Genomic DNA, 288,358 nt, shown 5'->3' with positions numbered 1-288,358 from the left:
GGGAGGGACCCAAGGGACCCCTTGCGAGCGTGAGAAGCCGAAGAAGTTGGACACTTCTCCGGCTTAGAAGCGGGGACCGACGTCCCCGATGGGAGGGATGGTGTTGCTCCTGAGGTAGGTGGCACAGGAGCAACCCGGTGGGTAGAGCCCCCCACTGGCAAGGGGGCAGGAGGAGTTGTACCACTCGTCGATCCGGCCGGAAGGCGCGAAACTGATGGGGCTAGCACAGGTGGTGTAGCAGCGGCGTAGGAAGTTGTCATTCGCACTGGATGTAATCGGTCGTATTTCCGTTTGACCTCAGTATAAGTCAGTCGGTCCAGGGTCTTATATTCCATGATTTTGCACTCTTTCTGGAATATTCTGCAGTCTGGCGAGCAAGGTGAATGGTGCTCCCCGCAGTTGACGCAGATGGGAGGCGGGGCACATGGAGTATCGGGATGAGATGGGCGTCCGCAATCTCGACATGTGAGGCTGGAAGTGCAGCGGGAAGACATATGGCCGAACTTCCAGCACTTGAAGCACCGCATCGGGGGAGGGATATAGGGCTTGACGTCACATCGGTAGACCATCACCTTGACCTTTTCCGGTAACGTATCACCCTCGAAGGCCAAGATGAAGGCACCGGTAGCAACCTGATTGTCCCTCGGACCCCGATGAACGCGCCGGACGAAATGAACACCTCTACGTTCTAAGTTGGCGCGCAGCTCGTCATCAGACTGCAAAAGGAGGTCCCTATGGAAAATAACACCCTGGACCATATTTAAACTCTTATGTGGAGTAATAGTAACGTTAACATCCCCCAACTTGTCACAAGCAAGTAACCTGCGTGACCGGGCGGAGGATGCCCTTTGTATCAGTACTGAGCCAGAGCGCATTTTAGACAAGCCCTCCACCTCCCCAAACTTGTCCTCTAAATGCTCGACGAAGAACTGAGGCTTTGTGGAGAGGAAAGACTCCCCATCAGCTCTCGTGCAAACTAAGAATCGAGGCGAATAACTGTTACCTCCATCCTGGGACTTACGCTCTTCCCACGGCGTGGCCAGGGAGGGGAACGTTTTCGGATCGTACTTCTGAGCATTAAATTGAGCCCGAGAACGCTTAGAGACTGCTGGCGGCTGGCCGCCAGCGAGAGATAATGTACCACGCTTCATTGCGGGTCATCCGCCCTGATGCCACCTACTCCGACCAAGGGCCCTCCCCACGGGCGCCACCCAGCCACAGCAAAGGCCACCTGGCAGGATGGCCGTTGCCGGGAGTCCTGATACCCCAGGAGGATAGGCATCTACTCCTTGGCATACGTGGGGAGTTAACGGCGCAGGCATCAGTAGAGCGATCCCTGTGTTGTCAGGGGGCTACAACCAAGAGGGTACATGGCGGCCCCACCACAACGGACTGGCTACCGTGCTGGATCTTAGGTGCAAAACTGTCCAAGGTCGTCGTCGCAGTTAAAAGAAACACTGCAGAGGGCAGCGTAGTAATCGCACCCAGGGACGTATCCCCGCCCTAAAGATCGAAAACGAGCGGGACACCATTGCAACGACGTGAAAGCCGGCTAAAGGTCTAATTGCACGACGGATACAGTGCACCATGTAAGGCGCCCTTCCCCAATTGGCTCGCTCTTCGGAATAATTTAGAAAGATGGAGGTCAAACCCGAGAGGGGACCATCACATAAGGCCAAAACATGTGAGACTCCTTTTAGTCGCCTCTTACGACAGGCAGGAATACCGCGGGCCTATTCTAACCCCCGAACCCGCAGGGGGGGCAGGAGATGAACTGCCGTGGTCAGGGAAAGGAGACAGTAATTCGGATGTGCAGGAGAACTACGAACGTGTGCAACATAACTGGCGAGCAGCTGTGCACACCTAACCTTCAATGGAGGGACCCTGGCCTCCACCAGGACACTGGTCACCGGACTCGCTCTAAGAGTTCCCATCGCTAGGTGAACACCACAGTGGTGCACTGGGTTGAGTAAACGCAACGCTGAGGGCGCAGCCGAACCGTAAACAGACAGTCGAGGCGGGATTGAACAAGGGCTCTGTAGAGCTCCAGCAGTGTAGAGCTATCTGCACACCTATTGGTGTTGCTCAGGCAGCAGAGGGCATTGAGGTGTTGCCAGCACTTCCGCTTAAACTGACGAAGGTGAGGTAGCCAAGTCAATCAGGTGTCTAAAACCAGTTCTAAGAATCGATATGTCTCTACTACAGTGAGTGGATCGCCATTAAGGTGAGGTTCTGGACGAAGAGTGAGACACCGACACAAATGCATGACAACTTCGCAGCTGAAAACTGGAAGCCGTGGACTATAGCCCATGACTGCGCCTTGTGAATGGCTCCCTGTAGGGGCCGCTCAGCAACACCAGTACTGGAGGAGCAATACGAAATTTCGAAGTCATCTGCATGCAGAGAAGGTGAAACCGACGGCCCTACAGCTGCTGCTAGACTTAATAGCCACTGAAATTAGAGATTCAATACAGAGCCCTGCAGAACGCCATTTCCTGAATATGGAGGGGAACTATGGGACGCATCAACTTTGACACTGATAGTACAGAGCGACAGGAAGTTTTGGATAAAAATCGGGAGCAGGCCCTGGAGACCCCACTCATACAATGTAGCAAGGATATGATGTCGCCAGGTCATGTCATATGCTTTATGTAAGTCAAAAAAGACGGCAACCAGACATTGCCATCTGGAAAAGGCTGTTCAGATTGTTGACTTGAGGGACTCAAGATTATCAGTGGTTGAACGACCCTGACAGAGCCAGTAGGCCACGTGACTCCCAAACCCAACCCAACCACCGACACACCATACGTTCCAGCAGCTCACAAAGTTGGTGAGGTTGATGGGCTGGTAGCTACCTGCATCAAGTGGGTTTTGACCGGGTTTAGGTACTGGGATGATGGTGCTATGCTGCCATTGCCATGGGAAGACGCCGTCGCACCAGATCCAGTTGAAGATGACGAGTTGATTTAGATTGTGGTCAGACGAGAGAAATTTAATCATCTGACTGGATCCAATCTGGCCCAGGAGCTGTGTCAGGGCAATGTGCAAGGGCGCTGAGGAGCTCCAACTCTGTAAATGGGGCGTTATAGGGCTCACCGTGGCATGTAGCGAACGAGAGGACTTTCATTTTCATCCGCCGTTTGAGGGTGCGAAAGGCTGGGGGGGGGGGGAGGGGGTAGTGCTCTGACACAGAGGCTTCAGCATAATGCTTCGCAATCGCGTTTGCATCGGTACATAGCACGCCATTGATTGTAACTCCAGGGACACCTGTTGGGGTCTTGACGCAAAAAGATGTCTGATGCTCATCCAGACTTGGGAAGTTGACGTATGGCACCCAATGGTCGACACATATCTTTCCCAACACACCTGTTTCCGTTATTTTATAAGCTGGCGAATGGGGGCACTGAGTTGCTTAAAGGCTATTAAGTGCTCTAGGAAAGGGTGATGCTTGTGTCACTGTAGAGCTCGCCGGCGCTCTAATTGCCTCCGCGACTTCCAGCGACCACCAAGGGACTAACTTTCGCCAGGGGCACCCTAAAGAACGAGGGATAGCGTTTTCCGCCGCAGAAACGATCGTTGTAGTAGCCTGCTTAACGACAACATCGATGGCACCATGTGAAGGAGATTCAGCGGTGACAGCAGAGGTGAAGGCTTCCCAGTCTGCCTTGTTTAAACCCCATCTGGGTAGGCGTCCATGGGCATGACGCTGGGGGAGTGACAGTAAGATGGGAAAGTGGTCACTACCACACAGGTCGTCATGAACTCTCCAGTGGATAGATGGGAGAAGGCTAGGACTACAAACAGAAATCAATGGCCGAATATGTGCCGTGTGGCACACTGAAATGTGTGGGGGCTCCTTTATTTAAGAGGCACAGGTGGAGTTGTGACAGTAAATTTTCGACGTCCCTACTTCGACCAGTAAGCATGGCGCCACCCCACAAGGGATTATGAACTTTAAAATCTTCCAAAAGTAGGAAAGGTTTAGGGAGTTGATCAATCATTGCAGCCACAGGTTCAAGAGTTGTTTGAAGGGGGCACAGATTCACTACAGACTGGGTTTAGGACATAAACGAAACTTCACCTGACATAGTCGCTGTGGTTTCTGTAATATCCCTTATAGCCACAGAGGGCAGGGGGTCCACATTGCTGTGAACCAGGTTTCCTGGAGGGCAATGCAGAAAGCTGGTGTAAAGTTGAACAGTTGCTGTAGCTCAGCCAGGTGGTGGAAAAAACCACCGCAATTCCACTGGAGGATTACATGATCGCGAGACTGAGAAGGCATGAAACACTCAATGAGGTAGTCTACGCCTCAGGGTCACCTGCTGCCACCACCAAACGAGTACCTGCGCAATCGACATTGAGCGAACAGCGAGATCTAGGTCCTCAGCAGACGCCAGAATCTCCACCTCATCAGCATAGACAGAGCTTGTAGGTAGTGGTGGTGTGGGTGCCACCACCGTTCCTTGGTTCTTGGGGGTCTTTTTCTTTTTAGATTTCTCTCACTGCTCCTTGGGATTGTCTGGCTGGGAGGGCTTCACTGATTCAGTCTCAGGGACTGAGGAGCACCGTGAAGCCCAATGACCAGCTAGCTGTGTTTGCTTAAGACACTGGCAGACATCAACTTTGCCACTGTTAGGAACCTGGGACGGGAGTGACCCAAGGAATCCCTTCCCAGCGAGACGAGCCGAAGAAGCCTTGCTCTTCTCCAGCTGGGAAGTGGGGACTGATGTCCTCGATGGTTAGGGGGTGTTGCTCCTGAAGTAGGTTGTGTAGGAGCAACAGGGAGGGATGTGCCCCCACCATGAAGGGGGCAGGTGGAGTGACAGCTCAGAGCCAACTGTACGTGGTAGAACGGAAGAGGGTAGAACTGTCAGAGGAGGTGTAGGTTGACATATACACAGGATGTAGCCTCCAATATTTTCTCTTAGCCTCAGTGTAGGTCAGTCGGTCCAGGGTCTTTTATTCCATTATTTTCCTTTCTGTCTGTAGAATCCTGCAGTCTGGTGAGCAAGGCGAATGGTGCTCTCTACAGTTGACACAGATGGGAGGCAGGGTACAGTATTGGGATGTGAAGGACGCCCACAATCCTGACAGGTGACGTTGGAAGTACAGTGGGAAGACATAAGACTTAACTTCCAGCACTTAAAGCACCGCATTGGGGGAGGGATATATGGCTTTACATCACAGCAGTAAACTATCACCTTGACCTCTGGTAATGTGTCACCCTCTAAGGCCAAGGTGAAGGCACTGGTGGCAACATGATTATCCCTCAGAGCCCAGTGCACACACCAGATGAAATGGACACCTCGCCGCTCTAAACTGGCGCGCAGCTCATCAGACTGCAAAAGAAGGTCCCTGTGAAATATGATACCCTGGACTATAAGCTGTTATGGGGCCTGATGAATACAAACATCCCCAGCTTGTCACAGGCGAGTAGTGCCTGTGACTTGGCAGAGGATGCCATTTTGATGAAGACCGACCCTGACCACATTTCGGACCAGTCGTCAACCTTCCCAAACTTGTCCTCTAAATGCTCCACAAAAAACTAAGGTTTCATTGAGAAGAAAGACTCCCCATCAACTCTCATACATACAAGGTACTGGGGTGAATAAACTTCACTGGCATCCTTAGCCTGGCGTTCCTCCCATGGTGTAGCCAGTTGGGGGGGGGGGGCGGGGGGGGACGATTTGGGGTCGTATTTCTTAGCATTGGAGTTAGACCTTGATCGCTTAGAGACTGCTGGTGTTTGACCACCAGCAAGATATGACTACGTTTCATGGTGTGTCATCCGCCATAATGCCACCCACTCCGACCAGGGGCCCTCCCCACAGGCGCCACCCAGCCGCAGCAAAGGCCACCTGGCAGGATGGCCATTACCGGGAGTTCCTACACCCCAGGGTGACTGGTATCTACTTCTTGGCATACGTGGGGAGTTAACAGCGCAGACATCGGCAGAGTGATCCGTGTGTGGTCAGGGGACTACAACCAACAGGGTACATGGCAGCCCCACAACAACGCACTGGCTACTGTGCTGGATATCAGGCGCAAACGAGCTAAGTAGTCTATTATCGTCGACAGCGCAGAAAGCGATACTGCACTGAGGATGCAGGAAAACTCATCCAAGAAGGTGACCTCACCCAACAGCTGGAGAATGAGCGGAAGTGCAGATCCACATCGATGAAGTATGTGAGAGGTCTCAGCGCATGATTGACACTATGCATCATGTAAGGCGCCCTTCCCAAGTTGGATCGCTCTTCACGAAAATTTTGAGAAATGGAGGTCAAACCCTACAGGGGACCAACCCAAAGGCCGAAGCGTCTGAGACTCCTTTTAGTCGCCTCTTACGACAGGCAAGAATACCTCGGCCCTATTATTACCCGTGGACCCTCAGGATGAGGGAACACTGTTACAGACCATTGTACACAACCTGTCCGAGGCTATAAGAACCATTTCTATTCAAGTAATAGGCTCGATTTGGTGGTGTTTTAGCGCGCAAAAACATCGGAGGTCATAAGCGCCTATGTCGTAACTTAGAACACCAATAAGTAACATAGGTTAAAAGCGACTATACGTTAAGCCTAATCGACAGAAGGAAAGAGCTTAAAATAAGGACTTCCACTTGGAGAAAGGTCCACAAAATAGCCGTAGAGACAGCGGAGGTCCCTTACCAAAGATTAAACGTCCTTCGCCATATTGCTACGACGGATAAAAAACATGCTGTCGACAGCCCTCATCGTTCGCTAAAACGGTCGCTAACTCAGATTTCAAGCATACACTAGAACGTGAGTAGTTATAGAAGGACACGGTCAGGAAATTAAAGAATGTGCAGCACGACACGGACGCAGACTGCTGGAGCAGCATCATGCTATGGGAGAGTCTCCTGCGCGTGCATGGGACGTGTGGTAGTTAATCTAAGGCTGACAGTTAGTTGCGTTTCTTCATGGCTTGACGTCTTCCCCGATGGTCATGTCATCTTTCAGCAGTGTAATTGTCCTTGTCCTGGAGCCAGAACCGTGCTACAGTGGTTTAAGGAGCATTATAGTGAACTCAAGTTGATGCCGGGGCCTCCGAATTTGCGTTACGTAAATCCTTCGGAACCCATCTGGGTCGCTATCTGGCGCCATCACAGCGTACGCAAACCATCGGTCCCTTTTTTACGCGAATTACATAACCTGTGCGTAGACATCTAATGCCACATAACGTCACAAACCTACCAACAAACCGTCGGATCCCTTATATGCAGAATCAATGGTGTATTTCGTTCCAAAAACGGACACACAAACTATTTAGCAGGTGGTCATAATGTTTTGGCTGATCAGTGTTTAATTAAACTGATTGTGTTCCGAGTGCTGCAGTGCGGGCTGTGTACATAGCAGGATACTGAAATATTGTTACAATGCTCATTAATCGGTGCTCTCACGAGATACCCCGAAAAAATTCCACTTCCTGAAACAAGGTGAAAATATAGCGACGTTTCCTGTTTTGTCGTCAGTATGATGTTTGTCGCTTGGCGGCGCGTGTTTATTGCTCTTGTTAAGTGACTTGGTGTAAAGGATTAAGACGGTTGATTTTCCCCTAAGAAACAATTGCTATTGAAAAGAAAGACCGTGCACTGCTGCTGAAGTTGTTTTATGAGAACTGCAGCAATAGCAGTGTTGCGTTGCGCGAATATCGCCGACTGAAACAGTTGCGAAGAAGCCCGTGTCAATAAATGGGCTAAGGAATGTGATGAAATTTTAAGCAACGGGTGAATTATGTGGTGCAGCACGGAGACTGAGGCAGTCGATTCCCATGACAGGTGAAGTTGCTGTAGCTATAGCCGATTGTGCAGCACATGCCTGAAATTCTGCAACAGGTGCTCGAGCTGCCACTGGGAATTCTCTCCCCCCGTAACACTTCAAAAGCTCTTGCGACGCATTTTACACTGTTATCCCTGCAAGATTCAAAATGTGCGACACTTGCCCGAAATGGGCTTTGCCCTTCGTTTTTTGGTAGACGTTTATAGATGACATATGGCCAGTCTTTGCAAGGACAAGGCACATTTTACTCTGCGCAGTGCGGTGAATGCACAGAACTGCCGCATACGGGGTTCTGCTCCATGTGTGTCGTAGGAACAGCCACTCAGCTGATGCGACTGGTGTGGTTTCACTATCTCCTTCAATCTATGTTTTTCTTCGAGGAAATTACACCTCATGGGCGGGTTAGGTGTACAGTTACATCTGCACGTTATAAGGACCTCGTTGTACAACACTGACTCTAGCGTTGCATGAACGTAGCTCTGTCCAAACCACTGTTTTCATGCAAGATGGGTTGACACTACATGTCGCTTGCCAGGTGAAAGATTTGCTTCGAGAAACCTTCGGTAACGACTGTACATCTCTACGCAATTTTAAGATGTGTGGCCTTTGAGATCCCCTGACCTAAATCCAAGTGACTTCTGGCTGAGGGGATATGTGAAAGCTTGTGTCTAGACACTTTCTGATTTGATGCATAGCATACGATGAAGTATCACTGAGTATAACAGGTATTCTTCGAGAAACTGTCTACCTTGCCGTTTTGCGGATGCAGCAATTTGCAGTCAGGAGACCATACTGAACACACGTTTTAACTCTTGACTGTATCCTAATAAACGTGCCAGAAATACCATTATGAGTGATCCTTCCAGTTCTTTTTCTGTACCCACACCACGTTCTGACAGCTTACAGAGCCATATTTTAACCTGGTGGCAGAAAGTGGAAATTTTTTCAGCACACATCTCTATCGCACCGATTGATGAACCTATCTACAATGTTTCAGCGTTCTGCTATGTATATAGCCTGCAGTACACCACTGAACACCATTAATTTAATTATAACCACACGGTACATCCCACACGGAGCTGTTTACGATGAAACCTTTTGCTCGGCACAAGGTTTATTTTCTAGGGATGTCAGGCTTGCGCTCGCAACCACACGCCCCAGCAAAAGTTTTTCCCATGATCTGGGCCTAAACAACTTTGCGAGAGGGTGCACATCAACTTTGTCGGTCCTCCTGAGCAGGATGGTTATTGGTGGGGGATGCACACTAATTTTCCTCACGTGGCATGTGTTGCTTGTACTGCACACACTACAATCCGAGTTCTATATACCAATTTCGCTATTCAGGTAACCGTTGCACGCAGTCCCCGTAAAGGACCCTAGGGGTGTGTGTGTGTGTGTGTGTGTGTGTGTGTGTGTGTGTGTGTGTGTGTAAAAAGACGAGACAACTGCCACAAGGAAAATTTAATTACATCGTATCTATAGATCATATACTGAGAGGTGGCATGAGCCCCTCTCATATTTCTATCTTACTCTGAGTAATTCGATTTTCCTCTCTAATTGCATGCAGTGAAAAGTTGCTATTCCTTCACACGCGGACTTCCCACGCAGCGTCCCTCGTCACCCGGGTGGTTGGTTGAGGTTTAAGGGACCAAGCAGCAAGGACATCAGTCCCTTGTTTCAAATATGCTCCATTCCGCCAATGGGACATCTCAGTAAAGTCAGAACAATAAAACGGAAAAAGGTAAAAACGTAAAAGGGTAGTCATGTTGTCATTGGTAAAAAACAAAATGAGGGAAGTCGGGAAGAGAACGAACCCAACACTATGCTGAAGGAGCATAGGCAAGACCACCTGTGACGTATAAGGTGCAACTGCTAGACTGTAGAAAGTACGTATGGGAATAGAAAGACTAACCAAGCCTTAAAAAAAAGGGTAAAAACAGAGCAAAAGGGGAAGAAAAGAGGATTTCGGTCAGGGAGGTGAATCGGGAATCTCCGAACACTGCTTACAGTGGGAGACACCCGAATACTCACCGCCCTGCCCCAACACCAGAGAGATTAAAAACCTTAAAACTGAGAATAAAAACCACTTTCCCGGAGGAAACCGAGAACTAGAGAGCATCCGGGAATCGTCAGCCAACATCAAAGGTAAAGTTTGGGGGAGTCTGTACTTAGCACGCAGAGCCAAAAGAAGGGGGCATTCAACCAAAATGTGGGCTACTGACTGGAAGGCTCCACAACCACATAGTGGGGGTGGCTCATCACGAAAAAGAAAACCATGGGTCAGCCTGGTATGGCCAATGCGGAGACGACAGTGTGGTCGAGTCCTTTCGGGAGAGGCGAAAGGAAGAACGCCACAGGCCTGGTGTCACCTTAATTGCAAGAAGTTTATTAGACAGGGGAGTAGCCTCCCAAGAAGTGGACCATGACTGTGCGAATTGGGATTTGATGTGAAGGCGTAAATCCGCTGCAGGAGGGGTTACAGAAAACGGGGGTAAGTAACTGCTCCCCCAGCCAAACGATCAGCGAGCTCATTACCCAGGATAACCACGTGGCCAGGGACCCAAAGGAAGTCAATGGAACAAGCAGCACGGTGAATATCAGGGAGATGGTCATGGATGGCAGAGACCAAGGGATGGCGCGAAAAACACCGGTCAATAGCAAGAAGGCCACTCATCGAGTCCATACATAACAAAACATGGTTGTGTTCGGACTGTTTAATAAAGGTAAGGGCCTGGGAAATTGCCATCAATTCCGCAGTAAACACCCCACATGTAGGTGGCAGCTTATGACTTTCCGTTCCAACAGAGGACGTGAAGGCATACCCAACATTATCAGCAGATTTAGAGCCATCAGTGTAAAAAACAACAGCATCTCTAAACTCCCATAAATTTGGCGGAAAAAGGAACAGAACACCGGGGGGATGGAATCTTTCGGACCTCGGCGGAGATCCATCCGAATTCGAGGCCGAGGAACTAACCAAGGAGGGGTGGAGGGGAGGGAGCGAGGAAGACAGGATAAAAAAGAAAGCTGAATATCACGGCAAAGAGACGCAAGGCGCAGCCCAACCGGTAAACCCGCCCGAGCGCGGGAGTCGGGTGGGCGACGTCCATGGTCTGGGAACAGGATAGAATAGGAAGGATGAGTGGGAGAGGAACGGATAGTGAGTGCATAAGACACCAGAAACTGGGACCGCGGAACAGAAAGGGGGGGGGGGGATCCCAGCTTCAACCAGGAGACTATCAACAGGGCTAGTAGGGAAGGCACCAGTGGCCAAACAGATACCACGATGATGGACTGGATCCAGCACGTGCAGTGTGGAAGGAGCAGCTGAACCATAAACTTGACAACCATAGTCCAAGCGAGACAGAACTAGAGAATGATAAAGACGGAGGAGGAGGGAACGGTCCGCACCCCAAGAGGAGTGGGCAAGGAAGCGTAGGACATTGAGTTTAAGGAAGCATCCTACCTTCAGATGTCTGATATGGGGAATCCAAGTAAGCGTGTTGTCGAAAAGAAGACCCAGGAAACGAAACTGTGGGACCACAGGCAATCGTTTTACAGTGAGATAGAGCTCTGGATCAGGGTGGATCGTAGTACGGCGACAGAAGTGGACCACTCGCGATTTTAAAGGAGAGAATTGAAACCCGTGTGAGGGTCCATGCAGAGGCACGCCGTATAGCTACCTGGAGCTGCCGTTCTGCAGATGCCATCGAGGAGGAACTAACCCAAATGCAGAAATCATCCACATACAGGGCAGGGGCGACCAAGGGACCTACAGAGGCCACAAGTCCATCGATAGCAATGAGGAAAAGGACACTCAAGACAGAACCCTGTGGGATGCCCGTCTCCTGGGTCCTTGGAGAACTAAAAGCAGTACCAACTCTAACTCTGAATGACCGATGGATCAGGAACTGGCGGATAAAAATCGGGTGTGGGCCCCGAAGACCCCACTGATGAAGGGTAAGTAAGATGTGATGGCGCCAGGCCGTGTCATAGGCCTTGCGAAGGTCAAAAAACACTGCAACCAAATGGCGGCGCTGGGAAAAAGCCTGCCGAACTGCGGATTCCAAGAGAAGTAAATGATCGATTGGAGACCGTCCCTCTCGAAAGCCACACTGGTAAGGGGACAATAGATCCCGAGATTCAAGGACCCAATTGAATCAACGGGCTACCATCTGTTCAAGTAACTTACAAACAACATTGGTCAAACTAATTGGCCGATAGCTGTCAACAGATAGGGGGTTCTTACCAGGCTTAAGGACAGGAACCACGATGCTATCCCTCCACTGAGAAGTGAAGTCACCCTGGAGCCCAATACGGTTAAACACCCGAAGAAGATGTTGCCGTTGTGGAGCACTGAGATGTTGAAGCAGTTGGTTATGAATGGAATCTGGGCCAGGGGCCGTATCATGAGAAGAAGATAGAGCAGAAAGGAATTCCCATTCAGTAAAAGGTTCGTTGTAAGATTCTGACTCACAAGGGGTGAAACAAAGTGGAAGCCTCAGCCCGCTGTTTTTGATGAAGGAAAGCAGCTGGATAGGAGGCTGACGCTGATGCCACTGCAAAATGGGTCGCAAGATGTTCTGCAAGAACTAATGGGTCCATACAAATGCCATCTGGGAGGTGAAGGCCTGGGAGGGTGGACTGCCGATGGCAACCTTGGAGAGAGCGAAGTGTAGCCCATACCCGCGACAGAGGGACAGTGGAACCAAGGGAAGAAACGAATCGTTCCCAACATATCCACTTGTTCTGTTTGATTAAATAACGGGCTTTAGCGCGGAGGCGTTTAAAGGTGGTAAGGCTGGCTACAGATGGGTGCCTCAAAGTGTTGCAAAGCTCGACGGCGATCACGGATGGCAATGGCCGTACTCCACCACAGGACTTTCTGGCGACGAAATGGTCCAGATGAGCGCAGGACAGCAAGGCTAGCAGCGCGAACAATCGCGTCAGACACGTCACATAGGACGTCATCAATACAACCCAACAAAAAGGGAGAAAACACGACCTGTGCAGTGTATAGAGGCCAATCGGCGCGTTGGAAAGACCAACGAGGTAACCTGTCCATCGAGGAGCGGGAAGGGAGCGAGATAATCAACGGGAAATGGTCACTATCACGAAGGTGGTCGTGTGGCGACCAGTGCAATGAAGGGAGGATATAGGGAGAAGAAAGAGAAAGATCAATGGCAGAAAAGGTACCATGACCAGCACTGAAATGAGTAGGGGAGCCATCATCATTAAGAAGGACAGGTCGTGATCTGCAATAAATTGGTCTGTAAGACCACCTCATCTAGATGGAAAGGTACTGCCCCACAAGGGATGAGCATTAAAATCCCCAGGAAGGAGGAAGGGAGGAGGAAGTTGCTGAAGGGCAGTTAAGGCAGCAGGTGTAAGAGTCCTGTCAGGAGGGAGATAAAGATTGCAAACTGTGACCGCAGAGTCTAGGTGGACCCTAACAGCAACCGCTTCCAATGTAGTTTGAAGAGGAATCCACATGCTAGCAATGTCTGTACAGACCAACGTAAAAACGCCACCAGAAGCGCGCAGGGGTCCGACACGATTTCGACAGAAAACACGGAACCCACGGAGGGTCGGTGAGTGAGCATCAGTAAAATGAGATTCCTGGAGAACCACACAAGCTGTAGAGTAGGACGAAAGAAGGGATTTCAATTCCGGAAGGTGACGATAGTATCCATTTTAATTCCATTGGAGAACCACAGAACGATGGTTTAAATGGGGGCTGAACACGCTAAATCAAGTCATACCGCCGGGTCCCCGCCCGTCACCAACAAGGAGGGGGCGACATCCATGAACAACAGGTCAGAATCCGGTTGTGAAGTCGGGGAAGGGACCTCCGGTGACACCAGAGGCTCCTTGTCCCGGGACTTGTGTTTCTTCTTCTTTTCAGGCTGAGATCGAGGAGGGCTGTGTGGCATAAAGGAGCCAGCTGCAGCAAGATCAGGAACAGAGAGACCGGGCGATCTGGGGGCCGACAGACCGCGGCTCTCGCGGTCGTCGAGCGGCAGCAGACCTTTGGCCTGGGAGGTGCCGGGAAGGGGCATCCCAGGAGAGGCGCCCTTGACCGGCAGACGCCGAAGGAGTGGGACACTTCTCCAGCTGGGGAGGGGGAGCAGCGCCCAGAGGAGAAGTTGTGGGAGCCGCAGGGAAGGGGGGGGGAGGAGAGGGGTCGGATGGGGGTAAGGAAGGGGGAGGAAGGGGTAAAGATGTAACCAAGGTGTAACTAGATGTCATGGACACAGGGTGAAGACGTGTATATTTCTTACGGGCCACTGTGTAGGTTAAACGATCGAGGGACTTTTACTCCTGTATCTGTCTTCCTTCTTATATACTGGGCAATCTGGAGAACGTGGAGAATGACTACCATGACAATTTACACGTACAGGAGGGGGAACACAGGGACTCCCCTCATGGAGTGGAAGTCCACAGTCACCACAAAGAGCGGCCTGGGTACAGCAGTAAGACATGTGGCCGAAACAAGCACTTAAAACACCTCATAGGAGGTGGGATGTACAGCTTCACATCACAGCGATAGACCATAATCTTAACTTTCTCAGGGAGGGTATCCCCTTCAAAGGCGAGGATAAAGGCACCAGTATCAATACTATTGTCTTTAGGACCCTTCTGAACACACCGAACAAAGTGAACACCCCGCCGTCCGTGATTGTCCTGAAGTTCATCAGTTTGAAGGATGAGGTCCCTGTGAAAAATCACACCTTGGACCATATTTAGAGACTGGTGGTGGGTAATGGACACAGGGATTGTGCCAAGATGGGTACAGGCACGAAGGGCTGCAGATTGGGCAGCTGAAGTAGGTTTTATCAGCAACGAACCTGACCGCATCTTGCTCACGGAGTCCACTTCGCCAAACTTGTCTTCAATGTATTCCACAAAGAATAAAGGTTTGGTATTGGTGAAAGTATCTCCATCAGTCCTGGTGTAAACTAGATAACGGGGGAAAGGTTTTGCCCCTAGCCGACGGGCCTGACCCTCTTCCCAGGGGGTAGCCATGGAAGGGAAGGCTGAAGGGGCAAGAGAAGAAGCACTTTAAGAATCAGTTCCACGCAGAGAGATGGCCACAGAAGAACGGCCAGAGTTCTGGACCCATATGCGTTTCATTTGCATAGCGTCCGCCCTGATACCACCCACTCCGATCAGGGGCTCTCCTCACGGGCGCCACCCAGCCACAGCAAGGGCCGTCTGGCACGGTGGCCATTGCCGGGAGTTCCGATGCTCCAGGATGACGAGCAACCACTCCAAGGCATGCATGAGGAGGTCACAGCTCAGGTATCAGAAGTGTGATCCCTGTGTGTTCAGGGGGCTCAACCAAAAGGGTACATAGCGACCCCACCACACGGGCTGGCTACCGTGCTGGCTATGCACCCTAGCATCAGACAACGACGTAAAAGAAAAGGTGGAATGTACTAGGAGGGCGCACGTCGGAGACACTAGGTAAGGTGCTCTTCCCCAAATGGCTCACACTACGGAAGAGAAATTTTGGAATGGAGGTCAAACCCCAGAGGGGGACCAAGGAATGCCAAAAAGAGGAGATGATTACGCAACAAAGCTGAATTTTAAAACCAACAGAACCAGGAGGATAGTTGGGGCCAACATAAGCAAGGACACCAAGAGGGGAAGAGGAGAGGGCAACGAGAAAGGAGCCAGGAGGGGAAAGCAGGGGAAGGGGACAGAAATACAGCCCTGGAGAGAAAGAAGGCTGCAATAGCTCGGGGCCCCGTGCTCGCCACGCATGTATCCACAAAAGAGTTGTGGACCCCCTGGGGGGACCCGGGTGGTCCGGTGACAGGCTGGTTCTGCTGATTTTGAAAGTGTTAAGCCGACGGGTGTGAGGGAGTCTAGTGGATGCTTTCCAGACGCAGACATTGTCGTAAGAGCAGGGGCGACACGCCCACAGGGGTCTGACGGAGTGGCTGGGCTAGAGATTCCGTTACTTTGCAGAAACTTAGTGAAAACACTTTCTGGCGGGCTACCAGCGAGGCGTGGGAATGACTTGTGTTCCCAGGCAGTCTTGGCGGGCAAATTCCCGCGTTTTCTGCAAAATCATAACTGTGACTGGCTTGCTCAGGGGATAGCTCTGTGACGTAGCAAAATCGGCGCAGAAATTGGCCCCAAGTATCTCCATTGGTGGAATAGTAATGCGTCAGCAATAGAGTGGAATTTTCCGCCGGGTTTCGAGTTGCTGATTGGAACGTTTAACCACGGACACTGTCGTGGGGGTGGGAATGTTCTGTGTTTGGCTTGTACGGGTGCTCTTGAGGGAGTAGACTCTCGCCTTTCGGTCGGGGTACGTTACAAGACTGAGCTCTCGATGCTCTGGATATTTTTTTTTTTTTTGGTTTGTGGTTTTAGGGCGCAAAACTTCTATGGTCATTAGCGCCCAGCCCGTGACTTAAGACAGTAAAAAACCGAAATTGAAAACCAGCAGCAATGGGAACAAAGTCAGAAAATTGGAGAAACTAAAAATAGAAGAATGCTTAAAAATCTGCTACAGAAAGGGGCTGGTTGTCCCCAAAAAAAGCTTCAAATGACTGACGTCATTTCACTGTCACTAATAAACTGGAGAACGCGGTCGGCTGAGCGCGTGTCATCTGCTAAAATCGACGATAAATCAGGCGATAGCTGTAGACGGGAGCGTAACGGATTAAAATAGGGGCATTCAATTAAAAGGTGTCTTACCGTCCACAGCTGAGAGCAGTGGGGACGGAGTGGGGGAGGATCGCCGCTTAAAAGATGTCGATGGCTAAAACGACAGTGCCCTATCCGGAGTCTAGCTAAAATTACCTCCTCCCGACGACGCGTTCGGGAGGAAGAGGTCCAAGCGCAAGGAAGGGCTTTCACTTCCCGCAATTTATTACGGGGAAGTGCCGACCAATGCGCATGCCATAAATGAGCAACTTGGCGACATAAACCGCTCCGTATATCGGTGAAGGGAAGCGAGTGAATAGCTGGCCGAGGAAGAGAGACTGCAGCCTTGGCCGCCATATCGGCCGCCTCATTCCCACAGATACCAGCGTGTCCCGGGAGCCAGAGGAACGCCACCGAGACGCCCCCCAGATGGAGCAAGCGCAGACAGTCCTGAATCCGGTGGACCAGAGGGTGCACAGGGTAAAGAGCTTGGAGACTGAGGAGAGAGCTGAGAGAATCTGAGCAGATAACGTACTGTATCCGCTGATTGCGGCGGATGAAGTGGATAGCCTGGAGAACAGCGTAAAGCTCCGCAGTATAAACAGAACATTGGTCGGGAAGCCGAAAGCGATTTGGGGTGTCGCCAACAATATAGGCCCTCCCTACACCTAACGATGTTTTCGAGCCGTCGGTGTAAATAAATGTGGCGTCCGTCATTTGTGCACATAGAGCAGCAAATGCCCGACGATAAACAAGTGTAGGGGTACCATCCTTGGGAAATTGACAAAGGTCACGGAGCAGGCAGAGCTGGGGACAAAGCCAAGGTGGTGCTGTACCCCAAGTTGTCAAGAAGGTTTTAGGAAAGCGGAAGGAAAGGGAATGGAGCAGTTGACGGAAGCGGACTCCCGGGGGTAGTAGGGAGGAGGAGCGGCCTGCATACCCTACATCAAAGGAGGCGTCGAAAAAAAGGTCGTGGGCTGGATTATCAGGCATGGAAGACAGATGGCTAGCATAACGACTCAGGAGGACTGCTCGCCGATTGGACAGCGGAGGTTCAGCAGTCTCAGCATAAAGGCTTTCCACAGGGCTAGTGTAAAAAGCTCCAGACACTAAACGTAATCCACGGTGGTGGATAGAATCGAGACGCCGAAGAATAGACGGCCGAGCAGAGGAGTAGACTATGCTTCCATAATCCAATTTCGAGCGCACTAAGGCGCGATAGAGGCGGAGAAGGACCACTCTGTCCGCTCCCCAGGAGGTACCATTCAGGACACGGAGGGTGTTAAGCGATCGCAGACAGCGAGCCGAAAGATAGGAAACGTGGGAGGACCAGCATAGTTTTCTGTCAAACATAAGACCCAAGAATTTAGCGACGTCTGAAAACGGAAGGTTGACAGGACCTAGATGTAAGGAGGGCGGAAGAAACTCCTTACGCCGCCAAAAATTGACACAAACGGTCTTACTGGGTGAGAAACGGAAGCCAGTTTCGATGCTCCACGAGTGGAGGCGATCGAGACATCCTTTAAGACGTCGTTCAAGAAGGCTGGTCCGTTGAGCGCTGTAGTAGATCGCAAAATCGTCCACTAAAGAGGGAGCCCGAGACATCAGGAGGGAGACAATCCATAATTGGATTTATGGCGATGGCAAACAGTACAACACTCAGCACGGAACCCTGGGGTACCCCGTTTTCTTGGGAGAAAGTACGGGAGAGAGTAGTGTTCACCCGCACCCTAAATGTGCGCTCTGCCATAAATTCGCGAAGAAAAAGGGGCAGCCGGCCTCGAAAGCCCCAAGAGAACAGTGTGCGGAGGATGCCTGTCCTCCAACAGGTATCGTATGCTCTCTCCAGATCAAAAAATATTGCTACCGTTGGGCGTTTCCGGAGAAAATTGTTCATGATGTAAGTGGAGAGAGCAACAAGATGGTCAACTGCAGAATGATGCTTTCGGAATCCGCATTGGGCAGGTGTTAGAAGACTGCGGGATTCCAGCCACCAAGCTAAACGGTAATTCACCATACGCTCCAAAACCTTACAGACACTACTCGTGAGAGAAATGGGACGATAGCTAGAGGGGAGATGTTTGTCCTTTCCAGGTTTCGGAACGGGAACGACAATAGCTTCCCGCCACCGTCTGGGAAAGGTACTGTCGGTCCAAATTCGATTATAAAGGCGAAGGAGATAACGCAGACTATGGGTTGATAAATGCAGCAACATCTGGACATGGATTCCATCCGGTCCTGGGGCGGAGGAGCGAGAAGAAGAGAGGGCATGTTGGAGTTCCCGCATGGAGAAAACAGTATTGTAGCTTTCGTGATTTGGAGAGGAGAAAGCAAGATGTAGCACTTCTGCTGCACGTTTCTTCGGGAGAAACGCTGGCGGGTAATTTGAAGAGCTCGAAATCTCAGCAAAGTGCTGACCCAACGAGTTAGAAATTGCGACGGGGTCCACTAAGGTATCATGCGCGACAGTGAGCCCAGAGACCGGGGAGAAACTAGGCACGCCTGAGAACCGTCGAAGCCGACTCCAAACTTCCGAGGAGGGAGTAAAGGTGTTAAATGAGCTAGTAAAGAATTTCCAGCTTGCCTTCTTGCTATCGCGGATGACGCGACGGCATCGCGCACGGAGCTGCTTATAGCGGATACAGTTGGCCAAAGTAGGATGGTGACGGAAATTGCGAAGAGCACGTCGCCGCTCACGTAGTGCGTCACGGCATGCCTCGTTCCACCAAGGAACTGGGGGGGCGCCGGGGCAATTCGGAGGTGCGTGGTATTGAACGTTCCGCAGCTGTAAGAATAACGTCGGTAATATGTGTGACCTCATCGTCGACGCTGGGAAAGCGACGGTCATCGAATGTCGCGAGAGACGAAAAAAGTGTCCAATCGGCTTGGGAAAATTTCCAGCGTCGCGAGCGCATATATGGCAGTGGAGACTGCAGTCTAAGGACACATGGAAAGTGGTCACTCGAGTGTGTATCATCAAGGGCGAACCATTCGAAGCGCCGAGCTAGCGGAACAGTACCGACCGCAAGGTCCAAATGAGATAAATTTGTCGTGGAGGCAGACAAAAATGTGGGGACCCCAGTGTTGAGGCAAACTAGATCCGCTTGGTGGAAGACGTCTAGCAATAGAGAGCCACGTGGACAAGGATGTGGAGATCCCCAAAGCGGGTGGTGGGCATTGAAGTCCCCAACCAGCAAATAGGGGGGTGGAAGCTGACCAAGAAGATGAAGGAGATCAGCTCGTGCCATTGGTGTGGATGATGGAATGTATACAGTACAAAGAGAGAACGTGTATCCAGAAAGGGAAAGACGGACGGCGACAGCTTGGAAGGAACTGTTTAAGGGGATTGGGTGATAATGGAGAGTATCATGGAGAAGAATCATGAGTCCTCCATGGGCTGGAGTGCCTTCAACAGAGGGGAGGTCGTATGAGACGGACTGAAAGTGAGGGAGAACAAAGCGGTCATGGGGACGCAGCTTTGTTTCCTGAAGACAGAAGATGACCGGCGAGTAGGAGCGTAAGAGGACCGACAATTCATCCCGATTGGCTCGAATGCCGCGGATATTCCAGTGGATAATGGACATGGGGTGAAAAGAAAATGGAGGAATGTGACCAAAGTTGCTGTCAACTCAAAGACTGCTTGGAGCTAGCAACCGACAGCATGGAATGGCATTCAGCCGAAGGCAGAAGATCCTGATCCATAGGTTGTTCAGGAGCAGTCCCTGCCACCAGCGATCGGCCGGTTGACCGGCCACCAGCAGTGCGCCTCGGCGACACAGAAGATGGCCGAGGGCGATTTCCGCTAGGTGGCGGAGAAGGAGAGGAACTGGGTTTCTTTGTAGCCTTCTTGGAAGAATGTTGTTTAGATGAAGGAGGAACCGATGGTTGTGAAGTTGCGGTACATAAAAACTCTTCACGAGTATGCTCTTTTTTCGAAGACTTGGCGTCCGACTTCTGGGCTCGAGATTTAGCAGAACCCGATGAAGGGTGAGCCATAGAGTGGGCAGGCGAAAGTGGTGAGGTTGAACGAGCGATCTTTGCGCTGGCCGATCTGACGACCGTGGTACTAAAGGTGAGGTCGCAAGTCTGCGTGGCCGCCTCCTTTGTTGGCCGAGGAGAAGCAAGGACAGTGCTGTATTTTCCTGTCTGAGGCACGGTGGGCTTGCGACTGGCGAATAATTTGCGAGCAGCAAAGGTCGACACCTTTTCCTTCACTCTTATTTCCTGGATGAGCTTCTCGTCCTTAAAAACTGGGCAATCTCGAGAGGAAGCAGCGTGGTCACCCATACAGTTGATGCAGCGAGGGGATGGAGGTGGACAAGCACCCTCACGGGCATCCTTGCCACACGTAACACATTTGGCTGGATTGGAACAGGACTGGCTGGTGTGATTGAACCGCTGACATCGATAGCAACGCGTAGGGTTTGGGACGTAAGGGCGAACGGAAATTATCTCATAGCCTGCTTTGATTTTCGATGGGAGTTGAACTGTGTCAAATGTCAAGAAGACAGTGCGGGTTGGAATGATGTTCGTGTCAACCCGTTTCATTACTCTATGAACTGCCGTTACGCCCTGGTCAGACAGATAGTGCTGAATTTCTTCGTCAGACAATCCATCGAGGGAGCGTGTATAAACGACTCCACGCGAGGAATTTAAGGTACGGTGCGGTTCTACCCGGACAGGGAAGGTGTGGAGCAGAGAAGTACGCAGCAATTTTTGTGCCTGGAGGGCACTGTGTGTTTCTAACAACAGGGTGCCATTCCGTAATCTGGAACAAGACTTTACAGGACCGGCAATTGCGTCGACACCTTTCTGAATAATGAAAGGGTTGACCGTGGAGAAGTTGTGACCTTCATCAGTCCGAGAAACAACAAGGAACTGTGGCCACGATGGAAGAATCATCTGTGGCTGAGACTCAGTATACTTACGTTTATGAGCAGACATAGTGGAAGGTGAGGAAACCATTGCGGAAGAATCCCCATGATTACCGGCGTCTCCGATGGCGCGCTCCTCCCTTGTGGGGGCCCTCTCTGAGGGCACTCCCGCCTTAGGTGATTGTTCACACCTCAGGTCACACCTCCCGACAAACGGACGGAGGGACCAATCGGCATTTTCGGAAGGTATCAGCTCGGGTAATCACCCCTCCCTGGGCCTGGCCGTTACCAGGGGGTACGTACGTGTCCTACCTGTCTACCCAGGGCGGGGAATTACGCGTTACCCCGTCACCGGCTACGCACGAAAGGCGTGGGTCGGCCTTCAGACACACACAGGGAGGAAGAAAGAGAAAGGGAAAGGAAGGAAGAGAGGTCTCAAACGCCGCAGCGGAGAAAAGGGAAAGAGAAGAGGTAAGGAAAAGAGAAGGACAAAGGAAGGAAGAAGACAGAGAAGGACAAAGGAAGGAAGACATAAAAGCAAGGAAGGCGAAGAATGCAGTACATTTACGAGCGTCTGTCTCCGGACGTAGGCACAAACCATACTCCCAGATGGGGAGAAAGGGAAGGAAAGAGCCAGAGGTGAGGGGAGGAGGGGCGAAGATAGGGATGGGGAAGGATGCGGAATGGGAAGGTATGCAGCCCGGAAAGGAAGGAAGGCCACATTAGCTCGGGGTCCCATGCTCGCTACGCACGTATCCACAAAAGAGTTGTGGACCCCCTGGGGGGGATGCTCTGGATAGCCTGCCTTCCGGTGGCTGTCTAGTATACTTACATTTAATTGTAACTGACGAAGTTGCTGAATTTTCGACTTCAACGTAACTTTCCTAGTACAGTTGGCAATTGAGCGTTCTGCGTACAAGCGGCCTATGTTGTCCGTATTTAGCAGTTTTGGCTAAAGTCGACTGTCTGAGTTATTGTGTGACTTCGCTTGTTCAAATCAGTCACTGTACCGTCAGCGATTGTGTGGCGAGTCGCCTTCGTCTCCCTCAGAGGCGCATTTGTATTGATAGGAAGTCTTTAGTCTTGAACAACCAGACCAGGCTAATTTGTTCCAGGCTATACTCGCGACATTATCACCACCACGACGGGACGTCGAAGCAACCAGCCATCTGCCTCTGGTACACCAGATCGTGTCCTTGCAGTTAAGACAGCTCCATGTCCGCAGCACCGGCAGATTAGGGAATTTTGCTTTGTGATAATCTGAGCTCAGCAGAGCGCACCTGTTCCCGTCTTTTCTTACGTGGTTCTGTCTTGGATGTTCATTGAGTTCTCACTACTGTAGCAGCAATTAATGTTGGGTTGGCTGGGTGTTTCTCTTAAGATTTGAGTTGAAAGGAATTGGCTCCACATACCACTTGGTCATAAACGTCACAATCTAGTTTATGGACAACTTCACCTTCACAACATTTGAGTATCCAGTTTGACGTATTGTAAATGTTTCATGTGTTGTTTATTATTTTGAGTTTAGTAATAATAAATCAAATTGTTATTTTGGACAACTTTCATTCCGTGGATCGGTAAAGCAACCCTTTAATTTCTCACTACGTTAATGAAACTTTCCTTTATCAAATTAAATTATTGTAGGTGCCAAACTCTTCTACTCCACTTGCATGGTCGATTACAGTCAGTTCGCGTTTCTTCTTAATCCATGTGCAACAGCAAAAGTCGGAGTTAGAAAAGGGGGCGCTTAGAGCATCATTTCCATATGAAGATTCTAGAAGAATTTAGTGTTAAATACACTACTAGCCCCGGCACCTCGCAATACGTCTGAGGTACAGGCAGGATCGCCCCATTACGTCCAATTTGGGAATTTGATTAGAAGCTGTTCGTGGAGAATGGCATAAAAAACCTTCTGGAAAATTGGAAATATGGAATCAGCATAAGATGATCTGTATGTCATTTAGTGCGAATAAAGATCCAGTAGCTTTGCATGAACAGTATTTTATCAACCCGCGTTGGTTGTGTGTCAATAGATTGTTCGAACATTGTGAAATAGTTAGAAGAAAACACAGTCTTGTGTGAGAGTTCGCGCGCTTACTAGAAGTCCATATCAATGATAAGGGCTTGTAATTCAGCTGATTACTACTATTTCCTTTCTTTTGCATTTGTGTGGACCTTTCAACATGCGAATACGTAAGTACGGGTCTTTTGTCGAGCGAACGGTTGTATACTATTCCTAAATATGGAGCTGCTTCAGCCGCGCAGGCCAGCCAGCGGTGAAGGAAGACCTCACGGCTCCGAGATCATCGCCTGCAGTCTCACCACCAGCATTACCGCTTGCGGTGCTGGGAAAAAAAGCAGAAGTATTGTCGTGACAGTGTCGCCTACGGCACTGCTCAAAAGAAGCAAAATTATCGTTAGCTACCGTAACTGGTAGTCGTGCCTTACACACCCAGTGTCGTACGACACATCAGATCTGTCCCCCCCATTAAATAGGGACTTATCCGTGCCAGGGCCCGCGGCAACGCCCGGATACCCGCGCACGCGTATATAGGGCTGTGGGAGCGCGGATACCTTCAGGCGAAGTGGAAGCCAATACGGCGGAAACAAGCAAGGTGCCAACCAAGCGCGAAAATAGCACTCCTTTGTACGACCACACTACTGACAAAACAACAATGGACAACCGGCAGAACCATGGCCAACCCCCCCCCCCCCCCCCCCCCTCACCAGCACCGCCCCGAGACAACGGCGACTCACCAGAATCGCCTGACAGAAGTTACAGACCACACTCCCCTTCCAGTGCGAACTCGTCGGGACGAAGCAGCCCCAACAATTACTCTGAACCCCTCAGCAACTTCCATGTCACCACGTATGTCATTACGCGGCTTCCAACGGAATGCACCCAACCAGAACTAGCTTCCCTCATACGCAGGTTTCTCAGACAGGAGACCAAAGACAATATTAAACACCTTACCGTAACCAGGGGCCACAGAACCAAGGGCAACAAGGCCTTCCTAGACATTAAAATGAAGAATATAGAGACTGAAATACGCCAAAAGATACGCGAGTCAGGCTACCCAGAGGCAGAAGTGCGACCACAAAAACCCCGCGACGGAAGGGGTACAGTCAGACGCAAACCAGAACCATCCCTAAGTGTCGTCCTCAAAAAAATCCCGGTAAACATCAAAGATGACTCAGTCATCCAACAACTCCGCGATCAGGGTTTGAAAGTAAAGACTGCATGGAGAATCACCTCAAAGGCAAATAACGCCCCAACTGAAAAACACAGGGTCATTACGCACGACCTGCAAACTGGACAAAATTCTGGAGGAAGGCGTGGTGATAGATTACAAAAGAAGAGCCGCAGAACCCCTACATGACCTCCCTCCACAACCGGCACAGTGCGGGAAGTGCCTCACATTCAGCCACACAACAGCCAAATGCACTGAACAGGTGAAATGCGCGCGATGTGCAGGCGCCCACAGCCTCTCCCAGTGCAAGCAAATGGAGAAGCAGCAGTGCTCCAACTGCGGCGGGGAACACACTGCACTGTCCTGCAAGTGCCCCAGCGCCCAAAAAAAAAGCCACCAGCAGTGAAACCACGGCCCCCATCAAAACAATTTATGGCCCAGCGCCCCTCCCAGCAGAAATCTTTCCAGAAGAGGTAGTACTTAAGGACGACATCATCAGAGTCCTCACAACGGTCTTGCTGGATTTATTTCAAGACCGCCGTGAAGAAGTAAAAAGATCCATAGAGCATCCAGACAAATCCTCCAGAAGGGCATGTTCGCCACACAAGCGAGAAACTCACTCCACGTAACAATAACAGACCGCTGGGACCCAGAACTGCAAACACAGTGGCACCCACAACACGACCACACACCACGACCCCACTCCCCTCTCCCACCCCACCGCAAGACCCACGACACCACAACCAGCGCGAAACACACACACAAGGAAGTAGGAAAGTACACCCCAACCGCCCACCTTCCCTCCCTCCCTTAACATGGACGAAGCCAGAAAAGTAAATCACCTGAACCTTCTTTTCGCAAACACGAAAGGAATAAAAACCAAACGCCCCATACTAATGCACATGCTCCACCAAGAAAACATACGTCGCTGCTTTCGCCGAAACATGGCTCAAAGACGGAGTCAAATGCGATCTCCCAAAATATAATACATACAGGAAAGACAGGCAGGACGGCAGAGGAGGGGTGGCTATCTACGTCTGCAACACAATTGCGGAGAAAGATGTCACCCTCCCTGCTGCCTTTGACAACACGGAAGCCATCGTGGTTGAGATAAAAGACAACAACAGGCGAACACTCAAAATAGCGTGCATGTATAAACCCCAGGGACTGCGCTACAGGTCCAGTTCATTCAGTACTTCACTTCCTCGATCTATCCTAGTAGGAGACTAATGCCAGACACCACAGACTTTGCGACAGAGTAGACAACGGAAACGGACGAAGACTATTTGACCTCCTGACCACACACCCAACCCTCCGACTCCCACTAAATGAACCTACTTTCATAGGACACCAAGGTATCTCAGCCCGAGACCACATCCTACACAGCCCCGACTTACACAATTCACTCCACCTACCCCGAATCGGAGATTCCATTACCAGCGACCACCTACCCATCCTCTTTTCCACATCCGCCAACCTCCCCCCTCCACCCCATCCCCACAGAATAAGCCAGTACAAAAGAGCAGACTGGGAAAATATCACGACACTATCAACCATGAGCTATCCATTCCTATAACAATCACTGACGAAGACGACTTACATCTGGTGACCAACAAACTCGAAACAGCTATCACCAAAGCGATCCAGGAAGCAATCCCCACCAAAGTAGTAGAAAACTGGAAACCCACCACCCCAGAAGCAGCACTAGAACTAATACGACAGAAGAAACTACAGCGACAGATGAGACGAGACGACAATCCAGACCTAAAAAGGCAATGGAACAGAATAAACGCCAGAATCAAAAGACTAATATCTCAACACAGACAACGACAATGGGACGACACATGGAGCAAACTGGACTACAGGAATGGGGGCAAGTTCTGGAATAGTTTCAAAACACTCACAGGGCAACGCCAGACACACGCCAACACCCTGACAGTAAACAATGAACCTTCAACAGACCCCCTCGAGCAAGCAACAGCCTTTAAAGAAACACTACAAGACGTATACTCATTCCCGAACGACAACAGATTTGATGACATATTCAGACGACATATAGACATGCAACTAGGAACCCTGATAAACGCCCCAACAACTGAAACCGAAGAACAGCAGACTCTCACCAAAGATATCACAGACGTAGAAATAGAAAACGCAATCTTCTCAAGACGCAACTCCGCCCCCGGACAGAATGTAATCAGACGTATTCACCTACAAAAAGCCCCCCTGCATGTCATAAACCCCATCGTATCCCTTATCTTTAATTACTGCCTACACAATGAGACAATACCAACAAACTGGAAGACAAGCAAGACTATCATGATACCTTAACCCGACAAACCTAGGACAGACCCAAAATCATACAGACCGATATCCGTACTGGACGTGATAGGGAAAACATGCGAATGAATGATAACGGACCGCATAAGGACGAAAAACCTACTCCCCCTCACACAAGCAGGATTCAGACACAATCACTCGACTAATGACCGCCTTCTTAAACTGACAGACAGCATCACCAAAGGATTCAACCAGGGACACTGTACACTCGCAGTGTTCCTGGACATAGAATGGGCCTTCGACAAACTATGGCACCAGGGCCTGCTGTTCAAACTAATCAGCATCGGCATCCCTTCCAAAGTAGTCAGGATTATCCAAACATGTATCACCAACCGGACCTGCAGGGTGCAGGTCACCAATCAGGTGTCAGAAGCCTTTACCCCACAAGCTGACGTTCCCCAAGGTGGCATCTTCTCCCCACTACTGTACATACTTTACACTGCTGACATACCTACTGTAACGGTTGGTTGGTTTGGGGGGGATTAAAGGGACCAGACTGCGACGGTCATCGGTCCCTTTTTCCAAAAAAAAGTAAAACCACCCAAAGAGAATAAAAAACGAACAACAGGAAAGACGTCAGACGACACAGGACAAGAAATACTCCTACAGAGATCAGACGAAACAAATTAAAATCACACAGAGTGTGACAGTAGTTGGCCGACCATAGAGATAAAAAGGAAAAGCCAACCACCGAGAACACATTAAAAACTCAGCGTAAAATCGTAGGCCAATGGCCAGAATCAACACAAAAGAACAGAACAAACACTCAGAGTAAATAATAAAAAACCCCTGCCCGAATAAAACGGAAAACTAAGTCAGCCATACCAGGGTCATCACATAAGAGGGCAGGGAGCGTATCAGGCAGCGCAAATGTCTGCCTGACCACAGCTAAAAGGGGGCAGGCCAACAAAATGTGGGCCACTGTCAAAGCCGCCCCGCAGCGACATACAGGAGGGTCCTCCCGGCGCAGTAAATAACTGTGTGTCAGGTGGGAGTGGCCAATGCGGAGCCGACAAAGGACGACAGAGTCCCTGCGGTTGGCTCGCAGGGATGACCGCCACACAGTCGTCGTCTCCTTGATGGCACGGAGTTTATTGGGCATGATCCGATTGCGCCATTCAGCGTCCCAAAGCGCAAAAACTTTTCGGCAGAGGACTGCCCGCAAATCAGTCTCTGGGAGGCCAACGTCCAGAGACTGTTTACTCGTGGCCTCTTTCGCCAGGCGGTCAACATGTTCATTGCCCGGGATACCGACATGACCGGGGGTCCACACAAAGACCACAGAGCGGCCGCAACGCAGGGACTCATGGATAGCCATCACCAGACGAGAACGAGGAAAACACTGGTCGAGAGCTCGTAAACCGCTCAGGGAATCGCTACAGATAACGAAGGACTCACCTGAGCAGGAGCGGATATACTCTAGGGCACGAAAGATGGCGACTAGCTCAGCAGTGTAAACGCTGCAGCCAGCCGCCAAGGACCGTTGTTCAGAATGGTCCCCTAGAGTTAGCGCATACCCGACACGACCAGCAACCATCGAACCGTCGGTGTAAACAATTCCAGAGCCCTGATACGTGGCCAGGATGGAATAAAAGCGGCGGCGGAAGGCCTCTGGAGGGACCGAGTCCTTCGAGCCCTGTGCCAAGTCGAGCCGAAGGCAAGGGCGAGGAACACACCACGGGGGTGTACGCAGAGGCGCCCGGAAAGGAGGTGGAACTGGGAAAAACCCAAGCCCGCAAAGAAGCTCCTTGATGCGTACGGCGATCGGACAACCCGACCGGGGCCGACGGTCTGGCAGATGGACGACTGACTGCGGGAACAGGACACGATAATTTGGATGCCCGGGCAAGCTAAAAACATGGGCAGCATAAGCGGCCAGCAAACGTTGGCGTCGGAACCGCAGTGGAGGTACACCTGCCTCCACTAGGACGCTGTCCACAGGGCTGGTGCGGAAAGCACCAGTGGCAAGGCGTATCCCGCTGTGGAGAATTGGGTCCAGCACCCGCAACGCAGATGGGGATGCTGAGCCATAAGCTAGGCACCCATAATCCAGGCGAGACTGGATTAACGCCTGGTAGAGCCGCAACAGGGTAGATCGGTCGGCGCCCCAGCGGGTGTGGCTCAAACAACGCAGGGCGTTGAGATGCCGCCAACACGCTTGTTTAAGCTGCCGGATATGAGACAGCCAAGTCAACCGGGCATCAAAAAGGACACCCAAAAACCTGTGGGTCTCCACCACAGCAAGAAGTTCGTCGGCAAGATAAAGCCGCGGCTCAGGATGGACCGTTCGGCGCCGGCAGAAATGCATAACGCGGGTCTTGGCAGCCGAAAACTGAAAACCACGCGCTACAGCCCAAGACTGCGCCTTGCGGATTGCGCCCTGTAGCTGACGTTCAGCTGCTGCAATGCTAATAGAACTATAGTAAAGACAGAAGTCGTCAGCATACAGGGAAGCGGAGACAGAATTTCCTACTGCCGCAGCGAGACCGTTTATTGCAATTAAAAACAGGCAGACACTGAGGACAGAGCCCTGGGGTACCCCGTTCTCCTGGACGAGGGAGGAACTATACGAGGCCGCGACTTGCACGCGGAAGGTACGATACGACAGAAAATTTCTGATAAAGATCGGCAGAGGGCCCCGAAGACCCCATCCATGAAGCGTAGAAAGGATGTGATGACGCCATGTCGTATCGTACGCCTTCCGCATGTCGAAAAAGACAGCGACCAGGTGCTGACGGCGGGCAAAGGCTGTACGGATGGCCGACTCAAGGCTCACCAGATTGTCGGTGGCGGAGCGGCCTTTACGGAACCCACCCTGAGACGGAGCCAGAAGGCCCCGAGACTCCAGCACCCAATTTAAGCGCCGGCTCACCATCCGTTCAAGCAACTTGCAAAGAACGTTGGTGAGACTAATGGGACGGTAGCTGTCCACCTCCAGAGGGTTCGTTCCAGGTTTCAAAATGGGGATGACAATACTTTCCCGCCATTGCGACGGAAACTCACCCTCGACCCAGAGACGGTTGTAAAGGTCGAGGAGGCGTCGCTTGCAGTCCACTGAAAGGTGTTTCAGCATCTGACAGTGGATGCGATCTGGCCCGGGAGTGGTATCAGGGCAAGCGGCAAGGGCACTCTGAAATTCCCACTCACTGAATGGAGCGTTGTAGGGTTCAGAAGCGTTGGTGCGAAAAGAAAGGCTCCGACGTTCCATCCGCTCTTTAATGGAGCGGAAGGCCTGGGGGTAATTCGCAGAAGCGGAACTCATAGCAAAATGCTCTGCTAAGCGGTTTGCAATGACGTCGGAGTCAGTACAAACTGCTCCATTCAGTGAGAGCCCAGGGACGCTGGCAGGGGTCCGATAGCCGAAGACCCGTCGAATCTTGGCCCAGACCTGCGATGGAGTGACATGGAGTCCAATGGTGGACACATACCGCTCCCAGCACTCCTTCTTGCCTTGGCGGATAAGGAGGCGGGCCCGCGCACGCAGCCGTTTGAAGGCGATAAGGTGGTCCATGGAGGGATGTCGCTTGTGACGCTGGAGCGCCCGCCGGCGATCTTTAATCGCTTCAGCGATCTCAGGCGACCACCAAGGCACAGCCCTCCGCCGAGGGGACCCAGAAGAACGGGGAATGGCAGACTCGGCGGCAGTGACGATGCCGGCGGTGACCGATGTAACCACCGCATCAATGGCATCAGTTGAGAGAGGCTCAATAGCGGCAGTGGAGGAGAACAAGTCCCAGTCGGCCTTATTCATAGCCCATCTGCTAGGGCGCCCAGAAGAGTGACGCTGTGGTAGTGACAGAAAAATCGGAAAGTGGTCACTACCACACAGGTCGTCATGCACACTCCAGTGGACAGATGGTAAGAGGCTAGGGCTACAGATTGAAAGGTCAATGGCGGAGTAGGTGCCATGCGCCACACTGAAGCGTGTGGAAGCACCATCATTCAAAATCGAGAGATCGAGCTGCGACAATAAATGCTCAACGGTGGCGCCTCGACCTGTTGCCACTGACCCAACCCACAGAGGGTTATGGGCGTTAAAGTCGCCCAGTAATAAGAAAGGTGGCGGCAATTGGGCTATCAGCGCAGCCAGGACATGCTGCGCGACATCACCCTCCGGTGGAAGGTAAAGACTGCAGACGGTAAGAGCCTGCGGCGTCCACACCCTAACAGCGACAGCCTCTAAAGCTGTTTGTAGAGGGACAGACTCGCTGTGAAGAGAGTTAAGGACATAGATGCAGACGCCACCAGACACCCTTTCATAAGCTGCTCGGTTCTTATAATAACCCCGATAGCCACGGAGGGCGGGGGTGCGCATTGCTGGAAACCAAGTTTCCTGCAGAGCAATGCAGAGGAAAGGGTGAAGGCTGATAAGTTGGCGGAGCTCAGCTAGATGGTGGAAGAAACCGCTGCAGTTCCACTGGAGGATGGTTTTGTCCATGGCTGAGAAAGGCGTGCCGGGACTGGGACGGCAGATTACGCTGCTGGGTCACCTGCTGCCTCCGATTGAGCACCCGTGCTAGTGCTATTGCTATTCACGGCGTCTGAGGGACCGGCGAGATCGAGGTCCTCAGCGGACGCCAGAATCTCCACCTCGTCCTCAGACGCAAAGCTAGAAGGTAGCGATGGGGTGGCTACCACCGCGCGTTCCTTGGGCTTAGAGCTGCTCTTCTTTGATTTCTCACGCTGCTCCTTGGGTTTAACTGGCTGGGAGGGCTTCACCGATTCAGTCTCCGGGACTGAGGAGGATCGGGAAGCCCTTCGACCTGCAGATTGTGGGCACTTACGCCACTGGCTATCGTCAGCCTTCCCGCCGGTGGAAACCTGGGAAGGGAGGGACCCAAGGGACCCCTTGCGAGCGTGAGAAGCCGAAGAAGTTGGACACTTCTCCGGCTTAGAAGCGGGGACCGACGTCCCCGATGGGAGGGATGGTGTTGCTCCTGAGGTAGGTGGCACAGGAGCAACCCGGTGGGTAGAGCCCCCCACTGGCAAGGGGGCAGGAGGAGTTGTACCACTCGTCGATCCGGCCGGAAGGCGCGAAACTGATGGGGCTAGCACAGGTGGTGTAGCAGCGGCGTAGGAAGTTGTCATTCGCACTGGATGTAATCGGTCGTATTTCCGTTTGACCTCAGTATAAGTCAGTCGGTCCAGGGTCTTATATTCCATGATTTTGCACTCTTTCTGGAATATTCTGCAGTCTGGCGAGCAAGGTGAATGGTGCTCCCCGCAGTTGACGCAGATGGGAGGCGGGGCACATGGAGTATCGGGATGAGATGGGCGTCCGCAATCTCGACATGTGAGGCTGGAAGTGCAGCGGGAAGACATATGGCCGAACTTCCAGCACTTGAAGCACCGCATCGGGGGAGGGATATAGGGCTTGACGTCACATCGGTAGACCATCACCTTGACCTTTTCCGGTAACGTATCACCCTCGAAGGCCAAGATGAAGGCACCGGTAGCAACCTGATTGTCCCTCGGACCCCGATGAACGCGCCGGACGAAATGAACACCTCTACGTTCTAAGTTGGCGCGCAGCTCGTCATCAGACTGCAAAAGGAGGTCCCTATGGAAAATAACACCCTGGACCATATTTAAACTCTTATGTGGAGTAATAGTAACGTTAACATCCCCCAACTTGTCACAAGCAAGTAACCTGCGTGACCGGGCGGAGGATGCCCTTTGTATCAGTACTGAGCCAGAGCGCATTTTAGACAAGCCCTCCACCTCCCCAAACTTGTCCTCTAAATGCTCGACGAAGAACTGAGGTTTTGTGGAGAGGAAAGACTCCCCATCAGCTCTCGTGCAAACTAAGAATCGGGGCGAATAACTGTTACCTCCATCCTGGGACTTACGCTCTTCCCACGGCGTGGCCAGGGAGGGGAACGTTTTCGGATCGTACTTCTGAGCATTAAATTGAGCCCGAGAACGCTTAGAGACTGCTGGCGGCTGGCCGCCAGCGAGAGATGATGTACCACGCTTCATTGCGGGTCATCCGCCCTGATGCCACCTACTCCGACCAAGGGCCCTCCCCACGGGCGCCACCCAGCCACAGCAAAGGCCACCTGGCAGGATGGCCGTTGCCGGGAGTCCTGATACCCCAGGAGGATAGGCATCTACTCCTTGGCATACGTGGGGAGTTAACGGCGCAGGCATCAGTAGAGCGATCCCTGTGTTGTCAGGGGGCTACAACCAAGAGGGTACATGGCGGCCCCACCACAACGGACTGGCTACCGTGCTGGATCTTAGGTGCAAAACTGTCCAAGGTCGTCGTCGCAGTTAAAAGAAACACTGCAGAGGGCAGCGTGGTAATCGCACCCAGGGACGTATCCCCGCCCTAAAGATCGAAAACGAGCGGGACACCATTGCAACGACGTGAAAGCCGGCTAAAGGTCTAATTGCACGACGGATACAGTGCACCATGTAAGGCGCCCTTCCCCAATTGGCTCGCTCTTCGGAATAATTTAGAAAGATGGAGGTCAAACCCGAGAGGGGACCATCACATAAGGCCAAAACATGTGAGACTCCTTTTAGTCGCCTCTTACGACAGGCAGGAATACCGCGGGCCTATTCTAACCCCCGAACCCACAGGGGGCACCTACTGTAACGACTCCCCGCGAAGAAATGGGACTATATGCAGACGACACGGCTTACTGGTGTACGGAACTACGCACAACGACACTGCAACAAAAAACTACCACATACCTCCACCGCCTAGAAACCTGGATGGCAAAATGGAGGATACGACCTAACCCAACCAAGACACAGACAGTCTTCTTCAGACACAGACACTTAACAGAAAAGGAACAACAGAACGAACATGACATCCGACTAACCCTCTGGAATAGATACCTCTGAGTATACCTTGACAAACATTTCAACTGGGAAACCCACCTGACGTACCTCCTTAAGAAAACCCGACTCAGACAAAACCTAATACGAAAAGTGGAAGGACGCTTCCATGGCTGCAACACTCAAACGGCAATACATACCTACAAAACTTACATTCGACCAGTTCTAGAGTATGCTGCAGCCCCCTGGGAGGCATACATGCACCGATTGCAAAAAGACTGTTCAGCACAGAACGCAGACTAATACGAATTATCGTAAGGCTACCGTATCTGACACAAAGCAATGAAGTACATGAGACAACCAGAATGGAGCCACTACAAACCAGGTTAGCCAAAATGAGAGCCAGATACGGGAATCATATCCTAAACAAAAGACCGGACATGGAGGATTGCCGGGCATAACTCCTACCCCTGCTACATCAACATCGACTGCACCCGTACCGTATTTCTTTGCACCAGGAATTGTATGGCGACGACTTTGAATGTCGTGTACAATTCTGCCACTGAGCACAAGAGAAATTACGGGACGATGACAGATTTTTGCACGCATTCTATTTAGCGATGAAGCGTCATTCACCAACAGCGGTAACGTAAATCAGCATTATATGCCCTATTGGGCAAAGGAAAATCCACGATGGCTGCGACAAGTGGAACATCAGCGACCTTGGCGGGTTAATGTATGGTGCGGCATTATGATAGGAAGGATAATTAGCCCCCATTATATCGATGGCAATCTAAATGGTGCAGTGTATGCTGATTTCCTACGGAATGTTCTACCGATGTTACTACAAGATGTTTCACTGCATGACAGAATGGCGATGTACTTCCGACATGATGGATGTCCGGCACATAGCTCGCGTGCCGTTGAAGAGGTATTGAATATCATTTCATGACAGGTGGATTGGACGTCGAAGCATCATACCATGGCCCGCACGTTCACCGCATCTGACGTCCCTGGACTTCTTGCTGTGGGGAAAGTTGAAGGATATTCGCTATCGCGATCCACCGACAACGCCTGACAACATGCGTCAGCGCATTGTCAATGCATGTGCGAACATTACGGACGGCGAACTACTCGCTGTTGAGAGGAATGTCGTTACACGTGTTGCCAAATGCATTGAGGTTGACGGACATCATTTTGAGAATTTATTGCATTAATGTGGTATTTACAGGTAATCACGCTGTAACAGCATGCGTTCTCAGAAATAAGTTCAAAAAGATACATGTATCACATTGGAACAACCGAAATAAAATGTTCAAACGTACCTACATTCTGTATTTTAATTTAAAAACCTACCTTTTACCAACTGTTCGTCTAAAATTGAGCCGTATGTTTGTGACTATTACAGCGCCATCTATCACAAAGTGAAAAAAGTGGTCCAACTAAAACTATTTCTTTACATACTACACAAATATATAATAAAAATGGGGGTTCCTATTTAAAAAACGCAGTTGATGTCCGTTTGACCTATGGCAGCGCCATTTAGCAGGTCAACCATAGCGCCATCTGGTTTCCCCCTTCAAGCTAGACAAGTTTCTTTCTCTGTAATTTTTCGTTTGACGCTTATTTCGTGAGATATTTGGCCCAGTCACGATCAGTCTACCACCCTGTATTTGTTCTTACCCCTCAACAGAGGGGCTACGTCGGGTTTCCTATCGTGGGGTTTCCTACAAGGATGCAGCAGGTAGCGAAGCTGTCCCGAGCAACTGGTTCCTTAACGAGGTGTTTGCGAACTGAGCCTCCCCCACTTCTTGTCTACCCCAGTCGCTCACCCTCAGTGCAGGTACTGTCACCGTTTCTCAGTGTCGTCGTCGATAGCTTTCGTTCCGTGCGTTTTCCTATACGACTTCTGTTCTATGCAGTGTACACGATGGAAGTGATAACGAAAGTGAGGCCGTGTCTTATCAAGGATGGTCATCGCTACCGTATTTATAGGAAAGATGAATATACGAACTGGATGTGCGTCAATTATGAACGGAGTAGGTGCAAAGGCCGTTTAAAAATTGCAAATGGTGAAATCGTTGCTCAACAGCAACGTTCTTGTCCACCTGACAAAACAGATGTGGAGATAAAGGAAAGACTATAACTGCAGAAAAATAGTTCGTGAAGAAAAGATAGTGCCTATAGCCAAAATTTTTAAGCAGCAATTTAAAGATTTGAAAGATAAAGGATTAGAATTCGTTGCATATATTCCGAATTATGGCAGCTCCAAGATTCAATTGCCCAAGTCGAGGAGAGGAGCTATTGGGACAATCCAGAACCCTGGCTCTAGTTCGGAAATTTACCTTAGCGAAAACCTTTTGAAGTTAACGGAAGGTAATAGTTTTTTGAAGATTGATGATGGCTCTGTTCCAGGCAAGGGACTGCTATTATTTGCTTGTGAAGAAGCAGGGAAAATCCTTTTTGTCAATGGAACTGTGCTTATGGATGGGACATTTGACAGCTGTTCGAAACAGTTCAAACAATTGTACACAATCCACGTCGACATCGGAAGTACAGAAGAGGCAACTAACATATTTCCTGTTTTATTTGCTTTGCTGCCAGACAAAAGTCAAAATTCATATGAAAGACTTTTTCTGGATTGAAATCTAAGATGCCTGTGTGGTCACCAAAAACTGCAGTGCTAGATTTTGAAATGGCTACAATTAAAGCAATGAATTCAGTGTTCCCTGAAACAACTTTCCGGTTGTAATTTTCACATTAACCAGCGTCTGTGGAAGAAGATACAGGAACTGGGATTAACGGAAGACTACAGGGATAGGGAGGAAGTCCCATTGTTTTGTCACATGCGTGCTGCAGTGGCACATCTTTCACTTAACACTGTTGATGAAGCTTGGATTTTAATAATGGAACAAAATCCCAGTGGAGAGAAGATCACAGAATTCGTAGACTATATGGTTGATCAGTGGATGGATAATCCTAATATACCTATTGAAATGTGGAATGTTTTTAATCAACGACACAGAACGACGAATACTGTCTAAGGTTGGCATAGAAAACTGAACTCAGTAAATCAGAAACATCCAAATGTGTACTTTCTGATTCAAAAGCTGAAGGTGGTGAATGCCATTTTTGAAATTAAAAGATTCCACTGGCCTACCTCTTAAAAAAAGGTACATATATCTTGACAAAAGATTAAAAGACATTATGAAAACATATGAAGACTGGATATTTAAAACGGTGTTTAAAATCTCTAGCCTTTTTACAAAAACTTGAATAAGAAATTAAGATTGATAAGAAAAAGTTATTGCTTCTGTAATGTTGAACAATAACAAAACCAAAAACAAAAACAAAATGAAAAATCATTTAAACATGCCTATGTACTACGTGCATAGCCAGTCCTAAGCCTGGATAAAATGTGAAGGGATGTTCTTATTTTCAGGTCAGTCGGAAAGTCCACGGTTACGATATTTATTTGTAGTCGGAAACATGAGCGTTATCACGGAATGCGACACAAAAAGTGGACATAGGACGGTTATACGGATCTAATCCGAGCCAAAGATTGAGCAGTCTCGTGCACTATCATCTACACTATAAGAGCTGACACTAATGATTCGATTCAATTCGATTTGCGCACGCAGCGACCTGATTAGCTAACTTCAATGCTAATTAATCCAAATGGTGCAATGTATCTAATTTTTTCGTAATTATTTCCAGGCACGACCTACCCTGCAACATCCTTAAGATTTTCAGACAGTGCCTTGTATATTGAAAATATCACCACCTATTAACAGTTCTCAGTACTGTTATTCACATTGTCAGTAGCCACATTTCAATCAGTTCTATTAATACCATTTACTACCATGTATTAAGTTGAAAGTTTAATTTCTTAAACTAACATGTAAGAGGTCCTGAGGTGCTGTTATCAGGTTAAATAAACTCTTATGGCCTATGGACTGTCCAAGTTACATGGCCCGTTGTCTAATCAGGTACGGTAATATGTTAATACCATGTACTTCAAAATGAATCATCAGCAAACTGCGTAACATCCGCGTATTAGGCAGATTTCGTCTGCGGTCACTTTCGCGTTTGCCTGAAGTGGTCATGTTACTGACATACTGTGCGATCCGCAGAGGTTTACTTCCCGCTAAATGTGTAAATCAAGTTGACATAACGTTCTGCCTTCAGTAGCTGACCAATGCTATGCATATTACGAACGTTTGAATGATCTTTGCAGAATCATCACGGTGAATGTCATGAGTTAAGATCGGGGGTCGAAATTAAGGTGGTGAAGAAAATAGATCATTCTAGTGGCAGTCACCTCTAATTGGTATGTGTGTAGTACACCGAGTCTCCAAGACTATTGCTTCCAGAACCCGAAACGCTTTGCCATGAAGCACCAATCTCTCGCCGAGCGCGCAACAGAACGGTTAACGTTAATATAGGCAAATTTCAAAATACATAACTTGCACCGGTCATTTATTATCACTGCACGCATCAGACTGTCTTACTACAGTCAGGTGGACTTCTGACAAAAGGAAGTATTCGCTTTGCATATGCGACTTCACGTTAATCAGCAGCACTATCTGGCAGTATAAGAAATTATTTTCTTCTGAAACCAAAATTTATGTGCATAATTTGATTGCACAGCATGGCACAGCTTTTCGCCTACTGGCAGAATGCCACAAGATGGCCATCAAAGTCAGATGCAGAACTGTTATGGCTTTATTTATCCAATGAAGTCACTTCACCGAGGCATAATACTCTAAAATGGGCAGTGGGAGGAATAAATACAACTTTAAAAGCAATATTTTCAAATCGATATTCATAACCATCTATGAAATCAACGTACGTTCACATGGCAATATACGAAAATTAAGGCAGATCAATGTTGTCAAAGTACCCAGATACATTTTTCATAGTTTTTTATGCTGAGAATTGTACTAGTAGTCAACACACAAATTACTAAACATAACTTAGACGGTAAGGAGCGCCCTCTGGCTTTTAGTCTATCACTGTCAGTGTGCGTGTTACAGTGCAGGATTCTACAGAAGTTGAGACAAAGTTTCACTTTATTACAAAGTTAATACGCAAGGCTGCATTATCTTTCGAAGTATTTAATTCCATTACTTACAGCTTAGAGGTTTTTGCGAACTTAATTTACCATACTGATAGTTTAAATACTTTATACGAATCTTTTTCATGTCAGTTGGCATGAGAACTACTTTGCAAAAGCCATCGGCTTTAACTATGACAGTTATGCGTTGTGCGGTTAACACAAATCAACATACAGCAGAATACTGACATTTGTTTGGTTTCCATATTAATTTTCGGACTCTGATGACTGATCTGTAACGTTACGAATTGTAGTTTAAGTTGGAAGGTTGGTTGTGAATTGGTTAACAACAAATGTGTCATGAAATAACCCACGATATAGCTACCATACACATGTTTCGACAACGGTAGGTCAAGCAGTTCCGGTAATTGCAGGAGAGAAATACCAGTGGTATCTACCAGGTCAATATTTGCGGTTAAACTATTCTGAAACAATTGAAGCCAATTTCTTAAGGTAAAATGAAGAGTAAATCTCATGCGTAGACAGGATTTCGAACGACCTTCACATTAATATCACATTGTTCTACACCTACTTCCTACGATTTAAGACATTCCTATATACACCACGCAGACTGGGCGGTATCTTGGTTCAGTTTTTTGCATGTTCCGTAAATCATATTCGCCACAACTCGCTGTGACGAACGTATCAGCTTTTTAATTATAAGACGATTAATATTCTTGTTGTGCGCTATAACACTGAAAATCCGAGATGAAATAGTAGATACAGTTTATCTGCGGATCCGACAAGGAACTTTGTCTTTATATGAACGTTCTTAAAAGCTGATTTACGACACATGAATAAAACCTATACTAGTAGCTTATACGTTGACATATCCCTATTTAATGTCTCTATCACTGTCCTAAAATTGCGGCAATAACTTTTGCATATAAGTTCTAAAATTCCCTTACCTGTCAACACGTATTAATGCCAGAACAAAAACAGGTTGGCAGTTTAAGGGAAAGGTCTACTCTTATACGTCAAAACATAGTCAAAGTCTTACCGTACTGCAGGCGCAGTCTACAGCAGACAGCTGAGAACAAGTAATACAGCGTAGCCTGTGCTACGATTGCTACAGTGGCGCCAACCCGTGGCAGTCTCGTGCCTTGCAGTGCTTTAAGGAAGTCGGAGTCCATGGCGGTCTCATCTGCGGTTTTCATTCAGAGACTTAAAACCGTAAACTGATGTTTATCAGTTACAATTCGTGACTAAGCAGCACGTTAATAGTACGGCGTTGAAGCATGTCCTATTATTTTGGCAACACGAACAGTTTTCATGTCAGAAAAAAAGGATCTGTTGGTCGTCTGAGGGCGAACAGAGTAAAGCAGTCGTTTCTATAAAAAATATTAATGTGTTGTCTATGTCTTTAAAAAATGACTATGTTAGCAATGAGAGGTAACATCTACATCTATCCTCCACAAGCCACCTGTAGCGGAGCGTACTTCTGGTACCACTATGGCATTCCCCTTCCCTTCTGCATTCACGAATAGCGCGAGGAAAACATTATTGCTGAGTAAACCTCTGTATTAGCTCTAACTTACCGAATTTTTGCGTTGGAGTCATTTCGCGAGACATATTTGGGAAGAAGTAATATGTTGTTTGATGAACACACTCTCTCGGAACTTCAGTAGTAAACCTCTCCGTGATGGACTACACCTATCCTCCAGCGACTTCCATTGCGGTTTGTTGAGCATCACCATAACGCTCTCACGCCGACTAAACAACCCTATGACGAAACGCGCCGCTCTTCATTGAATTTGTCTCTCTCTTCTATTAATCCAACTTGATAAGGGTTGCATAACAATATTCAAGAATCGGTAGAACAAGTGTTTTTAAGCCACTTCTTTCGTGGATGAACTGCATTTCCTTAAGATTCCTTCAGTGAATCTCAGTCTGGAACTTGCTTCTCCTACTATATGTTTTATGTGGTTATTCCACTCAAAGTCGGTCCGGCTGGTTACTCCTAGATATTTTACGATAGGTACTGCTCCCAGTAATTTGTCGTCAATAGTGTAGCGGTACACTGCTGGATTTCTTCTCCTATGCACACACAAAATGTTGCATCTATTTACGTCAAGGGTCAACTGCCAGTCCCTGCACCGATCCACAGTCCTCCTCACGTTTTCATGCTAATCGCTATAGTATGCTGGCGTTGCTATCTTCTTATAGACAAAAGCTTCATCTGCAACAGCCTTATGGAGCTTCCGACATCATCTAGTGGATCATATTTTCTGTATATGTAAACAGTAACGGTACTATTACACTTCCTTGGAGTACTGCTGAAATTATTTTTACCTCTGTCGAATGTGTTCCGTTAAGGGCGAGGTGTTGAGTTCTGTCTGCAAGAAAGTTTTGGAACTAGACGGAAATTTGGCCCGACACTCCGTAAGCTCGTTTTTTCTCCACTACATGCCAGTGCGAGGCAAAATCAAATGCCACCCTAAAGTAAAGGAGCACGGCATCATCCAGAGTGCTGATGTCTGCAGTGCTGTGAGTCTCTGTTTATAGGCGACATTTTCGTTCTCCAGAAACTTCATAACACATTGTGAGCGTGTGGGTGCTATTCTGTCATCCTGCACAACGGATTAATCTGAGATGTACCCTTTACCCCGTGGCTCCTGCAAGATGCAATTTCCACCCCCACACTACTACAGAAGTCAGACAGACGCTCCTAACGTTCTAAAGAGAAATGCCTGAAAAACTTTCAGCAATAAATATCTTCTGGAGTCGTCCGCTGTAAGGAAATGACATAAAAATTCACAAAATTTCTTACGTAACTACTGGGATACTTGGGTACTGGAGTAGTGCTAGTTAGTGTAAGAAAAACATGAAACTAACGAAAATTATTATTTATTTTGCAAAAATTCTGAGAAATCACAATGGCACTTTTAGTTATGAATTGAACAAGTTATTTCCCGTTTTTTTTCGGAATGTGAAGTTACCTCTTAATGATAGGATTCGGTAATGAAATTTCTATATAAAGTTTAAGATTGTTATTGACTTGGCAGAATGGCTGAGAGCCGCGCCTACTCAACTTGAATAATTATCAGTTAGAATGTTGCTAGGTACGGTCAAGGCTGTCGTGTGTGAAATGCAGTGAAGTGTATTGTTGTGGAGGAAATATGGGGCTCGCAAGAGCTGTAGCGCACAATACCGTAAGCTGCGATGACTGCTGTCTGCGCCGCTCGCTGCTGACAAATAAGTTAACTCTCGTTCTATCTGGATTGACCTTTGCCAATCAAACTCTCCCTACGCCTTGATGAAGTCAAGGACTCCTATTCACTCCTAGTCTAACTATTAGTGTGGTACACCAGTCAGATAACCAATCCACCGCAATGCCGCTCAAAAATTCGCTCGCAGGGGTTTAACTATAACTCTATCCGTTCACACCACACAATAAGTGTGGTGGCCAACACAGTGAACAACACTTAATCGCAAGGACCCAATATAGAGTCACACTCTGATTCGCTCTCGACAGAGGTGCTCTCGCAGTGAAGTACTGAGGAGAGACTTGTCCCTCGCTCTTTGAGTACACGTACGAGCGCACACGCTCTCGTTACATGTTCTCGCTCCAAGAGCGACAACAGAATGGCCCCTCTCCACACCAGAGGTTACTCCTTCAGCTCAAGGCGTCAGGAATATCGTCTGCCAATCAGCATTGCTCTTCTAATACGGGAGAATGACGTTTCGTTTAAGGCGACCAATCCGGAAATCTGTAGCATTGGCGTTTGCTGTCTCCCTGTGAAAACCTCTGAAACTGCGTGCTATGCTTGTAAAGAATGCGTAAGCTGGGCGCTTCCACACAATGTAGCGGAATTTGCTTTCAAGCCGAACACGGGGACGTTCTCCCCTTTCACTCGGGCAAACGCTGTCCGCTCCACGGGCGGTCGGCAGACGCCGTCCAACGTAGATAGGCTGAATCGTCCTCTGAAGGGACGGGCCTCTCGGCGTGCGGTCCGCCTCTCTCGAACTAAAAGCTCTTGTGACCGTCGTGTCTTGAATTTGTGTGTGTACGCCAGCCTCGAGTATCTCAACCCCGGTGCGCACTTGTTATTTGCGTATCGTTTACATGAATTCATACAACTTTATATTATCGAGTTTGGGTTCGAATAAAGCGTCTTGATGTGCGGAATATGATTGTGAGAGCGGAATATGTAAGCAATGAAGGTCAGGAGACCACGACGTCTTGGAACATGAATATAAAACATGTTTCATAATGCATCTTTTCTATGACCTTTCTTGAAAATGGAATGATTTGTACATTTTTCCAGTTACATGGTACACTGCTTTGCTTCAGTGACCTACGATAAACTACTGCCAGAAAGGGAGACGGTATTTCGAAGAATCTCTGTAGGATCTTACAGGTATGTCACCTAGTCCAAATTCCTTTCCACTACTAAGCGTTTGTAATTACTCTTCTATTCGGTGATCACTTATATCAGTATCTGTCACTTTGGCGTTCATATGATGATAGAAATAAAGGACATTATTACGAACTTTCGGGGTGAAATGATTTCGGAAGGGCAAATCCAATATTTCGTCCTTCTCTCTGTCATTTTCCTTTTTGGCCCCAGTATGGGCACTGAGTAACTGAATAGATGATTCCGATCCACTTACAGATTTTACGTAAAATCAAAACCTTTTACGGTTTGTAGTAAGGTCGGTTGGCAAAATTTTATTTTCAAAGTCATCGCTCTCCTTACGCTCATTTTCTCCTCGTTCAGCTTTTGCTTATGAACTGGGTTATGATCTCCCTTAAATCTGTAATAAGGCTATCTTTGTTTACGTAGCAGTCTTCTGACTGGGGTATTAAACCACAGTAGGTCTTTCCCACTCTTAAAGTCTTACTTGGAACATACTTGTCTAAGGCGTACTGAATGATGCTTATTCAGCAGTTTGTATCGCCTCACTTTTGCCAAGAAAAATTATTTTCCTAGCTTTCTTCACAGTCCTTATAACACTCCAAGTCATTGATGCCATGATAGCCTTATGAATACTAACACTCTCCCTTATGTTAACTGATTCGAATAAACCAGATCTGTTTGTTGCTAGGGGGCCTAGGGCGTTACCCTTACACTTTGTTTCACTCTGCTCGATGTAATTTTTCGGGAAAGATATTCAGAGTTATGTCACACGAATCACTGTCTACAGCACCAATTTTTGTCATGTGGCTCTCCTATTCTGTACCTGGGAAGTACTCGTACATGTTTCTCCCTATGACAATAGCGTGGTCAGGAAATTTATTCAAGAAATTCTGCAAGATCCCTCCGAAGCACTCTGCCACTACAGCACCTGACATAGGCGGCCTATGAAAGTGTCTGATTACCATTTTCGACACATCTTTGATGCTCAACTTAATCCAGATTATTTCACATTCGGAATCCGTAATAGCATCGAGACAAATTTCAGCTAGATAGCTATCTGTATAGTTTCAGATGTTTAGGAGGTAATATACTTCACTAGACTGTAAACATTAGTAGTAGGCCAAGGAGAGAACTAGATACTCTTCAGATGACCTTTGCTGTGATATTACAACTGCAGACGTCAGCATCTGTACTTCCATATGTCCAAGGTTGTTCAACGAATCATGACATCACTACACATGTCAAAGTCAAGGAGGGGAAGGCCTTCCCAGTCCTCAGCACTTCTACAAATTTACAGCAATTAGCTGAAATGAAGAAGGAGAATATCGGTACATATTATGTTAGTTTATCTCTAATTGTTACTATCATTAGGTGTGTATGATGCATTATAATTATTTTTTTTGTAGTTGTTACAGACATACAGCGGCAGCTGCAGCCTACAGGATGTTTGGCGTCGTTAGACTATGCCATAGCATGAGTAGAGCTGCTGTGATGAGCGCATGATATAGTGCTGAACAAGGACATTCAGTCACAGCACACAAGATGTCTTCCTGACATTTCAGACCTTGTGTCATTCGACTATGCCTTACCAAAACCACAGCAGCTAAGTCCACAAGAGTCTAGTTATTTGCTGACATATACAATGTACTCTCAGTTATTCTAAACATGTAAATGTAGATTTGGCACCTGATAAGACTTTGAAGCAGTTATAGAGGTGTTTTTCAAAAAGAGATTGCATAAGTGCAGAATGACTTTATTTACATAACAGCAACTGATCAACTATACAGTATTTACAGCAACTGACATAAATTATACTAAGATAATGTTTAAAATTATTTACAATATTTACAGCAGAAGCGGAAGCAGGTGAAGAACGACAAATAAGCAAACAATCTTCTTTTACAAGCATACACAGTGAGCAGTCATGTACATGGTACACGTAATAACATACAATTTTCATACATACATCATCTACTTCATGGTTACGAAGTAGATGAAGTTAATGAATTCTGCTGCCTAGGCAGCAAACTAACTAATGACGGACAGAGAACATCTAAAGCAGACTAGCACATTCAAAAAAGGCATTCCTGGCCAAGAGAAGTCTACTAGTATTAAACATAGGCCTTAATTTGAGGAAGAAATTTATGAGAATATACATTTGGAGCACAGCATTGTATGGTAGTGAAACAAGGACTGTGGGAAAAGTGGAACAAAAGACAATCGAAGAATTTGAGATGTGATGCTACAGACGAATGTTGAAAATTAAGTGGACTGATAGGGTAAAGAATGAGGAGGTTCTGTGCAGAAAAGGAGAGGAAAGGTATATTTGGAAAACACTGACAAGGAAAAGGGTCAGGTTGATAGGGCATCTGCTACAGAATCAGGGAATGACTTCCATGGTACTAGAGGGAGCTCTAGAGAACAAACACTGTAGAGGAAGACAGAGACTGGAATACATCCAGCAGATAGTTGGGGATGTAGGTTGCAAGTGCAAACTCTGAGATGAAGAGGTTGGCGCAGGAGAGGGATGCGTGGCGGGCCGCAACAAACCAGTCAGAAGACTGATGACTCAAAAAAAATGCACACACACACACACACACACACACACACACACACACACACACACACACAAATTCAGATGATACACTTGCTGAAAAGTTCAAAGAAAACTACAGTTTAATTTCAAACACATACCCGAGTTATACAATTATAGTTGGTGATAACTTTAATTTGCCCTCAATATATTGGCGAAAATTCATGTTTATATCCGGAGGTACGCATAAAACATCACCTGATATTGTGCTAAGTGAAAATTCATGAGCCCACGCGAATGGTAAACGGTTGTGAAAACACACTTGACCTCTAAGCAACAAATAATCCTGTGCTAACAAGAAGCATCAAAACGGATACAGAGGTCAGTGAAACAGGGTTGCCGTAGCGAGATTGAATATTGTAACCCTAAATCCTCTAAAAATAAACGAAAAATATACCTATTCAAAAAAAGCAGATACAAATTCACTTGATTCCTTCCTGAGAGACAATCTCCACTCCTTCCAAATTAACAATATAAGTGTAGACCAGATGTGGCTTGAATTCAAGAAAATAGTATCGATGGCAGTTAAGAGATTTAGACCAAATAAATTAACAAACGATGGAGCTGATCCTCCGTGGTACACAAAACGCGTCAGAACACTGTTGCAGAAACAACGAAAAAGAAAATTCCAAATTTAAACGAACGCAAAATCTTCGTCTGGCAATCTTTTACAGAAGTTCGAAATTTAGCGCGGACTCCAGTGCGAGATGCTTATAATAGTTTCCACAACGAAACTTTGTCTCGAAAACTAGCAGAAAATCCAAAGAGATTCTAGTCGTATGTGAAGTAAGACATAGTCAATGTCTTCTCTGTGCGAAAGCAATGGAAATACTATCGACGACAGTGCTGCCAAAGCAGAGTTACTAGACAAAGCCTTCCGAAATCCCTTCACCAATGCAGACGAAGTAAACATTCCAGAATTCGAATCAAGAACAGCTGCAGACATGAGTAACGTAGAAGTAGATATCTTCGGAGTAGTGAAGCAACTTCAATCACTTAACAAAAGCAAGTCTTCGGGTCCAGACTGCATACCAGTTAGGTTCCTTTCAGAGTTTGCTGATACAATAACTCCATACTTAATAATCATATGCAACTGTTCGCTCAACGAAAGATCCGTACCCAAAGACTACAAAGTTTCACAGGTGACGCCAGTGTTCAAGAAAGGTAGTAGGAGTAATTCAGTAAATTACAGGCCCACATCATTAACGTCGATATGCAGCAGGGTGTTTTCAATCCAAATGTAGAGTTGCTTCTCGCCTCTAGAGAGTAGCAATCAATCTACGTGTTTACGTCGCTGAAAACGTCAGAAAAGTTGAGAGGTCTAACTACCTTATGCTTCACATCTCCTGGCTCGCTTTTCTTCTCGTCTACTCGCAGACAGTAAACATGAACCAAGTAATTTGGATTCTGCCTTTAGAATTTTGGCAAACGGGGAATGAGATACCTTGAACGTTGTAAAGCCCTCAGTTGTTAGCTGTCTTATATGTTCCCATAGATGCTGCTTTTTTTTTTTAGTTATATCTATTGCAAGCCAGAAGTGACCACGCCAGACAGTATTCATCCCCTTACTTGGTATTACAGGAGTTAATACGTGATATATTAGTACAGAAATATCATCTGGAAGGCAGATGAAACTGGTCTGAACCCCCATATTAAATATTAAATGGAACAAAAATATACGAATACACATCAAGGTAGAGTACTTAGCTGATCGCTTCACCAGACCCTCTTCCCTTCATATATATATATATATATATATATATATATATATATATATATATATATATATATATATATATATAGTGGAAAAAATTGTGTCACGAAATTTTAACGCTGGATTGCAGTAGGAACCAAAATTACTAATGTGTAGGTCGACAACGTGCAATTTTAAACTACGGAAACTTGGCGCCCTGCGCGCCGATTGGCCGCGGAATTGCCCTGTTGCCGGATGCTCTGGACAACGCATGACCGCGAATGCTTTGTCTGTCGAGATCGCGATGCATCCAAGGCGACCCGTACGCTCGGTGGTAACGCGCCAGTCTTCCACTCTGGGGGCCTGGGGGCTAATCCGCCAGGGTCCCGACACATCTATTGTAGTTTCATGATAAGACGTACCAGGAAAAAACCCGTCAACAGTTGTTAGTTCGCGTACATAAAGTCTTTCACAAATTGTGTCGGCCCTGAAACTGGCCTATTTTGTAGCTAGGACATGGTTTACTTAACTGGCGACCCTCCAACGCGACACAAGCTTGATAATGTCGAATGGTGTTTTGATGAACTCTTTCAAAGATTCTCGACATTGCCCTGATGTGATTGGCGGCGTGTTGAATGCGATCCATTAATTCCTCTTTGTTTCTACGTGGTTCGCATTGGGGGGGTGGATGAACTCGGACCTTGAAGAGCCCCCCCCCCCCCCCCCCCCATCAGGTAAAAGTCCGGTGGCATGAGGTCTGGTGACCATGGGGACCATGTCCTACGAGCACCTCTGCCATTTACCCGGCCGTCGAAGAGTTCATTTCAATATCTGCGCACAGTACGACTCTTATGTGCGGACACCCCATCATGCTACAACCACATGTGTAGCCGTATGTCCAGAGGAACATCTTCCAGCAGTCCAGGTAGAGTTTTTTTGCAAAAAGTGAAGGTAATTTTGTCTCGTAAGTCGAGGAGGTAGACGGACTGGCCCAATCAGATGGTCATCCACAATGCCTGTCCAAATGTTGAGCGAAACTCGTTTCTGGTGTCCGTGGGCCTACGTGACGTGAGGATTTCCCCTTACCCAGTAATGAAAGTTTCGAATGTTGTAAAGGCCATCCCAATGGAAGGTGCATTCGTCGGTAAACAACACAATGGCGGGGAAATCGGGATATCGTGCAACACGTCGCAGAAACCACCGGCAAAACCCTAGCCTGTGTTCATAGTCCTCCACAGGATTTAGGTCTAGGACAGGGTGGAAACTAAATGGATACTGACCATCGGTCCTCAGAACCTCGTAGACTAACCGATGAGCAACCCCCATGTCGTGTCCAACCGCTCGAGTACTTGTCATAGGTACTTCCTCGAAGCGCTCGAGAACAGTCTCTTCAAATGCAGCATCCCATCGTGTTCGAGGTCTTCCAGCATCACCATGATACCCTGCTAACAAGCCTGTTTCGCCAAGTCGCTGATGGATTGCTGTAAACGTTTGTGGGTGTGGGTGGCGTCTTTCTGGGTATCGTTTCTCATACAACCGTCGAGTTTCATGCTCATTACAGTCAGCTAGTCCATAAACAAAAACCATATTTCGTCGTTCTCAAACAAATACTGTGCCACCATGTTTACTGTATGACTAAATCGCACGTGACGTGTGTGTGCTCCGAAGCGAAGCTTACGTGTGAATGGCTCTGACGTGAGGTGGAGGCAAACAGCAAGACCTATTCACGTTGGGGCAGCGACGGGGCGATGGACGTTTGTATGTGCGAACCGACAACCATAGCGCTGCCCTTGAACCGACGAACAGCAATAGGGCAATCCCACGGCCAACCGGACCGCCTGGCCCCAACTATCCGTAGCTGAAAATCTACACAACATTAATAATTTTGCCTCCTACTTGCATCAGCTATCCAGGGTTAAAATTTCGTGACACGATTTTTCTCCACCTTGTATATAACGTCTTAGTAGGACGCTCTCGGTAAAAATTCCACACCACTCTGCAGTTCACTTATACTGCCGTATCACGCCATCCTTCCCCCTCAGTTTGACGGTACTTATCACTGCTGCCTTTTTTATGAATGTGCATCAGCTCACAGTAGACAAACACTTTCCACCTGGTGGCAGAATACCTCTGGGCATTGATAATTCCAGAGAACTCCATTTCCAATACTGCTTTAAATGTACAAAGGAAGGTAGCCGGATCTAGAAATCCAGCACTGATGTTATCAATTTGGCACTGTAAGGAGCTATCCGTGAAAACCACGGAGTAGTCTAAAGTGGCTGCGTGATTTATCTGCTGTTGGTGAACACGAAGGACTGTGGGGCTGCTACAGCTACGTACTGGGTAAGGTGATGACAATGACATTGACGGTACCGCCCTCCTACCGCTATGCCAGGGGCTGACAGCTTCGGACAAGGTGATTTAGATCTCGATGGCAATGCTCCGCTACCTCTAGGCCAGGAATGGTAGCCTGACAGACCCAGCTGAGGGGTGACGGCGATGACATTAACGGTACTTCCCCGCTACTGCTAGGCCGGGGGCGATACCCTAACGGCACCAGCTGAGGTGACGCAGATGTCGACGGCACCATTCCCCGCTACCGCTAGGCCGAGGTGATACGCCCGCATCAGTGACGCTCTGGCGACAGTGTTGTGAGTTCGCCTCATTCTTCAACGGAAGAAGAAGCGAAATTTGTTAGTATCACACACAGATACAAGCGATAGACATGTACATCCCCCAATAATAATTAAGTTCAGATTCGTCGGGATTCACTGACCATAAGTGCTTTCAATCACTCATCATCCTCATTATTAATCATAATATTAGATCTGCTGTATTCTAATACTTTTTGGTTTAGTTCCGTTTCCACTTCGTTTGCAATATCAGTATCAAGTAAATCTAGAAAAAAAGACTGTATCCAACAATAAAAAATTATTATTGTTGTTGATAGAAGAAACAGTAATACAACTGCTGCTACTACTACTACTCATATATCTGCCTCTCACGAACTGTTTTAATTCCGCATGAGCTCTGAGAGGAAAATTGCATCACTGATGCCAGCTGTGACAGATCGATATCTATCTGTTCACCTATAGCAGAAAAAAAAACAAAGGAACACGTAAATATCACATGCAAACACGAAGAAAAAGACAAATTAGACGCTTAGACAAAGAAAAATTTCTTACGTTCACCTTCACGTAAATCATTAATAAGAAATGCCATTTCTTCATTATCGAAAAGTGGTGACATTTTGCTTGGAACCAAGCTGTCATTGTTTGACAAACGAGCGCGTTTACCAGCGCCTTCATCATCAGCTTGTGCAGAGGGCTTTATGGCTCATCAAGCCGTTCAGCGTTGATTTACTGTACATACACGCGGCACATGCTCTTTGGTGCAGGTACATATGTACCGAGAGAAGTAGACTTTGTGTTCATGAGAATCCAGCACAGTACTGACGTCCGTGCTTTTTGCGGGAACGAGATATGCACGTGCAGCTCATCTCTGCCTATACCACTACGTGCACACTTTTCATGAGAGCGGGAGTTAGCTGTAGTTCACATATGTACGTATGTGAAATTCAAGACTGTTATGTGCATATTCATGGTACTTGTAACGCAATGCCTCTGCATGTGGCGTGTATACGGCACGGCAGTAATGTCCCGGCGTGATCTAACTTAGGTTGCACAGACAGCTGCTGCATTACGACGCGTTCTTATCTGCTACAGCCGCCCCATAGCCCCTTGCAACGATCCCTGGCTCCTCTCCTTCTCATGAGGAGTGCTACAGAAGAAGTAATTTAAATACTCATCTAAAACCTCCAAGTGCGGAGGTGAAAAATAGGAAGTGAATAAATAAACGCAAAGATCTTTTAAGAAACAATTTATTTATTAGTAAGCCAACTGAATAATATTTGTTCATTTTCTGAATTACTCATAAACCGACGTTGTCCATACCTTTTCTTCACTTGCTTGAGGGCAGGACATCCTTCTGTTTCCAGACTCTGCATAGACGCACATTTATAAATTTCTTGAAACCGGGAAATCTTCTCACCGCCTTTGACAAACTACGTTGTCTCTGTGATAAACGCTCGGAGCAACGACACCATATCTTCTCGCATCATCCCTTCGTCGTCCGAGCGATTTACGTGGTAACATCAAGTCAACCACACAGCTGTTTTTCGAGTTTTAGCACACTACACTCGTCATAAAACCCTTGTGACTGCAAATATCTTTGCTCTTTGAGGCATCATTTGTATGACGCATTGTATATTGTGTAATGCCTCTACATTTACACCATATGTTGAAAGGTCTCTGCTGGATTCCTTTCATGTTAATTTCTTAAATCTGTTGTCATTTACGGCATAAATTCGTCTTCTAAATTTACTGTGGCGTTTCTGACTATCTGGGAGGAGACTGAGTAGTGGAACGTGTTACTTTTACACATAAACAAGAACGATCTGTCACACTACTACACTTTAAAACACAGTTTATATGTAATTCATGTCACACAGTCTCATACGGAACCTACATCCGCTTTCTTTTGTATACTGTATATGATAAGATACTGTCATCCCCCTTCCCTTCTGTGTGAGAGGATGAATGAGCAAATGTATTTCTAGTTGCATGCTTGAGGGTAGCAGACAAGCCTGTCTGCTAGAGAACAGTAGGACCAACGTCGGAACAGGTAGCTACACTTTCTAAAAGCAAAGAGGTTTCTATCCTTAGTATGGTGCTGTCTGTCCCTTGTCATGTTGGTATAGGAAGCTGCCCCTCTGGCCACTTCCGTTTGTATTTGTGAGCCACCCTCAAGATGGGACCAGGTCAGTCTGTCCGTGGCGAGCGTCTGAAGTGGTAAGATCTCCGGCTAAGTGCGTGTCTGCTAAGTCCGTAGGACAATGGATTTCTTAAGTTCAGCCTAACTGAAAATTTAATCACCTTTATTTCAGGTTTAGCTCTAAAATATCTAATGTTATCTTAAATTGCAACGCAGTGTATTTCGAGTGTGAAGTTCAGAATATCTTCCAGTAGTTACTTTGTCACTACTTTGTGAGTAAAGTGGAACCACGTGTTGATCAGTAACTCTAACTAAGATCATCAATCTTAAATGCGAATGTGCATGAGATTATAACGTCTCGTCTTGACAATATTTTTCAATATAGCAATTTTTCTTTATGTTCAACCCACGTGGGGTGTACTTTGTGAGACCAGTACCACGTGCATATACAATTGTTTGACCCATCAGGTTAATAGTAAGACGTTAGTAACCAGTTCGAGGTTTTTCTTTTGTAAATTGCTTTTCGATCTAATTTATTTTAATTATCAAAATTATTGTGGAGTTACACTCTTTGTGTAAACCAAGTTGACCACGTGAAAGCATGTGGTGTAATCATCAAAGTAGCCCTCAGCTATTCTTTTCGGGAAGATTTCACAGAGAGTTAGTATGAATTTAGTATACCAGAGTGTGGTAATTACATGACGGACAAGATTGTGCTACGAACGTAACTTCTTTGGGTGAAAATTGAATCGGTTGGTTGTGGTTAATTTCTTCTTGCATACGTTTCAACGTTCTTCGTGTGTTGTTTTATGAATGCAGTGTTGTATGCAGTCTCCCAATCTTGGCTCCATATTTGATGTGTTCCGTAAGATTACAAACTCACATTTTTACAGTCCTAAATAAGGCACCAGCTTAGTTATGACTCACGTTTAATATGCTGAAATTTCAATGATCAATGTTAAAATAAATTTCCAAATTTAACTGATTTATTTCTTTTTATTTATATATATATATCACCAGTTGTCGTATGACTTTTAAAAGATTATAATTAATGTTAGTCTGGTTGGGAATTTGGTAAGCTAGACAGGATACCTGGTGAAACAGTTGCGCAGTAATGCAAGGTTAACTTCCTCAGATAACTCACAGCTTTTAAACCGCTTTTATTGTCTATCAGTACCGCTTTCATAGCAAATTAAAGCTACAACGTTACACATGGCGACCCTGTTCTGTGATTCGCTAGACTCTGGAATCTCTAAAACGTTAGATTGCGAGCGTTGTATAATCTTAATTTTTTTCCCTGCAGCGCTCAAACAACTTCTGCGTTGCTTCTGAGCAGACTTTCAAAAGATTCATGGCGTTGTTGAGCGGCGTTGTGTTGTTTGTCTTGTTTTGTTTTCTATATTTGTGTGTTTTATATGTATGTGTTTTTCTTCTCGCTTGTAAATTGCACTGACTTCGATCAAAGATATAAATCTGTTTTGCGTGTGAAAAAGTGCATACTAGGTTGGGTATCTTTCGTGTGACTGTCGTAATTTTTGGGGGATACATTTATTGTGATTAGTGTGTTGCGTACTGGGTATAGATTGAACGAATGCAGACATGTAACCAAGCTAAAAGTAGGCGGTCCAACAACTTAAGCAACATGGACCAAGGGGGTAATTTGATTTCGAATATTGACACGTCGGACGGTTCCGAAAATGCAATGGGGAATACTTCAGAGGAAATGCAAAACAGGACGAACGGGCTCACAGCAGAGCCAGAGATTAATTTGCCTCCAACTAACCAAATTGATTTGGTAGAACTCATAAAAGCCTTATTGCATCAAAGTAAAGAAAACGCAGAGAAATCAGAAAAATCGTTCCGAGAACAAAAAGAATCATCCGAAAAATCGATCCAAGAGCTAGGCGAACAAATGACAGAGAAATCTGAAAAATCAATCGGCGAGCTAGGCGAACAAATAGGCGAAAACCTAATCCAGCAGACAAGTAAAGTCGACAAGTCGATGCAGAGAGTGTCCGATGATATCTCACAAAGAATAAACAATCTGGCAAGTGAAATAAAAAGCGATATTATGAAAGAATTAGGGCGTACATTTGAACAAATCGATGACCGTCTGCAAGCCTTAGAACAGGGCAAGCGGAGTCGCGATGCAGAATCGAAAGAGAGCCAAGAACAGCTACTTAGGAATTTCTAAGTGCTGAGAGAAGAATGCCAAAGGGAATGCCACAGGTACTCTCGAGGGTCCAGGAGGCGGAAACGCATTGTCCCACGTCCGTTAGCAACACAGTAGCGGACAACAGTCAAGCGATTCACGCACTCGAACAGCAAGTAGAACAATTGAAGCAGACTGGGGCGGAGGACAACAGACAAATACATGATAAGATTGCGGCATTAGCGGACATCGTAAGGCACCAGCTTAGTTATGACTCACGTTTAATATGCTGAAATTTCAATGATCAATGTTAAAATAAATTTCCAAATATAAACTGATTTATTTCTTTTTATTTAAATTCTCTTTTTTATATATATATCACCGGTTGTCGTATGACTATTAAAAGATTATAATTAATGTTAGTCTGGTTGGGAATTTGGTAAGCTAGACAGGATACCTGGTGAAACAGTTGCGCAGTAATGCAAGGTTAACTTCCTCAGATAACTCACAGCTTTTAAACCGCTTTTATTGTCTATCAGTACCGCTTTCATAGCAAATTAAAGCAACAACGTTACACATGGCGACCCTGTTCTGTGATTCCGCTAGACTCTGGAATCTCTGAAACGTTAGATTGCGAGCGTTGTATAATCTTAATTTTTTTCCCTGCAGCGCTCAAACAACTTCTGCGTTGCTTCTGAGCAGACTTTCAAAAGATTCACGGCGTTGTTGAGCGGCGTTGTGTTGTTTGTCTTGTTTTGTTTTCTATATTTGTGTGTTTTATATGTATGTGTTTTTCTTCTCGCTTGTAAATTGCACTGACTTCGATCAAAGATATAAATCTGTTTTGCGTGTGAAAAAGTGCATACTAGGTTGGGTATCTTTCGTGTGACTGTCGTAATTTTTGGGGGATACATTTATTGTGATTAGTGTGTTGCGTACTGGGTATAGATTGAACGAATGCAGACACGTAACCAAGCTAAAAGTAGGCGGTCCAACAACTTAAGCAACATGGACCAAGGGGGTAATTTGATTTCGAATATTGACACGTCGGACGGTTCCGAAAATGCAATGGGGAATACTTCAGAGGAAATGCAAAACAGGACGAACGGGCTCACAGCAGAGCCAGAGATTAATTTGCCTCCAACTAACCAAATTGATTTGGTAGAACTCATAAAAGCCTTATTGCATCAAAATAAAGAAAACGCAGAGAAATCAGAAAAATCGTTCCGAGAACAAAAAGAATCATCCGAAAAATCGATCCAAGAGCTAGGCGAACAAATGACAGAGAAATCTGAAAAATCAATCGGCGAGCTAGGCGAACAAATAGGCGAAAACCTAATCCAGCAGACAAGTAAAGTCGACAAGTCGATGCAGAGAGTGTCCGATGATATCTCACAAAGAATAAACAATCTGGCAAGTGAAATAAAAAGCGATATTATGAAAGAATTAGGCCGTACATTTGAACAAATCGATGACCGTCTGCAAGCCTTAGAACAGGGCAAGCGGAGTCGTGATGCAGAATCGAAAGAGAGCCAAGAACAGCTACTTAGGAATTTCTAAGCGCTGAGAGAAGAATGCCAAAGGGAATGCCACAGGTACTCTCGAGGGTCCAGGAGGCGGAAACGCATTGTCCCACGTCCGTTAGCAACACAGTAGCGGACAACAGTCAAGCGATTCACGCACTCGAACAGCAAGTAGAACAATTGAAGCAGACTGGGGCGGAGGACAACAGACAAATACATGATAAGATTGCGGCATTAGCGGACATCGTAAGGCACCAGCTTAGTTATGACTCACGTTTAATATGCTGAAATTTCAATGATCAATGTTAAAATAAATTTCCAAATATAAACTGATTTATTTCTTTTTATTTAAATTCTCTTTTTTATATATATATATCACCGGTTGTCGTATGACTATTAAAAGCTTATAATTAATGTTAGTCAGGTTGGGAATTTGGTAAGCTAGACAGGATACCTGGTGAAACAGTTGCGCAGTAATGCAAGGTTAACTTCCTCAGATAGCTCACAGCTTTTAAACCGCTTTTATTGTCTATCAGTACCGCTTTCATAGCAAATTAAAGCAACAACGTTACAATGTAAAAGTCCAGTTAGTGGCGAGTAGTTTACAAGATGGTCGTGTAGCATTAACGCATATGCCTCAGTGCCCCCAGGAAAGTTTTCGGATAATTCGAATTCGACACGTAAGTCACATTTCCAGCCTTCCCTGCATCGTGTTGCTTTGAATAATCTATCTCCAATCAATCCAATGGATTTGAGATACTCGTAATTGTCGCGTGTTATCGCATTCTGCTTCCGCTGCAAAGTGGTCTTCTGATGGTTAGGCAATCCACATTTATATTTAATACGCATAATTTTGCTTCAAATGAAGATGTACTATAATTCCCTCACCGCAAAAATCGATTAGAATCGCGTTCTGATTGGTTTGTAGGAGGGAACCAAACAGCGTCGTCATCGGTCCCATCGGATTAGGGAAAGACGGGTATGGAAGTCAGTTGTGCCCGTTCAAAGGAACCATCCCGGCATTTGCCTGAAGCGATTTAGGGAAATCACGCTAAACCTAAATCAGGATGGGTGGACGGGTGTTTGAACCGTCGTCCTCCCGAATGCGAGTCCAATGTGCTAACCACTGCGCCATCTCGGTTGGTTGCGTTCTGATCTACAATATTTAGCTCAAGGTGGTGTAATGTCTGAACAGTCACAGAAAAATATGTTAAATTCTGAAAACGTCTGCAGTTTTATAACCACGGTCACTGTAGGAAAGGTTGTGTATGGACTAATCTGTCGTTAACGTACGAATTCGACGCGATGTTACTCTCTACATGTACTGGCATTATGTCCACTGGTTGATCTGATTCGTAAATTTTATCGGTATTACGGGTACGCTCCAGCACTTGTCCCCCGAGAAACCTAGTAGTTATCCTGTTGAACCTTTGTGACTAAGTTCGCTGCCTTTTCCGTTGTTTTTATATCTGTTTTCAACGCTATTAACGTTTGCATGTAGCTCAAATCCTTTTACAAATCGTTTTATATATGCATTTAAATCGTCACTGTCGTAGCAGCCGGAAGGTATTACCACAACTTCCCAATTCCCTAGATACAATTAATGGTCTACCTAAGTGTCATTAGCTATGCTGTTTTACGTTTCCAGAGCGATCGATGTTATCCTCCACTTCCCCCTGATCTATTGGAGGCAAATAGTTCGATTTTAATTTAGATGAACGTTCTTTTAAAGGTAGAGTGAACGACATCACATCTCAACCTCAAATGATGCGGTGATGTGCATACTGCCTGTTTTTGTGCAATTATCAGGACAAACATTACGCAGAAATGTCCACAGAGGTACGAACTGAAGTCTTAGTAGCGTGAAGTAATAGTACAGTCCTTCATGCGACCTTAAATCACCGAATGAGTCAAAGAAGTAGATGTTTTTCCAGTTTTTTTTTAACATACGCAATCCAGTGAGTTCCATATACCCCCCCTAATGTAAATCGACAGCTCCACATTCTTTGCATTCCCACATTGCTTCAGGCAATATATCCTACATAAACAAGCCCCGAAACTCGGGATTTTGAGTTTTCTGACGAGTTTAAGCAGAGCGAAGTATGTAAGAAGTCGGTCCAGTAATGCCGCAATGGGCTTTCTTTTACGTTTATGTGCAATCCAAGCCCATTCCTGTATGCTTTTAAATACAGGCCTTTACCGATAGCGATGGTCTCCGTGCCTTTGAGCTTCTAGTAATTGCTTCTCAGCGTTTCGGGCATTCTTTATGCTAGAGTTATGGCAGCGGCTCCCCCAGCTAACGAACCAATGGCCGATAGCCCAGCAAATGCAAGGATTATAAACGGAATTTTGCCCCAGATGTCTTTGGTATTGGCAAGATCCTGGGCGTTTTAACATGCCTTTTCCTTCCTCCTTTCTGCCTCAAAGAACCATTCACCGCTGCCACCGCTGATTCACTGCAATTTTTTAAACGTCCTATAGATTTTTTCTTCTTCTTTCGTGTGCGAAGAGCTAAATTCATTGTTTGCTTGAAGGTTATTCCAGCATCCTGTTTAAATCTGGGACACATTGCCTTATCGACCACGAATGCAGCAATACGTTGTCCTATACCAATATCCTTTCTTCGATGCTTCTGTCTAGTGTTATCAGCTAATATCTGCGACGATCTTTATTTGTAGCATAACCGATCGGTTCTAGGCGCTTCAGTCTGGAACCGCGCGACTGCTACGGGGGACTGATAACCTCAGATGTTAAGTCCCATAGTGCTCAGAGCCATTTGAACTAGTTAGTACAAAACATCAAAACATGAAATGTATATCCATTATTACTAAACTTAAGTTTACTCATATATCCAAATTGCTTAAGCAGCTAATTGGATGTCAATGAAATGCTACATAACATAATCTGGTATTTGTATTTTCTAAATTACTTTGGGAAAACATAGCGTGAGTGTTTGCTTAGTTTGACAATGACAAACAAACATATAAACAAAGTGTGTGTGTAATCATGGGATTCTTACTTTGGGAACATGTGTAACTCGACATATTTACAGTACTCACTATATACAGGGTGATTCAAAAATGCATGTAAATATTTTAAGGGTGTATTTGTGAGGTAAATATAAGACAAAAATGTTCTATAAATGTTTTTCCATAAACGTTTAATTCCAGAGTTATCGTTAAATACGAAAGTCATGTCCGTATCAAAACGACGGCAGTGCAAGCAGCAGGATGCCATATTCTGGTACGTAATTCACATACGTATCTCCCAACAGTTGATTCGAAACTGCATGAATAGTGTTTGTTTTTGTTTGCACGTGATGTTTACTCCTACTGTACGGAAGATGGCGCTGATGTTGTTGGTAACGGAAAAGTACGTCCTGTCGTTCATTCATCGTCGGAAGGCCAAAGGTTTCGTGCACATGATGTACTCAAACAGTGAGTATGCTGATATGCACCTTGTGTATGGTGCAGCAGATGGAAATGCACTTGCAGCAAGACGAAGGTACAGTGAGCTGTTTCCAGGAAGACGGTTACCAAGTCATCAGACGTTTGTATCTGTGGACAGACGTATGCGGGAGTATGGCATTCGTCCTGGGCCGCATTCAGGTCGACCACTTGAGCATGCAGTGAACGTCGAGGAACATGTTTTGGACCTGGTAGACCAAGATCCATCTATCAGTACGAGACAAATTAGTGCAGCTGTACGACTTCCACAATCTACTGTATGGCGGCTGCTTCGGAGACAACAGTTGCATCCATTTCACCTGCAAAAAGTGCACGAATTGACACCTGAAGACTATCCTCGCCGTCAGCAATTCTGCCAGTGGTTACAAGAGCGTCATTTGAATGATCCAATGTTCATTCGGCGGATATTATTCACAGATGAGGCCATGTTTACTCGTGCGGGTGTAATCAATTCGCATAATATGCACCAGTGGGCTGTCGAGAATCCTGGCGCGAGAATTGTGCGTGGATATCAACATCAATTCTCCATAAACATTTGGTGTGGTATTGTGGGGAATTACTTACTCGGACCTCATGTTCTGCCTCCAAGGCTGAATGGGCACGCGTACTGCGAATTTGTGGAGGGAGAATTGCCTGGATTGTTACAGGATGTCCCTCTTGCAACACGAGCCACCATGTGGTTTATGCACGATGGTGCTCCCGCCCATTACAGCCGCAACGTAAGGGCGTACCTCAATTCTGCGTATCCACATCGATGGATAGGTCGCGGAGGACCAATTGCTTGGCCAGCCAGATCACCTGACCTGAACCCTTTAGACTTTTATTTATGGGGCCGACTAAAGACATTGGTGTATTCTTCTGCAGTACCGAACAGAGAAGTGCTACAACAAAGAATTGAAGGTGGTTGTGAAATTATTCGTGGAGAGTTGAACGGACTGTGTAATGTGCAGAGATCATTGATGCGACGAGCACGGGTCTGTCTGCAAGTTCAGGGACAGCATTTTGAACATGCATTGCATTAAGATTTGTGCAAATACAGTACAGTACAGTACAGTCTGTAAAATGCTTCAATTTTCCTTAGTTATTGTGCATTGCTGTAGTTCAATCAACAGGACCTAAATTAATACAGTGTTCGCGAGGAATTGTTTCAGATTGTTACGTCACGTTTATTTATCAGTTTGCGTTGTTAGTCCAAATGCACTGTAATTAAACTGTGAACTCAGGGAATTAAATACCTTACGTTGTATTGAATGTATTATCCTGTTTTGTTCATAACTCTGTAATAAGCCAAGTATGGAAAAAATTGTATAGAACATTTTTGTCTTATATTTACCTCACAAATACACCCTTGAAATATTTACATGCATTTTTGAATCACCCTGTCACAAGCAGAACAAAACAAAATTTGACATCAGTATAAAAGCACAGAAAAATGAAGTGAGCCTAATCTCTGAGTTTAACTGTCTTTAGACAGCACACATGTACTGAATCACTTCTGTTACAGGAGTGCAGTTGGAATTCACTGAGACACAATGTACAGTTTGAGGACAAGCAGATTACTTCCGTGCAATTGTCTGGTCGTCACTCACAACATGGCTGCGTTGCATCTAGTAGAAGTAGTCAGAACAGGGTGCAGCAGATGGACTGTCTTCCAGTCTTCCAATGTGCAGTTCACAGGGGTGACAATGATGCTGAGTGACAGCAGCTCACTCGAAGATCTGTGGCTACCAGTCTCCCATCATACCAGTCCCTTTGCCACAGGTCTGTCCATGAACAAGCAGTTGGTATTGTCTCCAATGTTCACGCCGATGTGACTGGTGTTGGTCACAGTTGTCAGTTCAACTGTACCTTGACAGTGTTAATACTTCACTTGCTAGAGCTAAACAAGAACTAGATATGGAATAGCTTGGGCAGTTATTCTGCACTATTCAAAGGTTATATTGAAACAGGGTATGCTGATCTGTACCATACATCATGGTGGACACACTGAGGAAGTTCTTGGTGTGAGGACAGAGATACTGCAGACGATGTTGTGCACCACAGTATTGTGTTGTGGTGTGACTGGCTAGTGCATACTGGTCAGCCATGGTGTGGCTGACACATCTTGTCCAGAACTGACACAGGTAGAAGTTCATTCATTGTGACCCAATGCCAGCATACCGATGCTGAGCGCCCTTGTACGACACAGGCATTCTTTGTTGACATCAGTTCTGTTGCCGAAATACAGTGCAGCTCACCTTGGGCACCACGTACCATTCACCAGTTGCCATCCACCCCTTGTCTCTTTGGACCTCATAATTGTGGGCCTCCTCAAGCGGAGCACCATTCAGTGCCTCGCTGAAAGTTGTTGGACACATGTGGCCTGGATGATCGTGAGGGCGTCCACTGTCAGCTGGACTGGGTCTCCCAGGTCCCCATGCTGCTGTCCTGTGCCATGTGCTACCTAAGTTTTCATTGTTCCCCTGCCACTCAGTGCCCCATTACGTCAAGCTGCCAGCATGCTGCGTGTCGCCTCTCTTCAAATGACTCTAAGCACTATGGGACTTAACATCTGAGGTCATCAGTCCCCTAGACTTAGAACTACTCAAACCTAACTAACCTAAGGACACCACACACATCCATGCCCAAGGCAGGATTCGAACCTGCGACCATAGCAGCAGCGCAGTTCCGGACTGAAGTGCCTAGAACCGCTCGGCCACAGCGGCCGGCTGGTTGCCTCTGTGTCCCCACTCATTGTCTCCATGTGGTTCTGCACATTCCACAATCTTTTCCATCCCATCTGTCTACTGGTGTGCTGTTGCTTGACATGATTGACTGACACCATGTGTTTGAGATGGAGGGAGTTTTGGTGGGAGCTACACCTTCCAGGAATTGCCAGCACCAAAATAGTGGTCATGTATATAGCGACAAAATGAGGAATCACTGCTCTTGGTCTCCTTGAAATAGAACACTGAGACATCTGGTACCCTGTCACTGTGGAAGATGAAATTAAATGTAGCAGCTGCTGGAAATGCTCCACAGTGCCACAAACTTTACCAGTTTCTATATGTTATGATGTCTTCCATATTTTTGTCAATAAGACCATTTCTACCATCCTGTGTGTTGGGGGATCAGCATAGTTTACACCATGCGATGACCAGCTTTCTGTGAAGGTCAATAGATTGATATGTATTAATGTCCGTTTGGCACCTGACACAGACTTCCAAATCATGGTGGAACACAAAATGTATTGCTGTGTAGACAGCTGTAGTCATACACTGCATCGACGTGTTACAGCAAAAAACAATGTATCAAACTACTTATGAAGCAACAACAGAAGAACCCTCTTATTATGAGTGATAGTCTGTGGGATACGGTCTTCCTCCAGTACAGGCAACAAAACTTCACGCAGATCCATGGAAGCGACTTCGATCAATGGCTGCCTGCTACAGTGAACCAATAAATGTATATTTATTGGGATCAACCCATATGGTCAGTGTCAACACATACACAGCATTTTTTTCTGATATATCGGAAGAGAGAGACGTGATAAAATCTTATTGTGTTTTCTACTAGGCGACGCTAGTGAAGTTTTTACAGTTCATAGTTTTACTCCGTTGGATGTTACAAGAATAACGAGGAGAGAGAGAGACACAGTGCTGTCGATGAAGACTCAGACACCATTATCCTATCGTATTTGTAGTGCGGTAATAATTGGAACATGGTAAAGGAGCTTAGGTCATGTAGAGAGGGATTTTTATAAATAGTCATTCTGTATTGATGCATTGTAAGTGTTATGCTACTGAATTCCTTTGTGAAGTCCATGTATAATCTGCGCGGTTGTGAATTTCCTCCTGTATGTTAGCGTGCTATTTTTCTGATTGTGATAGCTCTCCACACAGTCATTGACGGGTGGAAGACTAGATGGTCTTGTAAATAATAGAACAGTGCTATCGGAATGTGATGAGAATTCTAGATAATTAGCAGGGGTCTGTAACTTGGCAGCGGACAACTCTTACTCGCCGAAATAAGGTGGATTAAAAGGCTGGAGGATTCGTGAGAATATGGCAGGTAAGGGATACTCTGACGAAAGCGGAGTCGAGAGATGTGGCCTATACTGTTTCTTCTAAGTATTGTGGACCAACGTGTTACAGCTTCTCACATACGTCTCGCAAAGTGACTGAAGTGAGAAAATTAGGGGCTAATAGGAAGGTTGCAACAGAGAGACAGCCAACAGCCATCTTTCTTTTTTTTTCCTTGATAAATAAGAAACAACATTCTTTTGTGAGTTTTGTGTGCCTGTAAATGGATGGGCTAACATCTTGATAGGTATATTAAATTTATATCTGCATCTATGTGCATATCCAGAAAGCCATCTTGCGGTGCGTGGTGGAGGGTACCCTGTACCACTACTAGTAATTTCCTTTCCTATTCCACCCACAAAGAGAGCTAGGGAGAAAAAGACTGTCTTTATGCCTCCACATGAGCGCTAATTTCTCGTATTTTCTTTTTGTGCTCCATACTTGAAAAGTATGTTAGCGGCAGTAGAATCCTTCTGCAGTCAGCTTCGAATGTCAGTTCTCAATTGCATTCCTTCAAAAGAATATTGCATTCCAACCAGGGGTTTCCATTTGAGTTCCCGAAGCATCTGCCCACTAATTTAGTGCGGACCAATAGGAACACTTCTATAGGACTGTATTCTGAGGGAAACCTAGGTCTGCAGACTCGTGTACGTTTGAGATGTGATGGTCAGCTGATAGGTATTTTGCTATTGCTCACTGGGTCAGCATTTCCTGGATATTTTGAAAATATATCTCATAACGTTTTAGTTTGCAGGAGGGATGAGAGGAAGCATATTTTTCAACATCCTGGTATTTACCTCAGTGACATTTAACCGCCCAGTTCTTCTGAGAAGGATAGGACAACTTTTGCGAGTCTGGAATCATTAACAGCTGTCCGGCATGGTGAGCAGTGGGTCACCCTCATGCACCGGCAGAGGTTTGCGACCTGGTGGCAGCTGTGGCAGATGTTCACATGGGACCCTGTGGCAGGGATGGGCATGAGGGCGGAGGTGTTGTGGGGGTGGAGAGGAGAGTGAAATATCCTACTGCTCCCACAGACTGACAGGTCTCAGCAGGATTAGTTCAGGAACAGTATACCAGAATTCTAAGTGATGTACTTCCACCAGTATGACAAGGCAACTGAGAGACAGAACGCAATCAGTGTTGGATGTCTTCAGCTATTTGACGATGGTTACCACCAATGTTATTATCGGAGGTTCAAATGGTTCAAATGGCTCTGAGCACTACGGGACTTAACTTCTGAGGTCATCAGTCCCCTAGAACTTAGAACTACTTAAACCTAACTAACCTAAGGACATCACACACATCCATGCCCGAGGCAGGATTCGAACCTGCGACCGTAGCGGTCGCGCGGCTCCAGACTGAAGCGCCTAGAACCGCTCGGTCACTCCAGGTGGCATTATCGGAGGAAGTGATTACATAGTTTGTGGGAAGCCTCTGGTGACGTCACAAAACGTCTGTAATGGTTGCCTGGCGATAGTAATCCGACTGTAGGAAAAAATTACTCACCATGCAAAGGGACTCTCATGATGAATTGAATTAAATAGCCTGTCAATTTGATATCAATGACGTGCTACCGGGCGGGTGGAAGTCTGGGTGAGAGTACCACAGATATGATTCGAGAGCTGGAGCGGTAACCAGGCGTTTTTCGTTGTGGCGAGATCTTTTAACGAAATTTCAATCTCCACCTACACAGAGAGAGATGACCATCGTAATAAAATCAGCTATATTACCGAATTTATAAAGTGATACGTTGCATAAACCTGATATTTACAACATATATCTGTGCTGTTACATTGAGAGACTTCATTTGTTATGAGGAAGTTGTTTACTATAAGAGATTTCGAAATTGAGAAACGCATCCTGTGACAGAGGTAGACCATTCTCTTAGCACTCCGTCATGAGCCAAAAATCAGTTTAATATTCTAGTCCAGTGATGCAGGTCGTAGCAGAAATTAAACTGTTAAGAAAAGATATTTTTTAATCTGATGAGAAAATTCTTACAGGATATATACCCTGCTCCATAATGTTGTATAGGATTTTCACAACAAGTAACGATACTTTAGCGCCGGCCGCTGTGGACGAGCGGTTCTAGGCGCTTCAGTCCGGAACCACGCTGCAGCTACGGTCGCAGGTTCGAATCCTGACCCGGGTATGGATATGTGTGATGTCCTTAGGTTAGTTAGTAGTTTTCAGTCTAGGGGACTGATGACCTCAGATGTTAAGTCCCGTAGTGCTTAGAGCCATTTTTTTTTAATACTTCAGCGATGTGAAAACGCGTGTATAGTCCGATTGCTTCTGTCTTCAAAAATAGCTCGTATAAAAGGGAAGAATCTACATTTTGCATGAGAAATTCGAGGTCCATTGACAAAACAACATCCCTAATTCGGAGTTTTTGACCTGAGTAGTCTGCGTAAGAGGTGGAACTGCAGTTACTTCAAGTTACACCCGCTTGTCTTGCATTGTGCCATGGACAGCAGCAGGAGTGGTCACGAGGGAGTCGGGCAATCGGAAGTCGCACCTTAAGGCTGTCTCGAGCGGCAGCGTCCAGGCTCGGCAGCTCTTCAGGTACACAATACACTTGGTAGATGGTGCTAGGCTAGACTGGAGGTGTCTGGTCAATTTTCTTTTTCGTGTTGACACGCTGTGTACAAGTAAAATAATGAGAACTCCATTCATAAAAAAACTACTGGATGTTTCTATGTTTCTGTTGGTTACGATGCGACTTGTGACTAGTAGATAGGTATTAGTTTGCTTCAGTCCCAAATGATGTTGCTACAGGAGTCCTGTTATATGGGAAGGGATTTTTAGCCAAACTGTCCTCCGCTCCAAACGCAACACCGCCCCTGGTCATGATGGCGTCACCTACCATCACCTCAAGGAATCCCCTCCATCCTTCCTGTCTGTCCTTGCTACCCTGTACAATGTCCTCCTCTCCACTGGATTTTACCCCGACCTGTGGAAGACTTCCCGTGTTCTGCTGTTCCCTAAACCTAACAAACCCCCCTCTGATACCTCTTCCTATCGTCCAATCTGCCTCACCTCCATGTTCAGTAAGGTCTTAGAGGCCATCCTCTCTCGCCGTATTCACCGCTATGTTAACCAGCGCTGCCTCCTTCCTCTTGCCCAGTGTGGCTTCCGGCCTTCCTTCTCCGCCGCCGACCAGCTCCTTAACCTTACCAATCTTCTTTCCCTCCAACTTAACTCCCGTCACTCTGCTATCTTTGTTTCCCTTGATCTCCAGAACGCCTATGACCATGTCTGGCATCCCGGGCTCCTTTTCAAACTCCAGACCTATGCTCTCCCCATCAACTTCGTCCGTCTCGTTGCTTCCTTCCTCTCCCATCGTCCCTCCTATGTGACTATCCACAATTCCACCACCCGTACTTTCTACCCCTCTGCCGGCGGGCCCCAAGGTTCTGTCCTTTCCCCTCTCATCTATCTCCTGTACACTGCTGATATGCCCAAACCTCCCCCTCTTGTTCATCTTCTCCAGTTCGCTGATGACACCACATTCCTAGCCCTCTATCCAACCCTTCAATGGTCCCAACGTACCCTCCAAACCCACCTTTACCAATTCACCGCTTTGTGCAACCAGTGGTTCCTCCGCGTTAATCCCTCCAAGACCCAGGCAATCATCATAGGCTGCACCACCCGCTCCTTCCGCCTCCATGATTTCTACCTCACCATTTATGGCTGTCCTATCCAACTCACTCCTACCCTCAAATACCTTGGCCTCACACTCGACCGCCACTTCACCTGGACTCCACATCTCCTTACCATCCAAAACAAAGCTCACAACCGCCTCCACCTCCTGAAACTCCTGTCCCTCCCCGGTTCTATAAAGCCCTCCAAATCCTGGAACGCCATGTGCTCCACCTCGCCTACCGCATCCGCCTTCTGTCCCCCATGCGCATCCTCTACGGCCTCATCCCCTTCCCGCACCTTCTCCTTTTCCTTGAACACATCCGCACACTATATACTGTCCGCCGCCTTGATCCCCCTCACCCTCTGGTGTCTCCCTTCCTCTCCACCCCCAACCAGTTGCCGCACCTTTACCGTTGTGTCCCACCCTCTCTCCATCTCCACACCCTCCATCTCCTTTCCCAACACAACTTCCACTGTCTACCCCTCCCAGATGATGAGCTTTGCCCTGACATCTACCCTTCCTACCAACTCTAACCCCATCTTCCTGCCTCCTCCTCAGGGCTCCCTCTCCTCCCCCTCCCTCCTCCTGAGCGGCTTTCCCCGCCTATTCCCCCTCCATCTCTTGTGCCTCCTTTCAGTGTCTCTGCACTCCCTCCTGCCCTGTCTTCCCTCTTCCTCTCCCACCCCACGTGTCTCCTGCCTCTTCGTGAACACACTGATGACCCTCCTCTCTTCATCCCGCTGCTTCCCCAGCTGCCCCATGCTCTCCCCTCCTTTTCCATCCTCTCTGACCTTTCCCTCGGCAGGTCCCACCTGGCAGTTTTATTCTTCGTCGTGTGTGCTCCAAGTGGGTTTTAAGTGTGTTGTTCCGAAGTGTTTTTAATACTGTGGCTGACCTTTAACCTGTGCATGCGCATTCAGTGTCTTCTCTGTGTTTTAAGAATCGCCAACTGTGTTTTTTTAACTTTCTGGTGACTTTTTTAACTGTCCCCCATGAACGTTTCCATGTCCGTGTATTTTTACCTCCATTTTCTCCTCTTACTCTGTTTTATGTTCCCCTTTTTAATCTCCTTATGTATGTACCATTTTATTCTTGTTTTAGTTGTAGTGTCACTCGGCTGAAGACCGGCGGATTGTGCCGCTGACAGCCCTCCCCTGCCCATATGGGGCAGGGGAATGAATCACAATAAAGAAAAAAAATAAATAGCCAAACTGTGACAGTGGGTCGGCGCTCTAATGCTATTACCCATCCTTATGTTCTTCCCAGCAGATATTCACTTGTAGATTGGCAGGAGACTACTCCCCTGTACTTCAGTGATAGCTTGCGGTCTTATTATAATTACCCATCCTTTCCATATAAGGCTATTGGTTAGACTGGCTGGAGCACTTCTCTAGTGCTGCACTGACAGCGAAAATACCCACTCCACATCAAACAGTTATTGACAAAACCGGATGGAGCTACTGTGTACTGCTCGATCAATGGCAACTGGACCTACCCAAATCACATTGTTTAAATAAACAATATTCTTCACTGCCTTGGCTTCTGCAAATTCTTTAAATAAAAAAATATAAAAAGTATCCCAGAAATTGTTTGAACAATAATCAATACACTGTAATCTACTTGATCAGATAATCTAATGAATTGAACACATCATACAAAACAAAGACTTACCCCTATCGTATCCAGCAGCTCAGCACAGACTGAAGCTCCCTCAGAAGTGGAAGACGAGAGGGAAGTAGGAGAGAGAGGAGTGTGGAGGACCAACAGTGCACGCTAGTTGTGGTATTGTGAACTATGACAGTTGGTCTCTGAACCTCAAGATGAACACAAAATTTGATATTCCTGCCAATAAATTTGAATTTTCCACCATTTCCAGAGGTGGAGGAGGTGAGAAGAGGGGGAGGGACCCACATGCCAGCCAGGAAAAACCAGTGACATCACAAGGGCATCGGGGTAATTAATTGATCCATTTAATTAATTTGCATAACTAATTTGATATCAATTTTATATAAAATGTCTTCATACACCTATTACCCTACTACTAAAACCGACACTGAGACTCGCTTTGCTAGACCAAAAGCACTCGATGTTGATCGCTTTATAAAGGAAGAGGCAAAGATTGTAAGTAATGCGGTCTATGTGAAACTACATGCAACAGAAGCAGAAGTCGGAGAAAGACATATCCACTACCTTCTGCAACCCATGTAGAAACAGCACGACCTGTGTTAGTGCAACAGGACCGCGTTTTGACGATTCGGTGGAAATGCGCACAATGTGATACGTCTCTGAACTAGATACAGATACTACAGACCAAAGCAGATCCACATCCATTCAGATCTATCAGCCCAACATGCTATCATCGTTATTCTGCACCATTCAACAGAGAAAAATTACCAACTATAAAAGCTCCAGTAACTTCACCCGATATAGAACTCACCTAGGCGCCATTGCTCACGCGATGACGTATAGCTGCGATGTGGATCCGGCGCAGAGAGAGAGAGTTGTCTCAATGCTTCCCAGAATAGCATTCCTCCTAGCATTCCTAACAGGACACCCAGTCCGTCATCGAATTTACCTGTCAAACTGCTACTGCTGCCTATGCGGGATGATCCTATTAAATATACAGCTTTTGATCCATTGCAGAGATCAGTTTAAGGTTTCATCACCCATAATGTAGGATGATGACCGTATCCCACAGACTATATTGCAACTTGCAAGAGCGCTCCCTGTGACCTGTGTCGTTGTTTGAAATATTGTTTTCTAACACGCTTTGTACACTGCCATACATTTTGTTTTTCTGCCACGACTTCGAGGTCTGTCTCAGGTCCTAAACTGACATTATGACGCTCTGATCCACGGCCTCTCACAGAAAATTAGATATCGCACAGTGTAAATCATTTTTTACTGCAACTACCATAACACGTGACACAAGGTGGATGATTTTAAATAAAAGACAGTTACAACATAAGGAAACTAGAAGAGTTTGGCTACATTGTGGAGAGTTTCCAAACTGATGTCCAAAAGTGATTGATGACCTCTACATTTAAACTCATCTGTCACAGTGACGGAATAGATGATGGCTCTGCGTTCCCTTTCGACTGATTCCTCATACTGCACTCATGTACGCGATCACTGTTTCGCTGCTAGCAACCACCAGGAGTTGTCACCCATCCACAAAACTCATTCCCCAACTCAAACAAGCATTGTCAATCAATAATTATGTGATAACCAACAGCGCACCAATGCACGGATGGGATGGAAAAGACACTGCCGATGTACTGTAATAATAAGCAACACAGTTGATAGCGCGAACAATTTTAGCAATTTTACGCTAACTTCAACACCGGCCAGTGATGTGACAGCATATTTCCCCAGTTTCAGTAGCATAGCTAAACCGTCCCTTCTCTACTTTGCGATAATCATTATGAATGTAGATAAATGACTGTTCAGTACGTCCATTCAGTGTTAATTCTCGAACACATAAATCATCAAAGTATACCAAACAGTGATCTACGTATTTCTAACACTTCGAGCAAAGTGCTTAATTTACAATCTATCTCTCTGCGTATGAGTCACAGAATATTCTCGCTGTCTTAGGGTAAAATTAAAGAGTGAAGGACTCTCCTCACACTGTCATTGACCAACCCGCTCTGCAGCACCGTTACCGAATTAATCTGAAACCGATCAGAAGAAGACCGCTACACTCCACGTCTCGTGAATGAATGGAGTTTTCCAACCCTCCAAGTGCACGAGATTTCTCGAGATGCACCCATGTCGAGGAGCTTAGCACTCCTTATCGATGTATAGTAACAGATTTCAAAGTGTAGTGATGTAATAGCAGACGGTTAAGAAGAACAAGAAATGAATGATTTTTATGCGCGATGGAGCTCCAGACGGATGGAGTACGACGCATTTTTACTAAATCAACCAAGCTATCTACTCTAAAATATTGCTCTAGATTCTATGATCGATACCTGGAAGGTATTGGTAAGAGAGAACATAAACACACACACTCCTGAGGCTACAACGTTCTGCACTTAAAATGGGCTATAATGTTAGATCGCCTGCATTTCCAACCTATCAGTCGTATGGAATGTAGTGCTGTTAATATTCCAATGTGAGAAATATATTTAAAGCGCATGACATACATCCTTCTTCCCGGCTTCTCTACGATAAACTATGTTATCTAACCATAAAACGAAAAAACTACTTCCGTAAGACATTTGCTCTGCATGATACGAGCACAATATAGCTTTCCAGAGACATATAGTGTGCACCGTTCACATCCCATCGCAGTTCAGAAATTATACGATGCCTGAATCAGGCCTATATAACATGATCCTTAGTAGCGGGGGATACCTCCTACAAGGACACAGATAAACGCATAGCAGCAGCGTCCGACATGTGAAAATTACAAGTCATTCCGTCACTAACTTCGTAAACAGCACATCTGTCAGGCAAATGTGTACACAGGGGTAGCAGCGCCTCACAAGCACCTTCGCTAACTTAGTTATGACGCTGAAGTCTCGATTTTACACCCAAGTTGCGACAGGTGGGGATGGACTACATGGCATAAATCAAAGTTCGTTTACAGAAATGTGTAAAGTTTCATCACACATGAGATGGAAGTCCTCTGATGACCGACAGGTTTACCGTTAACGATCGCAAGTAGACAGTGCTTTAAACCACATACAGAACACGCGGTTGTATATGAGTAGAACGCAGGCTATGTGACGCGACTGTTGCATCTGGACCGAACAGTTGAAAAATTGACCTGCAGCAGCTTCTCCTTCTCTAGAATGCATCAGTCAACCATTAAATCGTACCTCGTTACAGCTCCATCTCAATCGATCATCCCGTCCACTAACTGTTATCCTTTAACGCAGATGCAAGTAAGTTTAGAGATGAATGGTTCTCTGTCTTCCTGAAAAGCATCAAATATAGTAGTCAACTCGCGCGTATCACTGGTACCTCAATAGACATACAGTATTATGCAGCCTCGACGGAGCCAGAAGATACGCAAGTACTTCCTCAATTTCCCGCATTTCGGTATATTTTCGGTCAATTTATACCTATTCACTAGTCATTTTTCTCAATTCTATCAATTTTATATTGGATCTATCCATGCGATCGTGGCATAACCTCTCGTTCTGTGTTGTAAAATTGCTTGTAAATGTAGCACAGCTGCCAACACCTAGCCCAAATGCACTGATCAGGAAGTGTAATACACTGGACTCGCATTCGGGAGGACGACGGTTCAGTCCCGCGTCCGGCCATCCTGATTTAGGTTTTCCGTGATTTCCCTAAATCACTCCAGGCAAATGCCGGGATGGTTCCTCTGAAAGGGCATGGCCGACTTCCTTCCCAATCCTTCCCTAATCCTATGAGACCGATGACCACGCTGTCTGGTCTCCTTCCTCAAACCAACCAACCAACCAGGAAGTGTAATACAGCACTCTATTCGACTGTATCCAGTCACCTCCACGTTTGGAGAGCGTTTGCTCTCTGTCTTGTCATCCACCCCACATTATTAGGTAAGAAGAAGAGATTAGAATATAGGCTTTCATGTGATGTAACTTAGTCCGTTGGTAGCGTAGAGTACCTCTCCCCTCCCAAGACTGGGACTCCCCGAGGTTGTTTGGTCAGTAGAGGTGACAGAGCTAGTGAGTTGTTATTTGAATGTGATGGGCAGTGAATAGTGAGACAGTTTTCGTTTATGTTTGCACAAATATAAACATGTTATACGTCTCTGAAAGGCATGATGAGAGATATAAACAATGGTTAATGAGAATGGAGGAAAGCGATAATAAATGTTACTGCAAAGTCGTGTTACTTGGATGTTACTGCAAAGTCGTCTTACTTGCCAGGCTGGGAGATATAGAGAGGCATAATAAAACAAATAAGCAAATAAAAGCAGCAGGACCATTCAGTGGTAGCCGGCAGTGTGTTTTACCATACAAACCTACCAGACAAGAATCGGTATTGGTGGAAGGGCGGCTGGCACTTTTTATTGAAGAACATTCTTTATTTCAAACTGTAGAACACTCGTGTGATCTGTGTAAATACTGCTTTTCTGTCAGTAAAGAAGCAGTGGATCTTAAACTCCATTGTGCAAAGTAAACAGCAATGGCCTGTAAGATGTTAGCAACGCATTTTGAGCAGCTGTTAATATATGATTAAGAGGCCTAGGATATAGCTTAATTGTAGATAAAACAAATGCCATTTCTGTAACTAAACTACTAGAAATTGCGATTAGGGACTATTCCACAGCAATAAATATACAGGGTGATCCATTTGAGACGTCAGGGAAGTATAATGTTATTTTGATAAGTTAATATATCTATCATTGAGAAGTTTTCTGCAATGTACATGAAAATGATCGGAGTTAACACTGACTGACCACACTCCAGGAGGCAAGCCAACAGCACATAATTTACAGTGAAGACACAAGACCTCAGAAACAGATTGTGTAGGTTAAATGAAAGAGCAGTATGCGGTACCTCAGTTACAGCCATATTGGATTCAGGTCACCATTATCTAACAACAGCACAGTGGTCCACTTCACTGGGCTCTCACAGTGCATGAACAACCGAACCAGACATTCAACGATTCCTGGTGTGGCTGTGGTGGACCTATCCAATGGCCTTCTCATAGCACCGACCTAACGGCTACAGATATTTTTCTATAAGGCTACGACACATTAACAATGTATCCACAAAGACTGCAGAATCTGGCTGACCTATGGAGGAAGATTAGAGTGGCTTTTCAGCAAATTACTCCCAGAATGCTGATGCCATGTGGCACAATACAGACACGAGGTACGATATGTGCCGCTCTCGCAACAGCAGACATGTTGGGTGGTAATGTTCTGTGACACAAACTTCAGACACTCCAGACTCTGCTACACATGTGTGTACCGTTAAGAAGCTATGAATTTGCCAAGACACAAAGGAATTACAGAAATTGGCTGCGAGTGGGCATTGATTTAAATCAACGGGGAACTTCGAAAATTTGAACTTGATTCGAACCTCGACTTCCTGCTTACTAGGCAGATGCTCTCACCACTTAGCTATCAGTTTTTTTTATTATTAAAATCTTCTTGTGTTCGGTATCGTTCGTTGCGTTTGGTCGAGGCGGATATCCTATGACACCCGTTGAAGTTCATCGTTGATCCATTTACTCAGTTTTTTTATTACAGAGGGCAGCTAACCCTCTGACCGAACACGCTGAGCTACCGTGCCAGCAACCATCTGGACACAGTGGCCTTCGGAACTGCACAGATTGCCCTAGCATGCGTCCCGTCAGACCCAAATTCTCAACTTTTCCATACACTACTAATGTTGTGCCTCTTGCTCATTATCCTCATTACGCGCAGCATTTCGCCGGTTCCCGTCTGTCAGACATGGCTGAAAGAACAGACATCACATATATGTAATTAAGGCGAGAACGGCCAATGATCTCTTCAGTGCGCATGCACACCAGGCTCGAACTCTTACGGGAAACGGCAAAATGTCGTGCGTAATGAGACTAATGAGTAAGGAGCACTAAATTAGTAGTGTGTGGAGAAGTTGAGAATTTGGGTTTGACAGGAAGCATGATAGGGTAATCCGTGCAGTAACGACGACAACTGCATCTGGATGGCTTAGTGGTCAGAGCCTCTGCTTAGTAAGCAGGAGACCTGGGTTTGAATCCCAGTCTGGGTAATTTCTTTGTGTCTTAATTCATAGTGGCAGCTGGACCAAAATGGTGTATGTTCTTTCAGACGTACATGTAACACATCTGCATAGTTTCTTGTACATAGTGCTAGAAATTGTACGTTGGACGAACACAATGCAGATGGAATTACTGAGGCCCTTAAAAGCTGTTTTTCAAAAAAAAAAAAAAAAAGAGATATGAATTTAAATAAGCTTCTTGCTGTAGGCACAGACAATCTCTCTGCCATAGTAGGGATTAACAGTGGCATTTATGCTAAACTGAAGTGTGAAATTTGTATCTTTTATTTATTAGGTATGTGTGACATACCTTGCAGCTTCCGATTATATGTGCTGCTAGTGACCTTCTGTCAAGGGATTTAGAATTCTTAAGGAAAAAGATATACAACTGATTCTCAAATTCAGCAATGAAGCAAGTTACATATTGGGAACTATTTTATACAATAAATGAAGGTGATTTGCCATTAAAACTAGTTCAAATGAGTCAGACAAAATGGTTATCCATTGAAAGGGCACTGACCCGAATACCGCAGAAGTGGCTGGAGCTTAAAACTCATTTTGAGATATCAACATTGAGAGAACGCTGTTATGCTGCTGAGGTTTTGTTTTCTATGTACAATAACGAATCTAATTACTTGTATCTTAGTTTCCTTATGCCTATTCTACAGGAAGTTCAGAACGTGAATAGGAAATCTGAATCCAAACGTCATGATCCCACAAAGCTATTGAATGATCTAATCCTTTTTATCAAGTCCATGTGTTAAAAAAATATGGCTCCTGAATTCCAATCACATATACTGAATTCCAGAGTTGAGGATCACTTGCAGCCACATCTCTATCTTGGATCTGAATGCGAAACAAAACTTTCTTCGAGCAAACTTCTTGTTAGTGCAGTTAAACAGTTCTGTCATAGATGCGTTCAATTTCTTGAGTACGTTAACTTATACAACAAGTGCGGCGACAGCTTCCTGAGAACCTTATAGTTCTTCAATATATGTAGTTTTTTTTACTCCAGGAGAGTGTCTAATACCAATAAAACGTCATGTTATAGAATTGGCAATGTTCTTTGTTCAGAATCCCAGTATCACTACAATGATAGATAATAAGTGGAAGAATGTACACCACATAAAATGGACAGAAGAACAGGCATGGTAAAATTATGGAATAAAGTTGCTTTATACAGATATGCTAATGGGGAAAATCCATTTGCTGAAATTGTGCAAATTGCAACTTCCATCCTTTCCACATTCGAATGCAGATGTTGAAAGTGTCTTCAGCCAAGTAAGAGTAATAAAAACAAAACAACGAAATAGGCTAAAAGTGAAAACCTTGAATTCCGTTTTGGCTATAATATTTGGACTTATAAATGCAGGGAAATGTTGCTCCGATTATGATTTATGCTACCCAAGGTCACTGTTGAGCTTGCGGAGCTACACTCCCCAAGAATCATCTTCACCGAAGGATAACACAATTTTTGTGGCACAATCTGACGAAGAGGACAATTTTTAAAGTGAGTACAATATAGGCGTGCGTAACTTACATAATTGTAGTCGATTATATTCGATATGGTTACCGCTATGTAACATGGTAAAATTGTAACATTGCCTCTAGGGCCATTTTAATTGTTTCACCTTCCAAGGTTCATACTTCACTACATTTTATATAACTAGTTTTTCTATTTTGCCAACATTCTTAACACGGTGGGAGAGCTATCGAATGATAACCGTGCTTGTTAGTTCTAATGCGTGTCTTGTGCTTTTTAGAGAAAGATTCGGTGCGTTTTCATTTTCCGAGTTGGCTATACTGCTGCTAGCAGTCTGCCAGCGGTACGTCTTTGTGTTTGCAAACAATTGTTTACCTACATCTCGTGTTATGGTTTCGAAAGTAAATTGTATGCAGTATTCAGGTGAACGGTGTGTGTGTGTGTGTTTTGTGTTTGGAGTGATACCAACGAAGTACGATGCATCGGGAGCCTCTAATGCTTTATAGAAAGTTATCCATGAAACTGTAGTACACATGACATCTCTAACAGAGGATACATACTCAGAGGTGGTAAGTTTCGTTTGTCTTCATTTATGTTCAAACTAATTATTTTGTTGAACAGTTTATCTCTTTGAACAACTAGTTCAGTGTTTACAGTACAGCATATCCACCACATTATTTTTTTCTAGTTGTGTTTACTGAAAGTTTATTATCTTCCACCCAGAGCAACGTATGTTTCATCATGTTGACAGGGTGAAGTGATTAGTTAAGTTGTGCACTTGGATCCAGCATAAAAGCCAAAAATACAAAATAAATTCACTTGACTGGGTCATTCCATGTCATTTCAACCAGGGACTCCAGCTCATAGTCTCAGATTTGACTGAAATTCAGTACACTAATGTGTGGAACACTCGTGTACAAAGTATTAGTTTCCCCTACCAATCAGTTCCAGAATTATGACTTGTGAAAGAAGGTGGCGTGACCCGGAAATTGCAACCCGCACCTGGCAATCTATCTTCAGACCCAACTTCAGGTCTTAATAACTTTGGAACTATTCCACACAGTTCAGTGAAATTTTTACAACCCAGTAACTTCCATTTAGAGAACTCACTCCACGAATCAAAACACCAACAACATATTTCTGAGGGAAAATAAAAAATTCCAAAATGTGATTAAAAAAATGTAATACGTTAAAAGGTACACATTGTAGGTGCCCTCTATGCCAAATATAATTCACTCAGAAAGAATATACATTTTTTTGTGGTACGCTTAATGTCGCCTAAACACACACAGAACTCATCATGCCCATATCAGTCACAAAAACTGAGTTACATGCAAACGAAAATACAAAAATTTTAAAAATCACCTGAAAAACATGGATTTTCGAACTGTGGTAGCACAAAAGGGACACGTGGTATCCAAGCCAAATTTCAAACACTGCATAAGTAGACCATAATGATATCTCAAAATTTCAGCATGTTAGTGCAAGACATTTGTGTACAATGTAAGTTGACAGATGTATTTGGTGATATGGCCATTGTTCCACAACACAATTTTGTAAAAACATATCGTAAACTGTTCTACCTCTTCTTATCTTCTCCCACAACTAAGCAACAACATATAGACAGATTAACACAACCTATCATTAATGTTTACTGCACCTTAACTGCTAAAAACCAGTCGATTGTGCTTCAAACAGAAGTTCTCCCACACTTTAGCTACTGTACTCTGTTCATTGAGTGGCAAATTGTAGTGTCTCCCTGACACTGTGGTAGGAACTGGAACTGTCATAAGAATAAGTTCAAAAGGAATCCAACACCTGTCTGCCAAACATGGCCAATGAAATGATCTTGCTGGTCCTGCTGGTGCCATGAAGTTCACAAATACATCACCTTCTGCTTCACAGCACTCTGCAACACATCCCAAGTACCATTTGTCATCATAAACAGCAATAACATAGCAACCTGGTTGTATGTTGCTGCTTTTGCTTCGGAATCCTGAGTCAGACACACTGTGAAGACACATGTTGTGCATGAACCTATAGCTATAACCGGACAGTCTGCTCATCTGCACATTGTCAGAGTCCGCTGGAGAGAAGTGATGATGGCTCCTTGTGCCTACAACAGTTTAAACGTGTTCTAGTCTGCTGTTTAGCAACTCTTCGACTGACTTCACCTCATCTTACAAAACATAGAATGATTGTTTGCCAGAGATATTTTTCTGTACCCATCTAAATAATTGAAGAGGTGTTAGAATGTGACCTTCTGTAGGGTACTGCAGACTAGCTCGTGATGCCATGTGCTTAATGGTAGCACCAATACCATCACATACATTTTTACCATGACTTGTTGCGAAAAAATTCCATTCAGTGTAGATCTGAAAATCATGGTAATGCATGCATAAATTTTTGAGATTTTTACAGTTTTTGTACTGACTAGCTGCCCCATCACTGAAGTGTTTCGCAAAATGTATGTGAGGCACCTTGTTTTTCAGATATGCCATGACAGTGCGAACGTGGTCATGAGCTGCAATGGCATCATGAATTAAAGAGTCACTAAAAACGCACAGGTTCATGACAGACACATCACCTGATTCACCTCTATAGTAAATTGCAAATGGCTGGAGAATTGCTTGACTGTTCTCCCAATGATATCCTTGGATGGCGTCTTGAACTATAAAGGCATAATTTTCAGAAAAGTCTAGTATTACTATAATTTCATCTTGTTTCAAATTATCCTTACAAAACTGGAGATAAGCTGATTGTGTTGTTGCTGTGAAGCTGTGTGTGGTCAGTTTGTCCATTTTTTGACAACACATTTCAACAAAATCTTCCACTGTACTTTGCTTTGTTTCGAGACTTGTGTCATCCATCTGTGTCCATTGTTTATAAGAAACAAGTTCATCGTCATCCATATGGAGTTCACCATACAGTTTGTTTGTTATGCTTTACCAGGACACTTTTCACACCTGTGTATCATGCACTGGTAGGAACTGATGTCACACACTAGCAGCTTCATTGCAACTTTGTAATCCAGACCAGAATCCTTTATAGCAGCAAACATCAGCTTAGCATTTTGATGGGTCTCGCATACACAAAATTGTGTGTGCCTCTTACACTTACAGGCACAACCCATTTTGGCCGAAGATTGAAGAAAGATGATAAACCTACTTTGGTATTGGGATACTTTTCCTTGAATTCTACATATAGTTCTGATATGTTGCATAGCAACAGTCTTTTTTTCCAGGCATTATTCGGCTCTAGTCATTATTTTCATAAAACTCCGACACTAGCACCCTTATTTCTGAACTCAACTGCTTACCTTGAGCCTGCTGAAGTTGTGGAAGCACTCCTTGGGTTGCTTTTATTTTCCTAGCTTGTTTTACCATGGATGTAGAAACACTGAATTCCTTTGCAGTGTAGTCAGTGGACTAGCTGGAAGGTGCAAGGGTAAGAATAGCTATTTTTTTCTGGTGTGGGGATATGGCACATTTTTCTGTCAAATCATGCATGATTTTGTCCAAATCAGAGCATTTCTGGCATGATTTCTGTTCGTTTGGGGCAGATAGTTCTTCCTCTTCCACCATTAGTGTGTTAGCTATTTTGTGTTCTAATTCCATTTGAGCTGCTTATAGTTTTCTTCTACCATAGCTGGGCCTGTTTCTTTTCCCAACTTTGTGTGTCTTCATGGGAGACAAACCAAGAGCGGTCACTAAAGTATTTAATTGCTCATCCGCTGTGGTTGTAGGTGGCTGATACTCTTCGTCGCTGTCGTGTAAATTATCAGAATATTCTTCATTTTTTAGTAGTGTAACACACCTGGAACATAACTTTTGTCCTGGATTCATGTTAAGTCCCATGCACTGATTCACTTTCAATACCGATTTGATATCAAGTTCTCTGAGGCTACACTTCACTCTCTTCTTATGTATCCGAAATGGATCAAAACAACTTCTTTGTAGGAAAGAATACTTATCCAGAAACACTTTCATATGATGATAACAGACACGAAAGTTTCCTGGAACTGTACTTCTTGTGCCCACAGGGTGTATCCCGGATCTCCATAGCAACAAATCTTGGTCCGATTCATCCAGATCATACAGTACAAAGTGAATGCTAGATCTTGTTTGATATGTAGTTTTATGACATTCAGATGCTTGTGCTCTACCAATACTGCAACTTGTTTGAACAAAAGCACCACTAGTACACTCTTCTGCCTCCATACTGACTTTCCACAACAGTACTGACCAGTCCGAACTAGAATCTTAAGAATATGAGTAACCTGTAATTGTTGCTTGTTTCCTTTGCTGTTCCTGCCTTCTGCATCATCAGTATTACTTGCTAAATCGTGTTAAAAGAAACACAACCAAATACATCTCTGTCAGCTTTTATTTTACACAAATGTCTTGCAATAACAAGTTGAAATTTTGCCACATATTATATTATGATCTACTTATGCAGTGTTTGAAATTTGGCTTGGGTATCACTTGTCCCTTTTGTGCTGCCACACTTAGAAAATCCATGTTTTTCAGGTAAATTTTAAAATTTTTGTATTTTCATGTGCATGTAACTCAGTTTTTGTGACTGATATGGGCAAGATGTGTTCTGTGTGTGTTTTAGCCACACTAAGCTTACCACAAAAAAAATTTATACCCTTTTTGAGTGAATTATATTTGGCATAGAGGGCACCTACAATATGTACCTTTTAACGTATTACATTTTTTAATCACATTTTGGAATTTTTTATTTTCCCTCAGAAATATGTTGTTGGTGTTTTGATTCATAGAGTGTGTTCTCTAAGTGGATGTTACTGGGTTGTAAAAATTTCACTGGACTGTGCGGAATAGTTCCAAAGTTATTAAGATCTGAAGTTGGGTCTGAAGATAGATTGCCAGGTGCGGGTTGCAATTTCCGGGTCACGCCACCTTCTTTCACAGCCATAATTCTGGAACTAATCGGCAGGGTAACTTAAAATTTTGTACATGAGTCTTTCACACTTGGTAGCACTGGTGTGCTAATTTTCAGCCAAATCTGAGATTATCAGCTGGAACATTTTCTCAGATTGGTTGAATTGACATGGAATGACCCGACTGTGCATCTACATCTACATCCATACTCCGCAAGCTACCTGACGGTGTGTGGCGGAGGGTACCTTGATTACCTCTATCGGTTCTCCCGTCTATTCCAGTCTCGTATTGTTCGTGGAAAGAAGGATTGTCGATATGCTTCTGTGTGGGCTCTAATCTCTCTGATTTTATCCTCATGGTCTCTTCGTGAGATATATGTTGGAGGGAGCAATATACTGCTTGACTCTTTGTTAAAGGTACGTTCCGAAACTTTAACAAAAGCCCGTACTGAGCTACTGAGCGTCTTTCCTGCAGAGTCTTCCACTGGAGTTTATCTATCATCTCTGTAAGCTTTCGCGATTACTAAATGATCCTGTAACAAAGCGTGCTGCTCTCCGTTGGATCTTCTCTATCTTTTCTATCAACCCTATCTGGTATGGATCCCACACTGCTGAGCAGTATTCAAGCAGTGGGCGAACAAGCGTAACCTACTTCCTTTGTTTTCAGATTACATTTCCTTAGGGTTCTTCCAGTGAATCTCAGTCTGGCATCTGCTTTATCGACGATCAACTTTATATGATCATTCCATTTTAAATCACTCCTAATGCGTACTCGCAGATAATTTATGGAATTAACTGCTTCCAGTTGCTGACCTGCTATATTGTAGCTAAATGATAAGGGATCTATCTTTCTATGTATTTGCAGCACATTACACTTGTCTACATTGAGATTCAATTGCCATTCCCTGCACCATGCGTCAATTCGCTGCAGATCCTCCTGCATTTCAGTACAATTTTCCATTGTTACAACCTCTCGATACACCACAGCATCATCTGCAAAAAGCCTCAGTGAACTTCCGATGTCATCCACAAGGTCATTTATGTATATTGTGAATAGGAATGGTCCTATGACACTCCCCTGCAGCACACCTGAAATCACTCTTACTTCAGAAGACTTCTCTCCATTGAGAACGACATGCTGCGTTCTGTTATCTAGGAACTCTTCAATCCAGTCACACAATTGGTCTGATAGTCCATATGCTCTTACTTATGCAGCAAAAATTATGTCCATGATATCCACCAAAACGATTCATTAGCTGCTATATCCCACGAGGTTATGCTGTATGAAAGCATTGAGTGAAAGTGTACTAAGCAGCCTCGCCTGTAGTTCAACATAGAGAAACACCGGTCTAAGTGAAAAGTATACAGAACTGAGTTCCTGGTTAACATACCATATGACATACTGGTGCCACCTCTGTTTATTATCCATCTGTATGTCCAAGAGCTTCAGTGTGTACCTAGCCAGTTTCTTCCCATAGGGCACCACAGCCATGTACCTGTTTGTTGAAAGGCATTTAAAAGGTTTCGATCATCTGTTATTGACAAGTATTCACTTTATTAAGTGAATATTGGTCAACAAGAACCGAGATGGAAATCTTTAAAGTGTCTTTTAATTGCATATACCTGTTGTTCTCTATTTATAGTACTTGTACTTAACTTTTGTTTGTTTGTAATTGCATAATATGACTGTAATATTGAAGGTTAAGCAGTCAGCTGTGAACTAGTTGTATGTCTGTTCCATTAATCTTCTGGCTGTATCCGGTATGAATGTGTTTCAGCCCTTTATAATAGATGTTACAACTTTTGAAGAATTGTCCAATGCCTTAAGTATAGTAGGCCTATTTATGGAGACCAAGAATAAAGGTTGGCCAAGATTCAAACCTTGTGACACATCGTCTTTAAGGCAGGCCTACCTCCACTCTGAATTTTTTTTCTTTTTTTAAAAAATATAGGCTAGGACTCCATCCACACAAGGTACACCTTTAATCTTATACCATTTTAATTTGCCTAGCAGCATTTTATGACCAATGCAAAGAAAGACCACAGAAAATGTCAACAGTGATATTAATGTTGTTTAATTCTACTAGAATTGAGTTTCTGAGATCACATATTGGCTTCTCTGTAGATATATCTTAGTGGAATCCAAACTGGGCATTTGTTAAAAGGTTATTTTCTATGTTCAGTACACCTACCCAGCACACCCTACTTCCATCCAATCGCAGGCTCGCCATATTCCATCACAGTCACCTGTAAGGCAGTCATGTCGTGTTATGTACCAGCTCAGTAAAAAAAAAAAATATATATATATATATATACTACAAAGTTAAGCATTTCATTGAGACTTGTGTTTCTACACTAGTAGCACAGCAGTACATTGTCATGCCCCTGGCAGCACTTTTGGTGCACTGCAGTGGCCAACTGTTAGCCAAGTACCCGGCCGTGATTTCTGCATCCAGGCATTCTGATGACCAGAAACCTACTCAGCAACATGTGCCACAGGTGCGGTATGGCTGCTCGTGGAATGTCCCAAGGCAGGAGAGCTATGGCTGTACTGCCCCGGGCACAAGGACACAATGAGCTGCCCACCCAGGTGAAGAGTCTGGTTGCTGCTGAAGTGAGCCTGGAGGTGGGCCACTAATAGGAAGGCACCAATTCCATAGAGGAAGATGTGACACTAGAAGATGGTATGGCACTGGTGGAGGCTGAAACTCATGGTGGCTGTTTGCTGATCCATAGCAATTCCTGATTGTAGTTGGTGCTGTTGGACTGTGAATACCTGTACTAGACCTGACAGTTATATGTTGTTGTTGTTGTTGTTGTTGTTGTGGTCTTCAGTCCTGAGACTGGTTTGATGCAGCTCTCCATGCTACTCTATCCTGTGCAAGCTTCTTCATCTTCCAGTACCTACTGCAACCTACATCCTTCTGAATCTGCTTAGTGTATTCATCTCTTGGTCTCCCCCTACGATTTTTACCCTCCACGCTGCCCTCCAATACTAAATTGGTGATCCCTTGATGCCTCAGAACATGTCCTACCAACCGATCCCTTCTTCTGGTCAAGTTGTGCCACAAACTTCTCTTCTCCCCAATCCTATTCAAAACTTCTTCATTAGTTATGTGATCTACCCATCTAATTTTCAGCATTCTTCTGTAGCACCACATTTCGAAAGCTTCTATTCTCTTCTTGTCCAAACTATTTACCGTCCATGTTTCACTTCCATACATGGCTACACTCCATAAATATACTTTCAGAAATGACTTCCTGACACTTAAATCTATACTCGATGTTAACAAATTTCTCTTCTTCAGAAACGCTTTCCTTGCCATTGCCAGTCTACATTTTATATCCTCTCTACTTCGACCATCATCAGTTATTTTGCTCCCCAAATAGCAAAACTCCTTTACTACTTTAAGTGTCTCATTTCCTAATCTAATTCCCTCAGCATCACCTGACTTAATTCGACCACATTCCGTTATCCTCGTTTTGCTTCTGTTGATGTTCCTCTTATATCCTCCTTTCAAGACACTGTCCATTCCGTTCAACTGCTCTTCCAAGTCCTTTGCTGTCTCTGACAGAATTACAATGTCATCGGCAAACCTCAAGGTTTTTATTTCTTCTCCATGGATTTTAATACCTACTCCGAATTTTTCTTTTGTTTCCTTTACTGCTTGCTCAATATACAGATTGAATAACATCGGGGAGAGGCTACAACCCTGTCTTACTCCCTTCCCAACCACTGCTTCCCTTTCATGTCCCTCAACTCTTATAACTGCCATCTGGTTTCTGTACAAATTGTAAATAGCCTTTCGCTCCCTGTATTTTACCCCTGCCACCTTTAGAATTTGAAACAGAGTATTCCAGTCAACATTGTCAAAGGCTTTTTCTAAGTCTACAAATGCTAGAAACATAGGTTTGCCTTTCCTTAATCTTTCTTCTAAGATAAGTCGTAAGGTCAGTATTGCCTCGCGTGTTCCAGTATTTCTACGGAATCCAAACTGATCTTCCCCGAGGTCGGCTTCTACTAGTTTTTCCATTCGTCTGTAACGAATTCGTGTTAGTATTTTGCAGCTGTGGCTTATTAAACTGATTGTTCAGTAATTTTCACATCTGTCAACACCTGCTTTCTTTGGGATTGGAATTATTATATTCTTCTTGAAGTCTGAGGGTATTTCGCCTGTTTCATACATCTTGCTCACCAGATGGTAGAGTTTTGTCAGGACTGGCTCTCCCAAGGCCGTCAGTAGTTCCAATGGAATGTTGTCTACTCCGGGGGCCTTGTTTCGAGTCAGGTCTTTCAGTGCTCTGTCAAACTCTTCACGCAGTATCGTATCTCCCATTTCATCTTCATCTACATCCTCTTCCATTTCCATAATATTGTCCTCAAGTACATCGCCCTTGTATAGACCCTCTATATACTCCTTCCAACTTTCTACTTTCCCTTCTTTGCTTAGAACTGGGTTTCCATCTGAGCTCTTGATGTTCATACAAGTGGTTCTCTTATCTCCAAAGGTCTCTTTAATTTTCCTGTAGGCAGTATCTATCTTACCCCTAGTGAGATAAGCCTCTACGTCCTTACATTTGTCCTCTAGCCATCCCTGCTTAGCCATTTTGCACTTCCTGTCGATCTCATTTTTGAGACGTTTGTATTCCTTTATTCCTTTTTGCCTGCTTCATTTACTGCATTTTTATGTTTTCTCCTTTCATCAATTAAATTCAATATTTCTTCTGTTACCCAAGGATTTCTACTACCCCTCGTCTTTTTACCTACTTGATCCTCTGCTGCCTTCACTACTTCATCCCTCAAAGCTACCCATTCTTCTTCTACTGTATTTCTTTCCCCCATTCCTGTCAATTGTTCCCTTATGCTCTCCCTGAAACTCTGTACAACCTCTGGTTCTTTCAGTTTATCCAGGTCCCATCTCCTTAAATTCTCACCCTTTTGCAGTTCCTTCAGTTTTAATCTACAGGTCATAACCAATAGATTGTGGTCAGAGTCCACATCTGCCCCTGGAAATGTCTTACAATTTAAAACCTGGTTCCTAAATCTCTGTCTCACCATTATATAATCTATCTGTCTTACCCCTAGTGAGATGCTGGTTAAAAGCACATTTGCTGTGCCAACATACTGTTTCTAGCTATGCAAGTAATAACTATGCCGTGGCTCAACAGTGTAGAAACTGCTTCACCTGTCCTGAAAGAGACCTGTCATTGTACTGTGTCTACAGGGATTCAGTGCTTGGTGTGACAGCCCTCACAATGCATAAACACCCCTGTTGCTGAACTAGCATGCTGGCAGCTTGGTGCCTGCCATCTGCTTATGTCTTCTTCAATTACTGTGACTGAGCTGCTGTTGCCCGCAGTATGCCCAAAAAATAATGGTAGTGTTGAGCGCCTCCCACCTTTGGAAGACCCAGACCCAGTTCTCTACCCTGGAGTGGTCTGCGACAGAACTCAGCATACACAGACGACATTGTAAAATACACTCCTGGAAATGGAAAAAAGAACACATTGACACCGGTGTGTCAGACCCACCATACTTGCTCCGGACACTGCGAGAGGGCTGTACAAGCAATGATCACACGCACGGCACAGCGGACACACCAGGAACCGCAGTGTTGGCTGTCGAATGGCGCTAGCTGCGCAGCATTTGTGCACCGCCGCCGTCAGTGTCAGCCAGTTTGCCGTGGCATACGGAGCTCCATCGCAGTCTTTAACACTGGTAGCATGCCGCAACAGCGTGGACGTGAACCGTATGTGCAGTTGACGGACTTTGAGCGAGGGCGTGTAGTGGGCATGCGGGAGGCCGGGTGGACGTACCGCCGAATTGCTCAACACGTGGGGCGTGAGGTCTCCACAGTACATCGATGTTGTCGCCAGTGGTCGGCGGAAGGTGCACGTGCCCGTCGACCTGGGACCGGACCGCAGCGACGCACGGATGCACGCCAAGACCATAGGATCCTACGCAGTGCCGTAGGGGACCGCACCACCACTTCCCAGCAAATTAGGGACACTGTTGCTCCTGGGCTATCGGCGAGGACCATTCGCAACCGTCTCCATGAAGCTGGGCTACGGTCCCGCACACCGTTAGGCCGTCTTCCGCTCACGCCCCAACATCGTGCAGCCCGCCTCCAGTGGTGTCGCGACAGGCGTGAATGGAGGGACGAATGGAGACGTGTCGTCTTCAGCGATGAGAGTCGCTTCTGCCTTGGTGCCAATGATGGTCGTATGCGTGTTTGGCGCCGTGCAGGTGAGCGCCACAATCAGGACTGCATATGACCGAGGCACACAGGGCCAACACCCGGCATCATGGTGTGCAGAGCGATCTCCTACACTGGCCGTACACCACTGGTGATCGTCGAGGGGAAACTGAATAGTGCACGGTACATCCAAACCATCATCGAATCCATCGTTCTACCATTCCTAGACCGGCAAGGGAACTTGCTGTTCCAACAGGACAATGCACGTCCGCATGTATCCCGTGCCACCCAACATGCTCTAGAAGGTGTAAGTCAACTACCCTGGCCAGCAAGATCTCCGGATCTGTCCCCCATTGAGCATGTTTGGGACTGGATGAAGCGTCGTCTCACGCGGTCTGCACGTCCAGCACGAACGCTGGTCCAACTGAGGCGCCAGGTGGAAATGGCATGGCAAGCCGTTCCACAGGACTACATCCAGCATCTCTACGATCGTCTCCATGGGAGAATAGCAGCCTTCATTGCTGCGAAAGGTGGATATACACTGTACTAGTGCCGACATTGTGCATGCTCTGTTGCCTGTGTCTATGTGCCTGTGGTTCTGTCAGTGTGATAATGTGATGTACCTGACCCCAGGAATGTGTCAATAAAGTTTCCCCTTCCTGGGACAATGAATTCACGGTGTTCTTATTTCAATTTCCAGGAGTGTATTAACAATTTTCTTCCTAAGTATTAGGCAGATTGAGCCACCAGCTTCAGAGGCTTTGAACTTATTGTGTGTTCGTTTCCAGTGGAGTTAAAATGGTTGATGATTCTTGAACTTAAAAAACCTCCAGTGCATTGGGTGGACCATGTTTGACACCAACTCTGGCTAATTATTCATCTATGCTCAATTGTTCCAAAAATCACCATTTTCACTAACTGGTCAAACCTCCTGTTCTCACCTATTAACAGCCACTTAGTTTCTCGTAAAATCTTATTATACAATATGCAACTGTCATTGCCTCTCGCTTGTCATACTACCGTGGCAGCTCTCCGTGTGTTATTTAACATGTCACAATTATTGCTCTAGGGCTCTATAGCGTTTTACAACATCATACATACTAGAAAACGTATTTCTCACTACTAGTCACATCTCAGTGTTCGCAGATACGATTATTTTCAACTCTCTGCTATCACTCTTTGTACCTCATGTACCATTGGTGATCCAGTTTTCTGGTATCTGTACCACTGGGAGTGGGCAGTCACATGGATGGGTGGCTGTCCGGCTGAGATAGATGAAAGGTGCGCAGAACAGTTACAATTACTATGGTGCCAGATACTGTGAAACTCAAGGCCACAACCGTATGACATTTTTCATGGCCCTACTGCACATTCTGTAGCATCCGTTCTCCAGAAATACTCCCCTCTTGGATTGCTATGAGGTGTTTCAGGGAGAGAGTTTGTTCAGGTTTTAATGTATTATTAAGAGAGGGGTACTGGGAACTCCCCCAGCAGTTTATCTGGTCAGTATAACTAATGTGTTATGTTTAACCTGCTAACCCCTGTAACAGTGGCTGGCAGGTGGAATGTCAGTCCTGTTATGTTGCACACTGTCCCATTAACTAATAACCCACTGCCATGCAGTTGCAGTCTCTTCGCACCTACGAGTCTACCCTGTTCATAGTAGTTCGCTACTACCACTACAGTGTGTATGCAGAGTAGATTTACTGCAACCCTGCTTGCTGGAAGTAGGTTTGAGGCTCCAGGGTGTCATGCAGACAGCACTCACTGTCTGTTTTGCCTAAAAACAACTGAACCTTGCATGTATCTATGCCAGTCTGGTTTACTCAGATCAAGCATATTGTAATCCTTTCCCTCTGGCAGTGCTAGAGTTCCTCTGCTGTCATTATCGCCTGTGTATCTCCAACCTCTAATATTAGCATTATTTTTCCTTTTCTTGCCTGTGTGAATTTTTCTAAGGTTCCCCACCTTAATGGGTTAAGGGCAAATGAGGAAACACCAAAAATGTATGCAACCATTAGCAATCAGGAATTGAACAAGCATATATAGTCACACTGGGTCCATTCTAACTTCTGCTATTGCTCTATAGTTTTCTGCTATTGCTCTATAGTCTTCTGCTATTGCTCTATAGTCGTAAATTATGCTTTTCCAGCTCTGCGATGAGTCCAAATTCTGGTAGTAGTGCCTCCTGTACCACCTGTAAGCCAATCAGCTACTACTACAGTGCTAACAGTGCTGGACTTAGCTGTCCGTGCACTTGTCACATAACTAAACGTACTCATTGTGATATAAGCCTACAGAAGCTGCACAGTTTCACTGGATCACCACCCAAAAAATGCGTGTGTATGATCCATCCTTAAAATGAATGTTCTGAAGCTTCTTTTTAAGTTCAAAATTGGAGGTTTACCAATCTTTAACCATGTCTTTAGGACTCTACTGGTGATGACTAGGTCTCTTGCATCTCTAACAATGTGTACACTCAGGTAGTTAGTATGGACTTATGTGGAGCTTAATAGCTCATATTTCTTCAAAAAGCAAAATAGCACACAGCACAGATGAAGGGAATATATGTTGCTTCACATGCAGTTAACTAGGAAAATTCTCAGAACTGTTATTACTGTCACAAATATTATCAAATGAACCAAAACCCACATTTTGATGTCTATTGCTCATAACTACACTACTGGCTATTAAAATTGCTACACCACCAAGATTACGTGCTACAGTTGTGAAATTTAACCGACAGGAAGAAGATGCTGTGATATGCAAATGATTAGCTTTTCAGAGCATTCACACAAGGTTGGCGCTGGTGGCAACACCTGCAACGTGCTGACATGAGGAAAGTTTCCAATAGATTTCTCATAGACAAACAGCAGTTGACTGGCGTTGCCTGGTGAAACTTTGTTGTGATGCCTCGTGTAAGGAGGAGAAATGCATACCATCACGTTTCCGACTTTGGTAAAGGTTGGATTGTAGCCTATCGTGATTGCGGTTTATCGTATCGCGACATTGCTGCTCGCGTTGGTCGAGATCCAATGACTGTTAGCAGAATATGGAATCGGTGGGTTCAGGAGGGTAATACAGAACGCCGTGCTGGATCCCGATGGCCTCGTATCACTAGCGGTCAAGATGACAGGCATCTTATCCACATGGCTGTAACGGATCGTGCAGCCACGTCTCGATCCCTGAGTCAACAAATGGGGACGTTTGAAAGACAACAGCCATCTGCATGAATAGTTCGACAACATTTGCAGCAGCATAGACTATCAGCTCGGAGGCCATGGGTGCAGTTACCCTTGACATTACATCACAGACAGGAGCGGTTGCGATGGTGTACTCAACGACAAACCTGGGTGCATGAATGGCAAAACATCATTTTTTCAGATGAACCCAGGTTCTGTTTACAGCATCATGAGGGTCACATCCGTGTTTGGTGACATCACGGTGAACGCACATTGGAAGCATGTATTTGTCATTGCCATACTGGTGTATCACCCAGCGTGATGGTATGGGGTGCCATTGGTTACACGTCTCGGTCACCTCTTGTTCACATTGACGGCACTTTGAACAGTGGACGTTACATTTTAGATGTGTTACGACCTGTGGCTCCACCCTTCATTCGATCCCTGCAAAACCCCACATTTCAGCAGGATAATGCACAACCAAATGTTGCAGTTCCTGTACGGGCCTTTCTGGGTACAGAAAATGTTTGACTGGTGCCCTGGCCAGCACATTCTCCAGATCTCTACCCAACTGAAACCGTCTGGTCAATGGTGGCCGAGCAACTGGCTCGTCACAATATGCCAGTCACTACTCTTGATGAACTGTGGTGTCATGTTGAAGCTGCATGGGCAACTGTACCTGTATACGCCATCCAAGCTCTGTTTGACTCAATGCCCAGGCGTATTAAGGCCGTTATTACGGCCAGAGGTGGTTGTTCTGGGTACTGATTTCTCAGGATCTATGCACCCAAATTGCATGAAAATGTAATCACATGTCAGTTCTAGTATAATATATGTGTCCAATCAATACCCGTTTATCATCTGCATTTCTTCTTGGTGTAGCAATTTTAATGGCCAGTAGTGTATAATACCGGGTGATCAAAAAGTCACTATAAATTTGAAAACTGAATAAACCACGGAATAATGTAGATGGAGAGGTACAAATTGACACACATGCTTGGAATGACATGGGGTTTTATTAGAACCAAAAAAAATACAAACGTTCAAAAAATGTCTGACAGATGGCACTTCATCTGATCAGAATAGCAATAATTAGCATAACAAAGTAAGACAAAGCGAAGATGATGTTCTTTACAGGAAATGCTCAATATGTCCACCATCATTCCTTAACAATAGTTGTAGTTGAGGAATAATGTTGTGAACAGCACTGTAAAGCATGTCCGGAGCAATGGTGAGGCATTGGTGTCGGATGTTGTCTTTCAGCATCCCTAGAGATGTCGGTCAATCATGATACACTTGCGACTTCAGGTAACCCCAAAGCCAATAAATGCAGAGACTGAGGTCTGGGGACCTGGGAGGCCAAGCATGACGAAAGTGGCGGCTGAGCACATGATCATCACCAAACAACGTGCACAAGAGATCTTTCACGCGTCTAGCAATACTTCATGGTTTTTTTTTTTTTTTTTTTTTTTCTCTAATAAAACCCCATGTCATTCCAAGCATGTGTGTCAATTTTTACCTCTCCATCTATATTATGCCGTGGTTTATTAAGTTTCCAAATTTATACTGACTTTTTGATCACCTGGTATATCATAACTATAATATGTGTTATCACAGCTGGATTAAATAAACAGAGGGGCAGTAGAAATGTTTCCTGGGGCTGACTAGACTGACAGACTAGCTAACCTGAAGCTGTACTAGACAGGGACTAAGAGTAGAATGAATAGAATGTCTGAAGACTAAAAGCAGACTGACTGAAATGGCGTGAGACTCACTCCAGGATATTACTGAACTTAGTTAATTTATAATAGTTTACAAATTCTATAGGTCAGAAAGTTCATTTTTATTGGCTACTGATTTTATCATTATATTTTCTTTGTATAATATTTCTCATGAGCAGCATCTATTACAATATGCAGTACTAATTTTGCCTACACAGTGGAAATCCTGAGTTTATGACCACATGATCCATCTTGCATGTAAAAATTTAGTTATTGAAAATGTAGTAATTTTTAATTAAGGACCCTTGCTCATTGATATGGGTGTGAATACATTCAGAAAAATCAGGCGATTAACATATACTGGAAATTTACAGTGGTTTGGCTAAAATTGGCACTGGAAGTTTGGACCAGCTGAAATCTTTACTTAATAAGATCTCTTAAACTAATTAAGTATGGGTTAATGCAAATACATTACTGAAAATGGTAGAAATTGCTCTTTAATTTTAAAGTCGTCTTTCCTTCTGAACATACCTATGAGAACATAAGATTTTCCCTATAGGTAAATACACAGAATTTTGTAATGACAATACCATTTGATTGCCGTTATTTCTAACAAAGCTAACTGCAACTAGAACAACAAACTGAATAATCTGAATAATAAAGTTTTGTGGACAGATTTATTTCTACAATATTGATAATTGGCATAATATGTGGTTACTGTAGGAGCTGGATCATTGGAATGTTGAAAAGAAAACTAGTGAAAATTATATATTGACATCAATAAATGGTGTAGGAGTGCATACAAAGAAGCATGGTGGGCGTAAGCCTGCTTTGGTACACACTGCGTGGTGGATGGCTTCTTGCAAACTAGCCCTTACCACTCACTCGCCCAAATGCTGTTGGCTAATGATTGTAACAGCTTTGTGACTATTACCGTCCTGTCCAACACATCAGTTCGAATCTGTATAATTCCTAGATCTTGATTCATGATTTCAACAGAGGTTTCTATAACTGCCCTGTTACTTTTTGCTATTTCATTCACTCTGTCCATAGTACCATTTAGCTCCCAGATGTCATTGTCGTCCACAGTCCTGGACAAAGTTTTCAATATACTTACACCAACACCTAACGAACACCTCCTTTGCTGCTGCAAGATACGTGATACTGCATCTGTTGCCTGCTGCATTTCTGTCGTAACTGTTCATATGACATATGCAATTAATTGTATTCCCCCTCACACTTCTCTGAATAAACACTTCCTCTCTGTATCTTTTTATAACCCTGAAAACACATCCTCGAACCTTCTCATCTTGTTTCCCATCTCCCATGCATTAGATGTTAGTCCCAGCATACATTGGTGAATGGCGAGTACCACAACCTCTTGCCTGGTAAAAAGCATTCCACTTTCCAGCCACTGATTCTGCAGCACTCTCACTCCACCGTTGGTGAAGAGGTGAAATACTGTCGTGACTAGGATTCTTTCCTTCCGTATCTCTGGTGCACAGTAATCTGGTAATAGGGAGCTGCAATTGCTTTCCCTCCTCCCTTTGGAAAGATCTGGTGTCACCTGGCATAATTCTCTCAGTTATGCTTATAATGAAAGCTTGACATAAAACTCTAATAAGTGCAGCTCACAAAAAAGCATATTCCATAAAATCTTTTTAAAACAAAATGTCACCTTCTGATAACCACTTAATACCATAGCTTAACTAATGTTACAGTTCAGCCTAACCTGCTACTTACATTACAACATAACATGAAGTTTACAAAATATTCCTCCTTATTTCCTCAACCTGAATCCATATGGTATTTCATGCAGGGTCATGCACTCACCTTTTTTCTTACTCTCTTTTATCTCCTCCTTAGCAGTGGATGATGGTGCTAATGGCTGTGAATCAGAAGCGCCCTGAAATGATTGCAGGTGTCTGGCATGAACTATCATTGTCCTAGTTGGCAAATGAAGCCTGATGTTGACTAGTGTTGGTGATAATGTTTCTACTACTCGGTATAGTCCCTGATGCCTTGTAACAAACTTTTTCATTTTGCCTTTTGGGATATATAGGCTCCATAATGTTACCCATGGCCCTATCCTATACTGATGATATAGTCTGTGTGCATTCTCCTATTAACCCCTGGCTTTCCAGGGCCTTGGTGATCTGCCCTCTTCACACATCTCCATACTTCCCTTAGTGTCTTGGCAAAATTACAAACCAACTTCCTGTCCTTTCTGATTTTTTTGTCAGACCATACCATGTGGCAAAGGCATCTTCCTCCCATATACCTCATAATGGGATAACCCAGTAATAGTGTGAACCTTCAACTTGTAAGATGCTGTGACAATTGGCAAAGAGTGTATCCAAATCATTCTGGTGATACTATCAACAGTGTGATGCGCACACTCTCTTCTACCATTAGTCCACAGGTGCAATGGATTCATGATTTCCAGACCTATAGCAAATGACACAGTTATGTTATATAGCCTGACGTGAAATTTCTCCCTTGGTCTGTGATTACTGCTTCAGATACACCAAACGTGAGCAACCAGTTGTTGACCATGGCTTGTGCCACCATAGCTGTTTGCTTGTTCAGAGTGGTGCGTATTTCTTTCTACCATGAGAAGTGGTCATTCTGGAATCCGGTTAAATGGATATCCATTCCAATCCTTTAAAAAGTTTAGTTGCCTCCAGTAACATGTGAAATGGTAATTGTGTATGGTTCATGTCTGCTTGTTGTGCACTTTTTACACAATTTCATACGTACTGGTCTGTGTCTTACTTCCCTGTCTTTCACCAGCACTGTTTTGCTACCTTTCAGTTTTGTTGCCCTACAACCTCCATGCCCAGGTAGTGTGAGATTGCATGTTTCTTTTAACACTTCTTCCTTGAGTTTTTCTGGTACTACTATGCATGCCTTATGTAATAAGCCATCACACATGCTGAACTACAGTTGTGTCGTGTACTGCTTGCAGTAGGCATCAGCAGCATGCACTGTCTGACTCCCAGCAAGACTATGACCTAATGACTGCACTACATTCCTGCTCAAACCATCCATGTTTTTGTGTTCTTGCCTGGCTTATGCAAAACTTCATAGTCAAATTCTCCCTGTCTCAAAGGCCAACTTGGTGAGGCTGCTAGAAGGGTCCTTTAAAAATAATAACCATTTTAGAGCTGTATGATCAGTTACCACCCTGAATTTCTTTCCATACAAATAACACTCAAATTATGTCATTCTGTACATCAAGCTGAGCATTTCTTTTTCTGTCATGGAATAGTTCCTTTCTGTCTTATTCAGTTGTTGCAAAGCATAAGCCACAGGATGTTCTTCACCATTCAATACATCACAGTGCCTAATGGGAAGCATCACATACAGCACAAACTCCTTCTGATAGTCTGGGAAAATCAAAACTGAGCCCAATGTCAAAGTTTTTCTCACCCTCCCTTGTCCACTAGAATTTCATGCCTTTCTTCAGTTGTTGCTTAAGTGGCTGTGCAACATCGGTGGACTCCTTTACAAATTTGCAATAGTAATTGGCTATCTCCAGAAATGATTGTCGCTCCTTACTTGTCTTAGGAACCAGAGAAGCCCATACTGCTTGTACTTACCTTGCTTATTGAATACATGTCCTAAGTAACCAATTTTCTCTGAAGCAGAATGACAGTTCTGCATGCTTAACATAAAATGTGCTGTACATAACCTCTTAAAAACCTCTCTTAACCATTTTATATGCTCCCTCATATTCATCGAGAAGACAGTTTTATCATTGAAGTGCACCACATGTTTCCGAGGTTTCAACTCCCTTAGTACCCAGTCCAGCAACTGCTGAAATCTTTCTGGTGCATTCCTTAACCCAAATAGCATCTTCCAGAATTGGTAATGGCCCCAGGGGACCAAGAAGGCTGTCTTAGGTTGGACGCCTGGAACCATCTCTAACTAATACCACCCACTTCTTAAACTTATGGTTGAGAAGTACTGGCACTGTCCCAACTTTTTGATGATCTCCACAATATTGGGTATTGGGTAACTCTATGCTACCATTATACTATTAAGATGTTGATAGTCACACCAAAATCTATATTTTTCAGAATCTTCTGCTGTGTTTGTTGTCATGACCATGACGGCACTCCACATGGCCTAGTTATTTCATTGTCTCTCTGTTAGGTAATGAAATCCTTCATAATTGGCTGTATATACTGATGTATACAATAAAGTTTCTGATCTGCCAGTGCTTTGTTCAGTTTTGGAATTCAATGTAAATTTTATGGGCATCACCAGAATAAAATAAATACTCGAACTTGAATAGCAGTTTTTCCATCTCCTCCCTTTCCATTCCTTTCAGATGCTCTACTTTCTTATGTAATGCAGATTTAGTGGTAGCCTGAATGTGAACATGATTCACATTTTACATGTCCCAATCCTTCTCCTCTAGGATGTCGAAATTTGTTACTAACGGTTTCTCTGTTATCTTTACCTCATTGGTGCCAAAATTATCCGTATTCACCACTTTCCCACTATCTCTCTCTTTTTCGTGCAGAGTGATTCTGCTCACAAAACAATGTGACGTGTGCAATATACACTACATGATAAAAAGTATCCGGACACCCCAAAAACATATATTTTTCATATTAGGTGCAGTGTGCTGCCATTTACTGCTAGGTACTGCATATCAGCAACCTCAGTAGTCATTAGCCATTGTGAGAGAGCAGAATGGGGTGCTCCACATAACTCACAGACTTTGAACATGGTCAGGTGATTGGGTGTCACTTGTGTCATACGTTTGTACACGAGATTTCCACACTCCTAAACATCCCTATGTCCACTGTTTCTGATGTGATAGTTAAGTGGAAACATGAAGGGACACGTACAGCACAAAAGCGTGCAGGCTGACCTTGGCTGTTGACTGACAGAGACCCCCGACAGTTGAAAAGGGTCATAATGTCCAATAGGCAGACATCTATCCAGACCACCACACAGGAATTCCAATACATAGTGTGGCAATCCAATGGCAGGGTGTAGGTATGGCGAATGCCTGGTGAACGTCATCTGCTGGTGTGTGTAGTGCCAACAGTAAAATGTGGAGGCGGTGGTGTTATGGTGTGGTCGTGTTTTTCATGGAGGGGGCTAGCATCCCTTGTTGTTTTCCATGGCACTATCACAGCACATGCCTATATTGATGTTTTAAGCACCTTCTTGCTTCCCACTGTTGAAGAACAATTCAGGGATGGTGATTGCATCTTTCAACACGATTGAGCACCTGTTCATAATGCACGGCCTATGGTGAAGTGGTTACACAACAATAACATCTCTGTAATGGACTGGCCTGCACAGAGACCTGACTTGAATCCTATAGAACACCTTTGGGATGTTTTGGAACACCATCTTTGTGCCAGGCTTCACCAATCGACATCAATACCTCTCCGCAGTGCAGCACTCTGTGAAGAATGGGCAGCCATTCCCCAAGAAATCTTCCAGCCACTGACTGAACGTATTGCTGCGAGAGTGGAAACTGTCATCAAGGCTAAGGGTGGGCCAACACCGTATTGAATTCCAGCATTACCGATGGAGGGCACCATGAAGTTCTAAGTCATTATCAGCCAGGTGTCCGGATACTTTTGATCACATTGTGTATCACTGTCTTCTATAGTGGCTCTATTGTGCATAACATATCAACAGGCAGCTCAGGTTCTACAGTCACCCAAAGCAACTTTCTGGTGCCAGCCAGCACACTATGAAGCAAATCAAGCCTTAATGTTTCTGTCAACAATGTAAGTGGTTTGCCCCTTAAGACAGATGAACCTGGCAACAGTACTTCACTGGCCACAGTCTCCTCCAGCTAGAATGTTGTTCCTCTAATTTCCAGTGTACATCACCAAAGGTCAATTTTGGCATGATGTTTTAACAGAAAGTTAGTCTCAGGATCATACATCAAACCTCATTTATACAAGGCACTATATATGTACATTGCTTAAACTGAACCATCCCAACCTGAAAATTTAATGCTGCTAAGCCTAATGACTTTACATCAGTGTCTCCCACCCCATGCAATCTGTAAAGCAGTGCATTCAATTGCTTCCGATCCACGAGTTCCAGACTTACCAATGACACATGCATCCCTGCATCCAAGAAAACTCGTGTTTTTTGCCTCCCATAATTCCCATTATACCATATTCCACCTACACAAAAGTATTTTTAGCACCAAAATTTAACAGTGATACCAGTCATCAGTGTGCATGTGGGGAGGGAATTCCCTCTTGTGTTTAACACCTGTGCACTTCCTCGTGTCTATATCTTCCGTTACTTCTACAATCTTGTTGTTGATGTCCACCTACACTGTTCTTATACCATTGAGGTTCCTGACACTGCCACAGGAGATTCCACGAATGCCCATGTCTATCATGTTACATTAACGGAAAATACCCCTCGCGAATCATGTTACCCCTGTTGATATGTCAATCTCTTCAAATTCCATAGCTGATCTGACAGCTGTGTATATGTCATTTAGGGTACCTGTCCGAACCCTTGTTGACACATCAGATGACAGGCCCTTCAAGAATGCATCTAATGCCCCATGTTCCAATTCTTGGTGCATAATCGTATTTGCCTCATCACTCATATGTTTTCCATTAATTTTCCATATCCTGTTGGCACAGCTTTCCACTGTTTCACTAAGCCCCTTTGTAACACCACTCAATTGTTTACAGAAAAACCTTATGCTATTTTTATTTAGGGCCTTTATCATTGCAGAAGGCATTTTTCAACTGATCAAGAATTTGTGTATTTCTCAACCCCTCCAAACATCTGACAAAGCTGTTTACCTCCTCTATCAACCATAATTTTGCTATGTGCAATAATTGATAATCTGACCAGTCTCTGATCTTCCAGTTGATTCCAGGTCATCCAGGAAAGACATTACATACATAGCTGTCTTGCCAGAAAAGGGCGTGATTAAATTGATAGTGGCTGGGTTTCTCTGAGGACTAGGCTCTTTGATCAGTGCTAACTGCTCTTCTTTATTGACAAGTTACCCAAGTAATCCCAAATTCTCTGCTCTCAACCACACTACCTCATTAAGTAAAAACCACAATGCTTCTTGAAACTTACTGGCAGATTAAAACTGTTGAAACTTACTGGCAGATTAAAACTGTGTGCCGGACTGAGACACGAACTAGGGATCTTTGCCTTTCGGGGGCAAGTGCTCTACCATCTGAGCTATCCAAGCACGACTCTTGTCCTGTGTTACAAGGTTCTGTTATCATCTGCTCCAGGAGTAGTGCTGTTGAGACTCTTGTGTCTTCAGAAGCTCTATGTGTTTAGAACATAGGACACAGGATGCATTTCAGACAAGGTACAGGGTTTTTCTTTTTCCTACATGTGTTTGCTCTCCAGTCTTGCAGACAATCTCAGTGAAAAGTGGTCAAACACATGCACTCCAATAACTATTTGGCTGTTCGTAGACACCTAAGTGATTGAGCTGTGTGCAGAAGGAAACCACCAAAAGGGTGGTTCGGCAAGGATGTCTTAATACTGTGCAGCCAACTGACTGTATTTGAACACCATAGTACCATTGAAGAGTGAGTGGATCACATTGCAAAAGCTGCTGACGTATCCTCGATAGTTTTCAGACCAGCTACATAGACATCGTGTTTCCTGGTGATGTGAGGATTGCTTCTTCACATTCATTGTTAGGCATGCACCTCTGTGAAACTTCAAATGCAGAGAATCTTATAGCCCTTCACGATGTGAGGGCAAAAGCCCAATAATCAATTGAGGAGAGCAAAATGGTCATGGTGAATTTCTCTGCTCCAAAGCATTCGGTGGACCCATGACCCTTTAGTGAGCCCCTCTGGTGGTTCATGATTCTTTTGTGAGTATGTTCATGGTGAGCATTGGGCCCCAGGCTATTGCAACACCTCCTTCCTTCCTTGTACTACAATCTCCCATCTCTGACTACCATTACTTCTCTTACTTTTGAACCCATGGTGACAGTCCTTGGAGTTTTTGATTCTTTCATTTACCCATTTCTCTTTTTACTTTTCATCATAAACTATGTGGTTTGTGTTATTTTTGGTCCCCTTTCGAGTTTGACCTCAACTTTTCAAAATTTTTCCTGTAGTGTGGACTGGTTGTGGAAGGACACCTTTAGAAGAAGCAACTTTTGTACGGTGAGAGTATACTCTATGCCCAGTAACTAAGTTGACTCAAAAAGCCAACATGGTAGTCAGACTGTTGTGGTGAGGTTGTCATGTACCTTCTCAGTAGAGCCCCTAGAAAACACAGAGATAGCATTTCTGACAACAGAACTAACAGCTTCCCACATATGCCAAGGAGCAGATGCCAATCTTCTTGTTGCACTGGGATTCAGGGTAATGGCCATCATGCCAAATGACCCTTTCTGCGGTGGAGTGGTGCCAATGGTACAGTCCTTGACTGGAATAGGTGGCATCAGGGCAAACGTTTCGCTGATAAAATGAATCAAATTAACCTAGAACAATGTCCATAGTGGTGTGGATGTCTCAGTGGACAGAGAGGCATGCTTTAATGCAAAAACTTACCCCAGTTACGTTCCCATTCTGCCAATGCCAGGGATAACTGACAAGCCTAGAGAAACAAAGCCTACAAATTCCTTCAGTACATAGTATGGTCTGGAACTGATTGATATTCCTATGCAACAACAAAACTGTTAGACTTTCTCAAACATACTGAGGGTAATTGTAGGGAGGTAGATGCATCGGGAAAAAATGAGAAATTGATCCTTGCTTATTGAAACATCAACATCTACACAATCAAAAGCACTGGTGAAATGTGAGAAACTGGGAAACATTTCTGAGGCCTCCGTAGTGGTGCAGCTGGAAACACATTGACTGTCACTGGCACCATCGGAGGGGAGGGCATCATCCAAGGTGCCCTCCTCCCTACAAAAAGCAGAAGTGCGAAGTCACACAAGTCACTGGATGAATGAGCCACAGGTGGTGGGTCACAGGACAGACTATTCATCGTCCATTCCAGAGCTTAAAGACAACAAACTCTCACACAGTCTCAAACACAAGAGAGACAAAAAGAAAGAAACAGAGAAATAAAAAGAAGAAAACCCAAATGGAAACAGATCTGGCAGTTCTTACCAAACCCCTTTTTACATATTACAGTATGTGCAATAACAATAGCTAACAATAGCCATGTATTGGGAAAGATAAGGTTGTGAAGGAAGTTTCTGGCCGACAGCACGAGGTCAAGGATATAAGGTCAATATGTAGTAAAGATATTTTTGTTACCAGTAAGTCAGATATATTTACAATATTTAACAATCATTCTCAAAGTATAGCAGGTGAATTAATGAAAACTCAGTTTCTACTGATTTAACTCTCATGGAAAATGGCTTTGCAAGACTTCTATCAGAAATACACCTCTGCGATTCTGACAAGGGAGAGACTGAGTCAATAATTAAATTGCTGAAGACTGTCACAGATATGAAGAGGTATGTAGTAGGATACTAAAGCACTGTGCTTCATACGTTAGCCCAGCACTTTACCACATTTGTAATTTTTCCATTAGGAATGGTTGGTTTCCTGAATGATTAAAGTACCCAATGGCAGCTGTACGAGGGTCACTCCTAAAGAAATGCACATTATTTTTTTAAAAATCCACCTTTTATTCTACATGTTTGAAAGTTTTACAGTGTGTAGATACATCCTTTAGGAACAATATTTTCATTTCTCCACATAATTTCCATCCCTCTCAACTGCCTTATGCCATCGTGGAATCAGCACCTGTATACCCGCACAGTAAAATTCTGGCCCAACCTGTTGGAGGCACTGTTTGGCAGCATGCACAAGGGAGTCATCATCTTCAAACCTTGTTCCACAGAGAGAGTCTTTCAGTTTCCCAAAGAGATGATAGTCACATGGACCCATGTCAGGACTGTTTCAGTGATGTCCATCTGAGTTTTGTGATCCCTTCCATGGTTTTTTGACTGACATGTGACTGTGCATTGTCGTGCAACAGCAAAACATCCTGCTTTTGCTGATGTGATCAAACACGACTCAGTCAAGCTTGAAGTTTCTTCAGTGTCGTCACATATGCATCAGAATTTATGGTGGTTCCACTTGGCATGATGTCCACAAGCAAGAGTCCTTTGGAATCAAAAAACACGGTAGCCATAACTTTTCCAGCAGAAGGTGTGGTTTTGAATTTTTTTTTCTTGGGTGAATTTGTATGATGCCACTCCATTGATTGCCTCTTTGTCTCTGGTGAAAAATGATGGAGCCATGTTTCATCCCCTGTCACAATTCTTCCAAGAAATTCATCTGCACCATTCTCGTACTGTTCCAAAAGTTCGCTGCATACCATTTTTCTTGTTTCTTTGTGAGCCTTTTTTAACGCCAACACTTTCAGTATTCTGCAAACACTTCCTTCCCCTATCCCAATGTAGTGTGACAATTCGTTCACTGTGATGCATCTGTCAGCAGTCACCAATTTGTTAACTCTCTGCACAGTGTCTGGAGTGTGTGTAGTACTAGGCCTGCCACTGCGAGGACAATCCTTAATATTGCTGTGACTGCTTTCATCACGTAACCTGCTTGCCCAATGACTAACTGTACTGCGATCGACAGCAGCATCTCCATACACCTTTTTCAACCTCTTGTGGATGTTTCCCACTGTCTTCTTTTCACAGCACAGGAATTCTATGACGGCACATTGTTTCTGATAAACGTCAAGTGTAGCAGCCATCTTGAAGACATGCTGTGATGGTGCCACTCACAGGAACAAGTTGAACTAAGTTTGAAGACATGCGGGAAGGATATATCTACACACTGTATAACTTTCACACATGCAGAATGAAAATTGTATTTTTACAAAAATAGTGTGCATTTCTTTTGGAGTGACCCTCATTTGTATAAGAATAACTGATCAGTTCACATAATTTGCTGTCAAATGTACAGTTTTGATTCAGAAGCAGTGTAACAGTTGAAAACACATATCTTTTTTTCACAGTGAGGCACCTGATGGATTAAACAAAAAGTTGTGAACACTAGGCATCTTCTTGGATTTAACTAAGGCATTTGATCGTGTGGATCATAAAATATTACACCAGAAGTTGGACATAGTTAAGTTGGGGGGGGGGGGAGGAGGAGGAGGAGGAGGAGAATTGGGTCTCAGGGGTCAGTTCAGGGCCTGCTGGTGCCTTCTAATATTACAGTTGATTCTAAAATATTCCGCGATCTTAGGCATCTGTCTGATGATGTCACAACCCGACCATTGCGTCAATACGTATAAACAGTTTGGCTTGCTGAGTATGTTCTTAGTTTGTAACAGTTTTCTGAGTTGTTAAAGCCTCTGATGAAGACTCCAGCAATAGAAAATGTAAGCAATATTGCAAATACTGGCTTTGAAAGCCTACATTGTATGTTAGATGTACCTGTGTCTAATCGAAATTTAATTGTTTTATTAGCTAATCTTATGTGGACGAAAAGTTTGTTCTTCTCTCTGTGGACTGCTGTAGACATTGTTTGTGCCAGTTGCACTGGCTCAACCATCAAAACGTGCACTTGCTGAGAGCTGCACGGTAGCCATGTGGTAGACTTGCACCGTGACTGGCAGCATTGTAAACAGATGATGTGGCTATGACCTTGCTCATCACAATTGAAACATTGTGCTTCATGACAAGGACAAACTTGTGTATTATGATTATAAAGACAATGAGGACAATATTTCTTCACATTTTCTGAAGTACACATTGTGTACTATGTGACTGAAAGATTTTACCTTACTTTTTTGAGCCCTGTTTTTATTCATTTTAGCATGAACTGGAGACTGATTGCCTTGTGCACAAGTAACAAGGGAACTAGAGGGGACATCAAAATTAACTTCAGTTGTGTCCACAATACTTTGGGACTCTACAATGACAAAACTGTTTTCAGTTCTGGCTCTGGCAGTTTTAGGATATCAGTGCATACTCATGTGTCTGATACGTTCTGTCTGATTGCATCATGTAGCATAATATCGTTATAACTTTGTAGAATACTTGAACCTACTATGTCTTGTTAACCCTTTAAGTTCCGCAACCCACTGTTTCAGTGACTGTTCAGAGTGCTTGTTAAGGCAAGAAAATTAAAATCTCACTGCAGCAACATGACTCAGCGCCTTGTAATGCTCGTCAGATTTTCTAACAAGTTTCTCACAGTCAACATCATCTGGACAAGAGTCAGGAAACAACTTTTTACACAGGTGATAGATGTCGGCTCTGAGAGTTGACAAAAAGAACACAATGTGTGTGATACCTTTAATGCTGTCTGCAGTGAAGTATGCTTCTAGTTTAGCATGATACTCAGACTGTTCTCTTCCTTGTTGTTAAGGTGATGAAACTTGGGTGCAGCAACTGGCTGTGGTGCTGCTTGTTGCAACAGTAAGCTCATCAGGTATTGAACATGGAGCAGCAGTTGTTCAATCTGCTGTGCATGAAACTGAACAACTTTGTTTAGTCATGGGGCTCAGACATTGTTAAACACTGTATGTTTGGTACAACACACAAAAATATGTTTGCCACTGGGACTAATAAAACACTGTCTTGGAACACACATGATAAAATCATTGCTGCCATGGCACTAACATCACACTATATTGGAAAACACGTGAGAACATCATCACCACCATTTTTGTATATCCTGTAGCAACTTAGATGACAGTTAAATTGTTTTACTCCTGAAGGAGTACCACTTCACTTTAGTAAAACTCTTTTATACAAAATACTTAACTTGGATGAAATTTATGTATATGTGAATGACAATATATATTTTAGTACAGTTGCTGAACACAATGACAACTGTTTACTATTTTGAATAGCACTGAATGATGGTCAAACATCACTGTAAATTTGACAGTAAACTTTGGTTCACAGTGCTGACTAATGATATTAGCTCACTGCCAGATCTGAGCTATGTTGGTGATGCTATCAGACTGGGCTATCAAATAATGGAGCAAGCAGTGCTGCACTCTCATGTAAGTAGATTTCCAGCAGTGGTGGCATACCGAACCACTGGAGGGTGTGTCTTGGCTGACATTTTTCTTTATGGCTTTGTGTGGCAGTGACTGTCCTTAGCTTTTCGTTCTGTCATGAGATATCAACTTTGCTATGGAACCTCACTCTTTGGGTGACACCACAGCTGTTGCACATAAAGCATTTCAGGATGAACTTTTTGGGGAAATTAAAGTCCATACACTTCCCTGGAAGAAATTGTTGGCTACAGATCAACAGGTTCTAGCAGTATTGTACCAGTCACGGATTTTAACTTCGTTCAACTATGGCAGTCTTGCTTACAGTTCAGCACCTCCTCCTGTTTGAGACCATCTAGACCCTGTGCTCTACCTTGCGATTGAAAACAGGGCTAACAGTAGCAGTGAGGCTAAAAGACGTTCATCAGGATCACTTTTTTCCCTTGACAACATGCCTGCCTATCCCACAGACACAGCTTTATTCGTGGTGTATTCCTTGCCTTGTAGTGTGAATTGACGCTCAATGTGGCATCAAGGGTGACACAAATGCTAATATCCGTAGTTTTAGCTTCAGTTCAGTTCTCCCCATCCACACTATTTTTAGTTTGATATATACTTATGGCTTGAAGGATGGATGAGATAGTTGGCTTTGCATTTGTCGACAAAAACATTTATGAATGAATGATAATGCAGTTTCTACACAGTAGTACGAGTAGCAGCATACGCACATCTCACTGGTATAATACACTTTTCTATGCAGTGACTCCCTTAGTGGTTCAAAAGTTACATTGTCATCCACTGGTCTACACCATTCAAAATCCATTATACAACCTCCACAGTGCAGAAACCCCCATTGTATTTCTCTAAACACTGAACCACATAAACATCCCAGGCAATGATTGTGCAAACTGGCATCATTGCTCTGCATAAGCTAAGGAAGCCCAAATGGATCTGCAGCCAATACAGAAACCAGTGGCTAACTTAAAGGTGTATCTTAGATGGCACATCGTACAAAACTGAGATGAAGAAAAGATGACAGTTGGGTGACCAACATTTACCCAACTCATACTGAACAATAGAAGCCTCCACCATGCGGCTTTTCGCGGATGATGCTGTAGTGTACTGAGAAGTTGCAGCATTAGAAAATTGTAGCGACATGCAGGAAGATCGGCAGCGGATCGGCACTTGGTGCAGGGAGTGGCAACTGACCCTTAACATAGACAGATGTAATGTATTGCAAATACATAGAAAGAAGGATCCTTTATTGTATGATTATATGATAGTGGAACAAACACTGGTAGCAGTTACTTCTGTAAAATATCTGGGAGTATGCGTGCGGAACGATTTGAAGTGGAATGATCATATAAAATTAATTGTTGGTAAGGCGGGTACCAGGTTGAGATTCATTGGGAGAGTCCTTAGAAAATGTAGTCCATCAACAAAGGAGGTGGCTCACAAAACACTCGTTCGACCTATGCTTGAGTATTGCTCATCAGTGTGGGATCCATACCAGATCGGGTTGACAGAGGAGATAGAGAAAATCCAAAGAAGAGCGGCACGTTTCGTCACAAGGTTATTTGGTAAGCGTGATAGCGTTACGGAGATGTTTAGCAAACTCAAGTGGCAGACTCTGCAAGAGAGATGCTCTGCATCACGGTGTAGCTTGCTGTCCAGGTTTCAAGAGGGTGCCTTTCTGGATGAGGTATCGAATATATTGCTTCCCCGTACTTACACCTCTCGAGGAGATCACGAATGTAAAATTAGAGAGATTCTAGTGCGCACGGAGGCTTTCCGGCAGTCGTTCTTCCCGGGAACCATGCGCGACTGGAACAGAAAAGGGAGGTAATGACAGTGGCACGTAAAGTGCCCTCCGCCACACACCGTTGGGTGGCTTGTGGAGTATATATGTAGATGTAGATGTAAATGTGAAAGTGGAACTTGTCACATTACCCCTCTTGAAAGGAATCTGTTGTCTTCCATGTCATCCATATTGGTCATACCTACCTCAGTTTACATGCAGAATGACCTCGATAGTTCACCATATCCATGAAGTATGTCCAGACTCACATCAACAGTTATGCCTTTAGTCTGCAAACTGAAGAGCATGGCAGATCTGTTGGTAGATTATTTCTTGACAAATCGTTACCACAGACCCTGACAAATTACACAGTGAAAGCAACCAAGACTTTTACCTTCCTGTGGGAAAGCGGATATTGCCACTTGATTTGTTGAAACACTCATTTCAGTGATTGACTTACAAGACGGAGTTGAGGAGGGGACACCTAATGCCCCTCATTTTGCCCCAGGGGGATCCTTACCCATGTGCACCCCTGCCCAGAGATAAATTCAAAAACTTATCTCCTGATACTCGAAATATGTGTGTATATTATCTTTTCTTATCACCCATATGAAAAAGAATGTTTTTTTTTTTTTCCTGTTTGATGGTATGTTTTGGCTGTAGTTTCAAAACATCATGACCTGGGAATCCATCCAAACTTCCATAACTACATTTTTCACTCTTTATTAATTCTTTACTAATCTGAGAGATTTATCCAGTGGCCCCAATCCAAGAGCTCTCCAATACCAGTGATCCATCTGTGCCGTACAATAATCTTACAATTTCCCAGCTGCAGATGTTATATCAACCCATTTGTGCTGTGCAATGATCATATCATTTTCGCAGCTACAGGTGCTTTATCAGCCCCACATGTGCTGTATAATAATCCTAACATCTTCCCAGCCACAGGGGGCTATAACAGCCCCACTGGTGCTATCTCTATTTCTTCCTCGACTATATGTGCTGTATCAACCCCATATATGCCATACATTAAAAAATCCCTTTAATTCCATTACTTCTACATATCTTCCAACACCTGATGGATTTTCCCACTATGTCACTTCTTTCACTTGGTTGGCTATTGGTGATGGATCTGCTGGTATCATGAACATTACTTCTTGAGGGAATTGAAGCAGTTTAATTGGTGACAACCATCTTGCAACCATGTAGTATCTCAGTGTTTTTGCTGGTCTGGGACAATGCTGCATGATGTGAAGATGGTAAATCCTAACCTAACAATACTTTTGTTATTCTTTGTCCTTGTTCTATTTTATCTGCATTCGACACTGCTTTAATCAATTTTAGTGTACCAAGTCGTATCTGTTAAATATTCTCCTGGTTGTAATATTTGCCTAGATTATATCACCTGCTATTCTTGACTTAGCCATGACATTAAATCTTTCATGGTGCCTGTTTCTACTTACTAATATACATGCTACTCCTCTCATTCTTACCCATGCTAAAACATGTCTCTATACATTTCCTATTAGCAGCAAAACCCAAACACTTATGCCTCTTGTGGCTTATTCTCATGAAATTACCAAAGTTTTCATGGTACCCATGGTTTTCCACAACTGATGCAGTTATACTCTCTACACTGACTGGTGTACTTCCCTTTTTTATGGCAAACCCAACAAACTATGGGATGTGACTCAGTGAATGGAGTGGAGTGCCCAGGTAAATTGCATTAAGTACATATTACAGGATTTAATGGTTCAGCCCTGGGTCCCTTACAATACACTACAGAAATATCTAACTTGTACATTATGGGAGAGTATTGGAAGTGCAAGCCAAAGGATGTAGATTGTGAGGTAACGGGCAAGTTGTGGCGCTCTGAAAATATTCTAAGATCAGAGTTGGTTGACCGCACGGGCCGCTCGGTGGGCACGGGCCGCTCAACAGGCCGACGACATGGTACCAGACTTTGGCCAAAGCAAGAGGGGTCCAGACCAAGTGTGTGGCTGGGAATTCCATGGTGACGCTGTGTTGATGAAAGAGACTTGTATGTCGAGAGTGCCAAAGATGGCAGACTTTCTGAAACCGTCATGGCAGACATTTCACAGTTTGTATAGAATTAATAGTAGCCAGATGAATCATGATACCTCAGAAAGAAACATATACATTACTATTATTTGTACGATGACTCTGATGGTGCAATCAGATTTTCAATATCTTTATTAATTTAAAGTTTAGTATCCGACAGTAAATTATACAACCAGAAATGAATTTCCAAAATCTAAACGGTTCATCCGATGTCATCGGTTGATGTGTCTTTAGAAAGCTATTAGTGTAAACCTAAATTGGTATGAATTACAGGCACGTAACTTGAATAGTACATGAGTTATTTGTAGTGCCGACTTGTGCACATGTGAGATTTCCGTGGCTTCTACAGTGAAGACGTAGTGTGCGTTTAGAAGTGAATATCTCGTGAGCTATGTTGTTGTACATAACTAATTACACGCAGTAGGAATCTATTGTTTCTCTGTTATTCAACTTATATTTTATTTAATTGATGGACCATCGACACCAATAAGTGTTTTGCAGAAATATACCACATTCTCAAAAGTACTTCTACTATCGTACTCATCCTTTAAAGTCCTTAAGATAGTACCTGCAGTTTTTATTTAATTGAAAGCTTTCATTTATAAATTTCTACGTTACATTTGCAGTTACCGAGTGATAGGAACCTTCGACCATTCGATTCATGTGTAAATTCATGTTGTATACTGTAGTCTCAGCAGTATTTGCCTTGTAATGCAGCAACTACGTATCCCAGTGCCTAGACAAAACTTTTAATATTTCAACAGTGAGTCGGAGGGAACGTAGTTGAGGCCCATCACACCACACCATCACATCATTTCATTTATATTAGAAAGCTCGCAAGATAATCCCATGAGTGAAAAACTGAAGTTCAGGTTGCTACTTACATGTCATGCTGTCCCTGTTGAATCTTCAGCATCCATCCATCCATCCACATTCATTCACCCTTTCTGAAAGGCACTGCTACAGAACTGTGGCACTGGCTGCTGTCATCTGGTTGTTCATTTTAATCTTCACCAGTCTTTCTGTGGGTGTGGGATGGGTGTAGTTCTGTGCTGAAGATGGGATGGTCATGTACCATAGGATAAGGTCCTGCTGAGGATACAACAACTTCTTTCCTAATTTATACAGCTTTGACTCCATGATGTAACTAGTCCAAAGTGGCTGTGGATGGGCATGAGGACGAATGCAACAAGTCTTAAATTAATCCAGTGTCAGCGTCTTCAACAACATAGCTTTCATTGAACACCAGTTAGGTACAATTAAATCACAGGAAATAATAGATCTTGATTGTTCTTAGACTAAACAGAAAAAAGATTTCTTGAGGTGGATACCTCTTGGCAGTTGAAGTACTGTGAAGATTCACTAAATAATTCGTTAGTTCTGAAGAAAACTGTAACTTTGTTAGGCTGGTAAGCCTTATAACATGAATGTGCACGCACATACATGCACACGCACGCATGTACACACACACACACACACACACACACACACACACACACACACACCGTTGGTGCACTCTTGGTAGGTACAACTTGCGGTCAAACAAAGAACAGGAACTGCACCGCATTAGACAAAAATATATGTCCATATGCGAGCCAAATGGTGATGGCTCGAAATAACAGAGACCAAATCAGTGTCCTTAATATATCCAAATATTGAAAGGTCATTGTAAATAAGCCCACTGGAGAGCATGTGGTGAGCTGAGACATGAGACTGAGACAGTCCACAGCAGTCATTAAATCTACCACAGTTGTTTTACCCATGTGATGTGATGCCAGCAGATGTATTATTCTGTGCTACAGCTTAACAACCTCACTGGGCAGATGCGTAATTACATCAAATGCTCCATCTATATGTCCAGCAGGATTACACGATTCCTATCACCTTGAATCAGCCCATAGGACTGGAAGTGTTCTGAATAGTAGAGCGAAGGACATGGTGTGGCACGCTGCGAGGGCTGTGGTGCAGCTTGTGCTGGTGGTGGTAAAGGAGCCATGCCTGTGTGCAGTGCCAAAGATGCAGAAAGTAACAGTATCGGACTCGCAGTGGGCTGTGGGTCTTCTGTCACCCAGGTCCTAATCCATAGGGGTGATTGACAACAGCTCAAGTACTGGGAATGACAGGTGTCCACTGCCTGTGATGTTGTGTTGGGGCCATATCTTATGTGTGACAGATCCAGAGATGGAACTTGCACTGGATGGCACAGATGATGCTAATTCCAGTGCTGGTGATGGATGGTATTTTCCATCTTGGTATTATTATGTATAGGAAATGACGATACACATCTATGAAAACCGATCACCGGTCCCCATGAAACTGGCTTGCAAAATCTGTATGCACCCAGTCCCATGACTGGGTAGCCATAGGCCATGCCAGGTAGGCTTGGGTGCTACAGTTTGGTACAACAGATAAGCCTGACATATTTCAGCTCCTCACACAATACTGGCAAAGTGGCCAGCACATGTACTGTTGAACAAGATTCTTCATTCTGAATACGCCCCAGTGAGACTGATGCAGGATCGTAATATATATTGAGTGCCAATCCTCTGGAAACACTACTTAACACTAGCAATCGTCTTGATTTTGCTGCGGAGTTGATAGCCACATATCTTGCTCTTGAGGGCATCTGCTCCTGGACTGGTGAGTCCTCCCTCATCAGTAGCTACGCGCTGATACTTTACAAGTGTTATCCACGCCACTCCTTGGTCCTGACTATCCAGGATTCCCTCTTTACCCTCAAACAATGTGGAATCTTAGTGGCCTTTGTTTGGACTTGGGGTCATGTTGGGGTCCTGGGGAATGAACACTCTGACAGGCTGGCCAAATTGGCTACTGGCGAGCTGCCTCTTGAGATTGGTATTCCGACACTGGACCTTTGATCAGTATTATGCCATCAAGTTCTAAGAATTTGGAACACGGAATGGCATACTTTGACTTTGCCGAACAAACTACAAGTGATAAAGGAGATTGTGAATTTGTGGAGGTCCTCCATGTGGGCCTCTCGCAAGGACTCCATCACCCTTTGCTGACTCCATATTGGCCATACTTGGCTGGCACATGGTCATCTCCTCCATTGTGAGGATCCTCCCCAGTGTTGTTTTGGTGCCCATTTGGCAGCAGTTCACATTTTGTTGGACTGTCCTAACTTTGCTGTCCTATGTTGGACTCTTAATCCTTCTGACTCCCTGCCACTGGTGTCAGCAAAAAATACTTCAGCAGCTGTCATGGTTTTAAGGTTGATTCCTGAAGGGTTTTTTTTTGTCACTTTCTTTCTGAAGGTGCCTCAGTCTTGTTGGCCTATTTTGGGGTTGTCAGGATAGCTTCTTGCCTCCTCTGACCTAATTGGGCAATAGCTATATGGGATTGGTGGTCTGTCCCAGCCATCCTACCTGTTCTTTAGCTTCTCTTCTCTTTCTTGCATGTTCTGTTTGACTTGGTGTTCTGCCTGTGTTTTCCTTTGCTTCGCTCACCATGTCCATGTCACTAGTCTTTACTGGGGTGCCTTTGGTAGGTGGGGGGGGGGGGGTGGGGGGGAGCATATGTTCCCCATTGCAGTTACTGCCCTTAAGGGCCTCCAGCTGCTCTCTGGACAGAGCTCCTTGCCTACCTTTCTTTCTTTACCCCTTTTCTTCTTCCTTGTTCCTTTATCTGGGTCTTTTTGACCTTCAATAGACCAGGAGGTTTTCTTTCCTTGGGTGTCATGCCTGTTCCATGTAGGAGGAATTGATGACCTTTTAGTTTCGTTCCTTTAATCATTAAACCAACCAACCAAACAACAGTCACAGTAAAGCCTAACTTAAAATGTTTGCATTTATGGCTAATTTGTATTAACTGGAAAAACTGTCTTAGGTGTGGATCTTCATATGGCAGCTGTGACATCCTTGGAAGTGATGGGAAATTCTGTGACCAACTGCTCTGATTATTAATCAGTGTGGGAAAGCAGTGGTTTGCGTATCAAATTTCTCATCCAGTCCCACGGGGAATCTTGACAGTGTGTCAGCATTCAGTTGCTGAGATGAAAAAAGATGATAATGAATGGAATATTAGTATTTTGATAAGAAAAGAGCACAGTATTGTAACATCTAAGATGTCCATTCAGGCAACTTTGACTTAGGACTAAATATGGACAACAATGGCATATGAAGTGTATGTAACCAAATGAAATTCGTTGCCATACGTGAAAATGTGGAACTTATGAAAAATAATTGTCAATGCTTCCTTCTCAATCTGTGAATATTATTCTTTACTGTGGTGAGCATTTTAGAGGTGGATGTGATAGGCCATTTCAAACCATTTTTATATGATGGAACAGTCCCGATACCATATGGTGACATATCCATGGCTAACATAAGCAGTAAATGAGCTGATACCGGGTTAGGCGTTGAGCAATTGGGAGACATTGCTTCAGCTTAAGGACAATCCATGGACCACTAGAAAGGGATTCCTTTTCTCCAGAGTAGAGTCAAAAGATGGCATATTTTCACAATTGTAGGGATACATAGGGCATAGTACGTAACCTTGCCTCTAAAAACCTATAAATCCTTTGTGTTATTTGGTACTGGAATAAAGTAAATGGGTGCCACATTCTCTGACATTGGTTCAAGTCTTTCCTGGCTGAGGATATACCGTATATGCTTAAAAGTAGGCTGAAAGAAAGAGCATTTTGACGAATAATACTTTAACCTGGCTTTCAAAAGGGCTGAAAATACTTGTTGGAGATTCAACAAATACTCCTCCTGAGTTTTTCCTGTCACTACATAACACCCAGGCAATTGACACATTGTGGAATGTTTATAGTAGTCAAATGTTTATAGTAATTCTAGAACTTTCTGAAAGATCTCTACTGCACTAGCATGCCGAAAGGTAAACTATTATATTAATAGAGGCTATAAGGAGTATTTAGGCTATAAGGAGTATTTAATACCAGAATGGCTTTAAAAGCATGTACTGTGTTTTTGAAGTCCCCCCCAAAGGGGGGGATGAGGGAAGCATAACATGAAGACATAAGATGTTCCTTACTGACAAAGAGTTTTAATCTGCATAGTAAGTAAATTACCAGCTATAATTTAGTGCACAGCTGCACTTTGTGTGCATCCAACTTCAGTTGTAGGTCCAAATCTGTCCGTAGTACTCTGACAGATTCACACTCATTTACATGGCCTAGTGAAATTAATGTGATGTCTGTGTGCAATAACCACTCACTGATGGCAGGTGACAGCCCTAGCAGTGGAGGGTATATGAAGCATGTGGGGGGATGTAAAGAACAGTGCAGTCATTGTCATTGTCCATTAACGAAGTGATTAATCTGATGTCCAAAAGGGTATGATCATTAGCTTTTGGGCCATCAATGATAGGGGTGAACAACAGCTACGGAGATGTGTATAGGCGAATAGATGTGTAACTGTTGGACAATGAACCACCCAAATGAACCATGGGACTACCAACCGTGTCTCCTCAGTGACTGTTCAGTGAATGTTTATGCATGTGGATCTTTTCATCAGGCACTTGGTTCATACACACATACTGACTGCTGTTCAACAGCAACGAAGATTGGAATTTGCATGCCGGTACCACAATTCTCATCTAATATGAATGGCAACAGGTGGCTTTTCCAGACGAATTACATTTTATGCTCCATTGGACAGATGGCCGTGCATGTGTACAGTGTGACGTGTTTAAAAGCAAGTAGTCTGCAACAATTTTTGGAATAGCCTAGGCTGGAGGGCATTCCCTGGATGATCTCGTCATTCTGGAAGGCACAGTGGATCAGCGCAACTATCCATCTATCCTTGGGGACTATGTCCACCCCTATATGCTGTTTCCTTGGCATGATGACATCTATCAGCAGGCCAGTGCAACAGGTCACACAGCTAGCAGTGTATGTGAGTGGTTTGGAAGAGCACCAGGATGAGTTTACCATACTCCCCTGGCCAACAAACTCCCCAGATTTAAACCCAATTGAGAGTCTGTGGGACCACCTCGATTAGGCTGTTTTATACATGCATCCACAATTGAGAATCCTATTGCAGCTGGCCATGGCACTGGAGTCAGTGTGGCTCCACATCCTGTTGGTACCCTCCAGAACCTCATCGACTCTGTTCCTGCATGTTCCATGGTGGGTTTTCAGCTTTTGACATGTTGTTGTTGTTGTTGTGGTCTTCAGTCCTGAGACTGGTTTGATGCAGCTCTCCATGATACTCAATCCTGTGCAAGCTGCTTCATCTCCCAGTACCTACTGCAACCTACATCCTTCTGAATCTGCTTAGTGTATTCATCTCTTGATCTCCCTCTACGATTTTTACCCTCCACGCTGCCCTCCAATACTAAATTGGTGATCCCTTGATGCCTCAGAACATGTCCTACCAATTGATCCCTTCTTCTGATCAAGTTGTGCCACAAACTTCTCTTCTCCCCAATCCTATTCAATACTTCCTCATTAGTTATGTGATCTATCCATCTAATCTTCAGCATTCTTCTGTAGCACCACATTTCGAAAGCTTCTATTCTCTTCTTGTTCAAACTATTTATCGTCCATGTTTCACTTCCATACATGGCTACACTCCATACAAATACCTTCAGAAACGACTTCCTGACACTTAAATCTATACTCAATGTTAACAAATTTCTCTTCTTCAGAAACATGGGATCACGTTAATTTGACTGGGCAATGTACTTTTTCACTGTTTATGAAGAAAAGAGGATATAGTTTCTGTGTTGTTGAAGGAAATCACATTCGCCATTGACTGTAGAAAGTATTTATTTCACAATTGCAGTTTTGACCTTTGGACCATTATCATGTGCTATTGCAAAAGGTTTTGCTTCATCACATCAGACTTTAAAATCATCTGGCATATGTACATGTCATCATCCAAACTAACCTTTTCACTGTTGAAATTCACTAACATCAAACGAGTTCGAAGCTCAGTGCATTGTGAAATGATGTAAATTAGCTGAACTGTTACCAGAGGTAGTAACATCTCTCACGTAAATTGCTATTTTTTCGAAGAGATATTGACAGTCAATGGTGAATATGATGTCATTTAAAAAGTTCTACATGGCTGTGAACCCTGACCATGAGAAGTTAATCAGTTTCAGTTTTGTTTCTGTGTACCACTGCCCTGATTTACCAACCATCGTCAGTGTTTTCCTTTTCACTTTGTCTACCTAGTATTAATAGCTATTTATGATTTACTTTGTTAGTTGCATGCTAAACTATAGTTCATTTCTGTGGAAGGCTTAGTGATGTGACTGATGTCATTTACACAACAGAAGCACTGCAGTGTTTAGACAGTTTACAGCCATTTACTAATGTTTAGTGGAGATGGAAATGAAGAATACCAAAATACATGGTTCTTGCTATCAAATTCAATTGGGAGATAACAGTTGAAAATATGTGGCTTCCATTGTGGTTGTAGTGTGTGCTTTTGACTTTGATATCAAATAAATTTACAGTGACTTTTAAAGACTGTCTGGTGACATTTAAAATCATTCCAAAGTACAGAACTTGTTATTATTATTATTTCTTTCTTTCTTTCTTTCTTTTCTCAGACGTTATGTCTGGTCAAAAATGGAAAGTGACGCGGACGTTGATGAAGCGTGACTTCCTTTTAACTGTACGGTATATGTTATATTGCATTTAGGAACTTTCGGGTGATTGAACGTGTATCAATAATTACGGATTTCTGTAGTTGTATATATAAGTTTGGATGTAGCTGTATTGCATTGATGTACTGGTGGATATTGTGTGGTATGACTCCTGTAGTTGATAGTATAATTGATATAATGTCAACTTTATCCTAATGCCACATGTCCTTGACTTCCTCAGCCTGTTGGATGTATTTTTCAATTTTTCTCCTGTTTTCTTTTGTATATTTGTTGTATTGGGTATGGATATTTTGATTAGTTGTGTTACTTTCTTCTTTTTATTGGTGAGTATGATGTCAGGTTTGTTATGTGGTGTTGTTTTATCTGTTATAATCGTTCTGTTCCAGTATAATTTGTATTCATCATTCTCCAGTACATTTTGTGGTGCATGCTTGTATGTGGGAACGTGTTGTTTTATAAGTTTATTTTGTAAGGCAAGCTGTTGATGTATTATTTTTGCTACATTGTCATGTCTTCTGGGGTATTCTGTATTTGCTAGTATTGTACATCCACTTGTGATGTGATCTACTGTTTCTATTTGTTGTTTGCAAAGTCTGCATTTATCTGTTGTGGTATTGGGATGTTTAATAATATGCTTGCTGTAATATCTGGTGTTTATTGTTTGATCCTGTATTGCAATCATGAATCCTTCCGTCTCACTGTATATTTTGCCTTTTCTTAGCCATGTGTTGGATGCGTCTTGATCGATGTGTGGCTGTGTTAGATGATACGGGTGCTTGCCATGTAGTGTTTTCTTTTTCCAATTTACTTTCTTCGTATCTGTTGATGTTATGTGATCTAAAGGGTTGTAGAAGTGGTTATGAAATTGCAGTGGTGTAGCCGATGTATTTATATGAGTGATTGCTTTGTGTATTTTGCTAGTTTCTGCTCGTTCTAGAAAGAATTTTCTTAAATTGTCTACCTGTCCATAATGTAGGTTTTTTATGTCGATTAATCCCCTTCCTCCTTCCTTTCTGCTTAATGTGAATCTTTCTGTTGCTGAATGTATGTGATGTATTCTATATTTGTGGCATTGTGATCGTGTAAGTGTATTGAGTGCTTCTAGGTCTGTGTTACTCCAAATGAGTAGCTCAATATTGGTATAGCATAAGTATTTATAGCTTTTGTCTTGTTTCTTGCTGTCAATTGTGTTACTCCAAATGAGTAGCTCAATATTGGTATAGCATAAGTATTTATAGCTTTTGTCTTGTTTCTTGCTGTCAATTCTGTTTTCAGTATTTTTGTTAGTCTTTGTCTATATTTTTCTTTTAGTTCTTCTTTAATATTTTATTATCTATTCCTATTTTTTGTCTGTATCCTAGATATTTATAGGCATCTGTTTTTTCCATCGCTTCTATGCAGTCGCTGTGGTTATCCAATATGTAATCTTCTTGTTTAGTGTGTTTTCCCTTGACTATGCTATTTTTCTTTGTCTGTTCCGAAAGCCATATTTATATCATTGCTGAATACTTCTGTTATCTTTAGTAATTGATTGAGTTGTTGATTTGTTGCTGCCAGTAGTTTTAGATAATCCATGTATAGCAAATGTGTGATTTTGTGTTGGTATGTTCCAGTAATATTGTATCCATAATTTGTATTATTTGGCATGTTGGATAGTGGGTTCAGAGCAAGGCAGAACCAGAAAGGACTTCATGAGTCTCCTTGGTATATTCCACTCTTAATCTGTATTGGCTGTGATGTGATATTATTTGATTTTGTTTGTATATTAAGTGTGGTTTTCCAATTTTTCATTACTATGTTTAGGAACTGTATCAATTTAGGATCTACTTTGTATATTTCCAATGTTTGTAGTAACCATGAGTGGGGTACACTATCAAAAGCTTTTTGGTAATCAATGTATGCGTAGTGTAGTGAACTTTGTTTATTATTATTATTATTATTATTATTATTATTATTATTGTTATTGTTATTAGGATTATTATTAGTATCATCAATCAGATGTAGACAATTTACTGGAGTGAGCAAAGCTGATGAACAGTGTAGCACTAAATTTTTACATTATGAATTAATTTGTGTATAGTGTGTGTAGTATGTGGAGTGATAAGTGTTGAGAAGTGAATGAACAGGGTATCAATACTTTTTTACATCATAAAATAACATCTTTGGAAGAATGTTTACACAAAACAGTATTGTGCACTAGGGATAACTCAGATGAGTTTCATGGTTTTAAACTGACTTTCCTGGCATTCAGAAGATGGAGGCTCAATCCCTTCCAGCCATCTTCATTTAGGTCATGGCCTCCATAAGTAGCTTCAGGTGAATGTGGGGATGGTTCCTATGATAAACCTACAGTCAACTATTTATCACATAGTTGTTAGACTGGACCTTTAAGTGTGAAATTGCATGTGTGTGTATGACTTATGTTTTAATTCTTAAACCGCAATGTCATGGGGGACATGCTGGTGCTGCTGCCACTTCTGCTGCCGCTTTAAACAAACTGGATAAGTTACAAATTCTTTGATCTACGTGTACATACATACTCCAAAAGCCATCATATGGTGTGTGGTAGAGGGTACTCTGTATCACTACTAGCCCTATCCTTTCCTGTTCAACTCACAAATAGAATGAGGGAGAAATGACTGTTTATATGCCTCCCTATGAGCTCTAATTTTTGGTATCTTATCTTCATATTCCTTATGCAAAATATATGTTGGTGGAAGTAGGGTTGTTTTTCAGTCAGCTTAAATTCTGTTTCTCCAAATTTTCTCTATATTGTTCCATGAAAAGAACATCGCCTTCCATCAAGGGATCCTCATTTGAGTTCCCAGTGCATTTCCATAACCCTTGCATGTTGTTTGAACCTACCGGTGACAAGTCTAGCAGCACGCCTCTGAATTGCTTCGATGTCTTCCTTTAATCTCCCATGGTGTGGATCCCAAACACCTGAGCAGTACTCAAGAATAGGTCATACTAGTCTTCCCTATGGGTGAACTACACTTTCCTAAAATTCTCCCAGTAAACAGAAGTTGACCATTTACCTTTCCTACCACAATCCTCAGATGCTCTTTCCATTCCACATTGTTTTGCAACATTACACCCCAGTATTTAAACGATGTGACTGTGTGGAGCGGGACACTACTAATGCTGTTTCTGAACATTATGAGTTTGTTTCTATACTCATCCGCATTAACTTACATTTTTCTGCATTTAGAGCTAGCTGCCATTCATTACACCCACCAGAAATTTTGTCTGTCATCTTGTATCATCATACAGTCATTAAAAAATGACATCTTCCCATAAACCATTGCATCATCATTAAACAATTGCAGATTGCTCCCCACCTTGTCTGCTAGATCATTTATGTACATGGAAAATAATAGTGGTCCTATCACACTTCCCTAGGTCTTTCCAGATTACACCCTTGTCTCTGATGAACACGCACCATTGCAGACAACATATACTGGTTTCCATTACTTTAAGTGTTTGATTGCTGAATTTGGTCCCTGTGGCAGTTGTGGATGATGACCATGACCTACTTTGAACTGAGACTTTCTGTAATGTGTACAAAATGTACTTCTTTGTGTTTAGTTGTGAATCCATGTAGAAAAGTTACCACACAACTATTATCAAATAACTGTCTGAGATTTCTTCTTTGTTGTTTGACCATATTCACATTTTTTACCTTTGCTGATTAAGAATCATGTGTATTACAGGTTGACCAAGTTGTGGGTGCAGCACATTAGCATCAGTGGCTGATATAAAGGAAAAGAACACAGTGGACTTGGGGAAACACAGGATTAAAATTATCACAAGGTAGGAATTAACTACTTTTTTGTAATGTTGTCCTGAGCTGTGGTGCATGAAATATGGTGTTAGGTGTAGTGATCAGCATCACTGTCTGGCATGCTGCTGGTCTTCAGTTCAACCCCCAGTGCACAGCAGTTGTTTGTTATTTAGTATTTTTCATTTCTGGAAGGTTCTTGAAATATGTTTGAAATGCTTGTACATTCTGGAATATTCATTGTTTGTATAAATACCAGCATTTCAGAATATTCAATGTTTGTAGAAATAGCTTCACAGTCCATCCAGAAGTTCGGTTCTGCTGTGACTGAATGTTGGTGTTCTTAATAAACATGCTTTCAGTGCCAAATGTTGTATTTCAGTGATGACTCAGCTTTCATATTTGGACTTGAGTGTGGTTATGATGTAACATTCTTTGGTATAAACACCAGGTACTTCAGAACACCTACATCACTGTGGCTCCAATTAGGCAATGTAAGAGATGTTGCATTCGTGGACAGGAATTAGAATAGAAACAGCACATCATTCCCATGGGGTCTATATATTCATGAGACCAATAGATTCCAAGCCAGCAGTAAGTTAGCTGTACATCAGGCATCAATCAGTGTTATCCAGAGATACTGGTCAAGACTTGACAAAATGGCTGAAAGAATTTGATTGAGACAAAGAAACAGAAAGAAACTCAAATGCTGGTATAAATTCCAGGCCAAACTGAAGAAAACCTTTGGTGAAAATCAACAGCAAGTCTGCTTAGCAGAAGAACCATTAAAGAATAGGGCCCAACATCATGATGAAACAACACAGTCATTCGTACAGAAAGTTTTGGCCATTTGCTACATTGCTAATCTGAATATGACAGGAGTCAACAAGATCTTACATTTTAATAAAGGAGTCACAGAAGACATGAACCAAACTGTTTTGGTAAATAATCTCACAACAACAGAAGAATTCATCAAGTGGTGCCAGTACATTAAAGGAATGCAACCGAAAGAAATCAGACAAAAGAGGTATGTTCGACTCGTGGTCTCTATGCCAGGTATGGATGACCACCGTGACCTCGCTTCTCTCATACACCAAGTTGTAAGACTCACATTCGGGAGGACGACGGTTCAATCCCGTGTCCAGCCATCCTGATTTAGGTTTTCCGTGATTTCCCTAAATCGTTTCAGGCAAATGCCGGGATGGTTCCTTTGAAAGGGCACGGCCGATTTCCTTCCCAATCCTTCCCTAACCCGAGCTTGCGCTCCGTCTCTAATGACCTCGTTGTCGACGGGACGTTAAACACTAATCACCACCACCACCACCAAGTTGTAAGAGAAGAGATACAGCATTTTATGGCCGCCAGAACTGTCGAACTGAATACCCAAGATATAGCGCTCATGAACATTGACCTTGTGTGTAAGGAGGTAATAGGGAATGTTGAAGAATGTTGGCACTGATCTTCACCACCAGTTGAATGCAGCATGAATAATGGACTTACCAACTCGGATGTACATTTTTTTTTTATTTAATCATATGACTAGCACCCCCCCCCCCCCCCTCCCATCTGGTAGGCCATTCACCGGGTGCCTGTCTTTCAAGTTGATGCCACTTCGGCGACCTGCAGTCGATGAGGATGATAGGATGATGATGAGGACAGCACAATACCCAGTCCCTGGGTGGAGAAAATTCCCCGACCCAGCCGGGATTCGAACCTGGGCCCAGAGGATTGACAATCCGTCATGCTGACCATGGATGTACGTTACCACCACCAAATGACAACCCAGCATGTAACCAATGCAGGTACAACCAACCCCTTTGCCAGGTAAAAACTCTGGCAGAAGAAAAGGCATTTGGGAACGGAGGACAACACACCAATCTAGTTACACTGTGAATACATTGTGTGCTACAGCAGGGAAAGAAGATAACTGTTCAATGACTATTACGCCAAAAGATGTCAACCATCAACAACAGTCCTATTCACGCCAGTCAGCTGCAGATGATTATAGCTAAACTGTGGACCAAAGAACATCACTTCACCCTGGACAAAGTCACTCCCCAACATTCCATAGCTGTTCCTTGTTGCTGTGCAGAGTTAACAGCTGCTTGCTGAATCACCAAATTCAGGGAAACTAAGCCAGGTGACCATCAGTGGAGGTAAGGCTGCCACACATGAAAATCCTCCATGTACAACAATTACCGAGATGACAGTAAATCTCATTGACGGCCATACAGTCTAGATGTTAGTCAACTCAGGGGCTTTTTTTTTTTTTTTTTTTTAATAATGTCATATACATATTGCCATCAGCTAAAGAAGACTGCTTCGTGATATGAGAGTGATTGTGCTGAAGATTGGAAATGGGAAATACATTCAGCCGACAAGAGCAAGTATTGCAAGAATAACTACCAACCACAGAACACAGCCCTTCAAATTCGTCATTTTAAGAGACTGTAGCTATGATGTAATTCTTGGATGGGATTCTTGCAGCCGTCATAAACAGTGAGAGACTGTGAAAAGTTGATGAAGACATTCCAGCAAGCACACATAACCAAGACTGCTCTGGGTGGTTGTTGCCATTAAAAAGATTGTAATGTCTTGTTCATCACTAAGACAATTCCAGTCTTCATTTGAGAGACTCAGTTAGGTTGTGAAGCTTTTGTCAATTGCAAAAAGCTACCTAGCTCACAAAAGAAATTTACGTGTGCACAGTAAGTGGTCAAGTAGAACTATTATGAGCAACCATAACTCATCTCTAAAGGTATGTGCATAGGAACAGCCGAACCAGAATGGGAAGGACTGTTTAGTGTCAACAATGAAGAACCATGCTGCACCTCCACTACAGAAAACACAGGAGAGGATGCTACTACTGAACTGCCAATAGGATCTGGCCTCACCAAGAACAATGTTGGCAAGTGATAGCCACCCTGCTTCAATTTTTGGATGCTCTGAAATCAGAAGTGAAGATAAGACATACTGAGAGGCACATGGTGGAACACCATATCGACAACCGTATCGACACAGGACTATACACCAATTAACCAGCATTCATATATATGATGGACATTGAGAGAGGTTATTGGCAAATCAAGGTTGACAAAGCTGACTGGGAAAAGACGGTAAAAGACTACCTTCATAACTGCTGACAGCCTCTGTGAGTTTAAAATTATGCCGTTTGCACTATATAATGCTCCAGCCACCTTTGAACATATGATAGGTAAACTGCTTCAGCACGATTGGTGATGTGCCTTTGCTACAGACACTGTTGTTTCTGAGTATCTATTGCACGGTCATAATCTTGCTGAGCTGCTCGATTGGCGGCAACTGTGAACCCTGCTTCATTTTCTGATGGCGGCCCCTCCCGCAACCCACTCCTGGCTGTCCCAGCATTACGCATCTGGCACAGCTGTGTGTGTCTGCCTCTACAGGAGTACTGTGGCTTGGACACTGGCAAAATAGAGATGGGGCCCCTCTATGCCCGCACCAATGTGGTGACCAAACCAAAAGTTCTACTGTCACCTCCATAAACATGTTAGTTATCTAGTAAGTGGATCACAGGATGCTGGGCTGTGATGTTATCCGTGCGTCTGGGTAAGACTACTCATTAACATGGTCCATCAGGTGATAGATAGTGGACAAAACGCGAGTGAGGGTAGCGATTTGAAGAGCAGAGGGAAAAAAGTGCCAAGGCTCGTGCCGTGGGAAAAAAACCTCTGCGACAGTGGGATGGGTAGTAAGAGCAGTAGTGGCTTACTAGCTGCGATAGTTCATGCAAGGTTGGATTTGTTAGTATGGGTATCATGCATCATTACTGTGGCAAGCGATGGCGATGTATCCCAGTTGCTGCAGCCGCTACATTCCTGGAACAATCAAGATTGTTATACAGTGTTGGGAGATCGGCCATAGATCATCTCACTGTGTGGGGGATGTATGGAGCTCGTCTGCATGCAGTGTACGGTACGGCTTCCCTGCGTGGTGCCAGTTACTCGGCAGTGTATTCCAGCTGGATATCCAGTAATGGCGTCTGATTAACAGGGGCTCACCTGTACCGTTATGTTTGCGTATGCTTGGCCATAGATGTTAGGTCCTTACAAGTATGTCTTTTGGTCTTTTATGTTTCCATCTATGGTTGTGGCCGTAGTTCCCCAGATTCAGAATAAACGGGTTCTGCAAATGTCTGGAGCTTCTGTATAGTCTTGTGCTGAGTTTGTGGATTACCTCCGTGAGAGTCTCAAGTCGGTATTCCCGGTGAAGGTCCGCGATGCGTGTGTATCGTGGAACATTGCTTATGATTTTGAGTACTTTGTTTTGTATGAGCTGCAGACGGTGCAGGCATGTAGGCGCAGCGTATCCCCAGACAGGAGCTGTGTACGTCATCAGGGGTCGGATAAGTGTCATGTACATGGACCTCGACACCCTTCTGTTCAGTGTGCTACGCCTGTTGAGCATAGGGTAGAGCTGTTTGAGCCTCGCGCTAGCTTGGTTGGTCATGTGTTGTATGTGGTCCCCCCAGAGTAATTTCCGGTCCAGCCAGACACCGAGGTATTTGACTTTCTCACGGAAATGTATTGGGCGTGCATGTAGAGTTATTGGTCTGCAGTATCGGTGTTTGCGCAATTGCTTCAGTCTTTTAGTGAACAGAACGGCTTCGCACTTGTTGATGTTTACTCTAACACGCCATTTCTCCAACCAAGGCTCAGCCACTCTGAGTGCAGTCTGTAGGCATGACGTAATGTTTGATAGTTTCCAATCTTGCGCGAGGATGGCTGTGTCATCCGCGTAGATTGCCATCGTTGTGTTGTGTGTGGCTGGGAGATCATTTATGTAGAGGTTAAACAGTAGGGCCCCACGTGTATACTGTGTCGTGTTGATTGTTTTCCCTGCACTTCAGTGTTGAAACTCCTGTCTGTGAGGTATGGTGTATTAGACGCACCAGCCTGTTGGGGAATCCCGCGTCACTGAGTTTGCGAATGAGGCCGTTGTGCCATAGACGGTCGAAAGCCTTTTCGATGTCCAGGAACACCGCCCCTGTAGCTTTGTTTATGTTGAAGCCATGTGTTATATATTCAACGACCCGTAAGAGTTGTTGTGTTGTGGAGTGGTGATTCCTGAAGCCGAATTGCTCCGGTCTCAGGATGTCATTTGTTATGCAGTGCCTAGTGATGCGTTTGAGAATCACCTTCTCAACAATCTTACTGAGCGAGCTCAGAAGGCTGATGGGTCGGTAATTTTGTGGGAGGCTGTGGTCTTTCCCCGGCTTCCTGAACATCAGGACCTTGGCCGTCTTCCAAAAGGCGGGGAAGTGTTGGTGTTTTAGTATGGCGTTCGTTATGTGTGTTAGGTAAAGTGCTGCCACCACAGCCAGTTCTGGTCTGGAGCACAGGTGGCAATCTGCATCCACTCTCTCCCGCTTTCGGTGACCACAAGGCCCCCAGGGCTAGTACCATTGGTAATTGTCGATGGCTTCCCACAGATGCCCAGGCATTACCTTCTGCATCTGCAGTGATTAGGGGTGCTCTACAGTGTCTACACCTCCAGTGACATCACGATTGACACTGTTGAATACCCTCCCTTCCCAAAACCAGTCAGAGGGTCTGGGCCTTCACCCATACCCCCCCCCCCCCCTACCCTCCACCTCCCATGGCACAATCATTTTGGGGGGACAGGGGAGAAATCTTGTATTAGACACTGTAGAAACTGAGTGCCCACTGGAGTCCGACCCCCAGCCTCGAATGGTCTATGTTGTGGGTGTATCGTCCAGGCAGTTTTCACTTTTGTCAGTATCTGTGGTTCTAACAGTACTCTGTGTCCGTATACATGAAAAAATACACAAAATATTCTATATTAAACAAATAACAAAATTTGTTTATAAGCCTGAAAGACGCCAGTTTAATTTCCTGGGAAAAAATAATGGATTACAGGTATAACACATTTTTTAAACAAATATGAATTAATTCATGGAAGCTGTTCTCAGTCACCCATTTCTCTTGAAGTAAAATAAAAATTACTAAAATTCTCAGTCTTTACTTAATTACTCAAAAACGTATGCCTTCCCTGATGTTTATTCCTGTTAGAATACTACATTTAATTCATTTTCTCTGAAGACATCATTATTTTACATCACTTAAATAAAAACAAGTGTCCCAGGTTTTTACTTCATGAATTAGTTATGCATTATACACGGTCCAGTCACATTAATGAGACCACTGCTTGTGTTTGATGTCAAAGTGCGATAATCAGTTGCAGGCAGCAGGTGGCAGCACTAGCAGTGGAGGGTATGTAAAATGTGTCTGGGATGCAGACAGCAGTGCAGTCGTTATTGTAATGTGTACATTGAGCAATTTATTTGACATCCCAAACTTTTGGGCCAAGGGTGGAAGCATTTCCAAAACTGCTTAGTTTGTAAAATGTTTGCATGCTGCCACGGTTAAAGGGTACTATGCATGGCAAAATGACGCTATCCAAAACTCGCACTGCGGTAATTGTGGTGCACCAAGGTCCATAGATGACAGGCATGAACAACAGCTGCGGCAATATGTACTGGCGAATAGATGTGCAACTGTTGAGCAGCTGACCACCTAGATGAACCTGGGGCTACCAACAGTGTCTCCTCAATGAATATTCTGTGTATGGGCCTATGCAGCAGGCACCTGTTTGACGTTTCTGTGCTGACAGCTGTTCATTGGTGATGAAGGCTGGAATTTGTGCACCAATCCTGCAACTGGATGTCCACTGAGTGGTGACAGGTACCCTTCTCAAATGAGTCACGTTTTATACTCCACTTGTTTGGAACATCTGAAGACAGACAAGGTGGCAGCAATTGTCAGAAGGGTCCAGGGCAGAGGAAGGAGTCTTATGGTCTGAGAAATTTTCTGTGGCATTCCCTAGGTGCTCTCATTCTTCTAGAAAGTGCAGTGGATCAACAGAAGTATGCATCTATACTTGAGGGCCGTAACCACCCCAGAATGCAGTTTGTTTTTCCTCAGCATGATGGCATCTACCAGCAGGACAATGCAATATGTCACACAGCTCACAGTGTATGTGCATGGACGAAAAGAGCACCAGGATAAGTTTACCATACTCCCGTGGCCACCAAACTCTGTGGGTTTAAACCCAATCAAGAATCTGTGTTTCACCTGTGAAACTTAGTGCAGTTGGCTGTGGCCCTTAAGTTGGCGTGGCTCCACACCTTTGTCGATACCTTCCAGCACCTCACTGACTCACATCTTGCAAGTTTCACAGTGATCCGCACTGCAAATGTGGTTATTCATGTTTTTACTAGTAGTCACATTAATGTGATTAGACAGTGTATTTTTATGAAAATAGAATGTGCAATAATACATATTTGATCAGCTGTTAAATAGGCTAGGATTTCTTTCAACTTACTATTCACAGTGCCATGAATTACATATATTACTCAACTATTGCCTCAAATTTTGTAGGTGTCTCACCACAATAAAAAGCATATTTGCCATCACATAGTTAGATGCCATCATTTATTCACGTATACCGGTACATTCTTATTAAATTCTTCTCTTATAGATCTGTTGACTGAAGAAGTGCTGAAAAGACAGAATTCTTAATCTTCACTGCTTCACATAATAAACAACATCTACATTCATGTACATAGTCTGCAAACTGCCATATGATGCATGATGGAGGGTACCCTGTACAACTACTAGTAATTTCCTTTTCTGTTCCACTCACAGATAGAGTGAAGGAAAAATGACTGTCTGTATGCCTCCATAGGAGCTCTAATTTCTTGTGTCTTATGTTCATGGTCCATGTGCAAAAGCTTCAAATGCCGCTCTCTAAGTTTTATCAGTAGTGTTCCTCAAAAAGCACATCACTTTCCCTCCAGGGAGTCACATTCGAGTTCCCAAAGCATCTTTGTAAAACTTGCATGATGTTTGAACCACTGGCGACAAATCAAGCAGCCCACCTATATTTTCCTTTAATGTGATGTGGTGCGAATCCCAAACACTTGACCAGTACTACTGGAGAATAGATCGCACTAGTGCCCTATATACAGTCTCCTTTACAGATGAACCACCATTTCCTAAAATGCTCTCAATAAATTGAAGTCAATGATTCACCTTCCATACCACAGTCCTCACATGCTCATTTCATTTCATATTGCTTTGCAGTGTTATCCCCAGATATTTAAATGACATGACTGTATCAAGCATGACACTATTAATGCTGTATCCGAACATTACGAGTCTTTTTTTTCCCTGCTCATCCACAATGACTTATATTTTTTTACACTTAGGTCTAGCTGCCATTCATCACACTAACTGGAAAGTGTCTCTTCATCATCTTGTATTCTCCTACCATCACTCATCTTCCATCCTTCTCATACACTACAGCATCAACAGTAAACAACCACAGATTGCTGACCACCCTGTCCACCAGATCATTTATGTATATAGAAATAATAGCAGTCCTGTCACACTTCCCTGGGGTAATCTTGATTATACCCTTGTCTGTGATGACAGTTCAATCCTGCGTCCAGCCATTTTGATTTAGGTTTTCTGTGATTTCTCTAAATCGCTCCAGGCAAATGCCAGGATGATTCCTTTGAAAGGGCACGTCCGACTTCCTTCCCCATCCTTTCCTAATCCGATGAGACCGATGACCTCACTGTTTGGTCTCTTCCCCCGAACAACCCAACTATGCTCTTGTCTCTGATGAACATCTGCCATCGAAGACAACATACTGGGTTCTGTTACTTAAGAAGCCTTCTAGCCACTCACATATCTGGGAACCTATTCCATACTCCTATAACTTTGTTAACGGTCTTTAGTGGAGCACCGTGTCAAATGCTTTTCAGAAATCTAGAAATATGGAATCTGCCTGTTGCCCTGCATCCATAATTCACAGTGTATCATGTGAGAATAGGGCAAGCTGAGTTTCGCACGAGTGATGCTTTCTAAAACTGTGCTGATTTGTGGGCATAAGTTTTTTGGTCTATAGGACATTTACTATATTCAAAGTCAGAATATGTTCAAGAATTCTGCAATAAACCAATGTTAAGGATATTGGTCTGTAATTGTGTGGATCTGTTTTTAATAGCCTTCTTATGTATGGGAGTCACCTGCACTTTTCTTCGGTCACTTGGGACTTCGCACTGGGCATGAGATTCATGATAAATGCAATAGAAGTAAGAGTCCAATGCCTTAGAGTACTCTTTGTAAAACCAAATTGAGTTTCCACCCATACATGGTGCCTTACTTGTTTCCGACGGTTTCAGTTGTTTCTCTACGCCAAGGATGCTTATTATTACGTCATCCACACAGGACTCTGTGTGGTTGTCAGATGATGCCATGTTTTTACATTCTGTGGCGTGAATGGTTTCTTAAATGTGAAATTTAAAACTTTGTCTTTTGTCTTTCTTAGTGATTTTACATAGGACCAGAATTTTCTCATGTTGTTGGCCACTTCTTTTGCTAAGGTGTGACAGTGGTAGTTGTTGTGTGTTTCACGCATAGATCTTTTTACAGACACACGACACACTACTAACCTTTGTCTGTTGTCATTTATGCATTCTCTTTTGAACTGATAGTGAAAAGCCTTTACAGCCTCAGCATTTTCTGAATTTTGTTGTTAAACCATGGTGGGCCATTTCCTTCCTTAATCCATTTACTAGGCACATGATAGTCCATAGCATGATTTACCATCTGTTTAAACTTTGCCCATAGTTCTTCTGTGTCCGCCTTATTGCAACTAAAATGATGTCAGTTCATTGTCTATATGAGATGCTAACAAATGCTTATTTTGTTTCTAGCAGAAATACTCTCCCAGCCTTCTTGACCAATGTATTAACTTTTGTAACCATAACTGCTATGGTGACATCATAATCACTAATCTCCATGTCTGTACTGATGCCATAGATAACATCTGGCCTGTTCGTAGCTACAAGCTCTAAAATATTTCCATTCTTTGTGACTGCCAAACTAGCTACACAAGACAGTTTTGGAAAACTCTTCAAGAGCACTCCACAAGACTGTCTGTAGCCCCTGCAATGAATCCTTAGATGCCCCAGTCTATACTCAGTAAGCTAAAGTCACCTCTATCTAGTATTGCACAATCTAGGTGTTTATGCACTACTGGCTGTAGACCGTCTTTGAATGACTCTTGAACTGTCGCAGCAGTTTTCGGTAGCTAGTAAAAATTTAGTTGCACCTAGACTTGTTTTACATGACCAGATGACCACTTCACACTCAGTTTCGACCTCAGTAGAGATAATATTTTCATCAACCCCAATGAACCCTCCCCCTCCACTGGTGCCTATACATGTACACAAATGGAACTGTGTTCTTTGTTCCTCAGCACTTTTCATCCTCATTACTACTTCATTACCATAATGAGTACATATATTCAATCATTATTTTGTCCACAGCTCATGGTCTAGTGGCTAGCATTGCTGCCTCTAGATCACAGGGTCCCGAGTTCGATTTCCATCTGGGTTTGGGACTTTCTCTGCCCGGTGACTGGATGTTTGTGTTGTCCTCATCATTTCATCCTCATCATCATCATCATCATCAATATTTGTGACAGTGGCTACATTGGACTGTGAAAAAAACTGGGACTTTGTATGGGTGCTGATGACCGCGCAGAAAAACATCCCACTCCATGTCGCTCCACATCAACAAAACAAAGAAACTTCACTCTTCCTTCACATAAAAGACAAAAGATTACTAATTCAAAGCTTTACTTTACTTCAGATAACATATTTCTCTAGACACCAGCCTGAAGGGCTACTCGATGACAATTATGTCTTTTTATTAAACCTCGCTCTAAGCAATAGTACTTATCTTTAGTTCTCTTTACCTTAGTCTGAAGTGCAATCTGATGATGTTTTTATGAAACTGAAACATTACTATAGCAAACTGATTTATTTTTACTTTGATTTAAACCAATGACTTTAAATTCAGCCTCAAACATTTACACAAATGGAACTGCATTCATTATTCCTTGAGGATTGTTGCTGTATCAATTGCTCATAGCATACTTAACTTTACAAACCATTTAACTAGAATCGATCCTGTAGTTATTTACACAAATTTTTCAGCATTACTAAATCCAGATATAGACAAGATATTCTTTCATAACATTTCTAGCTGAAAAAATCTTTTGCTTCCATCATCTCATATAGTAATAATATACACCAGTACACAATATTTTAATAATTATTGAAATAACACACATTTATGTACTCTTCAATTAAATTCAGCAAAAAATAATTGTCTCTTTTTTTTGTTTGCATTCTGTAAGTGGTACAGAATAAAAATAAAATCTCCTATACTCTCTCCTATCTTTCATTATATGAGTATGGTTTTTACGCATATGAAAATAAGCTTTACCAAAAATTAAATTTTCCATTCACAGTATTGTGCCTCTCCCCCTTTGAGGAACACACTGGCACGATCCTGTGTGTAGTTTTTCTGAAGCCGAGTAGTAGTGCATTTAATACAAAATGACCTACAATGTGCACTGACAGTGATGGCATGATAGAGGATGTATGAAGAATAAAATGATTATCTCATCAGGTATACTACTTTCACAGCCTAGTACAATGCAACAGGCTACCCAGATAACTAGTGACTAAAACATGTCAGAGGAGAGACCAGAAACATTAGAGAAGACAGAAGCAGTTTGAGCCTTAGATTTGGGAATGGAACCCTAAATGCAAGAGACAAGTAACCAGATTTGGACAGAATCCAACAGGAAATATGTGAGAAGCAATGTACCAAAAAAGGAAGTATGGACATACTCAACTGGGGAAAGCACTACTCGACACATAGTGTGTTCACTAAAGAGTAGTGAACCCCATATCTGTTCATGGATTAACAATTAAATTGACCCCCCTGCCCTTCCATCTAGTTTTGCAACATAGGGTGAAATTCCACATTTAATTTTCAAACATTTGCATGCAATGCACCACAAAATCTTCAAACATTTCACAGTTTTCAAATAAACTACATTGTACACAACATCTACAGTGAAAGATACCTTTTGCACATTTACCTCAAAACCACTTTCTACAATATACTTACTTTGTTCCCAAATTTAAAAAAAATTCTGGTCATATGTGTTGCTGGTAATTTAACAACAGATTTGCTTACTGTAGCAACTGTCTCCTTCTTTACCTGCCCACATTCCACTTAAGCATTATTTACATTAGCCTTTACTCATTTCTCTTTATTTACCTATTTGCTAAGTACACTAGCCTGCAATTGTTCTCTTTTGTATCTTTCTACGATTGATTCCTCTGTATCTTGGTGCACTGAACCCAAAAATGACCTTAATTCTGCTCCATCATGTCAGAAGTTTTTGCAAATTATGATTTGCCAAATGTAGTATATGTCAAAATATATCACAAATACAAGACTTAATGACAGAGGGAAATAGGTTTGATTAATATAAAACATATTACTTTGCTGCATATGATAGACAATAATATAATATAATACAGAAAACAAAAAATCACAATTTTAGTCATTGTGTCAACATCTCTTTGAACCAGCCGTGCACTGTTTGAGGGTTTTCTGTGCATCTGCTTTCTGGGGTCATCTCGGTTTAACATCTAGCAATAGTCCACCATCGTTGTACAGCTGCATCTTCCTTGGTAATGATTATCTATTTCTTTGATGTTCTGTTTCTTTGCAAAGTTTTCCAGTGCATGGATCTGTAAAGACAACCTCTTTTAGTTTTATAGTTGATAAGACCGGCAGTTTGTTACAAATGTACTGGGAACATTTACCATCTTTTGGCAACGCTTTTGCAGACTGCTTTATCAAGCGTAATTTAATATGTAGAGGTGGAAAGAGATCTAATGTTGACTGATGAGAGGTTTTTGAAGCACATTTTTTACTTTAGGTTCCAATAAAGCATGTTGTGATCAATCTTTCTGTTTCCTATGGTTTCCTTGTCTGTGCTATCCCTCTCACATAAGAAATGAGGAAACTTTGTTTACCCACCTTCCTATTCAAGGGTCATTAGTACTAATTTGAGATCACTACACATGAGCTGCTTATGATCATCATACTTAGTTTTCTGGAGAAGAAATTGTACATTTTCATACTCTTCTTTTAAGTGTTCTGAATGCCCTGCGGGTGTTGAGACATACCTGTTTCCATTGTGAAGCAGGACAACTTTTAAGGCCTGGTTTTGACAAAATGTTGAATAGTCTCCAATCAGTACTTTTAAATGGAATGTTTAATGTCTCAAAAAGTACACACACATAATTGCAGAATATTAAGACTCCTTCTTTTGAAAAGTTTGCAATAAAATTTTTTTGTCTGTACCTGAACCAAGAAAACAAAGTGCCAGCTGCAAGCAAATTCTTATCTTTAAGACATGAACCAAGCAATACTGAAGCATCTTTGGTTGGATGTAAGCCACGAATGAAATTGTTCATTTCAGTTTGTGTATATGGTTGTGGTGCAGATTGCCAGGTTCATACTCCTCTTTGATACCTTCAATGTCTTCACGTGATTCAAATTCTGAACCATCTGATCCAGCTAAATGTTCTGTTTGTTTAGACACTTTTGTGTCTGAATCATGAGGGACAGAATGTAAAGCCAGTGGCAGATTTGGATGGATAGTGTTCTTTTTATTCTTTACATAAAGCCAGGGACACTGGTTGAGGAAATGTAACAATCATCTCGAAAGACTATTAGAATGCCAAATCTGAAAGCATGTTGTTCACCCTTTGATGACCATCCCAGTCCCTCAACATATGTGTAGCAAACATAATGGGGTGCCCAATTTTTGTCTTGATCTCCTACTTTTATACTGAAATACACATGGTACACTTGCTGCATGAATGATGTGATATATCTTTTTTTTGCGGTGACAGTATTAACTCACCACAAATGTAACAAAAGTGTATATCCTTGAACACAAACAATTGTGATTGTGGAGGACACATACAAATGGTTGTGCCAACACTGACAGTTGAGATGTACAAACATTTAATGACAAAAGTGCTACCATCTGTCAGTTTATGTTGTCAATGATTTATTTTCATCATAAACTGACAGATGGGAACATTTCCTATGTATTTAAATCTGTCTGTATGTCTTATATTTGTGATTTTTTTCCGACATACACCAAGTTCTGACAAATAGCGATTCGCAAAAAATTCTGATGTGATGGGGAAAAAACTAGTAATTTTTTAATTCAATGCACAAACATACATAGCAATCCATCATCAAAACTTTGAAAACTTGATACAGCTAAAAAAAATGCAAGCCTGTATTACCAATGACTTACATTCTTCTTCTACCTTGCATGCAGTTGGACTGTTATCTACATTCTCAAGAATATCATTCATTAATGGCAAACATTGTGTCTCAACATGATGTGCATTAACTTTTATATGAACAGTCTCTTTAAGTGCCCCCAGTTTCTGAACCTCAGCAACTTGCGTGTTTTGCATTGAAAATCGTTTCATTGACATCATTTGAACAATTTAGACCTACTTCTTTCATCTTAGGCTGACAAGAATAAACAGAAACTTCCATTGCCTTATTAGTATTGTTTTCAATTTCATCTTTTCTATCTTCACATTCTTTACTAACAATATTTATTTTTACATTGATTTCTTTAGTCATTTTTTATAACTTATTTTCAAGACAGGCTTACAGTGGCTTTATCATTTTGTCAAAATTTTTAAATTCTTGTTTAAGGTCCTTATTATTTTTGTCCATGTTTGTATTTAAATTACCAATGTCTCTTTTAAGTTTGCTGTCAATGTCATTAACCATTGTTTCATTCATTCTGCATAATGCTTTCAACAGCCACACATAACTGTCATTATTCCTCATCCATGTCTTAAATATCTTGCTAATTGTACTTTTTGATTTTCCTCATAAAATTTATGTTTAACGTTAATTTCTCCCCTCTTTTCAGAACTATCTTCTGTACCCACTATATCGCAGTACAGTATTTTATATTTCATCAATCCCCTGGCTGTCATTTACTTCCTCAGAGCTGAGTCTACTCTGATTTAAAACTGCTATATTTCCAAGCTTCACTTTTAATTTCTACTGCCTGTCTCTCAACATCAAATACACTGTCTTTCACATTCCTGTCACTCATTTTTACAAAATAGTAAATAAAATTTGTAAATAGAAACACTTTATCCTATGGTGTCTTTCAAACAGGCTACTGTTGTTGCTGACATGTCACAGAAGGACATTTTTCTGCATTGTCACAACCAATTGTATCTACTACATCTGAATGCCCAGCTGACTCCTCATTGACTGCTACACAATTTGAGATGACATCATTCTTGTTGCCCTCCTATTGGCTGGAACTTTTTCCCAAAGATGGCAGCTGCTTCCTAAGTCTCCATTAGTCAACTTCTATTTTCATCCCCACTGCTCAACAGAGGGAAGATACAGCTCTGCTGAAAACAATAAAATCCTTCAAGGAGGAGGAACTGACCAAAGGGAAATTTGAAGTAATAAACAGAACATTTTGTAAGAGAAACTATGATCCCATGGGGTGGATGTGGTTGCTTTTGCACCTCATCTATGGCCAGCTCTCCTGAAGTACTTCCATGATTCGAGACAAAGGAATCTGTTAGAACTTCAAGTTTAACACATATATTTAGGAACAACACAACAACCCATATAAGTCACAGAGTAAGTTGACATGTGTACACGTTAGCGTTCGAATAAGCACTGAGTCTCAGTCTAGCGGCTGCTGCTCGGCTGGCCGCTTAGGTGGCGCAGCTGTTGCATGGCTGGCAGACAGCGCCGCACATAGAGGACATGCGTAATTGCGCGGCGGCACTTTGAATGATCGGCGAGTCACAACACTTTTCCCCCCTTTGAAATTGTTGCACTGGTCTTGATGGAGGTGTCCTGGAGATGGCTAACGTCCATAGGCGTTGTTTGACTCGCCGTAAAATCTCGAGGAGGAGGCTTCCCGTAGGGACGGAAGTGTCCCCAATGATAACGGGTCGAGATGACAGGAGACGTAGGGGTCGAATCTGCTGGGGCCCCATGCACCAATCTGCCCGTTGTGGCAAGTCCAGTTGATGTGACAGGAGACATGGGCGATGTGTCGGCGTCCATTGGAGGAGGAGGCGAGTAGATGTACTCTGACAGAGGATGGTCATCCGGTTCTTGCATGGGCACGTCTCCTGGTGGCGTCCGTTCTGGTGCTGGCATCGCGATGACGGTGAGAGGGCTGCGTTGTGAGTATTGAGAGATGCCAAGATCCCGAGCATCAGGTAGAGCCAAAGGTGCTGTGGCGGCATTCGGAACAGGCGTTGCTGGCACCCGAGGCCAAAGCTGGTCCGAATGACGCACTGCAACACACGTGTCCATCTGGATTTCATACAGGCGTCTGCCGCGGTGTCTTAAGAAGCGGCCCGGGGTCCATTTTGGCCGCCTGCCATATCCCCGTACCCAGACGAGGTCGTCGGCGGTGAACCGGCCAAGTGAAGGCACCCGCGGCCGTGAGGTGGGAGGCCGCAGAAGATGAAGTAGCGTGCGGGGCTGTCGGCCATGTAAGAGCTCAGCCGGGCTGTGATCGCCCATGGGGGTGAAACGGTAAGACGCCAGGAACTGGAGAAGCGCATCATCAGCAGCAGAAGAAGTCAGAAGTTTCCGCATCTCAGCCTTAAATGTGCGGACCAGTCGTTCAGCCTCACCATTGGGTTGTGGATGGAACGGCAGGGCCGTGACATGCGTAACGCCGTGACGAGCACAAAAATCCGCAAAGTCGGAAGAGGCCAATTGCGGACCATTATCAGTAACAAGAGTAGAGGGGAGGCCTTCCAAAGAAAAAATGCGGGCGAGAGCACTGGTGGTTGCCGTGGTGGTAGGTGACGTGCAACGGACAATGAAAGGAAAGTTAGAGTAGGTGTCAATTACGAGGAGCCAATAAGTACCTAAAAAGGGTCCCACAAAATCAACATGAAAGCGCTCCCAGGGCTTCTTAGGCGAAGGCCATGGTGACAAAGATGACTTCGGGGCAGCGGCCTGTGACGCACAAGGGCCGCCGGCAGCAACCATGTGTGCTATTTCAGAGCTGATGCCAGGCCAGTACACATGACGGTGCGCCAGAGATTTTGTGCGAGACACACCCCAGTGCCCCTGGTGAAGGAGGCGCAAGACCGAAGCACGCAAAGACGCAGGTACCACAACACGCGGCGAAGCATTGTCAGTGGAGAGGAGGATAACACCATCCCTAGCCAAAGGCGGTAGCGCAAAGTGTAGTAGTTCCGCAACGGATCAGAAGTCTTAGCGGACGGGCGATCTGGCCAACCCTTCTGAATACAGCGTAAAACCTGGGAGAGGGTAAGGTCAGAACCCGTAGCAGCCGCCAGCCTGTCCCCAGTGATGGGGAACCCGTCCGCAACCCGCTGCTCGGCAACATCCAGGTGGAAACACAAAAGTTCGTCCCTATCGAATGCCTGATCAGGACCCATGGGAAGGCGAGACAAAGCATCAGCATTCGCATGTTGAGCCGTTGGCCGGAAATGAATCTCATAATTGAAACGGGACAAGTAAAGAGCCCAATGCTGGAGGCTGTGTGCAGCCTTGTCGGGAAGTGATGTTGATGGATGAAACAAGGAAACAAGTGGTTTGTGATCCGTAACAAGATGAAATTTTGAGCCATAGAGAAAAACACCAAACTTATGAAGAGCATAAATGATGGCCAAAGCTTCTTTCTCAATTTGAGAATACTTTTGTTGGGCATCCGTGAGCGTTTTGGAGGCATAAGCAATGGGTTGTTCCGAACCATCAGAAAAACAGTGCGCAAGGACTGCACCGACCCCGTATTGAGAGGCGTCTGTGGCAAGAACAAGATGTTGGCCAGGTCGATAAGTAGCCAGGCACGGGGCCTGTTTCAGCAGAGTCTTCAACTTCTGGAAAGCCGCTTCACAAGACGCGGACCAGTGAAAAGGCACGTTTTTATGCAACAGGCGATGCAACGGCTGAGCCACCGAAGCCGCAGACGGTAAAAACTTGTGATAGTATGCTATTTTCCCCAAGAAGGCCTGCAGTTCCTTAACAGATGTAGGGCGAGGAAGGGCATCGATCGCAGCGACAGTTTGTTGAAGCGGACGAATACCATCCCGAGAGAGTTGAAACCCCAAGTATGTGATAGAGGCCTGAAAAAATTGTGATTTCTGAAGATTACACTTAAGACCGGCAGTCTGTAAGACATTAAAAAGTGTGCGGAGATTTTGAATATGTTCTTCAGTGGTGGAGCCAGTGACAACAATGTCGTCCATGTAATTGATACACCCAGGGACAGGGAGCAATAATTGTTCCAAGAATCGCTGAAAGAGAGCAGGGGCGATAGCAACCCCGAATGGCAAGCGTTGGTATTGATAGAGGCCGAAAGGCGTGTTAAGGACCAGAAACTGCCGGGAAGCAGTGTCGAGAGGAAGTTGATGATAAGCTTCTGATAGGTCAATTTTAGAAAAATACTGGCCTCCAGCAAGTTTAGTGAACAGTTCTTCAGGACGGGGCATAGGGTAAGTGTCGATGAGGCATTGAGCATTTACAGTGGCTTTGAAATCGCCACAGAGACGAATATCACCATTTGGCTTAGCAACTACAACGACAGGAGAGGACCACTCACTGGAAGTGCCAGGAAGCAAAACCCCTGAAGTAGTGAGACGATCCAACTCCCGTTTTACCCGATCACGAAGGGCCACAGGAATGGGCCGAGCCCAAAAAAACTTAGGCCGAGCAGTGGGTTTGAGCGTGATATGAGCTTCAAAGTCGTTTGCCCGGCCTAACCCAGGAGAAAAAAGGGACGAAAATGTCGTCGACAAGGAATCCAGTTGAGCATAAGGAATAGCGTCAGAGACAATATTGACAGAGTCATCTATGGAGAACCCAAAAACGCGAAAGGCATCGAAACCAAAAAGATTTTCTGCGTTGCTCTGGTCGACCACAAATATGGGAACAGTGCGAAAGACGGATTTGTAAGATACCTCAGCATTTAACTGTCCCAAGAGAGAAATCTTCTGTTTATTGTACGTCCGTAATTGCCGAGTGACAGGGGACAGGAGAGGAGAACCCAGCTGAAGATACGTCGGAGAATTAATTATAGTGGCAGCAGAACTGGTATCCACTTGCATGCGAACATCTCGACCAAGGATTTGGACAGTGAGGAATAACTTCCCTGAAAGGGAAGAAGTGCAATTGACAGACAACACAGAATCAGAATCAGCGTCATGTTCATGAACATCATGTATGCGGTCGGATTTACAAACGGAAGACACATGACCTTTCTTTTTGCAATTGTGACACACAGCCCAACGTTGGGGACAATCCTCGCGTGAATATTTCGTAAAACACCACGGACATGAAGGAAGTTGCCGGGGATTTTGCTGCAGTTTCTTAGTGGGTTGTTTACGGCTAGGCCGAGGCTGCTCGTGGGAGCACACTGCGGCCACGTCGACCGGCGGGGACGCGCCGCACGTGTCGTCAACAGCACACAGAGGTTGTATTTCCCTGACATCACCCCATGCTTCTATTTGCGCCCCAGCGGTGCGAGAAATTTCAAAAGACTGCGCAATGGAGAGAACTTCATCTAGAGTCGGATTCGCCAACTGAAGGGCACGTTGCCGAACTTCTTTGTCAGGCGCCAACCGGATAATAGCATCCCGTACCATGGAATCGGCATAGGATTCTTTGTGAACGTCAGTAACAAATTGACACTTTCGACTGAGACCATGAAGTTCAGCAGCCCAAGTGTGATAGGATTGATTTGGTTGTTTTTGACAACGATAAAAGGTAACACGAGAGGCTACCACATGCGTTTGCTTTTGAAAATAGACAGACAGAAGTGAGGACATTTCAGCAAAGGACAAAGACACAGGATCCTTCAAAGGAGCCAATTGCGACAACAACCGATACATTTGAGGTGAAAACCAGGAAAGGAACAGAGACTTACATGGTTGTTCGTCCGTGACATGAAATGCCAACAAGTGCTGTCGAAGACGTTTTTCATAATCAGACCAGTCTTCCGCCGTCTTGTCGTAAGGAGGAAAAGGAGGTACAGCCAACGACGAGAAACGCCCCGCATTTGATGCCGCGACGAAATTGCGAATCGCCGCTGTTAGAAGCGTTTGCTGTTCAAAGAGATTTTGCAAGAGCTGCTCGACAGTAGCCATGGAACCCTGTGAGTCAATGGTGAAAAGGAAAAATCCACTACCTCATCGCCAATTGTTAGAACTTCAAGTTTAACATATATATTTAGGAACGACACAACAACACATATAAGTCACAGAGTAAGTTGACATGTGTACACGTTAGCGTTCGAATAAGCCCTGAGTCTCAGTCTAGCGGCCGCTGCTCGGCTGGCCGCTTAGGTGGCGCAGCTGTTGCATGGCTGGCAGACAGCGCCGCACATAGAGGACGTGCGTAATTGCGCGGCGGCACTTTGAATGATCGGCGAGTCACAACACTTTTCCCCCCTTTGAAATTGTTGCACTGGTCTTGATGGAGGTGTCCTGGAGATGGCTAACGTCCATAGGCGTTGTTTGACTCGCCGTAAAATCTCGAGGAGGAGGCTTCCCGTAGGGACGGAAGTGTCCCCGATGATAACAGGTCGAGATGACAGGAGACGTAGGGGTCGAATCTGCTGGGGCCCCATGCACCAATCTGCCCGTTGTGGCAAGTCCAGTTGATGTGACAGGAGACATGGGTGATGTGTCGGCGTCCGTTGGAGGAGGAGGCGAGTAGATGTACTCTGACAGAGGATGGTCATCCGGTTCTTGCATGGGCACGTCTTCTGGTGGCGTCCGTTCTGGTGCTGGCATCGCAATGATGGTGAGAGGGCTGCGTTGTGAGTATTGAGAGATGCCAAGATCCCGAGCATCAGGTAGAGCCAAAGGTGCTGTGGCGGCATTCGGAACAGGCGTTGCTGGCACCCGAGGCCGAAGCTGGTCCGAATGACGCACTGCGACACCCGTGTCCATCTGGATTTCATACAGGCGTCTGTCGCGGTGTCTTAAGAAGCGGCCTGGGCTCCATTTTGGCCACCTGCCATATCCCCGTACCCAGACGAGGTCGTCGGCGGTGAACCGGCCAAGTGAAGGCACCCGCGGCCGTGAGGTGGGAGGCCGCAGAAGATGAAGTAGCGTGCGGGGCTGTCGGCCATGTAAGAGCTCAGCCGGGCTGTGATCGCCCATGGGGGTGAAACGGTAAGATGCCAGGAACTGGAGAAGCGCATCCTCAGCAGCAGAAGAAGTCAGAAGTTTCCGCATCTCAGCCTTAAATGTGCGGACCAGTCGTTCAGCCTCACCATTGGGTTGTGGATGGAACGGCAGGGCCGTGACATGCGTAACGCTGTGACGAGCACAAAAATCCGCAAAGTCGGAAGAGGCAAATTGCGGACCATTATCAGTAACAAGAGTAGAGGGGAGGCCTTCCAAAGAAAAAATGCGGGCGAGAGCACTGGTGGTTGCCGTGGTGGTAGGTGACGTGCAACGGACAATGAAAGGAAAGTTAGAGTAGGCGTCAATTACGAGGAGCCAATAAGTACCTAAAAAGGATCCCACAAAATCAACATGAATGCGCTCCCAGGGCTTCTTAGGCGAAGGCCACGGTAACAGAGATGACTTCGGGGCAGCGGCCTGTGACGCACAAGGGCCGCAGGCAGCAACCATGTGTGCTATTTCAGAGCTGATGCCAGGCCAGTACACATGACGGTGCGCCAGAGATTTTGTGCGAGACACACCCCAGTGCCCCTGGTGAAGGAGGCGCAAGACCGAAGCACGCAAAGACGCAGGTACCACAACACGCGGCGAAGCATTGTCAGTGGAGAGGAGGATAACACCATCCCTAGCCAAAGGCGGTAGCGCAAAGTGTAGTAGTTCCGCAACGGATCAGAAGTCTTAGCGGACGGGCGATCTGGCCAACCCTTCTGAATACAGCGTAAAACCTGGGAGAGGGTAAGGTCAGAACCCGTAGCAGCCGCCAGCCTGTCCCCAGTGATGGGGAACCCGTCCGCAACCCGCTGCTCGGCAACATCCAGGTGGAAACACAAAAGTTCGTCCCTATCTAATGCCTGCTCGACAGTAGCCATGGAACCCTGTGAGTCAATGGTGAAAAGGAAAAATCCACTACCTCATCGCCAATTGTTAGAACTTCAAGTTTAACATATATGTTTAGGAATGACACAACAACACATATAAGTCACAGAGTAAGTTGACATGTGTACACGTTAGCGTTCGAATAAGCCCTGAGTCTCAGTCTAGCGGCCGCTGCTCGGCTGGCCGCTTAGGTGGCGCAGCTGCTGCATGGCTGGTAGACAGCGCCGCACGTAGAGGACGTGCGTAATTGCGCGGCGGCACTTTGAATGATCGGCGAGTCACAACAGAATCATTGGCCAGGTCTCTGTCAATCTGTTACAGACTATGTGAGCCACTTTAAGGAATGCTAATGGTAGAAACACGTGCTGCAATTACCTCCAGGGAATGCAGTACTAATCCTGTCTGCAGCAGTACTGTTCTGCCTAACTGGAATTGACCTGTTGGGGAGATTGTGTTGGTACTAACCTTGTTTGAGCCTCATCTTCTTAGTGGTTTCTCTGGTTCATCAATTTGAAGCTGAAAATCCTTTTTGGGTATTGAACAATGTTAAACAGTAATGGACACACCACTGATTGTTTTTAGATTCACTTATTTCAAACATTTATTAATTTCACATTGATTAATTAGGAGGATGACCAGGTTCTTAATTCTGCTGTTTACACAACACATTCAGTGTCAATTTCCATGACAATATTGTAATAAAACTCCTCATATCACAAATCACAGTTTGCACAGCACAGTTAGTTGATCACAGTTTGTTAATAATATCACTGTATATATTCACCGAGGCACAAGTTGAAAAAAAAAAAAAAATTAAAAAAAAAATGCAGCGTGTGGTCTGGTAAACACAGTTAATGCTTGCAGCAACCACAAAAGTTCACACAGGTATATCACTAAGAAATAACGAATGAAATGATGTAGTCAAATGATTTGTTCCAGATGTAATGGTTAACAGACTTTTATACATTTTTTGCAGCACTTAATCTGGGCGAGCAAGACTTGTATTGCCATGTTAGCAGAGTACCTTTTAGGCACAGACTTCTCTACATAATTGCAAATACCAACATGGAGATGCTAGTGAACTTTACTATATTATGTGAGCCAAGTGGTTACCAGGACAGACTGAAGATTTTTAGTGGGGAGGGGTATTTCTCAACTGATGTAAAGTGTTCTTAGATTTTGAAACTATATATTTGTTGAAAAAACTGTATGCTTGAAATTTACTAGAATAGATGAGCTGTGTGTTCCAACAGTGACTTGGTTTACATGATGAGTAGCTAGTAAAGAACAAAAGGTTACATGACTGCTTTATATGTCTTTGCTGGGAATTACCTGTTTACGAATAAAGTTTCCATATTGTAAATTACAATAACTTATCTAAATTCTTACTTAGTGGCTTCATTTATTAATGATGGGTGTCTTTTGGTCCAGAAAAATTATGGCTACAGAAGTATAATGTGGCAAATAAACAAGCATAATGGCACAAAAAGCAACTGTATTATTGGGTGTATACAAACAGTACTACTAATTATCTGTTAAGTTAATTAGTTTGTGGAAAATTAAAACATGTTACTGTAAGGCCTGCAGTCATAGGTTTCCAATGGTACCTGCCAATATTCCCACAGCTCATTCTTGAGTTTGTGCGTGGCGTACACAGGGCCCCGAGCGAATGAGGCCCCTTCTTCCTTCCCAGGCTGCATTCGCTTCCCTGTGCCCCTCCCTCCTGTCCTCGCTCTTTTCTTCCTGCCCCCTCCTTCCCCTTTTCTAGTGTCTTCACTTACATCAGCCTGGCTATCCTCCTGGTTTTGGTACCCCTTACCAATTTGTTCCTCTTGTTTTCTTTTTTCCCCCCTTTGGTGTTTGAGCTCCCATTGTAAATTTTGCCTCCATAGTGTGAGCCAACTGGGAAAGAACACCTTACTTAACATCCTCGGTGCGTGGCCTTACTGCCTCTTCTATCCTTTACTTGATACCATTGACCTTTTCACATTGTATAGCAGAAATGGTAGCCAATCTGAGTAGTGGGCTCATTGTGTACTCTTGTGGTTTAGCCCCCTGTCAACACAGGGATCACATTTCTGATGCATGAGCTGCTACCTTGCCGTGTATGCCTACGGGTGGGAGCGTCGGAACTCCCAACTATGGCTGCTGTGTCGACAGCCCTTGCTGTGGAATGGGTGTTGTCAACAGGGAGAGTTCCTGATCAGACCGGATTGTATCTGGACAGAGGCTTTTCATATGAAATGTATTAAGCTCCAAAAATTTGGCTGTTCTTTTAGGGCCATTTCTTTAGTTGGGGCTGGACCCTTTAATGGTTCTTACAGCCTAGTGATGTTAACATCCCTGGCTACCCTCTGGGCAGAGTGCCAGCCTCACCAGCTTGGGGTGAAACACTCTCCCCACTACCTGGTCTGCACCAGGACTGACAGGGATACTTTCACCACCACCAAGCCATTATTTTTTGTAGAAAATATCAGTGATAAGTTTGGTGAATTGGACACTCTTAACAGGACACACTGTTGATCAAAACTTCTTTGCCACTCATTGTCACCTATCCTCCGCTGGTCTTATAACTTTTAAATGCCTTTGCTCCAAAGCCCATTACCTAATCAGAGCAAGTGGGTGTATCGGGAATGCTTTGTCTCCTCCCTAAGTTCTTCTGTCCATTCCTCACAGGTGTGGGCCATGCTCCACAGCCTTGAAGGCTGCCAATGGCCGTCTTCCATCCTGGGCCTTGTCCTCCTGAGTGGCCTTTTTGTACGACCCATCAGGCCTTGTAGAACATGTTGAGCCCCAATTTTATAAAGGCTTCAGTGGAAGCCTCATATCTGGCTGCCTTCCTCCTCCAGAAAGAGTGGGCCAAAGCCTTCCCACCTATGTTTTACCCCTTGTCAGGCAGAATCCTACAGGGAACCTTTTATCGACTGGAAACTACTTCTAGCCTTCTTTTCTTCCCATAATTCAGCCCTTAGTCCCTATTCCACCCACAACCAATTGCTTCGACACCTCAGCCCTTCCCAACAACGGTATCTTGTCTGGGTGTTTAACTGTATCTGGCTCCAACTTGTCTTCCCCTCTCAATGGAGGGCAGTATTGTGGTTCCTGCACTTAAGCCTGGTAAGGATCTATTGTCCCTTGATAGTTATCAATCAGTCTTACCAATATCCCTTACAAGTTATTTGAACTGATGGTGGCTCATTGACTATCTCGGTCCTCGAATCTCGGGACCTTTTGTGCCCTTACCAGTGCAGCTTTTGGGAGGGACGGTCTCCAATCAATCATGTGCTTCAGTTGGAAACTGCTGTTTGGCAGGCCTTTTCTGAGTGCTGCCATCTTGTTGCAGTTTTCTTCGATCATTGTAAGGCCTATTACACGGCTTGCACTGTCACCTTTTACTTGCACTCCCAAGTTTTAAGTGTCCTTCTATTCCTCATCTCTATTAATTGACTCATGGCTTCCGCCAGACTGTTGGTCAACCCTGCTCTGTATGTGAATGATTCCTGTATCTGGACTAGTTCCCACTCTATGGCTACTGCACAATGACAGCTTCAGGGTGTCATCCAATGCACTTCTGTATGGACTGTTACACATAGGTTTCAATTATCATCCCTTAAATCGCAGGTGGCACATTTCTGTGACCATACTATGGTCCATGCTGATCTGGAGCTGCACCTCGATGCTCAACGCCTGACCATGACCCCCCTGTTCCATATCTTGGGTCTTCTTTTTATTTTTTGTTTTGACAACAAGCGTACTTGGTTGCCCAAATCTGCCTTCGGAAGATTGGCTGATTCCATAAACCCACTCTCCTTTGCTTCCTTGCCCACACCTTTTGGGGTACGAATTGTTCATCTCTCCTCCGCCTTTATCAGACCTTGGTTCTGACCCATCTGGACGATGGTTGTCACGTTTATGGCTCAGCTGTCCCTTACACACTGCTCCTCTTCGACCTGGTCTACCATCATGGTATCTGTTTGGCCATCAGTACCTTTCACACTAACCCTGTTGATAACCTTGTGGTTGATGCTGGAATCCCCACATCACCCCCCCCCCTACCTTTCATCCCCCCCTTTTCTTCCTTTGTTTCCATGGTCTCACCTCCACGTTTACTATGCTGTCATTACTTGCACTTTCCCAGCTCACCCCTCCTGTTTGATTCTTTTCATGGCTCCTGGACATTGTCCCCATCCTCCCTCTGGGGGGGGGTTGCTGGTTGGACTTCTTCCTCCTCATCCTGTTCCCCACGTTCTTTTCGAATCTCCTCCCTCATCCCGTGGTTAGTTCCTTGGCCCCAGGTTCAGATGGATCTCTCTCAGGGTCCAAAAGCCTTCATTGCTCTGATGGTGTTCCATTATTTGTTCCAGCAGCTTTTATAGAAGTTATGGAATGTTATTGTTTTTCTTACAGCAATAACTCTAAATCCCCCAATCACATGGGATATGCCTTCACGATTTCTGTTGGCAAAGAGCACCATCTCTTGCTTGCCAAGTGTGGGGTGTTTACTGGGCCCTTTGATTTATTAAACAGTTCTCCCACACCTGAGTGGTGTTATGTACAGACTCTTTGAGTGGCCTTCAGGCTATCACCTAGTGTTTATCTCGCCCTCCTTGGTCTCTGCCAATGACGACCATCTTGCTGGTGGTCCATATTTTACTGGTCTCCCTCACCTTTCAGCCCTTCATACTAAATATGCCCTCCTACTCTCCTTGTCACAGGTGTTAGTGGATGAACATTGCATTGTTACACCCATTCTCGGTTTTCTTCACTAAAATGGTTTGTTCTCCCTGGTTTATATTCCTTCTGGAATTGGAGTCCCTCAGTTAGTGTTGGCATTGGTTTTGTAGGCCTGCTTTTTTGTGGTCTTTTGTGCTTTCTTATACCTTCCTCCTCTGGTTTTGTCCCCAGTGTGTCACGATCATGATATGGTGTGGGGTTTGGGAAGGGTTGGTGGTGGTGCCTGTCCCCTGTAGCACATTGCTCCTCTGAGACACACCCACCCTGCTCTGCTCCTCCTCCCCACCCCCACCCACCTACAACACAGCAAAGCAAGACATTACAGTCTTCACATGGTTCTTTCTGTTGCACGATTGCAAGGCTGAAATGACAGTGCTTACACTGTTCCCATTTCAACTGGATGATGCTGAGGATGACTATGTGAAACACATCATCTCCAGGGCCAAAGAAGCAAGACATCTGGCTCAGGTACAGAACCTCGACACTCAGAAGAAGGACCAAGAGCACTGCAATGCCAAGCACCAACCAATGAAATGCAGCCCTGAGGACTTGGCACACATATGCCTGTGTGTGGAAAATAGGACTATTGGAAAAGTTCCTGGAGTGTTACTTTGGACTGAATTGTAGCCTTCTTCACTTGTTGGACATCACATATGAAGTCTAGGATTGTGACCCTTCTCCAAGAAGACAAAAGCACAGAGATATCATTCATGTCTTCCATATGAAGCCCTCCTATTGCCCAGATCAGTGATGGGAGGTTTAAGGAAACTGAAGAACCATGTGATGATTGCGAAGTTTCAACAGAAGGGGCTGTCTCCAATACTCATTGAAATGAAGTGGATGTAGCAACATGACCAGAACACAAGAATCCACCAGTGCCACACTAAAGAAGATTATTGGTGAGCTCTAGATTCATGATGCTGTAGTCAGCACCAATCAGAACTTTAAAACATTGGGTTACTGTTTCTCCAGAAGAGTGAGCAATGCCTTGAGTTGTAGTGCATGTAATGTGGTGTAGTAGTTAGTGTCACTGGTTGGCATGCTGTAGGTCACCAGTTCAAACATTGAGCAAGTTGGCGCAGTGGTTAGCACACTGGACTGGCATTTGGGAGGACAACGGTTCAATCCCACATCTGACAATCCTGATTTAGGTTTTCTGTGATTTCCCTAAATCGCTCCAGGCAAATGCCAGGATGGTTCCTTTGAAAGGGCATGGCCAACTTCCTTCCCCATCGTTCCTTAATCTGATGTGACCGATGACCTCGCCATTGGTCTCTTCCCCCAAAACAACCCAACCAGTTCAAACCAGGCCACTGACAGTTATATTCAATGTTTGTAAAAATACCAGCATTCTGGAATATTCGATGTTTGTGTAAATAGCTGCACTCTCTGTCCAGGAGTTCAGTTCTGTTCTGGCTGTATGTTGGTGTTCTTAGTGAACTTGCTTTCAGTGCTGAGTGTTTTACTTCACTGACAACCCAGCTTTCAGATTTGGACTTTAGTGTGGTGACAACATGACAGTATCATATTTGGACTTACTTTGAATAACTGGCAGTGTGAGGAATACCATAAATGTGCATTGCTAATGTAATAGGGTTAAAACTGTACAGATGGCAGAAGATCTTAAACTAACAAAGGAAGGCTGGAACATTTGTATCATGGATTTTCTTCAAACTTTGTACACTTTTACTAGTCCATTAGGACAACATAATGTGCAAGTAGGTGATTTTGCAATAATCACAAGAGAAGTTTTATGCATCAGTAATGCACCAGTGTTTTGCAACCATGAACATGAGCTGGTGGTTGTCACATGGTTAGCATTTAAGCTCCACAATTGGTAGATCATGGAATCATGCTCATGTTTCTCTCTCTGTCCCCCCCCCCCCTCTCTCTCCCCCTCCCTCCCCACCCCTCCCCTCTCTCTCCCTCTGCCTCTCCCTCTCCCCCAATACCAGTCATATTATTTCATATATATTACATATGAAAGGTAATATGGTAAAAAGTTACATGTATTTGCATGAACTTTTAGTGAACTTCCAATGTTATTTGGCTGTTTACACATTTTTATTGTTACAACAAATATTATGCAGTTTTATTTCTGTAGGCAAGTTAAAGACTTCATCAAGTGTCTTCAAACTTGTTCATGTTTGATTGACAACAAACAAGAAATTGCTTCTTGTGAAGATGCTATTAAAATACATTCAATACATTCAGAAATTTAATAAAATTTTATGCAAATACACCTGGCTTTTCATCGTATTATCTTTCAGTTATAATATGTATGAAAGACTATGACTAGTGTTGAGAAAAATATAAATTAAAAAAAAGAAATACATGAGCAGGACACAATCCAGCGATCCACCAATTACGGAGCATGCACGCTAACCACATGACTGCCCCTATCTCGTGCTCAGGGCTACAATGCAGCAGTACATCACTGATGCATAAAACTTCTCTTGTGATTTTCTCAAAATTGCCTAAGTAATAAATACACCTTACTATTTGCACATTATGTTATCCTAATTGACTACTAAAAGCATATAAAGTTTGAAGTAAATCCATGACTCAAATGTTGTAGCACCCCATCTACGTTCTTTGAGGTAAAGATCCAATTCTTGGAAAGAAATATATAGTTTTTTATTGACATAAACAACTTATATCTTATAAAAAAAACACCTTAACATTCATATCAACTGTTCAAAAAGGTGATGACCGATCTCAGAACATGCTTTACAATGGCACATGAAATTTTATAGCACTCTCAGATATCATTATTTTCTGTCATGCAATGAGACTACGTAAGCAAAATCTCTATTGTTGAGACATAGATGGTAGTGTATTGTTTTCCAGGCTGATATCACCATTGCTGATGGATAAACATAAACAAATTACAAACACATGCTTACTGAATTTTGTATCTTGTGCCACCTTATTGACCCCTATGATTTGGAACACCATGTAGATGGCAGTATGATTAACATTTCATAGAATTTGTGAAATTAATATGATACATCTTCTGTCACACCATGTTTATTATTTTCATAAACACTCTAATTTATGTATCTTTGTTCATTATATTTATTTTATTTTATTATTCCATACGATGCCTCTAATATCAGTATACTTTATGGAACATCCCATTACATTCAGTGAATAATTATTACATACACTGCCTCTTAGCATCATCTTCATCATCATCATCATCATCATCATCATCATTATTATTATTATTATTATTATTAATACTGATGAAATTTATGTGTACATAACATCTTTATTTGAAATTCCTAATAAATAGGGGAAAGAAAAATAATTGTTTCATTTTATGGACAGTTTTAGTTTTTTTGGCAAATTTGATGTTATTTTCTGATAGTTTTTTTGCAGGTCTGTCATCTTTCATTGTTTTTCAGTGTTTCATTGACAATTAAAATACATCTATCAGTTGTATTATATTTATTAGACATTACTCATCTCATTTACTTACATTATTGGAAAGAAAAAACACCATTTACCATAAAGCTGTTAAATCAATCCTTCATCTTCCTCAGCATTTGTCCAGCAATTTAGCAGGGTCCACACTTTCGGCTCTCTCTCTCTCTCTCTCTCTCTCTCTCTCCCCCCCCCTCCTCCCTCCCTCTCCAGCTCTCTCCATCTCTACCTCTACCTCTCTACCACTCCCTCTATCTCTCTCTCACCCTCCCTCCCTTCCTCCCTCCCTCCCTCCCTCCCTCCCTCCCTCCCTCCCTCCCTCCCTCCACTTGACGCGATCTTGTGCTTGGTCAGGATAGAGACCCACAACTGTGGGAGGTTTATATGGTGATGCACAGACTGTTCCATTGAGATCAAGCAAATTTGAATCATGAAGAACAAAGATACACTTCATCTCCCTGCAAAAAACCAAATGTTGTAAGGGAAATTGAGGCCCCAGTGCTCAAGGACAGGTGTATCATAATTGAGATGGTAGCGAAAAAAGTGAAAATGAGTCGCAGATCAGTTTTCAGTATCTTGCATGAGACATTTAAAGTAAGAAAGGTTGTCATTAGCTAGTTGTCACAACTGCTCACATACATTCAAAAAAGCCTGCCGAACCAGGGCAGCAGTAGAAATCGTGCAACTGTGTCAGGCCAGTCCAGATGGCTTCTTTAGCTGTCTAAACACCATGGATGAGTGGTGGGTGTTTCACTATGGCACTGAGACAGAGTAACAAAGCAAGCAGTGCAAACATGTTGTTTCAAAATTGTCAAAAGAAAGATTATCAGTGGGCAAGGTGGTGCTAAGCATTTCTTGGGACTGTCATAGTTTGGTGCTAACAGATAATGCTTGTAAAGGATAATCATCCCAGTAAAATACTGCCGAAATCTCCTGATAAGGTTACAGAAGGCTCTCAAAGAGGCAGTGTCGTCGGAAGCAGCCTGAGGTGAGGCGTTTACTTCATGACAATGCTCCAGCTCATTCTGCACATAACACACTCACTCATGCAACTTCTTTTGGTTTAACTTATTTTGGAAATTTTTCCTTTCATCCCTTTTCCCCAGTTCATGTTCCCCTATTATTTGTCCTACTCTTCCTTTCCCTACCATTTGATTCCAGTTCCCCATAACAATTAAATGTTTGTTTCCCTTAACTATGTGAATACTTTTTTTTCTCTCATCATACATTCTTTCAACCTCTTCATTTGCTTGCCTAATAGCTATATAAAGTTGTACTACTGTGGTAGGTATTGGTTTTTATCTATCTTGGGTGTGATAACTCATTCATTATACTGTATATAGTAGTTCACGTGCATTCATATTTTTTATTTATTATTAGACCTACTTGTGCATTACCCCTATTTGATTCCGAGTTGATAACTCCGTACTCACCTGATCACAAATTCTGTTCTTCCTGGCACCACACTTCACTGATCCCACTATATTTGACTTCAACCTATCCTTTCCTTTTCTGTGTTGTCTAAGCTCGCTGCTTGATTTGGTACCGAACATTTTATGTTCTGACCTGTGAAACATCTGTTTTCTTTCTCCTAATGACAACATTCTCCTGGGTCAACATAAACGTTTTCTGGGTATAGTGCCACATCATAATGCATAAAACTACTGCTGCTAGAGAAAAACCAATGTTTCGTCCACGGTTGAAGTGGCCTTCTTGTGGGTCTACTGGTGCATTTTAGCTGTGCTGTGTCCTTATAGTTTGTTGTTACTGTTCACTGCCTATGCCATTACATCATAATTTTAAAAAGATAGTTTGTTTCATTGGTCAGTTAAGGAAGATGGAGAGGGAACTTTATTTTAATAGGTGATGGCAGTGGAGGGAGAGCGTAATCTCTGTTATCTATTGGCTCTTGTGTTATGTGCCATGATTGGTGGCCACCATCGAGTGAGAAGTTGGCTCCTGTTTACCAAATGCTGGACATCAGCTGTGCGGCATCAGTACTCACCAGTAGTGCTCCTGCCTTGTGTTGACAGTGCGGTCTGTTGGGCTCTGATTGCTGGCAGCGAGGATGGGGAAAGTCTGATTCCATTCTCTCTATTCATGTCCTTAGGGTGGTTAAGTATTTCGATGGCCTCTCTTATTTTGCATTTTGTCATAATCAGCTGCTTGGCCCACTCACAGGCTTCGCTGAATTTTATTTCTTTTCTGCAATCTTGCTGATGTTCTGCCACTGCAAATTTGTTGTGTTGCTCTGGATGAATATAGCGCTCATCTTCCCGAATGTGTGTTGCTATTGGCCTGCCAGTCACACTGATGTATGCCTCTCCACATTCGCATTCCACCTTGTACACGCCTGCAGTGTGTAATGCATCCGTCTTGTCCTTAGTGAAGCCTAGCACGTCCTGGATACTGCGACCACTGTAGAAGGCAGGCTGCACCCCAACACTGCAGTTGTCTATTTCTTGCTTATATTGCTTACTTGTATTCGTCGACAAGGCTGTGTGGATCAACTTATGGGCTGTAGCCATTGACTAGAAAGGTTGTGCATAGCCTTTTAAGCTCAGGTGTTATGTTTCGAGCATCACTTGGGCACTGCACATGAATTGCCAAAGAATGGATGACAGAGTTCTTCTGTGCTGGTGGTGGTAGGACTGGGCGTGCAGATAACTGTCTGTATGTGTAGGCTTGCAATATACTCGGTGCCCCAGTGTGCCCTCCATTGTCCTGTATACTTCAGTGTCTAGAAATGGAATTGGACCATTCTTCTCTCCTTCAATCGTGAACTGTATCTTCCTGTGCTTGTTGTTCAAATATTTGTGAAACTCGTGCAGTTCCATTTCACCATGAGGCCATATAGCGAACGTGTCATCCATGTATCTGAACCAGCAACGTGGGCGTAAAGGAGCTGAACCAAGGGCCAGCTTCGCCATCTGTCTGCTCGTAGTATTTTCCTTGCCTTTTGAAGTACATTGAAGTCAGGCACAACTCAACCAGGTCACATATGTCTGGGGGAACATTCTCCTGAAGGATGAGGATAGCTTCATCTACTGGCACGTTTGTAAATAGTGACTTCACATCAAAGCTGACCATCATGTCCATAGGTAAAATTGTTTCTCCCTTTAGGTGTTCTATAAAGTGCATTGAGTTCTTCACATACGAGCCTGTTTGCCAACTAGACCGCATTGTCAACACGAGGTACGAGCACTACCGGCAAGTAACTGTCACCACACGGCCGACGTCCAGCATTTGGTAAACAGGAGCCAACTTCTCATTTGATGTTGACTGCAAATCATGGCGCATAACACAAGAGCAAATAGACAACAGAGGCTACGCTCTCCCTCCAACGCAATAACCTATTAAAATAAAGTTTTCTCTCCTTGTTCCTTAACTGACCCATCAAATGAACTATCTTCTTAAAATTATGATGTAATGGCATAGACAGTGAACAGTAACAACAAAATATAAGGGACACTGCATAGCTAGAACACACCAGTAGACCCAGAAGAAGGTCGCTGCAACTGGGGACAAAACATTGGTTTCTCTCGAGCAGCAGTAGTTTTATAGAGTATGACGTGGTACCATACCCAGAAAACTTTTATGCTGACTGCCTCTGGTCATGGAAGCCTACACAATTATATCCTCCTGGTTGTTCAACATCTGGAGATTTGAAAGAGGAATATTTTATTTCCAGAATATTTCACTGAAGAGGATGCTTTCATTATTAAGCCTTACAATACAGACGCACGCCCCCTAGAAATATAATGTCTGTAGCTTCCCCTTGCTTTTAGCCATTTGCAGTGCCAATATAGTGAGGCAATACTGACTACTGTTACAATGCCACATCTGACAATCCCACAGGCCTGTGCTACTTCTGGAAAGCCCACATCACCTATTCAAGAACCATATGTTCGTTTTCTACCGCAGGTAACTATCCTTTCAGTTAGTTTCTGATAAGTTAAATTTATATAATTGTGCTTCTATCCATGGAGGTAGTTTAGTGTACTGTCTTATACATAAGATCACTTAAAAATTGTCTAAAAGGTAGAAACCAGTCCTGAACCATTAAACTAAATACAGAAAAAGTGGAAATAATAGCTTCTTTTAACCACGTTAGTTTGGCCTTTCAACAGATACCCCTCCAATGTGCTTGCACCATCTGTATTGTTGAAGCAAGAATGGCACACCACCATGGCAAGATCAATTGTTTTGTGGGGGTAATATGTGCAATTGCAATGACCTCTGTGTCCGGATGGATATGTGGTTAGAGCATCTGCCTAGCAAGCAAGAGACCTGGGTTCAAATCCTGGTCTGGCACATAATTTTCAACTTTTCCCATTGGTTTAAATCAATGCCCACTTGACGTTAATGTCTACAATTCCTTTTTGTCTTAAAAGGCTATAGTGAAACGAATGGTGTTCTGAGCATTGTAGTGTGCTCTACATACTTCACAGAATGGTAAAACCTTGTAGGTATATTCATTAATCAGTGCACTCAAGGAGTGTGCTGGAGAAAATAATAGTTCCAATTTTTGACTTTTTGACACGGAGTAGCCAGAATGTGAAATGTTTCCGGTTTTGATGTCTGTATGCTGTTTGTTGCTTGGTGATGAAGGTTGATTTCTTTTGTGACGTGAGTATTAGTGTAAAGGTTTAAGAAGGTTGAAGCATTCCTCACGATACACTATGGCTGTTGAGAAGAAAGCCCGTGCACTGCTGGTAAAGTTGTTGTATCAGAATGGCAGCAGTAGCAGTGATGCATTCTGATGATGATGATGTTTGGTTTGTGGGGCGCTCAACTGCGTGGTTATCAGCGCCCGTACAATTTCCCAACCTTTGCTCAGTCCAATAGTGATGCATTCTGAGAATATTGCCATCAGGAAAGGCTATGAAGAGGTCCCATGTCAATAAATGGTCTAAATAATGCGATCGAGAAATTTGAAGAAACAGGTGAATTTGGTGGTGCAGCAAGGACAGGGAGGCAGCCAATTCCCATGGCAGCTGATGAAGTTGCTATAGCTATAGCCGACTGTGCAGTGCATTCTGCAGCCAGTGCTTTAGCTGTGTCATAGGAATTGTCTGTCCCATGGTCAATTCTTCAGAAGATTTTGTGACGCATTTTACACTGGTATCCCTATAAGATACAGAATGTGCACCAAATGACATTCCAAAATAGGCTGCAATGACGTGACATTGCTCTTTTGTTTTTTGGCACACATGGAAATCAAAGACCTGTGGCCAGGGAATATTCTTTGGATGGCTGATGCATATTTTTTCGAAATAGCTCATGTGTGAACTGCCAGATATCTGTGTCTAATGGGCACGATATCTCATCAAACAACCATCTTGCCATCATCGGATACACTGATGAACCAGTATGCTGGGAGGAACAGAAGAATCGCATTTTACCTTGTATAGTGCCAGGAATGCACTGTTGCATATGGGGTCTACTCCATTATATGATCTGTAGGAACATTCACTGCACTGAGCTTATGTGACTGTGTGGTGTGTTTCCACAAGCTCCTTCATTCTCAATCCATTTTTATTTGAAGAAATGACACCTCACAGGCCTGTTAGGAGTTCAGTGACATCTCCATCTTATAAGGACCTCCCTGTGTGCAACATTTGAGTCCAGTTTTGCAAGAACACAATTGTGTCCAAACCACTACTTTAATGCCAGAGAGGGCAACACTTCATGTTGCTTTCTAGATGAAAGATTAGCTTCGAGGGACCTTCATAATGACCGCATCACCTATAGGCAATTTCAAGATGTGTGGCCTTCCAGATCCCTTGACCTAAGTCCATGTGACTCATGGTTGTAAGGTATCTGAAAGATTGTCTGGGTGTTTGTGTTGTCCTCATCATTTCATCATCATCCAGGGAAGTGGCGCAATTGGACTGAGCAAAGATTGGGTAATTGTACGGGCGCTGATAACCACGCTGTTGAGTGCCCCACAAACCAAACATCATCATCATCATCATATCTGAAAGATTGTGTCTACCAGGATATATCTGGACTCTGCCTGATCGGAAGGATAGCATATGATGACATATGGCTCTCATTACACCAGACATGCTGTAAGCAACTGCTGATCATACTGTGCTACAGATGCAGAATGTGACTGAGTCAAGAGACCATATTGAACACATATTGTTGCTTGCGACTATATCGTAGTGAACATGCCAGGACTACCATTATCATGTGTTTGATTGTTCTGCCCCTTTTCCTGCACTCACAGCACATTCTGCATGTTTGCAGCTAGTGACAGAAAGTGGCACTATTATTTTTTCAGCGCACTCTGCAAGTGCAGTGATTAATGATCTTACCTCTGATGTTTCTGTGTCCTGTGTTGTACACAGCCCACACTGTAGCATTCAGAACACAGTCAGTTTAATTATAGCCACTGAATATGTCAAACGAAATGTTAATCATACATATATGAGGAATAAGAGTGGCCCCAAAACTGAACACTGTGATACTGCATATTGCTTTCTTCTCAGTCACTAAGATTTTTCTCTCCTTCCCTTTACAATCTTTATCATTGGAAGCAGGTTTTCTAATTATTATGTGATCAAGGAATACTGCATTCATTCTGTTGCTGTAGCAGCACGAAGAGGATGAGTAGTTTAGATATCACTACAAATGGTGTAGAAGCTAAAACACTAAAATATCCCATAGATGAGAGGAGTCCATTACAGTTTGACACAGGATTTGCAAATGAGTCAGTGCCACACTTAACCATAATTTACCTCAGATCCACTTTTGGTGATGGCAGTGAGCATGGATTTCAGTAGTATTTATTGTGTGAAATGCAACTGCTGATGTTCACATGTTATTTAAAGGGCCACAGATAGAAGTAACCAGGTGGGTAGCTTGTGTCTAGATTTTTTGAAAAACTTTTATTTCAGTGCCAAACTGAAGTCTACTAAGGAAAATATATTTGTATGAGAGATCTTTGCACTTTTGTTACTGGCAACCATTCAGATCTTAACAAAATACTTGCCTGCTACTGAAACTGGAAGTTAGCCCTCAAGTAAAGAAAAGCAAAATGCACTTCACGAATTGTAAAAACATAGTAGCCTTTCAACGCACAACTGGATTGCTGCTGCACTGTCATGAAACACATAAAGGCATGGTTTTGGGTAAAGCAAATTGCAGAGATCCATTAATTGGCAGGATACTGGGAAACTAGTTTCTCTACTAAAGGAAATCCCTACACAACACTTGTACAGCCCATATTAAAATTAAAAGGAGACATTGAAGATATACAAATGAGGACAGTATAAATGGTCTCACACTTCTTTGCCTTATAGGAGAGTGTAACAAAATCATTGAAAGATTCTAGCTGTGGGTGAAGTAAGGCGCATAATGCGTAATATCTAGCAAAACACAACTGAAAACTTCTAAAATCTAATTTTCATGTTCATAAGCTGTGAATATTCTACAATTTTGTACTTATCTCTTCTTAAACAGTATGAAGATAAATTTCCAACAGGGTGGAACATAAAGAGATATAAATGTACAGTAATATGTTTGCAGTAAAAGGTTTGCAGATTTTAGATGTAAATGTAGAGATTTCACCCTAACTCTTTTTGTGGGCATAATGTGTCATCGCATCAGTTATTTGCCATACTGTATACATCTAATTTCCTGGCTGTGTACTGAAGTTTAATTATGAGGGGTAGTCTGATGCAAACCAAACACCTGCCACAGTGGGACCCTGAAGTGGTTCCATTCAAAACTAATCACCGTATACATTAAGACATTAATCCCATTGGGAAATGAATTGACCAATTCCTGTTTTGTACAACACTGTCAGCTGCTGATGGATACACAACTGTACCCACTCTTGTACTTCATTGTGTGATTGAAACTACCATACACACATCTTTCTTTGGGTTGCCAAAGATGTGAAAATCACATGGAGAAAGATCCGGGCTGTGCAGAGTGTGTTGTGTTTCCCAACCAAATAGCTAAAGCATAGCCTTTGTCCAATTGGCAGTGTGGGGCAGGCATTATTGTGAAACAGGATGATTCCACCCAACAGCATTCTGACGGCCCAAGAACAAATGACAAAGCCAATAGTGGGAATATCTCATATCTTCTCCATCAAAGAAATCAGAAGCTGTTCACACAAGTTCTGGTAAGGTCATGATGACCTCCCTCTTTGAATGCAGGGTTACTCTGGTCATCAAGTTCCTCGAGCGTGGAACCACAATCAATTCACAGTGCTGTGAAGACACTTTGCAGAAACTATGATGTGCCTTAAAGTCAAAATGGTCAGAAATACTGTTGTACAGAACCCTCGTGTTGTACAATAACCCGCACCCCCACACTGCCAATCAGATGGCTACATTTCAGTGATTTGGTTGCAAAACACTGCAGAATTCTATGTACAACCTGAATCCTTCACTGTGTAATTTTCACATCTTTGGTGACCTGAAGAAAGAGAACTGCATGGACGTTGGTTTCAGAAGGATGAGGAAGTGCAAGGGTGGGTGCAGATGTGGATATGTCTGCGGCTGACCATGTTCTACAAAACAGGAATTGATTGTCTCATCTCCCAGTGGTGTAAATATCTTAAACTGTGTAGTGATTACTTTTGAGTGGAACCATTCCATAGTCCTGTTGTGACAGGTGTTTGGTTTTCATTTGATTGCCCCATGTAGAAGCATGCTGGTAGCCAATTGCCTCCATTGAAGACTGTGTGCAGTGCCTGTAGAGACAGGACATAACTAACGTTATTGGGGCGCCTCTGCTTTTCATCCAAATCGTAATGGCACCAACAGGTAATAGGGGAATTCATGAAAATTGTCTCCAGGTAATTGAAAGGAAGTATGGGAATGGTGCACGCCTATTGTCAGTATTGGTCATGTGGTGAAAATGTGCCCACTTGCTCAGCCTGTTGATCTTGTTATGCGACAACGTGTTGACCAAAATCGGGACAGTAGCCACCATTGTACTGGCAACAGAAATATCAGTTTTGCACCCCATGATTTCAGAGACACAATCCTTCTCTTCGAGAATTAAACTGTGGGATCTTGGCTGCTGCGTAGCTCTTGCTGCCTATGCATTGCTGGAAAGTTAGGTGCTAAATAAAATTCATTGTAATGCTTACAGAAATCTCTCTCTTTCCACGAGGCTGTGTAGGTTGTGAAGAAAGTAATTTTCTTACCTCATGTAATCTATAAGATGGGGAGAGTTATCAAAAAAGATGTGCAAGGTTATATTTTCCTTCCATTTTATCTCATTGGTAAAGCAGTGTTTAATGTGGCGAACAAGTAGATAGGTATTTGATAACATAATGAGTTCCAAGATCCCCTTTGACTGTGTGAATCATAGTAAAAGTTTATGCAGCCACAAAGAAGTCTAAAAATACAAAAATCAAAGGATCATGTTGCTACTCTGTGCGTGCTGGCTGCTCTAATCACAGCTGGTGGAGCGGTTGCTGTAGTTCATTCAAGTGAAGTGTACTTCAGAATTTCAGATGTCTTTCCAGAGTTTCTTGTTATGGTGGTTGGATAGCCATTTCACAGGATATGAAAAACAGATAACTTTTTAAAGAGCATCTGTTGAATTAAATGCTGTGTGAAGCAGTGTAATGGATATTAACAGTAAATAAAGTATTATTTTATGCTGTAGTAGTAGATTTTTGGCTGATGCTGTAAGAGAACTCATTAATATTATTTCCTTGCAGTTAGGAGAGCAGGTGTAAACTGAGAACTTACATTGAAATTTGGCAGCTGACAACTGAATTTCTGCAAGAAATGTACACAATTAACATGCATCAATTTTTTCGAGTTAGAATTGATTACTCTCTCTCTCTCTCTCTCTCTCTCTCTCTCTCTCTCTCTCTCTCTGTGGTGTGAGCGTGTTGTGTTTGGCCGGGGGGGGGGAGGGTGCACGGCCATCCTTCTGTGAGGTGGGTTAATTGTTTTATTGTTTTACATATTTAAAATTATTGTGTGGTCTTAATGATAATTTATTTTGGTTGCATGCACACTAGGGTACTGTTAATTAAATTTATATTTCATCAAATTAAATTAGTAAATTTTTGAGCTTATAAATTGAGGAAGGAAAATGAAGCTGTGAAAGACAGTTAATTAAAATTTATTGTATACTTGGTCTTTTTACAGGATGGCTGAAACCAATCACTGCAACTTTTTCTTGGAGAAAAAGAACAGATTCTGCAGAATGCTTACCAAAGATGGAAGTGACTATTGTGCTGAACATCAAACATTTGCACCTACTGAAGTAAGTAGTTCACTTGTGTGACATAAATGTATTAAATACATTCAAGGAGCAAACTGTGCATGAAGGAAGCAGAGGGATCGTAGATGTAATTATCAGTATAGTAATTTTTGACGGACTGAAGTGTCGTGGGGCTCGACTGATTTAAAATAAAGGTGGAAGGAGAGTTGTGTCTAGAAATGGAATAATTTGTGCTCATGTGACTCATGTTAGTGAAAAAATTTAGCCAAACTCAGCTGTGAAAATTCCCATTCAATAATACACCTTATTCCACTGCCTCACTTATTTTAGTTGCCTTAGTATGAGACCAAGACATTATATCTTTCTGTTACGTTGTTACTTCAGTTATGCTTAATCATTCTTGGTGTGTATGAGAGCTGTTCAAAAAATAAGATGACTTTTCAAATTGTGTGGACAACGTGTATTTGATTATTAATCTTTTCTTTTTGTTATGTTGGTACACATATCCTGAACATATGTTCACAGTTTCAAGTGTACAGCATACTTCATTTGTTTTTGACAGGTAGAAAGGTTAGATGTGTTTTAGTATGCTTGGTGATTTTTGATCATTATAAAAAATAGAGCAAAGAATTTGCATAAAATTTTGTGGGAAACACTTGAAATGTTGACATTGGCATACAGTGAGTCTGCTGTAAGTAAAAACAAATGTTAACAAGTGGTACAAGCTCTTCCAAGATCGTCGAGAAGATGCCAATGACAAACCTCACTCTAGGACACCCCAGCACATCAACAACAGATGGTAACGTTGAAGCTGTGAAGGAAATTGTTTTGGAAAGTTGTCAGATTACCGGAAGAGATGTTGCTGAGAATGTTGGCATATTGGTCAGCTCGTGTCATGCAATTTCTTCGTATGTTTTGGGCATGTGTCACCGAATTTTGTTCCAAAACTTCTCAATTTTGATCAGAAGAACTGTCACATGAGCATTGCTCAGGAGCTCTCAAACGATGTCAGTGATGATCCTGATTTACTCAAAAGGGTCATAACTGGTGATGAAACATGGGTTTGTGGTTATGATGTTGAAACCAAAGCCCAAGTGTCCCAATGGAAGCATCCCAGAGAGCCAACACCGAAAAAAGCATGCCAAGTTCAATCAAATGTCAAAGTTTTCCTCACTTTTTTTTTTTTTTCAATTACCATGGTGTAGTGGATCATGAATGTTTGCCTCAAGCTTGTAGGGTCAATAAGGAGTATTATCTTGACATTATGTGTTGTTTGCAAGAAGCAATATGCAGAAAATGTCTGGAATTGTGGAAAATCAATTCATGGCTTTTGCATCATGACAATGCACCTGCTCATTGGCCAAAAACAACACAACAATCATGCCTCAGCCACCAAATTAACCGGATTTGGCCCCCTGTGGCTTTTTCCTCTTCCCAAAACTGAAGAGACCTATGAATGGATGAAGATTTTAAACGGTTGAATAATTAAAAACTGCATTGCTGGAGGTACTCAAGGCTGTACCAAGAAGTGCTTATGAGAAGTGCTTTGAGGACTGGAGGAAGTGTCGGCATAAGTGTATTGTATCTGAGGGTGATTACTTTGAAGAAGGGGACAACATGAATATTGATGAGTAAATAAATATTTTTTCATAAAAATATAAAGTCTACATCTACTCATCTACATTTATACTCCGCAAGCCACCCAACGGTGTGTGGCGGAGGTCACTTTACGTGCCACTGTCATTACCGCCCTTTCCTGTTCCAGTCGCGTATGGTTCGCGGGAGAACGACTGAAAGCCTCCGTGCGTGCTCGAATCTCTCTAATTTTACATTCGTGATCTCCTCGGGAGGTATAAGTAGGGGGAAGCAATATATTCGATACCTCATCCAGAAACGCACCCTCTTGAAACCTGGCGAGCAAGCTACACTGCGATGAAGAGTGCCTCTCTTGCAGAGTTTGCCACTTGAGTTTGCTAAACATCTCCGTAACGCTGTCACGGTTACCAAATAACCCTGTGACGAAACGTGTCGCTCTTCTTTGGATCTTCTCTATCTCCTCCGTCAACCCGATCTGGTACGAATCCCACACTGATGAGCAATACTCAAGTATAGGTCGAACGAGTGTTTTGTAAGCCACCTCCTTTGTTGATGGACTACATTTTCTAAAGACTCTCCCAATGAATCTCAACCTGGTACCCGCCTTACCAACAATTAATTTTATATGATCATTCCACTTCAAATCGTTCCGTATGCATACTCCCAGATATTTTACAGAAGTAACTGCTACCAGTGTTTGTTCCGCTATCATATAATCATACAATAAAGGATCCTTCTTTCTATGTATTCGCAATGCATTACATTTGTCTATGTTAAGGGTCAGTTGCCACTCCCTGCACCAAGTGCCTATCCGCTGCAGATCTTCCTGCATTTCGCTACAATTTTCTAATGCTGCAACTTCTCTGTATACTACAGCATCATCTGCGAAAAGCCGCATGGAACTTCCGACATTATCTGCTAGGTCATTTATATATATTGTGAAAAGCAGTGGTCCCATAACACTCCCCTGTGGCACACCAGAGGTTACTTTAACGTCTGTAGATGTCTCTCCATTGATAACAACATGCTGTGTTCTGTTTGCTAAAAACTCTTCAATCCAGCCACACAGCTGGTCTGATATTCCGTATGCTCTTACTTTGTTTATCAGGCGACGCGACAGTGTGGAACTGTATCGAAAGCCTTCCGGAAGTCAAGGAAAATAGCATCTACCTGGAAGCCTGTATCTAATATTTTCTGGGTCTCATGAACACATAAAGCGAGTTGGGTCTCACACGATCGCTGTTTCCGAAATCCATGTTGATTACTACAGAGTAGATTCTGGGTTTCCAAAAACGACATGATACGCGAGCAAAAAACATGTTCTAAAATTGACGTCAGAGATATAGGTCTATAGTTTTGCGCATCTGCTCGACGACCCTTCTTGAAGACTGGGACTTACTTTTCGAACACACCTCATACAAAGCAAGTTCTCATGACTATAGACATCCAGTCATGTTCTCAGTGGACTACTCCCGGCGGGGTCAGGGATTTTCTCTGCCTCGTGATGACTGGGTGTTGTGTGATGTCCTTAGGTTAGTTAAGTTTAAGTAGTTCTAAGGTCTAGGGGACTGATGACCATAGATGTTAAGTCCCATAGGGCTCAGAGCCATTTGAACCATTTTTTCAGTTGACTACCCAGCCAGAAAATGTCCAATAAGCAACTGAGGGATGTGTATATCTTTGTGTAGAATATCCATCTGGCTAGTATATGATGGCTTCAGACAGTGAAATGGGTAAAAGTCAACCTTTTGTATTCCAGCATTTACATCTACAGTTCTCTCTTTAGTGTTCAACTCTGAGGTTGGTTTGCAGCTGTACGCCATTCCCCTCCTCTGTCTGCCTTCCTTTTCATTTCTGCATATGTAGTGCATCCCACATCATTCATAATCTACTGCATGCATGACATCCTTGGTAACCCCTAGTGACTTTTCCCCTCAGTAGCTCCATCTGCTAAAGTTCCGACAGTGTTGTGTCTCAAAATGTTTCGTGAAAGTTTATCACTTCTGTTTTGGATGTGCCGCCACAGAGATCTGGTTTTTATATACTCTCCTCAGCACCTCTCCATTGATAACACTGTCTCTACAGCTGATCTCCAACATCCCCCAGTATCACCAAACCTCCAGGGCTTCTAGCCATCTTCTCTCTTGTTTTCATGTTTTCCAAGTTTCACACCCATATGGAACCACCATTCAAACAAATGTTTTCATGACCCATTGCTTTGTTTCCAGACTGGTGTTCTTGCTGATGAGTAAGTTCTTCCTTAAATTAAACACAGTTTTAGCCTACTGCATCCTGCTTACAATTTCCTTCTGGATTCTACCACCCCTTGTGATCCTGCATAACAAATAGATAAATTCCTCTATCATTTGTAACTCCTCTCTTTCAATTCTTATTCTTAAAGGTCCATACTGTCCTTCAGCTCTACATTTCATTACTGCAATCCTTCACTTGTTTATTCCCTACCATACTGACTGCAGAAAATCCTTTCCATTGTGTTGAGGACCTTCTCTAACTTTTCTCTTGTCTCCATGATCACACAAATATAATCTGCATAATGTAGCATATATATCTTCTGCCCATTGATTTTGATCCCCACCTCAGGTTTTTCATGAATTTGGTCTACAGCTTCCTGGATGTAAGCATTGAATATAAGAGGACAAACGACACATCATTGTCTCACACCTTTTCTAATTTTTGCTTCTTGTTCCTGATGAAAATTCCTAATCATTGTATTTTTTTTTTATGGAAGCTGTGTATCACCCACATGTCTTTCTGTTTTAGTTCTGTTTTCTTCAAGATTGTGAATATCTCTTGCTAGACCTTTTGCAGATTTACAAAGCCAATATAAGTTGATTTACTTTTTTGTATTTTTACAGTAAGAAGCTTCAGTTCCAGGATCACTACACTTGCTCCTAATCCCCTCCTGAATACAAACTGATTTTCGTTCAGTTTATCCTCCACCTTCCTCAGAATTAACTTGTAATGATTTTTGATGCATGCGATATTAGAATTAAGGTTCGGTACTGTTTACATTTTGTAACTGCTGCCTTCTTCAGTATAAGAACCATGATGCATTTCTGAAAATCAGTTGCTGTCTCTCATTTTTTATAGTTGATTCTAATTAGTTTCAGCAGCATCATTTTCATGTTGTCACCAACATTCTTCGTTAGTTGTGCAGGAATGTTGTCAGTACCCATTGTTTGTTCTCCCATGGATCTTTAAGAGCTTTCTCAAATTCTTCTTGCAGGATGTCATATCCTTTGTCATCTTTGTCTACTTCCTCTTCTTTTCCTATTACATCTGCTGATAAAGGTGTTCCATCATACAGTTCTTCAATTTATTCTTTCCATCAGTCCACCAGTTTCCTCATTGTATTCTACTGTACCCAAGTTGGTTGTTTTGTGTTTATTAAAAAATGTATTTGCTGTACTGTAGGCTACTCCCCCCATGAACCATGGACCTTGCTGTTGGTGGGGAGGCTTGCGTGCCTCAGCGATACAGATGGCCGTACCGTAGGTGCAACCACAATGGAGGGGTTTCTGTTGAGAGGCCAGACAAACGTGTGGTTCCTGAAGAGGGGCAGCAGCCTTTTCAGTAGTTGCAGGGGCAGCAGTGTGGATGATTGACATATCTGGCCTTGTAACACTAACCAAAACGGCCTTGCTGTGCTGGTACTGCAAACGGCTGAAAGCAAGGGGAAACTACAGCTGTAATTTTTCCCGAGGGCATGCAGCTTTACTGTATGGTTAATGATGATGGCGTCCTCTTGGGTAAAATATTCCGGAGGTAAAATAGTCCCCCATTCGGATCTCCGGGAGGGGACTACTCAAGAGGACGTCTTTATCAGGAGAAAGAAAACTGTCGTTCTGCGGATCGAAGCATGGAATGTCAGATCCCTTAATCGGGCAGGTAGGTTAGAAAACTTAAAAAGGGAAATGGATAGGTTAAAGTTAGATATAGTGGGAATTAGTGAAGTTCGGTGACAGGAGGAACAAGACTTTTGGTCAGGTGAATACAGGGTTATAAATACAAAATCAAATAGGGGTAATGCAGGAGTAGGTTTAATAATGAATAAAAAAATAGTAATGCGGATAAGCTACTACAAACAGCATAGTGAACGTATTATTGTGGCCAAGATAGACATGAAGCCCACATCTACTACAGTAGTACAAGTTTATATGCCAACTAGCTCTGCAGATAATGAAGAAATTGATGAAATGTATGATGAGATAAAAGAAATTATTCAGGTAGTGAAGGGAGACGAAAATTTAATAGCCATGGGTGACTGGAATTCAAGAGTAGTAAAAGGGAGATGATGATGATGAGCGTTTGGCGTCATTGGCCGGGAGGCCCCTCGCGGGGCAGGTCCGGCCGCCTTGGCGCAGGTCTTATTACATTCGGCGCCACATTGGGCGACCTGCACGCCGGATGGGGATGAAATGATGATGAACACAACACAACACCCAGTCCCTGAGCGGAGAAAATCTCCGACCCAGCCGGGAATCGAACCCGGGCCCGGAGGACGGCAATCCGTCACGCTGACCACTCAGCTACTGGGGCGGACGTAAAAGGGAGAGAAGGAAATATAGTCGGTGAATCTTCATTGGGGGAAAGAAATGAAAGAGGAAGCCGTCTGGTAGAATTTTGCACAGAGCATAACTTAATCATAGCTAACACTTGATTCAAGACTCATAAAAGAAGGTTGTACACATGGAAGAATCTTGGAAATACTAGAAGGTATCAAATAGATTATATAATGGTAAGACAGCGATTTAGGAACCAAGTATTAAATTGTAAGACATTTCCAGGGGCAGATGTGGACTCTGACCACAATCTATTGGTTATGAGCTGTAGATTAAAACTGAAGAAACTGCAAAAAGGTGGGAATTTAAGGAGATGCGATCTGGACAAACTGATTAAACCAGAGGTTGTACAGAGTTTCAGGGACAGCATAAGGGAACAATTGTCACAAATGGGGGAAAGAAATACAGTAGAAGAAGAATGGGTAGCTCTGAGGGATGAAGTAGTGAAGGCAGCAGAGGATAAAGTAGGTGAAAAGACGAGGGCTAGTAGAAATCCTTGGGTAACAGAAGAAATATTGAATTTAATTGATGAAAGGAGAAAATATAAAAATGCAGTAAATGAAGCAGGCAAAAAGGAATACAAACGTCTCAAAAATGAGATCGACAGAAAGTGCAAAATGGCTAAGCAGAGCTAGAGGACAAATGTAAGGATGTAGAGGCTTATCTCACTAGGGGTAAGATAGATACTGCCTACAGGAAAACTAAAGAGACCCTTGGAGAAAGGAGAACCACTTGTATGAATATCAAGAGCTCAGATGGAAACCCAGTTCTAAGCAAAGAAGGGAAAGCAGAAAGGTGGAAGGAGGATATAGAGGGTCTATACAAGGGCGACATACTTGAGGACAATATTCTGGAAATGGAAGAGAATGTAGATGAAGACGAAATGGGAGATACAATACTGCGTGAAGAGTTTGACAGAGCACTGAAAGACCTGAGTCAAAACAAGGCCCCCGGAGTAGACAACATTCCATTAGAACTACTGACGGCCTTGGGAGAGCCAGTCCTGACAAAACTCTACCATCTGGTGAGCAAAATGTATGAGACAGGCGAAATACCCTCAGACTTCAAGAAGAATATAATAATTCCAATCCCAAAGAAAGCAGGTGTTGACAGATGTGAAAATTACCGAACAATCAGTTTAATAAGCCACAGCTGCAAAATACTAATGCGAATTCGTTACAAACGAATGGAAAAACTAGTAGAAGCCAAGCTTGGGGAAGATCAGTTGGGATTCCGTAGAAATACTGGAACACGTGAGGCAATACTGACCTTACGACTTATCTTAGAAGAAAGATTAAGGAAAGGCAAACCTATGTTTCTAGCATTTGTAGACTTAGAGAAAGCTTTTGACAATGTTGACTGGAATACTCTGTTTCAAATTCTAAAGGTGGCAGGGGTAAAATACAGGGAGCGAAAGGCTATTTACAATTTGTACAGAAAGCAGATGGCAGTTATAAGAGTCGAGGGACATGAAAGGGAAGCAGCAGTTGGGAAGGGAGTGAGACAGGGTTGTAGCCTCTCCCCAATGTTATTCTATCTCTAAACTGAGCAAGCAGTGGAAGAAACAAAAAAAAAAAAAAAAATTTTGGAGTAGGTATTAAAATCCATGGAGAAGAAATAAAAACTTTGAGGTTCGCCAATGACATTGTAATTCTGTCAGAGACAGCAAAGGACTTGGAAGAGCAGTTGAATGGAATGGACAGTGTCTTGAAAGGGGGATATAAGATGAACATTAACATAAGCAAAACGACGATAATAGAATGTAGTCGAATTAAGTCAAGTGATGCTGAGGTTATTAGATTAGGAAATGAGATACTTAAAGTAGTAAAGGAGTTTTGCTATTTGGGGAGCAAAATAACTGATGATGGTCGAAGTAGACAGGATATAAAATGTAGACTGGCAATGGCAAGGAAAGCGTTTCTGAAGAAGAGAAATTTGTTAACATCGAGTATAGATTTAAGTGTCAGGAAGTCATTTCTGAAAGTATTTGTATGGAGTGTAGCCATGTATGGAAGTGAAACATGGACAATAAATAGTTTGGACAAGAAGAGAATAAAAACTTTCGAAATGTGGTGCTACAGGAGAATGCTGAAGATTCGATGGGTAGATCACATAACTAATGAGGAGGTATTGAATAGAATTGGGGAGAAGAGGAGTTTGTGGCACAACTTGACAAGAAGAAGGGACCGGTTGGTATGACATGTTCTGAGGCATCAAGGGATCACAAATTTAGCATTGGAGGGCAGTGTGGAGGGTAAAAATCGTAGAGGGAGACCAAGAGATGAATGCACTAAGCAGATTCAGAAGGACGCAGGTTGCAGTAAGTACTGGGAGATGAAGAAGCTTGCACAGGATAGAGTAGCATGGAGAGCTGCATCAAACCAGTCTCAGGACTGAAGACCACAACAACAACACTGTAGGCTATATCATTTCTTCCATTTCACATATTTTCTTCCACTTATCTTCACATTTCCTGAATAAAGTCTTTGCTTTCTCAGCTTTTCTATTGACTAAATTCTGTAATCTTCTGTATTCAGCTTTTCATTGTTTGTCAGCTGCATTTTTGTATACCTAGTTTTCTGTTTTTGACAAGCTGAATAACATCTGCTGTAATCTATTTCCTCTTGTTGTTGGGGTTAGCTTTTACAACTATCTTTCCGGCTCCTTGTTATTTTATTTTATTTATTTATTTGTTTATTTTTTTCTGAATTTGGCCAAATATAAACTGCTAAGAACTAAACACTTCTTGGCTTTTCTTCTCGTCTCCTCCCAGAACATCTTCATTCTCTCACTTTCCCCCCTCTCCCTTCCCTCCCCCACACCCATGAAATGATCCGTTTGGGCCTCTTGTGTGGTGTTTTCTCTTGAAATGATTTTATATTGTTAACCCTGCTTCTGAACTCTCTTCTATTGTGAGCCATCTGTGGTGTAATTCCAACTTCCGTTGCATAGCTCTTCACCTCATCACAGATTTACTTGTGGCCCATGATGTAGTTGATGATCTTTTTGATCAGTCTGCATTCATCTGTCCTTAGTGGGTGTCCATAATACTTCAGCCTCTGCTTCCTCATTGTTTCTTGTGATCTTTTCGGTGTACTTGTAGAGTTCTGGATTTTTCCTTTTCTTCCAAGTCCATCAGTGGTCTTCTGTGGTCTGAGTATTTTCCTAAGAATCTTTCTTTCTTTCTTTTTGAGTTCATAAAGTACCCTGTTTTTATTTTAAATAAGACACTCTAAAGCATACAGTCCTTCAGGTTGTACTACTGAGTTACAGGTCTGACTTTGGCCTTGTAGGATAACACCTGTTTGCTGTACTTGTTCTGTGTTACCTTGTAGCCCAGGTCTAGTACTGTGGCTCTACCTTTGTTTTCCTCCTTATCCATTCTGTTGGGTTGGGTCCATTCCCCCAGGTGTCTGAACTTTTATATTCTTTTAATCTTCCCATGATTTACTTCCATGCATTTTTCAATTTGTTGCCTGTACTATCATTTCATAGGAGATTTGAAGACTAATTTTTTCTGTGATTTCATGAAGATTCTCAAGCATCTTCCCAGTGTCTTCTTGGGAGTTGGCTAAGAGAGCAGGGTCGTAGGCAAAAGCTAAACACTTGATTTACAGGTTATGTCTTTTCCTCCCATGACATATTCCTCTTATTCCTTCCAAATTCAGAGTCTGTTCCCGAGTTTTCGCTATTTTCTCCACATGAAATTGAAGAGAACTGGGGATACTCAATCTCCTTGTCTGACCCTTGTCTTAATTTCAAATGGATCAGAGATTTCTCCGAAAAACTTGACTTTTGAGGTCAGTATTTGTTTAATGATTTTTCTCATTTTTTGTCAATTCCAAACACTTTCAAGGTTCTAAATAATATTTGTCTGTCTATTGAGTCGTATGCCTTTTTGAACTCAACTCAGTGTTCTAGCTCCTTAGAGCTCTTGTTCACAGAATGCTTTTTACACTGAATATTTGTTTGGTACATGATCTTCCATTCTTTAAACCGGGTTCGTGTTCTCCAATGAGATGATCAGCGTGTTCTTCATCTCTGCTCAACAGGGCTCTGGAGAGTAGCTTATAAGTGATTGGAAGTAGAGGAACCCCCCTGTAATTATTTAGATCAATTTCATTACCTTTTTTATGAAGAGGGTGTAAGAGTAGACATTTCCAGTCATTTGGTATCTGTGTGGTGTTCCATATTTCTTCTATAAAGTGACATTCTTTCTGGAGCAATCTCTCCTCTGATTTTCCACATTTCTGCCGCAATGCTATCTTCCCCTGGTGCTTTGTTAACCTTGAGCTCCTTGATCACCTGTTTGATCTCCTCTAAACTTGGTGGTTTGGAATGTGGGTTCGTATGGATTTATTGCTTGCGATCCATTCTTTCTGAAGGCTCTCTGCAGTTTATTAGCACTACAAAATTGGGGAGGGCATTGGACTTGGGTTGTCTGTGCATCAGTGTCAGCCATAGTGCTGCGGTGTTGTAATGATCAGCATTCCTACCTAGTAAGCAAGGAGACGCAGATGCAAGTCCTGGCCATGGCAGAAATTTTAATTCATTTATTCAGCTTCTATCATTATCATGGATAAAGATGAAACTTAAATGTCTTGAGGAAAATTTAATTATAAGATCTATAATTCAAAATAGTTCACCAAGAGCTCACAGTTTTCTTTGTTGCTAGTAATTCTACTACAATCTGTGCATTTAAGCAAACGAGTTGGTTATATGCAAATTTAGACTTTCTCAGCAAATCTCAATGATGAAGTCTTCTCGGGTTATCAGCCGAGTCAAGGCATCGTTCTTGGCAACATTTCAGCAAGTTTCCTACTTGTCATCTTCAGGTGAAGTGTCAGGTTCATGTCCTGTCCGCTTCTTTATAGCCACTGGACTACAGGCTCCTTTACCTTGTCTGCATTGGCAGCACCAGTTGCGTGCCTCCAGAAGGGGTGTTGCAGTCAATTGTTGGGGGGTGTCATGGCTGGTGGTGGTGGAACTCCCTGTGTACTGGCGGGTGCGGATGTTGAGTCCTGTTGGGGCCTGTCCATTATGTCTGCTGCCTTCACCGGTTTTGCATGGGAGTGTTCTTGTCATATTTTTGTTATCGCTGCATCCAATGAGATGCTAAGTTGGAAACCACTATCTCAGTTGCCATGGTTATCATGGACTTGTGTCTCCACAGCCTCAAATCCCAGAACCTGTTCGCCCTACACAGCAGCTTTGTTTGTTTGAAATCAAACACATCATTTGCCTTTAGACTGTGTTCCACCACTGCAGATTTCTCCATTTGGCCTAGGCGAACGCTCTTTATGTGTTCTGAGCAGCACTGCGATATACATCACTGTATCTGGCTGATGTACTGTTTGCCATACTTGCAGCTGATGCTTTAGACTCAAGGTGTCTGTATTTCTAGTTTATCCTTCACTGAGCCCAGCATATTCTTAATTTTGGCTGATGAGCGAAAGATGGTTTTAATGTTGCTCTTTTCTAAGAACCTGGCAATCTTTGCCATGGGCGGCGCAGCATACAGAGGAACACCAAGATCTTAGTGTCTTCTTCACGAATGTCTTCTCTCTTCTTATTGCTCGGTTGGAAAGCGCATCTTATCTGCATCTCAGAATAGCCGTTCTTACAAAAGATTTTTCTCTACTGCTGCATTTCACCAGATTGACTCTCCTTATCACATATGTCTCGTGCTCTGTGCACCAAGGTGGTGAGCATGGATTTGCGTTGTGCTGGATGGTGGCAGCTAGTGACATGAAGGTAAATGTTGGTGTGTGTCTTCTTTATGTAAACAGAATGATGTAACATGCCATCAGTATTCTTCTTCATCGTGATGTCAAGGAAAGGCTGACATCCATTTTCTTCCACTCTTTAGTAATTTCAAGGAGTCCTCAAGCGGTACCCATGTGAAGAGCGAAGTGACAGCAAACCTGATTAGGATGTCACCTTTTTCCAGACATGCCCCTCAAAGTATCTTCACAAACTTCATCGCGTTTTTGGCATGGTGAGGACAATGACCCATGAGAGACTTCAATAGCTGCAGCCTGCATTAAAGAACCAGACAGGACACAAACCCGACACTTCGCCTGAAGATGACAAGTAGGAAACTTGTTGAAACGTTGTGCAGAATGATGCCTTGACTCAACTGGTAACCACAGAAGACTTCATCATCAAAGAGTTAGTTGTTGATATCCCTGCAGCTTCTGTCTGAAGGTTCGATAAAACTTCCTGGTTTTGTTCTTAACAATTTTTTTTTCCTGTTTTTCCACTCTAGATGTGTCATATCTTCTCTTATCAGCTTGAATGATCTTGGCTACGTCTTCCTTTTCACTCCTGGAGTCTTCCCATTTGTCCTTGGTTTTGTCGGAATTCTAACTCTTCCAGGATTGTAATCTTCTTTCAACTGCTTCATCACATTTTTCATTCCTCCACCTGTGCTTCCTTTTTCTTGGGGGGTTTCCCAAACCTTTGGATGCATTGATCAAGAAGTACCTGATCTCTTCTCAGCTGTTTGTATCCATTTAATACAGGTTTTCAAGGTATTTATCTTTTTTTTTTTTTTGTGTATCTCTGTACTGATTTTGGGCTTCTCGGTTGTTATCGGCTTGTGTCTGTTCGGCTACAATCTTTCTTTGAGCTCTGAAAAGTACTGATCTGATTTGATGTTGACACTTTTTCTCACTTTGATGTTCAGGATTTCCTTATGATTTTGGGCTGTTATTGTGACATGGTTGATCTGGAACATCCTGAGCATTGTGTCCCAAGAGACCCAAGTCTTCTTTTCCTTTGGTAGTGCCTTGAAGTTTGTGGTCATTAGTTTCAGAGTGAATTGTCTACAAAATGCGATAAATATTTCACAATTTCTGTATGTTCTTCTCTGTGCCAGGTAGTCCCCCACAACTGTTCTGTATTTCTTTTCTCTTTCCACCTGAGCATTGAAGTCTCTGAGCAAGACTTTTATGTGATGTCGAGAGACATTGGAAGTTGCTTCCTCAAGAGTGTTCTAGGAAGTCATCCACCTTTTCAGGGTTTCTCTTGTTAACTTTGTTTGTTGCACCATCTGTATAGATAAAGTGTAAGCTTTATTTCTAGACCCAATGGACAGAAGGAAGATCCTCTCTGATAGTGAGGTGAAATTGATAATGGATTCAATAATGTTCCTTCTGACTACAAAGGCTGTCTCTAGGATCAGTACATTGGACTTAATTTTTATTGCTGATTTTCCTTTGTACATTCTGGACTCTTCTAAATCAAATGGGCTCTTGTCTAGGTATGTGGTCCCTTGTAGTGCCAGTATAAAAGTGTTCCAATCTTCTAAAATGTTCACCAGTTGCTTTAATTTTCCTCTGTTCAGAAGTGTATTTATGTTTAGTGTTCCAAGCAGGTGTTTTCACTTTGGTCGTGCCTTTTGTGTTCTGGAAAGCTCTGACCTATACCTACAGGTACTTGATGTTCAAGACTCACCAGCATCCAATGACCTGGTTGCACCGCTCATAGCACCATAGGATTTCCATTTCTAGTTACCTTCTGGAGTAGTCTCTACTGAAGGTGTTTTCATCATGCCTCAAGTTGAAGATAGTTGGGAGAGAAAGCATAGTCCACTCCCCAGAGTTAAAACTGAGACTGTAAGCCCCAGAGTTTAGTTCAGGCTGCCCCTAATCTGGAGGACAGACACCATTTGTAGCTGCCCCTAACCTTTTAGAACAGACACTACATGCTACCCCCCTGCGGGTTCGGGGGTTAGAATAGGCCCGCGGTATTCCTGCCTGTCGTAAGAGGCGACTAAAAGGAGTCTCAAATGTTTCGGCCTTATGTGATGGTCCCCTCTCGGGTTTGACCTCCATGTTTCTAAATTATTCCGAAGAGCGAGCCAATTGGGGAAGGGCGCCTTACATGGTGCACTGTATCCATCGTGCATTGAGACCTTTTTTCGTCGTTGCAATGGTGTCCCGCTCGTTTTTCATCTCTTGGGCGAGGATACGTCCCTGGGTGCGATTCCCACACTGCACTCTGCAGTGTTTCTTTTAACTGCGACGACGACCTTGGACAGTTTTGCACCTAAGATCCAGCACGGTAGCCAGTCCGTTGTGGTGGGGCCGCCATGTACCCTCTTGGTTGTAGCCCCCTGACAACACAGGGATCGCTTTACTGATGCCTGCGCCGTTAACTCCCCACGTATGCCAAGGAGTAGATGCCCATCTCCCTGGGGCATTGGGACTCCCGGCAATGGCCATCCTGCCAGGTGGCTATTGCTGCGGCTGGGTGGCGCCCGTGGGGAGGGCTCTTCATCGGAGTAGGTGGCATCAGGGCGGATGACCCGCAATGAAGCGTGGTACATCTCTCTCGCTGGTGGGCCTCCACCAGCAGTCTCTAAGCGATCGAGGTCTAACCTCAACGGCAGGAAATACGAACCACGATCATTTCCTTCCCTGGCCACTCCATGGGAGGAACGTATGGCAAAAGAAGGCAGTGGAGAATATTTACCCCGGTTCCTTGTGTGTACCCGAGTTGATGGGGAATCGTTTATGTCAACCAAGCCCCAGTTTTTTGTGGAGCATTTAGAGGACAAGTTCGGGGAGGTGGAGGGCTTGTCCAAGATGCGCTCTGGTTCTGTGCTCATCAAAACGGCATCCTCTGCCCAGTCACAGAGGTTGCTCAATTGTGACAAGTTGGGGGATGTTTCAGTTAACATCACACCGCATAAGAGTCTCAACTTGGTCCAGGGTATTATATTCCACAGGGATCTTCTTCTGCAGTCCGACGATGAATTACGTGCCAACCTCGAACGACGAAGTGTTCACTTCGTCCGGCGCGTCCATCGGGGTCCGAGGGATAATCAGGTAGCCACCGGTGCCTTCATCTTGGCCTTTGAGGGTGATGTCTTACCCGAAAAGGTTAAGGTGATGGTTTACCGTTGTGATGTGAAGCCATATATCCCTCCTCCGATGCGGTGTTTTAAATGCTGGAAGTTCGGGCACATGTCATCTCGCTGTACTTCCAGCATCACATGTCGGGATTGTGGACGTCCTTCGCATCCTGATACTCCATGTGCCCCGCCTCCTATCTGTGTTAACTGCGGAGAACACCATTCCCCCTGCTCGCCGGACTGTAGGATCTTCCAGAAAGAAAGGAAGATAATGGAATATAAGACCCTGGACCGCCTGACCTACACCGAGGCAAGGCGGAAATATGAGCGGCTACATCCTGTGCCCATGATGTCTACCTATGCCGCTGCTGCAACACCAGTTCGATCACAGCTCTGTCAGAGTTCACCGGCCCCCTTGGTTGTGGGGGGCACTTCACTCCCTGTTGCTCCTGCTCCATCTACTTCAGGAGCAACACCACCCCAACCACCGGGGACATCAGTTCCCTCTTCACAGCCGGAGAAGCGTGAGCCTTCTTCGGCTCCTCTCGCCCGGAAGGGGTCCCTTGGGGCCCTCCCATCCCAGGCTTTGCCCAGCGCCAAAGCGGACACCCGCAAGTTTGTCAAACAACCACCGGTCGCTGGTCGCTGGTCGTAGGGCGTCACGGTCGTCTTCAGTCCCTGAGACTGACCCAGTAAGGCCCTCCCAGCCAGACCCACCTAAGGCACAGCGAGCAAAGCAGTCGAAGAAAAAGGCTCCCAAGCATCCTGAAATTGCGGTGGCACCTGTCCCACCGCAACCTTCTCCCTCTGCGTCCGAAGATGAGGTGGAGATTCTGGCGTCCGCTGAGGACATGGATCTCGCCAGTCCCTCGGACGCAACAGATGGCATTTGTCAGTAGCAGCAGGGGCCCTGGAGGCGTAATCTGCCTCCCCAGTCCCTTCACGCCTTTCCCATCCATGGCCAATACCATCCTCCAGTGGAACTGCAGCGGTTTCTTCCACCATCTAGCTGAGCTCCGCCACCTTATCAGCCTTCATCCTTTCCTTTGCATTGCTCTGCAGGAAACTTGGTTTCCAGCAATGCGAACCCCCGCCCTCCGTGGCTATCGGGGTTATTTTAAGAACCGGGCAGCTTATGAAAGGGTGTCTGGTGGCGTCTGCATATATGTCCTTAACTCTCTTCACAGCGAGTTTGTACCTCTACAAACAGCTTTAGAGGCTGTCGCTGTTCGGGTGTGGACGCCACAGGCTATTACCGTCTGCAGTATTTACCTTCCACTGGATGGTGCTGTCGCGCAGCATGTCCTAGCTGCTCTGATGGCCCAACTGCCGCCACCTTTCTTGTTGCTGGGCGATTTCAATGCCCACAACCCTCTATGGGGTGGGACTGTCTCCGATGACCGCGGTCGTGCCGTGGAGCATTTGTTGGCTCAGCTCGACCTTAGCCTCTTGAACACCGGTGCTCCCACGCATTTCAGTGTGGCCCATGGCTCGTTCTCGGCCATCGATCTCTCTCTTTGCAGCCCCGGACTTGTCCCATCCCTCCACTGGAGAGTGCATCCTGACCTGTGTGGTAGTGACCATTTTCCCATCTATTTGTCACTGCCCCAGTGTCATTCTTCTGGGCGCCTGCCCCGCTGTGCTCTCCACAGGGCTGACTGGTCAGGTTTTACTTCTGCGGCAACCATTGAGTCTCCCCTGCAGGGTGACATTGACGAGGTGGTCCATGTCTTAACCACGTCAATAATTTCGGCGGCCGAGGCTGCCATCCCCCGCTCTTCTGGACTCCCTGTACCCTGGTGGTCGCCGGAGATTGCTGAGGCTATTCGCGACCGTAGGCGGGCCCTCCAGCGTCATAGGCGGCACCCGTCTCTCGAGACCCTCATCGCCTTTAAGAGGCTCCGTGCCTTCGCCCGTCGTCTTATTACACGGCGTAAGCAGGAATGCTGGGAGCGGTACGTCTCATCCTTGGGCTCCCGTGTCTCCCCCTCGCTCGTGTGGTCCCGGATACGGCGGATTTATGGACACCAGACCCCTATGGGTGTCCCTGGGATCTCCTTGGATGGCGCTGTCTGCACGGACGCTGCCACCATTGCTGAACACCTTGCTGCACACTTTGCTAAGAGCTCTGCGACTGCAACTTATCCCCCCCCCCCCCCCCCCCCCCCCCCCCCCTGTGTCGGTGTGGGTCCCGGCTGACGGTCACCCACATTTTATTGGAGTGTCCCCGACTGCGCACCCTCCGGCAGTCTTTTAATCTCCCGGGCGTTTTGCCTTTGGTTTTAACCGACAATGCCTCCGTGGCTGATGACGTTTTACATTTTATCCGTGGTAGTCCTTTTTATAGTTCCATTTAGGGATGTCCTGCTCCTTTCTCTTTGTGTGTCTCTTGTCCTCGAGTCTCTCGTATTTGGTTGCAGATTTTAGTGTGTAGTCAGTTGGTTGACTCTTTCCCTTTTTTGTAGTCGTGGTCAGTCAACCAGTCTCCGGCCGTCTTCTTTTCTTCTGTTTCTCTTTGTCTGGCGTTCATCTGTACTCTTCGTGTCTGTAGTGTTCGTTACCGCATTTGTGTTCTTTTAGGGCCTGGGGGGAGTCTCCTTCCCCTTGGGGTTTTACCTGCTTCGTGCATTTATGTCTCGCCTGTTTTTGGAATGGGGGACTGATGACCTTAGCTGTTTAGTCCCCCTTAAACATCCCAGCAACCACCACCACTACATGCTAAATTTCAATGGAGTTTCCTCCACTATTGGGTGTAGCATATACTGAGCTTTTGCATTATCCCTAAAAGCAGGGTTGCCTCTTCTGCCAGTTCTGCTGTACTGATGATTTTCATCTCTGCCTTCACTACTGTTGAAGTCTTCACCAATACCCTGGCAATGAGCTTTCACAAGGTACTATCACCTGGGCCTGGTAAACCCTGGTTTCTGCTGCTTTATATATACCAGATTTAATTTGTTCCCAATTTCTACTCTGCCATGTTGGAAATTTTTAGCTAGGTTCTTTGTTTCTTGTGAATACTGCCTTGTCAGTCCATCAGTTTTCAGTTTTTGTATTTACCATTTCTGTTTTACAGTCTTTTTTTGAGACATTTGAATTTGAATGAACTTTTCATCAGGACCAGGTTGTAGTCACTGTTTATGCCTGATGGGTAGCTCCTGCACTCTTTTACCTGTTTTCTAAAATATAATTTCACTAAAATGTAATCGACCTGTTATCTCCATAAGTCTCCTGGGCCCTTCTAGGCATGTCTTCTTCACATGTGGGTTTGGAAAATTGTATTTTCCTGGTGCTTGGAGCAGAACTCAATTAGTCGGGCTCCTCATTCATTTCTTCTTCCAAGTCCATAGTTGCCCACAATCCCCACTTCTGGTGCTTCACCCACATTTGCATTCCACTCCCCCATGACAATCAGGTTTTCATCTCCCTTGATATGTCCTGTCACATTACTGATGTCATTGTATCTTTCGTCAACTACCACATCCTATTCTTTGGATGTAGGATGTAAACTTGTATCAACACAGTGTCCTTTGGTTCAGTTTCATGTTTGACTAGTATTATCCTAGAGCTGTATTGCATATATCCCTTGTAGAGCTGTATTGCATATATCCCTTGGCATGTGAGCCAGTGTTTTTTCTTAAAATTACCTCATCTTCTCCAACTCCAGGTCTGTCTTAATCAGTTCTGGAGTGAATGACTTGATATTCTACGGACCAGAAGTCTTCTGACTGAGGCCATCTCTGATATGCCAAATGTATTGATGTGAGCCAGTGTTTTTTCTTAAAATTTCCTCATCTTCTCTGACTCCAGGTCTGTCTTAATCAGTTCTGGAGTGAATGACTTGATATTCTACGGACCAGAAGTCTTCTGACTGAGGCCATCTCTGATATGCCAAATGTATTGATTTCTAGTTGTTCCATTTCATGTTGTAGGTTTTCTAGTTTGCTGCTTTGGAGCAGTGTTCTAACTTTCCAAGTGGCTATTTTAAAAGTGATTTCTGATTGCTTTCCGTCTCTTTTGCAGTCCCCACTCAGAGACCCGATTGGGGGACTATTTTCTCTCTGGCAAATTTTACAGAAGGTATTGGCATGTTTTACAGCTGATGCTTGAGATATCCATAGATCTTTAATGTGGTGGTTTCTACTCCACAAGCCACTGTGAAGTGCATGGCAGAGGGTACACACCGCTGTACCAGTTATTAGCGTTTCGTCCAGTTCCAGTCACATATGGAATGTGGGAAGAATGATTGTTTAAACACCTATCTAATCTTGTCCACACAATTTCTGTGTGAGTCTTATGTAGAGGGTTGTAGTATATTTCTTTAGTCATCATTTAAAGCAAGTTCTCAAAACTTGGTAAGCAGGCTTTCTTGGGATAGTTTTCGTCTATCTTGAAGAATCTGACAGTTCAGTTTCTTCAGCATCTCTTTGACACTCTTCCATGGGTCAAACAAACTTGTGAACCTTCCTGGCAGATTAAATCTGTGTGCCAGACCAAGACACGGACTTGGGATCTTTGCCTTTTGTGGGCAAGTGCTCTACCACTTGTCCGCCAAAGGCAAAGATCACGAGTTCGAGTCTAGGTCTGGCACAGTTTTAATCTGCCAGGAAGTTTCATATTAGCGCACACTCCACTGCAGAATGAAAATTTCATTCTGGTAACTTGTGAACATTTGTGCTGCCCTTCTCTGTATACATTGAATATCCCCCATTAACCATATTTGGTGTGGATCCGAAAAGTTGAGCACTGTACTAGAATGGGTCACCAAAGTTATTTGTAAGCAATCTCCTTTGTAGAATGATTGGATTATCAGACTACCCCACCACCTGCTTTACCCATGACTGAGTGTATATGATCATTCAACTTCATATCCCTACAAAGTGTTACACACAGGTATTTAAATGAGTTGGCCAATTCCAACTGTGACTCATTGACATTATAGACATAGGATACCAAGCTTTTTTTTGTCCATTTTGTCGAGTGCACAATTCTACATTTCTGAATATTTAAAGCAAGTTTCCAATCTTTGTGCTATTTTGAAATCTTATCAAGAGTTGATTGAATATTTATGCAGCTTCTTTCAGACAGTACTTCATTTTGTGTAAACACATCTGAAAAAAGTCAGACATAACTGGTAATTTTGCTCACAAGCTCAATTATTTATGACATGAACAGCAAGAGTTCTAACATGGTTCCCTTGGGTGCACTTGGAAGTTGCTTCTACATCTGATGGTGACTGTACATTCAAGATAACGTGCTGCATCTTCCCTATCAAGAAATTCATAATCCAGTCACAAATTTTGCTTGATACCCCATATGATCATACTTTTCATGATTATGATCATACTTTTCATGATAAATGTAGATGTGGCACTGAGTCAAATGCTTTTCAGAAACCAGTAAATACTGCATCTACCTGAGTGGTGTTATCGAAAGCTTTCAGTATGTCATGAGAGAAGTGTGAGTTTCGTTGTGCATGATCAGTGTTTTCGAAATCCATGCTGGTTGGCATGGAGGAGGTCCTTATGTTCGAGATACCTCATTATGTCTGAGCTCAGAACATGTTATAAGATTCTACTACAAATTGATGTCAAGGATATTGGATGGTAGTTTTGTGGATCACTTCTATTACCCTTCCTGTAAACAGTTGTGACTGGTGCTTTCTTCTAACTACTGGACCCAGGTTTTTGTTCGAGGGATCTATGATGGACTTTAGTTAGAAGAGGGGCAAACTGAGCTGCAGATTCAGTGTAGAATCTGATATGGATTCCATCATACCCTGGAACTTTCTTCAATTTTAACAGTGTCAGCGGTTTCTCAATGCCACTAATACTAACACTTATTTCACTTATATTTTCAGTGGTACAAGGATTACAATGGGGCAAATCTCTGGGTTTTTCTTTGTAAAGGAATATTTGAAAACTGAATTGAAAATTCAAGCTTTTTCTTTGCCACCCTCAATTTCATTTCCTGTCTCATTTGCAAGTGCATGAACACTATCTTTGGTGCTACTAATAGCCTTTACATACAATCAGAATTTCTATGTTCGTGAAAGATCATTTAACAATATTCTACTGTGGTAGTCATTGAAGGAGTCGAGCATTGCTCTTGTGACAGCCAAACACCTTTCATTCAACATCTCTCTCTCTATAGTCCTATGCTTTGTTTACTTGTATTATGCATTAGTCTGTTTCTTTAGAAGTGTCCTTACAATGACTGTATAACATGGAGGGTCCCTCCCATTTTGAACTGTTCTACTTTGGTACATATTTATTTAGTGTATTGTCACTGTTCTTTAAAACTTGAGCCATAGTTCCTCTTCATACTCCTGCCCTGTGCTGAAAGTTTCATGTACCTCATTGAGATACAACACTACTGCTTTTTTATCTAGTTACCCTGAACATGTATACCTGTCTACTTCTTTTTGTGTCTTTTGTACTTTTGTAATCATTGTTGTCACAGCTGTGTCGTGTTTACTGATACTAATTTTGATGTGTACATCCTCAAAGGAGTCACATCTATTTGTTGCCATTAGATCCAGTATATTTCCATCGTGAGTGGGGTTCTGAACTATCTGTTCTAGGTAGTTTTCAAAGAAGGCATTTAGTAATGTTTCAAATGTTGCTTTGTCATACCCACCACTAACAAAACTGTAATTTTCCCAATTGATTGTTGGATGGTTAAAGTATCCACCAATGCTTACAGTATGAGGGGGGAACTGCCGTGCAAGAGAAATGAGGTTTTCTCTAAAATTTTGGTTGCATCAGGAGATGAGTCAGATGGGCAATAGAAGAACCCAGTTACCATTTTATGCCCATCCCTGATACTGAATCTTACTCAAACGATCTCACATGCATCTTCAACTTCTATATCGTTAGATTTGAGTTTCTTGTCTTCTGGAACAAATACTCCCCCTCCATTTCACCAATCCTTTTGGTATTCAGTTAAATTTTCCCCAAAAGTCTTGCTGCTATCAATTTCAGGTTTTGAATGAGCTTTCTGTACGTAGTATTATGTGAGCTTCACAGGTTATCAGGAGCATTTCAAACTTGAGCAATTTGTTGTGAATGCTTCAGCAGTTAACTGCTACTATTTTAATGCTCTCGCATGTGGAACGCATTCTTTTAGATCTTACTCTTAGACTTTTGGATCTTACTCTTAGACTTTTGGATCTTCTACAGTTGTCATTATCTGTATTGGATGGAGAGTTGGCTAGTCTAATGAATGAGGCCCCCAGGCATACATGCTGAGTGCACCTGGTGTTCTTTCCTGTTCCTTTCTGCCAATTCCTGGTGAGGTACCATTATTTGCCGTATGTTTGAACTGCCAATGATTATTAGACCCCTACCCTTTTGTGTTCGCCTCCTCTTGACCCAAGACAAAAGCAGGTTTACCCCAAACAGGTTAAGTGTATCCCACTGGCTCAGGCTCATTTTCAGTGAAAGTCAGCATCACGAACTTGTTGGTTAGGGGATCAGTATAACATCCTGAGTCCTCCCTGGTCCAAATCTACCCTGTACAGGACAACTAGATCCACCATTGACATGCCACTTGTAGCCAAGTGGATGAGTAATGACAGATCCCATAGTTCCTGCAGAGGAGATAGGATCGATAGGAAAGCATTGTACTTGAGGTACCTTTGCTACTAGTACCACATGTACGTGACTCTCAGGAGGTCTTCCAACACACTGATTTGCAGCAATTGCCAATCATTTGACAGTAGTCAGGACAATTTCCAGCTCAAATCAGCATTCGAATGTGGCAAACATGGTCTCACACAAAGGAGAATTCCTAAGTTGGCTTTTATGTATAAAAAACATGTAAATTGCATAGATTTTTTTGCTTGGCTGATTCTGTGATAACTTCTATACTGGCATGCCAAAGATGAATTCTGCAGCATTAGTTTATCTCAGTCAAAATCTCAAAAAATGTGCAGGGCCAAGAAAGCACATATTCTGCCTGAAGCAGCCAAAATTTCCTGTGATGGGTTTGGCCCAGTTGCCATGGGGTTGGCTGTGATGTTGCAGCCTGCAACAAGGCACCCTCTTGAGAATTGCGGCTCCCATAGGCAACAATATCTGTCAACTCTGACTGCAGCCAATATTGTTGCCAGGTTCAAAATTGTCAAATGTGTACCATTCTCGATAGTTACAACTTGCTGCTTCTGCTCTCCACAGTGACTTAAGATTTAACCTACTTAATGTTACTTACAATCCCAGCTTTGCTATTTAGTTTCCTGTAAAGTTAAAGTAGATGGTACAAGGAATGTAGTGATTTGGAAGTAAAACTGACATTAGCTGAAAGAAAGTGTTTATCAGTGTGTCTGAGGGTCAATGGGATATATTATTAGATGAAAATTATCTGTTGATTGCAAATTTATCCATGGACATTAAGCACTGTGTCTAGAGCATGCAGTTATTTCTGTTGCTGGCAGATCTCCATCAGCAATTTGATCATAACTGAAACATAGAGTAAATAGTTAATTTTGTTATGCAGGTTTGAGTCCTGTGAAAGAAAAGTTAAGATATGCACTGTGCAGGAATAACATTCCAAATTTTTGAGCAATGAAGATGTGAACCTTGTTGAAATTAGGACTGGGGATCGAGTATGGTGATACATGTTCATCACTTCAGGAAATCAATAAATGAAGTAGGAAGTTCACAGATAATGTGACTTTTGTATTGGATGTTCCTTGTTCAGATCTGATACATACAAATTTTTAATTCAGAGAATGCAGTAGTTGAAGCCATAATGCTAGGAAAAACTACTGGGAGATATTAACTGAAACTGTGGCAGATTTAACCACTAAAAACTGTCCAACACACCAAGTTATTAATAGTGTGGCATATGATCACAAGGTGACAGTAGTGGAGATGTATGAGCAGCTGACCTCAAAATTGAAAGAGAGGTATGTGTGATGAGCTTTTACTACCCTTCAAACATAAATGTAGTTGTTTCCTTAATGATCTTGTTGACAGCTGGTGTTGGGATGGATCAACAGACAGTAAATACAGGGTGTAGATAAAGTCCAGGAACACTTTCAATTATTTATTGCACAAGAACCAAACACTGTACAAATATCATACATTTTTCATTTTGAAGAGAAACCCTGAAAGTTTTTTTTCATGTGTACTACCACAGCATAGTTTGGTAATGTGCCAATAGTCAGCGCTAGTCACAAACATGGCGAGTTCACATGCGGAGTGAGCTTTCTGTGTGATGGAGTTCAACAAAAACGAGTGTGCTACAGCTGTTCAATGACTGTTTACAACCAAGTACAGTAGGAAGTCACCAACAAGGAAGGCCATTTACCACTGGCACCACAAATTTGTTCCAACAGCTTGCTTGTGCCCAGCAAAGAGAAGCGGACGTCCCAGTGTGAGTGAAGTGAATTTGGAGCATATCACTGTCACTGGATCTTTCTACTTGTACATGTTGCAGCAGTGGCTGATGCCTCAAATGCAATTGGACTCTCCGTTCATCTTTCCTCATGAAGTTAGTGGGTACCTGAACATGGAGCTGCCGCATCGATGGATCGGCTGTGCTACAGAAGGGGACAGCTGTTTCATGAAATCGCCTCTCCAATCAGCAGATCTCACTCAGTGTGACTTTTTTCTGTGGGGACACATTAAAGATCTGGTGTATGTACCGCCTCTACCACGTGATGGAGAAGAGCTCCGGGAGAGAATATGGGAGGCGACTGCCACAGTCAACGATGCCATACTGGGATGGATATGGCAAGAATTTCATTACCATATTGACGTTTGCTGGGTCACTCATGGTTCACATATCGAATGTTTGTAAAAAAAAAAAAAAACTTTCAGAGCTTCTCTTCAAAATGCAATATGTATGACATCTGTACAATGTTTAGTTCTTGTGAAATAAATAATTGAAAGTGTTCCCAGACTTTATGTACACCCTGTAATTTGGTTATATTTAGATCCAAGTCATTTGTAAATGCAGGATGACTTGCATCAGGGGAGAGGAATAACTTGAAGATATGCAGTTTTGGCTTGTTAAAGTTGTCTCATTTGACTAATTCTCGCATATGGGAATATAGCAGTGTTAGAAATAAACGTATGCAAATGTACAATATATGGGATAAAAACCAGAAGAGGATTTGAGCTGTGTTAACAGCTGTGGACAAAGTGAAAGAGACCATAGACAAATAACATGATTCTCAACACAGTCCGGTATAATTTCGTGAACTCAAGCAACAGGATACTGGATATTGAAGTTCTACCTGAAACTTAATGCTGGTACTAAAAGTATACTCTCCGTACAAATGCTGCAGATTGTGCAGTGTGAAGACACTGGCTGGTAAAACAGGTATCGAGCAAAGTGGCACACTGGTAAGCCGCTGGACCCGTATTCAGGAGACTGGTGGTTCAAATTCCTATTCAGCATCCAGATTTAGGTTTGACATTACTTCCCTAAATCACTTAAGATGAATACGTTGATGGTTTTTGGAAAGAGCATGACCAGTTTCATTCTCCCTTCCCCAGTCTGATCTGGTACTTCATGTGTAATTAAGCCCATCCTTCCTTGTAAAATATGAGCCTACTCCTTCAAAGTCAGGACATCAGAATTTATGTTGTATGTGGTTTCTGCTAAAGTGAAAACAACAAATATTTGTAGAATACAGAAATTAGAATATTTTAAGACATATTTGATAAGTAAGAAAAGAAACTGAAGGGCCCAATTGAAGGGATCGGTAAAAGAAAGTGCTAACCCTCAATTTAGTAAGGATTGGTCTGTCGCACTATCTGGTGTGGTTTTAAACGGACCACCTGATAGTAACAAGTTTTTCCCACATGTATTGCTATAAAGAGCTGTCTGTCTTATAATATCTTTTGTTTTAATGTATTTTATGTTCTTTCCTTTGAGTTTAGCCAAGCAAATAATACACAACAACTCAAAATATATTCTTATGGGCTAACACTTCCTTCTGCTGACGTCTTCAGTTATAGCTTGACAGTCAGATGATATTTTCCCCGTATTGGTGCTGGGAATAGAGGGAAAAATGAATTATTTCAGAAAAAAAACACTTTCATAAATTACAGTATAATGATGGATTGAAATGTTAGATAATAAGTTAATAATTATATCAGTGTCCGCCCCCGGTAGCTGACTGGTCAGCACGATGGAATGTCAAACCTAAGGGCCCGGGTTCGATTCCCGGCTGGGTCGGAGATTTTCTCCGCTCAGGGACTGGGTGTTGTGTTGTCCTAATCATCATCATAATTTCATCCCCATCGACGTGCAAGTCACCGAAGTGGCGTCAAATCGAAAGACTTGCACCCAACTAACGGTCTACCCGACGGGAGGCCCTAGCGACACGACATAAAAAAAATAAAATAAAAATAAATTATATCAGTGTTAGGTAATTACACTTTTGAGGAAGAAATTCACAGCAATTACACCCCAAAATACAGGGTGAGTCACTAACTATTGCCACCTAAAATAACTCCAAAAGTATGATAGTGCTTGAAAAGTTTGTGGGACAAATGTTGCATGTGACAACGGGGGCCATAATATGACGTTGGTTTTTTGTTGCTAGATGGGGTTGCTTCAGAGATGTGAAGGTTAGCTTATTTTCTGATAGCGGCTATTGAGACGAAGCCAATGATGTGTAACAGTAAGGTCTTTGAAGGTCGCAAAGGTGGAATGAACGTCCATTTACAGAAGGTGTTAGAAGTGACGACCATTGGTATGAATCCAGTGCTGCAATCTTCTTATCATGGATTGAGTGGTATTCCTCATCACTTTGGCACTTATTAAAGCACATGCATCCCATTAAAAAAAAGGTTGACCTTCATATCTCTGGAGTGACCCCATCTAGCAACAAAAAACCAACGTCATGTTATGGCCCCCATTGTCCCATGCAACTTTTGTCCCACAAACTTTTCAGCTCCTATCATACTTTTGGAGTTATTCTTGGTGGCAATAGTTAGTGACTCACCTTGTATATTGGGAGGCTACATAAGTGAACTGAGATCAGGTACCAGCATCTGTCTTGACTGGCATTTAGTGTAGAAGGTAGTAAGTGAAATATTTTGTAGGGCTTCTGACCAATTAGATGAGGCCACAGCATATACAAGGAGAATGAGCACTTCAAAGTAACTGTAGTAATGTGTGCAGCAAAAACTGAAATATTATCAAACAGAGATATAATCAGAAAACTCTCAAGTCAGGTCAGTCACAGAACCAATCATTTATAATGAAAAAAGTGAATAGCTAAAATAACAACACAAAAATAAAGCAGTGTCAGAAATGAGCATATTTTTGCTAGCTACACAAAATTTAAATTTTGTAGGTGAAAAATTTCATCACTTTTGGACCCAATAAAAATCCAAGCAACATTGCTACAATACAGGAAAATCCTGCATTAAATACCAACAGTGGAATGAATAAAGATAAATACTTACTGTGTAGTAGAGGTGTAGATTGACAGCTAAACAAGATTTGGATGTAGTAGTGTTTTTTTTTTTTTTTTTTTTTTTTTTTTTTTTTTTTTTTTTTTTTTTTTTTTTTTCTATTGAAATTTCAGTGAGACTTCAGTCTCACATACAAGTTTGACTGCCTCGGACTACTCAAAGACCTGCTTTGCTTCACATGCTTTCTATAGTGGAAACACTTTCTTGCCACCCAGAATCTTGACGAGAAGTGCCCCAAAATCCTCGTTGAATCATACCTCTCCCAATTCACACCTCCACTCATGACCTTCTCTCTCTTCTCACACAAACACTACATGGTTATTTTCTAGGAATTCCTCGCCTCCAACGCTGCCTCATATTCATTTCTCAGGACCCTTCCCAGTGGCCTGAGTCTCCCGGCATGTGAAAGAGGAGTATCTGCAGTCTCAAAATAGCTCCCAGCCTGATTATCCTCTCTATGAATAAAGACTCCACCGTCATCATCATGAATCAGTGATTATTGGACAAAAGATCTCCAGCAACTGTCTGACATATACAATTACAAACTTTGTAAGAGGGCCCCTATTCCAGAAGTCCAGCATTTTCTCCAATACATGCTGAAAATATTTCTATGCTTGTTGCACAAAATTTCACTTGAATCTATCCCCCCCCCCCCCACCTTACACACACACACACACACACACACACACACACACACACACACACACACCATCTACAGGAGTTGGACAAAAATACAAAAATATAGAAACACTATGAGAAATGGATGCTTAGACATAAATGCAAATGCTAGCAAAGTAAATGCAAATGCTAGCAAAGTCTGCAGGTTGCACTGTTGTATGTGACCATTAATGGCACCTGTGCAATGTCCTCGGTGTGTTGCAACTGTCAGAACAGTGTTCTATATAGTTGTGAGCACATTTATGTCAGAGCTAAGTCAATTTGAATATATTCAAATAGTTGGTGCTCGTATGGTAGGTGCTATCATAACAACTGAGCCAAAGCATTCAGGGTATTGAAGATTTATACTGCTTATAGAGAAAGTGGAAAAACATCACCTGCTAAGTCACAATGTGGATGAAAGTGTGTGTTGAGTGATTGTGATGGATGGTCATTGAAGAGGATTTTGATGAAAAATAAGAGGAAGACAGCTGCAAGTCACTACAGAACTGAATGTCACAGTCATGAACTCTGTCAGCACCAAAACCACTCATCAGTAATGCAGGTGCTCATAACAGGAAAACATGGTATCAAAGCAATGAAACCTGCACTCTGAAGCAATGGAAGAAAGTTATTTAGTCAAATGAGTCTTATTTCACACTTCCCAACTTCTGCCTGAGTTTATATCCCAAGAGTGAAATATGGCGGGAGTTGGGTGATGATCTGGGCAGCCATTTCCTGGTATTCCATGGCCCCATGGTTACCATGCAAGGTTACATTACTGTCAAGGGTTATGTGACCATTTTGGCTAATTAGGTCCATCCCAATGTACAATGTTTGTTTCCTAATGGTGATGCTGTGTTTCAAGGCGACAGGATTCCTATTCACACTTTGCATCATATAGGGCTGGTTTTGTGGGCATGAGGATGAGTTGTCACATTCCGTCTGGTCACCACAGTCACGTGATCTCAATATTATCCAGCCGTTGTGTTCTGCCTTGGACAGAAGGAGAAGAGTGTGTGATTGCCATCCTCCTCCATTGTTCTTGCCTGAACTTCCCACTATTTTACTGGAAGAATGGTATATGATTCCCTTGAAAACCATACAGGACCTGTATTAATCAGTTCTGAGACAACCGGAAGCTAGTTTGAATGCCAATGGGTTTCCTACACCATATTAGACGTGGTAATACATTGTATTTTTGGTGTTCCTGTATTTTTGTCCAATCCCTGTATGTGCTGTCTAAAACATAAAAACCTAACCATTTTGGATACTCCACTCCAGCTGGTTAATGTGCTCTGATTAAAGGAAAGTTTACCCTAGTTGGCCGACACTTTCAACTCGTTTGCAAGCAATCGAACTTCATACACTGATGATGACCATTCTTTGCATTATCATCATCCCACAGTTATTGCCCTACCACTTCCTGTTTGCTACTCTTGATGCCATCTCCCTATACACTAACATTTCCCATCATGATTTTGAATGCTACCTCACTCAGCATCTGGCTAATACTATATGTTCACCCACAACTATGGTGAAGATACACCAACAAATATGTGGCATGACTTTCACAATTCACCCTCATGCAACAATCTGTTTATGTAACACCTAGAACAATTGTTTGTAGTCATTGAATGAAGTGTAGGAGCAGTAAGACATTGGATTTGCTTTTGAGAAGATGACAGTTCAAATCCTTGTTTGACCATCCAGATTTAAGTTAGCTATGAGTTCCCTAAATCGCTTAAGGTTGTGGCTGAAATGGTACCTTTGAAAAGCACATAGTCAGTTCCCTTCCCCAGTCCAAACATAGGTTTCTTCCAGGCTTTAAACCATAATCTTCCTTCATTCCTAACCATCTAAAATCCTAAACCCCTTTAGCTCATTCAGGTTTATTAATAATATCTTAATGACCTGTGCCCAAAACTAAAAAATACTGCCCCCCTCCTTCTGTAGACTTACGGCCATGTACGGCTCGTTGAGTCAACCTGGGCATTGAGTTTCACATCTTTCTTAACAGACTACATAAAATCTTCCATCCATATTAAATCTTTTAATCACAAACAGTACTTCCATCCATGTGTGGTACACCCACAGTGATGAGCAACAGCCCTCCTAAAATGCTGCAGCCCTTGCCAAGATCTTCACAGGTAGGCACTACTCTCAGATCTAGTTCACATACAGAAGTAAAACTGTGAGGATGGGGTGTGAGTCATGTAGTCGTGCTTGGGTAGCTCAGATGGTAGAGCACTTGCCTGCAAAAGGCAAAGGTCCCGAGTTCGAGTCGCAGTCCTGCACACAGTTTTAATCTGCCAGGAAACTTCATATCAGCGCACACTCTGCTGCAGAGTGAAAATCTCATTCTCTATATTCTTGCAGGTTCATAATACATTTACAATACCCACTGGTTAGCTGCAAAGGAGTTACATCCTCCCCCCCCCCTTTTTTTTTATTACACAATATCACCCGTAACTGGAGGTATGAAATGAGGAATATCCTCCCACAAGTCCTCCCCATGTACCATATCCAAAGAGGTATTGTGTGACGCATTCAAACTATAAAGCGTATTGATTTATTCTTGTGCTTCATGTTCACAACCCCTTGTCACACAGATGTGAAGACCGAAATGGGAGTAGGCCCCTTGTGAAAATATCTACATCATATATCAGCTCTGCTGCAACTGTTGCACGGTTTTTTACTTATCATTTAGTGCTGATTACAGATACTCTGTGTGTTAGCCAGATCAATCACATTAAATCATGTTAGGCAGATATAAATATATTGTATGAACCAACCACCAACATAGAACCATTGAAGCTCTAATAACAAACACTGTCAGCAAGATTAGCAGAATAAAGCCTTACCCTGCATGATGGTAGTAAGGGTGTGCATCAGCTTAATTTGCATTTGCAAACATGATATCTCACGTAGGATTCATTAAGTATGAGAAACCCTGAGCAGGGGTTGCCTCATGTTGTCCTATATGTGATTAATAGGGTAAACATCAGTACATTTTACTGGTCACCCTATTCTTTGGATATTTCCTTTCTTCATGTACAGGCCCAACAAATATGACAAATGAGGAGAGGAATAAATGATTTGCGAATAGTTCCTTGTGTTTGTACTTGTGTAAATTATCTGTCATGATTCATCCTAATATCTCTGAGGTTTGATATACTTATGCCACAGCATGTATTGCAGTGGAGAGATCCCCTAAATAACAAGTATGACCACACCTGCTTCCATTAGAGGAATGCTGAACAGACAGTAATGTATCCTAGGTTCTGTCCCGCTAAGTGCACGTCATCAGTCAATGTCTAGAAAAAATTAGGGCTTGCCATGTAAAGGACAGTGTCACTGCTCATAACTCCAATTTGCAGGTACTCCAGCTTGTTGGAAACAACATTATTCTGAAGTGTTATGTAAATGTGATGCATACCATTAGTCTCCTAACATACAGGCTACCTTCTAGAGGCTTCTGCAAATTGTATTTGTGGATATGCATTAGCCTGTAGCAACTGCAACTTCTGCACAAAGTTAGTTTGTTTGATGTTGCAAATCTGTTTTGTGATCTCGTGAGTTAATGCATTTTTTAAATAACTAGAGCTTCTTTGAAGCTCACAGGCCACAAAAAGACTAAACATGAAGTCATCATGTGGCATTGGAATGACTTTCCCAGCCCTCAATCCTGTACACAAGTGCTGCAAAAGTTCATTGAATAAAAGCTTCCAGCTGGCCATTTTGATTATTTGTACTCTTCAAAATGCTTAAGTACTCTTCATTCACAAGTTCAGTAAGGGAAGAACCTAAATCTAAACTCTGACTAACGTACAGTGGTGGGGTGTCAGTGTTTCTGCTGCCACAAACATGACTGCATAATCCATTTGTAATTCATAATCTCATGTTGAGGCATACATTCATTTATTTTTTTCCAGATATTTTTGTTGTTGTGCCACTTTTCACTTCTTGTTCTCAATCCATTAAGACCAAATTATTTTACACTTTAATTTTTTGTGCTATAAATTAGTGAAGCATCTGTTTTGAACCATTTTCATGTAATCTGTCCCATTTATTTGGCTTTCCCTTTTAGAGTATTATATATAAAAAAAAGCTGTCACCATATCAGGACATTGCGACATGGTGTGCAGAATTTTTGGACTTAGAAAAAAATCAGCTTTCCATTGGTTTCGACATTTAATTTGACTATTATTTCCAGTATTTTTGAAAATAGACCAATTTTAGTATTCCAAAACAGACTTTCAACACTAATTTGCAGTTAAAATAGTTTCGCTCACAAGTACGTTACATACAAAAGAAAATTAGTCTACATTTTATTATGGAATATACAAAAAAATTCAATCTATAAAAGGACATTGCATTTACTACAATGTGTACACACATGTGTGGTTTGGGTGTGCAATGTTTAATTTGGCATCTTCTTTGTTTATCTCATTTACCACTGCTTGGCAGTACATTAATTTGAGTTACATTGAAGGATCTTGAAGGTCTTACTCATGCAGTTTAGTCATCAAGTCCTTTCTTGAAATCTGTAACAACAATATGTCTTATGCAGTGTTTTGTAGTTATGAATTTCTTTCCATGAAACTGCTCATAACTCCAATTTACAGGTATGCCAGTTTGTTGCACTTGAGTACCTCATCTTTCCTCCTTTCGCAATGGTTTGTTTCCCTAGGAGCCAGTCATGATGCGCAACATCTCCCATATACAGGAGATGAACAAAAATAGGGAAACACCATTACCATACCTAATACTGTGTAAGAAACCCATTGTCATTCAAAATAGCTTCTAGGTATCTCAGAATGGATAAACACAGGTCCTGAATGGTTTTCAAGGGAATCATGTAATGCTCTTCCTGCAAAATAGTGGCAAATTGAGGTAATGATGCTGCAGTTAGATAGCAATCATGTACCCTTCTCTCAAAAGTAGACCACAAAAGCTCAATAATATTGTTATCTGGTGACTGTGCTGGCCAGGGGAGATGCAGCAATTCATCCTCTGGCTCACAAAATCAATCTTGGACAATGCAAGCTATGTGAACAGGGACCCTGTTGTCTTCAGAACAGCATCACTATTGGCGAACAAACATTGTACTATGGGATGGGCCTGATCAGCCAAAATGGACACTTATTTCTTGGGAGGATAGCGATCTTGCAGAGTAACTGTGGAGCCCATGTAATACCACGATATGGCTGCCAAATCATCACTGAACTCCTGCCATATTTCACCCTTGAGCTGTAAACTCACCAGAAGTTGAGAACTTTGTGAAATGAGACTCATCTGACCAAATGACTATCCTCCTTTGTGCCATAGTCCATGTTTTACAGCTTGGGCACCATATTTTCCTGTTACGGGCTTTTGCGTCACTGATGAGTGATTTTGGAATTCCAGCTCACAATGCACGCTGCTTATGGATCTCCCTTTGTGTTGTTTTGGTGCTGACACGGTTTGCGTGTGTGTTATTCAGTTCTGCAGTGACTTTTGCAGCTGTTGTCCTCTTGTTTTTCCTCATAATCCTCTTCAGTGACCATCTATCATGATCATTTAACACACTGTGTCTGCATTGTGATTTAGTGGATGATGTTTTCCATTTTCCCTGTATGTGGTATAAATCTTTGATGTGGTGCCTCCTGAAACACCAAACACTTCAGCTACCTTGGTTACAGAAGCACCTATCATACAAGAACCAACAACTTGCTCACGTTCAAATCAGCTTAGCACTTACTTCTATACAGAACACTGTTTTGACCGTTCCATATTTTTGTGCAATCCTGTAGCTGCGGTAATTATGAAGAGGTGCTGATTGCTCAATTTGAACCACTTCTCCATCCCTTCTTCACTGGTCAGTTCATCAACATCAGATGGTATTGCTAGTATGTCAGCATAAATTTCTTTTGACATAAAGTATTCTGCTGATTCTTCTAAAGAGTTAAAATAAAAACTTTAGTGTTAATTTCTCTATTTTCACTCCCCCTATCCATTGATATGCGTTAACCTCCCAGATACTTTAAAATTATATTCTAGTATAAATTTTATTTCTGTGACCTTGAGTTACTAACACTAAATGAAGACACTATTTACAAGTTACCCATATGAATATAAAAAAATTAAATTAAAAACATTATACATCCATAATAGAAGTAAAAGTATTAAATGATTACTGCACAGTGGACACTAACCAACTAACTTCAACAGACACTTCCGCTAAACTGAACTAATTTTTTGAACTTGATTTAATTTTCACATTATTAACATGCCTTTACATTGTTGCTAACTGTTTCAGATGTGTAAGATTACAAAATTCACTGTTGTAACATTAAAAACTGCAGCTGTCCTCATACATGAAATTATATTATCTTGAAGAAGTAAAGCCACCAGTAAATTTATGAAAGTCCAAAAATAGTCTAAGTTATAAACACTTCCTGATGGTTGACATAAACAGCTGTGAACTTGAAACTGAATTTAATCTTCATGTGAGTACAGTCTGATTCAATAAGATACAAGGAAATCTTCATTTACAACATAAGCAGGAGCACAGTATCCAGCAGTTCTGTAGATGGCAACATGTATACCATACCATTGAGATCTTGCTCTAGTACCACAATTATTTTCTCACTGACACTTGGTTATAGAGCAATGCCATCTGACCCAGTGCTAACAGCTCCATTGTGAGGTGAAAAGTGCAGATAAAAATCTACTTAATCAGCAGGAGAGGATCGGCACACAGTGTTCCTTGTATTCTGTTGATCAAAATTCAGTAAAATAGGATATTAAGCTGACAAAGCATTAAACTAATTTTTGACTGTTGAATAAAACCTGAGAGATATGCAATATGAAGGGTAGTCATGCCTTCAGAGTCATAGGTTTTTATAATATTCTGTATGAAAGTCATAGTAGATACATGATACAGTTTATTCAGACTGTGCTGCAACAAGCACTAGTGACACATCAAATACAGAAATTTATAAAATCAATGTTAGTTGAACATAAGCCTCTGAAGAAGTTAAGGTTCATGATTCAAATTACTAGGACCCTGCCGCAATTGACAGTACTGGCTAACAATTTTAATCAAGGTACTGGCGATGCACTCAGGAGTGTGTGGAAGCAGGCAACTGGTGGACTAAAAAAGGAGTATGCACTACATTTTACATCTAGGAAAAAATAATGCTTCAGGTGACAGATAATTATTGGCACTCGTGTAAACATTGGTCATATGGCCAGAAGTATAACACATTCGGAGATGCCTTCATCTCTTTGACAGTCAATTGCTTTCCTGACCGAGAGAATGGAGGATATAGTCACATACTTGGTAATTTTTACCAGTTTTGTGCAATAAGTTCACTGAAAACATTTAATGAAAGAAATCTGTCACAAACGACACCATGGATAGACTCAAAAATTAGTGGAAAGCTTGACAAGATGATATTTTTACTTCTGCTATCCTATAAATCAGTACTCTCATCACTCATCAGAGGTCTGTCTGACCTTTGAAACAGTACACACCATTTAGTATATATGTTAATAACCTTTAGTGGTTTATTTATATTATACCAGGAAATTTTTTCCTTTCATTTACTTTTAATGTGGTAAGGAATGGCTATAAAACAAATGTACAAAATAACATGTGGAAGTATTGTATCAGTTTGTGTGTGTGTGTGTGTGTGATTTAAAGAATGTGAAAAAAAAATTTTGTTTCGTTGCAACAAAAGTATAATTTACAGAGATAATTAATTATGAATTCTATCCAAAGGAACAGATTATTTTATATATAAAAATGTTGAGCTTTACTGATGGAAAGTTATCACTTTGTTCTTCTGCATGACAATGCAGTGACACACTTTTTCAGTGTCTTCAAATTTTAGTGAAGTATATGATCCCACATTTATTTGGTGCCATTTGAGTTTCTTGCTATGTGAATTAACGTATCACTGAATGAAACAAAAGGTGAAGGTGAATGCTTTATTAAATGATAATGATTTCATAAGGGGCATGTCATCTTCATTCACTTCATTGGAAGAGTTCTGGTGGGCTGGATGTTATATTGATAATTATGATAACACATGTTGTTTTTTATATTTTATGTAATGTATATGGGTGTACTGTAGGAAGCCATTGTTACACAATATGTCATTTACTAAAACCCACTTCATTTGTTAGTAGAACTTACACAACAGGGGACCTGCATTACCATTCTCAGTTGTTGCCCCTTTCTGTGACTGCCCCTTTATTTGACAGTATTTTAAACTCCCGTTGATATGATTAGATTAGATTAGATTAGATTTACTTTCATTCCAATATCTGTAGTGAGGGGGTTCTCCAGGATGTAGAACATGTCAAAAAAACAATAATACATGACAAATATTTACAACTAAAATAAAAAAGCTAATGTACCTTCCACAGGTCCCAAGTGCACACATATGAAAGGATCATTTTACAACACTACACTCATTTACTAAGATCACATTAATGCACTAAATTAAAAATTTAAAAAAATGTTTTTTTTTATAATGTAATAAACATATAATAGAACTACAGCAATACTTATTTACAGTGAACAAATTACTGCATTGTAATTTTTATGTTCTGAAATGTTAATTTCATTTCTTGCATAGCTTCAAGAAGTTGCAGACCAATTTGCTCGAATGGTGTGCCCCCTAGACAGCAGTCAGTAAGTATAATTATGAAAAACATTTCAGTTGCATCAACAATTACACTGAAAATTTTGTAAACTTTTCTGGGAACTTGTTTATTATATATCTGTTTGTCATTATGTACTCTCACAGAGTGAAATTTAATGATGTTTCCAATTTTGTCGGTTAATTTTGCTTTACGTTATTACTCACGTCTTAAAGCTGTTCCACATATGATACAATTCCTCTCCACAATGTTTTACACTAGTTTTGTCTTGTCCATGTATTCATTGTGACCAACTGTTTGCTACCCAATTTCACCTACTGCACATGTTTTGTCTTTGGTGCTTCTTTCATAACTGATTCACTGATAACCTCCTCATTAGACTATGTCTTACAATCCTGTTTCTGGTTATTCACAAGGACTTCCACCACTATCAGTAATGGGTAAAGTATGTGGCCCTTTAACCAGACATTTTCAAGTAGGTGTAATTACCTTCATTAAGTTTCTTGCCTTTTTTTTAACTGCTATGTTTTGATTTTCCTTCTGCCTTTGTTCTGTCATTAGACTATGTCTTACAATCCTGTTTCTGGTTATTCACAAGGACTTCCACCACTATCAGTAATGGGTAAAGTATGTGGCCCTTTAACCAGACATTTTCAAGTAGGTGTAATTACCTTCATTAAGTTTCTTGCCTTTTTTTTAACTGCTATGTTTTGATTTTCCTTCTGCCTTTGTTCTGTAAATAACAGAATGTAATTTCTTATTCTGCTGTATGAGTAGTAGTCATTAAGTTATAAATTATCATCTCAAAATATTAAATTCCATAAATAATTTTTTGTTCATTTATAGGTACATGTTTTCAGTCCAGATACACGCTGAAATCCCCATGCCACTGTACCACAAATTCTGTGAAATTTATTTCATTTCATTTGCTAGTAATCTCTATCACGAGTTGTGATGTTTTGGATCCTTTCAGTTTTTGTTTTCAAATTCTTACTATTTTCTCCATTAAACAGCTGAAAAGAAATGAGGGTGAACCATTGCCACACATGACAGGTGTGTTTATTTTGAAAGGTCAAGATATGTGTATTATTATGCATTCATATAAATGATCCCTCTCAACCATTTATGTACAACCAAACAACATACTTCATGTCATCACTAAACAGGCTATACATTTCCTGAAAAATCTTGTTGGCTAAACAAATCTTACATTTATTAATCATAAGATGCTTCTTTATTGTGTGAGTGCTTTATCAGTTGCTTGAAATATTTTTTTTTTTTAGCTTATTAGAAGGAAACATATCTGTATTTTTCTTGCCCAAAAGAGGTTCAAAACTTTGCAGCCCAGGAGGTGTGTGTGTGTGTGTGTGTGTGTGTGTGTGTGTGTGTGTGTGTGTGTGTGTGTGTGTGTCTAAACTTTGTTATGTGCTTTCTCACACTAAATCTCCCTCATGTCTTGCAGTACTATTAAACTTTAAGAAGCTTAATCTGCCTCATACAAACTAAAATGAGTGAGGCAGTGTGGTATTGGACATTCTGGACTCCCATTCAGGAGGAACAAGCTTCAAATTTCCATCCAGCCATCCAGATTGTGATTGTCCTCAAATGGACATGGCTGATTTCCTTCCCCATCCTAGTGTATTCTGATGTTATACACTCTCTCGAATGACCTCGTTATCAGTGGGAAAGGAAGTCCTAACCTTTCTTCCCCACTAAATTCCCTTCCTGTGTTATCTTATTGTAATCCAGTTCAGTTTCCTTTCAACAATCAAATAAACATTAAAGGTTAAGTTACTTTTGCCCTGATATAATTAGGAAAAGTCACTTGAATTTCCGATGGAAGGTTGCTGAGCACAATAGCTACTGTTACATATAATTTATAGGCATTAATTTGATTTCATTTAAATACCTACAATAGATGTTAACCATTTTTGAAATGCTGCCAACATTGTTCCCACAAATTGATATTTGCAAATCTAGTTTTTCATCCCTTTCTTTATCACACTACACTTTTGATCCATTTGTTCATATAATTAGTTGCTATGGGTTCTGTGGTATTGTTTAACAGAGTTCTGGCTGTGTAACATGTTGGTTTGGGATCTTACAGAGGCTTAGTTCTACATCTACATCTGCATGATTACTCTGTGATTCACAGTTATGTGCCTGGTAGAATATTCATCAAACCACCTTTAAGCTGTTTCTCTACTGTTCCACTGTCGACCAGCATGGAGTAAAAATGAACACACAAATCTTTTCGTGTTATCTCTGATTTCTCTTATTTTTTATGATGATCGCCTCTATGTCTGTAGATGGGTGCCAACAAAATATTTTCATGCTCTGAGGAGAAAGTTGGTGATCATAAGTTGCTAAGTGGTTTTGTCTTTGGGCTCTATATTTAATACTATTATTTGCATTCTTTGCAGAAGATTTCACTTATTTATTGTGCATTTCCAGTTGTAATGCTGTGAACAAGCAAGTCCATGCTGTGCATGAATATTCACTAAAGCTCTAAGTACATGATTATTTCATTTAATCAATACATACATATGATAGTGCTCAGTGTGAGGAAGATTCAAAGTATGTTCATGTATGTGGAAACTGAAACACCAATTAGAAAGGGTCAGAATGGAATGGGACATGTTACACATGGTAGTAGTGACTCAAATGTTGGGATTTTGTGAAATCTCATTGAGTCAGACAAAGAACTTATTTGAAGTATGTAGTCAAAGAGGAACTGAGTGTTTCTAGGGTACAGCATATCAGACTACCTCATCCAACCCTGCATTTTGTTAGTACTGATGACTGGAGGATAGTTATGATCAGTTACTGGGGTGACTAAATGTGCTTTGTTCTCTGTTGATGAAGCAGCTGGTGATGGGCAACTGTGGAAATTTGTAATACTTTCTTGGAGAAGCAAAAATATTTGAATGTTGTAGGAAAACTCATTCAGTCATTGACTTCCTGGAACGCAGCTGAAGAATGTGCATGGCTTCTGCCTCTATGATTTGCTTTAAGTTGCAGTCAGTGTTAACAGTACATGTAATTTGTGGAAAATACTGCCACATACTGTACTACATTCTCTGCCTTTATGCAGCAATTGCAGCTGTGATTCCCAACTGGTTGGTAATTACCCCGAGAGGTGAAATGAAATTTTCTGGTGGTTAAAAACGGTTAAGCCAGGAAACTAAATTGTTTTAAAAGATCAATATCACTACCTCATTAGAATAATAATTTTTAGACAGATAAATAAACTGAGGTGACAAGAGTCATGGATACCTCTTAATACCATGTTGGACTTCCTGCTCCCCGGCATAGTGCAGCAACTCAATATGGCATGGACTCAACAAGTCATTGAAAGTCCCCTACAGAAATATTGAGGCATGCTGTCTCTATAACTGTCCATAATTGCAAAAGTGTTGCCAGTGCAGAATTTTATGTACAAACTAATCCGATTATGTCCCATAAATGTTCGATGGGATTTATATCAGGTGATTTAGGTGGCCAAACCATTCACTAAAATTGTCTAGAATGTTCTCCAAACTGATTGTGAACAATTGTGGCCTGATGACAGGTTACAGTGTCATGAAGCTGACGAATGGCTGCAAATGGTCAATGATCAGTTCATTTGGACCAGAGGACCCAGTCCACTCTTTGTAAACACAGTCACCACCAGCTTGCACAGTGCCTTGTTGACAACTTGGGTCCATAGCGTCATGGGGTCTCTGCCGCACTTAAACCCTGTAATCAGCTCTTACCAACTGAAATCAGCCTCTTCTGACCAGACCATGGCTTTCCACTCGTCAGGGATCCAGCATTATGATCATGAGCCCAGGAGAGGTGCTAAGCAGGTGTTGTCGTGCTGTTAGCAAAGGCACCCATTTCAATCTGCTGCCATTAATGCTAAAATTCATGACACTGCCCTAACAGATACATTCGTCATACATCCCACATTGATCTCTGAGGTTATTTCATGCATTGTTGCTTTTTTTTATTTATTTTTTTATTTTTTTAATGCAGCAGCTCTTGGTCATTAAATGAAGGTCGTTGGCCACTGTGTTTCCTGTGGTGAGTGGTAATGCCTTAAATTTGGTATTCTCGGCACACTCTTGACACTGTGGATTTCAGAATATTGAATTCCCCAACTATTTCCAAAATGGAATGTCTCATGTGTCTAACTCCAACTGCCATTCTGTGATCAGAATCTGTTAATTCCCGTTGTGCAGCCATAATCCTGTCAGAAACCTTTCCACATGAATCACCTGAGCAGAAATGTCAGCTCCAACAATGCACTGCCCTTTTATACTGTGTGTATGTGATACTTCTGCCATCTGTATATGTGTGTATTGCTACCCCTTGACTTTTGTCACCGTAGTGTAATTCCAAATTTGTCAAATATGAGCATTAAGACATGACAGGACATGGCAGAGGCCACACTGAATGTCATAACGACATTATCTGAAATTTGTGCGCACTTGAGGATGACAACTAAACCCAGCAGGCCACTTGCTTAGTATGGCTTACTTATTAGTTGCTCCACCAGGTTATCAGCTCACTCGGTGTTCATTTATTGGTAGCTTGTCATTCGCTCGCCAACCAAGTTGATGGACACATGAAGTGAATGCATTTTGGCATCTCCAATTTCACTACCTTCTCAACATACTTTAGATTGTTACATGAGAAACAGAACCAGTTGAGTGAAATTTTTACCTATTGAGTAAAAAATTGCTAATTTACAGTGTCACCTTTTGTTTACTATTCAACATAAAGAGTCAAGTTGGCACTACCTTCTCAACATACTTTAGATCGTTACATGAGAAACAGAATCAGTTGAGTGAAATTTTTACCTATTGAGTAAAAAATTGCTAATTTACAGTGTCACCTTTTTTACTATTCGACATAAAAAGAGTCAAGTTGTAAGTAGTTGTGTGAGTTTGTTTCTTATTTATAGTTGTGGCACTGCTGTGCAGTAATCATAATAAGATAACTGTAAATGACATACAGTTCACACAATCTAAAAATTACGTTACACTAAGAACAGAACTGAATGCCCCATGTGATTCAAGGCTACTTTTTCACTGCAGAATAAAAGTTGCACACACATCTCTGTGGTTTCAGACATGGTTGTAATCACAGTAGCAAGCTGGTGAGGTTGAGGAGATTTAGCTCTGTCTGATTAGAGGCCTTGGAAGGCCCTACAGTACCCACTGGCTTATCAGCTGATAGGTGTCACTGAATGCTGATATGGAAGGGCATGTGATCAGCACACTGCTGTGATGGCGGTTGTCAGTTTTCGTGATCGAAGTGCCAGTTTCCCAGTCAAGTAGCCCCTCAATTAGCCTCACAGTGGCTAAGTGCACCTCGCTTACCAACAGCACTCTGCAGACCCAGTTGGTCACCCATCCAAGTGCTAGCTCAGCCTGACAATGCGTAACTTCAGTGATCTGACAGGTCACAATGCCCACATAGTAGTAGAGACAGAAAGTTGGCTGAAATCAGATGTAAACAGTAATGAAATTCTAAACTCAGATTGGAATATATACCGCAGAGACAGGCTGGACAGTGAAGGGGGAGGCGTGTTAATAGCGATAAGAAGTGCAATAGTATCGAAGGAAATTGACGGAGATCCGAAATGTGAAATAATTTGGGTGAAGGTCGTGGTTAAAGCAGGCTCAGACATGGTAATCGGATGTCTCTATAGGCCCCCTGGCTCAGCAGTTGTTGTGGCTGAGCACCTGAAGGATAATTTGGAAAATATTTCGAGTAGATTTCCCCACCATGTTATAGTTCTGGGTGGAGATTTTAATTTGCCGGATATAGACTGGGAGACTCAGACGTTCATAACGGGTGGCAGGGACAAAGAATCCAGTGAAATTTTTTAAAGTGCTTTATCTGAAAACTACCTTAAGCAGTTAAACAGAGAACCGACTCGTGGGGATAACATATTAGACCTTCTGGTGACAAACAGACCCGAACTATTTGAAATGGTTAACGCAGAACAGGGAATCAGCGATCATAAAGCGGTTGCTGCATCGACGATTGCAGCCGTAAATAGAAATATTAAAAAAGGTAGGAAGATTTTTCTGTTTAGCAAAAGTGACAAAAAGCAGATTACAGAGTACCTGACGGCTCAACACAAAAGTTTTGTCTCAAGTACAGATAGTGTTGAGGATCAGTGAACAAAGTTCAAAACCATCGTATAATATGCGTTAGATGAGTATGTGCCAAGCAAGATCGTAAGAGATGGAAAAGAGCCACCATGCTACAACAACTGAGTTAGAAAACTGCTGCGGAAGCAAAGGGAACTTCACAGCAAACATAAACATAGCCAAAGCCTTGCGGACAAACAAAAATTACACGAAGCGAAATGTAGTGTGAGGAGGGCTATGCGAGAGGCGTTCAATGAATTCGAAAGTAAAGTTCTGTGAACTGACTTGGCAGAAAATCCTAAGAAATTTTGGTCTTATGTCAAAGCGGTAGGTGGATCAAAACAAAATGTCCAGACACTCTGTGACCAAAATGGTACTGAAACAGTAGATGACAGACTGAAGGCCGAAATACTAAATGTCTTTTTCCAAAGCTGTTTCACAGAGGAAGACTGCTCTGTAGTTCCTTCTCTAGATTGTCACACAGGTGACAAAATGGTAGATATCGAAACAGATGACAGAGGGATAGAGAAACAATTAAAATCGCTCAAAAGAGGAAAGGCTGCTGTACCTGATGAGATACCAGTTAGATTTTACACGGAGTATGCGAAGGAACTTGCCCCCCTTCTTGCAGCAGTGTACTGTAGGTCTCTAGAAGAGCGTAGCGTTCCAAAGGATTGGAAAAGGGCACAGGTCATCCCTGTTTTCAAGAAGGGACATCGAACAGATGTGCAGAACTATAGACCTATATCTCTAACATCTATCAGTTGTAGAATTTTGGAACACGTATTGTGTTCGAGTATAATGACTTTTCTGGAGACTAGGAATCTACTCTGTAGGAATCAGCATGGGTTTCGAAAAAGACGGTCATGTGAAACCCAGCTCGCGCTATTCGTCCACGACACTCAGAGGGCCATAGACATGGGTTCCCAGGTAGATGCTGTGTTTCTTGACTTCCGCAAGGCTTTCAATACAGTTCCCCACAGTTGTTTAATGAACAAAGTAAGAGCATATGGACTATCAGATCAATTGTGTGATTGGATTGAAGAGTTCCTAGATAACAGAACGCAGCCTGTCATTCTCAATGGAGAGAAGTCTTCCGAAGTAAGAGTGATTTCAGGTGTGCCACAGGGGAGTATTGTAGGACCATTGCTATTCACATTATTTATAAATGACCTTGTGGATGACATCGGAAGTTCACTGAGGCTTTTTGTGGATGATGCTGTGGTATATCGAGAGGTTGTAACAATGGAAAATTGTACTGAAATGCAGGAGGATCTGCAGCGGATTGACGCATGGTGCAGGGAATGGCAATTGAAGCTCAATGTAGACAAGTGTAATGTGCTGCGAATACATAGAAAGAAAGATCCCTTATCATTTAGCTACAATATAGCAGGTCAGCAACTGGAAGCAGTTAATTCCATAAATTATCTGGGAGTACGCATTAGGAGTGATTTAAAATGGAATGATCATATAAAGTTGATCGTCGGTAAAGCAGATGCCAGACTGAGATTCATTGGAAGAATCCTAAGGAAATGCAATCTGAAAACAAAAGAAGTAGGTTACAGTACGCTTGTTCGCCCACTGCTTGAATACTGCTCAGCAGTGTGGGATCCGTACCAGATAGGGTTGATAGAAAAGATAGAGAAAATCCAACGGAGAGCAGCGCACTTCGTTACAGGATCATTTAGTAATCGCGAAAGCATTACGGAGATGATAGATAAACTCCAGTGGAAGACTCTGCAGGAGAGACGCTCAGTAGCTCGGTACAGGCTTTTGTTGAAGTTTCGAGAACATACCTTCACCGAGGAGTCTAGCAGTATATTGCTCCCTCCTACATATATCTCACGAAGAGACCATGAGGATAAAATCAGAGAGATTAGAGCCCACACAGAGGCATAACGACAATCCTTCTTTCCACGAACAATACGAGACTGGAATAGAAGGGAGAACCGATAGAGGTACTCAAGGTACCCTCCGCCACACACCGTCAGGTGGCTTGCGGAGTATGGATGTAGATGTAGCTGTAGATGCTGAACTGGTGTTACCACTGTGGCACAGCTGTTGGCCAAGGAAATTTAGTTTGAAGATTATACAAATCTTGGACGTACTTAGTTACAGTATTGCCATTAACATAAAAATAGAAAATATTCACTATGATTATAGCACAACGAGTGGCTTTGTTTGTGATCAAGAGTATAACAAACTTAACATCTGGTCATGTCTCAAAAGACAGCACACAGTTTGTGCTACATAACACTGTGTGCTCATCCCAATTATCACAATACTCATGCTCACCAAGCTACTTCCTGAACATGCCTGGTGCTGAAAAAATTTCTTCATGTAAATGAAGCAAAGCTGCATCCCTTACTGGTTTTTCAAGAAACATTTTACTTTTGGCATAAAAAATTAAAAACCTCATGGTTTTGAATTTGCGTGTTTCTCCACTATGTAATCATTCTCAAGTGATTGCAGGGAAATTATTCAGTAAAAGTATTTGATTCTTTTGCATCTTATAGTCTCACATCCCAGTGTGACAGTGAAGTGGCTATGTTTTCATTATTGGTTATATTTAGTATGATACTTCAAAGTTAAGTAATTCACAATCCGTTTTCAAAGAATTTGCAGTGAATTATGTGTGTAGTGTGTGTAAGCAATATTACTATCAAAAGTAGTATGATGTAATAAGTTGTATTTTTTACACATCACTAGTTCTGTGGAGCATTCAGAGCTGAGTGCTGCTTTTCCCGGCTTGGCAGTTGTCTTGCTGTTTCATGTTCAATAGTGTCCAAGCATTACTGGTCACATGCTAGAATTTGAGGAGATAGTTCTTTGGATTTCTCACAGAGAACAGTTTGCTAATGTGATGGATTATAGGTTTGAAAGTATTCTGTACTTTGGTGGAGTAATGGGTGAGTAATTATTGGGTTTATTTGCTGGTGAAACATATTATTATTTGAACAATTATAAAGGGTACAGTGGACATCATAACATTAAAGATTAATTTAGAAAACTGATTGTTTGGTTGAATCTGGGAATTGTTAGAAACTGTGAACTTACAAAAATCAATAAACATTGTAAAATGGTATGTACTGTTATTCTTTTATCTTTTCAGAGCAATATTTTTCCACCTAAATTTCAGGAACTGGAATATTTTGAAGTAAAGAGACATGTTTTCATTTTAGGTAACATGGTAGGATATATTTTACAAAACAGTTATGTCCTCTTTTTTAACCATCACATACCCATGTCTGAATACTAGAAAAATGAAATGTAGGGGAACAGAGGTTAAAAACATGAACGGTAACCAGAAGAAAGCAGAAATGGAAGTCTGAAATTGTCCTCTTTTTTTTGAAAGATGTCCAGCAACCATCTCCAGAAGTCTTTTGAAATCTTCTGTAGTCGTTTGCAAGGAATTTCTGAATCCCATCCTGTTCTCCATTTTTAAAGTGTCAAGAAGATTTTGTCCATGCCTGTTTCCGTTTATAAGAAGCCCATGAATCCACTACTCTTTATGACCAGTTTTGCTACTTTTCAGTTGGTCACTGTAGAACGTACATTGCTGTGTGTGAAGTGTAACTATGAAGTGAGTTTGAAAAGCAAGTTACAAATTACTATGGTAGGTGAAGTAACTTTCATTGAATGCTACAGTACACTTGAAAGTGACATGGATACATTACACTGTTTTTCAACTTAGCCATGAAGTCTCCATAAACAACAGCCTAACAATCTACCAGTCGTTCAGTGTCTTGATGGTAGACGTCTGCTCCTTGGTCATGGAGCTGTTTGAAAAATGTTGTGTGAACATCCTCGTTATAGGAAAATCAGTTCTTGCCAGCTGTTTTTCAGCTTACCAAAAAGATGGAAATCATATGGTGTGAGATCTGGACTTCCTGATCAATATCAGCCACATCTATGAGGTCTTGGTCAAATTATTGGCACAATTTCACTACAGCTGGATGAGGCATTGTGTTTGGTCCATGTGCTGCCAGAATCTCATGGGTGAATCTGCATGCAATTTAGGTGTTTTGCCCACAAGAATCATACTGTACCACGTACTTCACTCTGGAGTGTGATTACAGTTGCTGTGCCATCTCAGTCGCCACTTGTGATGCACCTGTTATCAGTACTACAGCAGAACTGTACCAACATGAAACCTGGAACATGTACTTTCTTCTGACAATGTGCCACTCTTTATCAAAGAAAAATCGCCAAACGCCAAACATGCATATGGTTTTGCTATTTCTATGTCCTGAGTTAACACAGTTAGACTCTTGTTTCACACTGTTCATGATGTGTACTACAGTGTTGTCCTTTGATGGTGGCACCAGTGGTATTAGCAACAGTGGAGAATCAGCTTTTGCTTTACTGTTTCATGGATCATTGGTTAACTTATAATGTAACATTGCTATAACTGAGATTAGAGCAACACTTGAATGTTTAAAAAGCATTTCAAGAAAATTTGGACATTATAACAAACTAAAAATGACAACTCTGTCAAAAGTGGTAAATAAAATATTCATACACACCTCAATAGATGTTGAAATACTTATATTCAGAAGGTTTTACTTAATATATTCTGTGGTAGGAAGAGTCATATGTTTACTCTTTTATGCCTTACTGTTGGGAGTCTGTGAATCAATGGTTGGACTATCATTCTTGTTACATCTGTATGCTGCTAGTCACTGCAAAAATAGCTGATGGTTCTCAGATTTTGTAAATTTGAGATTACAATTGACTGTATGTGATAATCACAAGCAGCAGAAATGCATCAGTTTAGACTAAAAGTATTTGTTATTCTTGTTTTACTCTGTTGATGATATTTATAGGAGTGATATATGCAAAGAGATGGAAGGGAAACTAAGATAGGAAAGTTAATAGTGAATTGGGCATCTGAAAGAAGGCCCATGCAAAAAGCCTACAATAATTTTCGCTTTCACATCTGGGCAAAACCTTAAGTAGATCTGTCATAAGCAAAGTCAATGAATGGGTCCACACCTCCCATTCAATCTCCCATGGATCTGGTGGTGAAACTGATGACAACAGAGAGAGAGCAGAAGTTTTTAAAAATGTATTCATGCAAGAAGATACTACCATACCAATCTTGGACCACTGCACAGGCTCTCAAAAAATGCCATTGATAAAAGCATGCCCAATATTGAAAAACAGTAATTACTACTTAAAACGAACAAGACACCAGGCCCATATGGAATTCCAGTTAGATTTCGCATTGAATACATCATGGAATTAGCTCCTTCCCTTGCTCATATTTATCGAAAATCTCTTGCAGTATGAGTGGTCCCATGCGACTCAAAAACATGGCAGGTCACTCCTTTTTACAAAAGTTTAACAGATTGGATGCACAGAATTATCATTATGGTCCTTCTATTTCAGGATTCCAGGTCATATTCTAATCCCTCTCTCTTTCTCCGCCACCCCCCCCCCCTCCCCCCCTCTCTCCTTCTGCTTCTTCATTGTTCTGAGACTACTAATTTGGACTATAATGCTTTATAAAGATCTGCTTGCTTTTCCAGCACTGTACTTTGAAGGCATCGATTTTTAGTATCATTTAATTTTCTTGAAATAGGACTTAAAACTGCCCACATAAACTATCAGCACTTTACTAGAACCTTTTTTTTTTTTGCACTTTACAATTCATTTCCTTTGTAGCAACCAGTTTGTAGGGGCTTTCCTTCAGATGTACTGGGAGCAATGTTTGTCAAATAAGTCTCGTTCTTCAGTAACAAAATATTCCTATCAGTTTATTAACATAGCAAAGTTTATCAATTACATTTCTAGAGACATTTCTACATACTCTACTTCTACTTATGAGAAATACAATTATTGTACATGTTCTGATGGCACTTGTGCATTGTTAATTGTCTACAGATGAATAAATCAGATCGAATAAAATCACTATTGTCACTCTCGTTTTGTTGAATGTGTAGGATACTAATTACTTTTGATTGCTGATAAATTGACTGCAAGCAGTTTGTATTCTAGAAGTTGTACTGTACACATACATGGCCAGAACAAATTCAGCACCCTCAAGGATTGTGTTCAGTGGCACCAGGGTATAATTTGTGCATACTTAAGGGTTGTAGTTGTTGTAATGTTGTGCAGATACCATGTCAAAAGTAACACAAACAAAGTTTTATTCCACTTCCACATGAAGAGAGCCACAGTAACACTAAATGAAGTTTAGAACAGCACAAAGTCTCATAAATAAAGAACACATCAGTATAGAGTCTCGCAGGTGAACATACAAGTAAATGTAAGTGAGGCCAAAATCCCGACACACCGGGCTTCTATTAGGCTGTTGTGCACATGGAACAGCGCTTGCTGGTATGGTGGTGTATGATTGTGTGTGCTCAAACTACAGTGTAGTGATTCATTTGTCATGGTCACCAGCAGTCTGATTGTGCTCAGGAGGCCTGCTTTTGTGCCCTCTGTTTTGACTCTGCAGGCAGTAACTATGCTGAGTTTAGAGGTGAACAGTGTTTGTAACATATCAACATTCATTCTAGGGTACAAACAAGCCCCACTGATAAGTATGTACTCCTGTTGAACAGCTTCATCTACTTGAACAGGGTCACATTGTGAGCCAGCAATAAGCTGGGTGGACATATCAACAGAATGCTACTCATTTTGCTGCACATTGTATTGGTGGCACATTCCTGCCTACAACAACGGTCTGTGGGGCATTACCACACCTGTAGACCAGGTTCTGGACATCTGCATAGTACAGACGCACATCAAGATTGACACAATTTGTGAACAGTGGTGGCTGACCTAACATTTTCCTGGGACAAACACTGGCTGCATGTTGCACCGGCTGTGTCATTGGGAACCGCCTGGTTGCAGTAGGATTAAGACCACATGTGCCTCTGACCAGGCTGACACTGACACTACAGCACTCCCAAGCATGAATACTCTGGTGTCATGACAAGAGTTGACTGGGAAGTGGAGTGACTCTCTTGTCTTCAGTGATGAGATTAGGTTATATGTATTTGTATGTGAGTGATGGACATAAATTTGTATGGCATGGGCCTGGTGAGCTACCTATTCCAGAGTGGATTCACCCACAACACATAGGTCCCATCCCAGGCTTCATGGTGTGTGGGGGCCATCAGTTACAACAGACAATCGAACTTGCTGTTTCTGCAGGGTAAAGTCACCAGCGCACTATATTGCACAGACTGTTATCCCTTTGCTACTGCCATTTATTTGACAGAAAGGTGATGTGCATTTTCAGTAGGACAATGCACATCTACATATGGCCACTATGACGCAATGTGCTCTTTGTGAAACACAACTGCCCAGGCCATCAATATCACCAGATCTCTCGCCGATTGAAAACTTAAACATGATGAAATGGGAACTTCCTCATTCTGCAGAGCTTGCTACAACCAATGACAAATTGCAACAAAATGTGCAAAATGCTAGGGACAATCTGTCCCAGGATTCTGTTTGGCACCCTAAGAGCATTGCTGCTAGAGGTGGGGTGGGTGAGTGCGTGGGTGGGGTAAGGAGGGGGGGGGGGCGGTTGTACACTGTGTATTGAGATGGCTGTTTGGTAACCATTTACTGTGACGTGTGTTTTATTTTGTCTGAATTTGTTATCACATGCTCCTACAATGATGAACTAACTGTCACCCCATTTGTCATTAAAATGACCTTGTCCTTGAGCATGTTGCATTTTTTTCTGACAGTGTAATTTTTCTGCTGTCTGTTTAATAAAACACTTTTATGCAGCTCATTAGCCTACATGGATATCACATTAAAATTTTTTTTTATTTCTACTTTTTGCAGCACCTGCTATGTTCGCCATTTAAAAAAACATCTAAGAAAATGTAATGCCAACAAGAAAGATCCCATCTATATAACTCATGGACTGAACAGAGGAAGTTCAACAGATGACGAGATCCATGGGCCAACTTTGTGTACCATTGATGATCTGGCGTTAGTGCAGTTAATTTCTAAAATAGAAACAGTGTGCACAGGTATTTCATCTATGATTGTACAGCTCCTGTATTTATACATGACAGAAAACTAATCAAAATGTCAGTAGTTTTAGATACTAGAATCATTTGCAGCTTTGGATAGTATGGTCATTTGTAGTTCGTGCAAAATGGCATTTTTCTTCTGTACAGACTAGTGTCAACTCTCATTTTGTGGGCAACAGGTTGGTTTATAGTGAATAAAACAGAAGATGAAAACAGGCCGCAGCAGACTGGTATTTTATTTTTGATTTATTTATTTTTTGGCTAGAACAGAAATAAAATCAGACAGAAAAAGGAAATTCTTGCTTCTAGGTAGCTGTCATGGGAGTGGTGTAGGGCAACAGTTGCAGAGCAGGAAAAGCTAGTATCAAGTTTCCAGGTCAGAAGTATTGTGAAACCAAGTGCGAGCCTTTTATAGGCAATAGAGTACCTTAAGACATTAACTAGGGATTTGAATGTGGAGGATCAGGCACAGATAGCTGGAGGAACAGGTACCAACATGAGGTACCAACATGGGCATAAATACGAGGTATAGCATCAGGATTGATCTGGACACACTTGGATCATTAACTGTGCACTCAAATGTGAGCTTCATCGAGGTTCTTGGGCAACATGATAAGCCTTGACTTAACAAAGCTGTACAGAAAGTAAACTGGGAACTGAGAGGGTTGGTGTAGACTTCAGGGAGAGTTCATGTTTGGAGTTGCCCCAGTTGATGCTTTGGGAGGTGGGAATACAGGAAGCATGGTCTACACCTTTAGAGCAAGGGGAAAGATGGGTTACATACTTGTTAGCCTATGAAATAATGAAGGTCGCAGTACACACAACAAAATTGCTTTAGTTACTGGTGTGAGAGAGGTTCCTTTTTAGTTTAACCTTGTTATCCAGATAACTGTTACTCAAAGAAATTAATCCTGCAGTTCGCTTCATGATTTGTATGATTAGTAGTTGCTGTGGGCTGTCAGTCTGCATGGAGATAAGTGCAGATTTATAAGTAAAAATCTACTAAGTATATGTGAAGATATATTTTACTACGTTTAAATTTCAATGGCAGTGTGAACTTCCACTTGTTCTGAAACAAGCTGACAAGACAACAGGTGTAGAAAATCTCTTAATCTAGTGCAGCTGTCTGGTTTGTTAGCAGGATGGATTACTAAAGAACTGCTACCTCCAACATTCAGTAGGGAATAAAATATGACAATAGGTAAACAGCAAGTGTGTCTTGTGCAGTTGTAAGAGCACACAAGTGTCACACGTATCTACCCCTCCTTTCGTCATGTTGTACAGAATTATGATTTCTGCTTTGTCCATGTCTTCATCAACATTGTCATCATGGTGATGATATTTGGTTTGTATGGCAATCAACTGTGCAGTCATCAGTGGCCATACAAAGTCCCAATTTTGGCATGCTCCAATTTTTACACAGTCCAATTAAACCACAGTCACGAATGATGATGATGATGATGATGATGAAGACACTCAGTCCCCAGGTAGGGAAAATACCCAACTCAGCCGGGAATCGAACCCATGACCCCATGTTTGTCATCATGGTAGTGACTCGATTCAAGTACAACCTTTCTTCCTTTCTTAGGAATAAATGGCACAAGAATAAAAGATTTTTGAAGGCAGATTTGAACCTACTGGTTGCTTACTTAGCTTCATGAATTCAATTGGCAGTTCCAGACCATAAAAATATGTAAATAGAATAATTAACTGACCTGTCCCTAACAAAACAGTGAAACTAGCAGAAGTTAGCACCGCAGTAATAAGAAACCCCTTGAGAATAAAGTATAATAGGCTACAATGGCTTCCCTTTTACTGTTTCTCCTAATGGCAACACTGCAAATTACATCTAATGCCACTGCTCACGTGGGACTATTGGTCCGCAATTCTTGACCAATTCACCAGTGCTGCTCTAGCAAAATGAAAAAAAGGATTAATGTACTGGCAATGGAAGGTACTCTGTTCATGTAATTCCTGGGTCTGAAGAGGTGAAAAGAAAAGGAAAGAATACATTCATATGATATGGACTGTCAGTCCACATGGGACTCCTGTAGTGTTAAAATAACTGAAGTTCCTAATACTGTAAGAAATTGTAAAATATATTTATTGCCAAGCACCAAAATATTAGAGGCTTGGAAAAACAAAGCTAATCTATTATACATGTAAATTAACTATGAAATTTAATTTAGTTGATGTGCTTTATTTGTGTGAGCACCATGTGAATTGTATGTACATTCACCAGCACAAAATGCCATTCTGATCATGTAACTGTTTTGGTTTATTAATGAAGTGTCAAATTAAATTGCCTCCCACTGTTTAATTTTGTATGCAACCAAACATGTATATAGCTCAGTCGATGTTTATTGATGGACGCTATAGACTGATGGGATGATCTGTTTTGTGGATATAATATTACAATTGTTACTAATAATTTACTGAAAATCCTTCAGAAGGTAAAATTTCAGTACTGCCAATAAGCACATCTAAAAATATGTGAAACTATTGTAATTCTCAAAACTAATGGTTCCTTCTTCAGGGAAGAGAAAAGGTTTAAGTTGGAGACAGTTAAAAAAGGAAGGGTAGGTCACTCGGACCCCAGGATTAAGAGGACCTACCTGTTGTGAGGATGAGGGTGTTGGTTATTAACAAAAATAACCAACAAAAATGTCATTGATTAATACCCCTCAAAGTGGAGTGATAGGAAACAAACTCTAAAAACACATATTTAACTTTGATGTCATCTGTAACAGGTTGTTATAGATGACAAAAGTCTCAGCTGGTTGTGTTAATGAATTTATTGCATTATTTTCATGCCATCTACCTTATAGATGACAAAAGTCTCAGCTGGTTGTGTTAATGAATTTATTCCATTATTTTCATGCCATCTAACTTTTAAAGTTGAGTGGCATTAAAGATTTATAAAATGCATTTTGAAACGTATATTTTGGATTGTTTGAGCAAAGTGTAATCCAGGCTGGCATTTGTCGAGATGAATGTGGGAAATCTCCAAAAACAAACCTCAAATTGTCCCACACAACTAACACTTTAATAGCCTAGGACTGAATGAAGATGACCCTTGTCTCCCCATGTTGAGACCTTATTGTGCAGCAATGCCAACTGGATTGTGGATTTTGTAATGTGATGGTGTTTGAGAAGATCTCAATTCCTGTAGTGAAGATCTTGTCAACCTCTCTTTTCGATTGTTTCATTTGGGTCCATAAATGACGTGATGATGAACACACTTGTGGGTATAGCAAGGCTGTGTTCTTCAGAGTCTGTTACAACCACTATGTGACTGTAAAACTAACTGTGGCCACAACATGCTGTGACAGATCTTCTTTGATGACAACTGGTAAACTACGGTTGTATTAAGTTGTGCAGCAATAAGAACTGGTGTCCCTGTGCAAATTAGGGGTGTATGTGGGACTGATATACTGTAGCCATGTTCAGTTTGTGATGGAAATAGACACCAGATTCAATGTGACAGCTTCTTGGAATGGCCATTTCCTGCACTTCAGTAAGGGCTGTGCAAGGAAGGGGCAGAGAATACCATATTTACTCGAATCTAAGCTTAGAATCGAGTGCAAAGTAAGCGGAAGTTCTGAAAAATGTTGGTAGGTGCCGCCACAGCTAACTTCTGCCGTCAAATATATGTAGCGCTACACAGGCATGCTTTGCAGGCACAAAGATAAATACTGGCACCAAAACCTCTGCATCAGTAAATAAATTTAAAAAAAAAAGGTGTAAGACGAGCCTTTTTGTCCACCCCGAGTTTTGACCACTGTATTTTCATACATTATCCAACGAAGTAAATACAAATTTCGTGTTGTTCATCTTTGAATGTAGCAGCAGCATTTCAATGTACTACGAAAATCCGACTGGCAAGACTATGTGGGATGTTTGTCAATATGGCCAACTCTACGTTCTGAATTTTTTCCTACCTGTGAGAAGAGATGGTTGCTAATAGGAACTTTTATGAATTGTGAATCACATGCAGTATTCTCTTCAACATAAGAATAATACGAATATAAACATTTTGCCATGTATTCTTTCGTGTTTGCTGCTATCTCATTTAAATCCTGTCTGCCTAATAACATACGAAACTAGTGTGAGACAGCAGCAAATGCGGAAGAATATACATATCATGTCATGTTTATATTCATATTATTCTTATGCCTAATAGTGATACAATCAGAAATGAAGCACGGCAATTGACTTGATTTTTAAATCTAAGATGACTCTAATTTCTGTGCAGAATGTAATGTACAAAAGAGGCGTCTGCAAAGATTTTCAAACGGAGAAAAATTTCAGTTAAACTCTCGTTCAGAACATCTATCATACGCAGTCTATTATTTGGTTCTTGTTGATCATTATCAAAGAAAGCAGCAGTGTAAGTAACAACAAATAGCAGTTTCTTGCCATTGTTTCGCTAATGAGATAATTCCTCTCTTTTTTTTTTATTGTAAGCGGCGGTAGCGCACACAAAAGCAAGCCATGCCGTGAGCAGCGACAGGTCGTAAACACTTATTATCAGAATGCGACAAACAATGCATGACACAGTACAATAATGCATTTTCAGCCTAGAGTGACGTAAACACTTATAACAAAAGAGAACGGCACTTATCAGATCAAAGAAAAATAAGCAACCGATTCAAACGAGACGAAGCACGCCTGATGCATAGCAATGGCTACCTGGTAAAGCTTAACTGCTAAGCTTACGACGTGAACCAAATTACTGTAGCTGTATCGTCATTTATTCTACCTAAATTGTGTCTCATATTACAATAGACCAACTTTGTTTCGATTTGGAGGTGCAGCCTAAAACTTTTCTCTCCCCTTGAATTTCAAGTCCCAAATTTCAGGTGTGGCTTAGATTCGGGAAATTTTTTTTCCTTGATTTTGAGTCTCATTTTTCAGGTGCGGCTTAGATTCGAGTGTGGCTTGGATTCGAGTAAATACGGTAGATTGGGGACACTATTTTGAAAATGTTATGTAAATCTTAAGATCTGCTTTGACTGCAGAAAAGTGCTGAAACCACTGCTGTACCAAGGAAAAGGTATTATTTCCTGTGAATAGCATTACAACCAAAATAACATGTTGATAAGCCACAAAACTTCCCATTGCACTAGGCAATGCTACATCTGTTGTTCATTATAATCACAGTTAATCATACATAGAAATGTTTGTGAATCCTTTAAAGAATAAAAAGTCGAGAAGTCTGTATCCAAGAGTCATCCGAATTCGTAAACATTTATAAAGAGTATGTTCTCATATCATCAACTAAGAAATGAGTGGCTGAATTCAAATATGGCTGTACTTCTCTCTGCACTGACAGATAAGAAGGTCAAGAAACTGCATTTTTATGGTATTGAACTACTGATGATAAAATGTATATAAAATTACTAGTGTCAGAGGGATATCAAAAGAAAAAGTGTGTGACATTTTATACCAAGAATAAACTACAAGGAAACTTTGTGAAAATTGGGTATCACATTTGTTGGATGGTGACTGGAAGAAATGAGAAAATAAATTCTCAGCAATATTTTAGAAAGAAAGGAGTGCTGAGCCAGACGTGAATAATAAAATTATATTTTGCTGAATCTGTATACAAACTCAATATAATAACTCTCTCTCTCTCTCTCTCTCTCTCACACACACACACACACACACACACACCCTCTCTCTCTCTCTCTCTCTCTCTCTCTCTCTCTCTCTTTCTTTCCTCTTCAGGCCACTCTATGCTGAGTATTTGTCTTTACTCATTCCATTTTTCACATGTAATTTTTTTTATTTCTCAGATCTAGTGAAAGAGACGTTAGTTTTATTCTTGTATTGTTGGTTGTCCAACCCCACAGGCTAAAGAAAACAAGTTGAATTAATTTCTATAAAAAAAATGTATATGTATTGAACTTTCAGGTATCATTCCCTCTGTTACTGAACGATCATCAGTACACCCTTGCTTGCAAAAGGAGATTGAAACACAAGCGGATGGAGGTAATTCAAAGAGACAGCTATCACAAGTGTCTTCACTTTTGTCACTCATTGAGAAGTTCAATAGTATTCACGTGGATACCTGTTTCCTCGAATTTGGTGCTGGAAGAGGTGAGTGACTTCCATTACTTCATTTGCTATATTTGAAATACATTTCCCCAGAAAACACAAATGAATTCTTTTTCATTCTTGTTCCCTTACTTAGGAATTAATATCCAGATTCCATATGTTAGTTAATTCTAAACATTTTTGTGTGTAGACTAGTCTGCTTTGAGTTAAATTGAAATATTTTTTTGGCAATAGCTGCTTTTTGAAAAAGTGAAGGTAAAGTAACATGTCCTGCTTTAAGTATTTTACAAATACATGGACTAGTTTTGCTGTTCTACACACTCCATCACATTAATGTGACAGTGCCTATGTTCGACATGAATGTGCAGGCTGCACTAGCAGAGGAGGATATATATAGTTCGGGGGAGGGGGCTGCCATGTGCCAAAATGTGCAGTCATCATTGTAATGCAAAAAACAATGTGATTTACATGATGTCGTAAAGGGCATGATCATTGAATGTCTTTTGTGCCAGGGGTGGAAGCATTCCCGAAATGGCTAAGTTTTAAACTAGTTGCATGCTGCTGTTGTAAAAATATACTGGGCATGGGAAAATGGTGATTACCAGGTGTGGCAAAATGGTGCTATCCAAAACTGGTGCCAAGACAATTGTGGTGCACCATGGGCCATAAATGACAGGGGTGAACGATGATTGTGGAGATGTGTATGGTTGATTAGATATGCAACTATTGAGCAACTGACCACCCAGATAAATCAAGAGGCTACCAACAGTGTCTCCTCAATGACCGCTCAGTGAATGTTGCTGCATATGGACCTTCAGAGCAGGCACCTGTTTCTTGCACTGATGCTGAATACTGTCTGTCAGTAATGAAGGATGGAATTTGCACACCAGTGCTGCTACTGGACATCCACTGAGTGGTGACAGGTGGCATTTTTGGATGAATCACATTTTATGCTCCATTGGACAGAAGGCCATTGGTGTGTATGGTGTGAAACATCTGAAAGCAAAGGGTTCAGGCTGGAGGAGAGAGCGTTTTACTCTGGAGAATTTTTTTGTGGCATTTCCTGGGATCATTATTCTGGGTGGCACAATGGATCAACACAAGTCTGCACCTATGTTTGGGGACAGTGTCCACCTCTAAATGCTGTTCGTTTCCATTCGGGACAATGGCATCTACCGTCAGGACAATGCAACGTGTCACACAGCTTGCAGTGTACATGCGTGGTTCGAAGAGCATCAGGATGAGTTTACTGTACTCCTCTGGCCACCAAACTCCCTGGATTGAAACACAATTGAGAATCTAGATCAGACCTTTTGCACCATATATCTTCAACCAAGAAACCTAGCACAGCAGGCTACAGTATTGGAGTCAGCATGGCTTCTCTTATGTTCAGGCTTTTGACAGATGATCAAATTAATGTGACTGGACAATGTATTATTCTCTCACAGATGGTGCAGATAGTTGAAATAAAATGCATAGGAGCAGTAAAACATGATTGTGTATGTTGTTTCCCACAAATATCGTATTATTTGAATCCTTAGGAATTCTGATAGGTCAGAAGTGGTAGTGGCAGAAATACATACGTGTTGAAACACTCTATAAGTAACTGAATGACCTCAGATCCCCAAATGATCTGAAGTCATGTGTACCTTTACAACCTTGTACCATGCTGTTACATATCACCATATAATGGATTAAATACCTGCCTGCATAGAGAATATTCCTAATTTACTCTTGTGTGGTGGTGCTCGACTTGGAGGTATGTAGTACGAGTCCTTGTGGTGAATAAATATTCAGTGTCAGTGTTTGCTCAAGAAGGGGAGGATAGGTTGTGATGTACAGTTTCTGATCAACAGACTATACACCAAACACTTGCGTTAAATTCAAAACCTGTTCACAGCATGTTATGGAATGAGGGCATGAGACACTGTTGATTGTGATACATCCACTGAATGGGGATGTTAATCTCTGCAGTGACCTTGGTACTATTTGTGAGGAATAGGCTATATGTTAACAATGGGTTACACTCTCTCGTTTGTCTCATCATCATCAACAACAACAACAACAACAATTCAACAAACACAAACTATGCTAGGCATGCACTGATTAGTCACCCATGTGAGTCATTCCCACTTAAAAAGCTTAAAGTACAAACTGCTGGAGAGATGTTAATCAGAAAAGGTGTACACCAGGCCATCACCCACCTGAGTTCATCATCTAGTACTCAATTAAAATTAAAAAAAGCTCATTGCTAAGCCCTTTGGTATGGTAAGCCCTTCGGTATTTCTACTTTTATTGTTGTATCCGTATGCAGTATCTGCAAGGACTATAGTAACAAGTTCTTAGGTTCATACACTACGTGATCAAAAGTGTCCGGTCACCTGACTGAAAATGACTTACAAGTTCGTGGCGCCCTCCATTGGTAATGCTGGAATTCAATATGGTGTTGACCCACCTTTAGCCTTGGTGACAGCTTCCACTCTGGCAGGCATACGTTCAATCAGGTGCTGGAAGGTTTCTTGGGGAATGGCAGCCCATTCTTCATGGAGTGCTGCACTGAGGAGAGGTATCAATGTCAGTCAGGGTCAGGACTCTGTGCAGGCCATTCCGTTACAGGAATGTTATTGTCATGTTACCACTCTGCCACAGTCTGTGCATTATGAACAGGTCCTCGATCATTTTGAGATGCAGTCGCCATCCCTGAATTGCTCTTAAACAGTGGGAAGCAAGAAAGTGCTTAAAACATCAATGTAGGCCTGTGCTGTGATAGTGCCACCCAAAACAACAAGGGGTGCAAGCGCCCTGCATGAAAAACACGACCACACCATAACACCACCGCCTCGGAATTTTACTGTTGCCACTACACACGCTGGAAGACAATGTTCACTGGGCATTCGCTATACCCACACCCTGCCATCAAATCGCCACATTGTGTACCATGATTTGTCACATCACACAACGTTTTTCCACTGTTCATTCATCCAATGTTTACACTCCTTATACCAAGCAAGGTGTCATTTGGCATTTACAGGTGTGATGTGTGGCTTATGAGCAGCCACTCGACCGTGAAATCCAAGTTTTCTCACCTCCTGCCTAACTGTCATAGTACTTGCAGTGGATCCTGATGCAGTTTGGAAGTCCTGTGTGATGGTCTGGATAGATGTCTGCCTATTACACATTACGACCCTCTTCAACAGTCAGCAGTCTCTGTCAGTCAACAGATGCAGTCAACCTGTATGCTTTTGTGCTGTATGTGTCCCTTCACATTTCCACTTCACTGTCACATCAGAAGCAGTGGACCTAGGGAGGTATAGGAGTGTGGAAATCTCATGTACAGATGTATGACACAAGTGACATCCAGTCACCTGACCACGTTTGAAGTCTGTGAGTTCCGTGCAGCACCCCATTCTGCTCTCTCACAATGTCTAATAACTACCGAGTTCGCTGATATGGAGCACCTGGCAGTAGGTGGCAGCACAATGCACCTAATATGAATAACATATGTTTTTGGGGAAGTCTGGATACTTTTGATCACATAGTGTATGTGAGGATCAGTCCTCAAGATTTTAAAAGTATTCATTTCATTTCCTGCAGCTTTATTGTATTTTTTTTTAATTTATTAAGCATCTTTGCTTGTTTGTTCCATGTTATGTGTGTATATATGTCTTTTGATATTCATTCCTTCACCTTCCATCATCAATGGCCTTGCCGTGATGGATACCCCGGTTCCCATCAAATCACCAAAGTTAAGCACCATTGAGCATGGTCTGTGCTTGGATGGGTGACCATCTGGGTAAGCCACACGCTTTTGGTAGTTTTCCGCTTACCTTCATGGCGGAGGGGGCAGGAGGCATTCACGCCATATGACTTTACCTACCATCTGTCCCAGGCTATTCCAGATCATGTGCCCAGCAGCAGGCTGGTAGGTGCCCAAGTTCACAGCTGGATACAGCTGATGCGTGGGCAGTCATGCAGCCTGACTGTAGCATACACAACTGTACTGCACTGGCCAAGAAGGGGCACAGTGGTTAAGCCACTGGATATGTATTCTGAAAGAGGGAGGGTTCAAATCCCAATCTGACATTTGAGATTTGTTTTTCACATTTTCTTCAGATTACTTCAGGAAAATGCCAGTATCATTCTTTCAAAAGGGTCATTGATAATTTCATGCTTAAATCTTGTGCTATCCAAATTTGTCACCCATCTCTAATAACATTGGTTTTAAAGAGACATTTAATCCACAAACATCTCCTGGTACTTCCTTGTTAGTCCAACAAGGGTAATTCTGTGACTCATTCCTATTGCTAAATCCAATCCTATTGCTAAATTCAATACTACAGTTAGTTTCAAACTGCAGACAACATAAAGATCTTGGATAGAACTAACACCTGTTTTTTGTTGAAATCTGGTGTTTGTAAAATGCATGCATTCAGTGAAAGATTTACCGGAAGAGGAAACATAGTTTTGAAATTCTATGTAGCTGTGAATATGCTTTCAGTAATCTGCTTGTTTTGCTCTAGCACTCTAGCCAAAATCAATGAAACGTTCTTTGAGAAATCCTGATGAACATTAATTGTTTATTGGTAAACAGGTATGCTGACATATTGGCTTGGAGAAATAACTGCTGAAGTACCACAGTCTTCTTTTTTACTTATTGAACGATCTGCGTATCGTCATAAATTTGATGGACGCCTAAGCACTAAAAGAGACTGTGTTGTAAGAAGAGTGAAAGCTGACATTGGTGATCTCAACCTTGATGAAATAGAGTTGCTAAAAGAACACCAGCATCTAGTTGCACTCAGCAAGCACCTATGTGGTGCTGCTACAGGTATGTGTATTGACGTTTTCTAGGTTCCTGCAATCTTTGTAATGTGTAGTTTGCAAATACATTAGTTTGTGTAGTTGTGATAATTATAGCATCTCTCCCAAGTTTTAATGCACATTGAAAAACTTTGTTCAATGACATATATATGTTTTCTATTTCCTGTTTTCAGATATGGCTTTGAGATGTATGACAATGACATCTGAAGATATTTCTATGAAATTTCGTAGTATATTTATAGCTACTTGCTGCCATCATCGATGTGACATTTCCTCTTATGTAGCAATGGATTATTTAATGGTAAGAATACTTCATTTCTGTAAATTTGGTGTTTTGCTTATTGACAAGACTTGGCACGATTGTAAGAAAAGTTCTCAAACTGTGCACATCTCAGATTCAACAGCTTTTTGTAAATTCTTTAAAGGATCATATAGGATGTTTTATTATGTGAGATTCAAGAAAATGGGACCCAGAATGGGGGAACCAATTGAAGGGATAAGGTCTCTAAGGAAACTGCCTCTGTTACATTTATCAGTGATGAGCTGCTCGAGTTATGACAGACCTGCTAACTTGGCATGACATTCAGTTTGTCCTGTTGATGAAAGTTAAGAAGTATGAAATCAGGTCATTCAGGTGGTGCATGTCAGCCAATCCAGTTGTTAGGACACTATATGTTCAGTAATTTTTGCCCCCACAGGCCATAATGGAGACACTCATGCTAAAAATACACATGCAACTGCAGTCTAGACTAACAGACCTTAAAGATCTATAACATTATCTGTTTCCTGCACTCAGAATCTTCTGAAATACAGTCATCAGCGTCTCAGCTGTTCTTTGGGATGTGAACTCCCAGAGTAAAATTTGGACTGAACAACTTTGTCATATTCTTAATGCTTCCCCTACTGGTTGGGATAATGATCTCTGTGTAGTCATTTTGGCTTGAGTTTGCCATTGCCATTCCCTGCATTAATACAATCAGAATTATATCTTCTTATCCTTGAATTTTGTTTTTACTGCAAGAATGCTGTGCTACGCTCATTTCGTTGCCCCACTTATGGTTATTTCTGTCAGAGCCAGTTATCATTTCATGTAATATGTTTCTGCTTTATGTTGAAGATTTTTTTTCATTCTATACTTTACAGAAATGGTAATAAAGTGGGTTTTTGAACTAAGTCATTACCGTACAGAACAATGTAAACTGATTTGAACATTTGTGGCAGTCTAAATATCATTCCTTCTTGAAGATTTACACTTCCACTAAAACAGTCTGAGTACAATTCACAGACTGACTCGAGGTTTCAGTCTGACAGTGCTATGATAGAATTATTGCAATGGAGGTGCGGCAGGGGCAGGGAAATGAACTCACTGATGTAGCTGTCAAGGAGGTTTGCTTCCTTCCTCGCCCTGCTAGATGTTCAGTCACCCTGCAGGCTGTCACTTCATTTGTGACCAGAAGGACCATGTGTTGGTGGGAGATTCAGTGGCTGGAAGTGAGGAATAATAAACTTCAGTGCAACCAAGGTTTACCTCCTTCCGCTCATGAAAGTCTGAAGAAGTAGTCCTTACACGGCTTAGAGTGGGACATTGCCCATTGATACATGGCTTCCTCTTACATCAGGAGGAGGCCCCATTATGTCAGAAATGCGAGAAACAGCTGTCAATATGTCATATTTTAACTGAGTGTGTTTTACATGACAACCTGGTGGTTGAACTGTGTCTCCCACAGGATCTGCCCTCTATTTTAACTGATAACAACGCAAGTGTTGTTCATGTTTTGAGATTTTGTGTGATGTCCGGAATTCTTCCCAAAATATTGGGGGGCGGGGGAGGGGGGGGGGGGTGAGATCTTAATGTTTAACAGAGTGGCTGTGTCACTTATTATTTGTAAGTAGCCATCCAGTCACAGAGTTATCTATGCCTTTTTTAACTGTGTCTTTACAGGTATTTTATCCATGATATTATCTAGTAGTTATTGTGCTGTGTCTTGTTGGAATTGTATTACAGGCTTTTCTGAATCTCACCTTATTAGGATTACCTTGAAATTCTTGTGGAGGGATGAAATGTGGTTTTCTGTTTTTTTTTACCTTTTTCCAAAGAGTTTCACCATGTCCTTCAGTATATCATTAATGCAAGGGTACTGATGACCTTGCTATTTAGCCCTCCACCATCAGTCATCATCATCATCATCATCATCATCATCATCATCATCAGGAGGGTGGTCATTAACATGTAAGCTAAGGGTGGTGATTGGCTTTTGGATTGGCTCATTTATTGCCAACACAATGATGCAAATATCTGTGACAGGTTAAATCATGTGCTGGGATAGAAAACGAAGTTCATCGCTTATATGTCATAGAAAACATTCTTCCAATTGCATCAAACATTGCCCAGTGAAGGGACTCTGTGGTTCTTCTTGTCACTGGTTCCTATCCACAGTGCCAAGCTCACAGTTGTCTTAATGTGTGTTATGCATGATGATTCTAGTTGCTTCTGTGTATTTCATTTTACGCTGGGGAAGGCAGTACCTCGGAGAGTTTGTTTCCTCCATTTACTATATGGTAAAAAAATAACTTAGTATCCTTTAAATAGTTTTACTCATTAGAACAAAAGGAACATATCTGTTAAACAAGGACTCTAACTTTACAGCTTTTAAAATATGAAAATGGCAAGTGTGCTGGACAAGGACTTGAACAAAGTTATCTAACAATCATGAAAAGAGCATCATAGTCTATAATGGTGATCAGCAAAGGGTCTAAGCAAAAAGTTATGGCAAAGTGCTAAAAGTTTACTCCTTTATATTTTTTGGGGTGCTAATTGTGGGTATAAATTTGATACTTCGAATTCTCTCTGAAAATATAAAAAAAAATTGCAAGAAAAGAAAAAACCTAGTCCCTTCTGTTTTTTCCCCTGTAACCTAAAAACAATGGATTTTTGAAAAGCATCATTCAGTACTAAATGATGTTGCTGTTGTGCTCTTCAGTCCAAAGACCAGTTTGATGCAGCTCTGTGTCTTTCAGCTCTCTGTCCTGTGAAAGCCTCTACATCTCCGAATAACTATTGCAACTTACATCCTTTTGAATCTGCTTACTGTATTCATCTTGCAGCCTGCCCCTATGAGTTTTACCTCCTATGCTTCCCTCCATTAGTCTGCAAAAAAGTCTGCCAATTTTGGAGTTCCAAAAATACTCATTTGTATGATATGAAACCACTGTATATTCCCTAAGTACCTGTTTGGGCTGCAGTATGCAGCAGAGGCCTCATTGGCCTTTTTTTTTCATGTGAAAAATAATGACTGTTGATTGTTACATTGCAATCTTGGAACAGTTTGTCTCCACACAGCTGGTGTTTTAGGATCAACCAGACCACACACACCAACCAGGTGTTTCTTTTCTGGATGAATACTTAGGAAATAGAGTCATTGCATTGGATTATTGCAAATTTACTGGTGCAGGAATGGATTGGCCTGACTCCTTGTGACTACTTTTTTGGGCGCCACATTGAAAGAGACTGTCTGTCAGAACCATCCCACCATGCTGTATGAGCTTGAATTGGTGATCGGTGTGGCATCTGAATCCATTTCCATTGAGACATTACGGATTGTGAGGTCAAAATTTCATTGTCTGTTTGTGCCACCTCCACACTGCAAGTGGTGGACATTTCAAAAAGATTGTGATGTGATTGTAGAGACAGCTTGCAGAGGACAAGTTGTAGGCTGATACTGTGTGAGCTGCACAGTCTACAGTGCCTTCTGTTAGCAGCTTTTTGAACTATTTCAAAACTTTTTTTTATAAAAGATTTTACAACTTTCACAATAAACATGCCATTTGTTTCATTCCTCTATCAATTTTAGTTTTTGAAATATTTACAAGGGAAGACCTGAAAGTAATTTTATTACCAAAAAGATTAATAGGTAGCAAAACAAAGAAAATCACAAATGAACTTTCATCTTTTACCTATTTTTCTATGTAGTCACCAAAGTTCTCAACACATTTCTCCTATTGTGGTGCCAGTTTCAATATGCCCTGTTCACAGAAATCGATTTGATTGGAGTATAGCCACCTGTGAAATGCTGATTTCACTTCTGCATTTGTTGCAAAGCATTGGCTGGCCAGGAATATCTTCATGAGACCAAACAGATGAAAGTCTGATGGTGCAAGATCTGGGCTGTGTGATGGATGCTAGAGCACGTCCCACCTAAATTTGGTGATTTTCTCATGAACAGGAGCAGCAACATGGGAGCAAGCATTGTCACAAAAGTCATGACACAATGTAACCAAAGTTCTTAATGTAGGGTAAAGATTCACAGTGGTCCTATGTTCAGCAAAGTTCACCAATAACACACCATGCATATCCCAAAACAGTCCCAAGCACATTCCTAGCAGATTGAGTCACTTCAAATTTTTTCCGTACTGGGGAACCAGCATGTTTCCACTCCATAGGGCCATACTTGGTTTAGGTCTTGTAGGGGTGTGCACACAACTCATCACCAGTGACAATTTCATTCAGAAAGTCATGCCCTTCTGCAGCATAACACGTTAAGTGATCCAAGCTTCTCATCATTCACTGGCTCTTGTGGTTGTCTGTCAGGTTCTTATACAACCAGCAAGCACTAACTTTATAAAATTTCAGTGTGTCATGAACATGACAGTACACCGCACCATAGGATATGTTGAACTGCTGCAATAAAATTTGCAATTGCACACACACTGATCATTCAAAATTGTTGCCTCGATGGCTCTGACATTCTGTGAGGTTGCAGCCATAACTTGCCCCCAACCCCCCCCCCCCCCCCCCCAAGCATGGCCAATCACCAAGTCTCACATCACCCCCATGTAAGAATGCAGACCACTTGGAGACATTGCTATGATCCGTACAGTTGTCCCTGTACACACAACACATCTCTGGGAATTTTATGTGGTTATGCCTTTGGCCCACAAATATCAAAATACACTTTGCTGCTTTTCATAAGTTGACGAGTGCAAACTGCAAGCTATATTGTTGTGGAATTCCAACATTCCAGTTGCAGTACCAAGGGAGGAAAAAAAGTCATTGTGCATTGCTTTCCCAATCCTCCCTAATAATTTTGAAATCAGGAACTCTTTCAATGGACAAGCTGTAAATTTATTTATATATAAAAACTTGAAAAACCCCTTGACATGTATTGAGAACTTATTTGTTATTCATTCAATAGGTAAAACTTTATTAGGCAAGTTTGGTAGTTATATATTTGCCAATATTGATCATGAACACACAAAATCATTTTTGTGTGTTTAACAGCTGATTTAATTGAAAACATATGCAGTAATTGAGTTTGTCCTTATGTACTTGTTGAATGGTGTACAGCTTTATCATTTTCCTCTGTTTAACTTAGCTTCCCCTATAACTATCAGCTTTGGCTATTCTATCTTGTATGTGAATATTACACGTTTTAGTTAAGATTGTGTACCACAAAACTGAGAAGAGGTGGTGGTGGTGGTGGTGGTCGAGTTTGATTAAAGGAATCCTAGTGCAACTATGATAATTATTTGAAGGTTTTCAAAATAGTTATTGCGACTAAAACTAAATGAAGGAAAGTTGATCTTTTGTTTTGATTTTATTGTAATATCCACTGCATATCCTGCAACAGTATCTTTTTGTTAACAGGAACTGGGTTTTGAAATTTCTGACTTTAATGTCATGTGTGGTATTACCAGTTGGGCAACATGTGGCTCTCGGAAGAATGAGCTAATTCCCAAACCAGAAGATTCAGTTGATAGGTAAGGCTTTTGTTTCTTATTTGTTGTTTATTTTGTTATTTGTGGGTGGGGTGCACACTGCCTTTAAACTGGACTAACTATAAGTGGGGTGCACACTACCTTTAAACTGGACTAACTATAAGTGTGATTATGATTTTGTAAGTGTTATCAGCCATATTTGTATTTATGATTAATTAGTTTCTGGTATCTACTTGTTTAGGGCAATATGGAACAATTATTAACTAATTACATTTTAAATTAGTATCTCGTTTATACTTATTTTTTGCCAAGTGAAGTTGTACAGTGATTAAGACACTGGACTAGTATTTGTGAGGAGTGGAGATCAAATACCTACCTGGCCATTCAGATTTAGGTTTTCTGTGGTAGTCTTAAATCTCATGGACAATTCAAACACTTCTGTGAAAAGAACATGTTTGATTTCCTTCCCCATCCATGTCCAGTTGTAGGTGCTCAGTCTATAATAACCATGATGTCATGTTAAATACTAATTTCCTTTATTATTATTATTATTATTAAATTATTACTATTATTATTCAAAGTTATCAGTGAATATGTGCATCTCTTCCAGTAAGATGTAGCACTGGCAAACCTGGTAAGCACACTGCACTTGATTCGAGAGGACCATAGTTCAAACCCGCATGTGGCCATCCTGATTTAGATTTTCCATGATTTCCCTCAATCATTGAAGGCAAATGCTTGGATGATTCGTTTGAAAGTGCACAGCTGATTTCCTTCCCCATCCTTCCCTGATCTGAGGTTGTGCTCTGTTTCTAATGACCTTTTTGTCGACAGAATGTTAAACACTAATCTCCTCCTCCTCCTCCTTTCTTATCATCTTAATGACTCTCAGAGCTTCTTTTCTAAATAGATAGCTATGAATAAGGCTCCATATTACTAGCATAGTTTGCATTACAGTAAATAGCACTTTTGGTTCAATGGTTTAATGTGAATGCAAAAAGAATGCACTAAGTATAATTGGTGTATAAATTCAATTCAGAAAAATTGCTAAAATCTCTGAGAGACAGGAAGGCTGTCCAATATCTTCAGGAGTTGCAACTCCCGATACTGCCAGAAGAGACACTTAAAAAAGTACACGGAACTTTAGTCTTTGAGAACAACAGTACCTTCCCCCCCCCCCCCCCCCCCCCCCCCCCCCCCCCAAGGAGGAAAGAGGAATTGTTTGGGAGAGGTTGGAAAGAGGGGGGAGAAGGCGTCTAATCACTCAGGCGATTAACTAATGGGGGATCCACATCTCCCAAACAATTCCTATACCCTCCGTGAAGAAGGAACTTACTTTTCCAGAAGCTAAGAACAATATTTTCTTCATACAGTGTAAGCTTTCATGGCCAATATTGTCTTCATTTAAAGTTGTAAATGAAGAATATTTTCTTCTTTAAGTATTTTTAATGCACCTTCTGAAAGTAAATACTGTCCACCATTTTTATCTGTTGTTTTGGTGTGCAGAGTTTTGTTTTGAATAATGGAATGTAAGTGCAGTTATTTGTTTCTGCATTGTACCATATCTGTTGAAAGTGCTGTGAAAATAGCAATTTTGCTGTGCATAATGGTGGAACAAGTAAATGTAACACTCACATTTTACTCATTGGCTAGTGCATGATGAGCAATGTCTGTGCAGTACATAAAACGAATAATATGTTTCAGGTATGCACGACTGCAGCTGACACACGAGAAGAGAAGAAAAATTGGCAGAATGTGCAAGTTAATATTTGACTATGGAAGAATCAAATTTCTAGAGAAATATGGTTACAATGGGGTATTGACATACTATGTACCTGAATCAGTTTCACCAGAGAATGTATGTTTAATAGCAATAAAAAACTGATTGATTTTATTAATTAAAAAGTTATTTATGATCTTATTTATGATCTTGTTTCATAAGCATAGATATTTTGATTTCAAGATCACTCTTCCTCCTAGGTTTGTTTACATCCCTTTTTAGCTTTTATTTCTACTTGACTTGTTGAGAAGTCTTGTCACTGTGCATCCCAGCTGTACTGAGGAATTGCAAAAATTTTACAAACTGTAGAAATCAGACATAACTAACATGCTGATGGCAAGTAATGACACATGTATCTGTTATAATAATGAGCAAGAGAATATTTCATAACACAGTTGTGGTAGTGTAATGAGGAAAACCAGCTAAATGGACTGTTTCATTCTTGTTGGTTTGCATCTTGTTCTGTAGTGTGCTCACCACTGTAACTGATATCATGCCAGGTAAAAATTTGTCTTTATCAAACAGTTCAAAGTCAAGTCAAATATTTATGCTATCCAGCTACTATCTTAAAGTAACCATTGTGTGTAACATGGTCAGCAGGTGAGTGGTCCAGAACGCATTGATTATGTGCTACCAAATAATTACAGATATTGGAATCGTGCTATGGTGCACATCACAGCTGTTGGAGGATGCAAGGTGGAAGACTGCTAGAGCAGTAGGATGACTGAGGAGATCCAGCAGGTGCTTAAATGAATTCAGGTCCTATCTCTCAAGTGAATTAATGCTATTGACACATATAAAAGGTTTTTAGGAACAAATATTAATAATTTTTCTGAGGCAACTGCTCCTATGATGAGATAAGAGAGAGTGTGTGTGTGTGTGTGTGTGTGTGTGTGTGTTTTTAACATTTTTATCATAGATATCTGTATAACCACAGATCAAAAAGGCTTGCAGGAATTCATTAAAGACCTTTGTAAACACACACACACACACACACACACACACACACACACACACACACACACATTCAGAAAATCTTGTATGGTGCAGTCGCAGCCACTCTCCTGATGCTCTCAGCTAACTAGAGCATGTAGTAATCAAATAGGGGGTAAATGCTGGAGACGTGCAAGAGTTGTTTGATGTGAAAAACAATGTACATTTTATTTGTTTGTTGCTGATATACCTTGAAACTAGAGCAAGTGATACACAGTAACAATGTCCAAAATAAATGTTAGCTTTTTTCCACTAAGTCCTAATTTCTGTCGTATGCTTTCTTATTATTTAATTCATCTACATATTAAATTAAGTACTTACCTACTAGCGTCTCACTCCTTTCTAGAAGTACCACTGTTACTTACATTCTGAGGTTGTATTGTGTACATGCATTAATGATAATAATAATAATAAGAGGAAGAAGAAGAAGAAGAAGAAGAAGCTAGGAATAGATGATAGCTGCTGATAGTGCGAGACTCAGAAGGAAACCACAATGCATCCGGATGTAAAACACCAACACCCACAAAATATTTGTAAATGCATGATGATATCATCAAAATCATCCACTAGAAACTAAGAGGCTATGGCAGAAGTATCAGTTAACATCAGTGAACAAAAGACTTCACTCTGTGCTACATATAAGATTCTCTCACTGTCATAGAAAATGACAAATCCTAAATTTACTGAAACTCCTACATGGCAGTAGATGACACAGTCTGATGCAGTTGACCGATGTAATTATCAACAAAGCTGAGTAAATGATCTACTTTCTGGACATCACTGTACCCAACACACACAGTTTGTAAAACCACCTGTCTCACTTGGTTGCTTGTTGTAAAAGGATCTGGCCGATGAAGTAATAAAAGCTATAGGGAAATCTGCAGAACAAATACAGAGTTCTCAAAGTACACAGTTAACATACTGATTTCAATACTGTTTAAATTGAGTAAGCAAACAAACAAATAAATAAATAATAATATTTTTTTGTGAATAGGTCATGTGAGGACCATGTCCCAGTTTCAGTTCTTCCAGTTTGCTTTCGTCAGTTCACTATGTTTCTTCTTTCTGTCTTCAGACCATTTTGAACCAGTCTTTTTAGCTACTCTGCCTTGGAATCCTCCCATTTTCAATACTTTTTTGCAAAAGGCTTCTCTTTTGTTTGTATCTTATGTTTTTATGTTATTTCTTTCTAAATCCTTTTTTACTTCCTTGACCCAGCTCGTTATGGACTTCTTATCCCAAAAATATTTGAAGATCTTACGTTCGAAATAAATATCCAAAAAGCATGAGTCTTCTTTTTTGTCATTACATTTGAAATATTTTCTATATTTTGGTAATAATAATAATAATAATAATAATAATAATAATAATGTCATGTGATGAGGGCCTCCTGTCGGGTAGACTGCTTGCCTGGTACAAGTCTTTCAATTTGACACCGTTTCAGCGACTTGCACGTTGATGGGGATGAAATGATGATGATTAGGACAACGCAACACCCAGTCCCTGAGTGGAGAAAATCTCCGACCCAGCCGGAAATCGAACCTGGGCCCTTAGGATTGACAGCCTGTCGCACTGACCACTCAGCTACCGGGGGCAGACTATATTTTGGTATATTTCAGTATTATTTTGTAATTTCCAATCTTCTATGTTGTTTTGTGGCCCTAATTATTTTCCTTATAATTCAACTTTCTATTGATTTTTGCGTATCTTATTTACCAACCACTGAATGAAGCTAATTACGAGCAGAAATTAAGAAACTACTACACACTTCCTTGAAATATCTATTGTTTATGATGTACTTTTCATGTCACCTATTTGGTCAAAACTGATACACACACCTCAGGCCTTAGGCCAGCGTTCCTGGAATGTGGTAGACCTTGCAAAAGCCAAAGGGTCCAACATTCATAATTTTCTAGATCTTATTAAGTTTTCTTAGTGATCCTTTATAATTCTGTACTTGTCTTACATTATCATAGTTTCACCCCTTGACACCAAGTGTAATGTGTAGTGTTTACCATTCTGCACTATGTCAAGTAGCTCATCCTGTTCTTGCCTACGTTTCTTGCAATACAAACCACAGTAACATGTTGCAGAAGACAGTGTTGGGGGCAACAAAAATTGTAAGATCTAGTTTGAATCCTTATGGAACTGATGTGCTTAGTGACTATGTTTTTTTATTTATTTTTATTTTTTTATTGAGAAAATGTGCAGCAGTCAGCCACTAATAATCTGTTTATTTCATATCTAGATTTCAGCCTCTGTGTGGCTATCATCAGCACTAAAAACATATAGGACTACATTACAATAACACATATGTATGAATTAAAATACATTATACACTGCTGTTTGTGGAACTTGCAACACCAAGAAGGAAACACATGAATTCAATTAATTTAATACCACAGGTTAGGTACATGACAAGTAACAAATGATTATCTTTACAAATCTGTACATGTCCTTTGAGCCCTACTATTCAGTATGTCGTGTGGCAACCATGCGCTGCAATTAGAGCTGCTATACACCATGGCATTGAATCAGTAAGGTTCTGAATAAATTCCTGAGGGATTTCCCTCCACACACTTTGTATCTGAGCCCACAAATCTGTGACACCAGTTACTGGAGGACCGTGACGGACCAGGTGCTGACCAACCATATCCCAGACTTGTTCAAAGGGCGACATGTCTGGCGAATGTGCACGTCGGGGAAGCAATGGTACCCGTTGCTCTTTGAAGAAGGCCTGTACATTTCTTTCAATATATGGCTGGGCATTGTCATGTTGAAATGTGGCTTGTGGAGATGCCTGAAGCAGGGGGAGTACCTCAAAGACTCCAAAACTTCCATTAGTTACCAGTTGCTGTTTAAAGTGCTCACAAGATGTATGAGGCGAAATTAGTTGTTGTAACCAATGGTGCCCCAAACCATCACATATGGTGTTTGTCCGCTGTGGCACTCCACAATTCAGCCCTACATGTTGCACTCACCACAGTACCGCTGGACACATATGCAGCTATCACTGTAGAACACGTCGAAGTGGGACTCATTTGAAAAGATTACATGTTGCCACTCAGCACCCCAGTGATAGTGTTCACGTGCACATTTCAGTCAGAGCAGCTTGTGGTTTCTGGACAATGGAAGCCGGAGTAATGGCATGCATGCGACTAGTAGCAGACGGAAATGAACTGTCGGTGCAGACAAGTTCACACCCGCTGCAGTGCTCCAGCGACAAGCCAACACTGTGGATGATGCTGTATGGTTCGTAATGGCCATCCGGACAAGATGACGGTCATCCCGTGCTGTGGTCATGTTCCATGGTTCAGTCCCCACTTGTCGCTGTGTACGACCTTCCGTGATCCACTGCTTACACACACACACACACACACACACACACACACACACACACACACACACACACACACACCACTGTCGTAGCAGCATGCCCTGTGCGAGCCAAAATGTCACGGTATGACCACCCTGTTTCCTGGAGACCAATCATTCTCCCCCGTTCAAACTCGCTCACATGCCAATATGGCTCCCTGTGACATCGCCGAGGCATACTGGCACTCCCTGTATTGTTTCCACCTTGTGTGACAACTGTGCACCAGCCACACTAGGCACAACATCAACCCTGTTGTACTGACACGAAAGGGCTCTGCTTGGCCTACGTATACCCCATCTCACTGCAAAATGTATCACGTATTGCTTGCACACCCATCGCCACTTCCACCACCAAGTGTGGTGCTACTTGGGTAATTCCTTCTCGGTGTTGCACTTTTCACAAACGGCAGTGTAGTTTGAGCTTTGTGCAAGAGTAGATGATTAAGTAACATACTGGTAAGATGCAAGTCAGGTCATCATTATTGCTTGTCCTTACATATAGCCCCTACTAGTTCATTTGTGTCAGCATTTAAGTTGACACTGAGACTGCTGTTTTCAAATATTACACAGCTAATCTCAGTGTATATCATAATTACATTACATTACATTAATACTTGTTCCATAGCTCATGAATACAACATTTCGTAATGCTGTGGACTGTGTCAGTTTAACATAAGATTTCTTTACCATGGTATAATTAATGTCTACCCCCCCTCCCCCCTCCAGAGCCCTCTATACATATGTAGTTTAAATTACAGAATTTACTAGCCTTATGTTGGATAATATTTGGAAAATATAAAACACAATAGTTAGAAACATTGCTAAAAATAGTTATGATAGGTATTATTTAAAAGGAGTCACTACCCACTCCACAGTCAGTCTGCGTTGTCGTTGCTGTGTGCGCTGTTATATGTCATCTTATGAATATGTGGAATCTCCAAAATGAGATTTTCACTCTGCAGCGGAGTGTGCGCTGATATGAAACTTCCTGGCAGATTAAAACTGTGTGCCCGACCGAGACTCGAACTCGGGACCTTTGCCTTTCGCGGGCAAGTGCTCTACCATCTGTGCTACCGAAGCACGACTCACGCCCGGTACTCACAGCTTTACTTCTGCCAGTATCTCGTCTCCTACCTTCCAAACTTTACAGAAGCTCTCCTGTGAACCATGCAGAACTAGCACTCCTGAAAGAATGGATACTGCGGAGACATGGCTTAGCCACAGCCTGGGGGATGTTTCCAGAATGAGATTTTCACTCTGCAGTGGAGTGTGCATATTATAATAACAAGACAGACATAATATCAGATAATGGCATTGCAGTGTAGCCATTATCATGTGTAACAACGCAAATTACATTAGTATTAAATATGCCATGATAATAAATGTTTACATTAAGTGTGTCATACCAGAAAGTACTTCCCACACACATTTGTAAATGAAGCGGTAGTTGTTAGTATGGAGGGAGAGGCACGCAGCAGTCAGTTGCAAAACCTACTAGTTTTCACTATACTTGCAAATCTAAATTTCAGCTATTAATAACCATCTTCAGTGCATTTTTGTTACAACTCAACAGGCTCACGGCTGTGCACATCACCATATGTTTGGACAGGTGTGTAGGGAGAAGGAATGTCTACAATGTAGTAAAAGATACATTGCTGTGTACTGTAAACATAACACACTAAGTTGCAAACAGGCACAATTAAAAGACACTTACACAGAAGCTTTCGGTGACAGCTTTTGTCGAAAAAAGAGAAATACGGATCATTCAGTCAGTTATTCATGCACACAAGCAAGCACACTATACGCTAACCCCCCCCCACACACACACACACACAGAGGCCTATACACCTGTAAGAACATATGGTGACATGAAACTTTACAAATTTGTTGAGTTGTAACGAAAATGCACTGAAGATTGCTATTTATAGTCAAAATCTAGATTTGCAACTATAATGAAAACTACTGGGATTGCAACTGACTGCTGTGTGCCTCTCCTTCCTTACAATCTAGGTCACTGTGCACAACAGTTCTTGATGGAATCAAAGTTGGTTAAGTTATTAGTATATCAAATTAATTTAACATATTAACCTTGTCAATGGTACTTGAATGAAAGTGCAATAAACACACATCCTTGCCTGTGTAAATCCTACATCCAGGTTTAAAGGAACAGAAATTTGTTTCAGTAGACATGCTATCAAATAGTATTTCGCATAACACGTGTAAAGTAATTGTAAGATTATTAGTGTAGTAATGGTGCTCCACTTCCATTTACATTTATGTTTCTAATTAATTTGCATCTCATTTCAACTGCACACAATGTGTCAAAGTATTGTAAGAAATGTGTTGTGTTATGGGGAGCTACTTGAGGTCCCATTAGCTAAAGTTTGGTGATGTCAGTGGATGCAATGGTGGGAGAGGGCTGATTTGATTTTTTTGATGTGAGAGTGGATGTTAGATTATGACCATCAGAGACTCATGTTTTTCACAGTCAGAAGTGCTGCCAAATGTTATATTCTGAACACAGACTTGTGATTATGACTTCAGCTGTCAGAGCATGAGACTATATTTTGTTATACACAGAATTTAGTTTACACATCTGAATGAGGGGTTAGAAGAACTGGTGTATAAGTGCACTTAGTAATTTGACCATGTTAAGTGGGGACTACCATCACTCATGTGTTGCTAGTTAAATTGAAAATAAGGTATTTTTACTTTTACTGTGATTTCCATGATATTTTATGTTTAATGACCTTTAATGCACATTATGTGTCTGCCCTCAACCATTTGACCACAGGATCACCAGTGTAGTGGATTAATTGGTCACTATGATGTCAGGGCATAAAGCAGACAATGTACGGTTCCAGCCTGAAACATCTGTGAGCCAAGTTTTAATGAATAGTGTCGTACATTAGCCCAAGGAAGTTAAGTTACAAATGGGGCCTTTCTTGTCCAGGATGTAGACTTAAATTCATTTAATTCTGAACTTACAAGTGAGAAACAATGATCCAGGTCCTGTGAGCTGTTGGAAGTTTGTGAAGGGGCTCTTAGCTTAGTGACATGCAGCAGTAGTAGCACACGGAGTTGATAGTGATTTGATGCTGTGCAAGAGGTAATAAGACAGCAACATGAAGGTGTGTTGAATACATGTCATCTACTTTAGCACTGGAGATCAACAGTGCAGACATCAGCTACAACTGTGAGAGCTTCACCATTAGCATTGGCAGCAGATCCAGCATTGGCAGCATCTTTGCTTTTCAATAACAACACCCAGCAAAGTGTCATTGTGTGTAGCTTTGTAGACCTACCATCAGGAATGGAAGATGTTATGTTCAAACAGTCACCAAGCGCATGTGGTTTAGTGAATAATAGTCAACTGGATAGCCTGAAGTCGAACGGGAAACTTTGGATTTGGAAGATCCAATGACTAAGATGTCGCAGATGATGGGGGCTTTACAGCTTAGTATGGGAAAAATGAAGTGTTGAAACTGTACCAAATTCAAAGATTGATAATGGAAACATTAAATTAAAATAATGAGTGAAAAGCCGAAGTTGGTAAAATTAAAATAGATGTAGGGGGTATGATTGAGCGAAAGTTAACTGAAATTAGAATGAAAACGGACAAAATTACAATGAAGTAGGCCACTTGGTTTAAAAAATATATAAAAATTAAAATTAAAAAAAAGGTGGAAAAGGTGCATGATATATTGAGGTGTGGTGTAGATAACTGTTTGCTGTGGCAGAATGCACTTGCAGGGGAAACACAGATGGCACTCTAGAATGTGTGTGAAAAAATTGTAGACTGTGAAAGGGTCATTAGAAAAACCAGTGGGGTTTGGAGAAGATTAGCTTGAAATTAGATTTGTTAGTGATAGGTCACGCTGCAACCATAATAAATGCACCATGGGAACTTCACAGTGCTTTGCTACTTATGGAAAGTGTCATCTGATAGATTTTCTTGTTGCGTGTAAAGACAGCTTCACACTGTGAATGTCTGATGTGACAAAAATAAAATTAATGAAAAGACAGTTACAAGGAGACCACAATAATGAGCAAATTTGTTGAATGATTTGTTTACCAGTTATGAGTCATTTGAAAGATGTTTTGTAAATGAATTCTGGAGTGAAAGGAAACAGACAAGATCCAAAACAGTTTCTTGCACAGGCCGTTTTATAGACATGGCAGTATGATTATGAGAGAATTTTGTATACAGGAGGTAGCTAAACTGGGGCACACAACTCGACAGCTAGGCATTCTAATTGAAATTATAACATCCGAGCAATGATTACCAGAATTGTTGCAGTGGAACGTAGTACATACTGCAACACATTCAACAGACAAATTCTAGAATTTTTTTAGAGAAATTGCAACAAGTGCTGAAATTTAAACTGCAGAGTTTCAGCAGAAAGCAAGAGAACAGGAACTACAATGGAAGTTTTAACCAGCACAAAAGGAATCAGTCCAATTAATTTCACAGGAACAGCAACAATAATGGAAATAATTAGGAAAGAGGGAATATCCAGGAAGGAAATCTTAGAAATGATGATAGGGAGTGAGGCTGGAGGGAGCAACAATGCAAGGACAACATAACTGTAACAAGAGACCGTAAAAATAGATTTCACCACATCTCAGATCTGGAGATGGCAGTCTAAACCAGTGTGGAAAAGAACAAGATGAGCAGCAAAGCTGAAATGATATATGGAATTAGAGGGCAGATCTGAAATTATGGAAATGTAGATTGTAAAGGAGGAGAAGAAAGTAGAGAGAAATTGGAAGCAGAGCAACAGTAAGGGAAGAGAAATATATGGTAGAGATAGATTAGATGATGTGGAAATGGGAGTAAAAGATTTATTTGATTCAGTGGAGGAAGAGGCTAATAGTAGCAAACTTTTGGGAAAAAATTTGAGACCAGAAGGAGCAAGCCAATGGTTTTATGTGATGATAAAATGTTGATGAGAGGTTCTGAGTCAGACTCAGAGACCATAGTATGAAATCATGGGGAAACTATTGAGCTGGATCCCAAAATTAATACTGAGTGGTTCATGAAGGAAGAAATGGAATACTGTGTTAATGATTGCAGGTCATATGGGTAAATTTGAAAATCACTGTTATCAAAGTTGTGGGAGAATGAAAAGTTTAAGGTGGCAAGAGCATTTGATGGAAGGTGAGACGGGCTAGCCCCCAGAGAAGCTTATGGCGAATTGCTTGCAAGAGATTGAGAAATAGAAGAGATGTCCATGGTTAACATGTATGATGTGAACATCAGGTGCCAGGCCTTAAAGGAAAGGGTGAGAAGAGGTCCTAATTTGATGGGAATGGAAGGTCTCATTAATTTTGCAGGAGTACTCTGTGGTAGCAAGAAAAATTTAAGCATAAATATGTATTTAAGGGCAAATAATGTTGGTGAAGGTGATGTAACATTTGTCTCATCAGCTGAAGATAGTCAAGGTGATGGTTTGGAGGAATAAGATGAATTGCTGTTAGAGGAAAGCAAAAAGTGTGAGGTAAGTAATTACATTTTATGTGTAGAGGGTAAAGTTACAGAGAGTAATATGGTGGAGGAAAAGATGAGTACATTAAAATCTGTTAAGGGGATCGAATCTCTGGCTCCAAATGACAAAGTTAAATTAGGTTAGGTTACAAAAGATATAGGTGATTACACTATAGAGGACTGGAGATTACGTAGTCAAAATTACAGACATCTTTTAGGTATGTGGGATTTTGAAAAGGCTAAGATAGGTTGGGAACTTGATAAAAGAAAAGGTGAGCCAGGGATGAAGGAATTGATAAGTTATTGGAAGGAAATAATGAGATTGAAGATTGTTTGACAGATGAGATGAATGCATTGGAAGAGGACAAAAGTGGAAAAGGCATAGGAAATGATCTGTCATGGGAAAAATGTCTGGGGAAGCATAGAAATCAATGTCTGTGATTGGAAAATATATGTACCTGATGCTTATATGAGCAATGTGTCGGACATATTGGAAAATTTCATAAGTAGACCCAAGAACAAGATACTGATAATTTTTACAGTGAAAAATAGAACTGAAACAGGTAGGCTGAGCAAGCCAGCAAGAGAAGAAATGTTAGTAGGATTCCAAACTGACAAATCTCAGTTTACAATGACTTGCTTTATTGTGAAACAGTTAACAAAAGATGTGTTGGGCACTGATTTCACAATGAAGTATAAAACTGTGCTAAATTATCAGAAAAAATGATTAAAATTTGAACAAAAGGATAGAAAAGGAAGAATAAAATTAAACAGTGTGCTCAATGGTGAATAGCGAACGGCTGATTTCCATGTTATAGTTACCCCAGGGGTAGTAACAGGAAAGCTATTTCACTGACCATAAATGCTTGTGATGTATATTTGATTATGCATAAAATTATTAAGTATTACATGTTTAATATAGTAATTTTTTTGGGATATGCATGTTTTGTATTATGGTGAACTTAAAAGTACTAAAAGGTAAATAAAAAATAAGATGGCACCCAAAATTTGGTGCCATAAGGTAGTCAAAAACAATCAGTGTAAGGTCGAGAAAGAGCGATAAATTAATCAGTTCAAGCAGGGATGATGAAGAAATAATGTAATTAAATTGTTTACGTATGTGTATAATTGTAATTGTCATTTTGTTGGATTTAAAATTTATCAAGTGATAAAAATGGTTATTTACAATAAATGAACATGCAGTTCTACCAAATCATTAGGTGGTTTGCATTGCCTCTTATCATATCTGTATGTTGATTCTCTGGGGAAAGTATTCAGAATAAGAACTTTCGGGATTCGTTCAGACTTAGTATTCTGGTGGTTGCTTTGTGGTCCAATTTTGACAGATTCCACATCTTCTGTGCTGATGGTGGGTGCAGAATAATACATAAGAGGTTGCAAAACTCAACATCAGGTACCAGACTCGTTGCCATGAAGTGTGAAACTGGAAAATGTAGGAAGAGTAACACCAGGTGCTATGAACAATTGGCTACTATAAAAGTGTTTTGCTAGAAAGAATTAAGTGTTGTGGAGGAACAACTGTGTGTGGATATAAATCATTCAAATAAGTGAAAGCTGCAAGCCAGCAGTGATTTTCATAAATTAACGCAATTTCATAAAAGACCTTTCCTGATAATATATAAAATTACTACTTGTTTCAGTAAAAGTATGCAAATTAACTTAAGTTTGAATGTATAGGATAGTGTATTTATGTGTACTGGACCATTATAATTCTATAGCTAGTAGCACTGCTTCATTCTCCACTTCAAGCTATTTGCATTGCTGGTCAGACATGCATTGAAATTATGCTAATGCCAGTGGTATGCTAGGTGCTGCTGAATGTGTCATCTAATAAATTAAATGTCACACTAAGCGGAGGTTTTGTAATGTGTCAAGGCTGTAGAAGAAGCCTGAGACTGCCATTGAGAGTTGTTTGGAGCTAAGTATAAGTTAAAGCTGGGGAAATCAGGTTAGATTCCACTTCTGTTGTAAGGCTCAGAAGCATGAACAATTACTAACAGTCCGTAACAAGTGTTGTGGAACTGACAGAGCAGTGGAGGAGTGTAACCATTAGTTAAAGCTGTTGAAGAACACCAGGGATGTTTTCCCTTTGGAAATGCATCCATCATGAAATTGCTGCAGAAAACTGTTCATTGTGCTGTGTGTATATGAATGGGGTGGGGCAAATGGTAATGGATTCAATTGAGGTAGGCATGATGAAGGCCTACCGACAATGGTGGGATTAGCAGGAGTGAGCATGGGGCCTTAGCTGACCATCACTTTGGGTAACAGCTGACAGACCCGCTAACAGCTGCAGATGTCTGAAGGTAAGTGTTGTTTGGAAATACCAGGACTCAGAACAGAACAAACATGTTAATAACTTAGAATGAGACAAGGACTATTGATGCAATAAGCTTAAGGGTTATATGAGAACCCAAGAAAGACAATACTGCATACACAAGCCCCAACACCAATTACACCCTGTAATGACAAACAAGGCTGTCGTACAAGGTAGGCATAACATCAGATAATGGCCTACCACAGTAGACTTATCGTAAAAGCGCAAATTGAATTATTATTAAATATACAAGTGTCTAAATTAAGTTTGCATATCAGACAGTACTCCGTGCCCGCACATGCCCCCAAACCCCCCGCCCCCCAACCCCCCCTCCCACACACACACTTATAGATGAAGTGGTACATAGTTATTAGTATATCATATTAATTTTACAAATTAACCTCGTTGATGGCATTTGATTGAAAGTGTGATAAATGCACATCCTTGTCTATGTAAGTCATACATCTTTGTTTAAAGGAAGAGTAATTAGTGTCAGCAGACATTTTATCATATAATGTTTCATGTAGCAAATGTAAATTAGTTGTAGAATTAATAGTGTAGGAATGTTGGTGGTCCAATTCAATTTACATTTAAATAGCATAAAAAGTTCTCGGTTTACTTGCGTCAAATTTGGATAAAATCCCAAGCTTTCGGTGACTACCTCCGTCATCTTCACCAGGGGTAAAACTGACTGTTGTGGACTGGTGAGGCTTCCACTTTTATAAGCAGTGGATGGCTTCTCATTGGCTGGATGACGTCACGGTGAAAACAGCGCATACGAAGGTGGTGGCCTCTATGTCTATAGATTTTGTTTGCACGCTTTATCGAGCATTGCTTGCAGCGCCATCCATCACAACGGGTGGAGAACTGCGAGGAATGTAAGAACCCTCCCTCTGCACTCTTTCTTTATCAACTGTGTGCTTCCATGCATTGCTGAGTGCATATCCTGAGTCTCTGCTAAAATTATTTTCACATAGTCTAATTTCAACTGCTTCCCTGATGACAGAGTCCCAATAGTGTGAAACGTGAGCAAGTATTCTTGTTTCATCGAACAGAATATTATGTTTGTTTAACAAACTGTGCTCAGCCACCACTGATTTTCCTAGATACCTGTATTTCAGGTGACGATGATGTTCCACACAGCGATCAGCAACAGTTCTTATAGACTGGTCCATATAATTTTTGCCCCACTCACAAGGAATGCCGAAAATTCCCAGTACTCTCAGGCTGAGATTACCTTTCATGGGTCGCAACATTTCCTTAATCTTCCTGGGTGGCCGGAAGACTGGTCTCATTCCCTTCTGGCTCAGGACTCTATCGATCTTTCTGGTCGTTGCACCGCAGAATGGTAGCTGTGCAATGTGTTGGTCCTCTTGATCTGTTCGAACAGCATCCTTCCTAGGTTTCTTCACCAGAGTAGATCTGATATCACGATCAGAATATCCATTTTTTCTGAATACCATCGTCAGATGGTAAATCTCGGAGCCAAGATGGTCCTTGTCCGAAATAATCCTTGCTCTGTGTACCAGGGTATTCAGCATAGCTCTCTTCTGAGCTGGGTGGTGAAAACTATGTGAATTTAGATATAAATCTGTATGCGTTGGTTTTCTGTACACAGAATGTCTGAGATGTGCATCTGATTTTCGCCCCACCACCACATCTAAGAAGGGTAACTTCCCATTCCCTTCTCCACCTCCACTGTAAATCTTATGTTCTGGTGTATACCATTCAAATGATCAATAAAGTGCTGCAGTGCCTCATTGCCATGTGGCCAGATTAAAAATGTATCGTCAACATACCTGAAGAAGCAGGATGGACGTAAGGGAGCACTGTTCAACACTCGTTCTTCGAAATCCTCCATGAAAAGGTTAGCTATGGCTGGTGACAGTGGCGAACCTATGGCTGTTCCGTCAGTCATTTCATAATATATTCCACCATACAAAAAATAGGTGGTCATCAAAGTGTGTCGAAATAAATTCAATGTTTCAGGAGAGAAATGAGCAGCCAACAGTTTTAACGTATCTTCTACCGGTACCTTTGTAAACAAAGAGACCACATCTAGGCTGATCATGATGTCATTTGGAACTATCATCATCTGCTTTATGACGTCAACAAACATTTTTGAGTTATTAATATGATGGCTACAGTGGCCGATTTTAGGTGCTAATAATTTGGTTAAGTGTTTTGCCAACCGATATGTAGGAGACCCAATAGCACTAACAATAGGTCTCAACGGGACCCCATCCTAATGGACCTTGGTTAGACCATATAACATGGGTGGCCTTGGTGCTCTTGGTCGTAAATTCTTGACTAGTTCTTCTGGATGGCCAGAGTTCTTCAGTAGCTCCCCTGTCTTCATGCTAAGTGCTGCTGTGGGACCCCGTTTAAGAATTCGGTACATGGTATCTTCCAATAATAGGGCCACTTTCTTATGATAATCAGTAGCATTGAGGATAACTGTGGCATTCCCTTTGTCGGCTGGTAGCACAACTACATATCAGATGGCAAAATACTTAACCAAATTATTAGCACCTATGGTCGGCCACTGTAGCCATCAGATTAATAACTCAAAAATGTTTGTTGACATCATAAAGCAGATAAGAATAGGTCAAAATGACATCATGATCAGCCTAGGTGTGGTCTCTTTGTTTACAAAAGTACTGGTGGAAGATACGGTAAAAATGTTGTATGCTCATTTCTCTCCTGAAAACACTGAAGTTATTTCGACACACTTTGATGACCACTTATTTTTTGTATGGTGGAAAGTATTATGAAATGACTTGAGAGAACAGCTATGAGTTCACCACTGTCACCAGCGATAGCTAACCTTTTCACGGAGGATTTCGAAGAATGAGCATTGAACAGTGCTCCCTTACGTTCATCCTACTTCTTCAGGTATGTTGACGATACATTTTTAATCTGACCACATGGCAATGAGGCACTGCAGCACTCTATTGATCATTTGAATGGTATACACCAGAAATCCTTGGGTAACAGAAGAAATATTGGATTTAATTGATGAAAGGAGAAAATATAAAAATGCAGTAAATGAAGCAGGCAAAAAGGAATGCAAACGTCTCAAAAATGAGATCAACAGGAAATGCAAAATGGCTAAGCAGGGATGGCTAGAGGACAAATGTAAGGATGTAGAGGGTTATCTCACTAGGGGTAAGATAGATACTGCCTACAGGAAAATTAAAGAGACCTTTGGAGAAAAGAGAACCACTTGTAAGAATATCAAGTGCTCAGATGGAAACCCAGTTCTAAGCAAAGAAGGGAAAGCAGAAAGGTGGAGGGAGTATATAGAGGGCCTATACAAGGGCAATGTACTTGAGGACAATATTATGGAAATGGAAGAGGATGTAGATGAAGATGAAATGGGAGATACGATACTGCGTGAAGAGTTTGACAGAGCACTGAAAGACCTGAGTCGAAACAAGGCCCCGGGAGTAGACAACATTCCATTAGAACTACTGACGGCCTTGGGAGAGCCAGTCCTTACAAAACTCTACCATCTAGTGAGCAAGATGTATGAGAGAGGCGAAATACCCTCAGACTTCAGGAAGAATATAATAATTCTGATCCCAAAGAGAGCAGGTGCTGACAGATGTGAAAATTACCGAACAATCAGTTTAATACGTCACGGAAGCAAAATACTAACGCGTATTCTCTACAGACGAATGGAAAAACTGGTAGAAGCTGACCTCGGGGAAGATCAGTTTGGATTCCGTAGAAATATTGGAACACATGAGGCAATAATGACCCTACGACTTACCTTAGAAGCTAGATTAAGGAAAGGGAAACCTACATTTCTAGCATTTGTAGACTTCGAGAAAGCTTTTGACAATGTTGACCAAAAGACTCTCTTCCAAATTCTGAAGGTGGCATGGGTAAAATACACGGAGCGAAAGGCTATTTGTATGGAGCGTAGCCATGTATGGAAGTGAAACATGGATGATAACTAGTTTGGACAAGAAGAGAATAGAAGCGTTCGAAATGTGGTGCTACAGAAGAATGCTGAAGATTAGATGGGTAGATCATATAACTAATGAGGAGGTATTGAATAGGATTGGGGAGAAGAGAAGTTTGTGGCACAACTTAACTAGAAGAAGGGATCGGTTGGTAGGACATGTTCTGAGGCATCAAGGGATCACCAATTTAGTATTGGAGGGCAGCGTGGAGGGTAAAAATCGTAGAGGGAGACCAAGAGATGAATACACTAAACAGATTCAGAAGGATGTAGGTTGCAGTAGGTACTGGGAGATGATGAAGCTTGCACAGGATAGAGTAGCATGGAGAGCTGCATAAAACCAGTCTCAGGACTGAAGACCACAACAACAAACACCCGAACATAAGATTTATAGTGAAGGTGGAGAAGGGAATGGGAAGTTACCCTTCTTAGATGTGGTGGTGGGGCGAAAATCAGATGCACATCTCAGACATTCTGTGTACAGAAAACCAACGCATACAGATTTATATCTACATTTACATAGTTTTCACCAACCAGCTCAGAAGAGAGCTATGCTGAATACCTTGGTACACAGAGCAAGGACTATTTCGGACAAGGATCATCTGGTCTCCGAGATTTACCATCTGACGATGGTATTCAGAAAAAATGGATATTTTGATCGTGATATCAGATCTACTCTGGCAAAGAAACCTAGGAAGGATGCTGTTCGAACAGATCAAGAGGACCAATGCATTGCACGGCTACCATTCTGCGGTGCAACAACCAGCAAGATCGGTAGAGTCCTGAGCTGGTAGGGGATGAGACCAGTCTTCCGGCCACCCAGGAAGATTAAGGAAATGTTATGACCCGTGAAAGGTAATCTGAGCCTGAGAGTACTGGGAATTTTCGGCATTCCTTGCGAGTGGGGCAAAAGTTATATGGGTCAGTCTATAAGAACTGTTGCTGATTGCTGTGTGGAACATCATCGTCACCTGCAATACAGGTATCTAGAAAAATCAGTGCTGGCTGAGTACAGTTTGTTAAATAAACATAAGATTCTATTTGATGAAACAAGAATACTTGCTCACGCTTCAAACTATTGAGACTCTGTCATCAGGGAAGCAGTTGAAATTAGACTATGTGAAAATAATTTCAACAGAGACTCAGGATATGCACTCAGCAATGCATGGAAGTGCACAGTTGATAAAGAAAGAGTGCAGAGAGAGACTTCTTACATTCCTCGCAGTACTCCACCTGTTGCGATGGATGGCGCTGCAAATAATGCTGGATAAAGCATGCAGACAAAATCTATGGACATGGAGGCCACCACCTCTGTACGTGCTGTTTTCACTGTGACGTCATCCGGCCAATGAGAAGCCATCCTCTGCTTATAAAAGCGGAAGCCTCACCAGTTTTACCCCTGATGAAGATGATGGAGGTAGTCATCGAACGCCTGGGATTTTATCCAAATCTGACACAGCAAATAAATGGAGAACTTTTCATGCAAGGACTGCGTTGCGAAAGACTTCATAGTCTCACATTTAAATTTCCAGTTAATGTTCATTCCATTTGAAATGCACACAATGTGTCAAAATGTTGTGAGAAATGCATTGTGTGGTGGGAGCTACTTGAGATCCCATTGGGTTGGAGATGTGCTATTGGGAGCTGCTGTAAAATGCAAAAGGGAGGTTATGTTATGGCTGTTGGACTGTGTGGGCTGGTTTGGTTTTTGTAATTTGAGAATGGATGTTCGGTTATGACCATTAGGGACTGATATTTTATATGATTGGGAATGCAGCCAAGGAAGAGATTCTCAACACAGACTTGTGAATGTGACTTTGGCTGTCAGAGCATGACACTGTATTTCATCATACATGGATTTTAGTTTATGCACCTTAGCATGGGGTAAGGAAAACTGGTGTAAAATGTCATTAATTTGAGCATATTAAATGGAGACTACTATCACTTGTGTGCTGCTAGTTAAATTGAAAACTGTACATTCTTACTGGATGAACTCATATTTTATTTCATTAAGGAACACGGTTCAGCAGGAAGCTATATCTTGCTGAATAAATAAGGTATTTAAAATATAAATTTGGAATGTACCATATGTTATTATTGTTATTCCCCTAATCTTGTATTTTTAGTAATCTTCAACGTGCATTACATATCTGCTCTCAACCATATGACCTCAGGATGACCAGTGACTGACTGGTCACTACCATATCAGGGTGTAAAGCAGACAGAATACAGCTTGAACCTGAGACATTTGCTAGATAAGGTTTAATGAACAGAGTTGTATATTATCCCAAGGAAATTAAGTCACAGGTTCCCATTCCTTTGCATAGCATGACCCCTTTATTTGTCATCCATGGTACCTTTACAGCAATGCAGTACATCGATGATATCCTATCACTTATTTTGTTGCCTATCATGGCAGGCCAGGGCAGCAGTACTTTCTCTTCCAATATCTCATCTGTCAACCATGTAATCACCTACTAAGTAACTCAGTAACTTGCGTTAAATGTGTCCAATGGTGCCTACTTATATGCTGAAATGTTAAAACTATGTGATATGAAGCTGTGCTCCACATATAGTTTTGTCACCTCTGGTTTTCAACATTTCATAATGTAAATAGGCACATTTGGACACACAGAACTCAAGTTACTCATTTGCCTTCAACATGGCTGCAAGATTGACAGATGAAATGTCAGAGGAAGTAGTATTGCTGTCTTGGATATACTCTTGAAAAATGATGGAACACACTTTTGTGCTTAAGTTACATTTTAATATCACATTTTAGTTCAGCAGACTTTGGGCAGTATGCCATTATCATGAATACCACAAGCAACAAGGTCAGTAGTACTGCTCACAAGTAATGGAATTGCAAGGGCTGAGTTGATGCTGTGATTTCACTTGTACGAACCTGTCTTGCTAAACTTCACATGCAGATCCTTTGATCTGAGACATAGTGGTTCAGTTGGCTACTGGCCCAGAAGTATGCGCTGCAGCCCACAAACTAGACAACCCTTCCTTGGATGACTGAGTGAGGTGACACAGTGGTTAGCATATTGGACTTGCATTCAGGAGGATGACAGTTCAAATCTGCATCTGGCTATCCTGATTTAGGTTTTCTGTGATTTCCCTAAATTGCTTCAGGCAAATGCTGGGTTGACTCCTGTGAAAGGGTATGGCTGATTTCCTTCCCTGTCCTTCCCTAATTCGAGTTGTGCTCCATCTCTAATGACCTCATTGTATGCGGGACATTAAACACTAATCTCCTCCACCTCCTTGGACAATATTTTGAAAATTGCACACTCTTTATAGATCATGCAGGTAGCAACTGAACACATCATGGTTCGATCCCAAGCAGCGGTGTCTCAGCCACCATCTTAGTGGCAGAATTCTTGTAAGTCATTTTCCTGATGACAGCATTGTTACTGCTCAATTTTGGACATATCTGTCATACTCCCTCAGTGTAAGCAGCTTAGTCTCGCATTATGCTCTGACTGCTTCGCAGCACACCCACATGTGGAATGTCTGGATAACTAGGTGCAGTGCCCCTGTTGTACAAAAGACAGCCATCCCCACACTGTGTGCCAACTGTTGGAACAGCTAGATACCACTCCTCATATGCATGAACGGACTTTAGGCAGTTGATTCTCAGGGTGATCTTGATGCCAATAAGTTTATCAACCTCACAATTGCAAACTAGGAAGTCTTCCAGGCATACACAGGAGCTACCATTTCCTTGATTAACCTCCAAATCTATACTAACTTTGTTCCCTTGGCTTGACCTCTCCCTCCTGTATGTTGGTCGTGTATGGTGACAGTTCAGTTTTCTTCTAAGGTCAATTCACAGTCAATGCTACATACAAAAAGGTTGTATGGCTGATAACTCTTTTTGTTGTCCATAGTCCCTCAGCTGACCTTCTTGCTGTTTGGATTCTGCATCACTGATGAGGTTCAGGTTTTCTCAGACACAGTTATCTTCCAGGAGCTCAATGACCTCTGAACCATCTTTGTGCTTCTGTTCAAACCTGGCCTGGGGTGCGTCACAGATTTCCAGGCTACTTTTCCCTTGCGTACAGATGTAGTGTTCTGTTTTTGCCAAGTGCAACCTATTCTGTCTCTTTACAGGCAATCATTGAGCAAGAATGTGATTTCCTCCACAAAGCTGGGGTAATAGAACTCATTAAAAATAGTGCTTGGGCCATGCTCCTAGTTGTGGTCAAAAAACCCAATTGCTCTCTCTGGCTTTGTGGAGATTTTAAATCAACTATTAATGCTCTGGCACAAGTGGAAAACTATCCCATACTCCATCTGGAGGATCTCTTCATGAAGCTGGTCAGAGGTGAATATTTTTCAAAGATACCAGTGGATGGGGAATCACAATGTGTTATTGCTGTGTGGTGTAGCCGCGTGGTCAGAGGTGCCTTGCTACGGTTCTTGTTGCTCCCTCCATCAGAGGTTTGAGCCCTCCCTCAGGCATGGGAGTGTGTGCTGTCCTTAGCATAACTTAGTTCAAGTTAGATTAAGTATTGTGTAAGCAAGGGACCGATGACCTCAGCAGTTTGGTCCCATAGAAACTTACCACCACCACAATGTGTTATGGTTATCAACATTCCCTTTGACTTATAGAAATACAAGCACTTGCCCTTTGGAATCTTTTCTGCTCAGCAATCTTCCGGAATTACCTGGAACATTTAACTATATTCATCTCTGCTTGTGCTATCTATCTTGACAACTTAATTGTCATAGGCACTACCCACCAGGACCACTTGTCCAACCTTTGTACCCTGAGTGTCATGTTTTGTAATTTCTTAGGAATATATTCAACAAATATTCAATGATTAATTAGTATAAACCATAAAAAGTGCAAATGTTGGACTGCAATGCTCAGTAACTTTCTTGGTAGAATCAAAAGAACTCACCAACTTCACTGCCATACAACAACAACAAAAGACATCATATGTATGGCAAATATGAGTAGATAGGCACATAATGTTGGTAGCATGTTGCTGAAACATGTTGTGTTGGACCAAACATTGTTATTAACAAGTCACAGAGGTAGGAAAGTGTGTTGTGTATAAAATTTTATTCTTTTATTGCAAGCTCCCTTTGAATCTCAGTCCACACAAATTTTCAGTATACAGGTGGTGTGAAACATTTTTGAGCAGTTTATGACCATATTCTGAACTGATCATGATTGTGGCTTCCAAATTTTCAAATGCAAGATTCGTGCCAGATTATGGGTGTGTATACTAGTGTCGACTGCTATGTGCTTTGTATTTCATCCTGAGTTTTTGCATCAGCAGTGGGTGACACATTGATCTAATGTGTGCTGAAGTATTTCATGCCACTGAAGTTTGACAACCTATTATTCATTGACATATTCAGAAATGTCATTTATTGCTTAAAAATTATATAACTTTGAGATGAAACACAGCATTCAGCAATGGCTATGATAGTATTAATGCATAAATTAATATTTAATCAATAACGTTGGCACCAACTGGACACATGACAATAGTGGCCCTATTTTGTGAACTTCCTCAAATTCAGAGCTAGGGAACCAAGACCCCTCAAAGAAGTGTGTGGACTTGTAAATATATGAACTTCCAGAAAGCACCATGTTGTTACTCTAGTACCTTCTGCCACGGAAGTCGAACACGCGCCAGAACAAATGGACGTGGTCAGCCCATAGAGGGCTCTGCCTTCACGGCGGCTATTCCGCGCAGCGGCTCTTGCGCAGCGGCTCTTGCGCAGCGGCTTTTGCACAGCGAGGGCGCCACCGCTACACCACGTGCAGACAGTGGCCAATAGCCGCTCCCCCCAGTTTCGTATATAGGGACCCGCTCTGCCCTAGTCCAGTCAGACTGGTACTTGCTCTGGATTTCGTTTCTATCTCGGCGGTACTGCGTTCTGGTCGTTGCTCGTTGTTGACATTTGCCTGGCTCTGGTTCCGAGTGGATTTACTGTTGGTGTTTGGTGTTGTGGTTTCCACAAGCCTCCATTGTTTATCTCTTTCTTGTTGTGTCGGTCGTGGTGCGTGCTCCACCACCGGCGGCTTCCCTGCCTGGCGGCTCCAATCTGCCGCCCAACGCGTTCCCGCAGTTGGTTTTGGTTACTACAGTTACTGTTTATGTGTTAGTAAGAACATACTTACATTCTTAAACTCATAATCACATGCAAGATTATTTCACATTTGATGTGACAGAAAGTTTCCAGCAAATCTGGTCAGCTCACCCTTGACATCAATGACATCATCAAAGCTCTTTGTTTTTCTCTTGACTTTTCATTCTGTCCATTAACTTCACATTTTGGCACTCAGATTTTTCTGTGGGATGGGAATGGACCCACCAACCTTCATGAAAAAGTTGTGATCTAGTACCAACATTAAATAATTATCAGTTACCAATATTACACCACTGTTCTCAGATTGACAGTGTTTCCATCTTGGAACAGAGACAATTACATTTTTTTTAACATTTAATTAGAAAATTCCTGTTTTGTGTTATGTTGTTAAAACCAAGCCATTTTCGTAACTCATTTTGTCGTCATTTAAATAAAATTTTCATTTATCTAGGGCATTTCTATCCCTCTAGATATTGTATATTTCTGTTAAGGATTTTCCTGATTGTAAATGCTTTAAGACTTAATTTCTCAAACATATTTGCTAATCAGCCTTTGATTATATTTCTGAAATTACTTCTTTCAGTTTGACCAATTATGTAAATTTCTGCATAGTGTTTTTCACATCATTGCTGTCCATTGGATGGATCATCAAACTCCAACTTATTCTGCTCATCTTGACTCCCAGTTTTCCTGCTTTTGCTGTCTTCTGAGGTGAAACAATTGAAGTGTCTATATTCAGCCTTTTATTTCTCTATGTTAGTTCTGATGTTTCTTACCTGAGCCTCCTGGTGTCCGTCTAAAACTCTCAGTTTGTCCCATTTGGAGGTACACTATTTATATTCTGATGATGTTTGATTGTGTCATATCTTATTCATACTTGTAATTAGTGCTACCTTGTTTACTCCCTTCACTTTCAATATTGGCCTCATTCATAATTAATGCTAGTCAGGCATCAATCGTAATTAAGGCTAGTCAGGTGTGAGAGTGCTGTAAGATGCTGGCTCACTCTGAGATGTAACCAACTTCATACTGACTATACTGATGCAGATGTAAGTTGAGAGGCTCTTCCATCATTGTTGAGCAATTGCTGAATTGGATGTTATGTAATCCAACACAACTTGCTATGTTACTGATAACAAACAGCAACTATTGCATTCAGACATCTCTGCAAAGAAACATTTACATGTTACATTTGGTCACAGTGTATTTCACATGTAGAACTGTCTAACAGTAAGAAGTAAGTCTACTTTGTGCGTTCACCAAGGGAACTTCAGTATTAGTGAGTGATGTTTACCACCGCAAAAATCTGACAGAACAGGACCAATTTTAAATCCTGGCTAATTTAGCTAATTCAGCAATGGAGGGGCCAGAAAAATATCATAAAGATGTAGGACATGTAGATGCACACAGGGAAAGCAACTGGCACTTACACCACCGTAACCACTGAGAATCCATATCACCTCTGGTTATTCAGTAATACTGGTGTCTATTGATTAAGGGCAAGGACACTCTCTTTGCACTCTCTCAGAATCTCAGTACCTACTTTCTGTATAAGTCTGCAGTCATGAGCACACTTTATTTGCCTTATTGCACAGACGCAGTAAGGATGATAATGTATAAGCTCGATGTCACACAAACAGAAGATAGCCAGCCAATATTAAAGTCCATACACAGCTCGAAATCAAAGCAAAACTTGCAAACTGATAATAGGCAATACAGTGAACATTCCATCAAGTGAGTACACAAGAGAATGAGTCTGCTCAATGGCAGGCACACAGATATAAGCGATCAGTGGTCACAGGATCATCCCAGGTGACGTGACGTGAGCTATGGGAGCATGGCCTCTTCCCAGAGCAGAAGCAGCTTGTAGATTGCAGCACCACCAGTGGTTAGGGTTGGAGGTAGGAATCAATCTCCAACAGCTGTAACAGCTTCGTGTTTCTGTCAGAGTCTATTATTATGATTTCTTATTCAATTCACTGCTCCTCAGATCAGTGATTTATCTTCCTGCACATTGTCCTGCTGCTTAATGCCTCTTCTGCTTGTTGGTTAGTGGACTACGCTCAGATGAATATTTGTATTGTGTGCAGAAGTTTCCTCTACCGTATTTAAAATAAATTCAGGAATGTAGGAACACATGAGGCAATAATGATGTTAGAACTTATCCTAGAAGGTAGAATAAAGAAGGGTAAACCTACATTTATAGCATTTATGGACTTAAGGAAAAGATTTTAACAATATTGGCTGGAACACACTCACTGAAATTCTGAAGGTAGCAGGGATAAAATACAGGGAGCAAAAAGTTCCCTACAAATTTTTCAGAAGCCAGACGGCAGTTATATGAGTTTAGCATTAACAGTAGTTGAGAAGGAAAGAGTCAGGTTTGTTGCATCTTCCCAGTGTTATTTAAGCTGAGCAAGTTGTAAAGGAAACCAATAAGCAATTTGCAAACAGAGTAAGTTTAGGGAGAAGAAATAAAAACTTTGAGATTTCCTAACTATATTCTAATTATATCAAAGACAGAGAAGGGCTTTGGAGATCAGTTGAAGAGAATGGATGATGTCTTTAAAAATGTGAGATAAACATCAACAAAAGTAAAACAAAGGTAATGGGATGTAGCTGAATTAAATCAGAAAATGAGACACTAAAAATAATCAATGTGATCTGGTATATGCGCAGCAAAATAACCTACAATGGCTGAAACCAAGAGGATGTAAAATGTAAGTTGACAATGGCAAGAAAGTAATTTTTGAAGAGAAATTTATTAACACTGAATATAAATTTAAGTGTTATAATTTATGTTATGTAGGTATTTATAAGAAGTGTAGCCTTGTGTGGAAGTGAAATGTGGGTGATAAACAGTTCAGAAAAGTAGAGAATAAAAAGCTTTTGAAATTTGGTGCTAAAAGACATTACTGAAGGTTAGATGGATAGATAAATAATTAATGGAGAGGTACTGAACTGCAACGAGAAAAAGAAATTTGTGGCACAATTTGACTGAAGAAGGGATCCACTTACGGGGCACATTCTGAGGCACCAAGGAATCATTAATTTAGTAACTGAAGGAAAAGGGGGAGGGGGATTTGTAGAGGAGACCAAGACTTGACTGCAGTAAGCAAGTTCACATGGATGTAAGATGTAACTTGCAACAGATAAAGGAGCTGAGGTCTCCACAGGATGGACCAACATGGAGAGCTTCATATATATAACACCTGTGTCAATGACCTGCATGAAGGCATATATTTACTTAAAAAAATTATTTATGTGTAAACCTGTTCAATCATTCCACAATGTAACAAGCAATATTGAACATGATTTGTGGAACTGCACATTCTCAAGTAAAATCTCAAATTTTGATTCCTTACCTGAAAACAAAATATATTCTTCAGTTACATTTTTTTTCCTGAGCTTTGATGAAAATAAAAATGGTTATGCATAAATGAACATTTTGAGAAATGTCATTTCTTAATTAATACTGTTTTAATTCAAACAAATGTTGTTTCATAAATAATACTCTTAGATTCCAAAAAACAAACCTTTTTCCTCTATTTTGTTTTCTCATTAATTCTTAATGAAAGATTTAACTATGGAATTATCATATGTACACTAAGTGAAGAATGAGCATTTGTGATGTAGTAAATGTTTTTTTATGCTATTGTTGTTGCTGCTGGGGATAATGATGGTTAGACTGCACAATACTTCACACATCAGTGCCTGATTTGTGTTGGAGATGGTTTTATTGACCCACAGCCAACTATCATTATCTTTTTTTATAAATATATTTGTTGGTAATTTTTAGCTATTCAAAAACTAATAATTATTACATTTTATAAATCTTATTTGTATTAATTTTAATACTATTTTTGGTGTTTCTCAGAGTAAACTCTTCTGGGTAGATTACATGAGTCCAGTAATTCCCGCAGATCCTCCAAAATATGATGGAATCCATTTTCCAGTTATCATCCTAGCAACCCTCAGTACTGTTTCTAATGAAGAAATATGAATCCCTTGAACTATTTCTTCTAACTGTTGAGAATAAAAACAACCTTTTCTTTTCCCTGTATCCCATACCTACACGGTGTCAGCATTGCTATCATCAGTTTTGGTACTGTTAATGTTAGAGGGTGGCCTGATGCTTTCTCAGTTCGAATATAATAAAGTTTCTTGAGACAGAAAAGGTTCTGTCCAAAAATCAGGACAGCATTAGAAAGGCCCACTTATGCAAAACTCAGCTTGCCTTTTTCTCACATGGTATCCCGCAAACTATGGATGCAGAGCAACAGGCAGATTCCATATTCTTAGATTTCCAAAAAGCATTTGATGTGGTGCCCCACTGCAGAATGTTAGTGAAGGTACAATTATATGGAATAGGTTCCCAGATATGTGAGTGACTCAAATACTTCTTAAGTAATGGATCCTAGCACATTGTCCACAATGGTTAACATTCGTCAGAGACAAGGGTATCATCAGGATGGCCCAGGGAAGCGTGATAGGACTGCTATTGTGGCAGCCATACCACAAATATTCATCAATGGACCAGAGCCCTCACAACCAGCACAAGACAAGCACTCCATCTTCAGGCCACAAGTGGCCCATCGGGACCATCCGACCGCCGTGTCATCCTCAGATGAGGATGCGGATAGGAGGGGCATGTGGTCAGAACACCGCACTCCCGGTCGTTATGACGGTTTTCTTTGACCGGAGCCACTACTATTCAGTCGAGTAGCTCCTCAGGTGGCATCATGAGGCTGAGTGCACCCCGAAAAATGTCAACAGCGCATGGCGGCCTGGATGGTCACCCATCCACGTGCCGGCCATGCCCGACAGCACTTAACTTCGGTGATCTGACGGGAACCGGTGTATCCACAGCGGCAAGGCCGTTGCCAGCACAAGACAGCTGCATGAAAATCCATCGGTGTGCGTACTTACTGGTAGGCAAAATTCTGGCAATGTGTGGTGCGCATGAGCACAGGTCAGGAAAAAGCAATGGCAGTGTGAACTGAGCAGCTGCACAGTACAGACATGTTTTTCCAGTGTCTGTAACTGCAATCCACAGACCCCATGTGTAGAGCTTAATGTGAGGTGCCCACCGACTAGTAAAAAAATTTGTTTGGTGCTCTCTGTTTGTTTTTGCTTTCACTTTGTTGCATGCACAAAATACATGGCACCCCATGATCATAAAGAAAGCTCATTTTATTCCAGACATGTCCAATGTTCTCCTGCAGTCATGTGATCAGTTGATGCACTTGTCACTGAGGAGTGAATATCCTCCAGGACCATGTTCAAGTGAAACTGCAGTGCAGCACCACTACCACAATTGCTAACTAGTAGATATTGCAAACAGAATTAATTTTGTCAAGTCTTCATTTACTCATTCATGTAGAATGAATACTTTTTTGACAAATGTGTAATTTTCAATTCCTGTCACCACACCATCACCATATCCTACATCCTGAACATAGTGAATTGGCACGGCAATAAAGCCAACTCACTGCACGTAAACGGCAATACTCACATGGTCCCCCTTCAATGGTGACCCCCCCCCTCTCCCACATGATCCCTAGACTAAATAGATGTTGATGAACTTTAATTGGTGTGAGTGATATGGAACCACAAGTGATGGAACACTTAGGTCCTTGGGTACGAACAGTGAGTTTTATATGGACAGACTATCCAGAACTAGGCACTAAAACAAGATGAAGACCTTGGAAGAATTGCAAAAGACCATAGATGAGCTACTAGCATGCAGCCAGAGACTGGATAACAAACTAAAGGCAATCTGTCCACTCATGATCTCTGTCACCCAGAGGCAGCTGAAAAAACCTTCAATGCACAAATCATGGCCACTCTGCCACCTCCCACTGTTACAGGAGTAACAGCAAGTACATGACAATTGTTGATTAGGCTGCTGCCCTTTTTGCTCCATGACCCTGTCATGTGGTTAAGCCAAGTGGGGTTGGTTTCCCTGAGCCACAATATTACCTGTGACCTCACCAAATTTGGACATATGAGCCAGACAGATCAACACTATGTGGCTGAATTGAGGGACATAATCACTGCCCCACTGATGCGGTCTTCATAAAAGTGACTAAAAGAGAAGTTAATCCAGCGATTGGCTTTGTTGCAGGAACAATGGGTGCATCAGTTGCTGCATCAAGAGGAGTGTGGTGACAGGAGGCCATCTCAGTTCCTGTGCCATCTTCAAAGGCTTTCACAGTCTGACATGGGCCTGTACTCACTGTCTCCTGCTGTCTGGGTGTGCAGCCTCCCAGCCCAGGTGCAAGTGGTCATTGCCATGCAGACAGAAATGCTACCGGATGGTGTTGTGAACTTGGCTGATCGGGCACATGATATGGGAGCAACAGCATGCAATACCACTGCTGTGACAGCCTTCAGTGTCATAGATTCCCCGGCAAATTTGACTCCATGGCTACATGCATCTCCTGCAGGCACTGGCACAGACACTAACCTGCACCACCTAGTTCAGAACTTGGCTACCGAGGTGGCAGCACTCGGCACGCAGGTTAACCAATTGGTGCACTCATGGACAGAGGGCAGCAGGCACTGTAGTGGCAGCAGATTTCACTACTGCTGATCTAGCTCAAGCAACTGGCACTGCAGTGTCAGCTATTCTGGTGGTGCGCCACCAACGTCAGAGCAGCTGGCAATTGGCTTTTATTGGTACTATGCCTGCTTCGGGAATGAAGAGACGAAGTAGCAGCTTCCCTGCTCACACCCAAATACCAGCTGCAACTGGGCCTAGGTGCACCCAGCTGCAGTGTAATATCCAGGTATCTCTTTGTAGCAGAATGGGCTGGCAGTGTGAAATACCTTGTTGACACAGGTTCCAATCTGTTTCCCCCAATCTATGCTAAGAGACTGCCAGAAGACTGAGGTGCTGTTTCTTATGGCAGCAAACAATTAAAACATATGACACACATCACCAAAATTTGGATCTTTGACTGTGCTGCACTTTCGCATGGACGTTCACTGTGGCTGATGTCAACAAGCCAATCCTGAGTCCAGATTTCCTTAGCCTCTGCAACTTATTAGCTGACATCACAAATGCCAAACTGATCGATTTCACAATAAATCTGAAAATAGTGGGAAAGCTATGGCTGGCCACTTTCTTCAGTGTTAAACCAGTGAAGTCCCCAGACCATGCACAGACATTCTAAAGCTCACTCATCCACTTGGTACAATGAAGGACATCAAACAATTGATGGTTCACTTCATCGTGACTACACCCAGCCCACCCACCTCATGCTGTCCACACTGGCTTGTGCCTGAGTGCTTTGCTGTACCAAAGGCTGAGTTTGAGGCCATGTTGCAACAGGGTATCATTTGACCATCAAGAAGTCCATGATCCTCTTCCTTGCACTTAGTTCTCAGATAGACAATTCATGGCAGCCACGCCTTCAATGCAAGAATGGTGCTGGACCGATTTCTGATACTGCACCATAACTGTATGCCAGCGTGACAAAGTCAAGAGGTGCTGGTGCATTTCCTGACATGACATGACATTTTGCACATGTTCATGTGGAAATCGTGGGCCTGCTCCCTCTGTCCCAAGGCAAGTGTAATCTTCTGATGATGGTAGACCCCTTCACACACTGACCAGAGGCAATCCTTGTAGTGGACATCACTGCTGAGACTGTCGCCACCTTCTCTGTCGACACCTAGGTGGCAAGCTTCAGCTGCGCCAGTCATGTCACAATGGATCATAGCCACTAGTTTGAGTGACTGTTCACATAGTTGGCCCAATTCTGTGGCATGCAGTTACACAGAACCATTAGCTATTACTCAGTGTTTAACAGCATGGTGGAGCAGCTCCATTGAACACTGAAAGCCTCCCTAACTTGCTATGATGCCACCTGGATGGAAGCACACCCACTGTTACTGCTCACCCTGCGAGTAACAGAAACAGAAGAGATCAGTGCTTCACCTCTTGAACTTGAGTATGGACAATCCCTTGTCATCCCTGGTAATTTTATGGAGGAAGTACCACCACCACATGGTGCTGTGGGCCCTCCACTGGCAGAAAGTGTGTGCACCCACATTAGCCAACCCCAGGCCACCACCACCACATCTGTCAGAGGACTATATCATGCACTTCGGTCACTGCGTCCATTTCAAACACCCATGCTGTGTCATAACAATGCCCCAGCCATTGCCTACTGTAGACACCCTGTCTGCAATGAGCCACATTGTCAGCACAGTGTCTCCAGTCGAGCTCCAGAAACCACCTCCTCCACTACCAGCTGCTTGTCCATCACATCTCTTGGACTCCCATTCACGTACCTGTGTCTCCATCACATCGGGCATGAGGCCACATTAACTTCTGCACTGGTTCTCTGTCAAGCTCTGGACTCTGCTCTCCACATCACTGGTCTCGTCAGTCCCAGTTCTTGGAACCATGTTCACGTGATGACACAGTACTCATGCAAATACAGACACCTTACGCGATCTCTGAGCCTCCTCTGTGCCATAGCATCGAGTACATATTGAATCCCATGCCATGCTACCGCAACTGAGTATGTAAATGATTTTTGAACAGTGAATGCTTATTTTGAGGTGATATCTTTTCACGTGAGTCGCAGTCTTGAGGCCAACCACTTGTTACTACAGACAATTCACAGCCAGCACTATCTGCCACTACTGTCACTAGTCAGTTGCATGACGACATGTCACTATGTCCCTGCCAAGACCCATGTGCTGATATCATGTGTGATCCACCCCCATCACATTCGTGTGGCCATCACAATGACACAGATGGAACCCAAACATCTGTCACATAATCCTGTGCTTTCTCTCAGCTCCAGAGCTCCACTCTCCAAGGGGGGATCTGTGTGGCAGCTGTGCCACAAAAATGCATGAATAGACTGGAGACACTCTCAGCCGACACAAGATAGCTGCATCAGTATCCTTCAGTGTACATACTTACCAATAGGCAAATTTCTGGCAATGTGTGGCACTCATGGGTGCAGGTCAGCTACAAGCACTAGCAGTGTGAACTGAGCCACTGTACAGTACAGATGCATTTTTCCAGTATCTGTAAGTGCAATCCATGGACCACATGAGTAGAGTTTAATGCGAGCACCTCACTAACGCATATGGAAGTTTGTTTGGCACTCTCCATTCATTTTTGCTTTCACTTCATTGCATCCACGAAATACATGACACCCCATGATCACAAAGAAAGTTTATTTTGTTCTGGACACATGTCCAATGTTCTCCTGTGGTCACATGCTCATATACCCACAAAATACATGACACCCCATGATTGTTTTGTTCTGGACACACGTCCAATGTTCTCCTGTGGTCACATGCTCTGTGGGCGTGCTCATGTCTGAGGAGTGTATACCCCAGGTCAGTGTTCAAGTGGAACTGCAGTGCAACACCATTACTTCAACTGCTAACTAATAGACATTGCAATGCGAATCTATTTTATCTTCTCAAGATTTGCTCTTTCATGCAGAATAAATGCATTTTTGACAAATGTGCATTTATCAGTTTCCATCACCATACCATCACCATAGCCTTTATCCTGAATGTAGTGCATGGGTTTGGCAGTAAAGCCAACTCACTTACCAACTAATGTGTAAGCAGTGATACCCATATAGTCCCTCTTCACTATCATTCTCTATATACATAAATGACCCAACAGGTAGAGTGAGCAGCAATCTATGGCTGTGTGCTGATGATGCTATGATATAGGGGAGGTGTCATCACTGAGTGTCTGTAGGAGGATACAAGATGACTTGGACTAAATTTCTAATTGGTTTGATGAATGGCATCAAGCTCTAAATGTATCAAGATGTAACATAATACAAATGTGTAGGAAAAACAACCCTGTAATGTTTGACTACAGTATTAGTACTATGCTACTTGACACTGGCCAGTTAGATTAAATATTTAGGTATAACATTGCAAAGAAATAGAAATGGAATGAACATGTAAGGGTTTTAGTGGGGAAGGCAAATGGTTGACTTTAGTTTATTGGGAAAATTTTAGGAAAGCGTAGTTCATCTGTAAAGAAGAACACATATAGAACACTGGTGCAAGCCATTCTTGAGCACTGCTTGAGTGCTTGGGATCTCCACCAGGTCAGATTAAAGGAAGACAGCAAAGCAGTCCAGAGGCTGGCTGCTAGATTATTTACTGATAGGTATGATCAATACACAAGTATTATGGTAATCCTTCAGGAACTCAAATAGAAATTCCTTGAGGAAGACGACATTCTTTTTGATGAATGCTATTGATAAAATTTAGAGAATCAAAATCTAAAGCTCAATGCAGAACAGTCATACTGTCCCCAGTTTTATAGCCCATACTGCACCCTGAGTGTTCGTGTATTTGCCTGCTTGAGACTCGACTGCTCTCAGTCTCTGCCTCCCTTCCTTTACCTGGCTGTGTGCGCCTGTGCGTTAGTGGCATTCTCGGCTCCCCTCCACTTTCCCTCTTCCACAAAGGCCAGTGCGCTGCACTTGCTAGCAGGTATCGAGACTAATCTCTGCCACTTCTACGCTGGTTTTTAACAAGAATGTGAACAGTTGCACGGTTTGTCTTCATAGTCATTTTTGTGTGATTTTAGTGCATATTTTTGTTGTGTTGCCAACATGGGTGAGCCAGCGACTGAACACCTTATAGAATCTTTATTAAAAACGCCTTTTTCTACATTAACGTACAAAAAAAAAAGTGCGAATTGAAGGACAATCTTTTCAGACTGCCTGGTACGAAAAGTGTACTTGGCTGACTACGAATGCAGTTAATAACAGATTATATTGTTATATATGTCTTCTGTTTGGTGGTGAAAATGAATGGTGCAATTGGGGCATTTGTACAATAAAGAACTTTGACAGGAAAGCACAAAAGCATCAGATATCAAAACGTCACCTGCAGAACAAAGATTCATTTCAGTTATTGGGCAAAAGTGGAATTGAGCACACCCTTTCTGGAGCCGCTCGTCTGACAGCAATAAAATACAACAAACAAGTTGCATCCAACATGAGGGTATTGGCTCGTCTTATTCAGGTAATTGTATTTCTTTGTAAACAAGAACTAGCCTTTCGCGGCCATCAAGAAGACGAATCCTACAGCAACAAAGGTAACTATCTGGACTTGTTGGATTTACTAGCTCAAGGAGAGCAGTTAATTCGAGACCATCTGTCATGCTCTTCAACCATTAAAGGAACTTCTCCAGATATACAGAATGATGTAACAGAAATGATAACTCTGGCAGTTAATGAGGAAACAAAATCTGAAATTCAGAACTGCAATTTAATTTCGATTCCAGCTGATGAAACATTAGATTTGTCATGCAAGACTCAAATGAGTATAACATTCAGCTACTGTATTGCAGACAAAATTGAGGAAAGATTCGTTGGATTTTACAATATTTCTGAAGATAAAACTGCTGAAGGTTTTTCAAACATTATTCATGCAGTATTGAAAGAATGGAATGTGGAAGGAAAAGTGGTTAGTCAAACATATGGTGGCGCTTCAGTAATGGCGGGCAGAGAAAGAGGACTACAACAATTGTTGAAGTAGTTCTGTCCCTATGCACTGTTTATTCATTGTTACACACACCAACTGAATTTGGTACTGTACTGTTACATGCCTCCAAAATCATATGACAGGTACACATGTTTGTAAGTGATCTTACTGCATTCCATTCATTTTTCAGCAAATCATCAAAACGAACTGTATTCCTAACTGAGAAAGGATTTAAACTGCCACATGGAAGCAACACTTGCTGGAACTTTCATTCCAGAGCAGTTTCAACAATACCTAGTCATTTCTCAGAGCTATATAGTGTTTTTAATTACATAATTGATGATACAAACTCTCAGTGGGACCCAGAATCTTTGAGCTGTACTGTGTAAATGAAATGACAGATGGATGATCCTACGTTTGTCTACATGCTTTGCTTCTACCGAGGGTGCTTTGTGTATGTTGATCATCTATTTAATGTTCTTCAGTCAAAATCTGTCACTAAAACTGCTTGCCACAAGGAAACAAGAACTGTTTTGAGAAACTTATGACAATTAAGAACTGAAACATTCGTTGATGAATGCATTAAATGCAGCTTGTGTTTGAATGGCAACTTATCATTCTGTGACAGTCAAAAGACATCTCTCAGGGCACTAACTTATGAGATACTGGATTTGCAAATTGTTCAGATGGAAAGAAGATTTCAAGAATTTCCCCAAATTCAGTTTGTTGAACTTTTGAATGAAAAGAGTTTCCCAAACTATCAAAAAGAATTCCCAAAGTTGACACTGCTTCAGCTATTAGAACAGAATCCTTTTTTCAAACAAGAACAATTTGAAAATGAACTGTGTAACATATACGCTGATGAAAAAGAACACTTATCTCCAAGAATCCTCTTAAAGTACATTGTCAACAACGATTTAGACTCTGTTTATGAAGAAACAAAGAAGTTCCTGCATTTGATTTTGACCCTGCCCACAACTACAGCAAGCAGTGAGCAAAGCATGAGTACTCTTAAATGAGTGAAGAATTATTTAAGGAATTCAATGTCCAACACCCGGATGTCGTGTTTGAGCACATTAGCAATAGAAAAGACACTACTTGGAGAGCTATCCAGTAATCAGATCTTTGCAGACCAAGTTATAGACTTATTCGTGGAAAGAAAAGACAGCTGCATTGCACTTATGTACAAGAAAATGTAAGTGCTTCTTCTCTTGCTGCTGGAGTACTTCAAATTTGTCATCGTTTCTTGAACAAGTTAGTTAGTTATTATTATTATTATTATTATTATTGGCGGTGGTAGCGGTAGTGGTCGTAGTAGTAGTAGTAGTAGTAGTAGTAGTAGTAGTAGTTGTTGTTGTTGTTTTATTTGATGCATTTTGTTTCATTTGTTTAAATTATTGTTTATTGTACTATTTTGTCTCCCTATAATAACTATTAGAGTCTCCCAAATTTTTACAACCATGCTACGCCACTGGTTCATACAGTGTCATAAAGATAGTTGTCATGCCCTTGCTCTATTTGCGAGTGTAACAGGAAGGGAAATTACTAGCGGTGGTAACATATACCATCTGCCATGCACCATACGGAGTGTGTGGAGTATGTGGGTGTAGACGTAGATGCCTTTCCAGAAAAATGCCTGCAGAAAAATTTCTGGGCATCTGGGATAACAGATGTAAACTTGTGCAAGGCCCTTCTTTTGTCTAGGTTTCATTTTGTGGGTATTAATTGTAGTGCAGCTAGCCCCCTTACAAGAACTGTCAAGTCTTTCTTTTGATCAGTTGTATGATTTACTTTCTATCTATCACTGTAAATGTACTCACATTATAACTGCTTGTGTGGAATTTTACTGCTGCCAGAAATGGCCAAACCAGTCATACAAGGCATTGCAGCAGAACTACATGGACTTGGCCATCATTTTAATTTTGTGAAAAAGGTTCATAAGGAATCTTATGCTGATCAAATGGTTCGTGAAGCAATCATACATTTTGCTCCTGATGGGAAGTTCGAGAGTGAGCTCTAGATTTTGAAAGAAGTACTGAACATAGTTCAATCATTTGAAATTTCACTGGCTGCAGATAGTCATACAGAAACCTGGTCTGAAGCTTCAGAAAGCAGTTCCTCTCAGCCTTCCCAGCCTTCAGTCAGTTTACAAGGTAATGTAGATGCTATTGTAGGAGTCCAGCAGATGTCTCAGCTTCATACAGGTAATTGGTGTTAACCACAACAGTCCTTGTCACAACAGCAGTGGCCTCATACTCTGCTGCCCCCTGCCCATACTGCTTCATTCAACACAAATGGACTGCATATCCCTAGCACTGGGCAATGAGTAATAGGTGCCATAAGAAATAACATATTGCTGTATGTAATTTCTTTTCAAACCTGAGTGAAGATGAAACAAACATGGATGTGAATAGTGTGTCAGTAGTGATGGTGTTTCAAAGCACGTTATATGTTGAAGTGAATGTGTTTAACCAATCATTGACAGTGGAGGAGGACACAGGTGCAGCAGCAACATTCATGAATTCTCAGACATATGTGGATTTGTTTTTTCCCCCCTCTGACTTCAGTGTCACGGAGGCTGATGAGCTATAACAAACAACATATTCTCATTCTTGGATAGTTTTCTGCACCTTTAACTTACATGGCTGTGGTTTGTTCATTAACATTCCTAGTAGTGAACAATGCATGTTCTAAAAATCTATTTCATCTGGAGACTTTTAAACTATTTGTATTCTGCATTTGGTTTCTGATTAAGTTCTGTATCAATAGTTAGATGCTCTCTGTGTCGAATTATCCTCTCTATTTTCTCCAGGCTGAGCTGTGCAACAGAATTTCAGGCTTGTATTGTGACGAAAGAGCCTGCCTGGACCAATTTTTTCCAGGCTCACCCAGTACCAATAACTTTATGGGATCAAGTAAAAGCAGAATTAGATCTTCTTCAATCTCTTGATGTTATTTGATCTATTTCTTCCAGTGAATGGTCACCCCCACTAGTGACAGTCAAAAAACCTACTGGTAAATTACGCATCTAAGGTGATTTTAAAAAATCTCTTAATGCATCCCTTTACCACACACTGATGAGCTGTTAGCAAAAGTATCATGGGGCCATTATTTTTCAAAGATTGACTTGGCAGAGGCATATTTACAGCTGCCACTTGATGAGGAATCTAAATGCCGTCTAGTTATCAGTGCTCCGTTTTGGCTTTATCAGTACCAGAATTTGCCTTTTGGTGTTGCAAGTGCTCCACCTATTTTTCAGTGCTTTTTATAGCAACTTATTGCATAGTTACAGGCTACATCAACTATCTAGATGACATAGTAGTGTCTGGTGCCTCCACACAGGAGAATTTGTAGAGCCTTTGTACTCTCTTTTGTTATACAGTCTGCAGGGTTAAAGCGCAGTTTGGACAAGACACACTTATATCAACCATCCATTGTTTATTTGGCTTTTGAAGTGTTGTGTGCTGGTATTAAACCTTCGTGCCAGGAAATTGGTGCTATTGCTGCATAAAACTTATGTCTCTCCAGAAATTACAGGCATTTTTGGGTGAAATTGCATACTACCACAAAGTCATACCAGATGCTGCTACTGTGGTACAATCTCTCCAGAAATTGTTACTTTAAAATGTTCCTTTTCACTGGTCTGCAGCTTGTGACCAGGCATTGACTGTTGTTGAAATCTAAGTTGCAGCCAACCCTTTGTTTGATCACTTTTTGGCCGGGTCAACACCTTGTGTTAGCAACAGACACATCTTAGTTTTGTCTTGGCACCGTCCTTGCTCATGAGTATGTGAATGGTTCTGAATGCCACATTGCATATGCCTCTAAATACTTGAATTCAGTTCAATAACATTGTTCTTAGGTAGAGAAAGAGGCTGTGGTGATTGTGTATGCTCTAAAACAGTTTCAAGTTTTTCTGTCTAAATTTCATCTGAGCGTAGACCACAAACCACTGATTTTAACCCTTCAGCATCTTTCCCAGCCAAAGCCACACATTGCTTACAGTGGTGGGCTCTTTCCCTGTCATGATACAGTTATGAGATACACTTTCAACCTATGGTGCAACATGCAGATGTTTGCCGATTGGTCCAGACCCAGAGTTTTGATAAATAGGAATTACTTTGCTTTCATTTAGACATAGAAGCTGAAAATGTTGTTGATGGTTTTCATATTACTAGCACTAAAATTGCAGCCACCACCCACAGTAGATAGAGATCCTGTTTTAAGTAAAGTTATTTCTTTTGTGTAACGAATCTGGCCAGATAAACCTCTGAGACACACTTCTGATCCTTTGAGAAATTATTTTGCATTATTAGGGGATTTAAAAAAAGCACGGAATAACATTGTCATGGGTTGAGCTTGTGTACTACACATTTCTGCCGCTAGGAGTGTATAGGGCAGCTCATTGCCAGTTCAGTACTGCCTGTATTGTTGACCTGGTTTGTTCTGTTCATCAGCAGTGATTGGTTTTGCTAGCACTGTTTTCTTCCTGTTTCATTTTTTATGATGGCATGTTTAAGTCAACAACATGCAGTTGTGAAATTTTGTTTTCTACTTGGTAAAAATGCTGCTGAAACTGTTTTGATGTTGTAAACAGCTTACCAACATGACACTATGGAAAAATTCAAGTTTATGAGTAGTTTGCTTCATTTAAATATGACGACATGTTGCCCCCTGCGGGTTCGGGGGTTAGAATAGGCCCGCGGTATTCCTGCCTGTCGTAAGAGGCGACTAAAAGAAGTCTCACATGTTTCGGCCTTATGTGATGGTCCCCTCTCGGGTTTGACCTCCATCTTTCTAAATTATTCCGAAGAGCGAGCCAATTGGGGAAGGGCGCCTTACGAGGTGCACTGTATCCGTCGTGCATTGAGACCTTTAGCCAGCTTTTTCGTCGTTGCAATGGTGTCCCTCTCGTTTTCCATCTCTTGGGCGAGGATACGTCCCTGGGTGTGATTCCCACGCTGCACTCTGCAGTGTTTCTTTTAACTGTGACGACGACCTTGGACAGTTTTGCACCTAAGATCCAGCCCGGTAGCCAGTCCGTTGTGGTGGGGCCGCCATGTACCCTCTTGGTTGTAGCCCCCTGACAACACAGGGATCGCTCTACTGATGCCTGCGCCGTTAACTCCCCACGTATGCCAAGGAGTAGATGCCCATCTCCCTGGGGCATCAGGACTCCCAGCAATGGCCATCCTGCCAGGTGGCTATTGCTGCGGCTGGGTGGCGCCCGTGGGGAGGGCCCTTGGTCGGAGTAGGTGGCATCAGGGCGGATGACCCGCAATGAAGCGTGGTACATCATCTCTCGCTGGCGGCCAGCTGCCAGCAGTCTCTAAGCGTTCTCGGGCTCAATTTAATGCTGAAAAGTACAATCCGAAAATGTTCCCCTCTCTGGCCACGCCGTGGGAGGAGCGTAAGTCTCAGGATGGAGGTAATAGTTATTCGCCCTGATTCTTAGTTTGTACGAGAGCTGATGGGGAGTCTTTTCTCTCCACAAAGCCTCAGTTCTTCGTCGAGCATTTAGAGGACAAGTTTGGGGAGGTGGAGGGCTTGTCAAAAATGCGCTCTGGATCAGTCCTGATCCAAACGGCATCCTCTGCCCAGTCACGACGGTTGCTTGCTTGTGACCAGTTGGGGGATGTTGCTGTTACGATCACACCGCATAAGAGTTTAAATATGGTTCAGGGAGTTATTTACCATAAGGACCTTCTTTTGCAGTCTGATGACGAGCTGCGCGTCAACTTAGAGCGCAGGGGTGTACATTTCGTCCGGCGCGTTCATCGGGGTCCGAAGGAAAATCAGATAGCTACCGGTGCCTTCATCTTGGCCTTCGAGGGTGATATGTTACCGGAAAAGGTCAAGGTGATGGTCTACCGATGTGACGTCAGGCCCTATATTCCTCCCCCGATGCGGTGCTTCAAGTGCTGGAAGTTCGGCCATATGTCATCTCGCTGCACTTCCAGCCTCACATGTCGAGATTGCGGATGCCCGTCTCATCCCGATACTCCATGTGCCCCGCCTCCCATCTGTGTCAACTGCGGGGAGCACCATTCACCTTGCTCGCCAGACTGCAGAATATTCCAGAAAGAGCGCAAAATCATGGAATATAAGACCCTGGACCGACTGACTTATACTGAGGCCAAAAGGAAATATGACAGACTCCATCCTGTGAGAATGACATCTTCTTATGCAGCTGCTACGACAACTGCGCTAGCCCCATCAGTTTCGAGACTTCCAGCCAGCTCGATAAGCAGTAAGACTCCTCCTGCCCCCTTGCCTGTGGGGGGCTCTACCCAACCGGTTGCTCCTGCACCACCTACCTCAGGAGCAACCTCCTCCCACCCGTCGGGGACGTCCGTCCCCGCTTCTCAGCCGGAGAAGCGTCTAACTTCTTCGGCTACTCTCGCCCGTAAGAGTTCCCTTGGGACCCTCCCTTCCCAGGGTTCCACCAGCGGGAAGGATGACGGCCGCCAGTGGCATAAGTCCTCACCAGCGGCCGGGCGTAGGGCTTCACGATCCTCCTCTGTCCCGGAGACTGAATCGGTGAAGCCTTCCCAGCCGGTGCAACCCAAGGTTCAGCGAGGGAAGACCAAGAGAAAGACCTCTAAGGCCAAAGAACTTGCGGTGGCACCAACCCCACCGCACCTTTCGCGCTCTGCGTCTGAGGATGCAGTCGAGATTCTAGCGTCCGCTGAGGACCTTGATCTCGCTGGTCCCTCAGACGCCATGGATGCCTCTCGTACGGGTACTGAATCGGTGGCAGTGAGTGAACAAGCGGCGTAAATTGCCTTCCCAGTCCTTTCACGCCTTTCTCAGCCATGGACAATATCATCCTCCAGTGGAACTGCGGCGGTTTTTTCCACCATCTAGCTGAGCTCCAACAACTTATCAGCCTTCACCCTTTCTTCTGCATTGCTCTTCAGGAAACTTAGTTTCCAGCAATGCGAACCCCCGCCCTCCGTGGCTATCGGGGTTATTATAAGAACCGGGCAGCATATGAAAGGGTGAAGGGTGTTGGGTGGCGTCTGCCTCTATGTCCTTCACACTCTGCACAGCGAGTCTGTCCCTCTCCACACACCTTTAGAGGCTGTCGCTGTTCGGGTGTGGACGCCACAGGCTGTTACCGTCTGCAGCCTTTACCTTCCACCGGATGGTGATGTCTCGTAGCATGTCCTGGCTGCGCTGATAGCCCAATTGCCGCCACCTTTCTTGCTATTGGGCGACTTCAACGCCCATAACCCTCTGTGGGGTGGGTTAGTGGCAACAGGTCGAGGCGTCATCGTTGAGCATTTATTGTCGCAGCTCGATCTCTCGATTTTAAATGATGGTGCCTTCACACACTTCAGTGTGGCACATGGCACATACTCCGCCATTGACCTTTCAATATGTAGCCCTAGCCTCTTACCGTCTGTCCAATGGAGTGTGCATGACGACCTGTGTGGTAGTGACCACTTTCCGATCTTTCTGTCACTACCACAGCGTCACTCTTCTGGGCGCCCTAGCAGATGGGCTATGAATAAGGCTGACTGGGACTTGTTCTCCTCCACTGCCGCTCTTGAGTCTCTCTCTAATGACGACATTGATGCGGTGGTTACATCGGTCACCGCCGGCATCGTCACTGCAGCCGAGTCTGCCATTCCCCGTTCTTCTGGGTCCCCTCGGCGGAGGGCTGTGCCTTGGTGGTCGCCTGAGATCGCTGAAGCGATTAAAGATCGCCGGCGGGCGCTCCAGTGCCACAAGCGACATCACTCCTTAGACCACCTTATCGCCTTCAAACGGATGCGTGCGCGGGCCCGCCTCCTTATCCGCCAAGGCAAGAAGGAGTGCTGGGAGCGGTATGTGTCCACCATTGGCCTCCATGTCACTCCTTCGCAGGTCTGGGCCAAGATTCGACGCGTCTACGGCTATCGGACCCCTGCCAGCGTCCCTGCGCTCTCACTGAATGGAGCAGTTTGTACTGACTCCGACGTCATTGCCAATCGCTTAGCAGAGCATTTTGCTATGAGTTCCGCTTCTGCGAATTACCCCCAGGCCTTCCGCTCCATTAAAGAGCGGATGGAACGTAGGGGCCTTTCGTTTCGCACCAACCACCCAGAATCTTACAATGCTCCGTTCAGTGAGTGGGAATTTCGCAGTGCCCTAGCTGCTTGCCCTGATACCGCTCCTGGGCCAGATGGCATCCACTGTCAGATGCTGAAACACCTTTCAGTGGACTGCCAGCGGCGCCTTCTCGATCTTTACAACCGTCTTTGGGTCGAGGGGGTGTTTCCGTCGCAATGGCGGGAAGGCGTTGTCATCCCCGTTTTGAAACCTGGAAAGCCCCCTCTGGAGGTGGACAGCTACCGCCCCATTAGCCTCACCAATGTTCTTTGTAAGCTTCTCGAACGGATGGTGAGCCGGCGCTTAAATTGGGTACTGGAGTCTCGGGGCATTCTGGCTCCATCTCAGGGTGGGTTCCGGAAAGGCCGCTCCGCCGCCGACAATCTGGTGAGCCTGGAGTCGGCCATCCGTACTGCCTTTGCCCGCCGTCAGCACCTGGTCGCTGTCTTTTTCGACATGCGGAAGGCGTACGATACGACATGGCGTCATCACATCCTTTCTACGCTTCATGGATGGGGTCTTCGGGGCCCTTTGCCGATCTTTATCCGCAATTTCCTGTCGTATCGTACCTTCCGCGTGCAAGTCGCAGCCCCCTATAGTTCCACCAACGTCCAGGAGAACGGTGTGCCGCAGGGTTCTGTTTTAAGTGTCTGCCTGTTTTTAATAGCCATTAACGGGCTCGCTGCGGCCGTGGGAAATTCTGTCTCTGCTTCCCTGTATGCTGACGACTTCTGCCTTTATTACAGCTCTACTGGCATTGCAGCTGTTGAACGTCAGCTACAGGGCGCTATCCGTAAGACGCAGTCTTGGGCTGTAGCGCATGGGTTTCAGTTTTCGGCAGCCAAGACCCGCGTTATGCATTTCTGCCAGCGCCGAACAGTCCATCCTGAGCCGCGGCTTTATCTTGCCGACGAACTCCTTGCTGTGGTGGAGACCCACAGGTTTTTGGGGGTGGTTTTCGATGCCCGGTTGACTTGGCTGCCTCATATCCAGCAGCTTAAACAGACGTGTTGGCGGCATCTAAACGCTCTGAGATGCTTGAGCCACACCCGCTGGGGCGCCGACCGCTCTACCCTGTTGCGGCTCTACCAGGCGTTAATCCAGTCCCGTCTGGATTATGGGAGCCTGGCTTATGGCTCAGCATCCCCATCTGCGTTACGGGTGCTGGACCCAATTCTCCACAGCGGGATACGCCTTGCCACTGGTGCTTTCCGGACCAGCCCTGTGGACAGCGTACTAGTGGAGGCAGGTGTACCTCCACTGCGGTTCCGGCGCCAACGTTTGCTGGCCGCTTATGCTGCCCATGTTCTAAGCTTGCCCGGGCATCCAAATTATCGTGTCCTGTTCCCGCAGTCAGTTGTCCATCTGCCAGACTGTCGGCCCCGGTCGGGTTGTCTGATCGCCGTACGCGTCAAGGAGCTTCTCTGCGGGCTTGGGTTTTTCCCTGTTCCACCTCCTTTCCGGGCGCCTCTGCGTACACCCCCGTGGTGTGTTCCTCGCCCTTGCCTTCGGCTCGACTTGGCACAGGGCTCGAAGGACTCGGTCCCTCCAGAGGCCTTCCGCCGCCGCTTTTATTCCATCCTGGCCACATATCAGGGCTCTGGAATTGTTTACACCGACGGTTCGATGGTTGCTGGTCGTGTCGGGTATGCGCTAACTCTAGGGGACCATTCCGAACAACGGTCCTTGGCGGCTGGCTGCAGCGTTTACACTGCTGAGCTAGTCGCCATCTTTCGAGCCCTAGAGTATATCCGCTCCTGCTCAGGTGAGTCCTTCGTTATCTGTAGCGATTCCCTGAGCGGTTTACGAGCTCTCGACCAGTGTTTTCCTCGTTCTCGTCTGGTGATGGCTATCCATGAGTCCCTGCATACTCTTGCGCATTGCGGCCGCTCTGTGGTCTTTGTGTGGACCCCGGTCATGTTGGTATCCGAGGCAATGAACATGTTGACCGCCTGGCGAAAGAGGCCACGAGTAAACCATCTCTGGATGTTGGCCTCCCAGAGGCTGATTTGCGGGCAGTCCTCCGCCAAAAAGTTTTTGCGCTTTGGGACGCTGAATGGCGCGATCGGATTACACCCAATAAACTCCGTGCCATTAAGGAGACGATGACTGTGTGGCGGTCCTCCATGCGAGCCAACCGCAGGGACTCAGTCGTCCTTTGTCGGCTCCGTATTGGCCACTCCCGGCTAACACACAGTTATTTACTGCGCCGGGAGTACCCTCCTGTATGTCGCTGCGGGGCGGCTTCGACGGTGGCCCACATTCTGTTGGCCTGCCCCCTTTTAGCTGTGGTCAGGCAGACATTTGCGCTGCCTGATACGCTCCCTGCCGTTTTATCTGATGACCCTGTTATGGCTGTCTTAGTTTTACGTTTTATTAGGGCAGGGAGTTTTTATTCTTTCATCTGAGTGTTTCTGTTTTATTTTATTTTTTGTGTTGATTCTGGCCTTTGGCCTATGATTTTAAACTGATCTTTTAATGTGTTTCTAAGTGGTTGGCTTTTCCTTTTTTATTTCTCTGGTCGGCCAACCACTGTCACACTCTGTGTGGTTTTAGTTCGTTTTGTCTTGTCCTTGTCTCCGTTTCTCTTGTTCTGTATCGTCTGTGATCTATTCTGTTCCTCGGTTTTATTCTCTGTGGGTGTTCTTTGTATTTGGAAAAAGGGACCGATGACCGTAGCAGTCTGGTCCCTTTCATCCCCCAAACCAACCAACCAACCAACCAACCAACGACATGTTGATTGATGTCAAACCTCATTCTGGGCCTCCATAAACTGCCTGAATTGACGAAAATATTGAAAAAGTTTGAGAGCTTGTGCTCACAGGCCGTCAACAGAAAATTCATCAACTGTCAGAGGTTAGTGGGGTACCTTGGAGCTCGGTTCAGTGAATTTTAATGGAATTGTGGCAGACAGGAGAGTAGGCCTTCCACCACAACAATGCACCTTCACACACAGTCATCTCTGTCAGACAGTTTATGGCCAAAAATGGTGTGGTTCTCCCGCCCCATGCACCTTACTCACCTGATATGGCTCCGTGTGACGTTTTCGTATTTTCACACATAAAAACAGCCATGAAAGGACACCAATTTGACAACATTAAATAAGTAAAAAAAATGAGGGAGGAGATGTCAGCCATTCCTAAAGATGACTAAAAAAATGTTTTGAATGGTGGAAGCACTGGTGGGACAAATGTATTAGTTGTGATGGACAATATTTTGAAGGGGATAATGTTGTTTTGTAAGAAATTTGAAAATATACAGATTAAAAAAAATAATTCTGGTGTTTTTTTGGGTGGCCCTCATACAAAATGGTCTTTCTGTTTGGGATGGAGTGCTGCTGTTAGCTACAGGAGAAACCACTCCTCAGGCTGTAGTCCCATCCACCCTTCAGTGTGAAGTTATGTGTTTATTACCTGTGGACCACTGGGGTGTGTCACATACAAAACTGTTAGAATGCAGACGTGTCTTTGGCCATGCTTTGATGGGGAAGTAGCATGAGTTGTTGCAGCCTGCCCACAGTATGCCATCTATCAGGCTACTCCACATGCTTCTTTGTCACTGTGGCCAGATCCACAGTAGCCTTGGGGACAGATTCATGTAGATTTTGCAGGACCTTTTTTAAATTTCTACTGGTCTGTTGTAATTGATGTTTATTCTAAATTTCCATATGTGGTGCATTGTCTGTCTGCTTCTGCAGTGGCAACAATTTCCCCTTCATTTCATCAAAAATTTTTGCGATGGAAGGTCTTCTATACATGTTAGTTACTGACAATGGCCCCTAGTTCAGATATCAGGAGTTTGGAGATTTTTGTAAAAAATGTGGTGTTCACCTTGTCAAGGCTCATCCTTTCCACTTTTAAATGAACGGGGAAGAGGAACAACTAGTATGAACATTTAAGACTCAGATGGAGAGATACGTTTTGGATGTTCACCAGAAGTAGCTCCTGACTAGTTCATCGGTTCTTATAGGTTCATCTCTGCTGGCAATAAGAGCCCAGCAGAGTTGTTGCATGGTTATCAGCCCTGGACTCTCGTACATCTGCTTTGCCTGACACCAGGCCATCCACTGGCACCGGCACTACAATGATTCCAGCCTGGCACAGCTCTCTGGGTTTGGGGGTTTGGCTGCCAACCAAAATGGGTGCTGGAAGTAATCAAGAGACCTGTCGCCGAGACGCTCTTCGTAGATGAGCTGTCGCACATTTTCTCTCCTGGTTTTAGAGACGCGCTCCAGTATCATCTGTTTCGCCACAGCATACTTCCCTGCTAGGGGGGGTGCTTTGACCAGATCGTAAATTAAATCGACGCGGTCATGAAGATGGTTCATGAGGCAGGCGAAGCGTGCATCGTCGTCCAAAGCACAGACATTGAATGTTTGCTCAACCAGGTTAAACCAGAACTCCGGGTGAGCGGGTTTGAAGTATGGTAGTTTCGGCAGATTCGGCACTGCAGTCACTGCGGAGGTGTGCCTATTACTTCAGATGGAAGTAGAGCATGCAGAAGATAGCGAGTCCAAATTATTGGTGTCCTGTAATGCAGGAGTCGTGAAATTCACTTGACGCTGGGGGAGCGGGGGGGGGGGGGTGGCTGAGATGCTCGAACGGTGTGAGGATCGTAGTCAAAATGAGAATTCTCATTGACGTGGTAGCTCGGAGAGAAGCCACAAGTACTTAAGTGTGCCGGTGAATGTCCGTTATGCACAAAGTATTCACTCAACCGTGAGTGGTGGGGCTGGTTGTAGATGTCGGAGTAATTACTGTCCAGCACAGAATTGTTGACTTGATTAGAAGCAACACAAGGATCCCACACACGTCCACTAGGATGCACACTCGGTGTGATATTTGCTGTTTGGCGAGCATTGAACACCTGTTGACTAGCCGGCGTGGAAGGATACACACGTGGCGGGAACTGATTCGAGTTTGAATTTACTACTGGATTTTCCAAAGTAGCAAAACCTCGCTCGACGCCACGAACTGTATTGAATTGTGCGTTCGACACAGGAGTAGGAATGTTCCGACCAACACTCTGTGGAGAACACGTGGGAAGGTCTAGGCTAACAAAGCCAGAGTCCACAACCGTTGGCGGTCGGAAGAAACTGGCGGCACTCGATGAATTCCACTGCATGTTCTGGCTGAAGGATTCCGAAGATTCTTGCGGCACGTCCACTACGATGGCAGGAGTGCTGGAGAGATGTTGCTGAAATCTGAGCGGCGGTGAGTGCTGAAAGGCCATTGTCTGGAGCTGAACAAAGGCCCTCACGATCACAGAGAAACCTGACACGGTAGGCACGTAAATAACCTTCGGGCGGTAACTCGGACGCGTATTACACAAAAAATGGGGTCACCAGTGAGGGAATATGGAATAGTTGTAGGTAAACAACTAGAATTCTCTCAGATACAGATTTATTCACACTTAGCTTCTACACAGATACAAGTCCAGAGGCTAACTGCCGTTAGCGTCCAACATCCTGCCCAAAGCCCTCTCCTCAAAGATAGCACACTTACGCACTGAACAAATATCGATATTTATGGCGCTCTACGCCACACATTAATAATTCCGACAACAAAAGTAAAGCTGCATGGAATGTTGGAAAGACTGAACTGGGGAGAAGTAATAACAGTAAAAGTGATGACTGTAATGTGAATATCACACCAGATGAATTCAACGCCTATTTCGTTAATGCTTGTGACATAAGTTCCTCTGCTGCAGCTGAGTCAAATAACAAACATCAACAGGACCTAAAGGAAGCTGTATCTTTCCTACAACATTTGGAACACAGTTCTCCTACATGTGAATGGAAAGAGGTCCAGTTAAGTGATATCATGAGATCAATTGCAAAATTAAGAAGTTCTAGAGCAGAAGACATTTATGGTCATTCTAATTTTGTAATTAAAAAAATAGGAATGATAATTAAATGGACACCCTAGCTGCAAGCAGGCGTTGATATACTTCATTGGGGACATGTTGAAAATGTGTGCCCCGACCGGGACTCGAACCCAGGATCTCCTGCTTACATGGCAGACGCTCTATCCATCCGAGCCACCGCGGGCACAGAGGATAGTGCGTCTGCAGGGACTTATCCCTTGCACACTCCCCGTGAGATCCACATTCCCAACATGTCAACAACACTACATTCGTAGTGCGCCTAATAGATGTTTGCCCATCATACTCATCAGGTTAATCTACCAAGTCCCGTACGAGTTTATACTGAACTCAGTTATAGTAGAGTCCACTTTCAGGTTTGCTTACATTAACCATCACCAGCAATTTTTTGTTTTTGTTCTTCTTCATTTAAAAAACACAGTCTTCATATGGTTGAAGCTGATGTTAGTAACAATAGTCATGAAAATGACCTGCAGTTAGAAATCTGAAATTGTACTCCAAGAAAAAATGCTTTAAAAATATGTAAATGATGTAACACACCCATTTCCTTGTCTGATGCAATTGTCCATATGCATGACACTAATCTGTCTCTCACAGCCATATTATAAATATACCGAACAAAATGTTCTATGTGAAAATCGTACTGAGAAACATTTTCCCCTTGAAGAACTGAGGCACAAAATTCTTACATTGCTGTCATGTATCTTCCAAATTAAACCAAACAGGAACATGAAGCTATATCAAAGGTTTTTTTACTCCTATTTTTCTTATAACATTAGTACCAACAAGTAATTACCCTTTTTTTACAGAACAGGATGCTTATGAGCATTATCTGCTGGACAATTCTGTATCAATACATCTTTAGTCCATCTCAAGAAGAGAGAGTATCTTATCAAAAGTAGCTATATGAAAATGTATCTGAGTTTTGTGGCAAACTACAACTGTTACTCAACACTGCTCTTCAAATTTTCTTTCATCCATCGTGGATTCTTTATGCTCTCTTAGCTAAACACAGTGGTGGACAATATTCAATTTGGAGTGGTATTAGTGAATCCTACAAACTTTCAAATCAATATTTTTTGTGTTGCACTGTGTTTGGAAAGTACAATATTCTTTCAGATTGTGAAAGGAACCTCCTAGTTTCTCACTGTTACAGACTACTGAAAATCACAAAATGTAATGTATCAGATGAAGAGAGTGCCTCATATGTAGATATCTGTAGTTATATGCATTTCTCAGTTGTCAGTACTTAGGAAATTTATAAAAGGACTAGCTAGTTTCTAAAGGCATGCCACCTGGCCGTCTCATTCAGATATATACGTGTTTTGATTTTTAAACTTCACCATAGAACCTTATTACAGCCTTTACTGAGAGACACACTGAACACTGTATTGTTTTTGTGAATCCTACATGTTTATATAAGGCATTATATGTTCATTTGAACATACCAGTAGAGCTCAGATGTGCTTAATAAAAAAAAAAAAAAATAGCAGTTGTTTATATATTTGTCAGAATATGATGTAACTCTCCATATTTCATAATCCTACTGCTTACTATACAGTAAGCATTAATGACATAAACTCAACCCAAAAGAGTCAGAACAGGCTCACTATGCAGGCCATCACTCTAGATTGGATTACTAAGTTGGTTGTTGTTGTGGTCTTCAGTCTGAAGACTGGTTTGATGCAGCTCTCCATGATACTCTACCTTGGGCCAGCCTCTTCATCTCCAAATATCTACTGCAACCTAAATCTTCCTGAATCTGCTAGCCGCATTCATAACTTGGTCTTCCTCTGATTTTTACCACCCACACTTCCCTCCAATGCTAAGCTGGTAATCCCTTGATGTCTCAGAACGTGTCCTACTTCCCTCCAATGCTAAGCTGGTAATCCCTTGATGTCTCAGAACGTGTCCTATCAACTGATCTCTTCTTTTGGCCAAGTTCTGCCACAAATTCCTTGTCTCCTCAAATCTATCCAGTACTTCCTCATTAGTCATGTGATTGACCCATCTAATCTTTAGCATTCTTCTGCAGTGCCACATTTTGAAAGCTGCTCTTCTCTTTTTATCTAAACTGTTTATTGTCAATGTTTCACATCCATACATGGCTACACTCCAAATGAATACCTTCAGAAAAGGCTTCCTAACACTAAAATCTGTATTCAATGTTGACAAATTTCTCTTTCTCAGAAATGCTTTTCTTGCCATTGCCAGTCTACATTTTATATCCTCCCTACCTCTTCCATCATCAGTTACTATCTACCCAAATAGGAAAATTCATCTACTACTTTGAGTGTCTTGTTTCCTAATCTAATTCCATTAGTATTACCTGATTTAATACTACTACATTCCCTTATCCTTGCTTTATTTTTGTTGATGTTCATCTTATATTCCCCTTTTTAAGACACTGACCATTCCTTTCAGCTCCTCTTCCAAGTCCTTTGCAGTCTTTGACAGAATTACAGTGTCACTGACAAACTTCCAAGTTTTTATTTCTTCTCCATCAACTTTAATTCCTACTTGAAGCTTTTCTTTTATTTTCTTTACTGCTTGTTCAATGTACATATTGAAGAACATCTGGGATAGGCTACAACACTGTCTCATACACTTCTTAACCACTGCTTCCATTTCATGCCTCTCAACTGTTGTAACTGCCGTCTGGTTTCTGTACAAGTTGTAAGTAGCCCTTTGCTCGCTGTATTTTACATCTACAACCTTCAGAGTTTCAAAGAGAGCATTCCAGTCAACAGTGTCAAAATTTCTCAAAGTCCACAAATGCTGCAAATATAGGTTTGCTTTTCCTTAACCTATTTTCCAAGATAAGTCGTAAGGTCAGCGTTGCATGTGTTCCTACATTTCTCCAGAATCCAAACTGATCTTCCTAAAGCTCTGCTTCTACCAATTTTTCCAATCTTCTGTAAGGAATTTGTGTTAGAATGAACTCATGTAAACATTTTTTGACCATGACTTATTAAACTGACTGTTCAGTAATTGTCACATCTGTCAGCTACGGCTTTCTTTAGAATTGGAATCACTACATTCTTCTTAAAGTCTGAGGGTATTTTACCTGTCTCATACAATTTGCACATCACATTGAAGAGTTTTTTCATGGTTGACTCTCCCAAGACTATCACTAGTTCTGACAGAATATCGTCTACTCCTGGTGCCTGGTTTCAATTTAGATCTTTCACAGTTTTGTCAAATTCTTCTCACAGTACAGAATCTACCATCTCATTTTCATCTACATCCACTGCGCTTTCTATAGCATTGATTTCAAGTTAATCTGTCATGTATAGACCCTCTATACACTCTTTCCATCTTCCAGCTTTCTGTTTTTTTCTTAGGACTGGTTTACCATCCATGCTCTTGATACTCATCTGCTGCTTCTCATTTCCCCAAAGGCCTCTTTAATTTTCCTGTAAGCTGTATCTATCTTTCCCCTACTGAAAAATAATGCTCCTAAATCCTTATATGTGTGTGTGTGTGTGTGTGTGTGTGTGTGTGTGTTTAGATGTTTCAAATATAAGGGCATAATAGAGGCACAAAGTAGTTTGAAATATGACATGGAAAATAACTGAAGGTTTCAGAGTACTAAGAATGACTAATCAATGTTTATGAAAATTACAGATATCTAATAAGATTCAGGAAAAAGTGATATGTGAAAAAGAGAAAAAGCAGAAGTAAATGAATCATACCAAACACATGTTTTACATATAATTCTTGGACTGGACCTTTTACTTTTGTTCCTAGCAGTGACACATAACTGTTAATTAGTCTGACTTAGTATATCAAACAAAGTAAAGTATGACTCAAATAATTCTCTCCAAAACTATGTAATGAAAACACTTGAACATCACCATTGGCTACTGCATTAGGTCTCTTCAGTAACTTTACTATTCTAAAGGAAGTGAACAAGTTTGTGAAAAATGAAGTGATCATTTGTTAAACTGAAAAAAAAATATATTTACTGCTACACACATGTTCTGGCTTCAAATTATATGTTACATAATAAACTGCAGTACATTCAGACTGATTCTTCACAGTTTGGAATACATCCCTTATTTAAAGAGGAGTTACTTTATTTTGGAACATATTATCGAGCTTTGTCAGCATTGAGTCTATACCAGTATGTAGTTCCGGTTAATAAATGTTAGTAACTATTTTCATAAATGGCACTAAAGATATCATTATGAAGAGCAGACGTATCTGGCTCTTACATTTATATGAGAACAGAGTACTAGTCGGTGGTGAGAAGCAAGTAGGAAATTTATCTGGGAACCTGTTCCCCTGATGTTTACTGATGGAACAAGTACTGCAAGCAGGGGTAGTCTGTGGGATTCAGACATTTCTGGGAGGAAGAAAGAGAAAAGATGGCACAGCACTCCAAAGGGGAGCATAGGCTAAGATGTAATAGAAAAGAAACTTGAGGGTTGAGAGATTGCTCTAGTTATAAGAGGATGGAAGGGTGTTGAAATGATGGAGAGAATGGCTAGTGTGGAACAGGGACTAGCAAATGAAAACATCAAGTGACCTAAGGGCATGAAGGATATGTTGTAGGGGGAGCCCCCACCTCTTAAATTCTAAAATAATGGTGATATGGGGAGTATGAGGGAAAGGAGGGTAAGGACTGGCATGGGTTGTGAAGCAGCTGTCAAAGGCCACCAAATTATGTCACACAGCAGTGATTCAGTTGACAATTGGTTTGTCTGTCTGCAGTTACTCATTGGAATAGATTCTTCATTAAGTCACACCCACATAGAATTCTGTGTCATTCTTGGAACAAAAAGGTGTTGCGGCTGTTTCCACAGGAAGATCTGCATTCCCTGGAGTAAGAAATTTCAAAGATGAGTTTACTATGGGAAATCATGGATAGAGGTAAAAGATACACTTTGCACTTGGTTCTATTCTGGAGATACGACGATCTTACAAGTAAATTGGAGCAGGAAGGCCATAGGGAAGAGTAGAGATAACACTAGGCTAGGTGAGCAGCAGAGTATCTACCTATCTTTCCTCATTCTTTCTCGTCCATTCAGGTAAAACTGTGAAATGTTAGCAGCTCACAATAGAAATCTTCTCAAGTCACGAGGGGAATGGGAGCAGAAGGATTATGAAGGATGACTCAAATGAACTGATTGGAAATTTTTTATTTGAGGCCATGAAATATTGGAGACCAAAATTTTTAAATGTCACCAAAGTAGCCTATTTTTATTTGTATTTCATCAGAGTTCCATTTGGTGTGATGTATTATGTCTTCTGGTTTGGTAGTCTGAAAATATATTTTCTGTACAGATCAGTTAAAGCCATGTGACAGGTCTCCTGAACTTTGAGTCAATTGCTTTAGCCTTTAACTCCTTCAAGAGGTCTTTTGCCATGTTTAACTCAAATAAATTTATCACTGTCTTGGTCACCAATATTTCTTTATTTTCTACTCCTTATGGCCCATTTCACTTTACAGCATAGTCAATTATCACTGGATACATAATACTTAGTCACTAATGAATATTTTTCCCATGACATCAGCGACCTGATATTGTAGTTTTCCACATAGTCTTCCTATCACATCTGGTCATTGTCAGTGTCAACTAAGGACCAATTGAGAGGTACCAGAAGTATTACCTGTGCAGGCAACTTCTTAATGACTGTGGTATCCAATGACAATAATTTTTTGATATCCCAAACCTGCCTGTTTTTATAATGTATGTATTTTCATTTTCCTTAAACTGCTGGCAGTGTGACAGTGATGACAATATGCATTCTCTAATTGGTGGTTAACAAGTAATGTGGCGATTTCTACTATTAAAAGGAATTAATTTCCTGTCAAAATATTGTTTGACTCTCATCTGTTTTGTTGCTGTGTTAATTGCTAACCTGTTTTGTGCATTTCATTGTTTTGTAAGGTGAACAAATCGATTACAGGTGGAACCAGCTGCTTATGGGAATGATTCAGCTGCAGGCACAAGTGCAAATATGTTGATCACAATTTTAGGCAAGAACAAAACATTCCATAGATACAGTGGATGCTGTAAAATGGTACAAAAATACTCAGAAAAACACTCTAATTTTATGTAAGATATTATTTTCAAGAATTTATGTTAATTTTACATTTGACTTGTTTATGAGGAAGAAATAAGAGTAATGTTTTCTTCAATATGAGCACTGAGAGATCAAAAATTCTTCTCACAAGAGACATTGAACACTATGGACACTCTAATGCAGACACACAAATAACAATAATTCTGCACTGTATGACATTGTCTGCTCCTGTTCCAAGAACTAAAAATAAAATGTATGTAAGAAACCAGGCTGGTGGATGGAATCACAAAGCTCTTATCTTAGACGATACACCACCGACACTGTATGACAGATGTCCTGTTCCCCACCACACACATTCCACCCAGATGCACATTTACCTTCATCCCCCTCCCCAACCCCATCCCCAAAACCAGGAAGATGGCCAGTGCCTCAGCTAATATCATCAAAAAGGTGGACGGTGGATATACTGTGTATGCTAGCACATACATAAACTGTCGGTCTATAAAATAAAATTTTATGTTTGTAAACTCACTGTGCATTGTGTTCCTATGTGCAATTGTGTAAAGAAATTATCACACTTCATAATGCCAAAGCTTGTTATTAGTACACAATGAAAGTGTCACACAGATCAGCAATGGAAATACAATGAGATGCAATATGATGAAGTCACAAATTTAGCACAAACAGTGAATCAGTATAAATCAGAATACAATTGCCAGAAGTTTAAAAAGGCAAAAACAGTGGCATCAAGCAATCCTAATTGGAGACACTTTACAATGACGGCGACGGTGACGGCGACGCGGAGGGGGACGGCAACGGCGACGGGGACGGTGACATTTCCTTCTACACAGGAAGCTAGAAGAAAATGGTGGATATGAGTGCTACAATGTACAAGTACATCTAATCTTTAAATGCAATCAACAAAAATTGTTTTTTTCTTTCTGTATCTGTTGAGTATGTCTAACTTTTCTTCGGCCAGTCAGTAATCAATGTGATTTTCCTTGTTCGTTGACATCAATTTCCTGGGGAGCTTCCTGACACCTCTTTGTACATGCTGCAATTATTGTGAGAATACATAAGTGTATAATTATAGTTTCAGAAACATTTATCTTTGTTCACCATACTCCTATGTATGCAAAGCATTATAAAATGAAATAAAAGTATCTGTTTACTTATTACTATTTTCCTTAATTATATTTCTTTCACAATACCTAACTTCAAACCATTTGCCCGCATCTCGTGGTCGTGCGGTAGCGTTCTCGCTTCCCACGCTCGGGTTCCCGGGTTCGATTCCCGGTGGGGTCAGGGATTTTCTCTGCCTCGTGATGGCTGGGTGTTGTGTGCTGTCCTTAGGTTAGTTAGGTTTAAGTAGTTCTAAGTTCTAGGGGACTGATGTCCATAGATGTTAAGTCCCATAGTGCTCAGAGCCATTTTCAAACCATCATAGCTTTCGAACAGGCATGGTGGTGCAGTGATAAGATTCTGGACTCACATTTCTGATGATGGCAGCTGTAATCCCTGTCTTGACCTACATATTTATGGTTGACATTGTCTCTCTATACCACTGAAAGTAAATGCTGAGATGGCAAAGCTCTGAGGTGGAGCAACCTCATATATAGAAATATTAAAATAAATTTCTCAATAATGTATTGAACAGAAGTTATCAGAATGCATTTCACATATTTACCACATGGATTTCAGTAATGCTGGTGAACTTCTTGGAACTGTTAGTATTTGATATCAAGTGATGTTTTTCAAAGAGGTGCTAGCTACTTTCAAGGCTGTGCCTTGAAATGCCACTTATCTCTGTGTAGCAGAGGTTTGGGGCTGTGGCTTCCTCAGAATACAGCTGTTATGGGCATCCCAAAGGCTCTGGTATTCTAGCCTAAGTGTGTTCTACCAGCTTACAAATTAATTTCACATCCCACTGTTTACATCAAAAGGGAATAAACAGAGCTGCTGAAACTTCACCATCAAATTCCTGTCTCTGCATTATCTCTATTAAATTTTGATTTGTCATTAATCAGTGTTCAGTATTATTATTTTCATAGTTTTTAGACAGTTTTTTCTTCCACCGTTGGCTGCTATATACACCTTTAAAATAAGTTTGGAAATTTCTCAACAGAGTGCACTATAGTACACTAACGTGTCACCCCTAGCGGGGGTTTCACAAATGATTAGAGAAAAATGGGTGCGGAATATACCCCCTGGGCAAATATGCTGCACTATGTTAGTTTCCTTGCTTCCTGGCTGTGGTAAAGCAATTTTATTTCTGTCAGTGTATTACAGATGAGTTTACTGAGTTTTCACTTTTTGCAAAGAATAGCAGCATATCATGAGTTCTAAAACAAAACAGTATGAATTCAATGTGCAATTTATCAGGTAGAATTTTGGAAGATGCAGTTAGGATTAAAGTGAAGGAACTTGATGCCCCCAGACATGATGTACACATGATCCACGAAAAAAATCAGTGTAAACCCAGGTAAGCTATATGTGCAGTTTCAACAGAGAATGTACATTGCAGCTGAGTGGTTGTGTGTGCTATATCACTTAAAATGTATAAATACAGTGTGTGAATTACCATGGTGGTTGCTCATGTCAGCCAGTCACAGCACAACCTCCATGATATGATTGAAACATAAGTTTCACCACGCAAACTCATAAATGCCGCAGTCTGAGCACACATAACATTAAACATCTGATGCTTAGGAATGAAAATACCAAAAACGTTAAGCATACAGTGAAACTAACATACGCCACATTAAAGATGTCTTCAAAACTCGTCTTTTAATTCGATTTGTTGTGGTAAACTCTCAGGAAATGTGATGTTGGGGGCTAAAGAAACTACCTACAGAGTCTATCTTGGAGTCAGCTTTTGATGTTATTTAGCAGTTGATTATGAAATTGAATGCAATACAGTACGTAAACATTTAGCTAGTGTGTGATACTGCCCCCACCTCCTCCTAAAATCTTGATTATAGTAACAAATACATTGATGTGGAGTGTAGTCCGGGCTTGGGATTACTTCTGATAGATAAATGTCACAGCACTCCCCCAGTATGGAAACCATGAGCTGTGTCTGTGAATTAATATGTATCAGCTCACAATAAACAGCGTAATTTATTAATTTATATTACTGACTTCAGTGGGTACAGCTCCAGGCATAACAGTACTCTGTGTAACTCCAGAAATTATTCTGAAGCCAGGGATACGCAATGTGTCCAGTAAAATTTGTAATCATTCCACCTTCATTAAATCTGGGATATAGTATGTAGTTAAACTGGATTAATATAAAAAATCTACTCACCGAGTTGCAGCAGGAGAACACATACATTACATGTTTTCTCAGTACATAAGCACTGGTTTATGCCCTTCTCACGATGAAATTTCTAATTTATTTAACTAACTGCTTCCTTCTAGGATATCGCCACCGTAATTATGAGCACACAATTGCTAACAAATCTGCCAGAATAGCCGAACTGCTGTCTTATACACACACAGAGAAGCAAGTAGAAATGATGGAATTTCAAGGAGATGACCGGTGACTGATCAGGATACAAGTCGGAACATTTCTTTATGCGGTACTCACGCAGGTGCGATTCTCAGATGTTTAGGGGGCTACCTACCACGCACACTGCAGGTCAACTTTCGGTCCTCACGCACCATATACATCTGCTTTATACCGGATACTGCTATGTTAGTATACACACCACCTGGCTGCTTCCGTTTAGTGCTATGTTTCTCTGGCTCTGAAGCTGACAGACTGAGTCAGACTAGCTGACGTAGTAACACTAAAGAGCAGAAACGAACGAAGAAATCACCATCAGTGTGTTGGGTGAGAATAGTTGACACATCACAGTACGAATGGTCTCCACATTGTGGTGTTCTTGATGAAATAACAGTCTCAACTCTACATTTATTGTAAATATGATGTGACTGCATAAATAACACTACAGGCTGAACTAGTTATGCCTTTCCGTCAACTATACAAATCATTATAATGTCCTTGGGTGCTTTCCTCCGACTGCTCACTATTCGGTTACCTCTTCTTTTTTTTCTTTTTTTTTTTAAGTTGTTCCAACATAGACCAAAGCATTCCAAGACAGCCTAAATTTTCGTCAGATATGTGACAACTGAGCAGCTTGGTGATTATTGCTTCTTCCTACAATTTTGCGGCTAATGGCTTTTGCTGAGCTAACCTGGTTGAAGAATCCCTTGCGAAGATCATCCAGCCTCTGTTTTTGAACGCAAGGTTGCTCTTGTGTCAACAGAAGCGCTGACTAATTGCTAAGCTCTCTGTGTCTCATGTGGAAACAGTTGA

At 42.6% G+C, this 288,358-nt stretch overlaps 1 protein-coding gene and 1 non-coding gene across 3 annotated transcripts; both read left to right on the top strand.

Moving 5' to 3' along the window:
• Positions 1–74,670: 74,670 nt before the first annotated feature.
• On the top strand, positions 74,671–74,742 carry Trnat-agu (transfer RNA threonine (anticodon AGU)). Its single transcript has one exon. It is a non-coding gene; the product is annotated as a tRNA-Thr (tRNA).
• Positions 74,743–76,386: 1,644 nt separating this feature from the next.
• On the top strand, positions 76,387–230,355 carry LOC126184893 (tRNA:m(4)X modification enzyme TRM13 homolog). Of its 2 annotated transcripts, none has more exons than XM_049927523.1 (10): positions 76,387–76,803; positions 120,420–120,519; positions 160,862–160,979; positions 197,698–197,753; positions 211,678–211,868; positions 217,788–217,973; positions 222,523–222,759; positions 222,926–223,053; positions 228,397–228,509; positions 230,172–230,355. In XM_049927523.1, the coding sequence occupies exons 3-10, from the start codon at positions 160,863–160,865 to the stop codon at positions 230,350–230,352; spliced, it is 1,209 nt and encodes a 402-aa protein (XP_049783480.1). In that variant the 5' UTR covers positions 76,387–76,803; positions 120,420–120,519; position 160,862; the 3' UTR covers positions 230,353–230,355. The 2 variants fall into 2 exon arrangements, with proteins under 2 accessions (XP_049783480.1, XP_049783481.1); XM_049927524.1 differs by lacking the exon at positions 76,387–76,803 and adding an exon at positions 105,168–105,227.
• The last annotated feature ends 58,003 nt before the right edge of the window (positions 230,356–288,358 follow it).

This window comes from Schistocerca cancellata, chromosome 4 (assembly GCF_023864275.1).
Source record: "Schistocerca cancellata isolate TAMUIC-IGC-003103 chromosome 4, iqSchCanc2.1, whole genome shotgun sequence".
Taxonomy (NCBI): Eukaryota; Metazoa; Arthropoda; class Insecta; order Orthoptera; family Acrididae; genus Schistocerca; species Schistocerca cancellata.
The sequence above is the reverse complement of the archived record's forward strand: the minus strand, read 5'-3'. Positions and strand labels throughout refer to the sequence as shown.

Bases quoted from the DNA above. Each gene is read 5' to 3' on its own strand.
- LOC126184893 (XM_049927523.1), top strand. From the start codon at position 160,863: ATGGCTGAAACCAATCACTGCAACTTTTTCTTGGAGAAAAAGAACAGA. The intron at 160,980-197,697 runs GTAAGTAGTTCA...TTTCTTGCATAG, and splicing joins AAACATTTGCACCTACTGAA to CTTCAAGAAGTTGCAGACCA. The intron at 222,760-222,925 runs GTATGTGTATTG...TCCTGTTTTCAG, and splicing joins CCTATGTGGTGCTGCTACAG to ATATGGCTTTGAGATGTATG.